Source organism: Homarus americanus, unplaced genomic scaffold (assembly GCF_018991925.1).
Source record: "Homarus americanus isolate GMGI-L3 unplaced genomic scaffold, GMGI_Hamer_2.0 scaffold3806, whole genome shotgun sequence".
NCBI classification, from domain to species: Eukaryota; Metazoa; Arthropoda; class Malacostraca; order Decapoda; family Nephropidae; genus Homarus; species Homarus americanus.
The window spans coordinates 55,360-310,000 of NW_024713295.1; the positions used below are offsets into that span (position 1 = coordinate 55,360).

The 254,641-nt window shown below is 41.5% G+C and overlaps 5 protein-coding genes and 1 long non-coding RNA gene across 15 annotated transcripts; 3 read left to right on the forward strand and 3 right to left on the reverse strand.

Moving 5' to 3' along the window:
- The first annotated feature begins 4,163 nt into the window (after positions 1 to 4,163).
- LOC121871701 (peptidylglycine alpha-hydroxylating monooxygenase-like) lies at positions 4,164 to 29,899 on the forward strand. 3 transcript variants are annotated; one of them, XM_042374122.1, is made up of 9 exons: positions 4,164 to 4,371; positions 16,532 to 16,589; positions 20,931 to 21,088; positions 21,864 to 21,996; positions 22,187 to 22,235; positions 22,416 to 22,561; positions 22,765 to 22,904; positions 23,249 to 23,298; positions 27,238 to 29,899. In XM_042374122.1, exons 1-9 carry the CDS (start codon positions 4,255 to 4,257, stop codon positions 27,437 to 27,439), a joined length of 1,053 nt encoding a protein of 350 aa, XP_042230056.1. In that variant the 5' UTR covers positions 4,164 to 4,254; the 3' UTR covers positions 27,440 to 29,899. The 3 variants fall into 3 exon arrangements, with proteins under 3 accessions (XP_042230056.1, XP_042230063.1, XP_042230050.1); XM_042374129.1 differs by lacking the exon at positions 27,238 to 29,899 and adding an exon at positions 25,581 to 26,229; XM_042374116.1 differs by lacking the exon at positions 27,238 to 29,899 and adding an exon at positions 24,708 to 25,434.
- A 12-nt stretch (positions 29,900 to 29,911) lies between these two features.
- On the reverse strand, positions 29,912 to 63,038 carry LOC121871673. 4 transcript variants are annotated; one of them, XR_006089937.1, is made up of 9 exons: positions 62,507 to 63,038; positions 43,650 to 43,872; positions 36,247 to 36,388; positions 35,675 to 36,031; positions 33,752 to 33,823; positions 33,424 to 33,506; positions 32,829 to 32,955; positions 31,237 to 32,460; positions 29,912 to 31,206 (listed from the first exon to the last, which is right to left on the reverse strand). XR_006089937.1 is itself a non-coding variant. In XM_042374089.1 (8 exons), exons 2-8 carry the CDS (start codon positions 43,702 to 43,704, stop codon positions 32,217 to 32,219), a joined length of 1,080 nt encoding a protein of 359 aa, XP_042230023.1. In that variant the 5' UTR covers positions 43,705 to 43,872; positions 62,507 to 63,038; the 3' UTR covers positions 29,912 to 32,216. The 4 variants fall into 4 exon arrangements, 3 of the variants coding, with proteins under 3 accessions (XP_042230023.1, XP_042230030.1, XP_042230037.1); XM_042374089.1 differs by having other exon boundaries at positions 29,912 to 32,460; XM_042374096.1 differs by having other exon boundaries at positions 29,912 to 32,460; positions 62,493 to 63,038.
- Positions 63,039 to 65,206: 2,168 nt separating this feature from the next.
- On the forward strand, positions 65,207 to 77,469 carry LOC121871725. Of its 2 annotated transcripts, none has more exons than XM_042374148.1 (12): positions 65,207 to 65,238; positions 66,596 to 66,718; positions 67,615 to 67,750; positions 68,248 to 68,388; positions 68,915 to 69,015; positions 69,613 to 69,782; positions 70,474 to 70,619; positions 73,723 to 73,927; positions 75,053 to 75,184; positions 75,500 to 75,607; positions 76,067 to 76,232; positions 76,703 to 77,469. In XM_042374148.1, exons 2-12 carry the CDS (start codon positions 66,636 to 66,638, stop codon positions 76,881 to 76,883), a joined length of 1,569 nt encoding a protein of 522 aa, XP_042230082.1. In that variant the 5' UTR covers positions 65,207 to 65,238; positions 66,596 to 66,635; the 3' UTR covers positions 76,884 to 77,469. The 2 variants fall into 2 exon arrangements, with proteins under 2 accessions (XP_042230082.1, XP_042230074.1); XM_042374140.1 differs by lacking the exon at positions 65,207 to 65,238 and adding an exon at positions 65,246 to 65,380.
- A 3,163-nt stretch (positions 77,470 to 80,632) lies between these two features.
- LOC121871742 lies at positions 80,633 to 86,581 on the reverse strand. 2 transcript variants are annotated; one of them, XM_042374169.1, is made up of 5 exons: positions 86,481 to 86,581; positions 84,021 to 84,089; positions 83,532 to 83,685; positions 82,788 to 83,013; positions 80,633 to 82,234 (listed from the first exon to the last, which is right to left on the reverse strand). In XM_042374169.1, exons 2-5 carry the CDS (start codon positions 84,072 to 84,074, stop codon positions 82,030 to 82,032), a joined length of 639 nt encoding a protein of 212 aa, XP_042230103.1. In that variant the 5' UTR covers positions 84,075 to 84,089; positions 86,481 to 86,581; the 3' UTR covers positions 80,633 to 82,029. The 2 variants fall into 2 exon arrangements, with proteins under 2 accessions (XP_042230103.1, XP_042230094.1); XM_042374160.1 differs by having other exon boundaries at positions 84,021 to 84,249.
- A 3,626-nt stretch (positions 86,582 to 90,207) lies between these two features.
- LOC121871751 (ras-related protein Rab-3) lies at positions 90,208 to 191,191 on the reverse strand. 3 transcript variants are annotated; one of them, XM_042374200.1, is made up of 5 exons: positions 191,118 to 191,191; positions 133,754 to 133,978; positions 101,997 to 102,115; positions 96,071 to 96,242; positions 90,208 to 95,063 (listed from the first exon to the last, which is right to left on the reverse strand). In XM_042374200.1, the coding sequence occupies exons 2-5, from the start codon at positions 133,976 to 133,978 to the stop codon at positions 94,923 to 94,925; spliced, it is 657 nt and encodes a 218-aa protein (XP_042230134.1). In that variant the 5' UTR covers positions 191,118 to 191,191; the 3' UTR covers positions 90,208 to 94,922. The 3 variants fall into 3 exon arrangements, with proteins under 3 accessions (XP_042230134.1, XP_042230117.1, XP_042230126.1); XM_042374183.1 differs by lacking the exon at positions 191,118 to 191,191 and adding an exon at positions 167,989 to 168,081; XM_042374192.1 differs by lacking the exon at positions 191,118 to 191,191 and adding an exon at positions 167,879 to 168,047.
- An 833-nt stretch (positions 191,192 to 192,024) lies between these two features.
- On the forward strand, positions 192,025 to 206,854 carry LOC121871779. Its single transcript, XR_006089946.1, has 3 exons — positions 192,025 to 192,389; positions 193,017 to 193,227; positions 206,634 to 206,854. It is a non-coding gene; the product is annotated as an uncharacterized LOC121871779 (long non-coding RNA).
- The last annotated feature ends 47,787 nt before the right edge of the window (positions 206,855 to 254,641 follow it).

Here is a 254,641-nt window from a genome sequence, read left to right on the forward strand (position 1 = left end):
CAGTCAACCCGTAATTAGTATCGTTATTACCCTGAACAATGTATCGTGAAGACAAGTAATGTATCTGGGTCACGTTACTGTTTTCCCCTTTGGTAATAAGCAACGAGTTAGCCAGAGTCTCTTTCGTATCTGTTATTTTCTCTCGTGGGTTTGACAGAAAGGGACAGTTTACGTTAATGACCAAATCACACATGAACTACGAGTGAATTACCGAGCTAGTATAAGAAAATTAATTGGAAAAGGAATTCATCTGGAACACATCGTGAGCCCTCGAACACAGACTGAGTGGTGGAGTGGAAGGGAGAGGAGGAGGAGGAGGAGCGTGAGGAGGAGGAGCGTGAGGAAGAGGAAGAGGAGCGTGAGGAGGAGGAGGAGGAGCGTGAGGAGGAGGAGGGAGAGGTTGATACGAGTGTCACACTATCATAGTAATAATAAGTGACATGTGAAAGTGAGGTAGTACCAGGTATCGACCCCCTGAGTGACTCCTCCATCACCTACAGGTTGACCCTCTCTCTAGGTCCAGACTCTCAAGGGTTTGTCACATAAGTCCTTTTGCCTCCTTAGAAGACAAAACCCTTTTCCCTTAAATTCAGTTTTGGTATAAATTTCAATGTGGATTTTAATTTTTCTTATATTACTCAGAAAATTAGGTTTATCGATTTAAAAGCTGATGAAATAAAATCCTAGTTTTTAAATTTTCGATCACATGGGAATTTTCATTTACTTAACCTATAAATTTAGGTTAGGTTAGGTTAGGTGCATGAAAATATCTCCACTTACAAGAAATATTCATCGTAGGACCGTGTGTGAATCCCGACCTTGGCTTCCACATCAGTTAATATTCATGCAAAGTTTCTGGTCTGTAGGTTTCAGAGTCTTAGAATTATGGCGCTGACACACACACACACACACACACACACACACACACACACACACACACACACACACACTTTGTACTGTGATATATTATTATTATTATTATTATTATTATTATTATCGTTATGGTTTACTCCGGGCCATTGGTCACCACAGTTGGTTCCGTTGACCTAGCGAGTGATCAAAGTCTGGTGCTGAGGGCCTTGAGGTGTGCGGGGCGACGGGCCGTTATGTGAATTGTAGACACTACTTCCTCCTCCACTCACAGCTCACGGTGCTCAAGGAACTCGTGTCTGAAGCTTACGTTGCGGAGTTTGCATTATAGAACTCCCGTCACGGAGCCCGCAAAACAAACGCTATGTTACGGAACCCACATAAAAGTCATCTTGTCACGGATCACACGTAACACATCACAGACCACAAGCATAACGCTGTAAAACTCAGGTCGAGAAGGCAGGTCACGAGTAAAACGTGGCGCACGATCCCCGCCCTGGACGCTCTAATTCCCCACCTGGGCTGGGGTACGTCACAGTGATTTCAAAACAACACCATTAGAACAAAGCGGGGCGGGCCGGGGCGGGACGGGCGGGGCGATGCGGGGCGACCAGGGGCGTGTAGAGAAACGCTCCAGCACCGTGACTGTTCTGGTTACAGATCAAGTACGCTTCATCCTCTCCAGAACCACTCACCTCCTCTTGTTCACACTGTCTCTGTCTCCCCACCTGAACAATTATCTGATCACTCCTCCCTCTCTACATCCTCTTCCTCTACCCGAATTGCTCACCACTTTCTCCATACATTGGCGTCACTGGTATGGATGGCGAAGTCTTTCTTAATCTGCATTGAATCTCACCACTAAATCGTCCTCCAGCTGGGGTCAAATACGTCAATTATAATAATACACTCGAGATGGAACTTGTCATTATAACGTTCTCCCACCTCTCTCTCCCTCTCCCTAGCTCTCCTCCTCTCTCTGCCACACAAGCTCTCCTGGGTCTCAAAACCTCAGCTCTGGCCAGTGAAAGAGATGGTTGTGATTCCAGTCTGGTTTGAGGTTCATTGTGGAAGTCTAGGACTGACTCTCTAGGAGGTTTGTTTTCATGAGGATTTTGGACATCAATTTTAACATGACACATCACAGTCATCACACATCCTCGCCTCCTCATACTAACCACAAACACCACAGTCATCACCCAAACACACTCGCACCCTACCACCTTCCCCCCCCACACACAAACACACCCTAATTATATATTTAGTTATCACATGACACACGCACACACACCCTCTCTCCTCCTGTCAGACAACTAATACACGCGGAAAAATCCTCCCATGAATGTTAAAATTTATGTCTACAGGTTTATCAGTTTACCGAATTACACAAGCTACGTTCTCAATTAACTCTCAATAATTACGATTTATACAAGAACTCACTAAGGAACATAATATATGATGTATTTGTAATAGATAAACTTATCATATAATCTCAGGATCAAAGTTATTGTAAATGCTCTCTCCTTTTACCTGGTCAATGTCTATGTGATGGAGGTGAGGGAAGTTACTGGTATTAAATAATCATCTTTTAGTATATTGTAGTTGTGTTATCAAGACAGTATCTTAGAGGCTCGTGATGGCTTCGATTTTACTATCTTTGATAATATTTTCCTGTGTCTTGTTTACTTGGAATTAGTATATGTAAACACTTGTCACTTTATAGCTTAATTTGGTAGTGTGTGTGTGTGTGTGTGTGTGTGTGTGTGTGTGTGTGTGTGTGTGTGTGTGTGTTTGTTTAAATGCTCCCAAAAGCAATTTCTGTACATTACTCTCTCATTACGTGATTTCTAAACTCTTTCCTTCTCCTCTGTCCTCCTCCTCCCCCGAGAACTGTAAATCACATCCTCGTCATCCTCGTCACTTGGATCTCAGGAACACCAAATCACATTTTCTCTCGTGACTTTTGCATTTTCCAGTTCATTACCTTGTTCTGTATGTTAGCGTCACTCTTCACGAATTTCTTTATTTTCAACTATATTTTCGGCCTCAACTTTACTTTCTCCAGTTATCTTTATCTTTCGGATTACCTGAAGAATCTCCATCTTAGCTTATTTCACCTAAATATTAACCAACCATTTTAACACAATTTGCAGGGATGAGGTTAAGTTAGGGTAGGGTAGGGTAGGGTAGGGGTAGGGTTAGGGTTAGGGTAGGTTAGGTTAGGGTAGGTTAGGTTAGGTTAAGGTCCGTTATATAGAGTTTTCACAGTATCACAGGAGGAAATATCCACGTCACTCCTCCGAGACACTGCATGGAATTCCTCAGAATGTTTTCAAGCCGATGTAAAGCGATTTGTCAATATGCAACGGCGGTAACCTGGTCAACCATAATGTCATTGGTGGAGTCCTCTCTTACACATGGGTGACCTTGTTTGACTCTCCAGTTCCATAACATGTGATCTGACAGTCAAATGTCATGAGTTGTATCATTTTGACTCAATTTGCATGACCTGAGGTGACCTGAGTGCCAAGTTCCATGACCTGAGATGATTCAGCTAGTAAACAGCACAATTTGATCGTCAATCTTCGCTGCCTGAGGTGAGCTGTGTGTTGCAATAATAGTCATGACCTGATCGAGTTCCACTACTCGACGTGACCTACAATCACTCCCTCGTCTCATCACGGCTTCCTCGTTGTCAATATTGAGATAACGAGTTCCCATGTAGCTGTCAAATTGTTTTTCTCGTTAACATATACTTCTAAATGACTCGTACTATTCTAAAACACGAGTAATGTTTAAGCTAACTTAGATAATACTATCAGTTATGTTATTAAGATAAGCTAAATTGGCACACGTGTTTACTCCCACAGGTCTGGAGGCCCGCGGAGGTGCGTGCAGTAAAACACGTACTCAAATTTGTCATGACACCCACGTATTAAACAGGCACTCTACACTCCATGACGGCTTATCTGATAGTTGTGTCAATTTATGAAGTGTTTTAATATGAATTCGGGAGAAATCACGAGAGAGCGAGACTCAGTTATACATATGAGTGTAATTAAGTAAGAGGCGTCACCTGTTACACCTGCCTGAACACAACACACGTCGTCACTCAGTCATCTCGAAAAAATCTATTTATCTTCCCTTTCAGTCCTTTATCCCTGTTTTATGTTCCAATGATGTATAAAGGTGTCTTAATTATTTCACCATTTCATAATATACGAAATAGGATACAACGAAGAAATTTTTGTGCGTTGGCGTAAAGTTCGGGAGGGGTGTAGTGATGCTATTGATCTGCGCAAGGCAGGTGTCGCTAGTGGGACGGGGCTGGAGTTCTGGGGACGCGCTGAGGCCTGGGGTGCTCGGCCACCAGTTGAAGGCAAGATGGCAACGCGAACGGGTGTGCTCGTCGTCCTCCTGCTGGGAGTGACGGCCACAATAGCCACCGCGGAAACCCTCCAGAAATTCCCTCTCCTCATGCCTCACGTGAAGCCTGAGCGGGTGAGTCTTGGCATGTTTTACAAAGTGGTCTTTTATCTTAACAACAAGTGAGGGCATGTCCTGTGGTTTTCTGAAGGCGTACAGTATGTTATTTCTGATGAACATGTTAGACATGTGTAGTATTCCTCAGCATACAACATGTTAGTTAGCAGTTCTTGTCTTGGAAGCGCCAGGGAGTAATCATATGTTGTAAGCGATCACACCTGTGAACGGATGGTCTTATCAAATTATAAATGTTCGAAATAAAGAAAATAACTAGATACAATTTTTGTGATGACCTTTGTCAGTAAAATAGTAATTATTTGTGATAATTAACTATGGTGGTGTTAAGGGCCGTGTGGGCTGGAAGTACTGCCTGCTGCCATATGGCACACGTCAACCTTATTCCTCAGGTGTGAGCCACACCTCCTTGTTAAATGTCGACCAGTTTTATTGTCTTATACGTTATCAACATAAGGACATTAATTTTGTGCATTAATGAAACAAAATAATAGTAACTATGGTGATGGTGTGTGGGCAGTGTGGGCGGCGCTGTGACGCACCTATGACGTCTTTACTCGCGTCACTGGATAGGTTCCAGAGGCACGAGAATACTCCCCACTCCCCGCCCACTCGTTTGTATAATAATTCTGAAAATATTAATATACTGTTTATGGTTATCAGGTAACTCAAGCAGGAGAGATGGGCGTTTGAAGAATTAATATTCGGTCATATACAGGAGAAAATTAACGAGAAAAAGATATTTGTAAACTATTCATACGTTTTGTTTTGTTTCCTTCAGAATTCATTAAGATTTTATGAAGATCTTGTGAGTGTTGTGAGGACGGACAGACGGCCTCCCTCTCATACACACACCACAAACATTTTAACTAATTCCGGCAACTCTTAAAGTTATTTTTTTGTGTAGAACAAATCATCAAGTGTATCTGTTGTTTATATTTACAAATATTTGTTTTGTTTTAGGTGCAGTGATAATAGTGATAATTTATTAATCGCCGTTAAAGCAACCGAGAGAACAATCCTAACCTAAATATATAAATTCAGGTTTTGGGGTTAGGTTAGGTTAGGTTAGAATGATAATCAACTGACATTTATACAAAAGTGAACGTATTGGCCTTCACCCTCGAGCAAACAACAACACCCTTGACAGTAGTGATACCATCTCACTAATTTTTTAAACACCACGATATATAAATTCATTCAAGTAAGCGTAAAGAAATACCTCTTGAGGGTAGACCTTGAGAGAGTGGCAAACTACTTGTGAAAGATATAATAAAAAAAAATCAAATTTAATTCATTTAATGATTTTGTTTACAATTACGTGTTTGCATTCATCCTTTACGTGGGAGCTAAGTGTACACATCTAGTTAATGTTGAATGTTTGTGTAATTTTTTCCTCTAATGATGTTAATGCAGTGTGTCAGGACAATAAGGATGTAAGTTTTGAGAATGTTTAACGGCGCTTCGGTTAAAATCATCCACTTACTAACGCAAGGAGGAAAGGAGGAAAACAAAGACCTACGTGGTCCTCTGAGACTCCACTGATCATGAGTGTATCTACAAGGTCAGGAGGCTAAGACTACAGGGCTTATAAATTATTACCTCCTAAAAGAACTCACTCGGCGCCAACACCCGGACAACCAACGGGAAGTTACCCATATGCTTAACTCATCAAATATAATCATCTAAAGGAGAACCTTATTAACGCCTTACACAATACTTGATATCCACGTTATGTTACATGAATGAGAAACCTTTTATGTGGTATGGGAGACGAGATCTGTTTACAATTGAATAATAATTTGTGTTGATTGATTTCTCTTCGTATATATTTCTTCTTTTTTTATATTATTTGGCTCTTGTTTGAATACTATAGTTTGTGGCACTTTTGATGATGTTAAAAAAAAAAGATGAAAGTATACGGTATTTTAGTTCGTTTTTAGGAGAATATTACACACACACACACACACACACACACACACACACACACACACACACACACACATACATACATACACATGATATTATATTTGGTAGTGTGAATGACAGTAGTACTATCAACAGCTTTAACTTTGCAAGAATTTAAAGTATATAGACCAACGTAATGTGTGTAAATGTGTGTGTGTGTTTGTGTGTGTGTGTGTGTGTGTGTGTTGTAGAAAGAAACAAAACAACGGACATCTGGTAACCATGAGTGTTAACAGTTATATTTTAATTCCAGGATTGGCATTTCCGTTTAATGTTGTTGGTGTTGGTGTTAACTCCCGTGTAGGATGGTGAAGGGATGCGGTGAGCTGGTTTTTCCCGTCTGGTTTATTTTTTTGTTTTTTTTATAATCGGTCAGGCAGACACAAAGGATATCGACTCTGTTTGGCCCTTGTGCTCAGACGTGTGTGGACGCTGAATGTAGAGAGAGAGAGAGAGAGAGAGAGAGAGAGAGAGAGAGAGAGAGAGGATTTCAGATTTGTTTACATCTGGTCTCAGCTAACGTCGTCACTTTTATCTTTAATTATAAACCACTCATCCTTCCTCCTTCCTCCTCCTCAAACCTGCTTTAGTGGACGTCCTTCAGTCTGAGCTGTTTGAGATTCCTGAAGTGTGATATCAGAGTGAGTCATATCAGGTGTGTGAGAGAGGGTGTGCGTGGGTGTAATAGTTAATAATAATAATAATAATTTTCGATTTATTGAAAGAAAGTGACAACCGAAATGATGAAAATATGATTGGGAATGGATCACTTAATTATTTTTTATTTTTTTATTTATTTATTTTTTTTACGGGAATTAGTCCACCCGGGCACAGGTCACCCACATTAGGGCCTAAAGGGCAAAAATTCAATAATAATAATAAATAAATAAAAAAAATAAAAATTAAATCAATAGTGAGAAACGACAGTATACAGTATATGTTGTGTTGTCAAAAGTAGAGAAACAATTTAAACTCTGCAGTTGTGTGTAAATGAGGCAGAAAGTCAGATCAGCAACCTGGGACTTGGTCACAATTTTTGTGATACCATATGGCAGCAGGGTCTACCATTAGACAACACATTATACTTCCAATATCTTCTCAGGCGGTAGTACCTCCCTGTTTGGTAGCTGTCTACTACCTACCACGAATATACTGTACTAGTAACACTACTGATAGAAATATGATATATAATAACAAGATGGGGAGACGGTTCACTACAGGGCATTTCAACATACTGACAGTGCAAAAAATAAGATTGACTGGGAGTGAATGCACTGGTTGACTACGATTTGTTGATAATTTTACAGTGGTTGGGACTGGGCTGTTCTTATAGCAATCAGTACGTGCTGTGTGTGTGTGTGTGTGTGTGGTGTCTATACAGGCTGAAAATCATTATCATGTCTTTATAACACCTGATACATCCCCTCAACGTCTCGGGAATTAGGTTAACGTCGCAATTAAAAAATATCTTGTGCAAAAAAACTAAGTCATCTGCTGCAGGGTAATGAATCCATTCAACAACAGGCCATTGGGGGTGGAACTTGTGGAGAGGGCGGGTGGAACTTGTGGAGGGGGCGGGTGGAAGTTGAGCTAGGGATAGTACAGTATATGTATGTGTTGATGTGGTATATAATGTACAGTCCCAATAAAAGTAGTGTTATTTATGGGGTGATGTGGTTCGTGGTTTTATGAGCAGTGTTAGTCCACTAGTTATGGGGCGGTTGGTATACTCGACCATTACCTATAGTAAGTGGCTCACATTTTCTGGTGCTGAGAACTGCCTGAATTTCAAAATGACTAATAATTTAAGTTTTATTCCTATATATATTTTATAAATACATTGCTTGTGTAAATTTGAATACTTTTATCGGTGTGGGGAGCAGGCATACCAACATATAAAGATTTCAAAATATTTCATCCATTGTTTCAAATTGTAAAGACGGATAAAGTAAAGATGTTTTCTGAGGAACTGGGGGACTGTTCATGCTGGGTGACGGGTCTGGGTATACTAGGAGGGAGAAAGGTGGGTGTTTGCGTGTACCGGGGTGGGGATAGAGGTGTGACAGATGGAAGCGGCGGGTTCTGGATGGTTGAGCTGGGGCTGACCGTAGACACCAACAGGCTACAGTACCGTAACAAAAGTAAAAAAAAAAAAAAGCTATTAAGTCGATGGTTGATGAGTTCTCTGACCTTAACTCTATAGGGACTGTGGTTAAAGCAAGTTTACCGTGACGCAGGGAGGTGGAACGTGTGTGAGTAAATGTTGTAAGACGTTGTTGGTTTGGTCGTGATGGCGCCAGTGTATACCGAACTGTTGCTTACTTTACGAGTGTATGGTGAAGTTTGTGTACTTATTATTATCATGTTTAACTTTAAATGTATATACAATCATGAACTATAGGTCCTTGATACTCCTGTTCGAAGCTGTACCATACCCAGAAGAGACACCAAAGCGGGAGGACAAGTAGTTTGGAGACTTTTTTCAGCAGCTTGAAGTCTCAGGATTGTAAAACGACTTCTGTTTATGCCGACATTCCAACAATTTGCATATCTAATAAACAACTCACGTCTTCCACTCATTGTATTACTGGTGGAGACTTTTATCAGTCGTTCATAAATTAATAATAACTGAGTTTCGACGAATAAGGAAAATAACAACTTCAGATAACTAAGATAAAATTTTGATTAAAAATTAAAACAAATCCACAATTCCATTCTGTTAGCTTGACTTAACTAGAGACACTGAGGAATATACCAGATAAATCTATTAGACTCCTCAAGATGTCTTTCATCACTGTTGCCTTCTGACTGTTACAATCATTTAATATACTTTGATGATTGAGTATATCGACCTTGAAAAACCATTAAAGAAGTGCCATGACCCGAACTACCCTCATGATGATGTAAGGCCCCTTGTTACCCAACCCTAAGACATGTAACTTGATTGTTTGATTAAGGGGTGGGTAGGTGGGAGGAGGGGTCAAGATACTAAAATATTCTTACGATAAAATTCACCCTAACTGGCTTTGTGTGAACTTCTCAAACTGACTCACTTAAGCTACGACACGATAGATTCTCAAAGGCTTGTATGATAATTTTTCTCTCTAGCTGGTTGTTGTGGTGGTCCTGGTTTTTTGCTTGTTCTGATAACTGTGTACGTAATGCTGTGTTCTGTCTCTCACTCACTCACTGACGGTCACTCACTCATTGACGGTCACTCACCCAAACATTGATGTAGTAAAACTGGTCTTCTTACTTCGGAGTGGACAAAAACAACACTTGTTTATTTTAGGTCACTGTTAACCTGTTGGTGATATAACATAAATTTTCATTACCTGACATGTTCCGTCAATTCAGGTGAACAATTTAATGACCTTGGGTAAATGGTATTGACTTCATGGAGAAATATTTGTCCTACAGTCAGCGTCGGTGTTAGGGACCTGCTTACGTGCATTCATAGTACTTATTTATTTATTTTTTAAACAATACCATAATTCTCAAATAATAAAAGTAAATATAGATATAAATAAAGGATGAATGATATAAGATGTTTTTGGATTACATCACCATGGAACTCTTATAATGGTATTTGATGGTGAGAGCGACTCTACTGATGGAAACCATGTCATATGAGGGAACAGTCTCGCCTCTTATCCCCCAATGACGTAGAGGAACTTGATACGATAAACCGATTCCAAGAACACGACCTCATTCTTTTTTACTTCTTCTTTGGGTACCATATGAGAGCAGTGTACTTTACGCTAGATCAATTTACAGCCAAGTGACGCAAATATACCAAGTGGTTTGTTGTTGTTGCTCCGGGTGCTGGCGTCTGTGTAGTGTTGGGCGGCAAGGACACGGGCAGGGCTGGTGGTGGTGGATGTTTGTGGTAACCTGCTACTAGAGGGGGGACGAGGAATGTAGGTTAGTGGTAGTGGGATGTGGGTGCAGGTTATACGTTCTCATTGTCAGCTCGTGGTTACGCTCAGTTACTTGATATTGATTGGGCTACTAATCTTCCTATCGTGGTGAGGTTAGCTCTATCTCTCTCTCTCTCTCTCTCCGCCACGTATCATTTTTCGACCGTCACGTTATCGAAAAATATATTACATATTATATTTTGGAATTCTTTTTCTCTCCGTCTTTAAAAAAAAAAAAATTTTAAGTTTTTGTTTTTTCGTTCCCATGATAACTATAAGGGGTATTTAACTCTCTCACAGGACCACTAGACATTAATTTAATAAATCATGAGGACATATGTAGCTTGTGGGTCTCTATGTAACCTTATGAATATCGATGTAGCTGTAGTTTATGTTTTATTAAGAAGTACAAATGAAAATTGATTTGGATGTCTCCGTTCTTGTGATCTGACAGAGTATTGATGGCGTGACATATTTGGAGACATTTAAGTAGTTTGTCCACTTATCAGACGTTCAAGGAATAAAGTAAACGCGACCTTAACCCCTTGAGTACGATGACAAGCCTATGAGTACGATGATTTAAGCCATTTATTGCGATGACTTAACCCCTTGAGCACGATGATTTAAGCCGTTTATTGTGATGACTTAACCCCTTGAGTACGATGATTTAAGCCGTTTATTGCGAGGACTTAACCCCTTGAGTACGATGATTTAAGCCGTTTATTGTGATGACAACCCCTTGAGTACGATGATTTAAGCCGTTTATTGTGATGACTTAACCCCTTGAGTACGATGATTTAAGCCGTTTATTGCGATGACTTAACCCCTTGAGTACGATGAATTAAGCCGTTTATTGCGATGACTTAAACCCCTACGATGATTTAAGCCGTTTATTGCGATGACTTAAACCCCTACGATGATTTAAGCCGTTTATTGCGATGACTTAACCCCTTCAGTAAGTTTTGTGTTAAACAATATGACATAATGGAAGAAGGATTTTTAACAACCCTACCGAGACAACAGGGGTAGCAGTGTTCATACGTTTTTGAGTGTGTGTGTGTGTGTGTGTGTGTGTGTGTGCGTGTGTGTGTTCGTATAATGTATCAATGGCTGTATACTTATCTGAATGACACTTTGTAGCTGAATATTCCTAGCTATCACTATTAAATGTTAGACCCTGTTTTGATACAATGAGTCACCCTGAGTTCAATAGATAATTTTTATTTCTGCCTAAAAAAAAAATATTGTTATGAAATGGATCGAAAACTAAAAAAAAAAAATAGTTCCAATACTGTCTTTTATTATTGTGGATAAACCGTTTTTTTTTTTAATCACAAGTATAAAGTGCAGGAGATAACCAACTGATCTGGCAACATCCACCATCACCACAACAACTACAACCACCATCACCACCACCACAACAACAACAACAACCATCACCACCACAACAACTACATCAACAACAATAACCAAAACCATAACAACAACAACCACCACCACCACCACCACAATAATAAAGTACAATTGTCTTAACATAATTCCTTACAACTGGCCTAACACACACACACACACACAGACACACACACGCAGGCAGTATCACCTTATTCCTTTCCTCGAGGCGGTAAAAGTTACTCTATTATCAGGTACACTGTTGATCACTTAGACTCAGAGAAGGTAAAGATTGGAAAACTAAATAATATTACCTACAATAATTCCACAAAATGACAAGTAAAAATAATATACTCCCTAGTTTACATAGACAAGTGAATATTAGAACCTGTTGAGCATTATAAATGGTATTATGGCGGTGATGTGTTGAGAGCAGGTAACACGCAGGTAACACGCAGGTAACAAGCAGGTAACACGCAGGTAACACGGAGGTAACAAGCAGGTAACACGCAGGTAACACGGAGGTAACACGAAGGTAACACCAAGCATATATACTATACCCCACACGACACTTGTCACGGAATGAGAACTGAGGATGGGGAGGAGGGGGGTAGGAATACGTGCTATTGTTTACGATAAAGCACGTGACCAGAATTCAACCAATGGGGGAGGTGATTGATTCTGCTGTATCGAAACAACAGTAGTGTGTGTGTGTGTGTGTGTTTGGGTGTATGTGTGTGTGTGTGTACGGTAATGACACCAATTCACCAGGTTCTCGACTCACTACCCAAGGCGCTCTCACCACTTAACCCACAATAGGGAGTTTCAAGAGCAGAGGTTAATACTCATCATCTGTTTTCCTTGTAGGGAGGTCAAGAAACTGTCAGGCTTTATGTAACTTGTCTCTCAAAGCAGTAAGAGAAAGAGAGATACCAAACACTGAGAGATAACGTGCCCTTATAGGGATGATGTACTTATCAATATCTGTTATCATCATCATCATCATCAATCATCATCATCATCATCAATCATCATCATCATCATCATTCATCATCAATCATCATTCACTCACCTGTATCACTAGACCTTTAATACACACTTCTACAGTCATTAGTTTTGAATCTTTTTCCATATCCTTGTGAACGTCTTCCTAACTTCATCTTTCCAGCTGTTACCCAAGGCTTGTTTTTTCTTATCTTGTAGGATCCAGTCAAAGGTCCTCCCTCCTCCTCCACCTCTTGATCCACTCTTGTAATATATCCTCCACTTTGCCATATTACTTATAGTTTTGACATTATATTAATTTTATACACTTTAGTTTAGTCTCACCTAGTCTTTTCCCCCTCCCATTATATCCGTCTGTCTCTCCTGGTGTTTAGTCTGTTTAGGGGGTCTGTTGTTATGTTGTACTTACTAACAGAGGGCTTCAGACAGGTAACATATACTATATTACTACACCGACAATACTACAAGCACACGCAGTCATGTAGCTCTGTGTATAAACATATGGAGGCCAACACAAAGGGATCCTAACACTGTAAGAAGGGCGACGACCTGCCCGATACACCGTACGGTAATGTTGTTACCACTGCCTCGAGGTACCGCCAATACCACCACCACCTCCTCGTCAGCCACCTCGCCTCCAGCTCCTCCCTCAGGCTCTCTCTGCCCTCCTACACAACCCAACTTCCTGTTCGTGTTTGCGCTCGTTCCTCTTAGCCAACAGTGTTTACCTTACAGTCTCGGTTGTTAATGAAACAAAGGAACTGTTATGGTAATCAACTGAGATAAATTGAAGGGTTTTTAAGTATGTCCAGCCGTGTGTATAGGGGGAAGGGGGCTCCTCTTCTCCCCCTTGGGTTTTGAACTCTTATGAGAGGTAAGGAAATGTAAGCTTTATAATGCTCATTGCTCATAGTTCAACCTTACTTTCCTGTGGATTTTGGTGACGTGGAGGAGGTTGACGCCCCCACACAGTCTGTCAGCGCCCTCAGGACAGTTCAAGTCTCGCCACTCTACGATACTAACAGCAGCACCAACCAATTATATAACTTGCCGAGACAAAACATTAACGAGCTGAACTACATACTATTAGGCTGGGATCATAGCATACGGTAGTGACTCCAAGATCTATTGAATATTTATATGAATAAACATTTTCAAACCCTAACGTCGTGCTTAAGTCAGAGTCTCTCTAGGTTCGTTACCCCTCTCTCTCTCTCTCTCTCTCTAATACCTTAATAACACCCTTGATGGTTGAATATTTGACATGAAACAATCTCAAGACAATAAAGTGATAAAACAGATGTCGCCCATGTTGTCAGCGGGCTGTAGTAATCCGACAGAAGCAGCAGACAGCACCTCGCCCAGATCTCTTAAACGAGTTCTCAGCAGCAACCTTTACTTTGTTCCACACACCTACAGCAGCGCTCTAGTGCCCTCAACGCCCTCAGCCAGTCTCTTTTGTCTCGTCTTCCCAGCGCCCAGAAGCTGAGACACGGGGGTAATTAAAGTATTTAAAGGTGAACTACCTGTACAGTTTTCTTCACTAACGTTTATTCATCTTCTCTATGTTTACCTGTGTGTGTGTGTGTGTTTATGACGACACAAAATATAACACTGTCAACATAATTTATAACAGGTTTAAGCCTCTGATCGACACAGTTTTACTTGTTTACACATACAGTTTACTCTGTAAATCTAAGTGTGATTTAAATTATGTACAAAAAAAATACTACAAGTCGTAAAAATTCCTTTACTGTAAATCGATAGATGGGAAGATAATGTTTGTAGATTTTAATATTTCAATAATTTTGGTGACACAATATAAACACATCATAAAAGAATTATATTTTAATAAAGAAATGAATATACAATATATAATAAAGTTAGCAAGAGCTCTGTGTGTTATTAGAGGTTACAATCACATCCAGCAGAAGGTACTTTGCTTTATGGTGAAATTGTTAACATCTTATTGGTTGACGTCATTGGTTGTTCAGTCAAAGCTAAATACTCTCTTTAGTAATTGAGTCCCAGTGAGGTGTCCAACAGGGGGGATCTAAGAAACATGTTAAAATTATTCAAACTTTACATAGTCAAGCGTGATCCACCTCAACAATGAATCAAGTGTGTAACCTTCACCTGCTCAGATGTGTCCTACCTCACGTGTCAACCTTCTTTTATTCGTTATTTTATAAAGTTTGGTGATTAGTTTAGTTATCTGTGTTAGTTAGTTATTCTTTCATCTATGTTAATTGGTTGATTATATAGTCACTAACTCAAAGGTGATAGTCAGGTAGATAAACAGTATACTCCTCTGTGATCGTATGAGAGTCTCCTTAGGTATAGAGATCTCCATCGTCTATGCAGTCAATGATCAAGAAACAAACTGTGACCCACATATTGTCGTGTCCCTCAATACCAATCGATTCCTTTCACTCCACACTACCTAATACCTCCACACTACGTAACTCATCTTTATGTTAAAAAAATAAATAAACTACTATATTTGGTTAATTGATGTATATTTATATAGAATCTTGTCTTAGAGTTACTGTGATGAATTGATTCTGGATAGTGTACAGGGTTAGTGAAGTTACCTGGTGTTCTCTGAGCTTATGAGGTCACACGAGATAGAGGTGTTGTTATGCAGGTCAGTAACATCCCGAGTTGACTATGAGAGTAAGTGAGAGAGAAAGGAGTGGAGGGGGTAGGTAGAGAGGCGAGTCTTGTGGCCTAGAAAATCAAATTCCTATTACGTGCCTAAGTTATAGGTTATGTGATGGGTGAAGAATCTAAAGCCAAGAACACCTGTAATAGCTGTTCGTTAACCTGAGACTTTCCCTCAGGTAAGTGTGGTGAGGGCAGACACGCCGGACATGGGAAGGGCATTTGAAAGACATTCTTAGAAAACGGGAGGTGGTGAAACATTACTTGGAAAAAATCAATTATTCTCTATGACTGATTAAAACAAATATGATAGTGCAGGTAAACGATAATAATGAAAACAAATAAAAAAATTATAACGAGAAATAGCAACAATATCAACAATGATAATAATATGGTAAATGATAAAAAAACAAATAATTGAAGTGAATTCCATAGGCCTAGCGATACACTAGGCCGGTAGGTACTGCACTCGACTGCTCTCACAGCCCCAAGTGTGAAGTAAGGTACTCATTCATATTTTAAAGCACGAACTAGCGACTGTTAAGGCTAGAGGCACGCTAGTATCTCTTCAACAACAGCAGAAATAATAATAATAATAATAAAGCCATCACCTGAGACATATTTGGTTCACTTTGTACAAACGATTTTCTGATATATGACTGGTGACTGTGTATACTTCCTGGTGACTGTATACACGTGCTGGTGACAGTACACATGTGCGAGAGACTGTGTACACCTGCCAGTGACGGCTTGCATGGGCATGAAAAACAGCACCTGTACACCAAAGTTAATTATGACATTTTGGGCTCCCTGTTGACTTGCTTCCCTCACACTCACTATAGTGTGTGTGTGTGTGTGTGTGTGTAACATTATATGCCTGCACACCATAACCCTGGTGCCCTCCCTCACACCACCACCCTTGTGACGTTATTCTCCTCTGGTTAAACCTGTTGTACGTACTTCCACCTACGGCTAGCCACTCCGGGAACCCTTGTGTCCTCTCTCGTGTCGCTCACTACCGTACTTCATATGCTCATAAAACCAGGTTCAAACATATCAAATTAAAATAGAATATCTTTTTTTTTTTTATGTTTATAGCAGTGTTTTGGGGGAACCGTAAGTTGGTATGGAGGTTTTTTGTGTTTTTTTTTGTTAGGATCTTAGCCCAAATTTCTCGATAATGATCAGAATTAATGTTTTTTTTCTTCTTGCAGGCTGAGACTTACTTCTGCACGCCAATCAGGATCGACCCTGCTCAGGAGTACTATATCAGTAAGTACAATCCCTCTCAGAGTACCTCACACAGACACACACGGGTCTACTGCATAACACTGTAGCCTATCTAGCACAGAGTAATGTCGGTTGGCTGACTGGCTGCTCCGAGACGATCATAAATGGATTCCTAGACGTATGACCTCTGTTGGTGTTACGATATTATTGGCTTATGATAACACCTGAGTATCTTTATTTTACGATATTTACATGTGATAATTCAACACGCGATCAACTATTATTTGATATCGCATTTATCCTCAATTTACGATTTGTAGACATGAACGTGTATTTATATTTAGAACTTCACCCACCTGCGTATCAAAGTCCTGGTTATAATATTTCAGGGGAGAGGAAAAGATCAATGCCCGACTCTGCCTCAGGTGATCATAATCCCGAACGGCAATGACTGTTTGAGGATGTTTTTAATATATTTTACCCTAACCCCGCAGCTCATGCCCGCCCACGAGTCCGCCCACTGATTGGTGTAAATAACTATGTTTGTTTTATACCAATATGTGAAGTGTGTTTACCGTGTTAAAATTGTTAGTTAAATTTAGTTTAATATTTTAAGTTTCATGTATGTTTAATTACAGGTTAGTACACACTTTAAGAATCTAAATATATATCGTAATTTATAAACGATTTAATATTTAAAGGAATATTTCATTTTAAAAGTCAATTTATACTTTAGGTACAAGAATACATTGTTTTTCCTGTACTTTCCTAATTCAGTGGGGCCTTACCTCCCCCACCCCACTGTAATGGAAGTTCTGTATTGATCATTCGTTATTCCTAATTTCATAAGTGCTGTAACAATAACGAAGTACAATAAAAAGGTAATATTGCTCGACGAAATATAACAGCGGAAATCTCTTATCGTAAGTGTGTAGTTACGGAAAAAGAGTCATTAGGTTCCTGACAGTTCACACCCAAGGTTTTGTTTTGTACTAGTGGGGTGGTGGGGGGGGGTGTCGCCGCTACCTTCTGCCCTAGATTACACGAGGCTACAGGGCTGGATGTGAAAGTGGGTGGTTGGTGAAGGGTGGTGAGGTGATTGGTGAGGGGGTGGTGAGGTGACTGATGAGGGGGTGGTGAGGTGGTTGATGAAGGGTGGTGAGGTGACTGGTGAAGAGGTGACTGGTGAGGGGGTGGTGAGGTGACTGGTGAAGTGACTGTTTCTTATACCAGCAGAGAATAGCTGTGAAAAAGAGGCATAATGGCAGGAGCGATTTTCAGACTCGTTGCCTCACAGTATATTGGACGCCAACTTAGACACAATTTACCGGGCGCCAACTTAAACACAATTTATTTAGATCGAGGAATTAGTGGTACCTCTCCTCCGCTGGCTGTAATATCTTTCATCGTTCATGGAAAATGCTCAGAATGAAAAATGCTTCAGTTATTATTTATTTATTTATTTTATTTTATCGTATTTCATTTGTTTTGTTGTTTAGAGAGAACTGTGGCTCCACCTCCAGCACGTAAGGCTTTGAGGAAGGTGCCTCATAGAATATAGACCACATGTTATAATTACCCTCCGTGACGTTTTTTAATCAACCTGTGAGCATGAACAGACGACAGCTGCTCTCACCGCTTAATGAGGCAAAACACCTCCACACACCTCGATACCGGCTCCTACTACCACCCGAGATCCCTAGCCCGAGAATTGCTGTTCGACACCACAACCGCATCCAGCCCATACGTGCACGAACTGATCGCTATAAGAACAGCCCAGTCCCAACCATTGTAAAAATTATCAATAACTTGTAATAAACCAGTGTATTCACTCCCAGTAAATACCACTTCTTGCACTGTCACTATGTTGAAATGCACTGTAGTTTGAGCTTTTCCCCATCTAGTTATTATATATCTTATTTGTATCACTTATGTTATTTGTATATTATTTGTAAATCGAAACCCATTCCCCAATTATGTAACTGTATATTTTCAGCCTTCTGGCTGCCAAGCTCTTTCAATAAACCGTTAATTATTATTATTATTACACACTTGTACCTACCTGGTAATAGGAGCTCGAAAGATAATGATGGTGATCGTTGTCAGGAGAGAGATTTTACGGTCAGTTTTTGTTCTTGTGTGTAGTAATAATAATAATAATTAACGGTTTGTTGAAAAATATAAGTTTGGGAGACAATGGTTGAAGTTCAATGCATAATAAGAATTGCAATAGTCTCTTAATTTACTTAAATATCCAGGTTCTAGGCGTAACCAAACAAAAAGTGAAGTAAATTAAAAGAGAATAAAAATAAATAAAGTAAACCTTTAAGAATTTAATTGATTAAATATTAACACAATAAAGAGCCTCGTAGGCTGTCACAACAAATTGATTCACCATCGAAACTTTTAAGACACAAGTGATACAAAACATCGAAACACCAAAAGAATAAAAATAAAGCATTGGATTACGTTAACACTGCATAAACATATAAAAACTATCACTGAAATTAACTAACGTGAAACAACACTGAATTACTTGAATACAACTAAGCAAATACTGATGGGCACAAACAGAGACATAAATAGGTACTCACATAGATATACCACATTGGTGGCGACAGGAACAACACAAATAAATTAAGTATAAGTAACAAGTAACACTCAAAGGATGTGGACTGTATGACAAGAGGACTGAACTGACTCAAGTCAGTTGGTGGGTCCTATATATAAGGTCGGCTCCCGCCACGCGACCCGCCGGTCGGTCGTTTAACGATGCAGATGGTCGTTAGAGAACAAAGAATGCTGGTTACAATACAAAATAAAGAAACAAGATGGGCTTGAACAAATAATGACAGTTAAAACCTTAACAGCACGGGGTAAGGTGACTAGAATATATAATAGTAAATTTAACACATCATTACAGGAATAATATGGAACATGGGAGCATGTTATATATATAAAAAAAAAGAAAAAATACGACACGGTCGTAACAGGTTGTGGTGTCGAACAGCAATTCTCGGGCTAGGGATCTCAGGTGGTAGTAGGAGCCGGTGTCGAGGATGGTGTAGAAGCTTCTTACTAAATTTGCAGATGAGGTCGTGGTGATGGTCAGTGAGAGTCGAAAGGATCAGTGTGTTGAACGCTTCTTGATATGTGGAGTAGGAAGGGGAGAGATTAATCTTGCATGCCTTCTTTTGCACTTTTTCTAGGTGTTTACGTTGTGTGGATGCGTTGTCCTTGTACATACAGAGTACCTCATTAGTCTGAATTTCCATTAAGTTTCTTTGTATAGTTCTTAGTGTTATCGTATACATAAACACACATAATAATGAAGACCTCGATTAAATTCGTTTCTTTATTTTTTTTAATCAATGTTTTCCTTTACTTTTCATCACGATAGACATGGAGTCACATATGATTGTTATTGTTTTCTTCTTGATGTCTGGTATCGCTCCACGACTTACACAGCTGATGTCCTCTACTCCCCCCTCTCCAGCCTTCTGCTCGCCCACCTTCACGACTGTTGGCTCTCCTCCAAAAATCTTTCTATCTTGGAAAAATTTCAGTGTCCGCCACAACTTACAGGCTGCGATTCGTAAGTCTTGGCTCCCTGCCACAGCTCTTTGCTTCCTTCCACAAGCCTTTGCTATCCTTGCAGCCTTTTGTCACCTTCATATATCTTAGTTGTGTTCTGCCTTTTCTTAGCTCTTGGGTAAATTTAATGTTTTATTGCACCGTTCAATCGTCTCATGGTTGCTTTTGATGGTTAATGCGCATCTTCTTTCTCCTTACCGGTACAAGACTACACAAGGCACTTACAGGTTTTGGTTATACGTTTTGTGTGGGAAATATCTAGACTGCCACAACGTATTTATTCTTCATCCATATAAAGCTTAAGGTGATATGCAGTTACAGTCCTCAGTTACCAGACAGTCACCAAACCAGCGCTGGACTGAGATGTTATTGTTTTTTATTTTTTTATTGGTTATGAGTCAGCGGTGATGCAGCGGTGGTGATGTTTGCAGCTGTTATATATATACGTCGTATATCTCTTAGTTCAGTCACATTAAAGAACAAAAAACGACATGAGCTGTGATCACGTCTATTGATAAAAATCCTTTGTGATAGAATGTTAATCATAAAATTTTACTTGCAGTTTTACCTTTAGAAGTGATCTTTACTGTTAAGTCATCTGTCCTTTCTCACTACTGTAAATATCCTCTGTTATACTGATGCGTTACTGATGTTTCTGCCATATTAACATCACAATTAAACAGAAATTAAAAGATTTACCTGTGTTTTGTTTGTAAGGTGATGCAGTACCCTTATAAACCTTCTACTCTCTGATAACACAAGTGTTTATTGTAAGTTTTGTCTTGACAGCGGCATTCCAGCCAAACGCCAGCATGGAGACGGCCCACCACATGCTACTCTACGGCTGTGAGACGCCCGGTACTGACGAGGAGGTGTGGAACTGTGGGGAGATGGCCCTGGCACAACCCGGCATCAAGAGCGCCCCCGTCTGCGCCACAGGATCCCAGGTGAGTCCTACCCTCTGCTCCTACCTGACCTAGCTTTACTTGTTCCCTGTGAGGCAGAAATTAGCTGTTACAGATAGTTATTACCTGTTGTTACATAGACACGCTCTAGTGTGTGGATATATTTTATGAATATATTTTACTTAAATGTTGAAAAAATCCTTACTGGTATTTTAAAAACAAACACATACATATATACGCGGCTCACGCTTCTCGATAATATGCGCACGTATGCAATTGGACATGTACATATTGGACAATGGACATGCACACTTTGGTTTATGCACATATTTGGCCACGCATTTGGACTCGCATAGATTTGGACACACACACACACACACACACACACACACAAACGGTACATAATTAGCACATGCACCAGAACTGCAAGTCAGTCCATTGCTACAGGTAATATTTATTACAACATTTTTATGGCTTGGTTGTAAACTGTGTGTGTGTGTGTGTGTGTGTGTACTTATGTTATATAATGTCCAAAGAACTCCATTACGTCACAGATACAACTATAAATTTCATATTTTTAACTAAACTGTGTATCTCTGGCTAATTATCCACATATATACAAGGATACACAGGTTTTAATCATTCGTGAACGTGGTATTATTGAAGGATTTTCTGTATACTTGTAGGTAGTCAGTCACCATGGCCCGAAGTGTGTGTACAGTACTAGTAGTTGAAAGATGAATAGATAGAATACACCTGATAATGACCTATGAACCTATATGTGACCTTTGACCTCTGACCGTGTGTTTATTTCCAGGTTATTTACGCCTGGGCCAAAGATGCCCCTAAGTTGGTGTTGCCTGAAGGAGTTGCTTTCAAGGTGGGCGGCCGGTCACCCATCCAGTACCTCGTATTACAGGTCCATTACGCCTCAGTAGAGAAGTTTAAAGGTTAGTCAGTAATGATCACTCCTTTAAAGACCTTCCCAGTAAGTTCTAATTTACAGTATTTCTATTATTTTTTGCTCTATTTTACTTTTAAATTGAAATTGCATCAAAGTTGTTTTTTTAGTATTGCTAATAAAAAACTGTAAACATATGACGTCACAAAAGGTATACCATATTGTTTGTTCCTCCTCAGATGGGTCGACTGATGACTCTGGGGTGTTCCTCTATTACACCGAGACCCCGTAAGTTACAATATTCCCTTCCTTCCTTCCTTCCTTCTTTCCTTGCTTCCTTCTTGTGTGCCTAAAGATTTCGTACAGATTACGTCCACTACCTGCCTATTTATTTTCTTCATATATTTCAATGACATAAACAGATGCTAAGGATTCTTCTTATGGTAATGAATGTTGTATGTATTTCAGTCAGCCTAAGTCAGCAGGTGTGTTGCTGATGGGAACTGGTGGTCGGATTAACCCCAAGAGTGTGGAGTACATGGAAACAGCCTGTACCATCAATGAAGACAAGATCCTCCACCCCTTCGCCTTCAGGACTCACACACACGCTCTTGGTGAGATCCTCCCTTCCCTTGACCCACTCACGACTTAATACTTTACTACTTACAATTGTTATATAGTACATGTGTTTATATAATTCATCCTTGGTACATTTTAATTTTCAATAGATCTGTTTACAATACAGTACAGATACCATGTTCGTCATAGATAAAAGTATGTAAATAACTGTTGCTAATGTAGTTTTTGACTCTTTCAGGTCGTGTTGTGTCGGGGTACAAGGTGACACGTAAAGGCTATTTTGATGACTGGGAACTGATCGGTAAGAGGGATCCTCAGCTGCCCCAGATGTTCTACCCAGTTTATAAAGACGTTGTCCTACGTAAAGGCGATACTGTGGTGAGTAGTGTAAATGTTTCTCACGTAAATCAACCAATACCAAGATATTTTATTTTGTTTTATAGAAGTAGCAATTAATTTAAAATCTATCTATCCATGTAAACGCTCATCAGTGTATAGTATGTTCTTACATTATTTACATTCCTATTTTTTTCAGTTACTATAGGTACAGTTTCGTTCAATGTTTACTCTGACTTTTGTACACTTCACATTTTTTAGCCTTACATATATTGTTAGAAACTGTATTTTTATTTATTTTTTGGGGGAATAATAAACTTTTTCATTACTAAAAGTTGTATAGAAGCCATAGACGTGATTTACAATAAGACTTTTCCCCTGGCCAGGCTGCCCGCTGTACCATGGAGAGCAAGAGGGACCGCACCACCAGGATTGGGTAAGTCACCCGTGTGGGCCTTAAGTCATCACGTGCATCTCTATATGTTTTCTTTATCAGTGTTTGTAGTATATTGATATATATTATTGTTGTGAATATTCATATTTTGTCTTAGTATATTTTGTGGCATTTTTTTATGTAAATTAGATACATATCCAGTGCTGAAGTTACAATTTCACAAGTGATTTCTTTTTTGCATGATATGAGCACTTACACACATCTTCTTTGCACGTTGCATGTCTGTGTTTATGCCATCTTGATACTCTCAAACTATAATTTAAATATATGCCTTTCTTAGTTCACTATTACTGTGCATTTTCTAAGCATTAATTTAAATGGTGGAAAAGACAAACATGGACTTGGATAATACTCACAATTGTGCCTTTGATAAAGTAAGTAACCAAACACAGTTGTTACATTGTGGATGGTTTAGTGTTTCTGATATACAGTTTTATGAGAGGGATGAAGTTGAGGTATCCTAAGTTATGAGTGAGATGATAGAGATGAGATGGTGAATAGGGTGTGTGTTAGGGCAGGAAAGAAGTGGACTGATACTCTGCAGCCGGTGAAGAGAGGAAGACGGTGATTATTATACAGTGAAAATGAAAGAAGTTCAGTAAGGAAATAAAAAAAAATGACAATTAAGTTCTATGACCATCTACCTGAACACCATACAGAAGAAAATATCACACATGAATTCCTAAAAAAAATGGTTCACTTCTTGTTGATGTGATATTTATTAACAACAGAAGGTAAAGTTAGTGAATTATAAATTGAATATGGAAGTTACCAGACGAGATTATTTTTAAATTATTAACTGCTTTGCTGACTAATGAGACTACAGCCATTGCTCCATAGAAAGGTCGAAAAATATATCTCATAGTCTTTACCTTTCAGGGAAGAAACAAACTGTACATATTTTATAGACTGAACAAATATACGAAAACAGTGACTGATTTCTTGCATGTCGCGTTACACTGGTGGTGGTGTTGGGATATTTTTCTTTTCCCCCTACAAGCTGACTCTCATCTCACAAAATAAGAATCATATAGAAGCACTTACCAAGCACTAGATTTACTTCTTCATGAGCTTAATTAACGAACTAATTAACGTAGATAATTAAATAGGACCGATAGCATAAGGTTGGGTGTAGCTGACCAGATGTGCATGAATAATCCGTAATACTTAAGACTGTTGGTATGACAAGTGCTCACATCTCATAACATCAAAGGCGGGTCCCTGGCAACACTACCTCTCTACCATACAATAAACACTCTTGAAGGATAGTGCAACAAACATAATAGGAACTGTTGGTTTTAGTTCCACAGTGTCCCAAGTTTGATGCAAGATCCCCGTCAGTGTGTCCCCAGTAGTTGCTCACACACGACCCTCCCACTACTTACTTGCAGCTCCACCAATGAGGACGAGATGTGTAACTTCTATATGATGTACTGGACGGATGGCCCAATCATGAAGAAAAAGACCTGCTTCTCCCTAGGCCCGCCCTTCTATTATTGGAATCAGGGTGGCCTCAACAACATTCCTGACAAGGACGCCTCCTCCCTGCCCGTTGGCTCCTCGGGTCAGGAATTAGGGATCAAACCTCACCAGATATAAAATATTTGGTCACAAGAAACCCTTAACTATGAACGGTACTGGCACATCTACTATGATGTTATATGACGTCTTTGCTAAGATACCATAATGTAGCAGATTTCTGTCTTAGGTATGACGGTATACCACTGTAAACCAGTAGTTGCGATAGTTCACAATCGTTTTGATGAAACTTAGGTTGCTTACATTAACAAAAATCACTATATGCAACAATCTGATCTCAAATCGATATGCTTTTTGGGGTAAAATATTCCTTGGAGCAAGAATTAGGAGAAGAAGCAATAATAGCCGAGTAACACACAGCTACAGTACATAATGACTAACTAGCCACGAACGACTGCAAACGTGTACTCCTAACATAGCATATTATTTCTATAAGACTATATTTTTTTGAAGTCTAGAAGATGATTTAGGTTGTCTGAAAAACTTTCTAATTATATCAATTTAGGTAAAGTGCTTCATGCTTGTTTATCCTATGAATAATAGCATATGAGCATTATTTATTATATTGTTTTGTTGTCATTGTGCTTTTATTTTATACCCACTGAGTGTCTGGGACTGTGTGTGCTGCACCTTACACCTGCAGAGTGATCACTGTGCTTCCCGTGTGATGGTGACTAACAACATTGGCCCAGTGTAATGAATAATTCTGGTTTCTTCATTACAAGGAATACGGGAATCGAGGAGATGTGCAATTTCTACCTCATGTATTATGTGGATGGCTCCTCTGAAAATCCGCTGGACATGAAAACCTGTTTCAGTTCTGGTCCACCTCACTACTACTGGAAAACTGACACCAGGTTCAAGAATCTCCCTGATGAGACAAATTAATCCCATAAATGATAGATGGATAGCCATGGTTTTACTCTGACTATAACATACAGGAGATGGATAACAGATGGTGATGGCTTAAAGGAATAGCTATTACCAAGACGTGTTATAAAGCTGGAGGAGGATATTTATAGAGATGTACTTAGACTTATTGATGACTATTACCATATATTATCTACATTACCTTAGTTATATTAAATACCAAAAACAGGAGTAAAAAGGACTATTAATATTAACGTAGATGATAAAGATTCATATTGTGAAAACAGAGAGAGAGTAAGAAAGTAAATTATAAGAATAAAAAAAAAAGTTTGAGACTTAGTGAATAAATACGAAATATATAAAATAGGTAATAAATTTCGATTCAAATTTAATCATTCAGCAACTATAGTCCCATAATGCATGAAATTCCTTACAATAAATTAAAATGTATAACTAGGAATGGTCTTGTCATGAAAAAAGTTAAAATAAAAGAGAAATACTATAGTCACTGTAATCATTTAATAAACACATTTAGCCACACTACACCTGTGAATATAAACCTAATTAAGGATATATATGACAGGTAAGAGTTTAAAGATCTGTGTTAACTTATATGGTGGTAGTATCTGACTGACTTAAAACTGTATAGATGTACTCAAAAGATACCTGAATGATGGAGGGTGTATGATGAGTGTGTTGAGTGTATATTGAGTGTCGTGAGTGTATGTTGAGTGTATAAGAAGTGTGTTGTGAGTGTAAACAGGTCTCTCTTGACGGGTTAAAAAAAATAACTCGGCTCTTCTCGTCCATAACTCGGCTCTTCTCGTCCATGACTCGGCTTTTCTCGTCCATAACTCGGCAGTACAAAAAGGTGAGTAATTGTATGTTTAGTGGTGTAGATTTTTTTTTTTAGTTTTGCATGTCCTTTGTCGTTCGTATGTCAGTTTCTCGTTTTTATTGATGTTTTTGAAATTTGTGAATGATCCTTTGACTGACTACTACTCTATGTAACCTGTCATTATATTGTTATTGTATAATTTATCACGTTCGTAATAATGTCGTCAATTTATCAGAATGTTTTCCTTGTGATATTTAATTGATTAGGTGAGTTATGGGTTTTTTTTAACTCAGTCACTTAACTCGTTATAGAGAATGTGTAGAAAACTCATGGTATTCATCACCGAGACACTATGAGTTGGCGTGCTAGGCAGGATGTGTGAGATATCTTGTTGATTTATAATAGAGATAAACTTTCCACTTTAATGTTAGAATACTCGTACATATTTTTAGTTTGATTTTGATTATTTTAAGTTAGGTTTACCATCATTTACACCAAGAATAATCACTAACTTTTTTTATTTTTTTTTAAACTACAGACTTTACGACGACACAGTTCACATAATCTATAATAATTGTCTGTGAATGATATAAAAATTACATTCAACATACACCCATACAGTTATTAATGTATTGGTGTCTCCCCCCCTCCATCCCCCCCCCTTCCCCCGACAGAGCTTATAACAAGGACGAGATGTGTAACTTCTACATCATGTACTGGACCACGTCGCCTGAACCCCTGGACCAGAAGTACTGTTTCACTCCTGGTCCTCCATTATACCACTGGCGGGATGAGTTCTATTCCCTTCCTGACGACGCTTCCACAATCCCCGCCTCCCAGGGTCCACGCGGCGGCTACCACCATCACCACTACTGATCTTCACTACTCTCCACTGCAGGACTAATGAGGACTCCAAATATTCACAAGACTACCTAACTCTCTCTCTCTCTCTCTCTCTCTCTAACTTGCCCATTTGGTTGTGGCAATATTGTACCTGTCAAGACCTACACTGCGGGAGATGTGAACTTCCACAAGGCAGGGAGGACCCATGCTTACCTCTTACCTGGGACATACTAGTCGTCTGTCTGTCTGTCTGTCTAGTCGAATAGTCATGTTTTTCCTCTCGCTTGTTGTAGCTCAGTGTATAACCAATTTTTATGTCCAGTTGAACGTTTATGGAGGGAGTTATCCAGTGGTACAGACAGAATGTAATATGTTTGTCCACTTACCCGGCTGGATTATTTACAACTCTTGAATATTTGATATCACTAAGAGCCATTATGACTCAACATACCATTATGACTCATTGAGGTATCCATACACACTTAATAGTTCCGAGTTAATGAACCAGACTTGCACATAAGGATCATCAACACCCCAGCAGTGAACATAAGTCATCAACGGGAAGAATTTAATAACATCTTTCATCTATTTTCCGTAGAAGTTAATGAGGCTGATCACGACTACTGTTATTATCTTTGTCTTGGTCAATATATCTATAAATACGAATGAACGATGCAGGTATAATATAGAACAGGTAAATAGTATTAAATCTATCACAAAGTGTACGATAACTTCCGAATCTAGTAAGGTTGACATGTTTCCCAGTCAGTTAGAAATATTTTTTTTTTCACTGATTTGTGCAATATTTCTTGACTTCAGAATTAGTCCATTACAGTTAAATAAATTCTACGGTTTTTTAAGAAAGCAAAGATATATTTTAAATGTTATTGCAATGTGATAATAAATGGTTTCTACCTCCCTACCTCCTTTGAGTCCAAGATGTGAAGTCTCGTTAGCAAAGGTTTGATCAGTCTACTCGCTTTTGTTATGTGCTATCGTCTGTCCGCCATCAATCAAGCCAAACGAATTTCTCTTTGGTTAGAAAAATCTTGACCACAGTTGTACTCGGTTTCAGAGATAAGTTCAGTAGTAAAAAAATTAACTTAGAAAATTATACGTGATAACAAAAGTACGAGAGTTAACTGTTTTATCTCGTTGAAGTGTAGTTGATTTGTTCTACTTTGAAAGGAGTTAATTCTATAATGAACGATAGAATTAAAGGCTTTGGCGACGAGTGGACCCGTCCCTCACTGGCTCGCTTAACTCTATATTGATTCCATTGCAATGATAATGTTAATTTTTCTGTGATAATTGATTTCAGTGATTTATGCTCGTAGTTGTTATTTTCAATTACATATATATTTTTTTTTAAAGTTCCATTGATAGTTGATAGTGAAGACAGGACCATAAGACAAAAGTGTTAACATAGAACAGGGTAAACATGTGACATATTGAGTAAGATAGGTGTTGAGACAAGGTCGTTGGCTCTAGTAAGGTTGTTTATTAATCATGTCAAAGAAAATGCCGATTTGTTTTTATTTCTTTGACACAAATACTGGGAGCGTAATAAATCACGTGCTAATACATGGAAGAGAATTTATTTTTCATTTTACATTTATTGTTTTTCATTTTATATTTGACTCTACCAAAAGACTATCCCTTTCGTCAGTCTGTTCAGTGCAGTGCTGAGTTGTCGGACGTAAAAAATCGTCAGTGACAAGTCAACCCACGGTCCAGGTTACCTCAGTATTGATAATTTCATGTCTTATATATGTAGTCACTAGAGTGTATAAGAAAACCAGTAGGATAAACACGTCAAAGCATTCCCAGGGGCTACTTGTTGACATCATACACTTCATTAATGTTGTATGAGGCAGTGTGTTGTATTGCTCTGCCAGCTGTGATGGAATTCGACGTTTGGTGTAAAGTCAGTCGTCAACATTCGATATTTTTCGGCAAAATACGATAAACTAATAATACAAATAGAGAACATATATTTATCTATTTTTCGAGTGTTGTCTATAATAAACATAGTGATCTATAACAATATATTAAGATAGTTTATATTATATACTTAAGTTATATTTATCTATAACCATACATATATTAAATTACAAATACCAAATCTATATTCAGGTTATGTAATATGTGTCACGTGTTATGGGAATAATTAAGCTATAAATCGCAAGAGGCTGTTTTGTGATATTATTTTACTTTATATTTTTATAACTCGACTTTAATTTCAGACGTCCTTCGTTATCTTAACATATCCAAACTTAACCTAAATAATGTTAGTTTAAGTTAGAACAGTTAGGTTAATACTTATGTTAATAATTTATTGTTAATATAGTTTTTCTACATAATCGTCTTTGTTAACAGGCCAATTCAAAATGTCTAATATATTATAATTAGTGATATGTTCCTCACGAGTCTATATCGCGATATGTATATAAATCTGAAGTATATAAATAAATGATTTATGCATAAGAAAAACATACAAAACTCTTTATTTATCTTCATTTATCTTTATTGAAAAAAAAAAATATTCAGAGTACAAGCAAGACAGTGACGAGTGACAACAGTTCAGTATCTTTAAGTTAAGTAATGAAGAAATTTACACGTACTCTCTCTCTCACACACATACATACACCTTCTAGCGTCTATTAACCAGCTGAAAGAAGTAAACAATATTAACTAATCCACCAAGAACCAACGCTGACAGGCGGCAAGAGTATCCTGTACCTCCAAACACTCCTCTCGCGTTCCTCACACGACACCATAAAGGAATTCTCATCTTACACACGTCGTTTCATCTTCTACTTGTAAATTCCACCTTTTCAAGTCACTGTCACTGGGAAGAGGAAGAGCAAGACAAAAAATATAGACAACAGAAGCCTCCAAGAGTTCAAGGAGAAAATGACACACACACACACACACACACACATGGAAAACAAACTCTTACTGGAACGCAAAATCTATTCACCTCTCACTCAATACACACTGTAGCATGCTGTCGTGAAGAGAAGAATACCGACACTTTTATCATTGGCTAGGAACCTTCGTCAATCTTGGTAAGGAAACACTCGGGAAAACTTTTACACTCGAGTCATAATATTGGGTGTTGGAAGCTAGTGTGTGTGTGTGTGTGTGTGTGTGTGACGAGAAGAGTTTTTCAAGTAGACAAATTCGCCAAAATCCTCGACCTACTACAGACACCTATACAGTAGACAAGTTACTTCCAACAGTACTACGAATGAAGACCTACAGCAATCATTACTCTCCTGTTTCATCCTATTAACGAAAAGACCAGAATTAAACCATTATTGCTCACGATGACTATTTACAAGAAGAAGAATTGGTGTTTGTAGTGATAATTAAACACCCAGAACGAGGGTAATAACCAGTCCAATACTTGCAGCACCACAAGATATTCGTATCAACCTGTCACGGAACACAACATATTACTAATCATAGAGGAACAATACAAGCGATAACTTACGGTAGATAAGCGATAAACAACCACAAAGCAATTATCATAAAAGTTTTGGCGACTCACATTATGAGAGGTAACCAGTCCCATATCCTGGAGCACGAAAGGTGACCAATCACATTACAGCAGGAAATAACATACTATCACAAAGCATCACAACGAAAGAAAACCAATCACAAAGCAACATGACAAGATGTTATAACCAATGGCAACACAGTACCCTCAGAGATAACCAATGGCAACACAGTACCCTCAGAGATAACCAATGGCAACACCGTACCCTCAGAGATAACCAATGGCAACACAGCACCTTCAAAGATAACCAATGGCAACACAGCACCATGAGGCGGACAGCCAATCAGAAAAAAAAACAATTTCAAATGTTAAGCGATTCTGAGGTGAAAAATCACTACTTCCACATAGACATTTTTACAAGGTATAAACACATTCAAGTATTAAGACCCAATCTCCTACCAGGTGTTTACGTCCAGGTATAACAGCAATCATCTGATATACCAGCTCGACCAGGTAGTAAGGGGAAAGTGGAAATACAAATCATTTACACATAAATTTTTTAAAAACCAAACTAACGCAAATGATATCAACCATTAAATACAATGATCATCCATTATAGTATCTGGCATTTGGATCTTTAGAATATAAATCAAATAAGATTATTGTCATTTTTGTTTATTTGTAAATTAAGTAGAAAATCAATTATTATCATCTTGTTCACACATATTGTAAGCCACCTGGTCACAGTTATACCTCTATATAACACGTGGTAGTTGTGTCTCCTCTGCATGTTACACACACACACACACACACAACACCTGACAGAAGAACACCTCAGTTATCTTCTGGTCATGGAATGTCAAGAAAAAGACCAAAAAAAGTTTCAATCATACACAAAATACACAAACAAAATTGTATACATATTTACAGTACTATAATACTCAGTTGTGTAGTACAATACAAATGTCCAGCGGTTCACAGGTTAAGAAAGTCACTATCACTTAAATCTCGTAGTTAAGTAAAGAGGCCATAAGATGAGGCATTTTTTGTGTGAGTTTGTTGTTCAGTCACCAGGAAGTATTGTTACCGATGCTGTTCCTTGCATCACCAAGAGTAACGGCACTAGTTCACCACGGAGTTACGAGGTATGGATAGCACCAATATTTTCCACAGGACTATACAAATGTTGCAAATGTACACCAATACTTTGTTATTTCCCGCGTTGAGAGGACGACGACACCCCTATCAGGCGTAATGTCTCGATCTTTCACAGCACGGGAGAGTGAGTGAGGGAGTGAGGGGTCATCAGGAGGTAGTGAGGACCGCCTGTAGGAACAACAATAGGAGGAGGGGGGTGAAGGAGGCGGCGGAGGGAGGTGGACTAGATGACACAAAGAGTTGGGAGAGATGTGGAGGTAAAGGGAGACGACACCAGGTAGCCAGGAACACTCCAGACACGTTCTTGTACAGCTCCTCCTTGGCCTTCCCACCACACTCCTGTCTCACGTACTCGTTCTCCAGCAGACAAGAGCGCTGGGTGTTGAGTGAACTGCCGGTAATGTTAGGATTACTTGTCTTTTATTGATATAGCTTCATCCAACTGACTAAAGGAATTTTTCAAAACTACTCAATATTCTTACATGGACACTAACACTAAATATTCAGTTACACCTTTTCATTTCATCTCAGTTGTTGTCAATTGTATGAAATTTGTGTTTTTTTTTTTTGAGGCGCTGTATTACAAAGACACAACACCAACCTCTTTAGCAACTATTGTTAATAATCGTTAGCTAAAGATGTAATTGTGAAACTATACAAATGAAATATAATCCGTGCATCAACACAGGGATTAAGGTAATCAATAAGAGATAACCCAGGTGATCTTTAAGTCACACTTCCATGATTGACCACACTTACTCGCACAGCTCTGGGCCGAGTTCCAGCCTCAGTATTTGGTTCCACACGTTGACTGTGACGTTTGGTCGATGACAAGACCCTCGGTCCAGCCGCGCGTTCTCTGCACAGTCTATCACCTTCAGGAAAGCTGCAAGATTTAAATGTTAGGTGGTGAGGTCTTACTCGATTACCCAGTGTTCTGCAGGTACTCTACTCTACTCTAAGATGTTGGATTTGCCTACAGGTTGACTTAAGAAGATGAAGGACCCACAACACACAGTAAGGCCACGACTCACGTATAGTGCTGACCAAGAACACAAACTTAACATTAGATCAGATACAACATATTATCCCATCAGTTGTTTACCTACATGTATTGATCACACACACACACACACACTCACGCTGGCTGTATTATGTATCATTATATCGTCCGGTATATCAATGAACTATGTATAAACTATACAGTTTAACAGTGTAATTATCCAATTCCTTGTAGGTGAGAACTGTCTTCCGGCGGTTAGGTTAGGTTAGGTTCGGTGAGGTTAAGTTAGGACACACACACTGCACATCTTTCAGCAGCACTGAGACCCTCCTACTGAGACACAAGACTCACGTAGGAACTTGCTGCTGCGGTCGGCGGCGGTGCGGCAGAGGTAGGTGTGGACTCTCTCCAGGGCGTGTAGCAAGTGACGGTACCTGCAGGAGTCAACCATCCAGGGGTTATTATTGGCTGTACAGTAAGTCAACTACATGTCTGTCCTGGTCTTCTCCCCCATAGATCAAACGTTAAATTTTTGACGAGCGAGTAAAATATCTTCATTACATTCAAAGCAATAATTTAAGCTTAAGTTAAATATAATATATAGGGTCAAGTCTCAGTGATTTACCAGAACATTATTACAATGATTTACACCAAAATTCTCATCTTGTACGAAGCTCACCTGAAGAAGTCATAGCCACTGTTACATTCGACCAAGACCTCTTCGAAGCACGTGATGACGGTCCCCAGACGACTGTAGAGAGAGGGAGAGAAAGATTACTAACTTGATTTATAGAGTCATCTCTTGTCAATTAATTAACCGTTTGGGCAGTTGGTCTGTTCTTTATTATTTTGTTATGACGTTCATTGTCTAGTGTTAGTACAGGAAAAAAACAGCAGTACCAGCTGAGGTTTGAGCCCAGGATACAGACGTACGAACATTACTGCAATAGGTACCATCAACACCCCTCAATGTTATAAAGTACAAGTTTTCGTCCTTGTGGTAAAAGGGGAGGAAGAATGAGAGATGAGGGATTTCGGGAGGAGAACAAAGAGGGCTAGACTCAGTACCCACCCCACCACATAAGAGTTACGTAAGAAGACCTGGCGGATGAGAGGGTACGCGTGGTGTGGGAGGCCCTCACTGTGTGCCACTACTTTTAATGACATTCTTGTCTGATTATTGAGATTCCTTGCTCAGTTTATAGTACCATCATATAATAACTTCTATTGAGTAAAATCAGTAGATACTCTCCTGAGAATAGCTGTACTAGGAAAAGGCAGAAGTGTGTGTGTATGTTGGCTAATGATGTAAATACAGTTCTCGTGAGGATGAGGCTGTGTCCACACTCCTTGTTGGTATCGTGTGATGAGTCAACAACCTTAAACGTGGCGAGGCACACACTCACCAGGGGACTGTATGCTACAGTTATATAGCTGCCACACGCGCGCCCTCCTGCAGCTTAGTTTGGTGTGAGAACTTAACTTATCATATTACTGCTTTGTCTGGTGTTGCCCCAGCACTGACAACTAACCAATAGTAAAGAGTTAAACCGGTGACGTCAGCGCCACGCGTGTTTGTTTACCAAGTCTTCAGGCCTGTCAGAGACGAGAGGGACGACGCTCGTTCCCACTAGAGTACGTTGTCTGGTGAGTTTCAAGAAACAACTAATTTGTTACTTTACTATTTGTAAGTTACCTTCTATCATTTTGTGAGAAGATATTATGTAAGTATAGGTTAACTACTGTTTATATGGTTTTATGTGGTAATATCTTCATCTAACTTTAGCAAGAGTTCAAAAGAGATCATTTCCAGTCAGTGTCGCAACTCATTACATTAATGTAATGTATCGGGAATTCTCCCCCACACACTCATCCTGTCACTATATGTAACTTGCCGATGAAATCCATGGCCCTTCAGGCACTTACGCCCTTAAATGCAGGAGTCGACTAGGCAAGCATGAACTCTGCGTGCTTCCCTGTCGGACTCTGTAAACGCTATTTGCGCTACGCCTTGCACAGGTGCGAGGGAGTGCCCAATAAACTAGCCCCCTCCCGGACTAATTAGAAAAAAATCACTGACCTTACTGTAGGGATACCCTCTGGTTCCTGTAATGGTTTCAGTCAAAAGCTAATTTTAACTTAAAAATGAAGCTCAGTTATAAAGCATTTTACAAGAATTTATGAAAAGATGAGAAGATAAAAGATATATCAATGTTGGGATAATGTTGCCTCTACATGTGGCCGTCGCCCGGTAGAGTCCTCGCCTAATATGTAACACCTCGCTGCCTCACGGTCTCCTGCACTTAGTTACCTGCAGCCTCTCCGTCTACAGCATTTCTATGGGTTCTTTGCAGACCAGCCTCTGTATAACTCACTTTATCCTGGTAGTAAGGCTTAGACCAGTGATGATGTTAATTCAAAACCAGTAAACTTGTTTAAAACAGTTAAATATTCCAAATATAAAGAGCATCGGCTTATGTAACAACAAATAAAGCTTGTTGAGCGTTCCAGTCCGGTGATGTGTGAAGAGAAACAAACAAATGCTCTCCTATCAGTACCTATAATGCCTCGTCATTATTGACAGTCTAGGGCAGATACTCACCTGCAATAGTCCTCCAGTTCCGGGCCCTCCACCCATCCGTGCTGACCGTAGGCGTCGATCACGGCGTAGTTATCGGGGGGACTGGGACTCACCCTCGTCCAGTTGCCATCGTCAGTGAGAAGTCGGTGATTGTGGCGACCCTTCACGTCCTCCCCCACACTCATCATCTGCAGAGTTCCTGGCTTATGCTCTACACCAGGTTTTGGATTCACGTCTTGGCTCTGTTCCACACCCTGATTCGTCTTCATATCCGGACTCTGTCGTGCATCTGTCGTCTGTGCCACACTGGCCTCCGTCGTGAGGTCCCCGAGTTGAGGTAATCTCGGTAACAGACGCAGAGACCTAGCACCTGCGTAGCTGTCAGGTAAATTCGTCAACTTAATGTTTACGTCCACACAGAAACATTATACATCCTCATAGTATTACTCATGACATAATTTATGTTTCAGTGTTTATAATGTATTAAAAATTACACGAGCTGGTGAGGTTGTTAGTGTTGGGTTTGTTTAAGAGTCCACTTATAGAGCACCTCACCTGTTAATGAGCACCTCACCTGTTATAGAGCACCTCACCTGTTATAGAGCATCTCCCGTCTCTTAGCACTGCGTCTCGGGTAAACAATACGTTCCATGGTTAAGAAGTCCCTCTCCAGGTAGACGTGGAGACACACCCCCACCTCCTTGGTAGCCATGTTACACCCCTCCACCAACACTCCTGTAGGCGAAGATGAAGGTGTTACAGGTACTACTACTACTGCTGCTGTACCATAAACTGTAGCGTACCAACTATGAGTAAACGAACGCACGCGCACACACACACACACACACACACACACCGCTGCCAAAACTCAAGATTAGCGAGGTAAGTTATGAGGCATTTTCGAGACTCCTGATGGTCGGGAGGGAAGATATGGACCTCCTCCCTCACCCCTCACCCTTCACCCCTCACCTCTCACCCCTCACCCTTCATTCCTCATCCCTCACCCAGGACAGAATTATAGAGAAGCTCCTCATTTTTCGCTGTGATTTTGTCCGTCTTGTGAGGAGAAATAAGACAGGGACGTTTAGGTATTGGTGAAATAATGTTGTGTCATATTCTCGCCCTCATTTTAACCCGAGATTGAAGGAGGAGGGTATTGTAATTGCTCAGTGTGTGTGTGTGTGTGTGTGTGTGTGTGTCAGGTCTTGACACTTAGGGTGGTATCACTTCTCACTACCACGCAGGACAGAGGTTCATACACAAAAAAAATACATCATATTCATTAACAGTATATATAGGTCAGAGTCATGTGGGTGATGTCACTGTTCACTGCCACACAGGACAGAGGTTCATATACATTAGAAGTCATATTCTAAGCAGCAAATTTTGGATAAACAGCAAGAATGTCCTCAAGCACTCCTGATTCAATAAAATAATTACAAAGTTCATGATGGCCACAGTGATGTTAGGGAATGTACCAGTCAGGAATTACTGTTACTGCAGGCTGGTGGTTGAAGAGGTTGTGGTGTGGATCATGGGGGTGACAGTGGGAAAGAAGTAGAGAGAGAGAGAGAGAGAGTATATAAGAAACAGGTAGTTGGAAGAAAGAAAAGAAGGAGGAAGTGTAATAAAGAGGTGAATTTGAACAGGAAAACATAAGAGGGAGGAAGGGAAGGAGAGGAGGGCGGGAAGAGTAAAAAGGGAGGAAGGAGGAGGATGGGAGGGAGGGAGGAGGGGAGGGGAGGGAGACAGACAACTACGAAACTTTGATGGTTATATATAGTCTCATCGTCTACGGTGTCAGGTTGGAATAATTTCCTGCAGCTTGGGCATGACGCAGTGAGGGGCAGGAGGGGACGAGGTGAGGGGCAGGAGGGGACGAGGTGAGTGGAATAAGGAAAAGAGAAGAAATGAGGAAGAGAATGAGAAACGGAAAGAGATGGGAGGAAGAGGCTGAATGGAAAATGAATGAGGAATGGATAACCAGACGCCCAGACGCTTCCACCCATTTTCTTTTCCACGAGGCCAAACTCACTGTACACTCTGCTGGCTTCAATACTATGGTCATGTCCTAACTTAAACTCAATGGCCTTACACTCAACTTGTATACGGGTTATTAAATACATCAATTACTGTGTTTTTATAACTATCACGTACAGTCAGATCCTGTTGTGACGTCAGAACACAAATTTCAGTTTTTGTTTTTGTTATAAAGTTTATCTAATATAGCAACGCTTTTTTATATAGGTTACCCCTTTTACGGTATCATCCATTTTCTCTTATTTCGAAGGTATAACTAACTTAAAATGTTCCATTCTACAGATGCGGAATAACATAGCTATTCCATAATTATTAGAATTTGCTTATTTAATTTCTCCCTTTGATTTATAAAATAAATAAATTCTCAGTTTTCCTCAGGTGAGATTTACCACAGCGGTTCCTCACAGGTATAAACTCACCCTAAACTTTCTCTTCCCTCACCTTGACTCTCACCGCTGCTGGATGGACAAAAACAATAGGTCACCATCGGCTCCTGTCATACCTCCCGCCACCACCACCTGACGACCTACTGATGGCGATGTCATTACCTGCTCTCTCCAGTAACCCCCCCCCACCCCGACCTACGATACACTTTGGTAATCGTGTCTATATATTACTTTCTAGTTATTTATTCTATTGCCAACACGGTGATATCTGTTCTTCTTTATCCGTTTATGTACAGTTTAGCTGAATCGTTTAGCTCCGTGAAAGCCGTTCCTGACTGGTATAAATGACTGCGGAACTGGCGGATTTGTTGAATAAAAGACTAAGTGATTCATTCCTACACTCACATACTTAAAGAACAGTTTAACCAGATCGCGTTGATGTAGTTTAAGGCTAATTACTGAATACCTTATGTTGTTAAGTCTCATTAGTGAAGAAGGTTAAGGCATCAAAACACTTGGAACTACTTCACCGCCTCACGCCCCTCACCATGACCTCGGCTTTCCCACGCCCCGGAAGAGAGAAAAAAAAAACTCAGACAAACATTCGAGAAGTTTATACTTAAAACACGATGAGGAACTGCCTTGCTGACCCCGGTACTTCCTCCTATGTACACATCTACAACTGAGAAAATAGTTCACCATAGCTCCAGTGTTTAGTTATACAGTAGAGATAAACCAAAACATGACACCCGGAGCTTTGGCAACAACAACCACCTGAGCTACAACATTTCACAGGGGCCGGGACAAGACCACCTGAACCATAGCATTTAGCTGGAACTGAAAAATCACTATAAATATAAGTAAAACATTTAGATGAGCTTAGGAAGTCACCTCCACCATATCATTAGTGTTTATCTATACAAGAAGACTGCTAACATCAATGATCTAGTCATTGGTTAGAGTGAGTGAACCATCGCCACAGCAACTAGCCAGTCATTAATCTCCCTTTACATGTTAATGGACATAATATACAGATACAAAAGTCCTTGACACATCTTGAGCATTTTTTTAATATATTTGCTTCAATATATTTCCATACAGCCCATTACAGTGTCTAGAATCCTACTTAGTTTACGATAAACAAAAGAGCCTCAGCACCTCTTTCTTGGCTGCATATGACGTAGGATTTTGAGGGAGTTGCATGGGTGATGTCATTTCTATTTAATTTATTGTCAATTTAAGTGAATTCTTGTTATTTATTAAACTAAACAAAATAAGTAGTACTGCTACCCTTTTAAACACTTAACGTTCATTTAGAAAACTGTTTTTGTAAAACTGCATTGATGTCATACGTACTGCGCGTGATGGTCGGCGGATAATCATAATAGATTTTAAACTGAATGAGATATGAGTAGGTCGGGGCGTCGCACTGCAAGCCAACGCCTTCACCACCGACGATAAGGAAGACAAAAATCAGTGAACCCCAAATAGTTTAGGAGGTGTAGAGGAAAGGGAGGGGTGTTGGGAGGGGGGATGGAGGAGCACCAAGGGAGCGAGGAGGAAGGAGGGGAAGGGACGGGGGGAGGAGTTAGTGAGGGGTGAACATACAGTACAGTAATACTCAGTGAGTCAGGGATGGGTACAGAAGCCCTGCTCTCCCCAGGTCCTCCCAATATCAATGTTGGGTGAGCAGGAGGTCTTGTCCCTGAACTCCGCCACACTGCCACACAATAAGGCGCGGTGTTGTCCGCCTCCCTTGGTAGTTATCGCTACGAGTGCAGGCCCACAGTGCCGCCCTTGTGCCCCGCCCGTCACCACCACCCGCCATGGGGGACACTTACCGCACTAGTGTGTTAGTGGGCAAGTAGGGTGCGTGTGGCTGTGGTATATGTGAGAGTGTGTGTGTGTGTGTGTGTATGTATCTGGGTGTGTTCCTTAAACATGGCATATTGTAAAGAATGACATTTGCAGAATTATTTCGTTTTTGTTGCTATCATGACACCCCAGAGACGGAGGCCGTGTGTATGTTCGTCTTTGTCTGGACAAACATCCCAATGAAGTCGAGAACATATAAACATGAGTGGCAGCATAAAGAGGCTTCAAAAGTTACCGTAGCAGACCAGTACAGTATCTGAAGCGTCAAATACACACACAAAATTAAAAGGAGAAGCATTTAGATTTCACCTCAAAACATCGTATCGTCAGATTTTACAGCGCCGGTTACATCAGTCCTCTGTGGCCACGACCGAAAATAAATGTGTTGATGTCACATAGTATCTGTGTCCTTGAAGAGGTCTAGCTTTTTTCTAAAACATTTCCGGAAACAGAACCAAGAGAGTGAAGAGGCGGAATACCCCCCACCCGAGACCACAGGGAGGAGTAAGTGTGGTGACCAATCTTACAGGAGGAAGGTGTCACGTGTTATAGAAAAATGGTAATTCACAAGTATTATTTATTTTTTGAACCAGGTATATACAAGTTTAAGGCTCATTATACTGTTAATGTGTGTGTGTACAATAAGAAGACCAAGAAATATAATTTTGTAATCTGAATCAACAGCTGTAAAACATAATACATTGACTCTGACACTCAGTGAATATTTGAACTCAAAGCATATGTCTCCTATATCACTTTTTGCTTTAGTTATCAGTTGGTGTTCTACAACTATCAATTCAGGATGCAAAATGCCACTTATTGGCCTTTGTATATCACCACCAACTGAAAAACCTGTTCATCCAGGCCCTAAAACTGCCTTCACCCCTGAGTCAACATAGTGGTGGTAGCGATGGTCACTGGACTCTATAGTGTAAATTTCGCGTCCTATAAAGTGAGTCTTGCTTGATGTCTCCTTCCCATAATAGTGACACAGTGTATTAAGTGACTGTAGATACTTAGTGCCGAGATACAAAGAGAAATATTCAGTACAATGAGTGTTATGACCTTATTTAGTAATTTAACTTCGGAATGTTAGTGTTGGTACGCATATGACCATCTGTACTTATATCCCTCTTCCTCTAGTACACACCACCCTTATGATAGGTAGTATAAAGGTCTTTTTCTTCTGTGCGGTGGATAACACATATTCGGTAGTGGAACCATCTATATTAACCCATCACAACACTCAAGGACGTATTGTAACACACTTGCTATATAACTCGCGTTTTGATTGGCTGTCTACTGCTACCCCTACCCCCCCTCCCTAGAAAAAAAAAACAGATTTAGGAGTTATTTTACAAGTAGAGGATAATGTTTCGAGACCGATTCATTAGAGTCTTGGTGTTAGAGAAAATTCTGTTGAAGTGACCCCCTTTAGGTAACTACAGTGCCGCCCCGACTGAGTAAAGTAAATAGACCACCAACCAACCCTGTTATAGTTGCTTGGTATCTCATCCTTATCACTCTTGTCACCGACCTGCTCTGATATCGTCACGTTAATCACTTATTACTTCTCAGAAATAAAACATCACTATATATTTAACTTTAACCAATTCATATGGCAAAGGATAACGTTACGATTTCAAAACACTTGGGGATATCGAATCTAATCTAACCTAACCTAACCTAACTTAAGCCAGCATTCATCTTAACTTTAACTTATTCGTATTTTAAATCACAAAGTAAAGTTTACGCTGCCGCCAATGACGCTTTGGCTGACAATAAATCTTGTGTCTCACCTGAGGAGCTGTGATAATTAACCTGTCTCTCGTAACAGGTAAACAGTCGAGATTTGTCAACCAGGTTCTTGCCTCTGCAGCATCTTTAATAACACCTTAAAAGTCTTATCACTTCTACTATTACTGCATTCGTTTTTTTTCTCATTCCCTGCCACTTCCCTTCACCTATCATCCCCCTGCCACTTCCCTTCACCTATCACCCCTCTGTCACTCCCCCTTCACCTATCACCCCTCTGCCACTTCCTTCACCTATCACCCCCTGCCACTTCCCTTCACCTATCACCCCTCTGCCTTCACCCCTCTGCCACTTCCCTTCACCTATCACCCCTCTGCCACTTCCCTTCACCTATCACCCCCCTGCCACTTCCCTTCACCTATCACCCCCCAGCCACTTCCCTTCACCTATCATCCCTCTGCCACTCCTTCATCTCCGCACACATTACATAATTTAGTGGACAGCAAGAGCCTCACCCTTACACATGATTCATCAGGATAAGGAAACTAACCGACCCACAACTACCACCATTGTCTCCCAGCCCACCACCAGAATCTCCCAGCCCACCACCACCGTCTCTCAGCCCACCACCACCGTCTCTCAACCCACCACTACCACAACCACCATCATCAACCAGGTCCCACAAGACCCACATGCCTAACATAGCTCACCAACGACGGTCGCCCACACGCCCACACCAGCCAGGTTTGAATGTCGTCATGATTTTAAAATACTCCATATCACCTGTTCTTGTTCGCGTTCTTTTAACAATCTAGCGACTCACGACACTTTGGCACCACAACACAACAACAACCAAAAAACACATCTTGAGGTTACACACTTGACAAGAGTGCTGGTGTATACATAGAGGTTTTATTTATACACACAAACATAAAAAAAACCACACACACACCAGTAAGTGGGTTAGTCAGGAGCTTGAAATACGTGGGTTATGACGCACTGGGTTATAACACGACTCTGTCTCCTCGATCAACCTTCCCCACGAGTCATTCTCCCGTGCAGGTGCCTCGTGTAGTCGCTTAGCAAGATGGTCCCCGGTTATGATGTTGCAGGCAGTGGTTAGGTGCACATGCGGGCCGTCGTTGTACCGAGATTGTTTAAGTGTTGATCAGAGTAGGAGGAGTGTAACCGGGTGTCTCGCTACACCAGCTGAGAGGCAAGGACAACTAGGAGACGTTACTATTAAGGCATTACTTTTTATGGTGTTCTTATCATAAGAACAATTAACCTGTATTTGTACCTACACCTTTACCTGAGCTGTAACTCTCGACTTGTGGGTCTGAAGTCAACTTGTATTGATTCAACATTTTGCTGTGAGTTTGATTCACCGTGGGTTTTTTTTTTCACAAATTCTGTCAAGAGATTAATTAACGGTACCAAATAACTCCGTTAGTAAGTGTCGCAAGAAACTGTACTTAATATTTTCACGGTAGACATAATTTAACTGTTAATTTTTACCCTTTATCAAAATAGGGAAATAAATGACCATGAATTTATTCCATATCGACTCGGGCTCTATATAAGAATAGATATAGTTGGCTATTCATTCAGTAAAATCGTCATATAAATTCACGCTATAATGAGAAGATTTGTGACCAAGAACTCAGCAGGAAGAGCCAGAGAGAGAGAGAGAGAGAGAGAGAGGAACCCGTCCCCCTCAGATGGACTTCCTGAAGACGCAGAAGGTATGAGGGTGAGCGGCCTTGACCACTGGCCCGGGCAGCCAGGTACCGCTTATGGTGAACAACCTGTATACCTGTTATTGACCAGGTCCGATGTCTCACGCTCCTCATGCTCCATCTGTGTGTGTGTGCGTCATTAGTTATAAGTTTGTCAAAGACCGGAGCAGTAGAGGGCAGAAGAGTGAGGCAGATGTTCACCTGAGAGGAGAGTGATGGCCGTCAGCAGCAGGGTGTAGGGGAAACTGTCCATCATGGCGAGGGTCACGTCACAAGCACCACTGCCTCGCTCATCATGCCGGCAACCCGCCCATCCTGGTGGCTTCCCTGTCTTCCTGGGTATTATAGCGTCACGTCACGCCTCCCACTGCTCGCTGGCTCACCCTTCACCGGTCCTCTCCTGCTGCTGCTTGTTGCACCCAATCTGTAGACAGAGTTACAGGCATCACAACACTCCTTAACATAAAGAAATAATCGACGTTGTTTTTACATTACTTACCGCTCACGCTTCCTCGATCACTTGTAGTTCAGTTTAAATTCAATACATTCTTTCAAGGCATGTTAAAGATCACTTTAATTCTCACTTAACCTTACACGTGCTAGACACTTAAGATCGGTTACCATTACCGCCACTAATTTAGATCATATTAAAGCTTACTCTTATTAGATGATGAGTTTACTGTACACTCTAGACACACATGTTAAGATAGCTTACGTATGTTCATGGTTTCCCCTGGGTAAATAATTACTGCCTGACCTTCACCAGTGTTGCCTTCTTAGGTCCGGGTTTTCAAGGTCTCTGCAACGATGACTCATATGTGTGTCTTTTGTAAGTAATATTATTTGTTTATTTCTCCCCAAAAGCTGAAAAATATTATATGTCATAACAATTTTCTTTCTCCAGTGACCTAAGAGGATTGATTATATTCTTGCCTATATAATGCAAGACAGCTGAGCGTGAACCCTAGTTAGTAATGGTGTATCCTCTTGCAGTAGCCTTCACCAGCACCACTAACAAGCCTCCTCCTCTTCACTCACCAACACTAACGGTCTTATTAATTCACCCGCTCACTTATCCAAATAAAAACAACTAGGAATAATATCGTCGGCAGTACTAGGGTTGTCTTACCTCTTCGTCTCTGCCTTAATCCCATTACTGTTGTGTGGTGTAAGTGTCACCATCACATTTACAGTCGTACCTAGCAAGTACGACTCCTCCTCCTCCTCCCTCACGCTTATATACATGACCTCTTCATTTTACCTCCCAAGTGACCTTCCCACACCCTGAACGGAGGTAAGGTCTATTAATACGAACTAAGAGAGGAAGTGGGGGAAGAAGGGAGAGAGAGGGGGGGGGGGAGGTGAGGGAGGGAGGTGAGGAAGGGGGGAAGGAAGGGTGAGGTAGAGAGGGCGTCTCTCCTTTTGTTTACCTCAGGGTAGCAGCGCAGGACGACCACGCATAAACCGTTTACTTCGTCAAAACTGTAATAGAATATCTTGCAGCCGCATCCAGCTCGGCCACAAGGAACACTGAGGCTTAAGTCACCAGGTGTTAAGGGTGAGTGTGTCGTGGGTGAGGGTGAGAGGCTGCGGGTGTTAGGTTATCCCCCTCACCGCCGCCGACTGACGTAAGCTAGATGTCACGGGTTCGATTCCCGGGCCGGTGGAAGTTGTTTGGACTTACTTCCTTGCCCTCACATAATGTTGAATTAGTACCACTGCCTGAGATCAGTTATTACACTAAAACAATAAACATGAGGACTACGATCATCACGGTTTGTTATCATAATGTTAAAAAACAACATCGTCACCTAGTCTACAAGTCATCCTCTTCTCCTCGTAGGAAATGCCACTCGTCAGATTTCCAAACCACCATATACTCTCCTGACTAAAGACTCAAAGTTCCTCAAATAATGAAGTCGGATTCTGATGACGTGCGACTTGCTACGAACGCAAGCATGGTGGACCTGTACTGTGTCTCGGTGTTAACAAGGGCAGAGAAAATAACATACGTGATTATGAAATGTTTCTCAGCCGAGGGATTAATTAATTTGACACATATTCCTCAATTGTCTGTAATAACTCGGTCTGGTGGAGGTGACTGAGGTCGACCAGGACAGAGTGTGTTGTCTGGTACGTAGGAGGAAATATTATTTGTATTATAGTTATTTATTTGACTTGTATCTGGAAAATTAAACTGGTCTTATTTTGGGTCTCTCTAATCCACCTCCCATCAGCCTTCCCCTTACCCAGGACACACCCTTTCCGCCAATCACCCCCTCCCAATGACCACACCCAACCCGATGACCACACCCAACCCGATGACCACACCCATCCCAATGACCACACCCATCCAAAAGACCACACCCAACCCGATGACCACACCCATCCTAATGACCACACCCCTTCAAAAGACCACACCCATCCCAATGACCACACCCATCCCAATGACCACACCCATCCCAATGACCACACCCAACCCGATGACCACACCCAACCCATGACCACACCCAACCCGACCACACCCATCCACAATGACCACACCCATCCCAATGACCACACCCCTTCAAAAGACCACACCCATCCCAATGACCACACCCATCCCAATGACCACACCCCTTCAAAAAAACCACACTCCTCCCAACGACCACACCCCTCCAAAGGGCCACCCCTGACCCCTGACCTTTCCCCCACCCCTCCCCCTTCTCCCTGGCACTCGAGGAAGTAAAACGATCTCTAACTATTAGGGAACATGACATGATGGGCGTTGTGGGTGAGGTCTTGCGGGCGTTCACATGTGAGTGGAGGAGTGGTCTAGTTAAGGGCTCATGGTAGGTGGGCGTGGGTGCAGGCGGTGTCAATAGTAATGTGTATGGGCGTGAGTTGTTAAACAAAAAGACGTGGTTATGGGTGGTGTTGGAAGTTAATTAAGTGAAAGTGGGCGTGGTTCTGGGTGGTGTTGGTAGTTAAGTAAACTAACGTGGGCGTGGTTGTGGGTGGTAACTACCATGGGTGTGTGGGTGGTTATCGTGCCAAGAGACCATGAGCGTGGATAGCAATCAGGGGAGAGTGATTGAGAACTAGAGACGTAAACATCACTACGCATACCTTGATGGGCGTCTGCTGGAGGGGGTAATGGAGGGAGAGGGGGAGGAAGGAGGAGGGGGAGGCAGGTATTCATTCCCCCAAAATGGTATTCTAATGTTCTTATTTTTATGTAAATCTAATAAGACAGTTTGTGGGTTGAAAGTTGCCTTGGTGTTATTTATAAACCTCTTTCTTTCACACACACACACACACACACACGCTAACATAAGGGTACAATATATTGCTAATTGTAGGGCGTGATGTCATGCTGTATACTTCCGGCGTGTGACTCCCTTGTACCACTCCGCCAGGTTCCGTCCCTACCTAGTGTTCCCTCCCCACCACACTGTTCCCTCTCTACCATCCAAATACATAAAAATCGTTAGGTTAGGTTAGATTAGGTTAGGTCTACCTTGCTATGGACTGGGTTAGGTTAGGTTAGGTTAGGTCTACCTTGCTATGGACTGGGTTAGGTTAGGTTAGGTCTACCTTGCTATAGACTGGGTTTAATAAGATTTCATCAACATCAAGTTATCCATTTTTTTTCTCATATTTAGTAATTTATTTTAAGTTTATTTTTCAGGTCTGGTTAACTAAGTCTTTTATATAAGTAGAATCTGTATGAACTAGAATTAATACGTTTTTGTTCCAACTCGACACAATTCATTAACATGGTAATTTGACTCGGGTAAACAAACTGCATTCATTTCATTTGTTTTGATTTTGTGGTATTTGAAGCTATTATTATTTTGTTAATTTTAAGAAAACCAATGATTTTGATTTTGTTTATTAATTTAGTGTTTTATTATATACAAAACCATCGTGTGAGAGTGTGGGAAGAACTTCATGAGACCAAGATACGTGTGAACTATATATGAAACCTACCGTATCCCCCTGCCTTAAGAAAAGACATAAGGAATTTAGAAACATCCCAAACCATTCAGTATTATAGGTATTATGCTTATATGACTCGGTATTTGTACGAGTGTGAGGTCTTAGGTGAAACAGGTCTTGGCCAGTGACGTTCAGGCGGCGTTATAACTCAGTGTCTCGTCTACGGTGTTAGTTGTCGTAAATGAAAATTCTCCCGCTGACACTTCCAGGCCTCGTTCTTATTGTATGGCCACTTGACTGGAGAGTAGTCGTTGTCTGTCGTATGTGTTCTAACGGGTCATTTATCTCTCTGGGTTGACTCTAGGGGGTCGTGGTTGGTCATGGTAAAAATCTATTAGATCTTTGACAAACTCTTGGCAGATTACAAAGAATTTCAACTGTTTTGGGGATTTATCTGTCTATTTTTTTTTTTAATGTATTCTGGTGTTTCCTGGTGAATTCTGTTAACGGTGGTAGATGTTATATCGTCCTCGTGGATTACTTCATAAAGAAATTGGTTCTGTAAAAGGCTCTGTCGCCCAAGACCAGTATAAACGTTCGCCGAGGGTTCAATAGTTATACATCTTTCCTGCGGGTATTCATTAGCAACGAACTTGTCGCTTCTGTGTTGTGGAAACTCGACACCCGGGAAATATATCACAGACACGTGGATCCCTGAATGGAAAAAAAAAAGAGAGTGTGAGGGTGTTGGCACAGCTGGTGTGGGTGTGAGGCTTGGGTGTTGTTTGGTAGCGAGGGCCTCCGAGTGTCCCTCACGTTGACTCATGAGTGACACTGATAGGGCCACTCCTTGTCCGTTACTGGAAGATGATACATGCTCTTTCTCCCCCGTGTTGTGACTTACTTTCTTCTTATTCACTCCTGGTCAGCCACGTCACTCTCCCTTCTCCAGACACTCGAGTTCTGGTGGATTTTTTGTTTTGTTTTTCGTGTTCGTCACCTAAACCTTGATGACCTCCTTCCTTGTCCGTCACACTCCCTGCCAGCCACAGTTTCAACTACCCTCAGCCTGACCTTCATAACTTTCTTTATAAATCTCGCGTCATCCTCGCTACACCCCATCACTTTTAATCATCCAATCCTGATGAAGCTCTTCCTTATTAGTCACAACCTTCATCTACGTTCTTGTCATCTCCCGTCGTCCGCTCCCTGCTATCTATCCTCTCACCTCCCTTCACTGTGGTGGTCACGTCAGAGTACGGGAGCACTAAACCCACACTATCCTGGGCTGACACGTCCATCCCTCACACATCACTGAGCCGTCTTACTCAGCCTCTGTCACTGCCATGATCTCGTCTCCTCGTTGAACATCTTATCACGTACATTTACTTCACCCAATTCCTTACTTAAGAAACACTGCCACTACTTGTACAATATTAACTTTATTTTGTACAAGATTTGCTGTTCCGGGACTAGGGAGTGACGGAACATGTTGCTAGTTTATCCTGTTGTATGTGTTTTCACTCGTTCTTCCGCTTGTTTGTACAGAGAATGGGATCTTTAAGAAAATGTTTTCACTGGAGAGGAAAAATATCACGAGCTTTGTTTACATCATAAAAGTAGAGCTAACCAAATACAGCCACGATTTATGAGTCAAGTTTGTTTACAAAAACCACAGTAGGTTTTGTTGACAGGTCAGCCAGTCTGGATTCCTCTTAAGCTGAAATTAGGTAATGACTCATACGTTCTAAAAATAAGAATCTCCTCCGGTCAAAAACTCCATGACACCGGGACCAAAATCACCATCAACGTAATTGGTGTAATTCTCGAGCACAACGCTGCATTGTACACAATGCAGACTAGCAGACTTATCTACATAGACTTTAAGCGTACTGTTGTTGTATTTACTACCAGAAAGTAATTTCCCTGGACACGTGACGATAACTAAAAGAAACTGAAAAGGTGATGGAACCAAGTCTATAGTGTGGCCATGAAACCTGATTATATTAAGATGTTCACTTGTTTGTGATCATTTACTCGAGCCGGTAAATGGTAGTTCCGCATCTCAGAGGAACGCCGTGTGTCTGAGAAGATGCCTTGAGGACCCCTGCGTCAGACAAAGAAGTACATTAGAGTGGACTGCAGATCTCGTCACCCTCCAGTGCTTAGCTCTGAACCCCGACCACCGCTTGTTATAAGTACACACACAGCCTCCACGGTCGATACACTCCTCCTCCTCCTCCTCCTCCTCCTCCTCCTCACTGTGATCCAGGCCACATGATGGGACATAAACATCTCTGGTCATGTTGCTTAGCCTCGGTAGTACTTGTGTGCGTCGATGCAGTCTGAAAGTGACCCCGACGGACGCCTATACACGTGATAAACCCGACGGATACTTTATTTAAATCCCCAGGTAAATACTCCTGAACCACACGAAAGAAAACTATGAATACCAACTCATGTTTTATTGAGTTTATTTATATGATTCTTAATTACTTTTGAATACAAATTACTGTCCAGGTGAGGAATAATCCCACTGAAAATAAAATTACTTGAATTATTATTTTTTTTTTACGTAGAAATTAAATTAAAGTCTTATGTATCAGCCAAGTGAAGAAAATTGATAGATAATGATAGCGTTAAGACATTGAGATCATAAGTAAACAAAAGATTCAATAAATGAGATTAAATACATTCTTTAAGGAGTTTTGTTTAGGCCTGTTGTACTATTGAATTCCAACACTGTAATCCGCGGGGAATCAAATACTGTATTCTTCATATTCTCGTAACTTTGTGTATTTATAGTTTTAGTTAGCTTTATTTATTTTTTTATTTATTATCTATTATTTCATTCTCTGCTTTTATTGATTCTCGTCGTTTTCTTCATCGTGTCTCTAGTTCCTTCGCCCCTCCTCCTCTTCTTCTTCCTCCTCTACCACCACCACCACCACGACCGTCCTTCCTTCGCCTCTTCCTCCTCCACCCCACCACCACCACAAACCCCCCTTCCTGTTCCTCCTCCACAACCACCACGACCGCAGCCAATGTCTGTGGCGTGTAAGACAACATCTCATGGGATCATTGTATCAGTCAGCTCAAAGTCTTCGGTTACCAAGCTCAGTCTGCCTCGTGCATGCAAATGATGGGAGGAAAGAATCTTGTACATTCAGCTCCTGAGGACGTCATGTTATCACTAATTTCAGGTCTGGGGTGCATGGTAGTTCTCTCATTAACCTAAATTCTAACTATGTCATGGTTGAGTTATTAATTGGGTAGGAATATATTTGTTTTATCTTTTACAGAATAATTATGAAGTGTGGTTTAATGAGGTCAGTACAGTGTAATGTTCTCATTAAGGCCATTCTAATTATCACTAGCATCATTACCACTACCCCTATCATCAATTACCACTATCACCACCCACGATCACCACCACCATTACCATAGCGCCTCTGATTACAGGACCTACGGCGCCATAATCGCCCTTATTGGTAGTTAACGAGTGATGACAATGTGATAATGCCGCTGAGGGCTGGCTCTTGTTGACATATGCTTCAGGGGACCACTTCTGTATCGTCTCCAGAGGTCTGTTCTTTTCTCTGTAGTACAAGTTTTGGGTACATGTTGTCACTGTATTTCTTGGTACTTTGTGGTATTCAGAGTGAGTGAGTGTGTGTGTGTGTGTGTGTGTGTGTGTGTGTGTGTGTGTGTGTGTGTGTGTGTTAAGGGACAGAGACTTATGTACAATAACAGTAAACAAATACTACTTAACATTACTGTACATTAAAACGTCACATATTGTTTACATGCTAATCTTTGTCACATATTGTTTACAGGCTAGTCTTTGTTTACATACTGTATTATCTCCGAAAAAAGGTAAACAATAACATCAAATAGCGTCCCTAAGTGTTAATAAATCACCATAGACTAACCCGAGAAGATTATATAAAGAGGAACACGAAAGAGATGATCAGTGCCTCGGGATCACTGCTGGTAGCCAGGTTTGTGAGGCTTATTTCAGCGCTGTGTGTTTACTGTATAACTCAGCACATAGCTTCTTTTTTTATAGCTGCCGTGATTTGTTTGGCGTGGATGGTGCTGGGTGTATTTGGTGAGTAACTGTGTTTATCACTCAGCTAAACTGTAGCATCTTGCTTGTTGACTAAAAGGCAATTAACGACGTAGATTTTTTATTTTTTTTAGAATGAAATCATAAATAATGGGATTAATTCCCTGGAATATATGTCTTTTTTTTCTCAATCTTTCTGAAGTGTTTATACCCATCAGTTAACAACAGTCGAGGGTGTTAGTAAAGACTGCAAGACATCAATCATACGTAGAATAACAACTGCCGCACCTCACTGGGGGCCAGCAGGAGGAGGAGGAGCTGCCCACCTTCCCAGTATACGGAGCACACCAGCAGGAGGACCGAGACTCTCTTTAACATTTAGAGAGATCATACAAGATCAATACAAATACGTAGATATAAAGTACCGCTACAATAGTTTCCACGTGGCGCCAGTGTTATAGAAGTGGGTGACTTAACCCAGATTTAATAAAAAAAACTGCATACATAAACGAGAAGATTGTTTATTGATGTTAGCGCCTCAGTATACACAGAGCGGCCGAGTCCGTCTCACGTCACTCCAAGATGCGGGAACACTACACAACAGAAGTAAACAGATACACCACTAAATTATAGTCAAGTTACTGTCTGTTATTAATTCTATTTTTGGGATAATTCCGTAAATTTACACATCTGTGCGAGTGATTCTCTGCTGCTAGGTGAGTCAGGTATTGTAGACCTTGCCGAGGAAAATGACATCCGCCTTGGTACAGCGATACAGACTTACTCTACGTGGTATCCATTAGTAAAGGTAAATAATAATTAACAACAATCATCAACGGTCTGTTAGCAGGAGAGTACATCTACAGGCTGGTAGTGCGTACACCAAGAAGATAAAAAAGGTTTACCCAGCCCCAGCAGCGGTGCCAAATGAATCGACGTAGTGACTTGGTGATGAGGTAACCAGGTGATGGCCGCGAAGACGAGAGATTAACAAGACAGCAATTGGTCAAGTATACACACGACTCAATTACTTCACATACTGCGACGAGGAACTAGTGAGTAGCTTGTAAGTCACTCATTAATATGCGACACGCGGCTATAAAATAGGTCCTCGGCAAGACTCTGCTCCCCCCACCAGACTGTGTTGTGCTGATCAGTCTACCGTCGCCACTACCTGTGTGTGTGTGTGCCTCAGGGAAAGGTTGTTCACTTGCTCAACCACATTCTGTTTCCGCCGGCTCTATAATCCAGTGGCGAGGTACTACAGCAGGGAATGTGGCAGGAATGTTGCCACTATGCTCACGTAGAAAACACTCGAGGAACATTGGGAGTGGCACTTAATGTTTGTTTGTTTGTTTTACCCATTATACTACTATTACTGCTGCCATAGTTATTAACAGCGCCAATGTTTCCTACATGCAATAATTATGTTTATCTTCTTTGTATAATTTGTTTGTGTTATATCGCGAGTTGCAGTACCTCCCCTGCAGTGCCCTGATCTACGTGCCCTGTACCCAAAACGAGACAACAGCACAGGGGGCCCCGCCGCCTCCCGGACCTTGTCTACATACTGGTCCTCACCTGACGATACCAACACCTGCTATGAGTCTCCGTGTAAGCTCTAGCTTTAGGAGACCATAAATAACGAGAAAAAAGAAAATAAATGTTTTGCTACTTTATAGGTGAGAATTATATGATAATAGAAGCTGCCTTTTAATTTTCTCACAGTCTAAAGGTAGTACCTCACCTCCCACTCTCTCCTCACCATAACAGTGGCCCCATTACCTCCGCCCCCCACCACCCCCTCTGCAGGCTGCGCGCGCACCTTTATGATCAACATCTAATGGTATGTGTCGCTCTCACTCCAGGGAGGCAAAATCAACCCTGATGGTCCTTTATCAACTTTAATGTCATCAAAATACTGAAGTTTTCATGGTGGTGTTTGACTCACGTGAAGAATGATAACAGCAGCATCACGTGTTTCAGTAACCTCAGTATAGTTACACTCGACTCGCACTGCCTACCAGAAAAGTCCTTGTTGTGTGCGACTGATGAACGTATAGACAAATAAATGTTCAGTTTTATCTGTTATCAAAAGTTGTTTAACATGGCTACAAAAGGCTCCACGTCTGATGCTCTCAGTAACTAACACTTAAAATAGCTTCCTGTCTAGCAAGATCTACAGCTACTAGAAGAGATGATTGTGTAAGAGGCGCAGAGCAGCGAGGGGATGGGCTATTATTTAGTAGATAATGAGGGAGGGGGGAGGGCCCACCTGGTGTGACCACTAGCAGGGAAGGAACAGAAGCAGAAGCAGGCAGACTCTCAAGGTTACTGCTGTGAGACACTGACGCCAATACTCGATACTAATTCACGAAAACTAAATAGCATACAAATTCTCCTTCTTAACCAGATGTTTATAATATTATACCATAGTAGACTGTGAATGAACGTACGTGTGTTCGTCCGTGTTTTTACCGTGGATGATGAGTACAGTGAGGCTTCGTATACAAAAGTTCATTGTTCTCTGTTATAGTAAACATTGTGAATCATTTAATTTCTGTTTATTGAAGAAGCACGTCAGAAGATGATGATATTATTATTATTATTATTATTAAGGATACGAATTACAGAGAACAAATACCCCAACGTAAACAAACTTGCCTTGAGCACACCATTATATAAACCATAACAAGTAGCTCCTCAGACTACTTCAGGAACCTTTAGCCCCCCACCTCGTGTCTGACCAGGGATGTCCTCACTCACATATACGGTTATCTGGCCCCATACACCTGCCAATCAGTGTCCCAGGTGGCGCCAGGTATCATAGTGTCTAAACCACCTCCTTACCTGACCCCACCCTGACCATAGATTCGGTTTCTATAGTGACCCAACCAGGTACTGTTCTTGTTCTAATCCTTATCCTGTATCCAAACTCTGGCTTCATCTTGTCAGGCACTGCACCGTCACCACCCTCACCACAGGTACCGTCACTACCCTCACCACAGGTACCGTCACCACCCTCACCACAATACAATATTAATTACTATATATACTTAATTTTTCTATAATATTACCAGGTATATTTACGTACGACTTCAAATAAATTACCTAAATGTGGTTTAAATTATTAGAGGCTGTCAGATGGGTCGTTCCTCGCTATTACTAAACAAATGATAGTCGGGTTTGTAGGTCACGAGGAGTCATTTTTTCACAGGTCTAAGTTATTGGTGTGGCGGAGAGGTCGGGAGCTGTCACCACCAGGGGGCAGCAGATGGTCGAGGTGATGAGGAAAAAGACCAGAATAGTCCTCAGTGTTTTCCCTGAGAGACTCGAGACAAAAACTTGCTCTACATTTCCAAACAGGTGACAAGCAAAAAATGTGTACTAAATCCGGCCAGAGTAAACAAAGCCATAATGCTGTTCTGGTTGAAGCACCTCTTACTGAGTAGGTTTTTGGTAATTAGGTTAAACTGAACTGAGGTCAGATTTATACGGCACAGCATATTATTACCAGATAGAAGACAGAGACACGACGCATCGATGGTCAGTTCTGGGGAGTACCTGATGATTAACTCCCCTTAGCTTATTTCACCTGTCGCGACGTACAGAAATAAACAAATAAATGTTGATTATCAAGAAGAAATATATATATATAGAGCTCAATAGAAGACAGTGAAGCGATAGTGGTCACTGTGTTTAAATATTCATGCACGTAGCGTTAATTAAGAGGGTGTGAGCTCAAAGACTTTATTCACAGCCACGTTACAGCTCTTATAATGATATCCTTAACGCGTATATTATATAAAATGCAAAAAAAAAAGGCAGTCTGCTCTTATTTGACGCACCAATGTCTGTCCCTGTACCTATGAAGATTCTATTACCTTATTACAGATAGTCGTTCATGCCTATTAAGTAAATTTACTTTGTGTTGCTTCATTTATATTCAAATTTATTACCTGTATTGAAGATTTCTGTCATCTTGTGTTCTCTGTCTATATCCGTTTGTCTGTCTGCATCCTTCTGTCTCTCTATTCGTATGACTTCGTTGATCTATCTATCTATCTATCTATCTATCTATCCCCCTTATACCCGACCTGAGAAGCCCACCCCGGGGAAGTGTTATCTCAACCACGGCATAATCTCCTATCACAACCCAGGTGGAGGGAGGAGATAAGACCACAAGCGTTTACTAGATTAAAGGCATGACTGTATGGATGCAGGAAGGGAGGGAGGGGAGAGTGGGGGAGTGGAGTGGTGGGGATGGGAGTGGGGGATGGGGACGTCTTGGTGCTGACTTGAATCCCGACATTGACTATTCCTCTCTGTTATCTCCTAGTCTCTTTATCGCTACTTATTTATCTATGAAAACCAAAAGATAAGTGAGTGAGTGAGTGAGTGAGTCATTTGATGTTAACGTGAGGGGGGAAAAAGTGATACCAGTAAGCAAGGTCTGGTTCCCCGAGGAGGATATTGTGAGACTACCACTGGCCTTGTGAGTTGTAAGAGGTCAGGCCAACGTTTGCTTTTGTTGGGGAGGACACAGAAGGCGAGGTCTCAAGGGTAGATGATGATGACTTACTGCTGTTGTTTTTGTTGTTTTATGCACTGATGATATTGCTGCTCCTCGTCTCCTGTTAATTCTACTGTAATCTCTTTTTCCCTCAGTTTCATCATCCGTTTTTGCTCTCTCTCTCTCTCTCTCTCTCAGCCACACAACACTGAACCACCTCAACTCAGTACATATCATCTGAACTTAAACCGCCGTCAGTTCGCCGAGGAGAGATGACTCACGCCCGCCAGAGAGCCTCTTATGAGTGTGCTTCTCGACGTGTGTGGGAGGCGGCGGGACCCTGTGGTTATGATAGGGACAAGTAGCCAGTTCCCCACTCAACCACTACCACCACCATCACGGCACGAGACGTACTTAAGGGACCTGATCTACCTTGACACTTGTAAATCATCTCAAATGACGTAAAAAAAAAAGAGATTACGTTTCTTCCTACTACCAGCGAGAACTCTTGACCTTAATGAGGCGTTTAGATTTCCTACTAACTACCGAGACCTTTGAGAGACGCGTCCCATAATAAACAAGACAATATATAAACATGAATAAAAATGATAACATGAGTGTAAGTCCACTCAGCGCCTCCTTCCCGGGGATTTGCGTGATGGTATTTTTTATTATTATTTCTTCACATCGTCTGACATGTTTTTGATCACATTCCAATTGTATGATCAACATCTATAGGTCAGGATGTGGACACGAGAAACATTCAGTCACGTGCGGTATCTGTAGGTGTTTCATTTCCTGGTTCGTCCGCAGCTCGAGTGATTGAAGTGGTATTAGTTACTGACCACAACTTAATGTTTACTTATTCTTCATCGAGAAAGTTTTTTTTTTTTTAATCTTCACACGTTCTCAGCCCCCAAGTCTTCACACGTTCTCAGCCCCCAGGTTAAAAAGAACTAGATCATGGTTGTTATGACACTTGTCTGAGCTCTTGGAAAAACCAAAGTTTATGATAAGCTGCAAGAAAGTCTGTTCATCCCTTCAAACAAAGAGCCACGCATCCGGTCAACAACACGACGTGCATTACATTGTGTTTAAATATACAGTGTATGATGCCAGGGTATACATGTGATTAAAAAAAGGCATACTGTGTTTTTGTTACTTTAGATGGAAATATACTAAGGGGAGTTGTACGGAAGAACACAATTATTACTTTAAAATATCTTATTCGATATTTCTTCTTTGTTTGGGAATTGTATTACTTAAACTTAAATAATAGTGAAGGTACTAGGAGTATATTTGTAATAATATTAGTGAGAGGGTAAAAAGTATACTGTATTATATATCTAAATTTGAATATTATTATGATAAAGTGTGTAGTGTGATGGTTAGGTGAGCTGCTGTGTTACCTGTGTGGTGTTGTTACCTGTGTGGTGTTGTTGTTACCTGTGTGGTGTTGTTACCTGTGTGGTGTTGTTACCTGTCTGGTGTTGTTGTTACCTGTGTGGTGGTGTTGTTGTTGTGTGGTGGTGTTGTTGTTGTTGTTACCTGTGTGGTGTTACCTGTTACCTGTAACTTGTGTGTTGTTGTTGTTACCTGTGTGGTGTTATTCGAGTGGTGTGGTGTGTGTGGTGTTGTTGTTGTGTGTGTTGTTGTTACCGGTGGTGTTTGTGTACCTGTCTGTGTTGTTGTTGTTATCTGTGTCTTGTGTTACCCGTGTCTTGTGTTACCTGTGCCTTGTGTTACCTGCCTTATTACCTGTGCCTTGTGTTACCTGTGCCTTGTGTTACCTGTGTCCTTGTGTTACCTGTGTGGTGTTGTTACCCGTGTCTTGTGTTACCCGTGTCTTGTGTTACCTGTGAGCACAAGAGAAAAGAAAGCTGATGAAATTCTAATACCACAGTGGCCATATTACACTCACCGCTCAGACCACTCGATCTTCTAATGGGTAGCAAATGAAACTCGACCTGTCTACATATAAATACCTCAAGGGACCACATCCACCACTAGATGTCTCTTACAACAGTGTTCCTAGAAAAAAAAAATAATTGGATTGCATGTGTACCCTGTAGTAAGGTTTAGCAGAGGAATATCAAATGTCTCTGCCCCCTAACTAGCGCTGCATCAAGTGTGAACTCTCTTAGGTCAAGGTTAGATCAACACTGACTCATGTTCCGGTGATGCCAGTACAGTACCTGCCAACAGTGCATCACAGAGAACTAACCGACCGCCTAGCGAGTTAAAAAGTGGCGGGAGGATGAGGGAAGGAACGAATAATGACTAACTATATAAACCCCATAATTAAGAATGTTTTATTTGAAGATTTACGACTGATGTGTACAATTAAAAGAAAAAAAACAAACTCTTCACAAACAAGCGGTTCTTCACACCGAGAGAAAAGAAAACACGTAACACCCAGCTGCCAGATATATGTGTATGAAATATAGTGCGATCAAAAGTCAGAGTTATATTTATACAGCTGGAGCTACTGAGCGCCAGACTTACGCCAGACGGAGATGCCTGAAGAAGCGACTGATGACCAGATGGTATATCAGGTGGTTGGTTCCCCTGAAGTACTGTGCCCGCCCCGCCCGCCCCGCCCCACACGTGACGAGATAACAGGGTCCCACGGGCGTCGACACTCCCAAACGCTGATACACAGTGATGGACAGGACCAGACTACATCAAACTACCAGACAAAACTAGAAACTATCAGCAACACAACCCAGCAACACTAGCCAGTTTCTGAGAATACTATACCACACCAGACAGTACCAGACAGTACCAAAGACTATTTAAACGGCACCAAACATTTATAAAACAAAAATAAAATATACCGTTAAGTACCAGACACAATAACAGAAGAAAACACAGGAGAAAAACAAGAGTGTACACGTGTTGGGTGAAGCCTGGCTGTGATCACCTCATGCAAAGGAAAACGACCTAAGGTAACTAGGCCATTTGAGGGAAAGACCTACAGTTACGACCTCTCATACATATTCTACAATGATGATTAACACCAAGTTGAACAGTACAGCTTATTACTAAAACATTATACCACTGTTGACGGTCTTAAATGTTGTTACGCCGTCTCTTAATTTACTTAAATATCCAGGTTCTAGGCGTAACCAAACAAAAAGTGAAGTAAATTATAAGAGAATAAAAATAAATAAAGTAAACCTTTAAGAATTTAATGGATTAAATATTAACACAATAAAGAGCCTCGTAGGCTGTCACAACAAATTGATTCACCATCGAAACTTTTAAGACACAAGTGATACAAAACATCGAAACATCAAAAGAATAAAAATAAAGCATTGGATTACGTTAACACTGCATAAACATATAAAAACTATCACTGAAATTAACTAACGTGAAACAACACTGAATTACTTGAATACAACTAAGCAAATACTGATGGACACAAACAGAGACATAAATAGGTACTCACATAGATATACCACATTGGTGGCGACAGGAACAACACAAACAAATTAAGTATCAGTAACAAGTGACACTCAAAGGATGTGGACTGTATGACAAGAGGACTGAACTGACTCAAGTCAGTTGGTGGGTCCTATATATAAGGTCGGCTCCCGCCACGCGACCCGCCGGTGGGTCGTTTAACGATGCAGATGGTCGTTAGAGAACAAAGAATGCTGGTTACAATACAAAATGGGTTTGAACAAATAACAGTTAAAACCTAAACAGCAAAGGGTAAGGTGATTAGATTATATAATAGTGAATACAACACAGCATTACAGGAATAATATGGAAGCATGTTATATAAAAAAAAAGAAAAATACGACACAGTCGTAACAATGTCAAGCCCTCCAAAAGTGTTCACCTGAGTAACTTATTTATTAATGAATCATAATTATCATCTGAATAGAATAAACTAATAAATACTGAACAACCATTAATAAATCATCCATTATATTATATTTTAAACCTGTACCATAATTCAAATGCGATACTACAGCTCCATCTATACACAGGTAAGGATTTGTTTACATTTGTTCCACAGTTCGTCATCTCAGGTATGTAAAAGAACTTGTGAAATCTGTAAATACACAAATAACGTGGTGAATCAGTTCGGATAACAACAAAATATCTATACACTCTCCTTGATGCCTTTACCAAACCCACCCATAGGATAATCTGTCAACGGGTCAAAATGTTTATACCGCTTAGCAGTCGGTAGGCACTTAACCACTGTAACAACGATAACAATTGATATGGTAGTTATTAATGATATAAAAACTCGTAACTTATGAGGTGATGGTAATGACAATTTAATGAGGTGTAAGATAACCAGCTGTTGACGGGGAGGAGGAAGAGGCTGTGAGAGTGTAGAGTTGACACAGGGGGGGGGGAGATGAGGTTTAATCTAAGGTGAGGCTACAATGATTACGTCACTGAGGGTGTGGGAGGCTCTGGGACACTGTAGAGGTGGTGTTGGTGCGTTGAAGAGGGTGTGGGAGGCTCTGGGACACTGTGAGGGTGGGGTTGGTGCGTTGAAGAGGGTGTGGGAGGCTCTGGGACACTGTAGAGATGGTGTTGGTGCGTTGAAGAGGGTGTGGGAGGCTCTGGGACACTGTAGAGGTGGTGTTGGTGCGTTGATGAGGGTGTGGGAGGCTCTGGGACACGGTGAGGGTGGTGTTGGTGCGTTGATGAGGGTGTGGGAGGCTCTGGGAAACTGTGAGGTGGTGTTGGTGCGTTGAAGAGGGTGTGGGAGGCTCTGGGACACTGTAGAGGTGGTGTTGGTGCGTTGAAGAGGGTGTGGGAGGCTCTGGGAAACTGTGAGGGTGGTGTTGGTGCGTTGATGAGAGTGTGGGAGGCTCTGGGAAACTGTGAGGGTGGTGATAGTGCGGGTATAAAGAGAGAAGGACATGTGAAAGGTTGTGTCGTGTGAAGGTGGTGGTGTATAGATGTGTAGTGGACAAGTGGGAGGATGGGCGTGAGAGGGCGTGGTAGTAGTAGTAGTAGTAGTAGTAGTAGTAGTAGTAGTAGTAGTAGTAGTAGTCCCTGGTAGAGATCAATAAAACGAGTAGGAGGCTGAGACTAGCTATGAACAAGAAAGAACAAACCAGGAGGAGGTGCCATTAATGGGTTGCTGTAGTGGAGTGAAACAGTTTGTGACACCTGATGACCGGACGCTGACTTAAGGGGGAGGGATGGGATTGGGGGGAAGGGGGAGTGAGGAAAGGGGAGAAGATTGTTGTGGTGTAGTGGGGAAGGGGAGGGAGGGGGAGAAATACGAGATTAAAGTTAGCTGGAAATCCCCTTATCGGAAATGTAACACTGTCTTGTAGATTCCGATGCTTGGCGTGTTTTTCGGGTCTTGGTTTATAGAACTCATCTTGTACAACGACGCCTCCTTCATACCACCTTCTTCAACTCTCTCTCTCTCTCCTCCATACCACCACCTCCAACACACACCATCCTCCAACTTTCACCATCCTCCTCCCACCACCTTCAACACTCACCATCCCCCCTCCCTCCCCACCACCTCCAACACACACATCCTCCCCACCATCCTCCAACACTCACCATCCTCCCCTCCCCACAACCTCCAACACTCACCATCCTCCTCCTCCACCACCTCCAACCTCACCATCCTCCTCCTCCACCACCTCCAACACACACCATCCTCCCACCATCCTCCTCCTCCTCACCCACCCCCAACACTCACCATCCTCCTCCCTCCCCACACCTCCAACACACACCATCCTCCCACCATCCCCAACACTCACCATCCTCCCTCCCCACCTTCAACACTCACCATCCTCCTCTCCCACCACCTCCAACACACACCATCCTCCCCACCATCCTCCTCCCTCCCTCACCACCTTCAACACTCACCATCCTCCTTCCTTCCCACCACCTCCAACACACATCATCCTCCCATCCTCCTCCCTCCTCACCACCTCCAACACTCACCATCCTCCTCCCTCCCCACCACCTCCAACACTCACCATCCTCCTTCCCACCACCTCCAACACACACCATCCTCCCCACCATCCTCCCTCCCACCACCTCCAACACTCACCATCCTCCCTTCCCACCACCTCCAACACTCACCATCCTCCTCCTTCCCACCACCTCCAACACACCCATCCTCCCCACCATCCTCCCTCCCCACCACCTCAACACTCACCATCCTCCTCCTTCCCACCACCTCCAACACTCACCATCCTCCTTCCCCACCACCTCCAACACTCACCATCCTCCTCCCTTCCCACCACCTCCTACAAATAGACAACAAAATAAAGATGATAAAGTCGCCATAATATTCTAAAAAAAACATAATAAACCTTTGATACTTAAATTAATATATGTAAACAATTTGGCACTGATAAACAAATATTTTATGTAAACAACTTGGCACTGATAAACAACTAATTTAACAAGTGTATATCAACATCCATGCTCTGATAAACAGCTAATTTAGGTCAACATCTTAATTACAGAAGAACAACTAACTCATGCCTCTACTCATATCAACATTAACGACACAAATCACCGCTGACTACTGTACCTGGATCAGCTTACCTCCGTCACGCCACACACGACGCTGGAGGACCACAGAGCATTTGGAGATTGTCTTTTGTGTCCCTTCCTATCTCTGTTTCCGGCTCCATGATGGTCTTAAACTCCGATTTCTTCCCCCACACACATCACAACACAGAAAATTAGTACTGTACACTTCCTACAGTTTCTGTAATCCATTAGCTTATTACACACTCATTGCATTAATGATTAATTATCAACTTTGGGCAAGGAACGAAATTTTATCATATATTTTTTTTTATCTGGTAGTATTGTTTATTTGTAGTTCGAGAATTACGTAAGTCAGTCATTGTGCTGTAGTTTGAATTATTTGTTCTACAGTAGTTGAAATGGTATTTTCAATGTTATTAAAGATAACGAACATAACGTGGCATGTTGAAGTGGATATTACGCGAAGCGCGAGGTGTCCTGGTCATGCAGTGTGTACGTCCCTGGCAGGTCACTGGCCGGCGGGGAGCCACACAGCCTGCCGCCTCCATCACCCGACCCACACTGGCCTCGTACTCTCACAGTCTCAGCTCGGCCAGACAGCCACACGCCGCCGCCACTACCACTACCACCACCCAGAGCCTCGCCACTCCCTTGCCCCTCCCCTCCTCCATCCCCTCCGTGGGGCAGTTAGTGATCTTGGGAGGTGTTTGGTCTCCCACTAAGCTAAGTCTCAGATCAATTCCACCTTCCTTTATTTCATGATCTTGTCTCGCGCCCATCACGCAGTTGACACTTGATACGATATTAATTATACTCTCACCATCATCATCATCATTGTCATCATAATCATCATCATCATCATCATAATCATCATCATCATCATCATCATAACAGGAACATTTACATTTTCGTGGAACCTCAAGATGTAAAGTTTTCTCCAGTTTGATTCTCATGGAATTCTTAAAAATACTAAAGTAAAAAAAAACGATTGTCAAGCTGCATTAGTTCCAGGTAAAGGCATTATCAGTTTTAGGTTAATTATGCGAGAATTTGTAGAAACGTCGATTAATTGTTATATAATTGTTTGCAAGAAGAACGAAGATGAAACAGAAAAAATAGTAAGTCTCGCTCATATATAATAATAATAATAATAATAATAATAATAATAATAATAATAATAATAATAATAATAATAATAATAATAATAATAATAATAATAATAATAATGCAAGGGAAGAACATTTTTGATTATTACTAATTCTGTAGAAACAACTTTCGGCCACACGCTCAACTTTTGCAATAGATGGTGTGACAGTAACAAAGTTCTCCCTCATTACCAACCTCTCCTAGAATAACTTTATCAATATTGGCGGGAATCTTGTTGAGAACAGTTATGATCACCGTGAGGACTTTAGAACCTCCCTTCAAAAGAGACAGTAAAATGAGTTGTTCCTGTCCCCCCGTCACGGCAAAGGAACTAAGATATAAAAACGTCCAAAGATGCAGCAGCTGACGATAGAAATTACCACTGCCAATGATTATCTATTTTACCATCACGACTTGATCATGACTGAGATTTTTGTATTGTTTCACTCTAACATAACCCATGTTGTCCTTCCGGGCCCAGGGGGGGGGGGAGGTCCCAGAGAGATTTCTTCTAGGTTCAGAGGGTCCCAGGAAAATATGATGTCCCACTGGACCCAGGAGTTCCCATGGGGCTTAAAGCAGGAACTTCAAGGTTTTCACCGGGATTCTGGGAGTCCTACCGGGAGAGTTGATACCCTGGGTAAACTCGCGTCTGTCAAAGATACTGTTGAATACATTCTAAGCCTGTCATATAGAACTTATGTCCTTCCTGGTCCCGTGGATCCCATGATGTTCCGGGATATCCTACTGGGCCCCAGGGAAGTCCAGAGGGTCCCCGAGTGGCCTCATGGAGTCCAAGATATCCTACCGTACACAAGGGGATCCCTTGGGCTCCAGAGGGTCTTATCAGGTACCAGAGGGTCCCATAGGTTCCAGAATGTCCTACCGGGCCCCAGAGAAACCCATGGGGACAAGATGTCCAGCCTGACCCAGATGACCTAAACGGGCCCTGGGGGATTTAGAATCTCCTACTGGACCCAGCGGATCTCATTTGGGTACAGGAGGCCCCATGGGGCTCATGTTGTCCTACCGGATCCCACGAAGTTAAAGGATGTCCTACATACATGTGTGCGCTAAAAGTACAAAATAACACGGGTCCTAGTAGTTTTTCGTACAATAATCTGTTTGTAATTAATAATAAATAAAGCTAATATTATTACTATAAATAAAATTTAATTTACAACTTATGATACAACCAATATCATTGATATAAAGAATACGAAAACAATTGCTTCACCGTATAGAAAGATCATAAATTATGATTAGCTTGGTCGTCGTTACTTATATATTTAAGCTGATAAGCGGCAAGATGATAAATTAAACTCAGATTAAAGGGCTTGATGTCTACGGGCTGTGGGATTGGACTCGGGGAATACCCGTTAAACACACCTAATGCTATAAAATTACCACGAATAAGACAACTACACTACTTTTTCATTCTTTTTTTCAACTATAAAAAAAGAAAAGAGATGTAAACATTAAATTAAGATTCAAATAAATTTTTAGACAATATTCATTTGTTAAAATCACCAAACAATGAAACTTTTGAGTGAATTAACTTATCCGTGGTACTCTTTGAACATTAACTATGACAACAATAACAATCAACAAAACCTTCCTGGTGTGAGACGCAACAAGTGGGTGGCTGAGCTCTCTCTCTCTCTTAATGGTTTATCTATGTCTTACACGCCTTATCTCTCGCTCTTAAGTACTTTATATATCTCTATCTCTCTAATTTGACTTATCTTTCTCTTTTAGGTTGCTTATCTCAACTAGAAGGTGAATTATATATCTGGCTAATATTGAAGACTATACCGCCTATGAGTTATATGTTTGCCCATATCCCGTGTTAACTTATGCTAGGATAGGTTAAATTACATTAGGTTAGGTTAAAGTTAGGTTATGTTATGATACGTTAAGGTTAGGTTAAGTTTGGTTACATTAGGTTAGGTTTAGTTTAACTTAAGTAAACACTTTTTAACACATTTGCCATAACTTTGACAGTGTCCACAATAAAACACAGTGAAATTGCGTTTTTTTTTAAATTCGATCTCGATGAAAAATCAGCGTCGGGAAAGCTTACAATAATTACCGTATGTCTGTCTTAAGTGTGTGTCTGTTTCAGGTGATATATCTCTTTCTTTCTCTTAGATAGCTTTTCTGTCTTTTAGGGGGCTTGTCTCTCTGTCATAGGTGGCATATCATGTAGTCAGGGGCCAGTTTAACCAACAACTTTAATTTTTTTTTTTTACAGAAGATAACTTCTTTCTCACCTCAAGAATATCGCAGAACAAGTGGAGGAATTGCAATTTTCATGATATTTTGGGGCAATTTTTTTTCATCCTAAACACCAACCTAGGTTAAGGCTATATAGTACCTCCCAGTGATGCCATATTGACTGTTTACATGAGTGTAGAATGGTTTAAAGACAGAAACACACAGACACTTCACAGGGACTCGTTCAATCACTTAACATTCAATACGTCACTGGGAGCCATTTGTCAACAGTTGAAACACAAGTATGGCATCCTTGGGTGGACAGAGCACACCAGTACGTGTGTTTCTCATTTGCCACAATATTATGTCTTCAGAATTTCACTTGAGTAGAAAAAAAGTAATAATTGACATTTGTACAAATTTGTCTTGAGAAGTGATGTTAATATCCTAGTTTTCTAACACATCTAATCTACAGTAGCTATTTTAGAGACTTGTGTAGAAGATTTTTTTTTCATTGCCTCAATAGTAGCACATATACACCCCAAGAATTTAAATTTACTTTTTTGTCTTTCTGTCTTTTGTCTCATGGGTTACCTCTGGACTTATATTGAAACAAACTAAAAGAACCAACTAGACTCAACTTAACCTACCTTATCTTAACCTCAAATAATATGTTATAAAAGGTATAATATCATAGTCTGAGTCATTTATTTTCAGGCAGTCATTGCTGCTATTTATCATATAGTATGTCTACTTCTTTCTTATTTTCTCCCCCAGATCCTCAGATCCTGCTCTAAAAGTTGCCTCACAAACAACCATGGCAGTAGTGAGCGATGCGGCGTCACTGGAGGTCATCATGAATCCCTCCGAAACTTTGCTAATGGCACAAGTTAGGTTTAAGTATGTCTTTCAGCTCTTTATTGGTGAACACATGGTATAAGTAGTAATAATTCATAGATATTATTGATCACATGTGAAATGAAGAATATATGAGCCTGGCATGAAAAGTGTCATGTTACATAGCTGCAAAACACTGGCATTTGATGACACAAGCAGACTTGAGTAAGCTATCACATACAAGTGTGGAAAGTGACTGTAAAATGTTGATCATAATGACATGCTATTAGAAGTAATAGTACATCCTATAAATATTAATACAGTATCTTTTTTGTTTATAATTAATATTATTGTTATTTTTATAGTTATATATTTTTTTACATTAGTCAGTAGTATTTAAAATATAATCTGCTGGTGACTCTCCTAGAACACAGCTCAGGTGAAGTGTGGTATTCTTTTGTGGACAGCCAGTACAATACAGTACTGTTTTGATGTGTGCTGTATATCATTGTCAGTATTTTACATTCTCTTTCAACAGTTATGTAACAATTTTCCAAACACATACCGTACATAAATTATTTTTCTGTATTTGTTGTGAATTTTTTTTATTTTCTTATTGATGATAAAAGAAATGAAGGTTAATGCCTATAAGATCAGTAACCCATTTTTCAGATTTAACTGATAAGGATTACATAAATACCTGTTAAGTTAAAATGCTACTTATTGACACACTTTAATGTTCTTAAATATGGTGACATAGAAAACTGTATGTACTACTTCTACTCTGGCCACTCAACACCATAGTTCTTCCTTAAATATATAATTCTGGCCACTTAGCATTATAGTTCTTCCTTAAATATATGATTCTGGCCACTCAGCACCCTAGCAAAAAAGTTCTTTTAAGAGATACAATAATTCCTGCTTATACAGTAACAAGTGTTCTTGGTATTCTTTCACAGTTCTCAAGCCATAACAATATTAACAGAGTTGGACACATTTGAGGCCATCAGTGTTGCCTTCTTGGTCTTAGATATTGACTACCTCACACGACAAGGATACAAACACTTCCAGTATATGTGTGATGGTCGAGCTAAGGTGAGTGCTTGAGTGAGCTATTATTTATTTTATTTACTTGAGTGAGCTATTTTTGTAGGTATGCTGATGTAAGCAGGCTTATGGCATCAGGAACTACATTTAATGACACTCGATGACTTGAGGAAATTTTGCTGTAGAAGATAAATTTTTTCTTACCTCATGAAAAGGCCAAAAATCAAAAGCAGGAAGGAATAAGTTTTTTGTAATGTTATTTTTATGAATTTTTCAGTCCTCAACAGTTGCATTACCATGCAGTACAGTATAACAAACAGCTCCAAGGATTATATCAGAGGTGGATTTAATTTCATCCATGAAAAAAGAAAAAGACAATATACAGTACTGTACTGTATATATACCCTGTAGTATACTGTATATATATATATATATATATATATATATATATATATATATATATATATATATATATATATATATATATATATATATATATATATATATATATATATTCATTAATTTATTTATTTTCATTCATTTAGGAAGCCTTAGAACAAGTGGTTAATGCTGTGAGACAAAGTTGTGGTCACCTAGAGGAAGTGTTGGAGGCGCTCTACATCCTTGGTCGCTATGACTTACTGGAGGACAGATTGGGCCTCACTGTTAACCAAAATCTTCACAAAGTAGGTTGTAATAGAGTGTCACATCTATTGTAGATTGTAAAAAGATAGGACGTGTATCTCTTCTTGTTAATCTTGATTGAGATAGACAGATGTGAATTTTTCTGATGATTCATGGTAAAAACCTTGTTTTATATATATATATATATATATATATATATATATATATATATATATATATATATATATATATATATATATATATATATATATATATATATATATATATATATATATATATATATATATACTGTATATATACTGTATATATAAAACAAGGTTTTTACCATGAATAATATATAATTTACCATTCCCATACCTTTTCAGACCTTTGAGAGTTATTTATTCACAAAAATGGGAAAAAATATACAGTACAGTACAGTACAGTACATGTACTTTTGAAAACAAAAGTGGGAGATATTGTACATATAAAAACTTTTTAAAGATTTTTTTGTTATATTAGAGCTTAGAAATTACAGAAGTACAGTACTTGTTGTATAGTTCTTACATATCTTGTGGTGTATTACAGGTTTTCAAGAGACTAAGTAGTGTTGCCTCAGACCGGAAAGCTTTGTATTGTGTGTTTGCTGGCATGGCTCAGGAACAAGCTGACCAACTTATACATAAGAGGTAATACTGTGCAATACAGCATATAATTCAAATGAAATCTTTATATTTTAAAGCATTGGAAAATATTGTGACTCACTAATTAACCTATTTAAGTTTCTTAGATTTTTAACTATATGAAGAAAACCTGTAGTATAAAGCTGTGGTACTACATATATCATGTTTATAACCAGATGCCTTCCCCAAGTGACTCATTAAAAAGCTAAGACCAAGGGTATAGAGCTTTGGTAGACCTTAGTGGCTAGGACTACTTTATTAATTTATTTATTACAGTTTCACCTCACAATAGGCAGCTATCAAACACGGGGGTATTACTGCTTGGGAAGATATTGGAAGTAGGTCCTTATAATTGTTTTGTAATAACTTGAATACGTACTCTGATGTCTGCACCCAAAAATTCCTAAAAAATATTCAGGTGTTTCTTTACAACTAAAAATATATCTTTGTGTACCATAGTTGCAAAGAGAATGTTTGTACTGAGCTCAGAAAGCAGGATTTCAGAATCAAATCTTCATATTTTAGTATTAGGATCTATCACAGACATAAGGGTCACCCATAGATAAGATTTTTAAGGATTACATATATTCCTTGGTTCTACAGATTGCCTGGGTGGTATTGCCCTGATATGGGACGGCCCCTGGAGGAAACTTTTGTGCGCAACCTCAATGATGGCAACTATTGGCAACTCGTTACAGAGCTATTTGAAGCACTGTTAGAAGAGGATAGAGACACTCTTGCTTCATACTTACATCCCTTCATCATTCTTAAGAGTAATTTTTTTACAAGTTTTGGTAATGTTCTGTAGACATTTATTTAAACTAAGTGGAATGGAAGGGAGAACGGAAAGAGGGTGACTCAAAATTCAGTGGAAGAATAGAGTAAGTTCAGTGAGACAGATTTTCTTAGAAGTGGCTCAGGGAGATTATGGAAGGTGGTTACATATATGTGGGTGAGGCCAATGAGATGGAGTTGAGTTCTTTTCAGGGAAATTTTTCAGCAACCAAAAGATGGCCAACTAAGTTGATTCAATCATTTGAACGAAACATGTAGCTAAGATGTAAGAAAGTGTATGTCTTGATTGGTGTGGAAACAAAGATTAAAATTTAGGTGGAAGAAAAAGATGAGGGAGTCTCTATGTGGTGGGATATTTGATGCTTAGAAATTGTGTTTGTTGGAGGTTCTGGCTGAGTCATTTTAATGTCTGACAGAATTTGCAAGGGAAGTTTGAGATAGATATATAGAAACAGTAGATAGAATAAGAATGACTAAGTTTTAATCATAAGCTGCATCAGTATGGGAGGTTTGGCTCAGGTCAGGCAGCATGGACTGGGCAAAAGGTTTTTTCATTGACTACAGTACCTGTAGTTAGTTAGGGTTGGTATTCAGAAGTAAATTACAGATGATATAGAGTATATGGTCTGTCCAACAACTGACTCTCACCTCAAATGTACATCTTTTCAGGAACTTCTCGCACACCTTCCTTGGTATCACAGACTTCACAGATCACTGAAGAGAACTACTACCCCTTGCCCATGGGCTACCCTCATGGACTCTGCATCATCATCAACATTAAGACCTTCATGAAGCCCAGAGAAATGAATGACACTGTATGTAAACGACCAATTGTCCTAAAACCTGAGTCACTGTTCTGTGTGAAGTTGTGAGAAGATAGTGCCTAATTAACAGGACAATATGCAACTGTACATATGCAAAAATAAATACTGTACACTCACTTTGCTTAACTTTTGTACTGTTCAATTAATATATCTGGGTACTGTACCACTATGAGCAAAAAATCAGGGTTTTTAAATTTACTTTTTAGAAATATTACTATGCATTTAAAACAACAGAAAAACACAACATAGAGTTGCATTCAGTGTCCCATCTCAGGGGAATGTCTGAGGCAATGTGTGATTAAAATTCCTTATTTGGTAACCCCTGTTAGAGGAATGTTACTACACTCTACTTCTTCCTCTTCATCACTGAATTTTAGTTTAGAATTCACAAAGTTTCTTCTTCATTATTCTCATCCAATATCGTATTCATTTTCAGTGGGGTAATCAGTGGGTGCCTAATGCTTGGCACTGGTGTGAAACACAGAGGCTCATGTGTCTTATGGCTAAAAGTTTGGAACTGAGGCTTTAGGGGTCCTAAATGCTCATCCAGCAGCCCAGAGCATAAAAATTCACATGTCCGGTTTCCCAAGCTTGATGTTTGTATGTATATTATGTATGCTGTATGTATATTATGTATGCTGAATAAATAATGTATATAAATGGAGTACATGCATAATATACATACAGCATACATAATATACATACAATGTTCAGCCACACTTTTTTCAAAATGACACAGAAACATTGATTGTCAATTGACAATTACTTCATACCATGGCACTGTATATCCCCCAATTGACACTTTTAGCAAAGGGAGGGGAGGGTTAAGCAATCAGGGTAACATACAGTACTACCTGTACAAGAATATTACAGTAATGTACTGTACTCTTATTTTGTGTTGGCCTTAGCTATCAGAAAAGTAAACCTCTAATAGCCAAAAGTATTATGATACATGTTCATCTCTTACAGTGTACTGACTTACAGCACCCAAGGCAGTGGACTATTACAGTATGTCCAATGTGGAAGTAAACATTGTTACCTGAGGTACCTTGTACAGTACAGTACTTTGCTCTTAATAATTTACAGAAAGAAAATTTGAAAGATAATCAACTGGACCTGAACATGTAGTTTGTCAGCTTTGCCTAAGTTTCCATGGTGATTCATAGAAGGGGGAGCCATTACTATGAGAAGTGAGTACTGAACAGGGCAGTTATGGCTTTAACCCTCAAATGGCAACCAGCGTCAATTATATTTATATTAGCTGTAGGGACAGCGGCCAACATCACTGGATGTTTCATGTTCCTTGCATTCCAGTGTTCATGCATATAGGGCCGGATCAGGGACTGGAGTTAGTGAATGGATTAACAGATTAACTGTGGTTGACAAGGGGGGCTTGTCTGTAGACTCATGGACACTGTAAGTCACACTGTGGTACAGGTAGTTCTGCTATAACGCGATAATTGTGTTCTTGTAAAATATCGTTTTATAGAAAATCGCGTAATAGAAATAACAGGGCTTATGGAGAAAATAGGGTTAGGTGCAGATTACTACTCGAAATCGAAAAAAAATTTAGTAGTTAGCCTAACACAAAGGATAGCACAGTCTAAATAAATGTTACATTCATATCTAATAATGAAATCATACAGTAAATGTAACACTTTACCTTGAAAAAATATGAATATAACTTGATGAGGGAGAAGGGTGATTTTGAGGTTGATAACACCGAGCTTCTCTTCAAGTGTTATATCCTTTCTTTTACGATCATCACCGGGAATTCTATCACCAGAACGCTTCTTGTTGATATTCTTCTTTACTATATTCACAGTTAATACAGTGGGGTATGCTATAACGAATGGATCCTACTACGAATATTCCTATAACGAACGGTTTTACCTATAAAATTGAGAATGCTATAACGAACGAAACTCCTACAACGAACATTACAGTTGGTCCTCATATTACGCGGTCCCGCATTCCGCGTTTCACCGTTAACGCGGTGCCTTGCCAGAACCTAACATTTTCACATTCCGCGGTCGTGAACCCCATTACGCGGAGAGCGGCTGGCAAGCCGCGCCATTTTTGGATCCAAACCTCCCGCCATCCGCCATGTTGTGTAAGAGGCGCGAAAATGGTGCGCACAAGGTCGCCCAGTCATCAAAACATGACCAGTTCTTCACCCGCCACCCACTACAGCCGGCCCAAGTCAGTGATAGTGATAATTATAGTGAGGATATGGACTTATATGAACTTTGGGGGGTTTGACAAAGAGGCCCTGCAAGCCTCTGTGGTGGATAGTGATACAATTGATACAAGTGATACAGGTGAGGGCCAATAATCTGCCCTCTGCCTCGGAACCAACCGCCCATCCCCGTGTGCCCAGCCATCTTTTCTACTAATGTAAGTGTTAAAAAACCTAATATTATTGATATTTCTCTTAATTATTAATTGTGTGTGCATGCCATCATAAAGTTAAGATAATATTTTTACTACAACATAGTTGTGTGTCGTCAAAAAGTGGAGTTTGGGGATCGGCCCGGACTCCATTTCAATTAATCCCATATGTTATGTTATTCACTTTACGCGTTTCTCACTTTCCGCGGTACCCTCCGGGTTACATTAACCGCGTAATATGAGGACCAACTGTATTTAATTTTTTTTTTCTAATTTATTGTTTTTTTATTACAAATATTAATGATATTCTTTATTTCAGGGGTTTAGATGCATATTTATGCACTTTTTTACAATTTTTACAATTTTATATTATATTTTTCAGTGTTAAGTGGTTGTATTTGGGGGCCTGGAACGGATTAATCCTATAACGAACGAATGCTATAACGAACAAGGTTCTAGAACCAATTAGATTCGTTATAGCATACCCCACTGTACCACAAAATTGGAGAAATAGTAAGCAAAAATCGCGTTATAGCAAACAAGCGTTCACGTTATACAAATATCGTTCCTAATTCATAAATCGCGTTGGAGCAAATTCGCGTTATCAAAACACGCGTTATAGCAGAACTCACTGTACAAGAATCGCTTGGGCTCTGGATTATTCCATAAATAGGAACTCCAGGATTATTTTCCCCTTTTACAGACACCACTTTTGGAACGACACGGATCAGACATTGACAAAGAACGGCTTGCAGGAACCTTCAAGTTGTTTGGATTCCATGTGATGCATTTTGATAATCCTGATTTTGAGAAGATTCAACAGTATTTCAGGAAACTCCGAATGAACCCATGGGTAGCATCTGTTTCCTGTTTGGCTGTGTGCATCATGACCCATGGAGATGAACAAGGTAAGATTACTGCCAGGGTTTCAGTTGGTGTTCAGAACCATGAGAAGACTCAGGGATAATAGACTGGGACTTGGGGATTATGTTTTTAGGCCTAACCAATGTAATAAATACATTACCGGTAAATCATATGATATATATGATACGTTTTTATATTTCTTTTTATCCATGACTTTAGTGACAACCACCTACAGAATTTAAAATCACTGACTGTCCAGCTGAACTGTATGGCATCTCCCAGAGGATGGTTTGAGTGTGGAATGAGCTATTTTTGGAACATAAAATATGAGGAGCTCTGGACCATAACCTGCTAAGAGCCATATATTGCTGAAATGTGTTTTGTATTGCATCGTATTCCCCAACCACTCCTCTGTCCCTGGGTAAGTCAGAGAGCCAATTAGGAACATGTACATGTAGGTGAGAGTCCTCTGAAAAAATTATTGCATGTCACACATTCCTACTTGACTATTTTCCTCCATTTCCTTTTTGTGGACTTAGCAGATTATGGTCTGGAGCCCCTCATATGAGCTTTTGTATGTTTGATATGCTGTGTATCAATTTTGTTGTTCATCATAGTGATTTGTTATTCGTTTTTTACAAACAATTTGAAATTTGTACAAATTAGGTTCACTTATTCATTTAACTCTGAACCACATTGTTAATATACAAGGTCGATATTAATAAATGAGTTGTTTAACTTCAAAACCGTTTATTATTATTGCAGGTGTTTGGGAGTACAGTACCATATTCAGTGTTTACCACCGTCACCTGAACCTGTTGTTTGCCCTTTGTGCTTTGCTGCTATCACTTGTTGAGTAATAATTTAGCTTAATGTTAGGTTATCAGGAAAATGGTAGTACAGTAATTTAGGTTGCCATGAAATAAATAAAAAATCACAGTGAAAAAGTGCTAACTTACGTACCCAAGGCTACTGTATAACAAATGCACTCAACTGAGTAGACACTTCATTTTCATTGGTCCAGGATGGTCCAACTTATATTGTTGGCCACATGTTTGAAAAGGCCACTGAGGGGTGGAAAACTATACACTGTACCTTCAGGCAATTATACATGTGAATTTGATTACTGGTAACCAAACACGAGTACAGGTATTATTTTTATTTTTCAGATCAACTAATTTTACATGATCGCTCCTGCATTCCCATCACAGATATTCGAAAGTTATGCTACTGTCAGGCTCTTCTAAACAAGCCTCGCCTCTACTTTATTCAAGCCTGCAGAGGTGAACAAACTTTGCGACGTAAGTATTGATGTTTGTTTAAATTTGTAACTTTGTTTAACTGTATTCAGGAATACCTCTGTTTACCGGAAGTTCATTCTATGGAATGCAGAAAATTGGAGTACAGATATTTTTTCAGTACCTGTAAATGCAACTCAGGGTTATGGACTTTTTAAATTTAAGAAAAAATAGGGAAATTTTTAGTGTGTAATAGCATGAATTAGCAAGCTTAAAGACAAGAGCGTGTCCACTCTGTTGCTGCTCCCCATAACATAAGAATGGAACTCTTATGTTTTCTTTATCTACTAACACAAATAAAATATTTACTCCTTACAGCAATACTTTTACAACAAGATGGTTGCACTGTGAGCCATATGGAGAGTGACTGTCTCATCTCCACTGCAACTGTGAAAGGGTACTCGGCTGTGAGAAGTGAGACAGAAGGTTAGTGAGATTATTAACTTATATTAAACCCTTCCCTATTATAAATAATACTGTGGAATGCTTTACCGTACCCAAATATTTGTTAATGATATGGTTATGTTCTGTAGTATAGGAGGGGTTAAAATTTTTGGTGAAGGTTTATCAAAATAATTGTGATTGTTGTAAAAACTTTAATGAATGCCATTTGAAGTACTGTATTATTATTTTTAGCATTATGTTACTATATCACTTTTAAATGGTTGGATCAGAATTATCCATTAGTGGTTGGCTCATCACTCTCAGTGACAACAGGTTCCACCATATGATACCATCAGTGTCCCTGTCATTGGGTAGCAATTAATCATGTGAACCTCAACAGCTACCCACTCTTTATCACATTCTTGCTCCTGATGAAGATATATCATGATTCCATGTTTTCATGAATTAATATTTCCTATTCAATGATTTATGTCTTTCCAGGATCATGGTACATCACTGATTTATGTCATGCATTGCAAGAATATGGTCACTTACTCCCTATCAAGAACATACTGCAGAAAACAAGGCAGAGTCTAAAATCCCGAGTGGGTAGCATGAACAACACTTACGTCACGCAACTCTCAGAGGACAAAGACACCCTGATTAAGTAAGATTTAAACTAGAAATAAGTCCCTAACAGAGGAGTTATACATCCCAACTGACAGTTAAATGGAATCCTAAAAAAACAACAATGAATAAAATTTGGTCATAAACTTGGCAAGAATTTTCTCACTTAACCAGTCAAGATAGAGGGGATTTAACCGCAGACTAGTTTTACGTATAATAGGTTGTTTAATATTGGCTGACTGTGGCAGTGGGTTTGATCTGGCAGGATGAAATAGTAGGGTAATTTCTTTATGCCATTTGCCTCTGTCTATCCAGAAGAAATTGTGGATGATAAGTGATTGATGGGTCATGTTCTAGGGTAATGGTTAACTTGTGTAGTTGGCCAGTTATCTGGTCTTCCTGGATTATTCTTTGATATTAACTGAGGGTGTGATTGTTGTGTTTGTAACAGCTTAAACAATTTCATGCCTAGCTGTCATCTTGGAATTCTAATTATCTTCTTATTCCCAGAGATGTGCAGTTGGTCAGAGCTGAGCTGGGATATTTTCTGGATGGCATCATGGACCTGGTGCAACTTGAACTGATGGAGAAACTACTACAGGAGATGATGGAGGAAGCCCTCGGTGAATTAGAAAACAGTAGCGAACTTTTAACCTTGAGCAGCAACTTTGCTGGAATGAGTGTCTCATAAAAGTGAAAAATATTTTCGAAACTACTAAACCATTGTACCTGAGTTTGAACCCAGGATAAATCAGGGTTGCTAGGTTCTTATATGATAATTTCATCACTGGAAACTGTCATATTTTAAAGATAAATCAGGATTTTTGGTGTTATGTGATCAGTTCATCATGCACCACCTTCATATGAAATCTTGCAAACTAAGATAACCTTTCTCATTTAGGATATTTCTGCTACATGATACTGGGTTAACAGGGTGAGTAGGACAGCTCATGTACTTAGGGTCTAGAGCAGGGATCCTCAGCCCTCCTTTTGCAGGCCACATGCGACCGGCTGAATGACATCCAAATTCGAGTTTAGTGGCCGGTAAGATTGTTATACGTACAGTAATTACGTCTAATTTGGGTGAAAAATAAAAAGTAGGGGTAAGTGGAAGAAGGATATATTCGAGAAAAGAGCTTTCATCATTCTTTCATATCCAGGCACAAGCCACACATTAGTTTTAATTTTGTTCTATGTATTTTTATTTGGAATACAAACCCTTATTTTGTAATGCAAAAGCCAACTTTGTGCCACCTTAATATAACATCTGAAAGACAGTTTTATCTTTAAAATTATCACATTAGACTTTTAATGTTCTGCGCTGTACAGTATATCATATTTTGTAAAGTATTTTCAATACATTTCTGTATTATGAAAGTAAATTGGTTATTTGTAAATTTATTTATATGCTCAATATATCAAGACAGTGTAGTCTTAGAGATGACGTCACATGTGTATGTAGGCGTATAGCCTTATGCATGCATGTGCACAAGGGTGCACATGTGTTTTTCAGTAATTCTCACTCTAAGACTATTCCATTTTTTCATTCCTGCCATAATTTAAAAAATTGAGTGTTCAAAATCTCAATACGTATACTTGTAGGTACAGTACAGTACTACTGTACTGTGTGTGCTGATGTAGTTTAACATGTTAATTTCCAATTCAAAAGAGTGTTTTGGGGCCAAAAGATCACCAAGTAACATTAATTGCAGAGCGGGTAACATTAATTGTAGGGGAAGTTGTTAGTTGTAGGAAAAACAGTGATATACATTTGATTACTGAACCTTTTTAATAGATGACAGTTTTAATATGTTTACACTCTTCACAATTGTTGCCTTCATAATTATTTAATACAGTATTTTGATATTTACCACAGAAATAATTTTTCTTATATGTACAGTAGCTAAAACAACTGTCTGTGCATACTTTGTGGGAAACAATATGAGACCATGGACGATAAATTTTGGTATGAGGGCTGTCACTAGTCACACGTAAAATTTCAGAGAATATCAACCCCCACCTGCACAGATAGTTGTTTTAGTTACTGTACTGTATAGTCAAAAACAATAATCGAAGGACAGGGTAAGCATCGAAGTCAGGCCAGTGATAAGCCAGGCGCCCATACAAGTCTCAATCCCCCACCTCCCAACCCCATTAAAATGCTACTGAAGTTACGTATTTGGAACAAATAACAAGTCTTAAGCTTTGCCCACTCTCGTGGCTCAGCCAAGGCAATGTGAGTGGGTGGTGGTCCTGTTATGAATACTGCCTCCAGAGGAATATCAAAATGCAAATGATTTCAAGGCATTAGCACTTCAGAGAGGATGTTAGAAAACTTTAAATATTTATCATAAAAGGTCGAAGTCAAACATAAAGCAAACGGAAACAAATGACACCAAACATATAGCACAATAGGTAATGAACTACAGTTTGTACGGCTGGATATACTGTATTCCAAATCATTTATATAACTGATAAAACTCGATATAAATACGTGCAGTCCATGGGAAGGTAAAACGCTCAGGGGAACAGCCACTGGACTTGGCGGGAATTTTGCTCATCTCGACACAACAGTCAGCAGACATCAACTCTCAAGTTTTGTTATAATCATCGACGATGACAGTAGTGATTCGGACAGTGACAAATAAATTAATGGCAGCTTATGTAAATAATATACAGTTAACCCTCACTTTACGTGGTTAATGTAACCCGGAGGGTACCGCGGAAAGCGAGAAACGCGTAAAGTGAATAACATAACATATGGGATTAATTGAAATGGAGTCCAGGCCGATCCCCAAACTCCACTTTTTGACGACACACAACTATGTTGCAGTAAAAATTTTATCTTAACTTTATGATGGTATGAAAAAACAAGTAATATAGAAGAGGTTAGGTTAGGAAAGATAAAGGTTAACATAGGAAAAATAAAGGTTAGGTTAGAAAACTAAAAATTTGGTGTAACACTTACGGTAGTAGAAGAGATGGGTCGGCATACGGGGATGGAGGCTGGTTCCGAGGCAGAGGGCAGATTACTGGCCCTCAGGTGAATCACCATTACTAGGTGAATCACCATCACTGTCACTTACAGTTGTCAGGGCTTCCCTGACAAATCCCTCAAAGTCATCTTCACTGCCACTATCACTGGCTTGGGCTGGCTGTGGTGGGTTGCGGGCGAAGAAATCTGTTATGCTTTGCTGACGGCTGGCGTTTACACGGAGTGGCCTTGAGGGATGAAACTGCCACGGCTAGGTCAAGCGTCGTCTTTCCTCCTTCCCTCCATCCCCCGGGTGGACACGTCATAATACTTTAAGCCAATTACAGCTAGCAGCAGAGGGGGGTAGGGATGCATGGCCAATCACAGGTCTGATACGTCATATGACGTCAGTGATAACGCAACAAAGACACACACTGCGCAACCTTACTGCGCCGCTTGCCCAAGCGGAGGGAGGAGGAGGGAGAGGCAGGCAGGCAGGCGGGCGGGTGGGGCGAATCTAAAAATAGCGTCGCGCCGGACACTCTCCGCGTAATGGGGTCCACGTACCGCGTAATGTGAGCACGTGAGGTTCTGGCAAGGCACCGCGTTAACGTGCAAACGCGGAATGCGGGACCGCGTAAAGTGAGGGTTAACTGTACTTGATAATTAATTTCCTCAATTTTCTTTATTTGTTAACCTTATACCTGTAGTGTTACATTAGCTATAGCATATTACAGTACCAGTAAGCCTACACTTTAAAACGCATGGTATGATATGATGGTCATATAATAAATAGTTACCCAAAGAAGTTAGTTCAGCTACTGTAGCCTAAGGTAAGTCAGGGTGTTGAATTTGCATTTCCAAGGTACTTAACTAACAAAAATATTTCTCACACCCACGAGCAGATTATTAAATACTTTATCCACTAACTTGGCATCTCCTCATCTTAAATGCTGCATTGTGACAATAATAAAGTAATAATATATGCTACAAAGTATTAAGAAGCGATGTAGAGGTTTAACATTTTCATCATCTGTCGTAAGTATCAAGAAATTTGGTGCAAATGAAAAAAAATATCGGCCAATGATAGACGAGGTATAGTTAATTTTTTTTTTCATAGTACAGGTATTCTAATGCTAGCTCTACCGTACTGGTAGTATGAGTCGAGTGTCCAGCTGATCTATCACTGTCAGATGATCATCCCATCGATGTGGCTACCAAGTCCAGTGGCTGTTCCTCTGAGCATTTTACTTCCCCGTAGATTGCGCGAATTTAAATCTAGTTTTATCAGTTACATTAGGGAGAAATCTGGTTACTGAAGCATAGGGAAAAAATCAGGTTCACTGTTGAAGAGTGTGGTGGTTGGTGGAGAGGCAGATGGTGAAGAGGTGCATGGCCGAGAGGTGGGTAGTGAGGTGGCTGGGAGGAGGGTGGAGGAGTGGCGGCAGCAGCTGACTGAATGGGGGGGGGGGTTTTCTTGAAAAACATCATGAGTGGTTGTTGTTTCCTCTTGGCTTTGAGGTCTTTAAACATTTCCTGGTAGGGAACCAATGCCTGGTTGATTTCTCATACCAAACAACTGACCAGCTGCAGTAGCACTCATCCCCTCCTTTAACTTGTCTAATAATTCATCTTTCTTTGTCAGGGTCATCAGCGACTTCTGCCATTTACGTTTCACTCCACTAGCACTGACACTAGGCAATCCTTTAGGGGCCATTTTCACACAGAAACACTAAAGTTTTGAGAGTACCCTGTACAACACAAGAGATGCTGCATCACCGGCAATGGTTGAGCTCTAATAGAGGGAGAGGAGATGCTGGGGGCGCGTGGAGTGACTCGTTGTGCTGCAGGAGAGGCTCACAAGCTATTCACCATAGCCACCATCATCAAAATCGCGAATTGCAAACCCGCAAATCGCAAGGGTTTACTGTATATAAATGATTTGGGATATATCCAGACATACAAACTGTACAGGGGTAGTTCATTACCTATTGTGCTATATGTTTGGTGGCACTTATTTTTGTTTACTCTATGTTTGGTACAAAACCAAGAATTAATGAAAAGGCTTCATTCGAAAGCAAATTTCATCTTTGACTTCGACCTTTTATGATATTTAAAATTTCCTAACATCCTCTCTGAAGCGCTAAGGCCTTGAAATCATTTCCATTTTGATATTCCAGAGATTTAACATTATTTTAGATAATAACCGGTCTGCTTACAAATTGTGAACACATTTAGTTTGAATAAATGGACAGCTACACGAACATTTTCTATGAACCAATCAATTATTTGTAGCTATAGACGAGGGACGTGGCTTACGGGCCAGGTTAGCGCGGAAATACTTGTAGTATAGTGATTAATGGGGGGAGGGGGTTTGGAGGGGTTGAGATTTATTCAGGCACCCTGCTCCTCACTGGCCAGACTTCGATTCTTTCTCTGTCCCCCAATTATTGTGTTTGACTGTACAGTACAGTATCAGTAATTTTATATCACAAACTATGAATCTAAATAAAATAATTCATGATAAAGACTTATTTTTACACCGTGAAGAACCTACTGCCACACCATTAGCATTTCCAATGAATTTGGCAGTGTTTGGTACATAATAACAAGCGTCATAGAAGCACACATACTCATTAAATAAATACCCGCATGCTTAAAATTTCACAGCTGCCACTTCCATCTTTGCTCTCTGACTAGCTGTAATGTCTTTAAAAAAAATTCTTTGGGGCCCAGTGTGCTCTGCTCCTCATTTACCTCTTTTCTGCTTTGATGTCTTCTTCACGAACTTTCATGTACAGAACTTAGTAGCACCTGTATAAACTAATTTAAAAAGTGTGCAGGAAACCAGTACAAGTTGTTCTCACACAGAAGTTTCAAAATTATCCTCTGGGGACACTCTGAGTGACGATGGCCTGTGGAGCAAGACCATGTTGGAATCCGTGATGATTAAGTTTTCATCATCCCCACTATGGTCATGTTCAGGTTCATCGATGGCAGAATCATGATCACTGGGTGCTTTGACAGTAGACATAACACGGCCTGAAAATTTTTCACCATTACGGCCACTGGAAATTGAAAACAGAACATACAGTAAGAACATAAGAATGGAGGAAACTGCAGCGGGGCTATTGACCCATACTGGGCAATCCAGTTCACACCCAACCCCTATCGCTCATATATCCATCCAACCTACGTTTGAAGCTATCCAGTGCATTCAAGTTAATGATGATGCTTGGTAACTTGTTCCACTCATCCACTACTCTATTTCCAAACCAATGTTTACCTATCACGCACCTAAATCTAAAGTTGTCTAATTTACAACCATTGCTACGAGTTCGCTCCTGGTTGGATAGTTTGAGTACCTTGTTATATCACCTTTGTTAGCCCTGACTTCCATTTATACACCTCGATCATATCTTCTTCCAAGTATTCATCTCTGTTCTTTACTCTGTGTTCAATAGCAAGGAAATATCTCTACAACTCAACAACTTAAAATATATTTTCTTTGTATATCCAGCTTGTAAATATAATCAGTGTAAAAATCACAACAGAAAGATCTGATTTCCATTTTATATGAGTAACTTTACTTTTACCTTCTATAAGATGTTTAAAGCTTACCAGTGCAAAATCCGCAGTAGCAAACTATGGTATGGAGTAAACTGTGCTACAGTAAATTGCATGGGATGATATCTTGCGTGATCATAATAGTCACAGAGTTCGTGAATGATACGAGGCTCCACCACAGCTAAGACACTCCCAGGGTTGGTGAGGTTCATCAGGAATGCTCTTATGCTCTCTCTGGATCCACGAACTCCAACTCCTTCCAGTGATGACAGCTCTTGTTCTGGAAAATGCATGTATGAATATAAAAATCAAAGATTTATGGCATTATTTTATTGTACAATACTGTACCAGAGTTTTATACTGTGGTTGAATATGGACAAAGTTGAAATTAAGATGTAATTATATCACATAAATGGCATTACAGATAGTACAAGAGACATTGATGAGCTGTAAAAAAAAAAGACTGTGAAGAGAAGACTCCAGGAATCTGTCAATTACATTAATTTAGAGATGTTCTGTACTGATTTACTGAATTATCATGTCTTTTGTATTTAGCTTGGTTTGTTTGGGTTGAGTAAGGCCTCTGAAAATTCCCTCTCAGGAAAGCATCCTCCATCTTAAACATTACAGAAAATTTAATTTTGTTACATATATGTAGGAATTTTTCTTTTATACACAACTTCTGCAGAACATACTGCTTTCTTATAGCAAGGACTGCCTGTATATTTACAAGGCTCATACTCAGTGTTCACATATGACATGGAATAAGTCATGGTTATGACCATAGACTAAACTTACCTAAATACTTCATATTATCAACAGCTTTCATTCGGAAGTAATAGGGAGGAAGGTCGGAATTTGCTCTATTGTCAATTTCTAGTGTGAGCAGTTTTGGCTCGTAGTAAATTTCTGCCACCCGATCCAGTCTCCGCTCAATCTCTCGCCTCAACGCCTGGGAATAGTAACAAAGCAAACATGGACTTATTAAAAAAGAAAAACAAGAAAGAAAAAGTAATGAAGGATTGAAGTATGAAATCCACATCCCTTCAGTTTTAGTGATGGTTAAATCAAGCAAACTTATTCTTTCTGGCCTTCAAAATGTATTACATGGAAACATCACAAGGTTACTGCCTCATCCAGTTCATGCATGTAGGATTAGAAATGATGTCACTGCACCTCACAGATGGAACAGTATGCTGTGTAAGTTTTTTAAATATTTTCCTCAAGACATTTCTCAAATGGAACAATTATTATAACTAATATCATCAAGTACAGTATTTTACTAACCTTCTTCGCCTCAGAGCCAGGTATGTGGGGATCTCTCCTTGAGCGATCCTTCATGCGACCAACCTGCCTCTTGAAGCATGTGACAAATAGTATTATAGCAAAGAGAATGACCCCAATGAACATTAGAGTCATAGCCCCTGCTGTAGGCATTTCTGCTGAGTTGATATCACAAGTTTCTACTAAAAAAAACGTTATTTTGCAGTAATTTCAATCTTCTGTGTAATTCTCCCTGTAAAGAAAATATTATAGATGTCAGAGTGAACTTTCATAAACTAAAGCTTCATAAATCAGAAGCTGCCTGTAGTAACTAATACTAATACACTTCCATCCTAGGACAGGTAGGTTAGGTAGGTTTTGTTGGTTCATCGTATCTATGGTAAATTATAATATAAAGCAAAAACAGCAGAAAGATTAGAGCAATAAAGAGAATACAAAGTGTTATTCCTCCACCTAATTTGTACTATTCTTGAGTTCAAAAGTAAGTTCTCTCTTAAAATTATTTTGCTTAATATTCGGTACTGACCAAGCACAGAACCCTATATTGATTTGTATACTGTATAGGAAGATAGAGAGAGAAAAAAAACATATACAGGGGGTCCTCGTTATAATTTTCTTTATTATAAAAGGTTTCGCACTTAAGTGGTCAAATAATTTTGGAACTACATGTAAAAAGCACAAGCGTTTGAGTAATTGAAATTCCCGCCCACCTCCCATACTCACCCACGCTAAATATGGTCAGTACTCACAGGCATTATTTTGAAGTACTGTACTCCAAGAACTATATTTATCAACTTTGTTGTTTCTTTACTTTTACTTTTATCCTCTTCACCACTGATCGGCTCATTAGCCGCTTGGGCAATCAGTCACGTCTCTGTTACGCACTGTTGGCAAGTACTGGGCATGCACTGGCTCCTGAATGTATCTGAACCTGCTCCAGTGCTGGTCAAGTCTGGTCGTGAAAGAGTTCACAGTCAGTGCCATCACAACACTCTCTGGCAAATTGTTCCAAGAGATCACAACTCTCACTCTGAAAAAGTTACCCCTCACAGTTTTCTGGACCTGCAGCTTCTTCAATCTTGAGCTGTGACCCCCTTCTGGTGGTGACATTGGTGGACTATTTTTGTAGCCTTCAGTTCCAAATCAAAACCAGGTGGTGTAGTGGCTAAAAGGTAGCATAGTAAATATAGGATAAACGTGAAATTAAAAGTTACATGCCGTAAGAGAAAGGAGAGTGTGTGGTTAGGTAGCTTGTGCCACATCAACACACTGACCCCAAACAACTTTAAGTACCTTAGATAAGTTAAAAAGTTAAATAATTTAATAAAATAATGAGTAATCAAATGATTAACCAATGTTTCAAAGGTATATGTAAATAATATTAAAATACAGTATATAAAATTTCCATTAATTCTTACAGGAATTAATTCCCTTTTCAAGTGGTTTCATTATAAGTGGCTTTTTTCTGGTCCTTATTAACCACTGTATTTGGTTTGGTTTCGGTTTCATCAGCTTTTGCGTGTTTTTAACACCATTTTTTTCCCTCTACTTCAAAGCCCTGCCCACTTTGTGTGATCATCCATATACCTAGATGGTCAGTCCCTCATAACACTCTTCAATAGTAAGGTGCTTCCCTGCTTGGAAGACTGTCACCCCGTCTGGTCCTCGAAATTTGCTAAAGACGACACCTCAGTTACCTGGAGAAGTTAGAACCTTGCAGTTGCCTACCTTATACTATAGGCGTGCAAGGGGTGACTTAATAGACGTTTATAAACACCTCAGAGGACATTACTCAGTCGAGTGTCCATATCTGGATGCCCGCTCCACTCGAGGTCACAGCTTAAGGTTGAAAAAGTCACAAGTTAAAAAAAAATAGTACTGTAATGAAAATCTTTTTCAGAGTACGAGTTGTGAAATCCTGGGACAATCTACCAGTGTTATGAGGACACCAAGTGTGAGTTCATTCAAGACCAGACTTGACCAACACTGGCACAGGTACACATACATTCTAGAACCAGTACATGCCCACAACAGTACTTGCCAACATCGTGCAACAGAAACATAACAGACCGCCCAAGCGGCTAACAGGCCATTAGTAGCGTAGGGGATAAAGTCAATACCGAATATTTACCAAGATCACTAATGACTAGAAATTGGTGCATGTGAATTATGTATTGAAATCGAGGATCGCCACTACATGAATAATTACAGGCTTGAGATGCACAGTATGAGGAAATGTTTCTTGGGTGGACGAGGCGTTATACATCTTCATACTTTATGGATTATATTTTCACTTTGTTTTAAATAAGGATAGTTACAAGATGGTTTACTTCTTATGGTAAAATTATAATAGAAAGTTGTCGTTTCTGTTAATATACTTACAATGATCAAAACCATAAGTATAGCAAATATAAAGAAAATCAACAAACAACTTCTAATGATAACAGTTTCGTAAACATTTACCCTTCTTATGATAACCACAGACGCTGATAAAACACTCTGCTATTATAGTGTTCCAACGATAAGGTGCAGCAACTACCCTCACGTCTCAAGACTCTACGGTAATACTAGTGACAATGACAACAATAACATTGGCCATGTTAGGAAATACCACGAACAAGACCTTTATATCATTTACTTCTTTCATTCATATAACATGACCTAAGCATATCCAAATTATTAATAATATAGTAGTTTAAATTATTTCAAGCTAAGCTTTACTGATATTCGACCAGAGAAAAAAAACTGCAGCCTTATTCGTAGTATTTTTTTAACATCTATTAATTTAATTTAAAACTTAATGGCTAAATATATTGATAAATCAATACTTAATAAAAAACAGCAATTGCAAACGGTGTAAATATAAGATCTCGGTTTGTATATCTAAGTGCTTTACTTTTACTTTTTTACTTTTACGTACTTTTATCCTCTTCACCACTGATCGGCTCGTTAGCCGCTTGGGCGATCGGTCACGTCTCTGTTATGCACTGTTGGCAAGTACTGGGCAGGCACCGGCTCCTGAATGTATCTGAACCTGCTCCAGTGTTGGTCAAATCTGGCCTTGAAAGAGCTCACACTCGGTGCCGTCTCAACACTTTCTGGTAGATTGTCCCAAGAGTTCACAACTTTCACTCCGAAAAAGTTTGCCCTCACAGTTTCCTGGACATGCGGCTTCTTCAACCTTGAGCTGTGACCCCTTGTTGGGCGAGCGTCCGCCAGCTCCAGGTAAGGCAGGTAAGGACATTCGACTGAGTGGTGCCCCTTGAGATATACACCTCAATTAGGTCGCTCCTTGCCCGTCTGTAGTATAAGCTAGGCAAGTTCAGGCGCTCCAATCTCTCAGGGTAGTTGAGGTGCCGAAGTGCAGGCATCAGTCTGGTGGCCCTCCTCTGAACATTTTCCATCAACTGACAGTCCCAAGTAGGCCTATATCTTGGGAACCAGACAGGGTGACAGTACTCCAGATGGGGAAGCACTTCACTCTTGAAGATCGTTACGAGGGACGGACCGTCTAGATATCTGAACGACCTTCTCATAAGACCCTATAATTTATTTGCCTGATTTACCTTCTTCTTGCAATGGCCCGAGAACTTCAGCTCATTGTCAACGTGCACACCTAGGTCCTTCTCACATTCAGTCTCAAATAGTGCAGTTTCTTCATCCCGTTGTGACATATGATACGCCTTCTTACCGTTGGTACGCCCCAGGTGCATCCTCTTACACTTCGTGACATTAAATCTCAGCAGCCATTTCTTCGACCATTCTTGGAACACACAGGGATCCTTCTGCAGCTCTTCACAGTCCGCTTGGTTCTTGGTTCCCGAAATAACATGGCGTCATCCGCAAACATTTGTATGGAGGAGTGTACAGCGTCAGGCATGTCATTTATGAAACAAACAAACAACAACGGGCCCAATACACTGCCTTGTGGTAACCCGCTCGTGTGTGTGTGTGTGTTACCCTAAGATACACCTCTGGCTTCCCCATTATATTTGGCCTCATTTGTTTATTTTTCTCTCATACCTCTGATATACGTTCAGCAATAAAAGTCTGCATTATAAAACAAAAACAAAAAGTTTCATTGTCAGTGATAAGTGAATGAAAGTGTATTCTCATTAAAAAATAATGTGGGAGTTACCTTGAGCATTCACATTATTGTGATTGTTTTTAACGAATTTTCTTTATAAATTATGCTTCATTAAACGGTCACATTCATCTTTAGTTATGGATATTAAAACACCTTCCTAACATTTATTTTTATCAGCTTAATACAGTACAGCTGTGTATTATAAATCCCTCTATAGTGATACAAATGCTACTAAACTATGCAGCTTCATCAAGGATCTCATATATTAGTGTACAGTACATGGCAGGTATTTTATCAGACATTATTTTCATTTCATTCTTGTTCTTTTATTACGAATATCTGAGTTTATAGGAAGGTGTTGTCTAGTGTTACAGCAGATGGTGTCTTGGGTCAGCTCATAAACCGATGTCTTCTTTCACGTTCAGTTTACATCAGTGTTGAGTTGATCATCACTGCATCAAAGTCATGCCCTTGGTTTATTTTCCCATCATACGCTGTAAACAATGTATAAAAAAAAACATATTTACATATATACCAGTAAATTAAAATATAAGAATATAACCTAACCTAACCTAACCCACCACGACCCCCTTACTAACCTGTGAAGTGTGTGGGTCGTTTCCAACACTACTTGTGGGCCACGACTATGGTATGGTAATATTGGGATGGTAACAAACAGCTTTTATTCTTTTACATGAAGTGTTAAATACCTTAGCTAGTTAAGTCGTGGTATGAGGCTCACGGCACACACATTTTTCATAATTTATATTTGTTGATGGACTGGTGTAATGTACTAACCTTGTTACGCACTTAAAGACTTTAGTTGTTGAAGCTCAGTGATAACATAATAACGTCAATGCCCATTTGGTGTTTCTTAAAGAAATATAAAGTTTTTCCTTGCTCTGCTACCGGAAACCCAGTCTTTGTTTTAATACAGAAGGTTTAATGAAAATCACCAAGATCATCCATAAGGTGACAATCGTAGAATACACTGATACCAAATTATCTAATGAATGTTTCTTAAAATTATAAAAGTTTGTGTATACGGTAGTAATCTTTTCCTAAGGTACCGTCACTTCCACCTCTATCTTTGAGAAATGTTAATTTTGTCTAAAAAAACGTTATTAGTATTAAAATTTAAACCTTTGTGGATCAAGTAAAACAATCTTTTTTTTTCCCATCTCGAGTTGACTTTTAAGTAAACACAGTGGCTTTTACCCAACAAGACTTATTTTCACGATATAAAAACCTCGAGAGCGAAGATTCGGAAGGAAACAATAAATCACTAGTGATGTTGTACTATTTTAAAGTTTACCAATTGTTCGTTTTGAGAAAAAAGATAAAAGCGTGAGCTTGAAATCGCTCTCAACATATCTTTATGAACTAACAACCCGGTTTTTGCTGGAACTGTAACTAAAGTTTGTTTCACTTAAGGAAGGAAGTACTATAATAGGCTATAATAGTAGTACGCCAAGCATATCAATTAACTCCTGGACAGTGGCTATTAAAAGGACAGCTGACAACTACCTACCTGAATCACCCTCATCTCGTTTTACGAAACACTGTCTTCTTAACAAACAGTGACACACACACCAAACAGATAACAATAATTGGTAAACATGATACAGTAAAGTAACACGTATCTTACCGAGCGGATCCACGTGATGAAAATGGTAAACCTAAACCCAGGAGGAACTCTCGTTGGTTTAGTGCCTGGTGACCTGGCAGGAACTGTGAGGACAAGAACTTATTGTCTTGATAGAAAGTTCGAATCACATGAAGCTTCTGTGGGTGTCGACCACTCCTCCCGAAGCCTAGTTGAGGCAGCCACAGAGTATACCAAGTGGGATTTGATCTCCGACCCTGGTTCAACTGATCGAGATAGTGCTGCTTGTTGTTAAAATGATATCTTACCTTTTCTGGCTGGAAGTGAATCCTACTTTTCAATATGTCAGGGCCCTCTGGTAACAGACGGGATCTCCCAGGGGTTGTTTTAGTGTGATTCTAAGAGGTCACTGGATGACTCGAAGGCCATTAACAAGGTTTCGTGGGGGAAGTTTTCAAGAATGTTTTCACTTCACAAGGAAAAAGAAAAAAAACAAGTTTTCGCAACATAATTCTTTATTGATGATGAAGCCTGCCTTGTTTAAAACTGCGATGATTTTTTTTGTCGTGTTTTCACAAGAACTAACAACAACAGGTCGCCGCCTACACCTACTGGCGTGTCCTCTCTACGTCACACCCGACCGAACAACGCACACGCTCACCACACTCCGCCTTCCTTGTACCTGGACACGCACCACACTGTTGAGCCTCTTGTCAACACAATATATTCAATATTTTTGAAACGATTAAATTTCACATTTTCTCTCTCTCTCTGACCGGTAGTGTTTATCTTTTCATAAACTATTTAATTAGTTTTTTATCCTGACCAGTGAATATGACCAAGAGTTCTCTATTTGGTTGCCCTTTCTTTTCATTAATAATGTTCTATAATTCTGATCAAGGTAATAGTTGTCTAGGTGGACGTTAGAAAGTCTGGGCTCTATTAGTAAACAATGGCCAGACGCCTATTGTTATTATCCTGTTATTAGACTTACACATTTTCACTACCCGTAACTCTGCATGAACAGATGCTACTCCCTGATGAGCGCCCGGTACATAGTTGTAAAAAACGTGACACAATGTACAGTAGTCAAAAATACGAAACTAATGTTTAAAAGACGAAACAGTGCTATGAGGCCAGGTCACACGAGGCGGGGTGTTGGGAAATGTGTCCTATTGTAGAGTGAAACAACCAGTTTCATGAAAGCTGAACATTATAAAAGTTTCCTAAAACTGATGGTTTAACTCTCTTCCACTCAAGTCTTAGGTGAGGTTGACGTAGGAAATGCAATTTGCTTTGTTTACATGTACAGGCAGCAGTTGATAATTGGTTTATATACTTCAATGAGAAGAGAGCTTTTATATGTGTCTAAAATACAGTAGGTCAGCATTCTCATTGGTTGATATAACCCAACACAGAACGGCTTCCTGTGTAACAGTAGTATTCACAACAAGCACAGCACGATAATTACTGCACACCGAACCCCAATCGTAAGGGGAGAGAAGATTGCAAGAATCATATTGCTCCTCTCATCCCTGGAGCTGGGGTAACTAACCTAGGGTCCCCTTTTGTTGCGAATACAGCTGTAAGAAAATCACACTAACCATTCACAACCTGACTAACATAGTACAATGCTTTTACATTTGTGTCGTGACTCCGGAGAATGAACCTTACAACAGGAGCAAGTAGCATCCATCACCACTTGTCACACCACAGGTACAAAGACAGAGGACGGGGCTCCATCCTAAGGCAAGTTGATGAGAGAGAGAGAGAGAGAGAGAGAGAGAGAGAGAGAGAGAGAGAGAGAGAGAGAGAGAGAGAGAGAGAGAGAGAGAGAGAGAGAGAGAGAGAGAGAGAGAGAGAGCAATGAACACAATTTGTTTTGGCCTGATTAATGGACTGAAAGATACACAAAGAGTTCAAAATATATAATGTAGCAAAACGTGTAATGGATTCTGATTGTTTACATATATACAAGATGCATATTATAAATCTATGAGATGTTTAATTCAACTTGATCTTTGGGTGGAGTCAACACTCGGGATAGAGAAGAATACAACACACACAGACATTTCTCATGTACACATTGCTTGTGAGTTAGGCCAAGTTTTAATCATATTTAAATTGTGTCTTCATGTTATCCACGAAGAAGCTTAGGTCATTCTTCACCACAGGTTGAGACTCTTGGTCAACTGAGAGAAGCCCAGTTCCTCATCAGGATAGTAGCCGAGACCCAACTACCCAGATCTCTTCTCCTGGCAATTTAATTAGCTTTATGAGCTCTGAGAAGCGTAATTCACAAGCAATGGCATCACATCACACTTGAGGCTCCATACTGTGAGTCTCAACCATAGATTTTGAGCCGTCATTCTGTAAATAAGGCCAAGTCCTTTTTTTGACGAGAAAGGAACATGGAAACTTACTGCGACCCAACACAAGAGCCCACAATCACTGACATTGACACTATGGAAAGGATTCATCTGGAGAAAAATTCCATTATCACAAAATTACAACATAAGTCCAATGACACAGTACTGAACTAAGGCGCGACACATGTGTAGTAATAGTAGTTTTGTCTTTGACGCAACGGAGAGTTTCACAGCCCTATTGTGGGAACCATCTCGAGTAAACGGCCGTATTTTATGCTCAGTGTTCCCTGGGTAGGCTGAAGGTGAAGTTGACTGACTCAGACACCTGGCTGACTGACTAAGACATCTGGCCAGTCATGTCCGAGTGGGAAATAAATATTCTTTTGAGTTATGGTTAAAAAGTGGGGAGGTGTTGAGTGGTCCACTTTAACTTAGACTGTGCCTACTTGGCTCTCCACAAGCATGAAAATATGGTCCACCTCACACGTATAGTCATAGCTCTATAATAATCATACAATGGGAAAACTTATCCTTTGATAATCATTTGTAAAAGGGTGTAGACAACAACAGTGCAAATGGTTTTTAAATGAACATTATTTTTTTTTCCAGAACATAGGAAATAATAGTCTCCAGAAAACATTGAGCGAATAAGATACTAGTGTGAGATCATTCCAATAATATGGCAGTTTGAGTTATTGGTACATATACCGGTCTTACACTACAAACAGCACATGCCTAAATTCTGTAGTTACATCGGGTAGATAGAGTGTTAACCCATATTGTTGATTATCTAAGGCAAATGTAATCTATAGTGTTACCATATTTACAATACATGTCTTTTAGAGTTTCTAATCCAGTTATGTCATTGAAATAAGCCTTCTTAATTCACTGTTCAAATGAAAGACATTCATTTGAGTTCAGTGCTTTATGAATATAGTATATCAAAATACAACTAAGTTTTCAATCTTGGTGTCAGTGAAGCATCAAACAGTAGCCTATCACTCTTATTTATAAAGTTTGTAATCTTTTTTCATCACAGTAGCAAATATATATATAAGCTCCGCATCTCTCAGATATGAGTGCTCGTCGGATCCCTGTGGTGGGTTCAGGTGACACCCTCAGCACACATATATGGGGTAAAACACTCCACTACTCGACCTAACTCATGGAAAGCGCTTACAGAGTGCTGAGTTCGGAACAGGCAGATATGAACTATTTCAGGCATATAATATAGCCATTTTTTTATCATAGAAACTCTTTACTTATGACGGTCTCAAGGAAATTAGGAGTTATTTAAATGGACATATTAAGTGTTTAAAAAAAAATGTTTTTTTTTCCCGTTGGAAGCCCTATTGTCCAAAAGGGCTCAGTAAAGATTCCTCCATAATGTTATTATGCCAGAATCGGACAAAAGAAAATGACAGAAACTATTTACACTTGAATTTTCATCTCAAACGGATAATTCTTTACATATTTTCTCTCTCATTAGATTAAAACTCCTGTTAATAGTTAATGACTTACTGATATGTCCCTAAGTTCTCTAAATCCACAAATATTTTTCAAGGCCCTTTATTGGTCATTATGGAAAGTTCAGCCATTACAGTATAATTGTTAAGTAACTCATACACCCACTGTGTTTAATATTTCATGTGTGTATACGTCTTATACTTCTATCTACTAAGTCTATCTTCATTAAACGTCTATAGAGAAAGAAATTAAGGAAAGGAAGAGTTACGATCACACTGCAATAATGTAACAGTGAAGTGAAGAAACTAATGTGTGATACAGTACAGTATTATCAAGTAAAAAATGAAAGTTTAGAAACTGGAGGATTGAGATAAAAGTTCTTGAGGCAATCTATGTTTCTCGCTATAGACTGTACACTCAGTAACTGGAGATATTTTGAGTCAAACTGTTAAAAGGATGAGTGGAACACATTCACGTCTCCCAGTTCACAATTTACTGCAATAACTTGGTGACATTTCGAAAAAATATGTGTTCGAAGCAGTACAAACGTGGCCATATTTTTTGTTTTTGTTTTGCAGCTAAACCCTAAGTCACAACTGGTCAAGAATCTAATCGGTTGATATTCTAACTGGTCAAAAATCCACCTAGCAGACAATCTACCTAGTAGGTGTCCCAAATGGTAGATAATCTACACCAACGAAGACACTATCAATTAGTAATCAAGTATCTACTCTCTTCCATGTTCACGACAAAATGCCCAGTTGACTGGACATGTCAACACACTGGGTAAACATACTCCATGTGCCGTCCAAAAAGATGATTCTCATTTTCCACGTTAAACGCTGACTCGTGTCCCATTAAATTGCTATATCTGGGACACCGGGAGACAAAAAATATAAATAAATGTCTTCAGGATATTTACAGCATTTATACTGTGTATGAGAGATAACTCGAGAAAAGATCAATTTTTAATCTGTTATTAACACTCAACCAGGCCGAGCACAAATAACCTGAACATTTTTCGTTATTATTGTGCTAATCCTTGTTCGTACCTCTGGAAAATGTCGCCAGTTTTCATTTTACAGCGGAACAAAAACTGATCTAAATTGTGTTATTTCTCTATTTCCAGGTCCTGCTGCACATCTTGAGAGACAGCAGTAACAGCAGCAGCAGCACTGAGAAGGTCCCAGAAGGTCATCATCATCAGTCTCGCTGGAAGAGCCATCGGCGGCTCATACTTGGTCGGGTTGCGGGCGTGGTCTGGGTCTATCTGTGGGCGTGGCTAATGGCTGGTAAGTGTATATTTAGGCGCGAACAGGAGGATAGATGTGTAGTGGTGGCGGGGAGGTGAGGGAGTCTTAGCGTCTCCCAGAATGTTAGCATTGGCAGGAGCCGTTCTGTGGCTGGGGGTTCTCCGTGAGTCGCGTGCCCTTGTTGGCGTTCACCAGGTTTGGGTCCGTGTCCAGACTCTCAGACATCTTGTCGCAGATGATGTCCACCAACCTCTCGAACACAGCCTGAAACACACAAGTAATGTACTCCCAGCAACACACAATCTCCCTACCTCTTCTTTCCTCCCTCACAACCCCGCCTTCCATTCCTTCCCTCCCTCATACCTCAGCTAAACCCCCCTATCCTCTCCTCCATCTCCCCCTCCCTCCTTTACACCACCCCTCCATCATTTCATCATTCTCACTATCTCTCCCTTCACACACTTATCCCTCCCTCCTTCCCTCCTCACCTCCCTCACACCATCCCCTCACCCTTTCCCCCTCACTCACCCTCACCCTCCCTTCCCCCACACTATCCCTCACTCCTCTTCCCTCACACCTATCCTCCTCCTTCCCCTCACACTATCACTCACCCTCCTTCCCTCACACTCATTCCCCACACTATCCCTCCTCCCTCCTTCCCTCACACTATCCCTCACTACACCATCCTCTCTCAACACTATCCCTCACCCTCCTTCCCTCCCCATCCCCCTCACTCCCTCCTTCCCTCACACTCCCCCACTCCCTCACACACTATCCCCTCCTTCCCCTCACACTATCCCCCACTCACACTATCCCCTCACTCCCTCCCTTCCCTCACACCATCCCCACTCCTCCTCCCCTCACACTATCCCCCACTCCCTCCTTCCTCACACCATCCCCACTCCCCACACTCCTCTTCCCTCTCACACTCATCCCTCACCTCCTTCCCTCCACTCATCCTCCCTTCCCTCACACTCATCCCTCACCTCCTTCCCTCACACCATCCCTCACTCCCCTCCTTCCTCACACAATCCCTCACTCCCCCTTTCCCTCTCACAACCTCACTCCCTCCTTCTCTCACACATCACTCCCTCCTTCCCTCACATTATCCCTCACGCCTTCCTTCCCTCACACTATCCCCCACTCCCTCCTTCCCTCACACTATCCCTCACTCCCTCCTTCCCTCACACTATCACTCCCTCCTTCCCTCACACTATCCGCCACTCCCTCCTTCCCTCACACTATCCCTCCATCACTCGTCCTCGACTCACCTTCACGTTGATGTTCTCCTTGGCGGAGGTTTCGTAGAACTCGAGGCCCAGCTGGTCGGCGAGCTGCTTGCCTCGCTCGTACGAGATGACTCGCTCGTCCTCCATGTCGCACTTGTTACCCACGAGGATCACCTGGGCGTTGTCCCACGAGTATGTCTTAATCTGCGTGCACCTGTGGCGGGGTGGAGGAGAGGCGTCAAGGGCGTAGTGGCTGGTGGTGATGGTAGTGAGTGGTGGCGGTGGTAGTAGTAGTGGGTGGTTGTAGTGGTGGTAGTTGTAGTGTAGTAGGTGATCATAGTACGGTAATGATAATGATGATGACAATAGTGACTAGATCAACAATACAGAAATATACAAGTATACTAGAAGGATAAACATACATGGAAGGTATACGGGGAAAGTATACATGAAAGTATACAGGAAGAAAATAAGGGATTATAAGTGTATTATCTAGAGAGAGAGAGAGAGAGAGAGAGAGGTAAGGTAAAACCAACATCAATACAAGGCAACGTGTAAAAGCGCCACTGTCAACAAACTCCAGTTAACTAGGTAATAAATATTCTGTAATCAAGATGGCTGATAAGTACCTTCATCTCCACCAAAGAAAAAGGCAAGTACAGTATATAACCATTTCCGGAGAATACAGCAAGTGGCGAGGAGGAGGAGGAGGAGGCCAGTGCGCGGCGATTAAGTTTTAAGTACGTGGCGAACAAGTGGCGAGCAAGTGGCGAGTATGAGGCCAGAATGTGGAGGTTACATTATAAGTACACGGCGAGCAAGTAGAGACACACACACACACACACACACACACACACACACACTCAGAAAGTTGATTCTTCTGTGTTCAAATCTGTGTGAGGCAGTTAGATTGTTAATGACAGCCTGGAGTAATTAGTGTGTTAACGACCGGGGCTTAATTAGCCTAATGACGTAGTCCCAGCGATGGTTCACCCCGTCAGAATATAAAAGAGAATAACTCCCTCTAAAACTTAGCCAAACTAAGGGAGAGTTTTACCTCACTGGTCCTTTGTTGAGATTAATTTACGGAGATTTTTAATTAATCTTGAAAGAGAAAGAGAGAGAGAGAGAGAGAGAGAGAGAGAGAGAGAGAGAGAGAGAGAGAGAGAGAGAGAGAGAGAGAGAGAGATTCTAAGATAACAATATTGTTGTTTAAATAATGCAATGACCATTTATACAACTTCACTAGTGCTCAGTTGTTGCCACGCAGAAACATCACAAAAACATCACAATATCACGATTAACATCACCAAGACATCATAACATCACGATAACATCACCAAGACATCACATCACAACATCAAGACTAACTGGATTTACAACTGGTGATATGTGTAGCATTGGGTTCTCGACCAAGCAATGTGACTCAGGGTAAAGGAGAGGGTGGTGAGGCAAGGATGGTGAAGCAAGGATGGTGAGGTGAGGGTGGTGAAGCAAGGATGGTGAGATGAGGGTGGTGAGGCAAGGATGGTGAAGCAAGGATGGTGAGATGAGGGTGGTGAGGCGAGGGTGGTGAGGCAAGGATGGTGAAGCAAGGGTGGTGAGGCAAGGATGGTGAAGCAAGGATGGTGAAATGAGGGTGGTGAGGCGAGGGTGGTGAGGTGATGGTGGTGAAGCAAGGGTGGTGTGGCAAAATTGGACAAACAAAAAATAGCGAGACAAGAATGACGAGACAAAAATGAACTCCCAGCCTGCGAGTACTGTATCCAGGGAGCCCAAGAGTGTAATAAAATATAATACAGTATTTAGATCAACTCACTGATGTATAAGAGACAAATAAATCACGTCATAGGCTCAAATAAATGTTGTTTTGTATTCATCAACTGTCATCATACTCATCAACTGTTATTATACTCATCACCCATCATCATACTCATCACATGTCATCATACTCATCACATGTCATCATACTCACCACCTGTCATCATACACTTCCGGACTATTAGTTACGTAAATTTATTCAGTGAACAATAATCTGTTTGTTAGCGATTTAATTAAAGTGATGTGGACTTTACCTGATTAATTTGATCGAGAGAGAGAGAGAGAGAGAGAGAGAGAGAGAGAGAGAGAGAGAGAGAGAGAGAGAGAGAGACACTACACTATAGAGTAATTACATATATTGTATATAGTTGTATATTATGCATGTATGTATTTCAACTATGTGCTAATATGAAGTGTTTTTGGTAAGGTGTATGTATGTATGTATGTATGTATGTATGTATGTATGTATGTATGTATGTATGTGCGTGAAGGGTGTATGTATGTATGTATGTATGTATGTATGTATGTATGTATGTATGTATGTACTCGTATACTCTCTCACCCCATTCAGTCACTGCCATACTTACACGGAATAACACCACACTACACCATTCCACCACCACCACCACACAACAATCACCATCACATACCAAAAAGCTAAAAAAAACTCCTTTATACACAATACAATAAGCTATATTTACCCATGCACAACACCCCTATTCAAGGCGCACCCATGATCCTAATATACATACAGTAACACATCTTCTTTAACCCATTTATAATACACAAGGTTTCAACACACTCTCAGATATACCCCATGAAACAAACTCCCCCATACGAACCCATGAAATAGACGCCCATATATTTCCCCCCATGAAACACACTCCCCCCAAATCTGGTCACGTTTCACGCCATCTAACCACCCATGAACTATCTTAGAGAACAACCCATGAACTATCTTAGAGAACAACCCATGAACTATCTTAGAGAGCAACCCATGAACTATCTTAGAGAGCAACCCATGAACTATTTTAGAGAACAACCCATGAACTATTTTAGAGAACAACCCATGAACTATTTTTGAGAACAACCCATGAACTATTTTAGAGAACAACCCATGAACTATCTTAGAGAACAACCCATGAACCTCACCCCCATAATACCTGCATCACAACCCCATTAATACCAATACAAATAACTACTATGAAAATATATCAATCGCCATTACAAATTCTTCATATATCTCTAACTCTTTCTCTCTTCTAATACACCTCATACACGTCACCCCATACACGTTATCTCAAACACGTCACCCCATACACGTCACCCTATGCACGTCACTTCATACACGTCACCTCATATACGTCACCCCATACACGTTATCTCAAATACGTCACCTCATATACGTCACCCTATGCACGTCACTTCATACACGTCACCTCATATACGTCACCCCATACACGTTATCTCAAATACGTCACCTCATATACGTCACCCTATGCACGTCACTTCATACACGTCACCTCATATACGTCACCCGTAAAAAAACAAAATCACCACCAGTCGTCCTTCCTATTCTAACAACCTTTTTCACTTCTCAATATTGTAAAGTTTGGTACCCAGTCACAGCTGGGTGGACTAAGAGTGTCTCGAAACGAACCAGGGATCTTTAGAAACAGCAGACGAGCGCTAAATCCACTCGGGTTGCCCTATCACCTGCCTGAAAACCCCCATAACCCAATACTCCCTCATTATCAACATAAAAACTTCCTTTAGAGTTAAACTTTCTATCCCCCATTCCTCCCATACACCAAACCCCATACAGCAGTCTATGATTACCCCCCCCCTCCTTCCTCCCTTCCTCATCTAAGTGGACTGCGGGCTCCGGGGAAAGCGGCGCCTCAGTCCTGAATAGCTAATGACCGCCAAGCGCCTACGGGGGTTGGCTAAACTCGACCTCATTTGCTGGGCTCTGAATATCCTCGTTAAGGCAAGAGTCATTATGGAGCACCACCTCAAAGGCTCCACTCCGTTGGGGGCTGTCGTGAAGGAAGGGGGGGGGGCGCTGGATGGGGTGGTGGGGGGGAATGTAAGCGCTTGCCAATCGTGGTTAGACCAGACCAGTCTAGACCACGTTAGACTAGTGTGTCAGATTAGGCCAGATCGAACAAAGTCAAGACGACTATATTGTTAATTTTGGCTAGCTAGACCAGACCAGACCAGACCAGACCAGACCAGACCAGAAGGTCGGCCAGCCAACCCGGGAAAAATACTTGAAGACGAGGAGGAAAAGAAGAAGAATAGGAGGAGGGGAGAGGTAGGGAGGGAGAGTGAGAAAGAAGAAGGAAAAACAAGAGGGAAATGGGAAAGAAAAAGAAAAGGGGTACTGAGAAAGAAAAAGACGAAGGAGTAGAAGTAAGAAAAAAGTCACAATGTGAAAAAGTAATCCTCAAAGAACACTCAAGTGGCAAAGTTTGAGGATGACTCACAAGGGACCACCTAAATATACAACGGTTGACTCACCCCCCTGCCACCTCCCCTTACCTTTCCCTTCCTTCAATATTTCCTCCTTGACTTTGGTCTTTCTTACACCCTCTTCTAACCGTCTCCCACCCTCCTCTCAGTGACTCCTCTTTCCTCCCTCCCTCACTCACCTGTTGCTAATTAAACATGTGTGTCAGGTGGTTCTTGCCTTATGTAACGATGTAACCTATGATGCTACGGACCATACACATATATACGCCTACACAAGCATATATACAACCATACAGATATACATTCCCCCTCCACTCTAACAAACAGTGAATGCTAACTGATTTTATGAGGATATATTTTCCAACGTAATCTCCCCCCCCCCACTCTCTCTCATATGCAAAAAACACACAATTTGCGTCAAGTAATTCGCACATATAATAAAAGAGAGTTACGTTTATTACTGAGCACCAGAGAGCCTTGGCCGAGATCAAAAGAGAACCTCTCGAGCAAGATAATGAACCACGTCACGAAGATGCCAGCAGTTGAGACAAAATGAGCCACCTGTAGCTTGGAACGTATTACTTTTGTCTCAGAACTAACCACACCTACGTTTCAGAAGAGATCAACTGTAGTTCAGGACGACCTTTTATTACTTGGGAACAAATCTTCTGTGTTTTATAATGAAAAAATATATCTAGAACAACTCTGGGCGTCTTAAACAAACCAAAATGTTGGTGAATAAACCATATGTGGTGGCATCAAATTGGACAAAATCTCATGGGAGAAAATCTCACCCAAATATTTCTACTAGACAAAAACTCCACAACCCAACTATTATATTAGGCTAAGTCTCACCGAGTTAAGTTTATATAAGTCTTAATACACTATTAGGTGAAGTCAGATTCTGTCTAACAACCATCGCGGCCAGCTGTTCATGGCTGACCAAGGCGCCGCCATCCGGGAACGTCCACCATTGATCCTGGGGGAGCGTGGATGCGACACGCACCACGTCAGACTCTCTTTACCATAGTTACCCCTCCACACGCCCCGGGTTGGCTGTCCCCGCCACTACGTTTGCCTCTCCCGTTGCTTGTGGCGCCTCTACACCACTTCTGTAAATGTTTGCTTACATTTATTATTCAAAAGACACTAAATAACATAACTGTGAAAAGCACTTTTAAAGCCTGTGTATTTAAGTCCATTTACGTGGAGAGAGAGAGAGAGAGAGAGAGAGAGAGAGAGAGAGAGAGAGAGAGAGAGTGTTGTAATGTTAGATGCTTGATAGTTCCTGGGAAAGAATTTAATTGCTTTTATATATGAGGAAGACACATAGAGGCTCTACAACACCACAGTCTGGAAGATAAATATTATTCACCACTTATTATGGCTCCTTAACACACAGAGGACTTGCCATTATCATTACTCTGCTGAACAATGCTAACTACCTTCTTACCTTACCCGGAAAGAACACCTTCAACACGAGGGTAAACAAACCACCAACACAAATATAAACAAAACACCAAACACTAAGGTAAACAAACACCAACACAATGTAAACAAACTCTAACAATTATAAACAAAACTCTAACACAAGAGTAAACAAAAACACACAAACACAAAAGCTAAACAAAACTCCAACACAAAAGGTAAACAAAACTCTAACACAACTCACCAATCCTGGACGCTGTTGAAGGACTCCTCATTGGTGATATCATACATAAGGATGAAGCCCATGGCGCCCCTGTAGTAGGCTGTGGTGATGGTCCTGTACCGCTCCTGCCCAGCCGTGTCCTGCGGGGGGAGGGGGAAGCTTAATTATGACATCCTGTAGGAAAAGAAGGTGTGTGGTAAGGCGGAAGGAACGGTGTTGAGAGAGAGAGAGAGAGAGAGAGAGAGAGAGAGAGAGAGAGAGAGAGAGAGAGAGAGAGGCTTGAGGATTCCCATATAAGATTAGATTACATTACTAGACGTTCTAATTCTATATTCTGCAGGTTCAACGACTTTCTTTCCTGTCGTTCTTCTGGTAACTGTCTTCTGTTATTGTCGTTCTTCTAGTTCTTGTATTGTCGTTCCTATCGTTTCGTGTTCTCTGCAGATCTCTCCCTGAGTCCGGCACATATTCAAGTGTGGTTTGGTCTGCTGCATGGTAAGAGGGATGTGTTCCTCGCCCTCACAGTCTATCTCCCATCCTAAGTTCGGTATAACGGAGAGGGGGTGAAGGAGGGGAGGGAAGGAAGGGGAGGGAGGGAGGGGAGGGGAGAGGGAGGAGGGAGGGAGGGAGGGGAGGGGAGGGAGGGAGGGGAGGGAGGAGAGAGGGAGGAAGACAGGGGGAGGGGAGGGAAGAAGGGAGGAGGGAGAGAGGAGGGGAGGGAGGGAAGAAAGAAGGAAGGGAGGAGGGGAGGGAGGGAGGAGGGGAGGAGGGAGAGGGAGGAGGGAAGAAGGAGGAGGGGAGGGGGAGGGAAGGAGGGGAAGAAGGGGGGAAGGAGGGAGGGAGGGAGGGAGAGGGAGGAAGAGGAGGGGAAGAAGGGAGAGAGGGAGGGGAGAAGGGAGGGAGGGAGAGAGGGAGGGAGGGAAGAAAGAAGGAAGGGAGGGAGGGAGGGAGGGAGGGAGGTGCCATGAACAGGAACAGCTCAATACACAATATGTTTCAAGCAGGTGTGTGTGTGTGTGTGTGTATGAGCACTATTAGAAGAACGGTGACTCTACCTTCCTCTCTTTACAATTATTCCCGCCCTCTCTTTACTGCTCTCTCTCTCTCTCTCTCTCTACTAATACTATCTCCCGTTCTCTCTCTCCTTATCGCCGGCGCTGCTATCCCCCGTAATCCCAATTTAATGAAGCAATTACGGCTCCTCAAAAGTGGCAAATCACGGCACCAACAGATCATGATTCTCTCACTGATACCTGCACCACCACCACTACCACTACAACTGACTTCATAGAAAACGAACGTCTACTAACCTCATAGAAAACGGAGAATATCTGTTTTTAAGGGTAAACTAAGCTGTATTTATCTTTATTAACCCATTTAGTTTTACTGTAGTTTGATGTAATATCCCTGGTCTTCTTGTTTATGTGTCTATCCCAGTAATAATTTAATGATTTGAGTTTGCAGATGTATACAATGTTTTTGAATCTGTGTGTGGTATAACTATTGTGTGGTATAACTATTGTGTGGTATAACTATTGTGTGGTATAACTATTGTGTGGTATAACTATTGTGTGGTATAACTATTGTGTGGTATAACTATTGTGTGGTATAACTATTGTGTGATATAACTATTGTGTGGTATAACTATTGTGTGGTATAACTATTGTGTGGTATAACTATTGTGTGGTATAACTATTGTGTGGTATAACTATTGTGTGGTATAACTATTGTGTGGTATAACTACTGCGTGGTATAACAATAATAACAAACCACCATTGTTTCAGAGCTCCAGTACCCGGCCAGTTATAAAAGCAGTCTTATATAAACTCTATTTACACAATTAAGTAAACAACGGAAATAGACCATAACGAAACAAAAATAGTTGATAACCTTTGACATTTGTAGATTAAATATTCAACTCAACCAGATTAATTACACGTGGAAAAAAATAAATATCATATGTCTGTGTGTATGTGTGTGTGTGTAAACCAGCGCACCATTTACTCTGTTTTATTATACATGAGAATGTAAACAATGAAACACCAACAGATTTAGGGGAAGGGGCGTGTAGATGACGTGTAGAGGGAGGGTTGACGTGTGTAGGGGGAGGGTTGACGTGTGTAAGGGGGAGGGTGACGTGTGTAGAGGGAGGAGTGACGTGTGTAGGGGGAAGGGTAACGTGTGTGGGGAGAGTGACGTGTGTGGGGAAGGTGACGTGTGGGGGAGGAGTGACGTGTGTGGGGGAGAGTGACGTGTGTGGGGAGGGTTGACGTGTGTGGGGGAAGGGTGACGTGTAGGGGAGGGTTGACGTGTGTAGGGGAGGGTAACGTGTGTGGGGGAGGGTGACGTGTGTAGGGGAGGAGTGACGTGTAGGGGGAAGGGTGACGTGTAGAGGGAGGGGTGAGGTGTAAGGGGAGGAGGACGTGTGTAGGGGAGGAGTGACGTGTGTAGGGGGAAGGGTGACATGTAAGGGGAAGGGTGACGTGGGGGGAGGGTGAAGTAGGAAAGACGGTATCATGTAAAGGAAGAGTTGAATATATTTTCACTTAGTTTTTATCATTGGTAATAAATACGACCAACTTTACAAACATTTCTCATCAACATCTAGAGTTTCGTAAAGTCACCAACATATTGAAGAAGTTATTGTACGAGTTTATTATTATTACTATTACTATTAATGACACCAGTTAGAACACGAGACACATAGAATGTTCTAGTTAATCCTAAAACAACAATAACAACACACACACACACACACACACACACACACACACACACACACACACACACACAAGGTTTCTGTCCTAGAGGCGTAATAGAAGGATGAAAGACGGAATATTGTGCCGCCAAATATTGAAGGTCAGAGGTCAGGGAGCACGGCAGTTTGAGCCTAGTGAGGGGAGGATGGCAGTTCATATTAATGTTTTGTTATTGCGGTTATTTATGGGTGAATTATTAATTAATATTTTACCTTTTAATTCAGATAACAAAAAAATGTTTATTTATTTTATTGGTATTGAAAAATTGGCTTTTATTGATAATAGTTTATATGATTGAAAGGTAAAGTGTAAGTATTTTAATGTTATATTTTATTCTTTATTAATTACTAAAATGTGTTTTTTGTTTTTTTCATTAATGAGGAAAATTTAGTGACTGTTACGTCATATTAATTGATTTTATTTCCATTAGGTTCAGGTTCTCATGTTAGTCACAATGTTAAGCCTTTATTCATTTGTATATATTTATGCCAAGTATGTCTTTTAACTAGGAGGCATATGTGGTTGCTATTACCCTAACGAGGAGGCTATTAATGGGGTAAGTATGAGTGCTATTAAGTTTTATGGGACTATAGTTCATATTAATAGCACGAGTATAATGTCTATTAAGTTAATGGGGGGGCTATTGGGTTTATTAAGAGGTGTAATGGGTGTAGGGCTGTTATTAGCAATCAAGATAATACTGTATAATGTATGGGAGGTGTATGATTACCTGTGTTGTATTAATTTAGTATAAGTGGTTGTATTATTTATATTCAAACTAAAGTACTGTGTGTGTGTGTGTGTGTGTGTGTGTGTGTGTGTGTGTGTGTGTGTGTGTGTGTGTGTGTGTGTGTGTGGACCTGTAAGATCTTCGGTCATCTGTAGCAATTTTTAGGAATACCTTTAAAATGTTACGATAATGTAAACAAAAATAAAAATAATAATAATAATAGACAATAATAAACACTCATATATTACACAATAACAAAAGAGCATCAAACAGAGGTAATAGGTAGGATTTATAACACACCCTCTGAGCATCAACTGCGGGACCTTGAACACTGGCTGCTCCACCTGGGACGCGAACCTCATTCCTTATACACCTCACATCTGCCCAGGATTACGGTACAAGAAGCTTCTCTGTCAATCCGGGTAAATTGAGTGAAGGAACCAAGTACGTTTCATTTTCACTTTGTATAATAATAATTGCATGTTTTATTGTATATTGCCTTTTCTAGTCGTTATATTATGCTGAACACACACACACACACACACACACACACACACACACACACACACACACACACACACACACACACACAAGATTATTCTCTCCTTCTCCCTATCAAGCTCAACACCTGCCCTTTCGACTCTCTGACCATCACCGGCCTCATCTCAATTTGGTAGCTTCTACATCCCGACCGCCTCTACCTGAATCCCTGTCAGATGCTGTTCGCAAACCGCATCAGCCCATACGTGCACACGTCCTTAAGAACAGCCAGTCCCAACCATTGTAAAATTATAATAACATGTATAATCAGTGTATTCCTCCCAGTAAACTGCTCCTACCTGTCACTATGTTGAAATGAACTGTAGTTTGAGCTGATCCCCATCTAAGTTACTATATGTCTTATTTGTGTCACTTATGTCACTTGTATATTATTTGTAATTCGTAACCCATTCCCCAAATATGTAACTGTATATTTTCAGCCTTCTGGCTGCCAAGCTCTTTCAATAAACCGTTAATTATTATTATTATTATTATTATTATTACACACACACACACACATTTGATTGAATACCAGAGAGAAATCTATCTGACTTGAGAGGTATAAAGAACACCTTACCATTAATCTAACTCTCTATATGGTAATTCAATCAAATGATATCGTAACATCGTGAAAGTCAACAGCTTTAAGAGGAGTATTGTAGTTTCATCTCCACGCTACAGGAAAGGATTGTTATCATGTATCAAGATGTCGCCTACTACAGCGTCTACTACAGTTGAGTTTTCTTTGAGTGGTTATCAATATCTGTGGCATCAATTCAGTCATGAGTTATAAACGTGATCAAAATAGAGAGTTGATTACAGTTAGAGACATCTGGTGACAAGATTTGGTTATTATCTTTGTTGACACTGTTTTAGTCTCGCTTTTTCAGTCTGTCTGTCTGTCTGTCTGTCTGTCTGTCTGTCTGTCTGTCTGTCTGTCTGTCTGTGTCTCCCTCTCAACATGAAAACAAATCCTAGTCACATATGGTACCTGCTCTTACTGCCTCCTCTATACTATTAAAAAACGCCCTCTCAATCTGCTCCAGCCACTCTCCCCTCTCCCTCTCCCCTCTCCCTCTCCCCCCAAAGTAGAGGATAAACGCCAACGCATAGTGGGGGGGGGGGGTGGGGCAGGGATTAGAGAGAAGTGGAGGAGAGCAGGAGGGGAAGGAGTAGGAGCAGGCATACCTACAGGAATATGATCCTCAAAAGAGTAAGTGGCTCCTTCTCTCCAGGTCGATGACAAGTTTCGTGTAGAGAGAGAGAAGAGAGAAAGAGAGAGTGTCAATGTGTGTGTGTGTGTGTGTGTGTGTGTGTGTGTGTGTGTGTGTGTGTGTATTTATCAATAGCTCTAACAATGGTCATTTGACACTATATTTATCCAACACCTCTCCTCCACACACACACACACTCACACACCCAAAAAACATTAGGTACCCAACTTTGCTCCGCCATAATGAACCTTTAATACCAACGAGGAACTTTTAAAGCAGTTTCTTTGCCATCAACACAAACTGTAATTACCGTAATGAAGTGAAACAAGCGGTAAAGGTAAACAGAAGATAATGTGTATAAGTGTGTGGGGAGAATAATAATAAAGGGAGAGAAAGTGAGAAAGAAATAGGAAGAGGATGAAAGGAGGAGGAGGAGGAGGAGGATAAGAAGATAGGAATAGGAGGAGGAGGATAAGACGAAGAAACGAAGAGGAAGAAGGTGTGAAGAACAAAGGGTGAATATGGAAAGGGAAAAGTTATACGTGGAAAAGGAATGAAGGAAGGAGGGAGAGAGGAAAGCGGAAAATAAAGAGAAAATGAACAAATAGAGAGAAGGGAGAGGGAGAAGAGAGGATGGAAAGAAAAAGAATGATAAACCTCCCAAAAAATGTACATGAATACAAGCCATGAAAGGGAGAGATAAACGAAAGGAGAAGGGAAAGGGATGATGAGAGAGGGAGAGGGAAACTGGTCATGATGGAGAGCAATTAAATGTAAAGTTGAAATTTTTTTGTTCAGCTCAAAGTTGGACGACGACCAAGAGAAGAATCTTTACTTTTTATGGCAGAAAGGAGGTAAAAGTGAGGGGGAGAGATAAGGAAGGAAAGGGGAAAGAAGAGGAGGAAAGAATAGTGGTGGAGGAAGGAAGGAGTGGAGTAAGGGAAAGAAAGGATGGAAGGATGAAATAGGGAAGAAAATGTAAAGGATGAAAGTAAGTGTGGGAGAAGGAGGGAAGGAATGGTATTATTATCTATAAAAAACAATAAAAGGGACAGAAGGAAGAAGAAGGAAGAGGGACAGATAAAGGCCGAAGAGGACATGTGAGAGAGGTGAGAGAGGTGAGAGAGGTGAGACAGGTAAGAGAGGTGACAACGGTGAGACAGGTGAGGGGAAGACCCGGTAATTACATCATAAATATCCTAAGAGAAGAAAATTAAAACAACAACAGAGCAAACAAAGAGTAAAACAACCAATAATTACTTATCTTAGTAAGGGGATACGGTAAACAAACAGGGGACGGATATATTGGTCACCGTTCAAGGACAATGTGAAGACGTGTGACCATTTCCAGGAACAGACCTTTCCATCCCCCTAACAACCAACAGACCGACGCACACACACACACACACACACACACACACACACACACACACACACCTACACACACACACACACACACACACACACACACACACACACACACACCAACCCACACGACTGGAGCTGTGTAGGCGAGGATGGAAAAGAGGAAGGGGAAGGAGGGGGGCATTAGCTATCGACTCTGCAGCATTATCGCACAAATACCTGACTAATTGGGGCCGAAGAACAACATCACGGCAGAGGATTTTCAGTTACTGTTATAGTATAGCTAGCAGGGTAGGTGAACAGGTAGGTAGCCAGACAGGTGGTCAGGTAGGTAGCCAGACAGGTGATCAGGTAGGTGGTGATCTGATTGTTAGTACACAGCAGCTAGAGTGTTACCTCACTACCTTGTCAACATGTTAGGGCATCAAGGTAAGTACATCCGATACTGTAGTCATCAGGCTGTGTGTACAATGGCAGTATACACGCCTCAGTATAACACAACGCGCAAATATCATTATATTGTTTTTCTCGTCATCAGGGAATATGACGCAGGAGGAAGTGTGTCTCTCCTAATACAGAAATACATTGTAGATCCCAATGGTTGACCAATATTTCTTATACATCAACTTCTACACATGATAACATACACCACTGTTGTAATACTGTCAAATCTCCCGCTCATGTTGTAGATAATTAATGAAGTTTGTTTTCAGAATTACATCTCCATCAACACAGTTCCTCACCACCCAGCAACATCACCATCAGCTGCTGGAACACGACAGCTGGTGAGTTTCCCGCGCACTCTCTCCGTGTTTACATATAGCGTTCTCACGTTTAGGAATCGAACGCGCAATATTTTGGGGGCTGGGAAATTCAAGCTGCGTCACCTCGTGGGTAAACAGAGAAGAAATTCAAGTCTCTCTTAAGCCGATTCCGCTTACTTGGGGCTCACTCGTGTGTGTGTGTGTGTTGAGGGGGGAAGGGAGGAGGGGGCAGAGGCGGAGTTTACGTAAAGTAATGTTAGACAAGAGACAGACAGAGCGGAAAACATAGAACGAAAAATTGGAAAAAAAATATGATGTTGAAGGCTCGAGTAGCATGTAGGGTAGTGATGATATCTCAAATAACTATAAGATTTGTTGTCTATCTGACAGCAGGAGTAAAACACATGTTGAATTCTTCCCTCGTGCTTCACCAGGCAGAAAAGACGATTACTTCACCCATTTGAATACCAAACACAGAGATATTATTGTTCACCTCCCCGAAACGATTCCTCAACTCATAGTAATAGAAACGAAAAAGTCTCAATACTCTTAATTTTACAACTTAACGTATGCCTTTTCTCATTGGTTCTCCTGAAAGCCACAACCAATCAGAGGCTTCGTTAGAAAGAGATTAAACTCAAAAGTTCTTCTTTTTACTGTCATGTCCTCCGTCATCCTCATTGGTCCAAGACAACTGAGAATCTTACTTCTAGTCCACGTTACACAAAAATGTAAGTCGATTTATTTGACAAAAGTTACATAAAACCAATTGATGATTTTAAGACAAGTTAACCGCTATGTACTGATAAAATTTACAAACAACATTGATATAAATGATATATTACTGATGAAGTGACAAGTATTATTGGATAAAATGACAAGTTATGCTGGAGAAGAAGACATATGATCAATACACTTGATGTAGCAGAAGAAACTGAAGGATTAAGGACTCCAAAAGGATTCCTGTGATCTCGTGTGGATTAGGAATACCTGCTTATTTTACCTGTTAATTAAAGACCCTAATACTAACCTAACCTAACCTAACCAACCTAACCTAACTGTGATCCGTAATCTTAAAAAAATCCGACTCGTGCGACTAAAGTGATTTTCTCCTGCACCCTCGCTATCCAGGGTACACCACCTCAGCTACCCTTCAGAGCACTTGGTGAGGTGTGTGTGTGTGTGTGTGTTGGCGTGTTTGAGGGTCATGCGAGAGCTTTAAGGTCGCTGCATTACCATGATCTGGAGAAATATTGACATATGGCTGACACAGTGGACATGGGTGGCGTGTCAGGCGAGTGAGTGTAGTGACCTGAACACACCACTGTACTAAGGGTTCTGTTTATCTACCGCTTTCTCTCTTTCCGTCTATCTACCGCTCTCTCTCTCTCTCTCTTTCTTTCTCTCTCTCTCTCTCTCTCTTCCACTGATTAAAAATAGACGCAGAACTGGTATCGATCGCTATGACGTTGTGGTTATTTAAATCCCCAAGGGTTGGTACAGTGTTGAAATGACAGCAAAGCCACTACAGCAATGCGTCTACCACTACAGCAGCAACACCACTACAGCAAGATGACAGCACCGTAACTACAACTTTACTGCAGCTCTTGACACAATTGTTTAACAGCACTGATGAGGAAAAAAAATTTAAGACTATTATCACACACACACACACACACACACACACACACACACACACACACACACACACACACACACACACACACACACACACACACACACACACACACACACACACACACACACCAAAATAACAAGATTACAAGCCTGGGTCTATCACAATTACCCCCATTACAGCAATATTACAGCCCTATATCTACAGTAGGTATGTTGAAAGTGCATTGTCAGATACAGCAAGTTTACAGAATGATAACAACAAAAATATGAAGAATACAAGAACATTATTATGAACCTGATTACAGAAAGACTATATCCCCGAGATTACAGCTGCTAGATTATAACACTATGACAACAACAGCAGTAAGATTACAAGACTATGATAACTTCAGCGAGATAACAGTAATAGAACGATAACAGCGACAAAATTACAACAAAGAAAAAAATACAGAATTATACAGGACCGTCACTAACAGCACGAATACAGCACCACAACTACAGCACGAGTGGACTACAGCAGCAACAGCCTACTAATAGGAACAGAGGTGGGCGTGGCAGTACAGCAGTTGTTGTCATCAGCTGGTTGGTATTGACAGCTGACTCGCCAAAACAACAAAGATGGCCGCCTACTTGAGACTCAACTTTAGCTATGGGGGAGAAATATTTTTTTGTTTTAAGGGAGGTGAGGGTGTTAAGGGAGATGAGGGTGTTCTTAAGGGAGGTGAGGGTGTTAAGGGGAGATGGGGTGTTCTTAAGGAGAGGTGTTCTTAAGGGAGAGAGGGTGTTTAAGGGAGATGAGGGTGTTCTTAAGGAGGAGAGGGTGTTGTTCTTAGGGAGGAGAGGGTGTTTAAGGGAGATGAGGTGTTCTTAAGGGAGAGGTGTTCTTAAGGGAGGAGAGGGTGTTTAAAGAGATAGGGTGTTCTTAAGGGAGAAGGTGTTCTTAAAGGTGGGGTATGGAGATGAGGGTGTTCTTAAGGGGAGGTGAGGTGTTCTTAAGGGGAGAGGGTGTTCTTATGGGAGGTGAGGGGTGTTCTTAAGGGAGGTGAGGGGTGTTCTTAAGGAGATGGGGTGTTCTTAAGGGAGGAGGGTGTTAAGGGAGATGAGGTGTTCTTAAGGGAGGTAGGGTGTTCTTAAGGGAGGTGAGGTGTTCAGGGAGGTGGGGTGGGGAGGTGGTGTTCTTAGGGAGGGTGTTCTTATGGGAGGTGGAGGTGTTCTTAAGGGAGGTGGTGTTCTTAAGGGAGATGAGGGTGTTCTTAAGGGAGGAGAGGGTGTTAGGAGATGAGGGTGTTCTTAAGGGAGGTGAGGGTGTTCTTAAGGAGAGGGTGTGTTCTTATGGGAGGTGAGGGTGTTCTTAAGGAGGTGAGGGTGTTCTTAAGGGAGATGAGGTGTTCTTAAGGGAGAGAGGGTGTTAAGGGAGATGAGGTGTGTTCTTAAGGGAGGTGAGGGTGTTCTTAAGGAGGTGAGGGTGTTCTTATGGGAGGAGAGGTGTTCTTAAGGGAGGAGAGGGTGTTCTTATGGGAGGTGAGGTGTTCTTAAGGGAGAGGGTGTTCTTAAGGGAGATGCGGGTGTTCTTATGGGAGGAGAGGGTGTTCTTAAGGGAGATGCGGGTGTTCTTATGGGAGGAGAGGGTGTTCTTAAGGGAGATGCGGGTGTTCTTATGGGAGGAGAGGGTGTTCTTAAGGGAGATGCGGGTGTTCTTATGGGAGGAGAGGGTGTTCTTATGGGAGGAGAGGGTGTTCTTAAGGGAGATGATTGAAAATATAGAAACACTCAGATCACACACACACACACACACACACACACACACACACACACACACACACACACACACACACACACACACAATAACTTGTAATACAATAACTTGTAATAAACCAGTGTATTCACTCCCAGTAAACACTACTTCTTGCACTGTCACTATGTTGAAATGAACTGTAGTTTGAGCTTTTCCCCATCTAGTTATTATATATCTTATTTATATCACTTATGTTACTTGTATATTATTTGTAATTCGTAACCCATTCCCCAAATATGTAGCTGTATATTTTCAGCCTTCTGGCTGCCAAGCTCTTTCAATAAACCGTTAATTATTATTATTATTATTACACAGAGAGAGAGAGAGAGAGAGTAAACGTTTCACCACCACAAGTCTCTCACCACTGTCTCCCAGCACAACACACTGAGAGGAAAAGCCCCGGCCAGTCAGTAATTAATGTCACCTCATAACAACAAGGAAACGGCACAATTAAGACATGCTAACCTAACCTAACCTAACCAATCGAGAACCTAACCTAACCTAACCAATCGAGAACCTAACCTAACTTAACCAATCGAGAACTTAACCTAACTTAACCAATCGAGAACCTAACCTAACCTAACCTAACCTAACCTAACCTAATCCAATGCCCATAGTTGTTATAAGCTATGGAGAGGAGAAGAGAAGGAGGAGGGTAGAAGAGGAAGAGAAGAGGATGAGGTACAATAAGGAGTCGGGAGAAAGAGAAGAGAAGAAAGAAGAGGAAGAGGGAGAAGAGGAAGGGAGAGGAGGCGAATCATCAGGTAATACAGACGAATAAATACTCTTACTTAATGTCTATATAACCAACTACTAACATATACATACGGATATATGAACAAAACAAGAGTTAGTTATATACCTGAGAGATCTCCAACACCTGTAGCTCATTAGAGGTTTTATGTATACTTACCTGAAGGTTAATATGCGTCCCGGGGAGGTGAAGGGGGTGAAGAGGGGTGAGGAGAGAGAAGGGATGGGGAGGAAAGTCAAGAGAGAGAAGGGGAGGTGAGGTTGGGTGAGGAGAGAGAAGGGATGGGGAGGAAAGTCAAGAGAGAGAAGGGGAGGTGAGGTTGGGTGAGGAGAGAGAAGGGATGGGGAGGAAAGGGTAGTGACAAAGGGTGAGAGGAAAGCAAGGGAAGGGGAGATGAAGAAAGTAAAGAGAAGTGAAGGGAATAAGGTAAGGGGAGGGGAGTGGGGAAGGGTGAAGGGAAGGGGGTCGTGCTGTTTACCATTGGTCGCAGACAAACACAATGTTGCAGTATTAGTGGTGTGGCAGGCTATCTCGTACACACACACACACCACACACACACACACACACACACACACACACACACACACACACACACACACACACACACACACACACACACACACACACACACACACACACACACACACACACACACACACACACACACACACACACACACACACACACACACACACACACACACACACCAATTTCCCAGCCTCAGTATGAGAGAGAATTGGAATTAAATGATCCATTACAGATACATCTGGGTCATTTATATATTCAGTCATGAGTAAAGGGACCGAGGTGGACATATTCGGCGTCCAGGTTTCATTGGTTATTTCCGGTAATCTCAGAGTATTGGCCTACAGAGCTAGTGTCCTGCCGTAGGGGGGGCGTGGAGAGAGAGAGTACAGCTACCCGCACTTACCAGCAGATGGAACGAACTTCTCTGTTATCTATAATGGCAAATGTGCCCCGGCTGTACCTTAGAACACTGGTGCAGCGCGTGTGGTGCAGCACCGAGAGGTGAGGATGTTGTTATCTACAGCCACACTAGTTAACCCTGTGTGTGTGTTATATCAGCGGCCTAACGATGGAAAAATTAAAGTTTTTTTAACTGTAAAGATACGAGTAACTTCCGCACTACCCTACCGCTACTGCTCTATGTTGTATGTTGAAGATGTACCGCCACCCTGGCCCGAGTGAGGCACCCCAGGGTGGCTACAAGCACCGTGATATATTGCCTAAAGGAAAAATAAAGAAACCATATAAGTTGTTCGACTGAGGAAAGATGTAATGAAGTAAAACTTAACTGTAATGAAAATAAAAAGAGCTATGTGACGAGGGAAGATTAATACCATAATCCAGTTCCTTTACAGACAATCTCTTCAAGAGGAGTTAAATATTGATCTCAGGTGGTGTGGTGTGAGTGTTGGTCAGGACACACCCTCTCCTGGTGTAGTGTGAGTGTTGGTCAGGACACACCCTCCCCTGGTGTAGTGTGAGTGTTGGTCAGGACACACCCTCTCCTGGTGTAGTGTGAGTGTTGGTCAGGACACACCCTCCCCTGGTGTAGTGTGAGTGTTGGTCAGGACACACCCTCTCCTGGTGTAGTGTGAGTGTTGGTCAGGACACACCCTCTCCTGGTGTAGTGTGAGTGTTGGTCAGGACACACCCTCTCCTGGTGTAGTGTGAGTGTTGGTCAGGACACACCCTCTCCTGGTGTAGTGTGAGTGTTGGTCAGGACACACCCTCTCCTGGTGTAGTGTGAGTGTTGGTCAGGACACACCCTCTCCTGGTGTAGTGTGAGTGTTGGTCAGGACAGGACACACCTCTCCTGGTGTAGTGTGAGTGTTGGTCAGGACACACCCTCTCCTGGTGTAGTGTGAGTGTTGGTCAGGACACACCCTCTCCTGGTGTAGTGTGAGTGTTGGTCAGGACACACCCTCTCCTGGTGTAGTGTGAGTGTTGGTCAGGACACACCCTCCCCTGGTGTAGTGTGAGTGTTGGTCAGGACACACCCTCCCCTGGTGTAGTGTGAGTGTTGGTCAGGACACACCCTCCCCTGGTGTAGTGTGAGTGTTGGTCAGGACACACCCTCTCCTGGTGTAGTGTGAATGTTGGTCAGGACACACCCTCTCCTGGTGTAGTGTGAATGTTGGTCAGGACACACCCTCTCCTGGTGTAGTGTGAGTGTTGGTCAGGACACACCCTCTCCTGGTGTAGTGTGAATGTATAGCAGGACACATTCTTCTCTTGCCCAATACACAGAATAAAAAAACACACAAGACGCGAGTAAAGAATGACCCTCGACATAGCTGGAGCCTTTGATGCTGTCTGGCACAAAGGTCCGCTTCCCAAGATGAAAAGTTCTGGTATTGAAGAAAAACTGTTAATTCTCCTCATGAGTGACCTCCAGCAGAGAGGTCCTTAGAGGTCCATGTGCTGTGATGAAACGGTGGTGAATCATACTTTATGACTGTTTTCTTTGGGGGTAATTTGGGATTAATTATTTCATCAACCCCAGACGTAATGGCGGACGGTCAGTTGTCATCAGGGAGAACGAGATTAACATTTTAGGTCGGGCAGAGGAAGTAATCAACACAGCCTCTAGTAAAATAAAAATAAAATAAAAAGTCCAATTTACAACAGAGAAAATGAATGTCACTAGATCCAGAATGAAAATCCATCTGAATGGGAAGAAAATCCTTCACATCCACAGGTTAATTCCTCGAGTAGGACTAATTAATGATTCTTTGGGGTCATTTTAGAGTAAACGCTAAACACGAAACAACTCATAAAAATTCTGGCACAAAAGTTTTTACAGGTTGAAGGATTTTACGAGGCAGTCTTCATCTACTCACAGCGGACTACCCTTCAACTTTACAGGTCTGGGTTAGATCCGCTCGGCCAGAAAAATGCCAGCTCGGCCGCGTCTGGCTCAGTTCAGAGGAATCCCAATATTCTTGACAGATTTCCAGCAAGAACGAAGCGCCTTATCTCTCCAGCCTCTAAATCTTCAGCAGACACAACGGCTACAAGTTTACTGCAGCGGAAATACGTTTGCAGCACTCGTAATATTTATCAAAGTACAACACTGCAATGTACCCCACTTAAGACCTCTTAAGCAACCAGTGTGTGTGTCTAGTTTACTCTACCAGGTCAACAAAGCCAAGGATAACATCACAAAGATCCTTATATAAACAGACTGTTACGATACGTGTTTGATTCCTGTGTGTAACGTAATTTATGTATCCGTAGCATGTGTGTGTGTGTGTGTGAGAGAGAGAGAGAGAGAGAGTATTTCTCTTCATCTTCTCTCTCTCTCTCTCTCTCTCTCTCTCTCTCTCTCTCTCACACACTCTCTCCCTCTTCCTCATGTTCTCTCATGTACTAATTAACTCACACCAAAATTTGCGTCCCACTTGTGGTAAAAATGACTCACACAGAGGAGTAAAAACAAAATCATAAATGAAGTGAAAGTTTTTTTTTATTCTTTTATATATATATATTTTTTTATTTTTTTGTATTTTTCAGAAGACAAAAATGGTTGCGGTGTGAATATTGAGGTGATAAGCAAATGTTATTTTTTGTTTTTACGGTTTTTTTTGTGTGTGTGTGTGTGTGTGTGTGTGTGTGTGTGTGTGTGTGTGTGTGTGTGTGTGTGTGTGTGTGTGTGTGTGTACCTATTTCTTGTAAGCACACTACTTCAATTTAAGGTTAGTGTGTCAGTAACTCCTTCTCAAGTACACTTAACCTGTGGAGGAGAGTTAAGTGTGTGTTAAGTGCATTGTGACCAGAGTTTACTGCAGCAAGTTGTCTTTTGTCTTACATCGTCTTAACTATTATACTTGTAAGGAAAGTTTGTCTATTTCTTCACTTACTTTTCACTTTTAATTTAATACTTTTCTTCTAACCTTAAATTTAAGTAATATGCTTAAAAGAAATAGGTACACACACACACACACACACACACACACACACACACACACACACACACACACACACACACACACACCATGCTCAAAACTCTTTGAAATTGCTGCGTATTTAAACTTTGTGGGAAAAGATGAAATTGGTCTATGATCTGGCAGAATACACTCATATGGGGGCCAGATAAACGCTGATTGGTTCTTATTTTCCCTGATATCCCATTAAGCCCTGCCCCGCCGCTGAAACTTAAGTCAAACTAACTTACTTTTACCCAACTCTATCTAAACTCTCGTAACAGTAGGAGAGAAGGCCGAGGGTGGCAGCCTTCATGAGAGTGGTTATTTCTTTTAAGAGGTCAGACATCCGTGTGACAGACATGTAAAATACCACAATTTTTCTTCCTAGTCTTTCTTCTCATTTTTCTCTCCTTCTCTCTCTTTTTCTCTCTCTTTCTGTGTTCTTGTTTTACTCCCTCATTCTTTTCCTCTTCCCCTTCTCCTCTATTTATTCCTCCTCCTCCTCCTCTGTGTCATTAAACATTCTCGACTCTCAGCAATGCAGATACATCGATCACCTGTTTCAGCAGAACGGACGGCAATCAGCTGTGACAAGTAGACGTGGCGCAATCAGCTGTGACAAGTAGACATGACGCAATCAGCTGTGACAAGTAGACATGAACCAATCAGCTGTGACAAGTAGACGTGGCGCAATCAGCTGTGACAAGTAGACATGACGCAATCAGCTGTGACAAGTAGACGTGGCGCAATCAGCTGTAACAAGTAGACGTGGCGCAATCAGCTGTAACAAGTAGACGTGGCGCAATCAGCTGTGAAAAAATACACCCAGCACACTCCGCTGTAAAAGACGATACCCTCAGCTGTTGCGCCAGGGGATACGACGATCAAATTACCATATAAATTGATCATATCTGGGAAGACTCTAACCCGATATATCTCTTTGACAGCCCCAGACTATAGTGATTATTTCATTATTTCAACCCCTCTACACATCAAAGGTTGAGTGAGGGTGGTTTAATGTATATGTCATTCCGTTCCTGACTATGCTATCGCCAGTTCGACTCCCGTGCCGACTAAACCAAGTTAAACATCGCAAGTACGAGATATTTTATTTATTGCTGTCTGATCTACACACACACACACACACACACACACACACACACACACACACACACACACACACAGAGAGAGAGCTTCATAACATCCTTCCTCCCACTTATCTCTCAACATCTTCCACACATCATTTACCCTCAACATCCTCGCCTCACCACCCAACTCAAGCTGCAACATCTCCCCCACTCCCTTTTCTCCAACCAATCCCACTCCCCACATATTCACCCCCCTCTCACCACCACCACCACCACATACTCCCTACTCCTCCACATATTCACCCCTCCCTCTCACCACCACCACCACCCCTATCACCTCCTCACCACCATAATGCTCCCTCATTCTTAGTCCCGAGTTTTAATATGTAAATCCACGACGGCTGATGTATAAGGGATCCTGTGTGGGAGGCTGCCATGGTCTCTCTCTCTCTCTCTCTCTCTCTCTCTCTCTTTTTGTAATATTGTTATATTTTTCGCTCTGGTTTTCTTTTCTTTTTTCCTCACATTTTCTTTCAGTCTCTTTTTTTTTCTTAATTACTCTCGCATTCTCTCCCTTTAGTGCGGTGGTTGAGTGGATACAGCGCTCGCCTTATGTTCCAGGGGTTGGTGTTTCGACTCCCGGGCGCTCTCAGTTCACCCAGTTTGTCTCTCCCTAAAAGTCTCTCTCTCTCTCTCTCTCTCTCTCTCTCATTTTTCATCTTCATATTTGAGCTTTCACTGACTTTACCCTTTCCACTCACTCCCTCCAATCTCCAAACTCCTCCTCCCACCAAACTTTCACCTCCATTCCCTCCAAAGAAGAGACTCTCTCGTATAATTGAGTAAATTCGTTCTGTAAGTTTTTAATTTTATCATGAGAGAGATGGGGAGGAGGGAGGGGGAGGGGGAGGGGCGGGGAGCAGGAGAAGGAAGAAGAGTAAGTGGGAATATGAGATAGAGGAAGGAGGGGGGGAGGGGATAAAGGGGAATAGGAGAAAGAGGGAAGAGGGGGAGGAAGGGTTACGAAGGTATATATGGAAGGAGGAAAGAAGGAATGAGAGGCAGGAATAAGTGGCAATATGAGAAAGATAGATAGATACAAAAGGAAAACAATTTACATCTTTAAAGCTTCATATATAACAGTAGTGTCTGATGCTGTGTCATGTAATTTTAAGAGACTCTTATTTCTAGTATAAAGAAAACACCAAAATATAACTTTTTTACGTTTTCAATTTAATGTCGTTCACAGAAAACTGACAACATACGATTATCGATGCACTTGATAATTATCGTATAGTGTCAACAACGTCACCAATATAAACACATTAGTTTCTAAAGACCAGATTAACAATAAACACCGCCATTATCGTACATCACATAATCAAACACTGTTATCGAGATACTTGGTAATTATCGTACAGTATCAAGCGATAAACTAAAGTATTATTATACCCCCAGAGATGCAACAGACTTGGCAATTATCATACATCAGCCAGTGTTCCAATAACCATTACAGGATGTGTCAGATTATATCGTGGACAAGATATAACAGCGGGGCGAGTGGACAGTCAACCAATACTCACTCGAATGACCCAACCGAGTATACAACTTTCTATATACGACATACACCAGTGCATACATACGGTAAATTCATAAAAAAAATATACATAAATGTACACGAATATTCAAACATATACACATACATACGTAGATACATACAAAGAAACATACATACATATATACGCATATATAACGAACACACATTGATGAAAACAAAGAGGAAAATAGAGGAAAATGAGGAAAATGTTCACTGTTTTTTTTTAGATATTTTCTTATTTATATCAATACAATAAACAATAATGGAGGGAATAAGATAATTTAGATAATATTAAGGAAGGAAGGAAGGAAGGAAGGAAGGAAGATAGGAAGGAAGGAAGGAAGGAAGGAAGGAAGGAAGGAAGGAAAGGAAGGAAGGAAGGAAGGAAGGAAGGAAGGAAGGAAGGAAGGAAGGAAGGAAGGAAGGAAGGAAAAAAAAGAAAAGAAAGATAGTCGAGAAATTCTCCACTTGCTCCTCTTCTTAGCCAAGTGGATCAAGTTAACGCCTCTGGATAATTCGATCAACCACACCACATATGTTTCTTCTGGTAGTCCATGTTTTCCTCCACCCACCTCCACCTTCTCTATCCACCCTCATGAATTCCCTCCCACCCTCTTCCTTCATCAATATAGACTCCTCCCACCCCACCCCCCCCCCTTCCACTCTCTTCCTTCACCTTCTCTATCTGTCTGTGTTAACTTCCCTCCCACCTTTCTGCAACACACATCCACACACATCCACTTTACACCCACTCTCACACCCACACATCCATTTTACACCCACTCTCACACCTACACATCCACTTTACACCCACTCTCACACCCACACAGTCCTTCGGTCACCATCAAGTAGAACACGATCTAGTTAATCTCTTCCCTTTGTCGATACTCTGTCTGTATCAGGAAGGGACGAGCGACCAGACCTCCCTGATGCAATATTCCTTCCTGGCCGTTTATCCGAGAGAAGAACTCAAGTCTTCACCTTTATAATAACCTTCATGTCATTTCATCACGCCTAACACCAACACTCAGAATAGATAAAGTAAGGCAACAAGACTCGACAGCTTAATTAAACAAAAGTGTCAATTTCCTCACCCACCAAAGAAACAGTCAACCATGGGAGGTAAAGAACCAGTTACCATCTATCATTATTACTTGAAATACGATGAGTTGAGAAGCAGTTAACCAGTCATTAATATTATTTGATGTAAAGTTATTAGCAAGACAGGAATATCAGATTAGGTTAGGTTGGGTTAGGTTGGGTTGGGTTACATTTGGTTAAGTTGCAGTAGAAGAGGTACCAACACACTCTCAGTTATTGATACATAGATACATACATCGATACATGGATCCATAAAATACAAACAAACAAACAAACATACATACACACACACATACACACAAACATACATACATACAGACATACATATTCAAATAGAGGCAACAAAGACCGCCCTATTCTCCTCCCCTGGTCTACGAGGGAAGTGAGAGTTAGTTAAATGTGGCGCGCCAAAACCGTAGACTTTTTCACCCCCGCCGCGCCGTCCACTATACCTTGCCTCACGGTCTTCCATACGTGGCTTATATTCAATACAGATCTGTGAAGACCAAACTGTTCTATTAGGTTAGGTTGGGTTAGGTTGGGTTGGGTTACGTTTGGTTAAGTTGCAGTAGACGAGGTTCCAACACACTCTCAGTTATTGATACATAGATACATACATCGATACATGGATACATAAAATACAAACAAACATACATACATACAGAAACACACACATACATACATACATACAGACATACATATTCAAAGAGAGACAACAAAGACCGCCCTATTCTCCTTCCCTGGTCTACGAGGGAAGTGAGAGTTAGTTAAATGTGGCGCGCCAAAACCGTAGACTTTTTCACCCCCGCCGCGCCGTCCACTATACCTTGCCTCACGGTCTTCCATACGTGGCTTATATTCAATACAGATCTGTGAAGACCAAACTGTTCTATTAGGTTAGGTTGGGTTAGGTTGGGTTGGGTTACGTTTGGTTAAGTTGCAGTAGACGAGGTTCCAACACACTCTCAGTTATTGATACATAGATACATACATCGATACATGGATACATAAAATACAAACAAACAAACAAACATACACACACACACACACACATACATACAGACATACATATTCAAAGAGAGACAACAAAGACCGCCCTATTCTCCTCCCCTGGTCTACGAGGGAAGTGAGAGTAAGTGAAATGCGGCGCGCCAAAACCGTAGACTTTTCACCCCCGCCGCGCCGTCCACTATACCCTGCCTCACGGTCTTTCATACGTGGCTTATATTCAATACAGATCTATGAAGACCAAACTGTTCTTATTCACGGAGATAATTCACGTGGGGAGGAAGGTTATAGCTATTTTACATTCGTGTTATGATTTTTTTTTTCATTTTAGTTATCGCTTAGTTTATGATGTGATGTTACCATTTTCTATGATGTGTTATTTTTTATGGTCGGTTAGAGATTTTTTTTTCTATCATGGTTTAAAGGTTTTTGTTAAGAATGATAATTTTTTACACACACACACACACACACACACACACAACTACTACATGGAATACAATATAAATGCAAAGATTGTTAATAGATGATAGGTCAGGTTAGGTTAAGTATGAACATATACAAGGAATAAGGGAGATAGATGTGTGTGTGTGTGTGTGTGTGTGTGTGTGTGTGTGTGTGTGTGTGTGTGTGTGTAGAGCCGGGCAGAAGATACTACTGAGTACAGATTTAAAGACGATGATTCTACAAAGGCGAGATGGTGACTGTGTTGGTCCCGAGAGAGAGAGAGAGAGAGAGAGAGATAACCCCCCATAAGTAAAGCACAGTAAACATCAAGCTCAAGGTAATGTTTACACAGGTCCACCCCTCGGTCACGTAAACATTCCGAACATAGCAACATTACAACAGCAGTAGAGATTATTAAAACACACCTGTCAGTGCCTTAGTTATTGTGTTGTCAGGTGTGTAAAATGAATACTTGTGACTGGTGTTTAAAAGACCCTCAGTCGACGAAGTACCAGGGAGAGAGAGAGAGAGAGAGAGAGAGAGAGAGAGAGAGAGAGAGAGATATTTGCGTAAGATAATTTGGTCACGAATTCAATTTTTCTTATCTAATATAAATATCATCGAGCGAATGATGTGTTAATAAATTCTATTTCCAAATCCTGATTATTAAATATATATATATATATATATATATATATATATATAAATATGATTTGCCTTATTTTTCACATCTGGTAATATTCTCTAAGACCATGATTTCAATTATTATTTTCCAGTTCGTGAAGTTTAAAGTCAATACAGAATTTTTCTAATTAAATTTGTAGGCAAAAACAACCTAAAAGTATTTATAAACAAACAGACAAATTCATGTTACTTTAAATTGGTATTTTCTGCAGCCGAGATTAATAGTCATAAAAGTGAAAGATATCGGCTATACCTTCACTATATCGGCTATATCTTCACTATATCGGCTATATCTTCACTATATCGGCTATACCTTCACTATATCGGCTATATCTTCACTATATCGGCTATATCTTCACTATATCGGCTATATCTTCACTATATCGGCTATATCTTCACTATATCGGCTATATCTTCACTATATCGGCCATATCTTCACTATTTCCACAGGGATAATAAATAAAAAAAACCAATTCCATTCTCTCCACCTAGGTGCTAGAAGCAAGATCATGCTTATTCAGGGGCCGCGTGTGGTGGGCGGGACGTGCATTATGCTGTGTACGGGGCCCCTTGTATTGGCTTCTCCGTGGTAAAGCCTAATTGGTCGCTCTCAACGGGGCTAGTTTGTCAGTGAATAATATTACACGGTGTTTAATAATGCATGAGACGGTGTAACAGAGGTTTACTACTACGGTGCAGGGGATGACACGATGCTAATAAAAATGTAAAATTATACATTAAATTTTTACGAGAGGTGTTCTTCATGATACTAATATTACATGATAATTATAATGGTCAGGCGAGTTGATGAGATATTATATAGGATAAGGCTACTCTTACACACCTGTACCTGATAACCTGCCGGTGTACTTGATACTTTCTGACCCCCGCTCCGCCCCGCCCCGCACCGCCCCGCCCCGCCCTACAAGAAGGTACTAGGGGGAGAGGGGTAGGGGGGCGGGGGGTTGACTATACTGCAGCACACTAAACAAATTCTCAAAGTCGCTTTCAGATAATTCTCGTACCTAATAACGATAAAGTACTAGAGGTAGAGTCTCAAAGTAATCTTATCGCCATGTTTGGTTGTCATCTGTATGTGGTAGGTGTAGTGAGGTAATTAGAAGCTTTGCCACGTTAGGTTAGGGTGATTAATTTTTAGGTTAGCGTTAGGGTGATCAATCTTCAGGTGATTTTATTTAACGTAAGACTCTCTATGACTGCAGCCCCCGAGCACTGGACCCACGCTAACACACATTCCGCTCTGGGTGGCTGAGGAAACTTTTTCTGATAATATTTTCCTCCAACTACAAGAAGAGGAATTCAGCATTTTAATCCCAATTTTGCACGGCTATAATTAAGCGGCAAGTTATGATACTGGTGAGAGGAGGAGGGAGGAGGAGGGAGGGAGGTGAGGGGAGGGAGGGAGGGAGGAGGGAGGCGAGGCGAGGGAGAGGCGAGGAGAGGCGAGAGGAGGAGGCGAGGCAGGAGGCGAGGAGGAGGGAGGAGGCGAGGCGAGGGAGAGGGAGAGGAGAGGGAGAGGAGGGAGAGGAGAGGAGAGGAGGAGGAGGAGGGCGCGCCTTTACTTTCATACTCCTTCAAGAGTTTTTAGGCTAATAAGGACGACTTTTATATTTTTTAAATAAAGTAATAAGTCAGTAAATAAACTCAAATATATGATTCAGTAAAGTCTGTGCCAATAATCTCACACACACACACACACACACACACACACACACACACACACACACACACACACACACACACACGTATAATGAGAAAAACATCTCGGGCGAAAACTGATGACCCTGTTGGCGAATTTCAACTCTGTTATAATAAGTATCAAGGTGGAAAATCCCGTGGTGTGACTGGAGGCTCCTGCCGGGATGATGACGATCAGCTGACTCACGTAAACAAGATCACACACACGTTTATACATGTTGTCGTGTCGTGTATATTGCAGGAGGCGTGAGTTACAGTCTGGCCTAAATTTCGTCTCTAATTTTTCTCCTCATTTTGTGTATATCCGAGCTCTCTCTCTGCCTGCATATACTACCTCTCTCTCGGCACCTATCTACGACAACCAGCAAATAACACTTTCAAGGCAACGTCCAAAACATCAAAACTCAGATTGCACTAATGAGAAACCTTTCCTCTACCTAAAGTAAGAATTCCTACATTCTCTATCCTTATGGGTGTAAACAAATCTCCAATAGCCTCTACGAAACCCAAGCGAAAAAAAAAAAAAGACAAATGAATAACGTACGGATTTGATCGAATACTTTCTCTAATCCCTTATAAACACCAAGCCTATAGCAAAAGTTTTCTGACCTTATAAACGTAAACAAATCTCTCCACGAACTCCTGAGAAGACCAGATGAATAACGCAGAAACTTGATCGAATACTTTCCCTGTCTGCTATACAGAGTTGGATTCTTTGGCGTGGTTGATCCTCTTGCTGCTATCACGCCAAATGTCACATCGATTATTCCGCATCTGTTGGCCGCCTCACCGCCACCTGCCCACGAATGGGATCCCTCTGTGTTGGGTACATGATTGAAGTGAGAGGGAGAGAATGGGATGAGGTGAGGGAAAGAAAGGGAAAAGAGGGAGAGAACTGCATGAGGAAGAGAAGGAGAGAGAGAGAGAGAGGCGGGGGATGAGAGGAATGAAGAGGAAAGGGAGATAAATATAAGAAAGGGAGGGATGAGGAGAGACACAATTATACCCCATCTCTCAAGTACACACACACACACACATACAAGGTCATTTCACACGTTCACTATTAATTGATTTCCGACCACACACACACACACACACACACACACACACACACACAGACACACACACACACACACACACACACACACATACACACACACACACACACACACACACAAATCAGCGCGACAGATGGATTAGTTTGAACTGCTAATAATTACGACAATTCTCGATTCAAATTGAGTTTTACTGAAAGAAAAAAAAATCGTTTGAGTTGCCAATATATCTGATTATGACCTAATTGGCGTTTGCTTATTCGTTTGTCAGTTTTTTGTTTGTTTGCTTGTCTGCTCGCTTGTTTTTCTGTATGTTTGTGTTTTATTTGTTTCATGTTTGTTTACCACAGGTGTTATGTGAGGGTGAGGGGTAAATATCTTTATTTGTGGAACAATATTTTGTCTACGTGACTGTGGTGACTGTGTAGTGACTGTGTAGCGACGGTAGTGACTGTGCAGTGACTGTGGTGACTGTGTAGTGACTATGTAGCGACTGTAGTGACTGTGTAGTGACTGTGTAGCGACGGTAGTGACTGTGTAGTGACTGTGGTGACTGTATAGTGATTATGTAGCGACTGTAGTGACTGTGTAGTGACTGTGTAGCGACGGTAGTAACTGTGGTGACTGTGTAGTGACTATGTAGCGACTGTAGTGACTGTGTAGTGACTGTGGTGACTGTAGTAACTGTGTAGTGACTGTGGTGACTATGTAGTGACTGTAGTGACTGTGTAGTGACAATAACTGGAGAGAGAGCAGAGAGAGAGAGAGAGAGAGAGGGCAGAAGGCCACCTGATGAGCTAGGGGTACAGCAGGTGTAGACAGGTCATAGGTGCTCAAGGTAGAAGACAGTAAACAAAGAGTTGGTTTACCTGTATGAGGCAAGACTCCCTATGGTATACATGGCTTAGTCTGTGTTAACAAAGCCTCACCTTACCTTCATTATTAACGAGAGACTGAGTTTCTTTGTGTGTGTGTGTGTGTGTGTGAAAGATATAAAGAGAGAGATATAACTTCCACGAAACTCTCTCTCTCTCTCTCTCTCTCTCTCTCTCTCTCTCTCTGGCATTTTTCTCTCTCTCTCTATCTGGGATATCTCAACCATCTCTGGGTCGTGTCTCTGGCTCCCATCTCATAGGAGGAAGAGGGGGAGAAGGAGGAAAAGGAGGATGAGGAGGAGGAAGAGGAGGAGGAAGAGGAAGAGGAGGAGGAGGCGGAGGAGGAGGAGACACTCTCTATTGTTCTCTTCTCAATCTAGTTCTCCACAATAGCTGACCTATATGTTCTCTCTCTCTCTCTCTCTCTCTCTCTCTCTCTCTCTCTCTCTCTCTCTCTCTCTAATAATTGTTACCTCTTTCTATACTAAACTTTAATATTTTTAATTCAGTGATTCTGGTCCTCTTGACAAAAGGAAAATCCCATTCCATTAAACCTATGAAAGAAATGAATTTTGTTCTAGTCTGTGAAGTTATTATGTTATATTATTCTATCAATGAAAGAAAATTATTACTTTTTTTTCATAAGTTAAATTATGTCACATTTTTATCATTCTATCATCCAGTATCATCCATCCTCTTCCTTTTTTTTATTTTTCATCCATCAAATTCCTGTGTGACATTCTATCACCCTTCAATTCATTATATCATTCACTATCATCCTTTCTATCGTATATTTATTTATTAAGTATCATTTTATCATTCATATCATCTTCCCCTTTCCCTTCCTGTTCCCCTTCCCCATCCTGTTCCCCTTCCCCATCCTGTTCCTCTTCTCCATCCTGTTCCTCTTCTCCATCCTGTTCCCCTTCCCCATCCTGTTCCTCTTCTCCATCCTGTTCCTCTTCTCCATCCTATTCCCCTTTCCCTTCCTGTTCCCCTTCCCCATCCTGTTCCCCTTCCCCATCCTGTTCCTCTTCTCCATCCTGTTCCTCTTCCCCATCCTGTTCCCCTTCCCCATCCTGTTCTCTTCTCCATCCTGTTCCCTTCCCCATCCTGTTCTCTTCTCCATCCTGTTCCCCTTCCCCATCCAGTTCCCCTTCCCCATCCTGTTTGTTCCCCTTCCCCATCCTGTTTCCCCTTCCCATCCTGTTCCCCTTCCCATCCTGTTCCCCTTCCCCATCCTGTTTCCCTTCCCCATCCTGTTCCTCTTCATCCTGTTCCCTTCCCCATCCAGTTCCTCTTCCCCATCCTGTTCCCCTTCCCATCCTGTTCCCCTTTCCCTTCCTGTTCCCCTTCCCCATCCTGTTCCCCTTCCCCATCCTGTTCCTCTTCCCCATCCTGTTCCTCTTCTCCATCCTGTTCCTCTTCCCCATCCTGTTCCTCTTCTCCATCCTGTTCCCCTTCCCCATCCTGTTCCTCTTCCTCTTTCTGTCTTCACTGTAATGGTTCCTCTCCGGTTAAAGGAATAATCTTCATCAAAAGACATCCTCCTCCTCCTCCTGGAATTTCTTTCATCTCTGCATCTCCATCCCGGCGGTGTCTCGCTTCTCCCTTCCCAGAAGACTCCCGAGAGAAAGAGAGATAGATTCTTCTACCATAGTCTGTATGATTCTAGTTCTCCACACACCCGAACTGATTCTCCAAGTCCCTCATCAAGTTGGTTCACTCAGCAGTAGGTCCACCATAGCGTCATATATGGTGGTTCTCCTGAGGCTGAGGTAAAACACTCCGTCAGAAGATAACTCTACGTCCTCTGACACTACATACACGAGGTTGATCTTTGAAGTAAAAAAAAAAATGACTTCAGTGTCTCCTATCAATGCATATAGCCGCCGAGGTGGTCTTTCAAGTCAGGTTGTCCCACTATGTCAGATTAAGACTCCCATCCTCCTCCTCCTCCTCCTCCTCCTCCCTCCTCCCTTCTCTTACTCCTCCCTACTAATCCCCACCCCACACAAGCCTCCTCCTGCAAAGTCGTTCATTCCGTTTTCATTGTGGGTCTGTGAGGAAGATTAACTCCCTTACCATAAAACATCGTCACTGGGAAGAAGAGGAAGGCTAGGTGGAGGAGGGACGACAATTTCTTGGTGTTGCTTCCTTAAAAAAAAAAATGTCTTTGAGAAATAGAAGGAACTTGGAGGAGCATTCATCTGGTAATTTCTTTTCCATGTAAACATCACCGATAACGCGAAATAAAAACCGAACCTTTTCAATTTGTGTCTTCAGTAACTATCAAAACTGTAACCTATTCGTGGTAGGATAGTTGTTGTTGTTGTTGTCCTTCTTCCTCACAGTAGTGGCCTAGGATTCTTCTTCTTCTTCTTCTTCTTCTTCTTCTTCTTCTTCTTCCTCACAGTAGTGGCCTAGGATACTGCCCCTTCTTCTTCTTCTTCTTCTTCCTCACAGTACTGGTCTAGGATACTGCCCCTCCTCCCCCTCCCCTAACTATGTGACTGAAGACTGGCACCAACACCCGTCTCATCATGCTAAGAGGTCGATGGATCCACCAAGTCCTCATTGCCGTCCTTCACCACCACCCTGGCTGGATTCCCTCGTCGATTAGTCCGATTTAGTCGATCTCCTCTCCTTAGCCGATTTTTTTTCCCGATTTATTTCCAATTTGTTGAAACGTGGTTATGTATCAACCTCTAAATGACCCACGTAGTTATGTATCAGCCTCTCAATGACCCACGTAGTTATGTATCAGCCTCTCAATGACCCACGTAGTTATATATCATCCACCTACTATTTTTTTTCCCTCCTGCATTATTTTTATTTATTTTTTCTACTTTATCACATAATACTTTTTTCCCTTCTATTTTTCTCATATTTTATGCCATTTATTATTTTTTCTATCATATTATTCACTAATAATTTACACAACATTTTATATATAATTTTTCAATCGTATCTTTTTCCCTATTTTATTTTTTACACGTATTTTTTATTTAGTTTTTGCTATTTTTTCCCTTTATATTTAACCCCCCCCCCCCACAACACTTGCTAAATATATTATCAACGTCATTTTTCCCCTAAAAATATAAAAATTTTCCCCGCTGTCTATTTCTCTCGTCAACATATACTTTTAATTAATAACGAACTTCCCAAACATATCAATAATATATAATTTCCTGATATATATTTCCCAATTATCAACCAGCAGCTTTTCGGCAACAGTTCATTTAGTTGCGTCTTTTATCCCAAAGTTCCAATAATGAGCTGGCAAGCAAAAATGGGTCCGCCAAATTGCGCTTCCAATTCCGTAATGTCAACAGAATACCGTACTGGGTGCAATGGGTAGATAGGTGGTAACGAGGCCAAACACACCATGTGAAACTGGTGAACTATGGAGATGTTATTGTTTAAAGTGATGCTGTTGTAGTTATTATTGTTATTATTGTTGTTGTTAGTGTTGTTGTTGTTATTGTTGTTGTTGTTATTGTTTTGCTTGATTGTCAGAGAACATCATAAGAGTACAACAAGCGCCCCACACTGTCTTCCCCGTAAGTAAGCAGACATTTACTTATAGGTGGGCAGACGAGCAGACAGGCATGCAGGCAAAGAGAGAGACAGGGAGGCGGACAGAGAGGCAGAGAGACAGGGAAGCATACAGAGAGGCAGAGAGACAGGGAAGGAGACAGAGGCAGGGAGGCATACAGAGATACAGGCAGGCATACAGAGAGACAAGGAGACAGGGAGGGATGCAGAGAGGCAGGGAGGCAGACAGAGAGAGAGGGAGGCAGACAGAGAGGCAGGCATACAGAGAGAGAGAGAGACAGGGAGGCATACAGAGAGACAGGGAAGCAGAGTTGAGACAAATCCTTCTTGATCAGACAAAACCAACTAGTAGTGTCAGGGGGACTCTTCAGCTGATTTCCCCAGAGGACTCATCAACAGTGACACAGTTTGTCATAATACTGCACTGGCCTGAAGAATTCTCTCTCTCTCTCTCTCTCTCTCTCTCTCTCTCTCTCTCTCTCTCTCTCTCTCTCTCTCTCTCTCTCTCCTACACTCGCTCATACACCTTTCACTACCTCCCACACACGTCACACTCACCTACACTCTCGTCACACACTCCCACACACACACACACGACACACACATTAGTAAGGCCCTGCACCTTCTGTAATCTGTGTTAAGTATGTTAGTCCATACTTAGGTTAAGTCCTGTGTATGACCAGCGTAAGGGAATACAGTATACACATGACACACCAGTAGTACACTATACAATTTTCTTATGTCTTGTAGTGAATATTGTGACAGTCGTAAACTAACAACAACAACAATAATAATAATAATAATAATAATAATAATAATAATAATAATAATAATAATAATAATAATAATAATAATAATAATAATAATAATAATAATAATAATAATAATAATCTGCTACAGGTGTGACCATCCCAGCTTCTCTCCCTGCAGCGTCTCCTCCAGGTACGGGTTAAGAGGACCCCAAACCGAGTTACTTTTTTTTTACTCTCAGGAGGAGTCTGGTAAGCCTACTACTGCGTCTTATATTGTTAACACTGCTTCAATGCGTCACACATACCAAGTTGCTCTTCTTCAGGTGCAATTTAACCTTTAATTGTTTCGCTGCTTAGTTCATGCAAAGTTTTCTCCACTACGCATACACCTTCAACTGTTTTAATCAAAGGTTCGTCTAACACAACAGCACCTTTAACTGCTTCGTTCAGTCAAATATTTCTCAGGTAACACTTCACACCTTCCTCCGCTTCACTTCTTCTTTCACACGACTTTTCTCCGCCATTTCCGGAAAATCATTGGTGGCTGAAGAAGTCTTGTCAAGAGGCCCATTGTAGTGTTGCAAGTCCGAGTCGAGTGAATAATTTGCTGGGAGAATGATTCATTTGTGAGGGTCGATAAGGTGATGAGTCGAGCTAACTATTGCCAAACATTGAATAATAATAACTACCGTAGCGTCGTCCAGTCTGACTCCACACAAAATAGGACTGCAAATGCTGTACTTTGAATAATTATGAAGTGAAATTGAGAAATTTGTTTATGGTTGTATACATCTGGGAGACGTCGCTTATCTGACTGATTGAAACTGGTGTGTGTGTGTGTGTGTGTGTGTGTGTGTGTGTGTGTGTGTGTGTGTGTGGATCGTAGTTCCACCTACTGTACACACTGGAGCAACATGTGTGAGGCCTCAAGTGAGCGTGGTCTGGGGTAATTAATGTGAGTGCAACACCTGTACAAGGTATGCGGGGAGGGAGGGGGTAGGGGAGGGGAAGGAGAAGAGGAGGTGGGGCTGGTGAGAGAGAGGATGGAAGGGGAGAGAAAGGGCGAGGAAAGGAGAGGGAATGGAAGGGATGGATAGTGGTGGTAAGACGAGAGGAGAGGAGGGAGGAAGTGGGCGAGATTAGTGGAAGGGAAAGGAGGTAAGCGGAAGGAGAGGGAAGGAAAAGAAGAGGAAGAATGGGGAGGAAGGGAAAGGTGTGTGTGTGTGTGTGTGTGTGTGTGTGTGTGTGTGTTGGTATCTGCATATGTATGTGTTTGGTATGTATGGCAACGTGGCAACAGAGCGTTTAGACCTGAGTAGGGCTGATCTGACAAGGCGCCGTCGGATGCTGGTATCAATTGTCCCCCCTTTATCGCTCCCACCACTACCATCACCACCATCACTATCACCACCACTACCATTATTGATACTAATACCACACTCGCTACTACCACCTCACCACCACCACCCACCATAATCATCACCATCACAACTCAAGGAGCCGGGAAGGCGAAGCTCGTTTCTTCTGCTACACTAACCCAGTACTGTACTTGCCAAGGTCACACGAGGTCAAATAAAGTTTCTCAGGACACACACACACAGTCATGGGAGGTCACAAGGTCACTCAAAGTCAGAAAATGTCATCACAGGTCAAAAAAATATAACACAAATTCATAAAAGGTCATACATAAGGGTCAAAAGATCATTCCATATCAGTTGTTATAAGAGTAAATATGAGTTGGTATGCCAGAGGTATTTTATTTAACTGTCTCATATTTTTCTTGATACAGTAATTTAGTTTTTCAGTTACAACGACAATTAAAGCTTCAATATATATATATATATATATATATATATATATATATATATATATATATATATATATATATATATATATATATATATATATATATATATATATATATATATATATACAAGGGCGACTCAAAGCTAACGTCCCAGGACCAATACAGTGGCCCAGGTCTCACTCTCCTGGACTATTTCTTTGTATGTGGGCCGCGGGGGGAGGGGGGAGGGGCACCAAGAGACGTGGACGGTATGGACCTGCTGGAAGGAGCCGTCAGGGAGGTGTTCCATGCTGTGTTTACCTCCACACGTTATGTTGTAACACACTTATATAACTAATCTCTGGTGTGTACTGTGTTTGCTACCCATTAATGAGTGTTTACATTAGGGGCAGTGTGGACAGATTTCACTACAAGGTTTCGGTACACAAGGAGGAAGTGTGGCCAGCACTGCATTCAACCACCTTCATTTTTCAAGCGATCCTTAGAACAACTGGCGAGCGTTGTGTCCACTCGGCAGTTGCACTCTCAGATGGAAATGCCTCACCTTGTCAACAGGTAACCAAACTCTCCTACTCACCCAGATCTGAAGCTTGACTCTCTTGTCGTTCCTGAAGACGGTTTTCACCTTGAAGTCGATCCCTACAGTGCTGACGAACGCCGAGGTGAAGGAGTCGTCAGCGTAGCGGAAGAGGAAGGAGGTCTTGCCCACCGACGAGTTGCCGATGATGAGCAATTTGAACATGTAGTCGAAGTTTTGATCGGCGGCATCTTTCTGCCAGCGGTTATCTTGTGATACTGCCATCTGGTGGAGAGAAGAAGAACTATACCATGTTGTCATATTGCCTAAAGGGGAAAGAAGAAACACCTTTTTCTACAGGGAGTCACACCAACTCAGTTAGGGAGCAAGGTTTACAAAATGGTGCCTGGTACAAATACTCTGGGAAAAACGTAGACAATTAAGATTACTCAACAAAACATGACGTCATCTAGTTAGTTACATGTTGACGATAAAATAACACACGGAGAACCTGAATAAATAAGCACCAGGTATACAAAAAGTCGGCGCCTAGTGTAGAGTTGGCGCTAGAAGTAACTACATGCTGCTGCCATCTAGGGGCAAAAATGACACTATATCAGCGCCATCTGTACAACACTAACTTAACCTAGTTATAAATCAGTCAGAGGAGAGAATCAAGACAAGGTATGGTGAGTAAAGACAAATTACGTCAATAAGGACAAGATAACATCAATAAGGACAAGATAACATCAATAAGGACAAAATAACATCAATGACGACACGATAAGGAAATAACAACCATATAAGTGAAATCGGGACAAGGTAGGACAGTAATTTGATTAACACGAGAGTAACACAGCCAGGGAAGTCTTAATGGTGGTATCAGAGGCAAGGGACATGTTGGTGGTGCTGGTGGTGGTGGGGGTGGTAATGATCGCGTTGGTGGTGCCCCGGTGGTGATGGGGATGGTAATGATGGTAGTAATGACGACGATGGTGTTGTTGGTAGTGATAAAGATGATAATAGGTAGTGGTGGTGGCAATTGTCTCTCTCTCTCTCTCTCTCTCTCTCTCTCTCTCTCTAGTGGTGGTGGAGGAGGTGGCCGCAACAGCTGGCCAGGTTGGGTCATAATTTGAACAAAGCGTATTTATATTTTTTAAGGTAGCTGTGAGGAAGAGGGGGGGGGGAAGAGGGGGAGGAGGGGGAAAGAGGAGAACGTAAAAGGAAGAGATGGCAGGAGGATAGCGGGAGAGAGAAAGGAGGAGGAGGAGGACAAGGAAGAGGAGGGAGGAAAAAGGAAAAGGAGGAGAGAATAGAAGGAAGATGTGGTGAGAGAGGGGTGGTAAGAAGGAAATGAAAGGAGTGAGAAAGAGGAGAGACTAGAGAGAGTGAGATGAAATGGAAGAGGAGAGGAAGGAAGGAGGAAAGAGGAACTGGAAGAGGAGAAAAAATGAGTTGGTGTTTGTGTGGGGAGGAGGGGAAGGCGAAAGGATAAGTGGAGAGCAAAAGAGGAATAGAAAGAGAGAGGAAGAAGAAGGGTAAGAAGAGGATGAGGGGATAAGAAAAGGAAACAGGAAAGGGGTAAAAGAAGAGGAAAGTAAAAGAGGGAAGTGAGAAAGAGGAGGTAACAAAGGGAAAGAAGAAGAGGGGGGGTTGGAAGAGGAACGAGGATGAGGAGTAAGAGGGGAAGAGAGGAAGAGTGGCAAGAGAAGGAGAGAGGAAGAAGGGAGATAGTGAAGACAAGAGTAATCGAACACAGTGGAAGATGATGTCACTCTCACAGACAGACAGACAGACAGACAGACACAGACATACATACAGACAGACAGACAGACACAGACAGAAAGATAGACAGATCTAGTGTTTTTTTCTCAATTTTCTTCCTTTGACACTTTCTTCATTTTCTTTATTGACTGACAAACGCGGTGACCTTGGCCTGTCTCCTCTACACAGCTGGTGACCTTGACCTGTCTCCTCTACACAGCTGGTGACCTTGACCTGTCTCCTCTACACAGCTGGTGACCTTGACCTGTCTCCTCTACACAGCTGGTGACCTTGACCTGTCTCCTCTACACATCTGGTGACCTTGACCTGTCTCCTCTACACAGCTGGTGACCTTGACCTGTCTCCTCTACACATCTGGTGACCTTGACCTGTCTCCTCTACACAGCTGGTGACCTTGACCTGTCTCCTCTACACAGCTGGCACAGGAGACCCCGAGCAGCTGTTTAAAATTGTTCTTTTTGTTTCAAACTTTTGTCATGTATCCAGACAACAGCTGCCGGGAGGGAGGAGGAAGTCACTCAGAGAGGTCACGAGGTAAGATGGAGAGAGGAGGTCAGAGGGAGAGAGGAGGCCGCGAGGTTAGAGGGACAGAGGAGGTCACGAGGTAAGAGGGACAGAGGAGGTCACGTAGTCACTAGAGGGGTAAGAGGTCACAGAATACCACCACCTACATAACGTGGTGTGTGATAAGGCACGTGGTGTGTTATGTGCACGTGGTGTGTTATGTGCACGTGGTGTGTTATGTGCACGTGGTGAAGGGCGCCACGCCGTCTCTACCAGCACTAACTTACGGTATATTTACTTTTTGGTGAGAGAAATTTCAGGTAATAGACACGGAAAAAAAATGCTACAAAAATGTTTCAGAATATATTTCCCGCACTCTGTATTTTTGCGGAGAGTGCGGGGAGAGAGGAGGGAGAGGGTGGGGTGAAGGAAGGAGGAATGGAGAGTGGGGGAGGCCGAGGCAGGAGAAAAGGCAACAAAGGGAGGGAGGGAGGGAGGGTAAGTGGAGCAGCCACTTGCCTCTCCTCTCAACTGCCTGGAGACCTACTACTGACTGCCTTTACTTTTATAAGGAGAGTTTTATGGACACAGCCGAGAAACTGTGTGTGTGTGTGTGTGTGTGTGTGTGTGTGTGTGTGTGTGTGTGTGTGTGTGTGTGTGTGTGTGTATGTGTGTGTGTGTGTGTGTGTACAAAACAAACAACCAAAATACTACTCCCAACTCATAAACAATAACACACTATAAACAAACACAAACAACTAAAAAAACACGACTTTACATAAACAAACAGATCCTGAGCAAAATATAAACATACTAATCGAGGTGATAATAAATTTCCCTTAGAATGACAACACAGGAACTCCAGCCATTACCTGGATAATATACTGACGAGGTAGTGTCTGTCTGTCTGTCTGTCTGTCTCATGTCTTAATTACGTGTCTTTTTGTTTGTTGGGTATTATGGCTGGCTGTCTGTCTGTCTGTCTGTCTGTCTGTCTGTCTGTCTGTTTGCTTATTTCTCTACGCGTCTTTCTTTTCTCTCTAGTGTTCGTGTGTTTGTAAATCTCTCTCTCTCTCTCTCTCTCTCTCTCTCTCTCTCTCTCTCTCTCTTTCTCTCTCTCTCCGTGTCCTTGCCATATATAGAGAGAGAGATATAAAGAGATAGTGAGGGAGAGAGATGAAGAGAAAGAGAGAGAGATAAAGAGAGAAAGAAATAAAGAGAGATCAAGAGAAAGAGAGAGAGATAAAGAGAGAGAGAGAGAGAGAGAGAGAGAGAGAGAGAGAGAGAGAGAGAGAGAGAGAGAGAGAGAGAGAGAGAGACTCCTGTAAAATCACACCCGGCCTCTGGCTGAAGGCACTGAGATAAAAATAGACCCCAGACTACCTTTGTGTCCTTCCACCACCACCACTACCACCATTACCACCACTACTACTACTACCACTACCACCACCACTCACCACTACTACTACTACTACTACCACACCACCACCACTACACTCATACCACACTACTACTACTACCACCACTACTACATACCACCACCTCACTACTACTCGCTACCACCACACCACCACACCACTACTACTACTAATTCATTACTCACACCCACCACTACCACCACCGCCACTCACCATTACACACCACCACTACCACTACTACTTCATTAAAATTACTACTTCACCACTACTCTACTACTACTACTACTACCATTACCACCACTACCACTACCACTACTACCACCATCACCACCATTTTCTATCACTACCATCACAACTCACCACCATCACAACCACACTATTACGACTACAACCACCAACATCACCACACTCCATTCCACCACCTCCACTACTACTAACACACACACACACACACACACACACACACACACACACACACACACACACACACACACACACACACACACATACGTTAAGATTTGGGTCCTAACCATACTCTATGCATCACGCATAATCAACACACACAATGACACTTTCCAGCCCACCCACCTCTTCTGCCCACCCTCTACCCACCTCTGCCCACCCCTCTACCCACTCACACCTCTGCATAACCAACCAACTACCCCACACTAGCCACCCACCCACCCACACTAACTACTCACCCACCTCTACACCCACCCACCCCTATGCTCACCCACCCTCTGCCCACCCACTTCTATCCACCCACGCACTACCCAACCCACCCGTCTACCCATTCGACATACACAACCGGACCCCAAATAACTGGATCAATGATAGACGATCTTGTGTTAACCGGACAGCCCTGTTAACCGAAACCCTCAATATCGAACACCTCATAACCGGACACTCATAGTAACCGGACCCTTTTCGTATCCGGAACCCCATCAACCGCACCATCCCCCATGACCCTTCGTATCCGGAAGCCCATCAACCGGATCCTTATAACCGACCCTCTATAATTAAACCTCTTAGTAACTATGCAGTCGTGGAGGGAACTTGAGAGGGCGGCTCTGATTGGCTGGCACAACTAAGATGTAATTGCATTGTTAGGGTCTGGCCAAGTCTCGAGTGTTGTGTGTGAGTAGTTAAGTCTGTCTGTCTTGTTAACCACTCAGGAGAGAGAGAGAGAGAGAGAGAGAGAGAGAGAGAGAGAGAGAGAGAGAGAGAGAGAGAGAGAGAGAGAGAGAGAGAGAGAGAGAGAGAGAGAGAGAGAGAGAGAGAGAGAGAGAGAGAGAGAGAGAGAGAGGCTGAGAAGAGAGGAGATACAGGAAGAGGCTGAGAAGAGAGAAGGAAAGAGGAGTTAAGAAGAAGGAAGGATGGATGGATGGATGGATGGATGGATGGATGGATGGATGGATGGACAAAACAGGTAAGACACACAAACAATTATCCATACCTGAACAGATTCTTATAATAAAACTTTAACAAACAGAACACAATCATTAACTAGTGAAGCTATGGCCAAATGGTAATCAAGGTAGAGGTCAAAGGTCAGGGTCAAAATAAAGAATAACATTAAGCGAAGTATCAGGAGGGAGGGAAACTACTGATAACAGGAGGGAGGGAAACTACTGATAACAGGAGGGAGGGAAACTACTGATATCAGGAGGGAGGGAAACTACTGATATCAGGAGGAGGGAAACTACTGATATCAGGAGGGAGGAAACTACTATCAGGAGGAGGAAACTACTGATATCAGGAGGAGGAAACTACTGATATCAGAAGGAAGGAAACTACTGATATCGAAGGAGGGGAACTACTGATATCAGGAAGGAGGGAAACTACTGATATCAGGAGGAGGGAATTACTATATCAGGGAGGAGGAAACTACTGATATCAGGGAGGGAGGAAAATACTGCCTGAGAACCTTGCCTTAACTTGTGCTAATGTGGAGCAGTGGATTAAAAAGCAACAGAGAGGAAGATCTATTAGAATATATACCACACTGAGCTGCAAGGAGCGTGTGGGGAGGGAGGTGATGGAGGTGTGGAGGGAGGGTGTGGGAGGGAGGTGATGGGAGGTGAAGGGAGGTGATGGGAGGTGTGGAGGGAGGGTGTGTTGGAGGGGAGGTGATGGGTGGGTGGGAGGGAGGTGATGGGAGGGTGTGTGGGGAGGGGTGTGGAGGAGGTGATGGGAGGTGTGGAGGAGGTGATGGGAGGGGTGTGGTGGGAGGTGTGGAGGAGGTGATGAGGGTGGTGGGGAGGTGATGGGGGGGTGGTGGGGAGGGTGTGGAGGGAGGTGATGGGAGGGGTGTGGAGGGAGGTATGGGAGGTGTAAGGAGGATGGGAGGGGTGGAGGGAGGGGTGAGGAGGATGGGTGGGGTGGAGGAGGTGATGGGAGGGTGGTGGGAGGGTGTGGGAGGGAGGTGATGGGAGGGGTGTGGGGAGGGGAGGTGATGGGAGGGGTGTGGGTGGGGAGGGGTGTGGAGGGAGGTGATGGGAGGGGTGTGGGGGAGGTGATGGGAGGGGTGGGTGGGGAGGGGTGGGAGGGAGGTGATGGGAGGGGTGTGGGAGGGAGGTGATGGGAGGGGTGGTGGGGAGGGGTGGGAGGGGAGGTGGAGTGGGAGGGGTGGGTGGGGAGGTGATGGGAGGGGTGTGGGGTGGGGAGGGGTGGGGAGGGAGGGGTGATGGGAGGGTGGGGAGGGAGGTGGGAGGAGGGGTGGGAGGGAGGTGATGGGAGGGTGGAGGGAGGATGGGAGGGTGGAGGAAGGGGTGTGAGGGAGGTGATGGGAGGGGTGTGGGTGGGAGGTGATGGGAGGGTGTGGTGGGGAGGGTGTGGAGGGAGGTGATGGGAGGGGTGGTGGGAGGTGATGGGAGGTGGTGGGAGGGTGGAGGGAGGTGATGGGAGGTGGAGGGAGGTGATGGAGGGTGGGGAGGGGTGTGGGAGGGAGGTGATGGAGGGTGTGTGGTGGAGGGGTGTGGAGGGAGGTGATGGGAGGGTGTGTGGGGAGGTGATGGGAGGGTGGGGTGGGGAGGGTGGGAGGGAGGTGGATGGAGGGGTGGAGGGAGGAGGGGAGGGGTGTGGGGTGGGAGGTGATGGGAGGGGTGTGGTGGGGAGGGGTGGGAGGGAGGTGATGGGAGGGTGTGGGAGGGAGGTGATGGGAGGGTGTGGGAGGGAGGTGATGGGAGGGGTGTGGGGAGGGAGTGATGGGAGGGGTGGAGGAAGGGGTGGGGAGGGAGGTGGGGATGGGAGGGTGGAGGGAGGTGATGGGAGGTGTGGAGGGAGGGATGGGAGGGGTGTGTGGAGGGAGGTGATGGGAGGGGTGGGAGGGAGGGGTGTGGAGGGAGGGGTGGGAAGGAGGTGAGTGGAGGGTGTGGAGGGAGGTGATGGGAGGGTGGAGGGGAGGGTGTGGAGGGGAGGTGATGGGAGGGTGTGGGAGGGAGGTGATGGGAGGGTGTGGAGGGAGGTGATGGAGGGTGTGGAGGAGGTGGAGGAAGGTGATGGGAGGGTGTGGAGGGAGGTGATGGGAGGTGTGAATGGGAGGGTGTGGAGGGGAGGTGATGGGAGGGTGTAGAAGGAAGGAAGGAAGGAAGGAAGGAAGGAAGGAAGGAAGGAAGGAAGGAAGGAAGGAAGGAAGGAGTAAGAGGAAGAAACGTAAAAGGAAGAATAGAGACATGAGTAAACAAGTAAATAGAGATAAAACAGTAAAATTAACATAAATCAGATAAAGAAGAAGAGAAGAGAGAAAACGTGATAAAGGAAACAAGGAAGAGAGTGAGGAAGTAAGAAATAAAAGAAGGATAATCTCAACAAAAGAAAAAAAATACGTCCCAACATGTACCATCATGACCTGCTCTTGTCGGTGTACGAGGAGGAAAAAAAGACTGAGTCGTATATTTTTTTCTCTTATCTTTCATTCTTTCGTGTTTTTATTGCTTCTCTTCTCTTCTTCTCTCTCTCTCTCTTCTCTCTCCACCACCTTGTCTTATCTAATCTCCCTCTACACCATTCTCTCCATCTCTCCCATCCCTCCTCCCACCTTTGTCCCCCCTCTTCTTTCCTATTCCTCCTCCCTCCCTTTCCTTTCTCCCTTTCTTCTTCTTCAACTTTCTCTCCCTTTATCTTTCCTCTGTTAGTGAGTACGTGAAGAAAAGGAGAAAAAAAGAGACTTAGAGATAACGAGAGAGAAATTGAGCAAGAAGAGAGAAAGAAAAGGAGAGTAAGAGAAAAGAGAGAGACAGAGAGAGAGGAAGAAAGATAGAGAAAAAGAGAGGAGAGAGAGAGAGAGAGAGAGAGAGAGAGAGAGAGAGAAACCACTGCCTCTGGGTGCTCGTAATTGCGTTGTTTAGAATTAGTTGACCGAGTGAGTTAGCGGTCAGGTGAACAGCCATCTTGGGAGACGAGGGGAGAGGGAGAGGGGGAAGGAATTGAGAAGAGGGGAAAAAGAGGTGGAAGAGGAGGAAACGAGAGGTAGAAGAGGAGGAAACGAGAGGGAAGAGAGGGGTAAGAGATAGGGGGAAAGAATGGAAGGAGAAGTCAATTTGCATGAGGGAAGATGGGAGAGGAAGGGGGAACTTGAGAGAGAGAGAGAGGAGAAGGGAGAGAGAGAAAAGTCGGGAGAGAGGGGAAGGAAAGTGGTGTATTTTTGCTCGAATTTTCCCACTTTTTCTTTGTTTTGGCGAGTAACATGATTAGAGAGTTTACAAGAGTGAGAGAGAGAGAGAGAGAGTGTGTTTAACCTGACCCATGACCCTTTCAATAGGACATCATACAATACATATGAGTTAAATTATTTCAAACACCTTTTCTCTTCTCTCTCTCTCTTCTCTCTCTCTCTTCTCTCTCCTTGTGTGTGTGTGTGTGTGTGTGTGTGTGTGTGTAAGACTCGCCCATACAAAGTAGATGAGGAGCAAATGGGTTCTTGTCACCCCTCATGTCATGCGCCAGTCATGTCATGCGCCCCCTATCAATGCCCACGATCTCATAAAGCCAGTCCACAGAATACAGAGACAGAGGAGGAAGAGGAGGAGGGGAAGAGGAGGAATAGGAGGATGAGGAGGAAGAGGATGAGGAGAGGAAGAGAAGGATGGGGAGAAGAGAAGGATGAGGAAGAGGAGGAGGAGAGGGAAGAGAATGAGGAGTGGAAGAGAAGGATAAGGAGGAAGAGGAGAATGAGGAGGAGGAAGAAGAAGAAGATGAGGAGGATGAGGAGGAAGAAAAGTAGGAGGAGGAGGAGGAGGAAACAAATAGGAGGAGGACACCCTTCATACTTGGCCCCACCTAAGCCAGGTCAGCATCAAGCCAGGTCAGCATCAAGCCAGCCACGGTCGTAATCAGTTGCTCCGTGACGCTTGATATTGAGACAGAACCTGAAGAGCTCTTAAGTGTGTGAAGCCTGAGAGAGAGGGGTGTATGTGAAGCCTGAGAGAGAGAGGGGGGTGTGAAGCCTGAGAGAGAGAGGGGGTGTATGTGAAGCCTGAGAGAGAGAGGGGTGTATGTGAAGCCTAAGAGAGAGAGAGAGGGCGTATGTGAAGCCTGAGAGAGAGAGAGGGTGTATGTGAAGCCTAAGAGAGAGAGGGTGTATGTGAAGCCTGGAGAGAGAGAGGGGTGTATGTGAAGCCTGAGAGAGAGAGTGGGTTTATGTGAAGCCTCAGAGAGAGAGTGTATGTGAAGCCTGAGAGAGAGAGTGGGTGTATGTGAAGCCTAAGAGAGAGAGTGGGGTGTATGTGAAGCCTAAGAGAGAGAGGGGTGTATGTGAAGCCTGAGAGAGAGTGGGGTGTATGTGAAGCTTAAGAGAGAGTGGGTGTATGAAGCCTAAGAGAGAGAGAGAGGGTGTGAAGCCTGGAGAGAGAGAGGGTTTATGTGAAGCCTTAGAGAGAGAGGGTGTGTGAAGCCTGAGAGAGAGGAGGGTGTATGTGAAGCCTGAGAGAGAGAGTGGGTGTATGTGAAGCCTAAGAGAGAGAGAGAGGGTGTATGTGAAGCCTAAGAGAGAGAGTGGGTGTATGTGAAGCCTAAGAGAGAGAGTGGGTGTATGTGAAGCCTGAGAGAGAGAGAGAGAGTGTATGTGAAGCCTGAGAGAGAGAGTGGGTGTCTCCTACAGCGTCGCCTGCCGGATGATGCATCACCTTCAGAAGCCAGACTCTAAGCCATATACGGGATCAGATATTTATCCTGAAATAAGCCACGTAGAGAAAGAGAGAGAGAGAGAGAGAGAGAGAGAGAGAGAGAGAGAGAGAGAGAGACTAGACCCCCTCTTGCGGTTGCCATGAGTAACGCTTAAAGCAAACAAGGTCTCTTCAGCTCTAATTCTCTTTACATTTCTCTTTTTCTATTTCCTTCTGACTCATTTACCTCCTCTCCTCTAACTTTTCCTCGATTCCTCTCTTCGTATCTCTCCCCATTTCCTCTCTTCCACCTCCTTTTTAATTCTCTCTTTATTTTATTTTTCTTTGTTTTCGTTCTCTTTTCGTCTCTTCTCCTTCTCTTCGTCTTTTACTCTTCAATTTTTTTTTCTCTTTCTCTCCTTTCTCATCTATTTTCCTTCGTCTTCTCTTCTGTTCCACACTGTTGACTTTAACCCTGAAACAAACTTTGACTTCTTTTTCATTTCCCTTACGTCTCACCCTCATCCATCCTTCCTTCCCTGTCACCAACATCCCTCCTCCTCCTCTTCCACCCTTTCCATCTTCATACTCCTTTATTTTCTTCTCACTATTCCACACCCTTCTTATCGCATCCTCACCATCTCCCTAATCTCCCTACCATTCTATCCTCCCTTTATTCTCCCTCCCTCCCTATTCCTCCCACCTCTCCCCTGTCAATCCTTCCCTCTACTTTTCCTACTCCATTACCACTTCCTTCACTTTCCTCCTCTCCCCTCCAACTTCCTCCCTACCCCTTGCCACTCTCCCCTGCCCCTCCTTTCGCCCTTCCCTCTGCCCCTCCCCCTGCCACACTCTCAAGGACACGTCCGTCACTCCACGAGACGCGAAAGGAGAAGATAATATACAACCTCTTGTGACCTCCGAGTTATATAACATAAATTCTCCAAGGGCTACCTCCACCACCAGTAACACCCCCCGCTCTTGGATCAATAGTGTGAGAGAGGAGGGGAAGGAGGGAGGAGGGAGAGAGAGGTAGGGAAGGAGGGAGGAGGGAGAGAGGGAGGGAGGGAGGGAGGGAGGGAGGGAGGGAGGGAGGGAGGGAGAAGGGTGAGGGAAGGAGGAGGGAGGAGAGAGGGAGGAGGGAGGGAGGGAGGGGGGAGGGAGGGAGGAGGGGAGGAGAAGGGGAAGGAGGGAGGAGGGAGGGGAAGGGAGGAGGAGGTGAGGAGAAGGGGTAGGGAAGGAGGGAGGGAAGGAGGGAGGGAGGAGGAGGAGGGAGGAGGGGGGAGGGAGAAGGGGTAGGGAAGGAGGGAGTAGAGAGAAGGGCAAGGAAGGAGGAAGGAGGGAGAGAGGGAGGGGAAGGAGGGAGGGAGGGAGGGAGAAGGGGTAGGGAAGGAGGGAGGGAGAGGGAGAGACTTGAGGGATTCAGGAGAGAGGAGTGTAGGAGGGAGGGAGGGAGGAGGAGGGAAGGAGGGAGGGAACTAAACAAATCCATAGAGAGAAAAAGAGAAGAGAGAGAGAGAGAGAGAGAGAGAGAGAGAGAGAGAGAGAGAGAGAGAGAGAGAGAGAGAATGCTGAGATATATTTATATTGTGTGTGTGTGTGTGTGTGTGTGTGTGTGTACTGCCATGTAACTTGAGTAAAACAACAGAAAATAAATTACTATACCACTACGACCAGACTAAATGGCCCTGGGGTATTTAGGCCAATTTCTCCCCGGCGCCATTTACTGCCCCAAATGGCTAAGATCTTTCCTTCTCTGGCCATTACGTTTACATGTAGCTCTGAGATGAATTAAATGTGAGTGTATTTGTGTACTTCTTCTGGTTGTAATCCGCGAGACAGAGAGAGAGAGAGAGAGAGAGAGAGAGAGAGAGAGAGAGAGAGAGAGAGAGAGAGAGAGAGAGAGAGAGAGAGAGAGAGAGAGAGAGAGAGAGAGAGAGAGAGAGAGAGAGAGAGAGAGAGAGAGGGGGGGGGAGGGTCGTTCAGATATCCTAGGCCAATTAAATCTCAACTAATAATCCGGTAATTGCCTTCGTTCTCCCCTGCCCAATAATTGTGATCCGGGTGTAAGAAAGAGATCAGCGAGACTTACAAAGATTGCCGGGAATTTTATACAGCCGTGAATTTTACTAAGATAACCGTGAATTTTTTTTAATAATGATTGCAGTAAATTTCAGAAAGATATCCAAGAATTCCTAAAGGATGTAGCGATTTTTAAACAGATATAATCACGAAATTCACAGATGCCAACCCGGGAAAAAAATTCTTGCTACTGAAAGAGTTAAGACACACACAGCCACTGCCACACGTACGGTACACACACAGCCATTGCCAGACATACGATACACACACAGCCACTGCCAGACAGAGACACACACAAACAATCACTTACTGTAGTTGGACCAAGACGGGATTTATACATTATGATGTTACTTTACCTTTGTGGAGTCGCTAACAACCAGGTATAAATTATTCCCTCATTAACTCACCTGGAAGGAAAGAAAGACTAAATTAATGCTATAATTTTAACTTTTATATTATACACCTGAATAAAGACGAAAAACTAGTTATGGTAAGTGGCAGTATAATCTCTCTCTCCACACACACACACACACACACACACACACACACACACACACACACTTTACTATTCAAAAGATCCATCTCTAAGCAATTAAAAAAAAAATAACCAATAAAAATTACATGTATCGCATTTCTCACTGACCGAAGCTATAACCCAAGCAGTATACTTATCCTGCAGGTGTAAACAAGGTGAAGGAGGTTAATAGCCCAGTGCCAGCCAGTAGTAGTAGTCTAATGAGTAGTAATGGCAGAGGGAAGAGGGAGGGCGGGGTCAAGGCTTCCCTCCGTGGCCTATTCAACTCGGGGTATCACGCATGGTTGCTAATGACAGTAATTTTGGCTACTGTGTTCTCTCTGATTTACCTTGTACCTTTACGAGTTATTACTGCCGTACCTGTGTTATGAGTGTGTACCTGTGACACCTCTTCCCCCCCTCCCCCCTTTCACCTGGTATCAAATTAAACCTAAGGTAAATAAAACACATGGAATCACAAATGGTATAAGAAAGTGTTTTAAGGGGAATATTATGTTATATTGACAGGTTAGACAGTCCCAGGTAGACAGGCCAGTGATGACGGTCTGGGTTTATTAGACAGACAGACAGACAGCAACATAAACCTGCACCATCAAGTTATACACAATAGATTTTCATATATATATATAGTGTTTAGTTAAAAGTTCTTATTCCAATAGTTTCAATAGAGTTTATTATCATCAAGTGCCCTCAACACGTCATGCTACTGGCTTCCAAAACTGTGGTCAACATAGAACAAAAAAAAAACTCTGTATAGAAAAATTACGTAACACAAAAACGAAAAAAAATATAAAATAAAAATAAAGAATTATATACACAGGAAGTTTTGTCATTCTCGGTGAAATTAAAAATGTCTTGATATTTGTATTTTGTGTCTAATTAATCCCGCAGGTGTTGTGGGTCTTCCTGGCTGCCTCCTGCTTCTTCCTGCCTACTCCTCCTCCTCCTCCTCCTCCTCCTGTACAGTTGTTAATTCATGTGCTTCTTCCTCTCTTTCTTATTATTCCCGTCTATATCTCTCACGTTCTTCTTAACTACATCTCTATTCTTCTTTTTCTGTTAGGTTAGGTTAGGTTAGGGATAAGTTAGGATAGATTAGGAGTAAATTTAACTACTTTAAGTTAGGTTACGGGAAGGTTTGATTAATTTAGAATAGATATGGAATAGGTTTGGTTGATTGAAGTCAGGGTGGAAGGTTAATGTCAGGTAAAGGGATAAGACAACCTCGGTTACAATTAGGTCAAGTCTAGAACAGATTAATTCAGCCTCCAGCCTGTGTCCGTACGTTAACAAGGCCCTGTGAGAGGATCAGCAAGAGGGTTGTGTGTTTATGTTGGTGAGTGGGGCTGTTGGCAGGTAGGTTGAGCCACTGAGCGAGTATACCTGTGATTAACCTGGGTTTGTCTGGTTTAATTTAACGAGGTTTTATGTCTCCGTTGAGTATGTTAATTTGGGTTGGAATGGCAATAATAATGACTGATGGTGATTTAGGTGTGTTTATATGTTAATTTTGTATGTGGGGTTTTTTCTGTGTGTGTGTGTGTGTGTGTGTGTGTGTGTGTGTGTGTGTGTGTGTTACCTGCCACCGTGCACACAAGTAATATCGAGACCTAAATGAACGCTAAGAGATCAGTGACGGCCTTAAGGAGAACTGTCACCGAGGTTAATAACACCTGTCCTTTCTACCTGTCTTGTCAACCAGCGAGTAATTACCATCATTAGGCTACATCAAATCAGTCAAGCTTAGGTCCACCATCAACCTCTGGGTAATACATACAGACATACATACATACATACATACATACATACATACATACATACATACATACATACATTTAGGCAAACATTGATAAATAGAAAGATATTCAATAAGATCGCCGTACAAGTTTATAATTGGTTCAATTTGTATATAGAAAATGCAGGTATACGATGTACCCAGACCATGCAGGTGTACAAATACAGGTAAACAGTAAGTTAATTAATAGAACTCGTGTCGTATAGAAGCAAATATGAGGCGAAGACGACAAGCAACGTAAGTCAAAAAGAAGTCAGAAAGCGCTGTTGTAATTTGATGATTATGGAATGACAACAATGGTAAGATAAACTAGTTGTTTGTTCCTTCGTCTTATTCTCACCTGGGCAGTCGTGTGTGGCTTCAAGTTTGATCAAAATCTTTCAATTAAATATTTCAATCAACTGTGTTAATTTATAGTAATTCTAGATTTAATGAATGAAAACCTTTTTTTTTTTTGAGAGGGGAGGGGGGGGTCAAATGGAGGGGGGGTCAAATGGGAGGGGGGGGTCAAATTGTCACCACTCAATACAAGGCTCACCACAACAACAACAACAACAACAACAATGACAATTTTCTTCCGCTCATAACAAAAAAGTTTTAATATCACAATACTTTCCGAGACTTTCCAGAGCTCTAAAAGTTTAACAAAGAAAATTTCCTCCAGTTACACCTTCTCTTGTTTTATTCCTGTAAAGTTTGTGAGAGTCTTGTGTACATGTAACTTGAGATACTGAACACAACACTAATATATTTCTTGGGTATGATGATTTGTTCTAATAAACCCATTCATAATGCGTATTTTTTTTTGTCAATAAACGATAACTTATATAAAAAAAAAATCTGACTGGTAAATAAATGCTTCCTCGTTTACGAAATGGAACGAAAAGTTTACCAGGGTCTCTAGCACTCATTGTGACCTAACACCATCATCTCAGTGTGACTACAAGAATAACATCAAAAAGCTTTCGGGTTTTTTTTTTCTTTTGGTTCCCGACTGACGGGTGAGGTAATTCCATTAGAGAAACGAGAAGTGCTCAGTGCCAGACAGTGCCATCTTCACCACACTGGGCGTCAAACAGTGCCATCTTCACCACACTGGGCATCAAACAATGCCACCTTCACCACACTGGGCGTCAAACAGTGCCACCTTCACCACACTGGGCGTCAAACAGTCCCACCTTCACCACACTGGGCATCAAACAGTGCCACCTTCACCACACTAAGCGTCAAACAGTGCACCTTCACCACACACTAAGCGTCAAACAGTGCCACCTTCATCACACTGGGCGTCAAACAGTGCCACCTTCACCACACTAAGCGTCAAACAACAGTGCCACCTTCACCACACTGGGCGTCAAACAGTGCCACCTTCACCTGGGCGCGTCAAACAGTGCCACCTTCACCACACTGAGTATCAAACAGTGCCACCTTCACCACACTAAGAGTCAAACAGTGCCACCTTCACCACAGTAGCCACCTTCACCACACTGGGCGTCAAACAGTGCCACCTTCACCACACTGGGCGTCAAACAGTCCCACCTTCACCACACTGGGCATCAAACAGTGCCACCTTCACCACACTAAGCGTCAAACAGTGCCACCTTCACCACACTAAGCGTCAAACAGTGCCACCTTCACCACACTGGGCGTCAAACAGTGCCACCTTTACCACACTAGGCGTCAGTGCCATTTTCTCACCCAACCACACATTACAATATGAAAATGGTCGCCAATATGTCTCTTGGGGAGATTGAAACATTTTTCATTTTGGGGAGGAAAGTAATGGAAGTTGAGTGGTTGCCAGTGTATAATGGGTGTGTGAAGAGAGACAGAGACAGACAGACACACAGATAGACAGAGACATACAAAGAGACAGACACAGACAGAGAAACAGATAGACAGAGACATAATCAGAGAATATGGTTACTAGACCCAGAGAGAGAGAGAGAGAGAGAGAGAGAGAGAGAGAGAGAGAGAGAGAGAGTGGATGTGTTTATATGGACAAGACCATGGGTATGAGGTGGCACATGTCCACCTTGACACGCTCACAGCTCTACCGCGTGTCCACAAAGCCTCCCTGCATGTCCTCACACCACCACCGACGATTGTGAGTAAGAATAGAAGATCCTACAGTCTGTTTACCTGATGAATGCTGGAAAAATATTTCACTGGTCTCTATCTGTGTGTGTGTGTGTGTGTGTGTGTGTTAAATATCACTATCCACCAGGCATATTTTTCACTATTTTATTGCGATGAAAAATACCTAACCTAACCTAACTTAACTTAACACAACCTAACCTAACTTAACTTAACTTAACATAACCTAACTTAACTTAACCTAAACTAACCTAACCTAACTTAACTTAACCTAACTTAACATAACATAACCTAACTTAACCTAACCTAACCTAACCTAACCTAACCTAACTTAACTTAACTTAACTTAACATAACCTAACCTAACCTAACCTAACCTAACCTAATTTAACTTAACATAACTTAACCTAACCTAACTTATCCACTTTATTTCACTTCACTGATATACAAAACACTTGTGGGTCTCTGTCCTGTCTTGAAAAAATGGCAAAAATTCCTGGAACCAATCAACGACAAGCATTAATAACCCTAAAATCTGGTGCCACCAATCACCTTGAAGAATTGTTGACGGTACAATTTATGGAAGCCAATCAAGAGAGAGGATTATGAACACAAATTTGAAGTAGGATTTTCGGTGTCATTTTTGCTAAAGGAAATTATAGAACCAGCCAATGAGCATTCACTATAGACCTTGAACCAGCCAATGAGCATTCAACATAGACCTTGAACCAGCCAATGAGCATTCAGCACAGACTTTGAACCAGCCAATGAGCAGACAGCACAGACCTTGAACCAGCTAATGAGCACTCAACACCAATATTAAACCAGCCAATCGGATAAGTTATTTGTAATACTAGACATCGAACTAACCAATGAGAAACTAACTCATAAATCACGGAGTAAACACATCACTAAATTATCCACATATCATCATCATCATCATCATTATTATTAACAAATTCGGAAACAACTAATTAGCGAACAATGACACACACACACACACACACACACACACACACACACACACACACACACACACACATAATGGGCTCTGTTATTAATCTTTGACCTAATCATCTGACATCAAGCAACCATAATTAACTAATCACCACTGAGGATTAACAACGACTGACCAGAAACACACCAGCCAATCAGCGAACGTCGAGGACATCCTGGGCCAGCCAATCAGCGAATATCTAGGACAAGTTGAGCTAGCCAATTAGCGACACAGGCCATGAACACCCAATCAGTAATAAGATCAACAGTTTCAACCCTCAGATCAGCCAGTCAACTCCACCAATCATCAGTCAGCACCATTAACAACATAACGAGTGTAGGTAGCAGGTATTGGATGACACTCTAGACCACTCAGCCAATCAGCAAGCACAGCCAACATCAACAGAGCATAAAACACCCAATCAACAATCAGGATCAAGTGGCAACCCCCAAATCCGCCAATCACAGGCCAGAACCATTAATAGTGGACCCATAACTACAATAATAGAATAACAACCACAATGGGTTATTTTCACAGGACAGGAGTCATTAACCAACCATCGCGCCTCGCTACGTCATTAGGCTAATTACCACTAAAATACACCGGTGGAACATTAATTACCGTGGGATTAGTGTAATTACGGTGGATAATGACAGTAACAGAACATAACAGAGAAGTGATTAGTGTGACATTGGAGAAATAATATTTTGTTTTTGTTTTTAGTAATATTTTGTTTGTGATGATTGTGGCTATTGATAGTTAGTTAGTTATTAGTTAATTAGGAATTAGGTTAGGTTAAGTTAGGTTAAGTTAGGTTAGGTTAGGTTATGTTAGGTTAGGTTAGGTTGGGTTAGATTTACGTGTGAATATACCCCGAGATAATTTCTACCTACAAGAAAAAAAAAGTTGTGAAAATAAGAAGAAAAAAAAGTCCTAAACGTCCATCTTTTATTACCTTCAATGTTGTTTATTCTTTAATGTAATCAGTAATGTGATTTTTGTCCGATGGGTAATTGTCCGGTGGGTAATTGTCCGGTGGGTAACTGTCCGGTGGGTGACTGTCCGATGAGTAATTGTCCGGTGGGTAACTGTCCGGTGGGTGACTGTCCGATGAGTAATTGTCCGGTGGGTAACTGTCCGGTGGGTATGTCTGGGATTGTCGTGGTAAGTCGGTGGGTGCGTCCGATGAGTAATGTCGTGGGTATCCGGTGGGTGGGCGGGGTAGTCTGGTGTCGTGAGTATTGTCGTGGGTAACTGTCCGGTGGGTGACTGTCCTGATGAGTAATTGTCCACCTGCGAAATTGTCCGCTGAGAAATTGTCCATAGAGACACACACAGAGAGAGGATTAGTGAAGTCTTTAGAAAACGGTCTCTTTTAAACCATCCAATACGCATTCGGAGCAACGACCCACCCTTAAATCGACCAATCAACGGGCTTGGCTAGCGACGGAGGGCTCTTCAGCGGACCAATCAATGCTCGACTCGCAAGAAAGAAAGAAAATATTACCGTACCAGAGCCTCTCAGGGCAAATTTGTTCTTTAATTACGCTGGTCATAAGTGTCATTATCGCTGTTCAGAGAGATGAGGCGAAAAGTGCATCAAGGCTTCGAATCTTTTAACGGAATGAAACAACGAATCAGACGACGAACGTATTTAGCGAACGTATTTAGCGAACGCATTTAGTGATTATCATTACAAAAGGATTTAAAACCTATAATTTAAAAAAAATTATTTATTAGCATATTAGAAAGAATTATATGTGATTATATTTCCACTGAGAAATAATTTTATATTATAAGAGAAATATTAACAGTATAATTTACGTATAATTGACGTTAATATAATTGGTAGACCATAATATTTCACAGTTTACCTTGAGTATAATTATCTCAGGCAGTTTACCTCAGGGAGAGAGAGAATTTCATAAACACACACACACACACACACACACACACACACACACACACACACATATCAAACCACAAGAATGACAGAAATATAAATTTATTTTGCCCTCAGTTGCCACAATCTGATCGAGCAATATTCTGCCCTATTTCTATCCTCCAATTTTCCCATTACAAAAAAAAAAGGTAAAATTTTAACAGGTGTAATAATTTCCTGTCACACCTTGACGCTCGGCTCTCTGCCTCTCACATAAAAAAAAATGATTTATTCTTGTATACTGTAACTTGTGTCGTGCGTTTGTTGTTTGTTAATATATTTGCATATTTATTAATTTATTTGTTTCTCTATAATTCTGTTTTTATTATTTTATTTGTTTATGTTTAACTTTTATCAGATTTTCGTTTTATTTTCCTGTATTTTTATTTATTTTTTATTTTTATTCTCTTATTTAGTTCTTAATTCCTATGTTTTGTTTAAAGTGAGATACATATTACATGATTAAACAGAGCAGGTGAGTTAATTAAGACCCAACAGGTGATAATCTTCTAGTAAATACTATACCTATATGAGACAGGTCACCCCCCCCTGTCCCCTACATGAGACAGGTAACCCCCCGTCCCCCTACAGGTCACCCCCTCCCCCTACATGAGACAGGTCACCCTCCCCCATGAGACAGGACATGAGACACGTCCCCAACCCCCCCCATGAGACAGATGTTGAGCGTTGGTGTAGAGTGTAGAAGACCACCCAATGGTCATCCTAGAAAACACACAGTCATCCCTGAAAACACACAGTCATCCCTGAGAAACACACAGTCATCCCTGAGAAACACACAGTCATCCCTGAGAAACACACAGTCATCGAGAAAACACACAGTCATCCCTAAACACACGGTCATCCCTGAGAAACACACAGTCATCCCTGAGAAACATTTGGTATATATCCCAGCATGTTTCCCTGTCTGACCACTGTATAGGTTGAGTCACTAGCCTGAAACCCCCACGGAATCTCTAATGTAACCTATATTTATGAACGAATAAGCACCCCTTTGACCAAGAACCTGGATGAGAGGGAGGAGAGGGAGGGGGAGGGGGAGGGGGAGAGGGAGGGGGAGCTGTTAGGTTGAGTTGCCGGACGGTAATATTCAGCCGAAGCTCGAGCGTGGAATAGCACTTTATGCCTTCGTAGGATCACTTTAAGCCACACGTAACATCGTTCTTCCTTTATAAAGTAGGTGTTTTGTGGCCCTTAACGCCAAGTGCGGCTTGTTAAAGGATAAGGTATGTACGTTGGATTCATACTTACAGTATACACATGCGTACACAGGTCTACATATCCATACACAAGTCTACATAGGAATATACACAGGTCTACATAGGCACATACACAGGTCTACATATACACATACATACACAGGTCTATATACATACATACATATACCAGTGTACATATAATACAAAGGACTTCATACACACAGATCTACATACACACACACATGACCATGTCTACATACATATACACAGGAAGAACAGGAATGCTGGCATGCAAGTATACACACTCACACGAAAACAATCCCATACACAAATCATGTATATTAATCACACACACACACACACACACACACACACACACACACACACACACACACACACACACAACCCTAAGGAGGAAGGCGGACGCTATTGGAAATCAATCCTGGTAGAGAGCCAAGGATAGTGGGGGGTCAGCAGGGTGTAAGGAGAAGGTGTGAGGGGGAGGTATGAAAGGTGTGAGAGGTGTAAGGGAGAGGTGTAGGGGGGGGGGAGGTGTGTACGAGGAAAATAAGGTGAAGGTATAAGGTATCAGGGTACATTTCAAGGTAAGACCAGACATAATTACGTCTAAAACAACACATACAAGTATTAATTAACTAAGGTAATCAACGTGGTAATTAAAGAAACAGGTGATTAATTATCGATAACAGGTATCAATAAGGAGGTAAAGGTAATTAACTACTGAAGGTCACAGGTGAATGTTTATTGGCTGCTGTTTTCTGACGTCACCAAAACCTAGCCAATAGGATGCTGGGATGGGAAGATCCACCTACCAACAGCATGCTATGTAGGAAATTTCTAGCCAATAGGATGCTGTGTATGAAATTTCTAGCCAATAGGATGCCGTTCTATGTAATTTCAAGCCAATAAGAAGCTATCATTGTAATGTTTAGGAATATACCCGAGGGAGTGTGGAGCTCTGAAGTTGTAATGTGTGTGTAGGTGTAGTGATGAAGACGTGTGTGTAGGTGTAGTGATGAAGACGTGTGTGTAGGTGTAGTGATGACTCCGTAAACAGGTATAGGTGTTCGACTTAAATCCTTGATGTTGCCAACTAATTGTACCCATCATTTATTCTCTCTCTCTCTCTCTCTCTCTCTCTCTCTCTCTCTCTCTCTCTCTCTCTCTCTCTCTCTCTCTCTCTCACTCTCTCTCTTTCCCCCAGGAAGGTGTGGGAGGGAGATAGGTTCACAGAAGTCGATAATGGACACACACACTCTCTCTCTCTCTCTCTGTCTACCAATGTCTACTCTGTCTTTGAGATCACGAGATGAGTAATTGAGAGACAGATAATTAATTACTAGCTTCTGTCAACCTGTCCTCCACACTTCACTGGGGGTGGAGGAGAGAGAGAGAGAGAGAGAGAGAGAGAGAGAGAGAGAGAGAGAGAGAGAGAGAGAGAGAGAGAGAGAAGATATATATACAAGTTCTTGTTCAGATACATAACATGACACAGGTAGTCAGAAATGTCCAGTTTCAGGCTCGTTGACATACAGAGGTCAAATATTACGTCAACAGGTCAACTAAAGGTCAAAGATCCATAAAAGGTCAATTTCAAAGTCATAGTAACAGCGAAAGGTCAAATGTCCCACACTCTAGTTCAGATTTTAGCCCCACAGGTCACAGCGAGTCAGTTCTACCCTCCCTGAACTATTAAATACCTCGAGAGAGCAATGCTTGATATAACAGCACCATTTTTCACCACAGCTTGATAAAACATCACCATCTATCAATATCACCACAACTTGATATAACAGCACTAAGCTTGATAGAGAGATAGCCTTACTAATTACAGTATGAACATCCAGGCGATCGTAGTCCTTCCTGTAAAAGAACACGAAAACAACGAAACACAAACAAACAAACAGATACTCACAAACAAACAAACAAACAACGGTAAAGTCATGTGGACAAACAAAAACAAACACAAGAACGACAATGAAGTTACACACAAACACTGAAAATTACACAAAGACTAACAGAAACATACAAACATCCACACATACATACACACACTAACAGATAAATACACAAAAAACACACACATAACATACACATACACAAAATATAAACACAAACAAACAAATACGACTACTATATCACTCTTGCATACAACCAAAATATTCAAATGAGAAAAAAACTCAAAACTGTGTAGCCGAAAAAAAAAAAATGGCCCAAATTTCAAACTTTACAAAAAAATAAAATAAAAATAAAATAAATAACACCTGGGAATTAAATATATTAGATTATAACTAATTAATTATTATGGACATTTCACTCTGGTCTCCATTTAAATCTGTAAAAAAAAAAAAAATTTCGAGCTACATTTTAAACAATTTGAAGGTTTAAAATGTCATAATATTTAAAGTTTTATGATTTGTGAATTTAAATGTTGAAAAATAATGTCACGTAAACAATTGTAAGGATGTAATAATGTATGTGTTTACGTACGGTGTCATTGGGGTGGATATTTTTACTGTAAACAATGATATAAGATGAAAACATTAGTGCGGAAAGGTGTTTAATTTCCTCTCTGCCAATCAAAATACAGTTTGGGGAGAAAGTATCCCCTGATAGGCCCAGAGGCGAGCCCAATGCCCGACCATTTGATTTGTTTACTCTTATTTTTTATTTATTTTTTCTCAGAACTTTATTCCCGCTAAAAAAATCATAATTAACTATTGGCATCATATAGTTTTATTTAAAAGCTGAAAGAATATAAAATACAAAACAAAAAATAGTTTCCGATATGTATATAAAATTGTATTGTCAGGGACAGCGGCGTGAAATGTGAAACTCTTTTTTCTGTCTGTCTGTCTGTCTGTGGACGGGCAGGAAGACAGTCAACTCCCGGGTATCCATTCTCAGACTCCTAGAGGTTCTGGGACCACTTTCCCCTATAACTGGTGGCGAGAGAAAGTGTCTAACGGACTATAAGACAATGTATCTAACTCACACATGAGGGTGTCTTTAATTCACACAAGAAGATGTAACTGACTCACATAAGAGAACATATCTGACTCACACAGGAGGGTGTATCTGACTGACCACACTAACTGAAACATACTGTAGTTGGGAACAATGTTACAGACAGTTTGGCCAAAAGCTGTCAGTATTGTTGGCAACATTGTCAGTTACATGAATGCATCAATGTTTGAATCAGTTCTGGAACCTGTGTGGGGTTAGAAGTGGCAACATATGCTGTAGCTTCCTCCACACCAGTGCTACCAACATATTGCCTACCAATGTTACCAACATATGCTGGAAATATATCCCTATTGCTTAAAATCTTGCGAACATTACTACTGTTGCTATTATTTGCGTCTACTGTACTTGTTCACCACATAGTCGTTAGCACGGTGACCAACCATATTACCGCTTGTATGGCCACACTCCAAGAGAAACAGGTAAGGTAAAGCCACAATAATCAACACCATTAGGGTCGCCAGGTAGGTTAATGTAGTGAGTTAGTGAAGCTCTGTTCCTCACCCATCGTTTACCATTAGCCCTCTCGCCAGTGTTATCTCCAGTGTTGCCAACCCTACCGCCTACAGGTATAGCATGGCTCATCTCCAGTGCTGCCAACCTTGCCACTTACGGGAAAAGCTTAAAAACTACAAATCTTCAGTACTACCAACACTGTCGCCAAAATTGAAGAGTTTGGTTATTACTCAATACCCCCAGTGCTACCAACCCTTGACTGAAAATTTTTACTTCCAGGTGCTGCCAAATGTGGTGGAATATGAATTACCAGGGATACCAATCGATATCTCCAGTGATGCCAACAGTGAAAGGTAAACAAACAGGGGTACCAATAGACATATGCAGTTACCAACCGTACAGTGTAACAACAATATTAGAGAAGACTGTAAGGAAGTCAGCTGCTTAAACCTTTAACTACTGTACATTAAAACAAATGAAGCCTCGGCAAGTTTTTAAACCTTCCGTTAATTATTAAAAGTTTCTTCCCCAACAAGTAGACGATGAACAGGAAAAGTTTTATATGAACAAAGTTTAGGGAATTTTGAGTCACCTTATCAATACTTGTTCTAAAAACTATATCGTTAGGATGATATAGTGAGGGAGGATCTTTATTATGAAATTTCTTAGGGTGACCTGAAGACTAGCGACCAGCCCAGAGGTTTATGGTGGGTAGCGACCAGCCGGACACACTCAACTCTACAACAAATATATTCATGGTATTCATCAACTCTGAACAACAACAACAACATAAAGGAAGAATTAAAATTTTCAACAAGACACAACTTACGATGGAGTTTTGAGAGAAGAGTTTATTTGGAACTAGTAATGAACTACGCTTTACAAAATACTGCGAGTGACACCCCCCCAAAAAAAAAAATATTATCATCATCTACGTTAGTGGTTTAGTAACGATAAGCACGAGCCTGGGAGTGCAATCAGGAGTGTCAGGAGTGAACGGTTCAGGGGCGTAATAGCTGACAGGAATGTATATAAAGCAAATAGACACAGCTAAAATTTTAATAGCTTGATTATTTAAGATGATAAAAACAAAATTCACTTATTGAATCTCGTTGTTATTAATGAACGTCACAACGCTAAAACGAATTATTAATAAAACAAAGGAAAGAGAAATTTTACCGGAAAGAAATCTGTAAAGTCGAGTGAGTGTAACCCGAGAATCGCGCTGGAGTTCGCTATAATGTTTACTTATCTCTGTTTACACCAACTATTGTGGCTGCTTTGAGATGGAGGACATTATGCTGCCCCCAAGAACAACAACAAGGGATCATTTTATACACAGGAGCACCCTCGAAATCTTTGCTCGGCCCTCAAGACTACGCCATTGTTGACATTTGTGTGAACGGTGGAGGAGGTAGAACGGAGGGTGCAGTGATGTCAAGTGTGTGTGTGTGTGTGTGTGTGTTCTAAATAAGCCCTAAACTACTCTGACCATTATAAATAAAGCCCAGGTCCTGATGAGCAGCAGTTCATGTGGTTTACTTAAGGCTGGGTCGAGTCCATTACAACTAGGGGCCACTAAGACCTACTGTACAACTGTTCTAAAATAATTGTAGGTTAATTTATCTCTCTATGGACATGTGTAGCTACAGCAGAGGTTAACTGTAGGTGTTAAATAACGTTTCTGGAGGCCATATTTGTGCCCCCTCCCCCCCCACTAATACTACTACAATATAATAAAAATACAATCCGCACTAACAACAAGAATAAAATAATAATAATAACAATAATCACTATACCTCAGAAGTACAACCCTTCACAATAACAACTCACACAATCATCAGTTACGTCAGGAAATTAAAAAATAAATAAATAAACTCCTGAAAATACGAACTTACTTTCCTTCCGAGACAACGAGATAACCTTGACATTATCTTCAACGTCTTCCCGACATTATTCACCAACAGGGAAGAAATGTCGACGTATTCAAAATAGTAATCGATAAACAGAGAGAGAGAGAGAGAGAGTGGAGCTAAATGTAATCGATGGAACTAGATGAAGACAAAAGTAATCAAGAAAGAAATGAAAAAAAAAAGAAAAAAGTAATCGATTAACAGAGAAAGTGGTAATGGCTGACTCATCATACTTACCTGACGTGATGATAAATGTTGATTCTCCACACACACACACACACACACACACACACACACACACACACACACACACACACACGTCAGATATAACAGACACATTACAGACAGACAGACAGTGGATGACTCACAGATTGCAACATCACCAGACTGAATAATTTAATTACTTAATTTCTCACTCTCCTAAATTGTTTATTTTTTATTTTCATTTAGTTATTTATTTTATTTTTTTAATGAGTTAATAAATCTTTCAGTAAGGTGTGTTCATCTGTGTTTTGTACCTGTTAATTATACTACTATGACTTGATGATTAAACACACTAACTTATTTTACCTTAACATTAACAACCCTAATGTTAACCTAGCCTAAGTTATCCCTACCTAGTATAGCCCAAATTAACTTAATCTACAGTATATATGCCTAAACTAACATAACTTACCGAAACTAATCTTACTTACCCTTGGCACTAATCACTCCTTTAAAATAATTCAATAAAGCTTTCATATTATTTTACCTGGCAACGTCTCAAGAAATTTACACAATCTCTTTATTAATGTTTCTTAATTTGCATATCATTTCATTCCACCATTTGATGTTATAAATCTCATCTGGTTTTATAATTTTGCTTTTATTTTTTTTATCTCATCAACAGTTTAAAGTTCGTTAAAGCCGTTGATAATTTTTTTTTTTAAATTTGAATATCAGAAGATCCCTACACAAGTTAACTGTTGAATATTCATAAACCGTATAGTTTAAGTTTAGTTTTGTATAATATTCACCCAAATCATTGCATTCTTTAAATTTGATCAGAATTTTGAAAGACGTTAATATCCGTTGATGAATGTTTTTGAATTTGAAAGTCAACCGCCGCCTCAGAAATCAACATCCCGCCTCTTTCACTCCCCTCCATCCTCCTTCCCTCTCCCTCCTTCCTTCCCCCTTACTGTTCCTCCCTCCTTGAATCCCCCTTCATTCTACCTCCTTTCCTGTCCCTCTTCGTCTCTCCTTCCTACCTCCCTTTCCTCCACCTCCCTCCTCCTCCTACCCCCCTTTTCTCCGGGGTGTCCCTCATCAGTATGCAAGGAGTGAGGGTTGAGGACTAGCACTGAGAGCTGAGGCAGGTCACTGGGGTTGAACTGGGTCACTCAAATGACTGGAAGTATAGGTCACGTGTCTGGCTGTCTGTCTGTCTGTCTGTCTGCAACGATGATCCTTACCCTTACGTCGCCTGTCTCTCTATGTTTCTGTCTGTCTGTCTGTCTGTATATGTTTCTCACTGCCCGTCTGCATGTCTTTTTGTGATCTGTCAGCGTCTGACCGCCTGTTTGCAGCTACCGGACCGCAACCACAAAAAATCCCATTGGACAAAATTCAAATATTAAACCCCACTGGACAAAATTCATTTATTAAATCCCATTGGACAAAATTCAAATACTAAACCCCACTGGACAAAATTCATTTATTAAATCCCATTGGACAAAATCCCACTATTCTAAACCCCACTGGACAAAAAATTCATTTATTAAATACCCATTGGACAAAATTCAAATACTAAATCCCACTGGACGAAATTCGAATATTAAACCCCACTGGACAAAATTCATTTATTAAATCCCATTGGATAAAATTCAAATACTAAATCCCATTGGACAAAATTCAAATACTAAATCCCACTGGACAAAATTCGAATATCAAACCCCACTGGAAAAAATTAAATATTAAATCCCACTGGACAAAATTCATTTATTAAATCCCATTGGACAAAATTCAAATACTAAACCCCACTGGACAAAATTCATTTATTAAATCCCATTGGACAAAATTCAAATACTAAACCCCACTGGACGAAATTCATTTATTAAATCCCATTGGACAAAATTCAAATACTAAACCCCACTGGACAATATCTTAATCTAACATAATGCCACAAAAAAAAATGGATCACAACTACCCTAAGATCGTCAAGTCAAGTCAAGATAAGGTTAGGTTAGGTTAGGTTAGGTTAGGTTAGGTTAGGTTAGGTTAGGGTCGTTAGCTTAATAATAATCATAATCCGGCACTCTTCAGGGTAGCTACATACCTAACATTGGCCATCATCTGAGTGCCAGTGCCATAGGAACAAAGGATCAAGAGAGATGTAATAAGTGCCATAAATACGGTGCCTAGCCATACAAAACTCCGACCTTACCTGCTACTACCTTGTCTCAAATTATCTCAAGTGATATTTTTTTCACTTTTACCTTACCTGAGAATGCTGTTGTTGTTGTTGTTGTTGTTGTTGTTGTCTGTTGTTAATGTTGATGATTTTGTTATTGTAATTGCTGTTTTTGTTATTTTAATGTGTGTTAAATGCTTGCTTAGAATCACCTATGCAAAATCTCCTTCACTCGTTTACAGTTTACATGTAGGACTCCAAGGGGACACATACATACATACATACATACACACACACACACACACACACATACATACACACACACACACACACACACGATGTAAACGAGAGGGAGGGAGGGAGGTGGAATCGTCATAACAGGTGTATATATAGCAATAGTTGAACCCCTCCCTCCCTCCCTCCTTCCTTCCCTCCTTACTTCCCTCCCTTCCTTCCTTCCTTCCTGCCTTCCCTCTTCCTTAAACCTTCCCTCTCTTTCACTTCCTCCCTCCCTCTATTCGTCTCTCTCTCTCTCTCTCTCTCTCTCCCTTATTCCCGTTCCTTCCTATCTTCCCTCACTTCCTCGTTCACTCCCACTCCTTTTCTCCCCTTCCCCCCTCTCATCTTCTTATCTCCCTTCCTCCTCTCCCTCTATTATCCCCATATCCCCCTTCCATCTCTCTTATTATCTCCCTCCTTCCATCTCTGCCTCTTCCCTCTCCCTTACACCTATCCTTTTTATCCTCCATCTCTTATTTCTTCATCCCTCTCTCTCTATCATTTCCTTCCTTCATTCTCCCTCCCTCCCTTCATTCTCCCACCCTCCCTTCCTCCTCCCAGTCATTTCATCCCCTTTCTCCCTCCCAACTTCCTGGCCGACCGGTAGTCAACACACGTACACAAACACCAACACCACTGGCAGCAGATGACTCACCAACACCATCACCAACACTCAACAGTACGAGTTATGTACGGACAAAATCCTTCCAGACAAAAAGCCCAAATGAACATATTCTCAATGGGGATTTTTTTTGTCCAACGGTTAAAGTCCAAATAATCATATATACGTATCGGACAAAATCCCTATTCTGTATGGGGTTTTGTCCAGCCGCTTACTTGACCAATGGCCAGTTCTTCATCTCTCGCCTCGCGGTTTGTAGTCAATCCTTACACCATCAGACTTCTTTATCCCTACGATTTCTTTCACCTACTTTCAATATTCCTATTTCATTCTCTCTCACCTATTTCCACTAACAGATTTCCTTTATCCAATTTCCATAACCAATCTCCCCGCTGGTGGACACTCTTGCATCCTTCCTTCCCTCCCTCCTTCCTTCCTTCCCCCCCCCCTCCCTCCCTCCCTCCCTCCTTCACACACTAGAGGCAATTTTTCTTGCTCTGGTAACCTTTGGTATGGGGAGTGAAGGGGGGAAGTGGGAGGGAGGGAGAGAGGGGAGTGATGGAGCAAGGAGTGGGCAAGAAGGAAGTAAGGAGGGAATGAGGGGAAGGGACCAAGGAGGAGGGAATGAGATGAAGGGAAGAAGGAAGGAGAGAATACAGGGAGAGAGAGGGAGGGAGGGACACCCTTCCATTTTTTTTCCCCAACTCACTTACTTAATGTACAGCTACAATATACTGTATACTGTACTTTAAACTGACTTAAATGTAGCTTATAATTCAGCTAATATGGCTTAAGTACCGGATTATATTGACTTCATGTAGGTCACTTAGCATAAACATAACCTAATATATGTACTTTATATCTATCAACTTTCATCTCTATATAGTAAGTTAAATAGAGGTTTAACTTTATCATTCAGGTCTTGAGAAATCGTAAATAAAGATTCATTTACCACCACCATCACCACCTGTTGTCGCCTCTACACCACCACCACCACCACCACAACCGCTGACCTATATTAACTCTTGGCCCCCAACTCACTCAAGGTATGGAGACGTGTGAACAGGAGTAAGTATAACAAAAGGTAGAAGTTATCTGCATAGTCTGTACAAGGTCGACTCTTTTAACACTGGCTCTGTGGTTTTTCAAGGTAACGCGTAATACTGTCAACTTTACGGGTCATAGTGTGGGGAAAACAGGTTGCATTATGGATGTTATGGCTTGTATTGAGGATTTAGGTAGTATTGTGGATGTTGTGGGCCATATTATGGACAAACGGGTTGTATTGTGGATTTTACAGGTTGTAATGTTGATGTTATGGGTTATATTGTAGATATTTGGGGTTGTATTGTAGATATTACGGGTTATATTCACGATAATAATGTCTCCCCCCCCCCCAGAAAAGGTTCAAACCAATCACACTACATTAAGTGGACATATTGTAGAGGTTAATATAATGCAACATAACACTTCAAGGCAACTAGTTCACACACACACACACACACACATATGAACGAGGGGCAAGTAAAGATATACCATGGCCGACATTTTAGCGATGCTGGGAATATTGACATTTGGCTGCAGGATGCGTAGGAGTGTGTTGGGTGGTGGTGGTGGTGGTGGTGGGGGGGGTAGGTAGGTAGAACACTCCCTTAGTAAGAGTAACGAAGGACACGAGTGTTTCTGGTGGGTGTATACAATAGTCCCGTTACACACACAAACAACACCAATAACCTAACCTAACCTAACCTAACCTAACCTAACCGAACCGAACCGAACCTAACCTAACCTAACATAACCTAACCTAAGAGTGGACGTAGGGTAGTTAAGACACAACACTGTATATACTAAGCCTTCAGTACACAGGGAAGCAACATAGCCGGTACTGCACTCGATCGTCTTCACTTCCCCCAACTGTAAACTTAGGTAGTCTCCCGGGATCGACCCAGTGACCCTTAGGACTGGAAGGGAGTGTTTATTCCACCCGGCCTCCGCACCTTTGTAGCCAAGTAAAATTGTTGAAGTGCAAGAAAGCATCACATCAGGTATTATTGGATCACTTTATGGTTAGGTTAGGTTAGGTTTAGGTTTGGTTAGGTTAGGTTTGGTTAGGTTAGGTTAGGACTACTAGTGTATGTTGCTGCGCTATCTGGGTGGGGGTTGGGTTAGGTTAGGTTAGGTGAGGTTACCGTAAAGATATTTAATCACTAGGGGATATAAATTCGGAGTATTTTTGTTTACTAATTTTAGAACACAATAAATTAATTAATATTTTTAAATACACAGAATCCGAAAAAAAATAGTCAAGAGAACCGTCTTTAATACTACACAAATATATAAGAATTAATCCCATTATCATTAGTTGTGAAAAAATAATAATAATAAAATTTAAATTGTGAAATTACATGGTAGTAAAAGGACAGTGTGGTGGTAATTATTTATTTATGAACATACGATTATTTTAATGAAGTATTGACAACAGTGATACTGTCATTGGCAGTCATCCACACACACACATACACACACACACACACACACACACACACACACACACACACACACACACACACACACACACACACACACACACACACACACACCTTTATATACGCGTCGAATTTGTTCTAGTTATTTATATCCAGGTGGGTCAGCTCACCTGGACGTACACAATATAGCGACCTTCACCTATGTTCCCCATATATGACACCTACTGTACCAGGAAAAGGTTACAGATATTCCTGTATCGCATTGTAACTATATTTAACTATTTGCACTCAGAGTCACACCGTCGGAATGTGAGTTCAGAAAGTTCAACAAAACCTCCAGGAAGAAGAGAGTCGCCATTACATCATATCAACAGTTGGACCGCTAAGGGTTCCAATTATTGAGTAACGATGGAATTCCGTATCGCCCCCGTCCCTCCTTCCACCAGAGCTTATTTCACCTGGAAGAGTAACCATCTATACCTGGGAGATTAGGTTAGGTTAGGTTAGGATAGGTTTGGTTAGGTACAAAAGGTACAACGCTTAATACGACCGTCGGTGTATTATCATCCGCTTAATACGACCGTCGGTATATTATCATCCGCTTAATACGACCGTCGGTATATTATCATCCGCTTAATACGACCGTCGGTATATTATCATCCGCTTAATACGACCGTCGGTATATTATCATCCGCTTAATACGACCGTCGGTGTATTATCATCCGCTTAATACGACCGTCGGTATATTATCATCCGCTTAATACGACCGTCGGTGTATTATCATCGTCGGTGTATTATCATTAATACGACCGTCGGTATATTATCATCCGCTTAATACGACCGTCGGTATATTATCATCCGCTTAATACGACCGTCGGTATATTATCATCCGCTTAATACGACCGTCGGTATATTATCATCCGCTTAATACGACCGTCGGTATATTATCATCCGCTTAATACGACCACAATGATAAAAAAAAATAGAGTTATGGAACTTTTAACACAAATTTATTTAAATACCGCTACATGTGAAGGGGGAGTGAGGTACTAGCTGTCTCACCTGTCTCGACATTATAGCCTTCAGGTAAAAGTGGTGTACTGTATGTATCTAGTGTTCAGTGTAGTGGTATCTAGTCAACTTACAGTGTTCAGTGTAGTGGTATCGAGTCAACTTACAGTGTTCAGTGTAGTGGTATCTAGTCAACTTACAGTGTTCAGTGTAGTGGTATCTAGTCAACTTACAGTGTTCAGTGTAGTGGTATCTAGTCAACTTACAGTGTTCAGTGTAGTGGTATCTAGTCAACTTACAGTGTTCAGTGTAGTGGTATCGAGTCAACTTACAGTGTTCAGTGTAGTGGTATCTAGTCAACTTACAGTGTTCAGTGTAGTGGTATCTAGTCAACTTACAGTGTTCAGTGTAGTGGTATCTAGTCAACTTACAGTGTTCAGTGTAGTGGTATCTAGTCAACTTACAGTGTTCAGTGTAGTGGTATCTAGTCAACTTACAGTGTTCAGTGTAGTGGTATCGAGTCAACTTACAGTGTTCAGTGTAGTGGTATCTAGTCAACTTACAGTGTTCAGTGTAGTGGTATCTAGTCAACTTACAGTGTTCAGTGTAGTGGTATCTAGTCAACTTACAGTGTTCAGTGTAGTGGTATCTAGTCAACTTACAGTGTTCAGTGTAGTGGTATCTAGTCAACTTACAGTGTTCAGTGTAGTGGTATCTAGTCAACTTACAGTGTTCAATGTAGTGGTATCTAGTCAACTTACAGTGTTCAATGTAGTGGTATCATTAGCTGCTAAGTTAAAAATTAAAAGGTTATAGATGGATTAGTTTCCTTGTTTTTTTTAAGTCATTTGATTAGTGTTTAGATCTCCATTAAGTAAGATTTTAAAGGTCTTTGTTGTTGAAGCACACAATTACATACAAACAGTATACATAGGGTGACTGCCCGCTTCACTTCTGTCCGTCGTATTGCTTCATTGGGACAGTTATTAATAATTTACCCCCAACATAACTCAAGATATCGTTCCTCCTTCCAGTGTGTGTGTGTGAGCATGCAGACAACCTGAACCAAAACAATGTAAAATTCCTTCACTGTCACCACAATATTGATAAAAACGTTTTATACCAAGATGATACGTCATAAAAAAACGCAGATATCCTTGAAAGATGAAATCAATTATACAGTAGAGGAAAGAACATCAATATTTTTAGAGTATAATAAATCCACTCTCTCAAGCTGTAATTGTGGGGGGCAATTCTGTGGCCGACCAACAAAGTGTTTAAAAGAAGAGTGAAGATCCAGAGAGAGAGACTGGTCTTCCCGGAGTCTTTCCTGCACCTCTGGGACACGTCTAATGCTTTATTACATCACAACTCATGGGAAAATCACCTTTATTGATTTTCTCCTATTACCAATTTAGTTTCTGGAGGCCAGATCCCCAGGCCAACGAAGGGGGATTGGGAAGGTGGCTCCGTTTTTCACACACTTTCATCGCTTTTTTCACTTACCTGTGTCGCTGTGGGTGTGTTATAGCTCTCACCAGGAACTCCTCTAGACGTTTACAGTGTTTTAGAGCGGGCAGAAGACACCAATGCACGGTAATATAAATAATACTAACCTCTAGCCTTGCTCGCCTCCGTTCAGGCTCACACTCACAACACAACCGCTCTAGCCTCTCCCATGACGTCATCAACATGGCGCCCACCAATATTGATCAGCTGGTTGGTAAATAAGTAGTGCGCACACTTGTCGAATGCCATTGATTCGTCAGAACAAAATATGCCGCTGTATCCTGCTTATATGGCATAATTTGATCTGTAACTGATAATTGAAACCAGTTTTCCTTCGCTGTTTTTGTTGTTTTCTGATTTAGTAACAGTTCTGGGAAAGAAGACAACCTCAACTTTAGTATCGCCGGGCAGTGACTTATTTTTCAGGTTCCGTGGCCACAACGAAGGGAGTGTGCTCAGTTGTGTCTATTGATTCATTCAGATACGTAGGTGTCGTTGAATAGGGAAGACGTGGTCCTTCTTTCAGGGAAAAAGAGCTAACTTTCCCGCTTCCTTTCCCTGGTAGTTTACCGACTGTAAATTAGGAATGTCTGTGAAAGTTAGCAATGAATATAGGGCGGAAGTGTTGCACTATGTTGTGTGCAAGTTGACTTGAGCAACATCGGGCTGCATTTGGAATCTCGTATTCGTGTTTATGTTTCCCTCTTTCCCTTTTCCGACAGTGTTGCCATGAATGAGTGTATATGGATCTATATCTCAAAATTTCCGTTCTTTGTCGGCATGGCATCAGTGGTGTGTTTCACGAGTGGGTTTGTATGGAAGTGACCTGACGTGAGAGGAGTTATGGAGAAAGTGATGGTAAACAGAGGTTCCCTGACCACCGCTGACCAAGTTAAGATCTTGTTGAAGTAAAGATCAAAGACCAGTACAGCACATCACGTTATGTAACACCTGGCTCGCCGGACAAAACCTTACCACGACACGAGACGACTGCACCACACCAGACAAAATACCCCAATTGACAAACCATCTCCCATAATATTACTTACGATCCGAAATTCCACGTTCTTTGATGTTCTGTTATCGTGTTAGGTCAGGTCATATTAGATAACGTTCCTGTCTTCTTGTAGTCTAGGAAACTGTCTACAGATATGTGATACAAAGGGACTGCTGGCTCAATCTTTTCCCAACTGAAGGAGGGTGGATGGTCAAAGTATATGAACCGATCTCTTTAATGTTTATGTAATTATGAGTAAATATATGTTGAGGTTGATACAGGTGTGTGTGTGTGGCTATGTCTATAAGGTATTCAGGTTAAGGAAAGAGTACATGACAGATTTTTTTTCCTTGACTATAGCCATGGGTAAATATCGTACAGCCATGGGTAAATATCGCACATCCATGGGTAAATATCGTACAGCCATGGGTAAATATCGTACATCCATGGGTAAATATCGTACATCCATGGGTAAATATCGTACATCCATGGGTAAATATCGTACAGCCATGGGTAAATATCATACAGCCATGGGTAAATATCATACATCCATGGGTAAATATCGTACATCCATGGGTAAATATCGTACAGCCATGGGTAAATATCATACAGCCATGGGTAAATATCGTACATCCATGGGTAAATATCGTACAGCCATGGGTAAATATCGTACATCCATGGGTAAATATCGTACATCCATGGGTAAATATCGTACATCCATGGGTAAATATCGTACATCCATGGGTAAATATCATACAGCCATAGTATATCTTACACGAGTATCTTGAAGAACAAATACATCATATATTACTATACCTGGAACAAAGACCAGAGACACACACACACAAACAATGGCAAACTGTTCTGAAGCGACATTTTCTCGTAGTGAATAGACTTAGATCTTTGGGATGAGTCAGCATGTTGTTGTTCGTTCTTAATATTTACCTCGTTCCTCGTCTCCCCAACATACACTAACTTACATACATACATACATACATACATACATACATACATACATACATACATACATACATACATACATACATACAATACATACATACATACATACATACAGTTTAATAACCACAGCAAAACAAAATAATGCATTACGAAATATCATTAAATATAATTAACATACATATAACTATTACAAGATTATACGCAATTATAAAACTATCATTACATCATAACAAACTTGATGTATTGTACCGGAATAAAAATTATCACCAAATATCACCATTATTTCCACCATCATATAAGTACATATTGATGAAATAATGTCGAAATGAAGACATTTTAATTACTCTTTTATGATCTAGATAATTAAAGCAGCTAAAACAAAAAAAAAATAATTAACGATAGATGGATCACCTGAAGATTCCCCCTCCCCCCCAAAAAAACACCTGGAGATTAAACACCCTTAAAGCTCTTGTCGATAAGAACCAGAATAGCAAGGTGGGTGATAGAGGGGGCACTCAGAACCAACAGGTGTTAAGTCACTCTCAATAATTAGTTTACCTGTGTAATTTCGCTTCGTTAATTATCACCAAGAAAAATTAATATTTACAGGGTGAAAAAAAAATAAAAGAGAAAACGGAAATGTAATTGCTGATGCTTGACCAAAAACACAGGGAAAAAAATTTGCTGTTTTTTTTCTGTATTTCCTCATTTTAAAATCCTAATTACCCCCACTTAAGTATAAATTAGAATCCCAGCCTAACGTTACCAGGGTACGTTAGGCTAAGGTTAGTGTTAGGTGTTAGGTTAGTGTTAAGTTAGTGTTAGGTGTTATGTTAGTGTTAGGTTAGTGTTAGGTTAGGTTAGATAAGGGCAATTTATCTCCAGGTGGACTATATTTGGAGGAGGTGATAATCTACAGATGATTCCAAATAGAGATTTATTTTTAAGTTATGAGAAGAAACTCAAAAACAAGATCTAACTGGAGAAGAATTTTGCCAGATAATTGACGTCTAGGGAAAAAATAAATACGACAGAAAACATCCTCATAGCTCAAGTGTCTACCAATCGGAATCTCCAGTTAGATAATAAGGGATTTCTATTCGTTAATAAACCGAGTCAGAACCCAATCAGATGCTTCTATCAATATGTCCTCAATCATGTGGCCAGGTCATCCTCTTGAGCCGCGTCAGGTTTGTTTTCACTTACATTTAGTTAACAGGAAAATTCATTAGTGATAGGTTCTTGATAATTAGACTCCAGGTAATGTAAGACTCCTGGTAATTAGACTCCAGGTAAGGTAAAACTCCTGGTAATTAGGCTCCAAGTAAGGTAACACTCCTGGTAATTAGACTCCAGGTAAGGTAACACTCCAATAGGTAGAGGGCGACAAACACTAGTTGGTTCCGGTAAGGATTAAGCCGTCGTGCGTGGGTTGGTGGAGCTCTTTGTTTCTGTTGTGTATTGACGTGTATGGAACTAGTGACGTACGTGTGTGTGTGTGTGTGTGTGTGTGTGTGTGTGTGTGTGTGTGTGTGTGTGGGCGTTCACCTTCGTCAAATAATTATCCCAGGAATGAATTTTCAATGTGGTGACGTCAACAGGTGTTTCTTGTTGTTGGTGTAATCAATATTTTTTCCTTATCAGCTAAAGTTAGCAAGTGTTGTCGCTAAGACCTACCAGCCGCTATAATTAGCACTCAAGGTGATCATTGTACTGATGGATTTATAAGGATCGTACTCAAACGATTAAGTCATTGTAATCAAGGGGTCGCCAATGTACTCAAATACTAAAGTCATATCGTACTTAAAGGGATGTTACAGTACTTAAGAGATTAAGTGGATTGTACTCAAGGAATCTTTTCTGTACTAAAATGGTGATGTCATAGTACTTGTATAAGGTTTAGGTACACTTTTCTCTCCCCAGACACACGGAAGAAGGTGTTGGCGACTCAATGACAACAGTATTAATGAATCTGGTCCACCTGCTCCACGCAAATTGAATCTGTCTGTTCCCTCCACCACACTACTCGTCCACTTCACCACCTCCTTTAATTTCTTTTGTTTTTTTGCTTTGCTTTAACTTAAATTTCTCCATGGTTATAAATTTTGGGTACAATTTCTTCGCGAATATATCACAACTTTCCCAAACATTCTGATGACGAAAAAATGAGAGAGAGAGAGAGAGAGAGAGAGAGAGAGAGAGAGAGAGAGAGAGAGAGAGAGAGAGAGAGAGAGAGAGAGAGAGAGAGAGGTTCTTGCAATATAAATCCCATTACTAAATAATCTCAATCTACAGTTGTTTTCTGTATACAGGTGTTCAGGTGATTCAACAGGTAAAGTCTCTGAGTACACCCACTAAGTCACACTCTGCTCTGTGTATTAGGTATTAAAAGTTATCATCTAGTACCCTGCCCCCCATCAATTATCAGGACGTATACACACAAGCAGGTAATTGGTGGCTTTTATTTAATTGGTTTACCTCTGTTACTCTGACTTTCTTTGTTAGAAATAGCTGTGTCTGTCTGTCTGTAGGGTCAAGTTGTGGCCTTCTGTTATATAAACTTACTAAAGCATAAGTTCACACACACACACACATACATACACACACACACACACATACATACACACACACACAACGCCGTCTGTTTATACTCGCCTATGCGTCTGTAACCATGGCAACGATCTATTTATCCGTCAAGTTTAATTTAGTTTCTCTTCAATCACACTTTAATTCATTTTACTCTACCACAAACAACAACACTAACAATTTCTTTCCCCCCAAAAAAAAATCACTTCGTTTCTTTAATAAGGAGTTATCATAAAGCCTTACTGTTATTGACCAGTGATTCCATTCTTAAATTATTGCATCAATGAATGTGTGGTGGTGCCAGGGTTACGACGCCCAACTTATCGTACCGTATGTTGATCTTCTGAAAACATAGTGAGGGAATATAACTGTTTTTTTTTAATCTATATATATAAAAAATGAATGACTATCTATCTATCTATACAACAAAAATAATACAAATTGTAACAGAAAAATAATTATCAAAATACCAAGATATAAAAAAATAAATAAAAAGTAACCATTTAATTTACACAAGTCGTCATAACAGTGAGAGTCTCTACAGGTTGTATCTTGTCCGGATGTAGAAATGTAAATTACAGAATAACATAAAAAAAAACTAATACACATTATTTTAAAGGAGCCGAAATACTTTAATAACGCTTAAATTATTACATAGATAACGGATCAAAATACTACAATATTAACTTTTTTTATTTTTTATTTTTTTAGTTATTATTATTTTTGGGGAGGGTGGTGGTGGTGGTGGGGGTGGCAGTGATTTCAGAACACCTTGACTTGCACCGATCAGGTAAATATTTTGTTAGCGTCTGATGGATTTAGTTGAGGCACTTGTTATAATGATGTGATTGCCTTCCTACAACTATCAGGCAGGAGGAAGGGAGGGGGGTCTTTTAAGTGTGTAACAAGATTGGTGATTACGTTAATCCATCAAGTTGGTGATTAATTAGTTCAGGTGTGGTAAAGAGAGAGAGAGAGAGAGAGAGAGAGAGAAGAAATACAGATAGATAGACAGACAGACAAACAGACACTAAACCTAGCATAATTTAACCTAATTTAACCTAACCTAACCCGATATAATGTCTCTTAAACTAACCTAACATAACCTAACCTAACCTAATATAACCTAATCTAACCTATTATAATATATCTTAAACTAAACCTAGCATAATTTAACCTAATTTAACCTAACCTAACCCGATATAATGTCTCTTAAACTAACCTAGCATTACCTAACCTAACCTAATCTAATATAACACAACCAAAACTAACCTAGCATAACCTATCCTAACTTAACCTAACAAAACCTAACCTAAACTAACCTAACCTAACTCATCTAGATAGAGTTAGGTTAGGTTAATTATCCGGTGAATTTTTTTTGGGGGGGGAGGATCTTCAGGTGAGGTTGTTAAGGAAAAAAATCAAGATGTTTTATACTCAAGAGAAGACAAAAGAAAAGTCATACGTCGTATTTATTATCGTCAGCCGACAAGACAGTTCTTCCGGGTGGGATAAAAGTCAACCAAGCAGTGTGTGTGTGTGTGTGTGTGTGTGTGTGTGTCGCCTCAAACTTTTTCTTCCTTACGTAATTTTTTTTTCCTTAATATTTTTCTTCTTCCCTTTAAAATCTCTTGCTTATAGTTGGTTAGGTTAGGTTAGATTAGGTTAGGTTAGGTTAGGTTAGGTTAGGTTAGGTTAGATTAGGTTAGGTTAGGTTAGGGTGGTTAATCTTCAGGTATATTAACCTGGGTGTGTCAACAATCTTCAGGTGGTACCAGGGTTAGATTCTCAAAGGGTAATACAATCTATTTATTTTCCTCAAATTGATAAAATGAAAAAGCAGGTAAATGGCTTATTATTACGAGTAAAGTGACTATGGCGGTCAAAAATGCGGCTGAAATTAAATTGGGGATGTGACGTGACAAAACTCATTACCATTCTCTCGCCATTAGTTATAGATGGACGCGTTCTCTTACTCTCAGTTATAGATGGACGCGTTCTCTCACTCTCAGTTATAGATGGACGCGTTCTCTCACTCTCAGCTATAGATGGACGCGTTCTCTTACTCTCAGTTATAGATGGACGCGTTCTCTTACTTTCAGTTATAGATGGACGCGTTCTCTCACTCTCAGTTATAGATGGACGCGTTCTCTTACTCTCAGTTATAGATGGACGCGTTCTCTTACTCTCAGTTATAGATGGACGCGTTCTCTCACTCTCAGTTATAGATGGACGCGTTCTCTCACTCTCAGTTATAGATGGACGCGTTCTCTTACTTTCAGTTATAGATGGACGCGTTCTCTTACTCTCAGTTATAGATGGACGCGTTCTCTTACTCTCAGTTATAGATGGACGCTTTCTCTCACTCCCAATTATGCAGACCAATCATCTCATTTTAATATATTTGTACCCATTCGTTTGGTCGAGTCTTTCTAGTTCGCTGACAGAGAAGATCGGAGAGTAACCACATTTAACGGTACAAAAAACTATCTAAACAATATTGTGTTGAAACAATATGACACAACGGACGAAGGATTTTGACAATCCTACCGAGACAACATTTTTCACAGTGTTCATTCTGGAATTCATCGATCACCCTAAGTAGAGATAGTTATTTTTTTATGTGACTGTATAGTCCCGCCACTGTCTGGAACTATAGTGAGATGCGTACCCCACTACAGTTGAGGCCTCCGTCAGTAGTAGTGGAGAGAGAGAGAGAGAGAGAGAGAGAGAGAGAGAGAGAGAGAGAGAGATCTTCCATCACAGCTGAGGATGCCGTCAGCAGCAGTGGAGAGAGAGAGAGAGACACGTCATCCAGTCTGGGTTCTCCCGAGGCGGCCACACGTAATAGGATTTCGTGTTCAGGGGATCACCGCCCTCGTCTACCCTGAAATATTTGTATTTTGTTGAACGATTCACAGCAGACAAAGGAATTTTCCGATAATTTCTCTCCCTGTCTACTGTATGACTGTTTTTGACGCTCTCTCTCTCTCTCTCTCCCCAGCCCACCACTGGTGTCTGTTCTGAGGTCAGCTGGGTCCGCTTCCTCAATTTTTCCTACTTGTATATTCTTGGTGTTGTATACCGAGGGTTACACCTCACCTGTGTTGTATACCTGAGTGGTTACACCACCTGTGTTGTATAACGGAGGGTTACACCTCACCTGTGTTGTATACTTGGAGGTTGACCTCACCTGTGTTGTATACCTGGAGGCACCACCCAGGTGTTGTATACCTGGAGGGTTACACCTCACCCAGCATACCTGAGGGTTGCACCTCACCTGTGTTGTATAACGGAGGGTTGGGCCACCTCACCTGTGTTGTGGCGGGCCGGGAGGGTTACACCTCACCTGTGTTGGGGCACCTGGAGGGTTGCTAATCTCACCTGTGTTGTATACCCGAGGTCACACCTCACCTGTGTTGTATACCCGGAGGTTGCCACCTCACCTGTGCTGGGTATACCTGAGGGCTACACCTCACCTGTGTTGTATACCCGGAGGTTACACCTCACCCAAAGGCACCCTGAGGGCTGCACCACCTGTGTTGTATACCCGAGGTTACACCTCACCTGTGTTGTATACCTGAGGGTTACACCTCACCTGTGTGTTGTATACCGGGAGGGTTACACCTCACCTGTGTTGTATACCTGGAGGGTTACACCTCACCTGTGTTGTATACCTGGAGGGTTACACCTCACCTGTGTTGTATACCTGGAGGGTTACACCTCACCTGTGTTGTATATCTGGAGGGTTACACCTCACCTGTGTTGTATACCTGGAGAGTTACACCTCACTGTGTTGTATACCTGGAGGGTTACACCACCAGTATACCTGGAGGTTACACCCACCTGTGTTGTATACCTGGAGGGTTGCACCTCACCTGTGTTGTATGTGGGAACGGGAGGGTTACACCACCTGTAAGCAGATACCGGGAGGGTTACACCACCTGTGTTGTATACCTGAGGGGTTACACCTCACCTGTGTTGTATACCTGGAGGGTTACACCTCACCCAGGCAGGCACCGGAGGCACCTCACCCAGGCCAGGTATACCTGAGGGCTACACCTCACCTGTGTTGTATACCGTAGGGTTACACCCTCACCTGTGTTGTATACCTGGAGGGTTGCACTCACCTGTGTTGTATACCCGGAGGGTTACACCTCACCTGTGTTGTATACCTGGAGGGTTACACCTCAATCTGTGTTGTATACCTGGAGGCTTACACCTCACTGTTGTATACCTGGAGGGCTACACCTCACCTGTGTTGTATACCTGAGGGGTTACACCTCACCTGTGTTGTATACCCGGGAGGGTTGCACCCTACCTGTGTTGTATAAACGGGAGGGTTACACCTCACCTGTGTTGTGGCACAAGAGGTTACACCTCACCTGTGTTGTATACTTCCTGGAGGGTTACACCTCACCTGTGTTGTATACCTGAGGGCTACACCTCACCTGTGTTGTATACCTGGAGTGGTTACACCCCCACCTGTGTTGTATACCTGGAGGGGTTACACCTCACCTGTGTTGTATACCTGGAGGGTTACACTGACCTGTGTTGTATACCTGAGGGTTACACCACCTGTGTTGTATACCTGAGGTGTCACACCACCTGTGTTGTATACCTGGAGGGTTACACCTCACCTGTGTTGTATACCGAGGGCTACACCTCACCTGTGTTGTATACCTGAGGGGTTACACCACCTGTGTTGTATACCTGGAGGGTTACAATCACCCGTGTTGTATACCTCCGGAGGCTACACCTCACCTGTGTTGTATACCTGAGTGGTTACACCTCACCTGTGTTGTATACCTGGAGGGTTACACCTCACCTGTGTTGTATACCTGGAGGGTTACACCTCACCTGTGTTGTATACCTGGAGGGGTTACACCTCACCTGTGTTGTATACCTGGAGGGTTACACCTCACCTGTGTTGTATACCTGGAGGGTTACACAACTTATCACCATATTGTTGTTCGTTGGTGTGAAAACTAACACCTTGTAATTGTTGGTTAGACGTAATCATTGCCTCCATAGACGTGATCAAAGACGTCAGCAGGTGAGGCGACCACAGAACAAAAGTCCCCAGATGATGTAAGTTGAGAGCAGTTCAGTAATGAAAGACACTGAGAAGGATTAGCGAGGGAAATCCTGTTGTAGGATCAGGAAAGACCAGCAGGATGCTGTTGATATTACCGAGATGTGTTATGTTATCTTTATGTGTGTGTCTGTGTGTATTGTGAACCAGTGTGCCCTCCTCAACACACACACACACACACACACACACACACACACACACGCGCGCGCGCGCATTACAATTGTCAAATCCTTCAGTTTTCGTCTCCACCTCCTCCGCTGACTCAAGTCCCTCGGAGTTCCAGTGCCTGAACTCCTCAGTGCTTACTCAATATTCATACTTCCCAAGCTCACCTATGCCTCCCCTGCCTGGTCTTCCTTCCTAAATGCCACACAACATATACACCTAGAAAAAGTGCAGAAGAGGGCGCGCAAGATTATTCTCTCCCCTTCCTAATCCACATATCAAGAAGCTCTCAACACACTGACCCTCTCGGCTCTCCCTGACCATCACCACGAACTCATCTGCAAACTTGGTGAGAAGCTTCTGCACCATCCTCGACACAGGCTCCTACTTCCACCCGATATCCCTCGCCCGCGAATTGCTGTTCGACACCACAACCGCGTCCAGCCCATACGAGCACTGACTGATTGATATAAGAACAGGCTTTTGGCTGCCATGCTCTTTTAATAAACCGTTAATTATTATTATTATTATTTTTACACACACATCTACACAAGCATACCCAGATAGTTAAACAGGTCAGGTTCCAATTCTTCTTCATCAACAACCACAACTTCCGGTCTTATAAACAAACTAATTCTATTTTCTCGGTCAAGTTTTGATGTCAAGACCCAGATAGTTAAGAATTTCAACACGTCATTGGCTTACCTATCAAATATGTCGGTTCACCTGAAGAATCGATTCACCCCTGCCAGCTTACTTATTACACCTGCTGATTAACCACCCCTAATGCTACCTGTTTGAGAGAGGGGTTAAATTAGGTTAGATTACGTTAGGTTAAGTTTGATTTGGTTATGATAAGTTAGCGTTAAGGTAGTTAGGTTAGGTTAAGTTATGGTAAGTTAGCTTTAGGGTGGTTAATCTTCAGGTGATCCAATATTGCTTTAAAAGATATAACCAAGAGAGGAAGACTGTAAGCCTTTGCGATCTCATTAGTTATACGATATCCTGACCTTTGAGTTGTTTGATGTCTCGTGTGTGGCTGTGAGGGAGCTGGGTCAAAGGACGTCCGTGTACAAGAGCCTATAAGTATCCTGCTATGTATCATGTTCCTGCCCTATCATCTATAACCAAACTATGTATCATGTTCTTACCCTCATCATATTTATCTTACTATGTATCACGGTTATGTATCATTCTTGACCCCACTATGTATTATTTTTCCTGAGACGATGGGGATGTATCCGAAGCTCAAGGGTTAAACCAGCATCCTTAAAAAGTTAAACCAAAATCCTTAAAGGGTTAAACCATCATCCATAAAGGGTTAAACCATCATCCTTAAAAAGTTAAACCATCATCCTTAAAGGGTTAAACCATCATCCTTAAAAAGTTAAACCATCATCCTTAAAAAGTTAAACCATCATCCATAAAGGGTTAAACCATCATCCTTAAAAAGTTAAACCAAAATCCTTAAAGGGTTAAACCATCATCCATAAAGGGTTAAACCATCATCCTTAAAGGGTTAAACCATCATCCATAAAGGGTTAAACCATCATCCTTAAAAAGTTAAACCATCATCCTTAAAAAGTTAAACCATCATCCTTAAAAAGTTAAACCAAAATCCTTAAAGGGTTAAACCATCATCCATAAAGGGTTAAACCATCATCCTTAAAGGGTTAAACCATCATCCATAAAGGGTTAAACCATCATCCTTAAAAAGTTAAACCATCATCCTTAAAGGGTTAAACCATCATAAAAGTTAAACCATCATTAAAAAGTTAAACCATCATCCTTAAAAAGTTAAACCAAAATCCTTAAAGGGTTAAACCAACATCCATAAAGGGTTAAACCATCATCCTTAAAGGGTTAACCATCATCCATAAAGGGTTAAACCATCATCCTTAAAAAGTTAAACCATCATCCTTAAAGGGTTAAACCAACATCCATAAAGGGTTAAAACAACATCCATAAAGAGTTAAACCATCTTCCTTAAAGGGTTAAACCATCATCCATAAAGGGTTAACCATCATCCATAAAGGGTTAAACCATCATCCTTAAAGGGTTCAAATCTGGCATGGCAACAGGTGACCCATCTTACCTTTCCCGCCCATAACACAATGTAATATATTTAACTTGTAAGAGAGCGGGGCAGTATAATCTACCCCTCACAGCTGGTACCCTCCTCCCTCCCTCCCTCTCACCCCCTCTCTCACCCACTCATCTCTCTCTCTCTCTCTCTCTCTCTCTCTCTCTCCCCTCCCTCTCTTCCCTCTCTCTCTCTACCTCCCTCTCTCACCCCCTCCTCCCCCTGCAGGCTCAGCTGACGTGGGTTATACCAAATATTGCTTTAATATGTCGCAAGTCGGGGAAATTTACAGTTCAGGGTGAGTCACATTATTTATGGCCCGGCCGCTGGGAAAATAAAACGATGATTTATTTGAAGATTTTTCTACCTATTTTGTTTTTGTTATTGATATTAATCATTGTATTAGTTTTTTTATTTATTTAATACTGATTATGTAGTAAACTAACCTAACCTAACATAATCTAACCTAACCTAACATAACCTACCTTAATCTAACCCCCCTTCCTAAGTAGCGTCAGGCTAATTATTCCTCAGGTGAAATGAAATAGAGTGACTAATCTTCATGTGATCCTCATAAGGTAACTTCATGATCCTCACACACACACACACACACACACACACACACACGTAGGAATCAAACAATCAAGTACGAGAGGAAGTGACAGTGTTAACATGACTCGACATTTGTTGATAAGAACACATAAATATTAATGCTTATCAACAGTGTGCTTATTCGTACAACACACAGACACACAAAGTTCTGTATCTCCTGCACGACACAGTTAAGGTTAGGTTAGGTTAGGTTTGGTTGGGTTAGGTTAGGTTTGGTTGGGTTAGGTTTGGTTAGGTTAGGTTAGGTTAGGTTAGGTTAGGTTAGGTTAGGTTTGGTTTGGTTTGGTTAGGTTTGGTTTGGTTAGGTTACGGGAAGGAGTAATGTTCAGGTAATCCAAAAAAACCCAACAAATTCTCAGTAATTCTCAGCCAACTTTTACGTGCCGTCATGCTGGTAACACTAGGGGTCCCTTACCTCATTACTACAGCAGGTTAGGTTAGATTAGGTTATGGTTAGGTTAGGTTATGGTTAGGTTAGGTTATGGTTAGGTTATGGTTAGGTTAGGTTAGGTGTCAACGAGCTTCACACCTTAGGAGGGGGATCTTTAACAGCGGTAGGGGCGGTAAGATGCCTTCACCTTATATGTTAACATGTTAACACTAAATGACGGTCAACGCCTTCAGAACACCAGTTAATTGGCGGTCTAAAGCCTCCAGAACAACAGTTAACTACCAGTCTAAATTAACTGATAATCTAGAGCCTTCAGGAGAACAGTTAACTACCAGTCGAAATTAACTTATGGTCTCATGTGTCCAGAACAAGAGTTAACAAGTCTCGTTCTTCACCAAGATTTAGAGAGAGAGAGAGAGAGAGACTTCACTAGCCGCCCGGGAACCAAGACACAGATGCGGTCGTTGTCATCCAGGTGTTGAGGCCGACGACACACACGACAATGACGACACTCACGACACACACGACTCACTCACGACACACACGACACTCACGACACTCACGACACACACGACACTCACGACACTCAGGACACTCACGACACACACGACAGTCACGACACTCACGACACACACGACTCGCTCACGACACACACACACGACACTCACGACACTCAGGACACTCACGACACACACGACAGTCACGACACTCACGACGACACGACACTCACGACACACACGACTCGCTCACGACACACACGACACTCACGACCCACCACACGACACTCACGACTCACACCCCAGCTTATTTAACATGAAGATTAACCACTCTAACCTAAACTAGCCTAATCCACCGTAACCTAATCCAACCTAATCTAACTTAACTTAAACCTTCAGGTAGCGTCACAGTGGTTAATGTTCAGGTGTAATAAGCTGGGGTTACCTAATCTTCAGGTGTAATAAGCTGGGGTTACCTAATCTTCAGGTGTAATAAGCTGGGGTTACCTAATCTTCAGGTGTAATAAGCTAAGGTTACCTAATCTTCAGGTGTAATAAGCTGAGGTTACCTAATCTTCAGGTGTAATAAGCTGAGGTTACCTAATCTTCAGGTGTAATAAGCTGAGGTTACCTAATCTTCAGGTGTAATAAGCTGAGGTTACCTAATCTTCAGGTGTAATAAGCTGAGGTTACCTAATCTTCAGGTAATCCTCGTCGTTTATAATTCATAACTTCACACATTCTGTCCAATCTTTTGTGATGATGAGTTATTGAATATAATCAGGCGACCTTTAAATAAATCTCAATGGGGAAAAGTGACGTAAACAAACAAAGATAAACAAACAATCAATATGTATAAAAACAAACAAAGATGAACAAACAATCAATATGTATACAACTAAAAAAATATAAACAGAGAATATGTATAAATAATATATAAACTATAAATAGATATCAACAGTAAACAAGCAAAGAAACACAAACATGAATCACTGTACAAATATAAGCAAACAGAAAGACGTTAACGAGTTGTGACTACGAGCTGTAATGTAACGTGTGTATAGGAGGGGAGATGTGGATACGATACGAAGTCATTAGTTAAGAGGTGAAAGAAGATTATTAGGAATTGAAGAAAAAGTGGTGAAACTGAAATACAGTAGGAGTAGAAAGAATCTGGGCTCAACCAGATCGCTTCATCTTTCTTATTGGTGTTTTGTCTTTGTTCTGCTCCCTTGGGTCGTCAGACCTTTGTATTAATATTGGTTTATTTATATAATGCTGCTTATTATTATTATTTTTGTTATTGTTGGAGTTAGTGAGCCCGCCCAGGTCCTTGTGTAACTGGGAGGGTAGTCACATTTTTTTTTTTTTTTTTTTTTTTGGTGTTAGTTAAGTGTTAGTTGTGTTAGTCTAAAGGTACACTGTATGGAGAGGCCTGCCAGGTTCTTAGTGGAGCTGGTTGGTCACTCTCATCTTTATTCCTCTAGTAATGTTTTATGTAGAAATGTGTATATTGAGGCAGGAGGTGGTTCAATTACTTCTTCCTGGCTGATATAGCTGGGAGGGTAATCACATTATTATTATTAGTATTATTAATATATATATATATATATATATTTTTTTTTTTGAGTTAGTGAGCCCGCCCAGGTCCTTGTGTAGCTGGGAGGTATAGCTGAGGAGGAGGTGGGGTATGGAGGAAGAGGAGGAGGAGGTGTAGAGGAGAAACATATTTTTCCACCAATGAACTCTCAGGAACTAACGGGGAAAGATATGGCTAAACCAATGAACGCCAAGATGCTCCAGAGATAAAAAAAAATGTCCACCAATGAACTCTCAGCAACTAACGGGGAAAGATATGGCTAAACCAATGAACGCCAAGATGCTCCAGAGATAAAAAAAATGTCCACCAATGAACTCTCAGAAACTAACGGGGAAAGATATGGCTAAACCAATGAACGCCAAGATGCTCCAGAGATAAAAAAAATGTCCACCAATGAACTCTCAGGAACTAATGGGGAAAGATATGGCTAAACCAATGAACGCCAAGATGCTCCAGAGATAAAAAAAATGTCCACCAATGAACTCTCAGGAACTAATGGGGAAAGATATGGCTAAACCAATGAACGCCAAGATGCTCCAGAGACCACCAACGAGGGAGGGAGCAAAGTTTGGCAACGAGATAACTCACCAAACTTGGGCAGCTTCCTCGGATCAGTTGGCGAGTCGCTGATGCATGTTTGGGTGGGTGGGTGGGGGGGGGTTACCAAGACCTTGTGATAGTTCCTTCCTTCCTTGATGAGTTCCTTCCACTTTTTGTTGAGTTTCTTCCCTCCCTTGATGAGTTCTTTCCCTTGTTGATTTCTTCCCTTTTTGTTGAGTTTCTTTCCTCGATGTTGAGTTTCTTCCCTTTACTGTTGAATTTCTTCCCTTCCTTGTTGAGTTCCTTCCCTCTCCTGTTCAACATCAACCAACTACATCCAGGATCAACCAACAACATCCATAATCATCCATCATAGAGCAAGGTTCCCTCACCCAGCGTAAAGGTATACTGTTCTAGCCTCAGGTTAAAGGAGAAGTATATATTTTTAATCAGATAATATTAGTTCACCAGCGCCTCAAAGAGAATAAGATACGCAATTGGTTGAGAACTATTTACATACAACGTTCCTTTACTACTCTAATTGGATAGGGTAGTTAGGTAAAGGACCAGGTAGGCCATCAGATAATTTAATGGTAAACTTGTGATTCTTTACAACCAGAGCTGAATATCGAGGCGCTGGAATAATTCAAAGAACATCGTAAATCTGCTTCACTTTCCAATTTGTTTCGTGTTTAAGTTTTCATTGCCAACAGAGATGAAAATGGTGATTCACAAAGGTGAGTGAATTCAAATGGAATTAGAGCTGGAAGCTGTACGTGACTGATTTTTTGGTCAGGTTAAGTTGGGTTAGGTTAGGATAGGTTAATCTCTGGGAAGTACTGAAGTGCTCTCCCATCTATATAACGCTGAGATGTTACCTGTACTCACCTTTCCTCTCCAAAAGGCCAATTTTGTCCTATGTAATCATTGTGGCTAATGACTAAGGACTCCCTGCCCTCCAGTTTAATATTCACACTGTTCATTAAACATTAACGCCAGCTGATGGGTAAAACGCTAGCTGGAACAATCTGCTCCGTCCCGGTTTTGACATCTATATCTCGTAAAAATTTGGCACCTCAGTTTATTTCATCTAAATATGAACCTGACCTAGACCATCCTAACCTGACCTAAACCATCCTAATCTTACTTAACCTAACCTGACCTAAACCATCCTAATCTTACTTAACCTAACCTGACCTAAACCATCCTAATCTTACCTAACCTAACCTAACCTAATCCCCCCCAGGTTAGCGCTCATGTTTAATCCTCAGGTGATCAAGTATCATACTCAACTCTATGATCGGCTGCTCTATACAGGAGTACGAGTATTAGTGGAAACCCAATATACTCCATCATTCCTCCATCCCCTCCCTCCGTTCCCCATCCCCTCCCTACGTTCCCTCCATCCCCTCCTCCGTTCCCCCCACATCCCCTCCCTCCGTTCCCCCATCCCCCTCCCTCCGTTCCCCTCCATCCCCTCCTCCGTTCCCCCATCCTCCTCCGTTCCTCCATCCCTCCTCCGTTCCCCTCCATCCCCTCCTCCGTTCCCCCCATCCCCTCCCCTCCGTTCCTCCCATCTCCTCCTCCATTCCCTCCCATCCCCCTCCTCCGTTCCCCTCCTTTAATCTCTTTTTCTTCCCCTCTACTTCCCATTCCCTCCCATGAGAGGGAGGAGTGCTTGAGAAAGGGGGGAGATGAGAAGGAATGGAGAGGCGGTAGTGGAGAGAGAGAGAGAGAGAGAGAGAGAGAGAGAGAGAGAGATCGTCCCCTTTATGTAGACGTAAATGAAGGAGGAATCTTGTAGTAGATACGGCAGGAAATAGAGGTACTTGGGGTAGAGATGAGAGGCATTAGGAAGAGAGATGAAAGAGACTGAGAGAGGACACCAAGTAGCTGGGAGTGGGGGGGGGTAGTAGTGGGGGGTAGTGGTGAGTCAGCAGTAGGTTAGTCAGTCAATCAGTCAGTCATTTAAAGGTAATTACTCAAAGAGGTGAGTGACCGTGCTGACATAGACTGAGAGAAGAGAAGAGAAGAGTTCAGTCGGCAGATTAAAGAAGAAGGTGGAGGAGGGTGAAGACAAAGGGTCAACTTCCATAGATTTACCTTCTACCTCCGCTTATTTCACCTGATGGTTTAACTCTCTGACGCTAACCTAACGCTAACCTAACCTAACTCCATCATGTAGCATTAGGTGAAATAACTGGGATGGGACTAACCTTCACGTTATCCCACCGCAGCCACAGGTAACATGACAGAACGTGACAAAAAATAATCTCAATTTTTACCTCAAGTTAACCATCGGAAAATGTTACTACTTTTAAACCAATGAGAGTTATGCTTAAATCGCCTGACCCTCTGATTAGTTGTCTTATCTCTGACGTCATGAGATGTGTTAGTGAAAACAAATATCATTGGTTGTCTTATCTCTAACGTCATGAGAGATGTGTTGGTAATGACAAGGATCTTTCTCCTGGTGGTATTATGTTGGGAGAGTCCCACGAGAAGCATCGAAACATCCGGTCACTGTGAGGGTATACCCAGCGTGTCTAAACTGTGTGTATGATCTGTACTGACTTGCCTCCAATACTCTGATGAAACAATGAAGAAAACATAAGGAAAAACACACAGTAATTTCCAAAGACTCTAATGTAGTAATGTGTTGAAACCTAGATAACTATTTGATTGTAAATTGAGATCAATAATAAAATAATAATAACAACATAAATAATTACTACAGCAATAAAAATAATCACTAAAACATAAATAATAACTACAACAAATGTAACAATAACTCAAAAGAAACAATTACCACTACAACTACAACAATATCTACCTACAATAACTACAACAACAGTAACATCCACAACTACCACTACCACTACAATTATAACAACCAGAACCACAACAACAACAACAAATACTTAATATCTCCAGTTAGTCTTTTAATCAAGTAAAGTGTCAGTAACTTATTCAGCAGACACTAAGCAGGACACTCATCACTCAGCAGACACTCATCAGGCACCCAGCAGGACACCCAGCAGGACACCCAGACACTCAGCAGACACTCGGGACACACATTTCCCGGTGTAGGGACAGGGTTCCACCTCACCCTCAGACACCAGCTGCCATTAAAAGGCCCAGACGGTGCGGAAAATGTCAGGATTACAGCAACGATACAGCGAATACAGCAACAACCCTCACTAGTAAAAATACAGAAGGTAAAAGATACAATAACTGTACTCTGCAGACTTTGGACTCAATATATACGTTGTCTGTAATAACTGTACTCTGCAGACTTTGGACTCAATATATACGTTGTCTGTAATAACTGTACTCTGCAGACTTTGGACTCAATATATACGTTGTCTGTAATAACTGTACTCTGCAGACTTTGGACTCAATATATACGTTGTCTGTAATAACTGTACTCTGCAGACTTTCGACTCAATATATACGTTGTCTGTAATAACTGTACTCTGCAGACTTTGGACTCAATATATACGTTGTCTGTAATAACTGTACTCTGCAGACTTTGGACTCAATATATACGTTGTCTGTAATAACTGTACTCTGCAGACTTTGGACTCAATATATACGTTGTCTGTAATAACTGTACTCTGCAGACTTTGGACTCAATATATACGTTATCTGTAATAGTATTGTAATGATGTGATTCAGTTTCACAGACTAAGCAAACAAACATTTCATTAAGAACTCTTGTTTATCACCAACAGACAGGATATGTTCATCTAGGCCTTTCCCATTGCACACATTATACTTGAGGTGTTGATTATATTCTCGACAATCCAGGTAAGTCTTATGACATCCTCCAAGACGTCTTTAAGCTTCCAAGATGTCCTTAAGCTTCCATGACGCCTTTAAGCTTCCAAGACATCTTAAAGCTTATTTGACGTCTTTAAGCTACCAAGACGTCTTTAAGCTTACATGACGTCTTTAAGCTCCCAAGACGTCTTTAAGCTCCCAAGACGTCTTTAAGCTCCCATGACGTCTCTAAGCTTTCAAGACGTCCTTAAGTTTCTCTCTTATATTCTTCTTCACCCTTTTTCCCCCTCTCCTCCCTTTTCTCTTCTATTCCCGTTTCCTCTTTCTTGCGTCGTTTATTATGAATCCTCCATCTCTCATTTACATGTCTATTTCATCTTCTCATCTCCGCTTGGTTTGTCCCCAGGTACATCTTTCATTCCTCGTATATCGTGTCACTGGAGCTCCCTCGATACACATATAACCAGCAGCTTCACAAGGCTTGAACTCAGAGGCCCTTACCTCCCTCTTTCCCCCGCCCTAACATCCCTAAATCAATACACTTTATCTCTTACAACAACTTCTATACTGTGATCACGAGGAAGTTTGATGACTATGTAACATCACGAGAGTCTGTTGTTGTCGTATATATCTCCCCCCTGGACACTATATACACAGAGAAAGGGATAAAGAGTCAAGAATAATAATCCCGTGATTTGCCAACCTGCACGAGGACACCCGAGCTTGGAGTTAGGAGGCAGGCGAGGTTATTGGGCAGGGTGATAGGGGTAAAAAGTCTCACTGTGTCAACGGCTTAATTTGCATATTGTTGAACAGTTTTACTTGTTGCGTATTGTAGATTACCTGTAATTGTATGAATCTATATTAAATAAAGGTGAATTAAAGTAGTCATACATAGTGCTCTAAGTAGGGGTTTAGTTAATGGTTAGCCACCGCCCCCCCCCTCAACCAGCTGATTTAAAGATTAACCACCCAGAAACTAACCTAACCTAACCAAAGCCCCCCAAGGTAGCGTGGAGGTGATTAATCTTCAGGTGAATTAACATAGGGGTGAATTTTCTGGTCATTCTAAGTAGACTCTAGACGTTAGTCGTCATTTTATTAAGTACTAACTATAACTTATTTACTCATTAACTTGTAAACTACCTGAACTAAATGATATACATACTCGGAATATAACCGTGAGTTAGTGTTAAATTGAATAACATGAGAAGGGTTTTTAAAGGCGGTGTTCCTCTTTGTATTCTGTTAATTAAAGTGGAGGAAGGATCTTAGTGTGTGGCAGTGATGCATTTGTTAAGCCTTCAGTCATAACTCCTTATCAGAAGGACGTGAGGGAGGCGGCTACTGATACGGAGGTAAAGTTCACGTCCCTCACATTATTACGCTGGTGTGTTAAACTGTACACACACACACACACACACACACACACACACACACACGTAATACAGTCAGGCGTACACATAAGATGTTCTCCAGACAAGTGTACACATATTACGTACATAAAAGAATACATGTAAATCAGTTAGGTGTACACATAATATAAACACAGAAACATAAGCAGTGTTACATACAAGACAAACACACAGTGACATAAACTGTGTGTGTGTGTGTGTGTGTGTGTGTGTGTGTGTGTGTGTGCGTCTGATGTGACCGGAGACAGACGCACAGCTGGCCGGATGCACTACCGGTGTCCACCCAACACACCTACAAGTAATTAACACACCTGATCACTCCTTCTTAAATTCACCACCTGGTCTAGGGTCGGGACGCTCACCTGAGGTACTCACTCACCTGGAGGTAATCAATAACAGGTGTTCGGTGATAAGAGACAGGGGATTATGGGCTCTGTGTACAGGAGGGAGAGAAGTCTGTGTGCGTATCTCTCTACAGAAGACGGTTACGTACAGTACATACTTCTCTGTCTCTCACAATTACTAGGTCTCTCTCTCTCTCTCTCTCTCTCTCTCTCTCTCTGCGCTGTGACTTAATTAAGAGCCCACTAGCCTAGCGTTCATTAATGACAGCGATCTATTTGTGTGTGATAGCAATAATGACGGCCATGATAGCGATAATGACGGCCATGATAGCGATAATGACGGCCATGATAGCGATAATGACGGCCATGATAGCGATAATGACGGCCGTTTTAGCGATAATGACGGCCATGATAGCGATAATGACGGCCATGATAGCGATAATGACGAGCATTATAACGATAACGACCAAGATAACTGGTAAAAATGTTTAAGCAGCTAAGACAACAACGACCATGAGAGAGAGAGAGAGAGAGAGAGAGAGAGAGAGAGAGAGACGCCCACACACCTGTGCATATTTGTCGGTTCAACACCTGTGCAGATACCTTGGTCAGGTTACAGCCCAGACTGCATGAGTAAGCAAGTAGTAACTACAGTCGTTTGTGATTTACTAAAGAAATCCTTGTTCAGATGGTCTGATTGTATCCATACCTGAATTAAATAACTAGTTTGTACCTTTAAAATCATACAGGTAATCAGGCCATAGCCATACTAGGACGGATTTATCATATCACGTGAAGATTAGACACCCTAGCGTTAACCTATCTTAACATGACTTAATCCATCCCTGTCCACATGAGGTAACGTGACGAAGTATAATCATCAATTGAAATATTCCTGGGTTCTTAAATTTTCACATGATTCGATTAACCTGGTATAAACTGCACCTGATACTAACTACCAAACAGCTCATAGTCACGTTCGTGTAGGTAAGTCGTGCCATTCAACCCTATGGCCAGGTGTATATCACGACCCCCTCTCCCCCCCCCCTCCTTACCACAAATAGACATGTACAGGGTGTTACAAAATCTCTTGGTGTTTGTGTTTACATTACCTTGAGGACGATGGATTATAAATAACTATTTTTCGTGTTTTTCTTACAGATTCTCCCGTCCCTCTTGAGTACAGAGGTATGGTACAGAGGTATGGTACAGAGGTATGGTACAGAGGTATGGTACAGAGGTATGGTACAGAGGCATGGTACAGAGGTATGGTACAGAGGTATGGTACAGAGGTATGGTACAGAGGCATGGTACAGAGGTATGGTGAGGCGTTTAGATTTTAGCAACAAGTGATCTAGTACGTAAACATAAACATCCATGAAGTCTGTAAATGGAAATAGTCACTTCCTCTGTAAACACAAACATCAAGGAACTCTGTAAACACCCTGTAAACATGACTTACTCGCGGGAGAATGATAAACAATGTCGCAAATCCTCGTTCACGTAACTAGATGGATGATAACCTAGTGTTTAAAGTCATTAACCTGTAGTGGTGAAGAAACAGTGAAGGAGACACTAACACATTATTTCTTCAACTACAAGAACTTTCAAGCACCAAGAATTCGGCTTTAATTTCTACAATACAACATTTTCTTTAAATAACTCGTTGTGAGGGCAGACATATCGATGACAACTACCCTCCCCCCCCCCATACATAACAACTAGGCTGGCAGAATGAGCCCCCCCCTACCCCCCACACACACACCTGCAGTCCCCACAGGTGTGATCGCTCCGGTTCCTACACTGACTCATCGGTAACAAGTCTCCCCGTACGTTACAGGTAGCACAGGTACACAGTCGTATAAGGAATGCGATGATAAACAGACTAGTGGAAAAATCCCTCTGACCATATAAATACTGATTAACCTGATTTACGCAGCATGTACAGTAAAACACAGTTAAGTGTCTCATTTCCAAACAGCCACGAATGAGGAATAAAGTTCTTTATCAAATTCTTTCAGAGCAACTAAAAATACAGCGAGTAATTGAACGAACAAAACGGAAACGATCTGTTCTGTCAGTGTAAAACAACCTGAGAAATCTACAGCACAATACGTCTATAAAGTCACGTAACATAGTCAACATTGATGTAGTGTTAAGGAACCTACCTGTGGAATGGTGTTAATCCTATGACGGAGAGTGTAACTAGCAGAACTTCCCCCCTCACGCACTCTGGTATATACACTGTCTAGTCCACAGTCTCTCTCAACACTCGCCACGATACTAGATTGTTCTAGTTACTAATCATCATTTATTAAATCTATTTTATATACAAAAAAATCAATAATCTGTTAGAAAAAAATAAAGGAACTAATATGAGATATAACTAATCAGCCGTAAAAACAATTATAAACAAGTAAAATAAATAAACAATAGCTTAGATAATTGTTTACTATATTTCAACCGACGATTTGAGGTAACTCGCCAAAGTTACACATACAAGAATAACGTAAAATTGACTGATTTTATTCACTATCGAGTTTAAAATAAACTTAAATAAAAGAGGAAAAAAACATACACAGATATATAAATGAATAATATAAATGATAGTTACAACAATGATTAAAGAGAAGAAATATGCGTGAATTATTATGTCGGCAGTTCTGACAGCCCCACACACAGGAAATCAGTGTTGAGTGTGAACACGACTGATGATAACGCTGACAGCACATGTGATGTTGAGGTGAGTGTGAGTGGCTGTGAGAGTGTAAGGGATTGTAGGAGTGTATGAGTGAGTAGCTGTGAGGGATTGTAGGAGTGTATGAGTGAGTAGCTGTGAGGGATTGAGTGAGTGAGATTGTGACTGTGTTTAAAGTATCGTAAGAATGTGTGTGTGTGTGTGTGTGTGTGTGTGTGTGAGGCAGTGAAGTGTGTGTGTGTGTGTGTGTGTGTGGCTATATGAGCGTGACGGGTGTGTGTGAGTGTGCGTAAGCCTGTGAGTGCATGTGTGTGTATGTGTGTGAAGCTGTGTGGGTGTTTGTGAGGCTTGGAAAGTGTGTTTGTGTGTGTGTGTGTGTGTGTGTGTGTGTGTGTGTGAGTTCATCAGAGTGTGAGTGAGTTTGAGTGCGTGTCAGTATTTCATAGAATTTGCTTAGTGAACAGTTGTCGTTTATAAGTTTATTAGTTCAGGTGTTACTAACCTCAGCAACGACGAAGGTGAACTACCGAACTTGTTGTTCGGTAGTTTGCTTCCTCTCAGCCACTGTGATTGGCCAGATGATACCGCGGAGGACCTGCACGCCTGAATAAGCGTCAGTTGACCAATTGCCGACCAGGTGATGACAGCAGCACGAGCTGTCTTAAATAAATAATGAAATTAAGGCCAGAACACCAGCTGTAAGCCCGACCATTGGCTGATAACAGAAGACCTCTGTAATAAGGTAAAGTAAATACTGCTTTATACTTGGTGTGTAAAGTGAAAACAATGAAAAATTTATAAATCGCCACAGAACTTCTAACTCGGCTCTCATCCGTCCTGCTGTCCGGTGGGAAAAGTGAAAATAAGATTAAGTAGCGCTAACAATTTATTTGCAATTCCGTTAGCGCCGCAAATTTTTTTTCGCGAAACGGGTAGTGAATTAAGTTTCTATAGAAAATCAATCGTTTATTTATCAAAACAATTAAATTGTTTTGAATAATAAGCCATTGAGGAAGTACTAACTTCAAGTTGTAACTTGTTTGTCACGGTTCTGGTGTTTGCGACCTGTGACAGGTGGTGCGCAGTGTCAAGCTTGGGCCTGGACGGTGGCAGTTTTTGAACTGCCTAATTTCTCGTGTTATTGATTAAAATTTTTTTCCTTGACTTTGATGTTATAATATTAATACTGTACTACAATACCTGAGGTCTTTAAGAGAGTAATTAGGCTAGTTATTATTATTATTATTATTATTATTATCATTATTATTATTATTATTATTATTATTATTATTATTATTATTATGATTATTATTATTATTATTATTATTATTATTATTATTAATTATTATTATTATTTATTTTCATCCAGATGCTAAACGACAGGAAGAACTGCAGTCCAGAAGTAATAAAGTGGAGAGGATAATAATGTTGTTTACTACATGAGCTGACCTTACCACTTGCTGAAGCACGTTAATACTCTACAAGAAAATGCTAATTATGTGAGAGAGGGGTCATCATCATCGTCATCACACGTCTCCCTAACACCTCTCACTGTCCAGATAAAGGGAACAACTATAAAGGTAGGCATATTTGTGTTATATATTTTACTTTACACAATAACTCTTACTGTTAAATGTACTGGTTACAATCCCCGGTTTGGGACACACGTGAGAAGGGTGTTAGCCACTGTGACCCGACCAAATATCACAGGTTTCCTCTCCGGCTACATCAGTTTCCTTCTATACTAACATTGAATTATAAAAGTCATAGTATAGTAAATAGTAACACACCATCGCACGAATGGCTAGTAAGCTTAAAAGTAGTGAAATGATACGAGTACAGTACAGTATACAAAATAATTAAAATCCCCAATAGAATCCCATACAATATTTACCATTTTCTTTCATTAAAAGAAATAAGAAAACGAGAATCTTAGGGATAATTTAAGAATATTTGTTTACCTACTTATCTAATCCATTTAATACAGTGGCACCATCCATTAAATTTAAAACATGGATGTTATTAATACCTGTGTTCTTGTAGGGGTCTATTTTATTATTTTAACTCTACTTTGTTTCTTACCCTAGGAAATTATTTTACTTCATTTTGCCATGTCTCTTTTAATCTCGCGAGCTAGTTGTGTGTGTATGATGGTTCCTAGTATCTCGCTAGTCATCTAAAGTTCGCTTCTAGTTTTTGTCCTTGTCACCTTTAATTATGCTGCGTCAAGAACATTAGTAAAAGTAGTTGTTAATTTCCCCGAGGCCTCGTTTACCTCTATGAAAGCTATGTCGTTAGAAGACCAATGAATATTTTGTAGTTTATTTTGGAACACTTCATTACAATTTTTCATTGACCATGTTTTGATTATTTTCTGTTGTCCTATCTTTCCCCTGACCTTTTCCCTCTGTGAAAAAGTGGTCACTGAGATTCATTTATGTAAAGCTAATAGGAACGACTCCTTCCTGACCGATTTGATCTTGGTTATTACATATTACATGACCTAGTAGGGTGGCTGAGGACTATTTTATCCGGGTTGATAATTTAGCTGTTTGTGGTTATTTATATTTTTATAATTTGCTTATATTTCTTACACAGACTATTTTCTTCTTGTCGATAATAAAAATTAAAAGGTCCTTGTATTATCGATTCACAGTCGGTCCTAATATATAATTTCTTAGAAAGTGTTCCACAAACTGGGTAAAGTAATTTCTTAAATCAGGTTTAATGTAAATTTTGCACCGTGACTAACCGTACAACAAATTTCGTCGCGTTGGTTTTCGTGTTGATCAAGATACTGCACTAGGCTAAGCGAGTCTCTCGCTCGGGGTTAGGTTAGGTTTCTCCAGAACCATTCAATTCTCAGTTACCGCAAGATATAATGTAACAAGGTCTGTTTCTTATCTCTAGAAATTCCAAAGAAAAGGGTGGAAAGATTGCAATATCTTACTATTGTTTTTCCTAAGTCTTTGATAAGAGAAATACAGGCTGCGCACTATGATGAAAGGTGTACGATACTGCAGACAATAAAATTAATTTAAATAATTCTGTATAACAAAATAACAGTATAATATCCTAATATACTAAAGCAGCAACATTATCGTATGTCCGTAAAATTATCGCACAACCGTAAGGAAAGGAAAAAGATGACATATTTGAATATTTTTTTGGTTCTTCATGTGAATAATTAAATGAAGGGTTTTTCAACATTACCGCCGTATATAATAACAAGAACAAAAATCAAACACATGAAATTAAAGTGTAAGTGAGATACATATTCACACATATGGTGGAGGTCCCTGGGCAGTTTAAGTATAATCTTTATATCTTATAATCTAAGTAGGAACTTTACGCTTTTAAACATTCGACACACATACACACAGGGACCGGCTCCAAATATAATTATGTAGTGAGATAATCGGGTATGTCTTATCATCGTTAGGTTAGTCAAGGTTAGGTTAGATGAATGGATGTTTGCTCGGTGGAGTCGTTGTACAAGTTTAATAATAATAATAATAATAATAATAATTAACGGTTTATTGAAAGAGCTTGGCAGCCAGAAGGCTGAAAATATACAGTTACATATTTGGGGAATGGGTTACGAATTACAAATAATATACAAGTAACATAAGTGACACAAATAAGACATATAATAACTAGATGGGGAAAAGCTCAAACTACAGTTCATTTCAACATAGTGACAGTGCAAGGAGTAGTGTTTACTGGGAGTGAATACACTGATTTATTACAAGTTATTGATAATTTTTACAATGGTTGGGACTGGGCTGTTCTTATAGCGATCAGTTCATGCACGTATGTGCTGGATGCGGTTGTGGTGTCGAACAGCAATTCTCGGACTAGGGATCTCAGGTGGTAGTAGGAGCCGGTGTCGGGGATGGTGTAGAAGCTTCTTACCAAATTTGCAGATGAGGTCGTGGTGATGGTCAGTGAGAGTCGAAAGGGTCAGTGTGTTGAGCGCTTCTTGATATGTGGAGTAGGAAGGGGAGAGAATAATCCTGCATGCCCTCTTTTGCACTTTTTCTAGGTGTTTACGTTGTGTGGCATTTAGGGAGGAAGACCAGGTAGGGGAGGCATAGATGAGCTTGGGAAGTATGAATGTTGTGTAAACACTGAGGAGCTCGTGTGCAGGAACTCCGAGGGACTTGAGTCGGCGGAGGAGGTGGAGACGGAAACTGGAGGATTTGGTAACTTCACTGACGTGTGGTTTCCAATTTAGTTTGTTGTACCGTGTGTGTGTGTGGTCAGTGCAGGTGTACGTAGTGCTGGTGTACAAACAATATATACAAGTATACAAGCAATGTAGGTAGTACATGAAAGCTGTTTAGAGGTTGTTTCCATTATGGTCTTTCAAGTAATACTAAGATGAGAATTATGAAAAACACGGATAGATAGATAGATAGATAGATATATAGATAGCCATACAAGTTCACATTGATTCAGCATATACATATGCAGTGTAGGTATACAAGGAATGTGTACATACAGTGCAGGTATACAACAATGTACTCGTATAATAGAGGGTGCAGGTATACAATGATGAACAATAAATGATACAACCAAGAAAGCCTAACAAAGTCATTATATGTTTATTTCTAGCAAACGGAGTACGGACATATAGCATTTTCTTATGAGATAATCTTCCTCGTGATAAATGTATCCTTCATAAGTGGAGGTTTGCTGTTGTTAAGAGTGTAACGTATCTGAACCTCTCTCTCAAAGCTCATATTATACAGTACACCAAAGCGGAAATATTCTCAAGTCGTTTTAGAATGAACTTTTAACACATGTATCCGTTATTTTCACGATGAAGTGTTGTAAAGACCCTTGGCCGAATAAACTTGCTGTATATTATCATTTGTATACCTGCACTGTTTATGTACTGTGAATCATATATTTTCCGCACTGTCAATGTTCATGCTGAGTCAATGTGAATAAGTAACGATCTTTATCTGTCTATTTATTTGTCTATCAGCTGTATATAATTGTGATATATTTCCTATAGTATATAATAGTACCAATCTGTATTCTCATATTTGTATTCATGCAGTCTTAACGAGTAACCATCTATCAGAATACTTATCGAAATAAACAAATCTAATTATACAGTAGTTTCCCATAAAATATAAAGTTTTATTTAAAGAAAACGTAAAAGTGTAAAGGGTATTCTAAATAAAATTATCACTATTCTATTTTATATAACAAGTTATTCATACTTAAGTTGGCCCGTCATCCCCCACCCCTTTGCCACTTGCAAAAAATAAAATCGCCAAAATGTGCCAGAGATGACCGGAACAAACTGTTTGTTCAGTCTTCCTAACATAAATATCGATTGAATAATAAACCAACGGGATGAAATATTGTTCTTAATATTGACCTTAGAACACGTCCAGTGCACATGACCTCATAATATCCCTGAAATTGGACAGTCCCTCAACCCCAGAACTGTGTGGGATCACTACGCTTGCCGCCTTACTGTGTACAAAGACCGTTCTCCCTCCTCCCCGGCACTTTGAAAATACTGGTTAGTAGTGTGTAAGTTGTAGTGATGTAATATTATCGTGTTAATTACTTATCTTGATAAATACTGCCTTAATAAACGAGTTACAGATCTACAACATGGTGAAGAGAATAAAAGTAAAAGTCAAAGTAAAAGTAAATGCGTTTAAGTACTCGCTACACCACCACCATCAATGATACTGCCCTCTGATCGTCTTCGGTACTTCAGCTATGTAGCCAAAAACATTACTGAAGAAAGTCTGATTTTAGTCGGAACGAACCACAGGGCACTACGAGAGACCACAAACGGTTTAATCCCTCTAAAATCAGATACTCAGATATACAGTAGTTCAGTCACGCGACATTATTTGAAGTCCATTCTGATTAAATTTGATTTCAGATTAATATTCTAATAATATCATTTACAATACGAACGAGGGTCTTATGGTTGGTTAAAATATAAACTATGGTGGGTAAACTGAAGACATCATCCTGGTGCACTAATACCATAATGACAGGGGCCCGGGAGGTACACACTGGGCTGGCTGAATACAGTGCATCTAAAAATATACTTTAGTAATGTTGATAAAAGAATGTTCCTTCCGGTGACTAACGCCGTGTGGTCTTAACGTCAGTCAGATCCTACGTGGGGGAACTCACGTATTACCCGATAATATTTGCCTAATTTGAACCAATAGAAGCGCACTACGTCACAACATCTCATACGCCAATAATTTGAAGGTGATGGCGGGAAGTGAGGGGGGAGGAGGAGGATACTTGGCAACATTACGGGACGCTCATCAGGTGGTGCAGCTCACCACACACGTGGGTGTGGTCCGCCACGCCCCCCTGCTCGTGTACATTTATCAATATTTCCGTACACGATGGTGTAGCAGCCATTACACTGAGGTAGCAGCAAGCCAGTGAATCCGAATTTGAGTCCTGGCTGAGGGGACAATGTCGGGTTGATATCCTCTCTCAATTAGGTTAAATTAGCGTCAAAAATTTGCAAGTTCTACTTCACAGGTGAAGTACTAAACTGTAGACCATTTACAAGCTTTTTTTAAGAACTTAAGAGAAGATTTAAATATACTGGAAACAACCAACAACAATATGATGTAAGAAGTGACAATTATTCTACAAGGAAGTCGAGAGGTATAACCTTCCGGAACAAGAGATACAGCAGAGGAAGACTGAATATGGCGAGATATCTAAGGGCAAAGAAACCGTGAAGCCAATGATAATAATGATAATAACAGTGTCTATCTGAGAACGGTATTTCAGAAGTGTTGATTTTGTCTTCAAATAATAATTTAAATAATAGATTTAATGACCTTAAAACCTTGGATCGACTTTGAATAAAATATCCCGATACATTCCTCTCAGTTTCCTGGTTCAGATGTGGACGCCGGACTGAACTGATCCCAAGATTTCATGATTTTGTAGTCGATAACGATAGAAAAATGCAAATGGAAAGAGAGAGGAATTTTTTGTGTTTGAGAGATAGAACTGGAGGGTGGGTGTACTGTATACTGCACATGTATTATAAATATTAATTTTCCTAGCATGTATAAACACGTATGAATATGTTCTTATGTATATTTACATACTTATGAGTGTATATAAAAGTACATTGTAACGATACAGTGACCGTATATTAATATGTAGGGAGTATAAATAACAACCAGGGACACACACACACACACACACACACACACACACACACACACACACACACACACACACACGTCCCCAGGTACAACTAATTATACACACAAGAGGTGATAGAGGTGACACTGCCGGTAGACGCGACCTGGGGACGTGGACGAACCTTGTGTTAGGTTGACAGCCGATTAATCCACGTTTAAGATCACTGAGGTGGTAATGAGTAATGGATATCAGCTAAAGTATATATCTGGTGGGAGCTAATTCTAGTGACGGTAGTATAAGCAATCAGATATTATAGCTAGTGTATAACCACATCGCCCCGGGATTGTCGTAAGAAAAAACAAAATAAATAAATAAATAAACATCTAATTCTCACATTTTTTGAAAACTAGAAGATATACTTGACCTAAACTCATTTAATACCGTATCTAATCTAACCTAAGTTAATTTAAACCTTACGTAAACTAACCAATCCTAACTAACCTACCTCAACGTGTGTGTGTGTTACGTGACGCCAGGCCCACGTGGGTGAGACTGGTGGTGGTCCACTAGCTCAACGTGTCTACAGCATGTGACGCCTATGTCCAGACTCACGTGACGAACTCCCTGTGACGCCCCGTAAATGTTCGCTGTTGAGGATCGTCTTGTGGCTAATGGAACTTACTGCACCTTTACCTTGGGGGTCTTTTATGTTTTATTATTACTGAAGGAACATAGTTCAAAGTTACCCTATGACACGACCGGTCAGAGAGTGAATCAAGCCAGGTCACGTAGAGCAGGATATTAAGGGGCGTTGGCCGGGTGCCACCTAGTGCCTTCTGTCACACTCTCCCCTTACCAACCCCCCCCCCCCTCCTCCCCTTCCCCTCTTCTTCTTTTCTCACCTTCCTCACTTACCTTCCCTCTGTCATCCTCTGCTCTCTCCTCTCCCCCCCCCCAACTTCCTCTTCTCTGTTTACCTTCTGCCCCTCACTCTTCATCTCTCTATTATCCTCTCCTCTCTTCACCCTTCCTCTCTTTCTCATTTTCCTCATTTCTCCTCCCTTTTTTCTCTCCCTTACCTCCCTCCTTCCTTCCCTTCAACCCCTTACCTCCCTCCTTCCTTCCCTTCAACCCCCTACCCTCCCTCTCCCTATTCCCTCACTTACCTCCCACTCCCCCTCTTACTCACCTGCCTATCACCTGGACGAGGGGGAGCGTCAGGTAACTAACTAACTGACTCTGTTTCTTTCACTTTTTTATCATCTTTTGAACTTTTCTATTTCATTTCCTCTTTCTTTCGTTATTACTTTCAACTAATTTTCTCTTCCCTTTATTTCTTATACTTGCTTCTTCCTGTGTCTGCTTTATCACCTGGAAATATATCTTAATGTTCTTCTTTTATTCTTTCGTTCTCTGCTTGTTTATTCATTCCTCTCTCCTCCCTAACTTGTTTTCGAAAGGAAGAGAGAGACTTTCTTTTCTTTTAGTCTCTTATTTCCTCCTTTCCTTAATTGATTTTCTTTTATTTTCCATTTTTTTCGTATTTTCTTCATTTTCTCTTATTTTTATTCGCCATTCCTTCCCATCTCCTTTTTTTTTCTTACCTGAGTACATATAGCTTTTTGCTTTTGCTTTCTCCTCGTTTTATTGCTTACACCTTCTTACTTCCCCTTTACTCGTGTTTTATCTTTTTCTCCTCAGTTTCTCCGTGTCTCTCCCTCCAGGTATGAAGCGCGTCACCTTAGAGAGTTAATAAGTGTGACCTCTCTCTCTCTCTCTCTCTCTCTCTCTCTCTCTCTCTCTCTCACCTGGACACGTTACCTAGTTCTTATAGTCAGAAAAGTTACAAGCAGGAAACATAACAGGCACTGCACTCAACTGCCTTCATTTCCCCATCTGTAAAGTTAGGTACCCTTACCCCCTTCACCCCTTAACTCCCCCTCCATCCCTCACCCATTAGACCCATAACCCTTCACCCATCCCCCTCTTAACCCCCCACCCCCCACCCTCCCCTCCCCAACCCTCAACCTCACCCGTCATCTCACTCGGAATTTTAAACGTAATTACCCTCAATAAGACATAAACTTGGGTGGGTCCTTATAATTGTTCACAGTTGATATGGCTGTGTTGATGTTTCCTGTACACACACACACACACACACACACACACACACACACACACACACACACACACACACACACACAACGTATAATAATTATACATACACCATAAATTATTTACACGAAGTCTTTATATTCACCATTTACCTAAGCTGTTAATAGTTCCTAGTAAGCTGAATTTATAGAGCTATTTACAATTATTTACAGAGCTACTTACTTATATTTACATATGTGTTTATTGTTGCTTACATACATATTTAGAACATAGTAATTGATATAAAAATTATATTGGAATGTATATAAAATTGTCTGAAGTCTTATATGAGGTACTGTAAGATTATAATACAGGGTACATAGCTTATATTTATATGAATTTATAGAAGTATATTTATGCATATTTTATATCAGTTTCTACGTAGTTTGTGTTCTAGCTATAATACTCGACTCAACTCTTAAGACTGCTATAAGACTCCCAGCTATAGGACTCCCGGCTATAAGACTCCCGACTATAAGACTCCCAAACTATAAAACTCCCAGTTATAAGACTCCCAGTTATAAAACTCCCAGTTATAAAACTTCCACTATAAGAATCCCAGGTATAAGACTCCCAAACTATAAGACCCGTAGCTGTAAGACTCCCAGCTATAAGATTCCAACTATAAGACTCCCAGGTATGAGACTCCCAGCAATAAGACCCCCAGCAATAAGGCTCCAAAATTATAAGACTCCCAACTACTCCCAGCTATAAGACTCATTTGTCAGTAATTTCTCCTAATTATGTGACATCACGAGACCAACTCCCACCTGTAATACACCTGTGTACTCAACTGTTAATTAGTCCAGGAGAGAGAGAGAGAGAGAGTGTGTGTGTGTGTGTGTGTGTGTGTGTGTGACTGGTTGGTTGATTGGCTGGCTGGTTGATTGACTGGCTGACTGGTTGGTTGACTGGCTGGCTGGTTGATTGACTGGCTGACTGGTTGGTTGACTGACTGACTGGTTGGTTGATTGGCTGGCTGGTTGATTAACTGATTGGATGGTTGGTTGACTGGCTGACTGACTTGCTGACTAATTGGTTGATTGACTGAGTGGCTGACTGTCTGTTAGGATGGGGACTTTTAAGGCGTGGCTCCAGCCTTCTGATGGAGAGCATGGGTGTGGTAGAGGGTGTGGTAGAGGGTGTGGTGGAGGGTGTGGTAGAGAGCGTGGTGGATGGTGTGGTGGTGGAGGGTGTGGTGACAGGCATGCTCGTGGACGTGGTAGTGGGCGTGGCATGGGCGTGGCATGGGCGTGGTAGTGGGCGTGGCATGGGCGTGGTATGGGTGGGTCACAGATAGCGTTATCCAGGAACACTACTGGACGGGCGTGGTTCGTATGATGTTGGATTCTGAGCTCCACGTGTGTGTTGGGTGCGGTCAGGGGTGAGGGGTGTTAAGAGGCGCTGGGGAGAAAGTGGTGAGAACTATACGATGGGGGGTTGAGGATGTGGTGGAGTAATAGGGACGATAGGAAAGGGGGGGTGTAGGATATCATAGGATAGTGGAAAGGAAGAGGGGGGGAAGGGGGTGAGGGACATCTTGGATTACTAGGAAGGGTAATGATATGTGTAGGGAGGTCAGGAGTAATTGGGGGTGGAGAAGGATAGGTGTTAGGATGTGGTGAATAGCTGGAAGGATGGGGGCATGGGTAAGCTGACACCCATGGATGAGTCTGGTGGGATCCCTGGCACACTATGTTGGGTGGAACTTTTTGCGCTGTGTGTACATTTGGTGACCTGTTGACTCTGTAAGATACTTATATGTACAGTCACACACACACACACGCACACACACACACACACACACACACACCTAACCCTTCCCCACCTCCCACGCACACACCTTGATAAGAGTCACGTGTAGTAAGAAGGTCGACAGCCCAGAGTAGTGAAATAAGGGCCCTCACTCCCGTAGGATTAGCCAGTTACTCCAGGACATCCTATTGCCAAGGTCCTACGCCCTTTTCCCTAGTGAAGGAGTCCTCGTTATCACCTACGACGAACAGTGAGTTAATGATGGTAACTATCGTAACTACTATAGCCTTCCGCTCCCCCTCCCCCCTCGTCCCTAGCAGTTGTGCCAATTAGGTGGTGAACTACCCCCCGAACGACCATCATGTGGTAACGACCTGACCTGGAGGTGATGGTGGTGGTAGTAGGGGTTTTCCGGGTAGTGATGGTGGTGGTGGTAGGAGTGGTGGTGGAGGTAGGGGTGGTGGTAGGAGTAGGGGTGGTGGTACTGGGTGGTAGTGGTGATGCTGGTACTGGTGGTAGTAGGTGGGTGGTGGTAATGGTTAGTTCGCTTGTATAACAAACATACACACACACACACACACACACACACACCTCTAACCCCTTACATGACAACATAACTCTAAGTCATCAAGCTCATTATTCTCAAGAGGTTAAATTCTCCTTCTTCTTCTTCTTCTTTCTCCTCCTTGTCCTCCTCTTCTTTCTCCTCTCCTCTTCCTCCTCCCCCAACTTCCTCCTCCTCTTACTCTTCTTCCTCCTCTTACTCTTCCTCCTCCTCTTCCTTAAACTCTTCTTCCTGCTCTTCCTCCCAGCAATTAAGCCTCACCTGCCTGCTCTTACCTGTTGCTTCTTAATTACTACAGTAGGTAAAATATTTTATACATCTCTACAGTGGGACTTTGCCTTCTGTGTGTGTGTGTGTGTGTGTGTGTGTGTGTGTGTGTGTGTGTGTGTGTGTGTGTGTGTGTGTGTGTGTGTGTGTGTGTGTGTGTGTGTGTGTGTGTGTGTGTGTGTGTGTGTGTGTGTGTGTGTGTGTGTGTGTGTGTGTGTGTGTAGGGAGGCTTTCATCATGGTATTCTAGAGTCAAGAACAATGAATAAAGTTGATAGAGTGACAGAGGAAAGGGGCTATGGTGGCATGAGTGGGATTGGTGGTTGTGAGTGGGCTTGAGTGTTTGTGGAGTGGATTTGGAGTGGTTGTTGAGTGGAAATGAGTGGTTGTGAGTGGATTTGGTGGTTGTTGAGTGGAAATGAGTGGTTGTGAGTGGGCTTGGTGTTTGTGAGTGGGTTGAGTGTTTGTGAGTGGGCTTGGTGTTTGTGAGTGGGATTGAGTGGTTGTGAGTGGGATTGAGTGGTTGTGAGTAGGCTTGAGTGTTTGTGAGTGGGTTTGAGTGGTTGTTGAGTGGAAATGAGTGGTTGTGAGTGGGATTGAGTGGTTGTGAGTGGGCTTGAGTGTTTGTGAGTGGTTGGTGGTTGTTGAGTGGAAATGAGTGGTTGTAAGTGGGTTTGAGTGGTTGTTGAGTGGAAATGAGTGGTTGTGAGTGGGTTTGAGTGGTTGTTGAGTGGAAATTAGTGGTTGTGAGTAGTAGTATTGAGTGGTTGTGAGTGGGATTGAATAGTTGTGAGTGGGAATGTAGTTGATTTGAGGAGTGCAAAGTATATGACATGCAAGAGCGTGTTTACGACCGCGAATATGCTAATGTGTTGTGTGGTGGTGTTGGAGTGTGTGAGGGTGTGGTGGAGGTGTGAGGTGTGGTGGAGGGTGTGAGGTGTGGTGGAGTGTGTGGAGGTGTGGTGGAGGTGTGAGGTGTGGTGGAGGTGTGAGGTGTGGTGGAGGGGTGTGGTGTGGTGGGGTGTGAGGTGTGGTGGAGTGTGTGGGGTGTGGGTGTGTGGTGGTGGAGGGTGTGAGGTGTGGTGGAGGGGTGTGAGGTGTGGTGGGAGGGGTGTGGAGGTGTGGTGGGAGGGTGGGGTGAGGTGTGGTGGGAGGTGTGAGGTGTGGGGAGGTGTGGGAGGTGTGGTGGAGGGTGTGTGGGAGGTGGGTGGGGAGGGGTGTGAGGGTGGAGGGTGGGAGGTGGGGTGGTGGGAGGGTATGAGGTGTGGTGGGAGGGTATGAGTGTGGTGGAGTGTGAGGTGTGTGTGTGAGGTGTGGGGTGGTGGTGATAGTGGTGATGGTGGTGGGTGAGAGTGGTGATGGTGGTGGTTCCTAGTGGTGTGTGTGGTAGTGGTGATGATGTGGCCAGTAGCCAGGCTCTGTTGAAATAGGGAAGAAGGTAATCACATAAACACACACACACACACACACACACACACACACACACACACACACACACACACACACACACACACACACACACATGGAGAAGAAAACTGGATAAAAGTAAACACAAAAATGACAATATTATGGAAATAGAAGGAAAAAAAAAGCTCTGTTGACATGATGTGACACAGAGGATGGGCGTCTCCAAGGTGTGAAGGGAGAAGGTGTGACGCGAGGTGTGGTAGGGAGAGAGAGGAGAGAGAGAGAGAGGAGTACTGTACTCATCCCACTAGGTACTCTATGCTCCATGTACTCGTTATGTACCTCTGACTGAAGTTATCCCACCTGATTAGATAACCTGAGTGTCGGTACCTGATTGCTCACGCGTGTTGATAACATGCGACTAACACTTACAAATAGAACTCATACTGCATCTTGCAGGACACTTTCCTCCGGTAGAGAGGAAACTATCTATTTTCCTCCGGGAGAGAGGAAACTATCTATTTTCCTCCGTGTGTGAGAGAAACTATCTATTTTCCTCCGGGAGAGAGGAAACTATCTATTTTCCCTCCGTGTGAGAGAGAAAACTATCTATTTTCCTCCGGGAGAGGAAACTATCTATTTTCCTCCGTGTGTGTGAGAAAAACTATCTATTTTCCTCCGTGTGGAGAGGAGAGAAAACTATCTATTTTCCCTCCGTGTGAGAGGAAACTATCTATTTTCCCTCCGTGTGTAGAGGAAACTATCTATTCTCAGGTGTGAGAGAGAAAACTATCTATTTTCCTCCGTGTGAGAGAAGAACTATCTATTTTCCCTCCGTGTGTGTAGAGAAAACTATCTATTTTCCTCCGTGTGTGTGGGAAAAACTATCTATTTTCCTCCGTGTGAGAGAGAAAACTATCTATTTTCCTCCGTGTGAGAGAGAAAACTATCTATTTTCCTCCGTGTGAGAGAGAGGAAACTATCTATTTTCCTCCGTGTGTGTGTGAGAAAACTATCTATTTTCCTCCGTGTGAGAGGAAACTATCTATTTTCCTCCGTGTGTGTGAGAAAAAACTATCTATTTTCCTCCGTGTGTGTGAGAAAACTATCTATTTTCCTCCGTGTGTGAGAGAGAAAACTATCTATTTTCCTCCGTGTGTGAGAGAGAACTATCTAAGTTGATACTATGGGTTAGGTTAGGTTAGATTAGGTTAATTTGGTTAGGTTAGGTTAGGTTAGGTTAGGTTAGGTTAGGTTAGGTTAGGTTAACGTTAGGGTGTTTAATCTTCAGGTGATATTAGCTGGGATGTCTTATCTTATCGTAGTACTGTATATTTATCTACAAGTTTACTGCTTGGTGACTAATATGACATACTTGTGTGGGTAGTACAAGCACTCGGGGAGGTCCTTAATTAAAGAGACTGTTATGTTGATTGATCAGTTAGTTTGTCTGAGTAGATGTTTGTTGTTGGTAACTGTTTAGACTGGATGGTTGTGATACAGTCTGCTCTTACACTTCTTATTTACACCATTATTTTTTTGTACTTTGTGTTTTTATGTACTTACGTAGCTGAAGATATAAGTTAACAGTCTGTCCAGGTATAAAATATAGTGTATGGTGCTCCTTGCGTTCACTAGATCCATTAACACTCACGAACACGTTTTTCATCAGGAGTTACCGCCCGCCTTAGGTGGCTGGTCGTGCCCACCTCAGTACTTGTTTACATGGTGACGTCACTCCTTGACCACAAATCTGCTTGAGACTGTACTGTACCATCAACAATGTTCAGGTATGTTACTTAGCATTGCCAGTGATTATCGAGGTTTAATTAATATATTTTGGTGTGCCAGGTCAGTCAGGTGTGTCATTAGAGGTCAACTGTGCCTCCATGACGCCTGGTGATAGTTACGACTAGCAGGGAGGGTCTCTGGGCTGCTGTACTCTAGTAGCTGACTGCAGAAGTCTTTTAGGTTCATGTACAGGGCGTGTGGGGCGAGGGTCACGTAGGTCGTGACCCAGAAGTTGCGGGAGGTCATGTGGGCGTGGGCGTGGGGCGTGGAATCTGCCGGGGTGACCGGACGGAGTGGGGGAGAGGCGGAGTTTGTGTCGGGGCTGTGACGTGGCCACCATTCATTGGCTGTTTTGCAGGCTGTGGTAATGCTCGGCTTGGGGGTGCAAGGGCGGCCTCATTCTGGTGTCGGCACTCGCCTCAGTCACACGTTCTACACGCCCACCCCGCCCACAGGTAGGTTATCCCCACCCGCGCCTCCCTCATTGGGGCTATGTGCATACTGTTGCTTGTGCCTCCTAGGTAACTATTATAACCGTCTGACAGCGTCTTATTCATAGGAAGAAAATTTCACTTGTCTCTTATCGTCTTACCGAGGATTAATAACCCTTCGTGGGAGATAAGTGTAAGTGTAGACGTGTGTTAAGTCGCTCGCTCCTGCTACAATCATACTGTGCTTCCTGTCTTTATCTACCTGTTATCTACTGTTAACCTCCTGCTTGAGGTGTCGCGACGCCTGCCTGAGCGAGCCCTCCCTCTGCTATTAAAGTTCTATGTCATGATGATTTACCAAAGTTGATCAGTAATGTATTAAACAGCACTTTTACGTTCACATGTGCTGAAGGCAGTGTGGGATAGCAGCTTCCCCGTAACTATAGCAACGACTGGGATGGCTCCTAGCGGACAAATCTCGAACCACGGCTGCCCCCCCCCCCCTCCACCCCTGGTCTCTGCTATATTTTTCCCAGGATGAACTAGAAAACCTACCCAACACATCCGAGGCTTCACTTAAAGTTATCTTATCAAGATTTAACTTAAGTTCACTCATACATATCTCAAGTTACATAAAGTTCGGTCTGGTTAAGTCATGTTGGTATTGATATTAAAGTTGAAATCTTTTAAGAAATTTACGCTTTATTCCATACGTGTAAAAGTAACCATAACTTAATGGGTTTAATCATGTATTATCTCACACTATTCAAGTTGAAGTGAAGTAAGGATTTGGTAAGTCGGTTGTACTAAACATCAAATCATACTTTGTTCGTCCTGGGAAAATCACGCCACCGCTCGTAAACACGGACTGAGCACTCGAAATGATGGAAAATACAAACTAGACAACCATTATATAGACAAAACTCTATCACCAGAGTCAAGATAATTATTTATGACATAACATATATCGGTTTTATTCTAAGCAGGAGTTACGGGGGGGTGGGGGAGGGATGTGACATCACCATCCAGGTTTATCACATTATTTTCCGGGAATTTCTGGCGCCTTCGAACGCGACTGATTATATCAAACAGAATACACGAATACATTTTGAAACTGATCTCTTTATTATTGTAGTGAATTAATATTTTTGTATCATAAAATCAACGATAGTTTATTGGCTTTAGGAAAATAAATAAATTCAACAGCAAAACCTAACCCAAATGGATATTGTGATATAAAAAATACCCCAAGAATTATTGTTGTATTGTATCCCTGTTACTGTGACGGGATTTTGATGGGAAATTAATTTTATGGAAGTATTTACTGTGTATAAAGAGACCTTGCATTAGTTGGGTTATAATGACCGGTCAATAATTCCTCGTTCTTAACTCGCCTTGTGACGTCAGGTTGTGTGTTGCTGAACGTTTCCCGTGTGTGTGTGCTGCAATGTTTATCAGAGGATGTGGATAAGCACTTCCTCTGTGTACATACATGATAAACATTTTTTTTTTTACTTACTATCCTGAAACTTACACCAGCCAGCCAGGGTACATGAGTCTCAGAGAACCCATAGATAGATAGATATTTAGTCATTTAAAATTGCCATTCATATTTACATTGATTCAGCTTGTATATACAGGTAGACAATGCAGGTATACAATGTGTACATGAACCATACATCTATACCAATAATATACGTAGAGAGCGTAGGTACGTAAACAATGGCTAACAAACAATGGTAGACAGTAAGGCAATTCGACAAATACAACTCCTCGTAATTTTTAAGAACGTAACTAATTGATTAAATTTTACAAAAACATACAAAAAAAAATTGTAAAAAAAAAACATCAAAGTTAAGTTGCTCTACCTGGCGTTAAGGTGACGTAACTAATTAAGGTAGAGTTTTAGTTAAAGTGTAATGTTATTTTTTTTTTTAGATTTTTTGCGTTTTATCTTAAGTCAATCCGTTAAGTGTGTGTGTGTGTGTGTGTGTTGGGGTGGTGGATGGTGTGTGTGGGGTGGCGGGTGAGTGTGTTGGGGTGACGGGTGTGAGTGTGTTGGTGTGGTGGGTGGGTGTGTTGGGGTGGCGGGTGTGTGAGTGTGTTGGTGTGGTGGGTGAGTGTGTGTTGTGTGGTGGGTGAGTGTGTTGGGTGGCGGGTGAGTGTGTTGGGGTGGCGGGTGGTGTGTTGGTGTGGCGGGTGAGTGTGTTGGTGTGATGGGTGAGTGTGTGTTGGTGTGGTGGGTGGGTGTGTTGGGGTGGTGGGTGGAGTGTGTTGGGGTGGTGGGTGTGTGTGTTGGTGTGGTGGGTGAGTGTGTTGGGGTGGTGGGTGAGTGTGTTGGTGTGGTGGGTGAGTGTGTTGGTGTGGTGGGTGAGTGTGTTGGTGTGGTGGTGGGTGTGTTGGTGTGGTGGATGAGTGTGTTGGTGTGGTGGATGAGTGTGTTGGGGTGGCGGGTGTGTGAGTGTGTTGGTGTGGTAGGTGGTGTGGGTGTGGTGGGTGTGTGGGTGTGTTGGTGTGGTGGTGTGGTGTGTGTTGGTGTGGTGGTGGTGAGTGTGTTGGTGTGGTGGATGAGTGTGTTGGGGTGGCGCGTGTGTGAGGTGTGTTGGTGTGGTGGGTGAGTGTATTGGTGGTGTGGTGGGTGTGTTGGGGTGGTGGATGGGTGTGTGGGTGTGGTGGATGAGTGTGTTGGTGTGGTGGATGAGTGTGTTGGTGTGGTGGGTGGTGGTTGGTGTGGTGGGTGAGTGTGTTGGTGTGGTGGGTGAGGTGTTGGTGTGGAGGATGAGTGTGTTGGTGTGGTGGGTGAGTGTGTTGGGGTGGTGGGTGAGTGTGTTGGGGTGGTGGGTGAGTGTGTTGGTGTGGTGGGTGAGTGTGTTGGGGTGGTGGGGTGAGTGTGTTGGTGTGGTGGATGAGTGTGTTGGGGTGGCGGGTGTGTGAGTGTGTTGGGGTGGTGGATGGGTGTGTTGGGTGATGGGTGAGTGTGTTGGGTGATGGGTGAGTGTGTTGGGGTGGTGGATGAGTGTGTTGGGTGATGGGTGAGTGTGTTGGGTGATGAATGGTGTGTTAGTGTGGTGGGTGAGGTGTGTTGGGTGATGGGTGAGTGTGTTGGGGTGGTGGGTGAGTGTGTTGGTGTGGTGGGTGAGTGTGTGTTGGGGTGGTGGGTGAGTGTGTTGGTGTGGTGGATGAGTGTGTTGGGGTGGTGGGTGGGTGTGTTGGGGTGGTGGGTGAGTGTGTTGGGGTGGTGGGTGAGTGTGTTGGTGTGGTGGATGGGTGTGTTGGGGTGGCGGGTGTGTGAGTGTGTTGGGGGGTGGTGGATGAGTGTGTTGGGTGATGGGTGAGTGTGTTGGGTGATGAATGAGGTGTGGTTAGTGTGTCATCATGTACCATATTTGACAGCATACATGAGTAGATTCTGTTGTTAGCCTTTGTGTTTAGTGTGTGTGTGTGTGTGTGTGTGTGTGTGTGTGCGTGTGTAAACGCGTACACGTATGTATGACTACTTATGGTAATTAATTTCTTGCATCAATACATGTGTGTGTGTGTGTGTGTGTGTGTGTGTGGTGATGTATACATGTATTAAACACACTTCCTTGTGGTATAGTTAAAGTACACTCAGTATGGTAGTTAATGTACAGTTACAGACGAAATTGCCTGGTCACTTGGCAGTATTGTCTCTACAGTACACACAATGTTCGTAAGTTTGTCATGGTGGCTTAAAGCTGTCGGGGGTATGGCCATTGAGGGCAGTGATCCAGTCCAACCTAACCTAACCTAACCTAACCTAACCTAACCTAACCTAACTTAACCAAACCTAACCAAACCTAACCCGATTTGGAATAACTTTACTCATTTAACCTATAATAACGTACGATAATTAAACCTAACCTAACCCAACGTAATCATACCTAAATTACCAAATGTACTCTAACTTATCTTGCCTCTAACTTAACCTGACTTGACTTGGGCTGACCTGACCTGACCTGACCTCAATTTAACATAATGGGGTATAAGGAATGAGTCCCTGCTGGAGTATGGAGGCACTGGCACTCTTCCAGGCACCATATGCGTGTGGGTAATATATTCCTCCAACACTGAGCGATTCGTGAGTCGAAATTCCAACTGGTGGCCCTTCAAGGTTCATTGGTTGGCCGCCTCACCCCCCTCCCTTACTAACGTGTGTATGTGTGTGTGTGTGTGTGTGTGTGTGTGTGTGTGTGTGTGTGTGTCCAACAGCCTTAAAGGGAACAAAATCAGAAAGCAGTGTTAAAGCAGAACGTTCGTCAACCACAACTGAACTAAACGACCCTATGTACACGTTCAGACTCCCCTACTTGAGCAACACTTACGTACATGTGTGTGTGTGTGTGTCTGTCTGTCTGTAGCTTAGAAACGTTCCTTAAACCAGGTGTCTGCAGTCATTAACACACAAATTACACCTACAGACTCTCTTATCGGTGATGTTGACAACTGTAATCGATTCTTAAACCATTAATTCTCGTCCTGGTAAATTTATCATAGGTGAAAAAAAAATACGTCTCAAGTTTAGCAGAATTGGATCTTCTTTGTAATCCTCTGTGGGGGGAATCTGATACTATACAATCGATTTCCAAACCCACTTACCCCCTCTCTCCCTACTCCCCCCCCCACCACCCCCACTTGAGGTTGGCGGGGTAAGCGGCACTCAACCCCCCCTCCCCCCCCTCCCGTGACTTCAGAGCGGCACTAATGTTCTTATAGGTCACTGGGTTGGGTCGTGGTGTTGCATATAGAGGAAGTAAACCCTCACTTTGCTCCATCTATAGACTGTTTACCTTTGCAATCACCATGGCTAACCCTCATCATCAGCCGGCACCACATCCGCCCTGGCTTACTGGAGTGTGTCTTTCCTAGTGGTGCTGCTGCCTGGCTATAAGGGTGTGTGTGTGTGTGTGTGTGTGTGTGTGTCTGTGTGTGTGCTATTTTACGTCATAATTAAACAGTGTTACTTTGTTTTCTGTCTGTTTTTATTATTTTCTTTTATTCGTTTTATAGTTTTATTTTTATTTTTGCATCATTTGTCAATTATACCGATGTTAAATGGAAAGATTAGATGAGGTTAGGTTAGGTTAGGTTAGGTTTAAGCTTAAGACAATTGATATTACACACGTCAAGTTGAAGTAATTATCTCTCACTCGTTAGATGATTTCGAGTTTTTTATCTTTGGTTTCCATTTCATCCACCTTAAGCGTCACAACTGATGAGGAAAGTTACGTTTAGTTCATCCCTTTTATTGAAACTCAACACTTGTTTTGTTTTAATCTTTTCTTATCCTTTACTTTTAGGTTTTATCTTTAATGATTTGATTTATTTTAATTTGTTTTCCTCATGACGGCACCGTATAAAAAGTGAATTATCTGAGAAGTTATTTAACGCTATAATCAGTACTGTTGATGATTTAACCCGGGTGTAAGTGTTCGCCATCCTTAAAATTCAACACACTTCCTAACCCCCTTTTGGATAGATAGATATATATATTCTTTTTTATTATGAATATACCATACAAGAGTAGACTAGTTAGTGTTTGATCTTACGTTGCAATCAATTGATAGACGATGATGCAACAGCAGCTTTTAAAAGTTGATCAGATCGGGTACAGCAGGGGTACGGATGGGTAGAGAGGGAGGGGGGGAAGAATTCTATTGACCATTACACCCCTTCCCACCCACTTCCTTCACCCAGTCTTACCTGGGGATAACATAAGATCCATATATTACACCAAACCTCGGTACAGTTTTGGGCGTCATCCATCTGACGATTTTGTAAAGGGAGGAGAGGTTAGTTCAACTACATACTTACGGCTCTATTTTACGAGGTGGGGGGTGATATTTGTCGTAGGAAGCTCTTGTGAGATGTGAGAATCCATAACAGGAGGTCTTATAATGTACCCTCCCGGCCATCTGCCTTTATCCTGAGACACTTGCATGGCTATGAGTGTTCATCTCCTGTCGGTGCGTGTGTGTGTGTGTGTGTGTGTGTGTGTGTATTACTGACCTAATTACCTACTTGGCCACTTATGTGCTATATTTGGAACGTGTTATTGCGTAAATATATATATATATATATATTATATATCTATATATATATATATATATATATATATATATATATATATATATATTATATATATATATATATATATATATATATATATATCATTAATGGTAATACCTTTATTAAATGCTGCTAATGAGGAACTCAGGATTAATTTATTGTGTAAATATTGAAGACCACACACACACACACACACACACACACACACACAGAAATACTGATATTATTCCTACTTTTCATTATCAAGTCATTTACATATTGTGTGAAGTAAGAGTTATCAGGCACTCATAAAACACACCTGAGTACACCTGACCATCAGGGGCCGCACCTCTCTTTAATATGTGTTATGAATGAGGCCAGACTACGCGTCTGGCACAGGCAGACACTAGCCCACATACCCAGAATGTGTCTGGGCGCTCGGGAATGTTTTTGGAGAGTCTGAACTACAGGAGTCCATAACAGCAGCTCTACTTAAGTTAGAAAATTTATTTCTTTACTAGAATAATCCAGAATAGATTATCTAAAAGTTTTGTTTAATAAATATATTTAAAAACTAAATATCTATATGTTGCGGACGTGAATGAAGTTGTGTATTACAGCAAAGACTGGTATTTTCCACTCCCATTGAGCTGTGAGGGATTAGTGGGTCTAGTGTAACTGACCTGACCTGACGCAATGTCAGGTGGAGACAGGGTGGGGGATTAGTGGTCTCATATTACTAACCTGATGGAAAGTCAGGTCACCCTTTCTTGGGTGGAAGATTAGTGGGTCTCATGACCTGAAGATGTCTTGAATAGCTATGCTAGGCCTCACCATTTCCTCTAATATGTCATGGAAGCCACACATCCTCAACATTGCTAAAGCTGCCTAAAGCTGGGAATGCTGTACAGATGCCGTAGCTACTTCACTCCTGAGCAGTTGCTTCAGGTATATAAGGGATTCATTCGTCCTAACTTGGAGTACCGCTCTCATATCTGGGGTGGCTCTTCTTCTGTCCAACTGTTAGATCGGGTGGAATCAAAGGCATTTCGTCTTATTAACTCTCCTCCTGTAGTTGATAATCCTACTTCCCTTTCTCTTCGCCGCAATGTTGCTTCACTCTCTCTCTTTTACAGGTACTTTAACGGGCAATGTTCGGTGGACTTGGCATCCTGTGTACCGCCGGCAAGGCCGTGGGCTCGTAACATTCGTCTTGCCCGCTGTGCCCGTGTACTATAAAAGAATGTACTATAACCCGTAATAGTACATTCTTCTTTCCTCACACAGCCAAACTGCGGAATGCCCTGCCTTCTTCTGTGTCTCCACACTCATACAATCTGTCTCAATTCAAAAAGCTGTTTTTTCGGCATCTTCGCAGTGTAGATTAATATAATCATTTTCTGTTCTATTTGTAATATATTTTTACTCTTATTTTTTCGCCCCCCAGGCCCCGTTGTGGGTCGATGACCTGTGCCCGGGTGGGCTATTCCCCGTAAAAAAAAAAAAAAAACGGCGGGCAACTGAAAAGGTATAAGGGTAGTCTTAAGAAAAACCTGAAAAAGTGCCAAGTCGACCCCTCACCTGGGAGACGATTACTCCACACCGTAACACTTGTAGGAGCACCACACGAGGTGTCAATACTTTCGAGTTAGCCCGACTGCAAACCGAGGCAGACAAGCGCCAACGCCTGAAAGACGCTGCCACCGCTCCTCCCGCACTCGATGTAGCCCTCCACATGTGCAACTCATGTGAACAACTCTGCCGGTCCCGTATCGGCCTCTTTAGTCACCTCAGAGCTCACCAATGAAGGTGACATCCTTAATAACTCATATCATTGTATCATAGCTGGATGATCGTCATACTCGATTCCGAGTGACAGCAAAGTAATAGTAGGATTAAGGAACTCGTGACAGTGTTTGGGTGAAGGTTAGAGCTAGGTGTAGGATAGGTCATCGTAATTCAGGTTAGGTGTAGAGGATTACCTTATCTGTTAGATTAAAAGAAAATCCCGGTCACTTGTGGTATAAGACCAAATGGGTTGATCACCATGTCTTATCGTGTTTATTGTGTGAAGTGATAGATATGATAGCGTTATCTAACCCCTGCAACTGACACGAGGACCCACTACCTGACGGGGGTTATGGGGGAGAGGTCGAAGTCAAAGAGTACTGGCGGGAGATGTGACGGCGCTGGTGGTAGTGGGGGGGGTCATCCTTAATAGTTAGTCTCTGGTATTGCTGTTCCATTTTAATCTCATTGTCTCCTTTACTTAATGCTCAGGTCGTTCATGTTGTACCTGGTTTATTTTTTCTACTCTGGTGTTTATGAGTTGTATAGTGAGTCACGGTTTGGGGGAGTCTTGGGGCCTAGGGGTTTGGGAGGTCTGAGGGTCTAGGGGTTTGGGAGGTCTGAGGGTCTAGGTGTTTTGGGGCCTAGGGGTTTGGGAGGTCTGAGGGTCTAGGTGTTTTGGGGCCTAGGGGTTTGGGAGGTCTTGGGGTCTGGGAGTATTCACGTGATGTGTGTATAAATATGTAATAGGATCCGGATACCAAGACGGATATGTAAACAAATAAATATAAATGTTTTAAAGTTTATTTATAGCGATAAATAAACTGATGTAGATGTACTGTACACAGGGTGATTCAGCAAAGAGTACTAACCTAACCTAACCACAATGTCTCTATGGTAAAGTGTCAGATGCTGCATAGTGTCCACGTTACAATACATTTAAGAGTTGTATTAATGAGAGAGAATTTGTTGTGAAACCCCTGAAGGTTTTTGTAATCATTTATTCATAGATGTCTACAGTGTGACGCCTGTCTCATTACACCTGTGTCAGCTATCTGTATCACGCTGTACTGCTGTGCATAAGACATCTGTGACGTCACGATGATGTACCCCCTAGTGACTTTGTTGCACTACGAACTTTATTACAGCAGTGGTTAGTCGGTGCTGCATACATTGTCATGCAAGAGTCTGGTGTAGGGTTCAGCACCAAGCGCCATGTGGGTGCCAGTAGTGCCAACCACCAGCTCCATCGATTGTTCTACAGTCAGCTGTCTCCCTACCCCCACCACCACCATCCTGGCTCTTGGGTGGGGGAGATAGGGGAGGTGGGTGGTGAGGGGAGAAGGAAGGGGGTTTGTTTGATTTTCCTCAATATCTTCTTCACCCAGGCCACTGCTGCCTCTATTTCTGGGGTGTTGACTCGCCCTCATGATGTGTAGGGTCCGCCCCTCTCTTGTCTGCTGGAGGCTGTCTGTCTGCTCCTCTCACTTATAGTATGAAGCGACAAGTGTGATCATACTAAGTAAATTTTAAGTGTGTCTTTTATCATATGTTTTCAAGTGTGATTCATACTTGTGACTTTAAGAATACGGTGAAAAGTGTGATCATAATAGTGAAAGTTAGAGGTAATGTTTAGTGTGACTCTCTCTCTCTCTCTCTTGTAATGGCAGTAGTGATGGTAGGATATTGGATTAAATGAGTGTAATAAAGGTTTAATGGTTGTCACTGATGGTAATGTGGTTGTCGGGGGCATCAGGTAAGGAAGAGGCTCTTATTGTTAATGAGTAGAGGTGAGGGGTGAGGAAAAGGTAGGTTAGGGGAGGTGAGGAGGGATAGGGGAGATGAGGGGGTGTGTGAGGAGGAGGGGTGAGGAAATGGGAGGTGGGAAGTGAGGGAAAGTGAAGGTAAGGGGTGTAAGGAGAGGTGAGGTAAGGGGTGTGAGGAGGGGTAAGTAAGGGTGAGACGGTGGTGGGGGGTGAAGAGGAGTAGGAAGGTGGGGATGAGGGACGAGGAGGGATGGGAAGGTGGGGAGTGTGAAGGGAGAAGATGCGGTGTGATGATGAGTTGTGAGGGGAAGGGAGGTGAGGAGAGCTCTGAGGGGAGGGGGAAGGGTGAAGGGGTGAGAAAGGTTGTGAAGGGGAGGGGGGTAAAGGGAAGCGGCATTAGGGTCAATGTTTACATGTGGATCAGGTGATTGGTGGGATCACTTTACCTGAGAGCACCTGCCTCCCACGACCACACTCCCCCACACCCTACATGGTCACACCTCCCAGTGCCACACCCCCCCCTCCACACCCTACATGGTCACACCTCACAAGACCACACCTCACACGACCACACCATACAGGACCACGCCCTACACGACCATACCCCACACGACCACACCCAACATGGCCACACCCCACAAGACTACACCCTACACGACCACACCCTACGTGACCAGTTGACCACACCCCACACGACCGCACCTCCCACGACCACACCCTTTACGACTATACCTTATCACGACCCTAAAATCTAATCAAGAACTCTAAACTTGTTCATTGTGTGTGTGTGTGTGTGTGTAGGCCAGACACAGAGACGCCCCGGGTGAAGAGAAGATGCTGGCGCGCTTAAACATTGACTTCGTAGGAGGGGTGGGGGTAGGAGGGAGGGTAGAGGAGGGAGGGAGGGGAGGGAGGGAGGGTAGGAGGAGGGAGGGACTGAGGGAAAATGAGAGGCAATGAGGAGAGATGATTTTTTTTTTTTGGGGGGTCCAGGTGTTGTGAAGGTCCTATGGTAAGCAACATCTCAAGGCCTGTGGTGTGTGTGTGTGTGTGTGTGTGTGTGTGTGTGTGTGTGTGTGTGTGTGATCTATAAGTGATATTCCATTCAATCTTACCTCAATTATTTTAGCCAAGTTCTTGTGTCGTAAACTTAAATAGGACTCAGTTAAGTGTTTCTGCTATGATCAGTGAGAAGGAAATACACACACACACACACACACACACACACACACGAAGCTCACTATCTACCTGTTTCTGTATATTAATGATGTAAGAACAGGCATACAAACTTAGTGTGGTCACTCATGCGCGCATAGTGACAACTCGTGTCCTGTATATGTCTGTGTGTGTGTGTGTGTGTGTGTGTGTGTGTGTGTGTGTGTTTGCTTGTGTATGCTGGTCATGGCAAACGGGGAGTGGGAGGGCGGAGAAGTGGAGGCATCGTGGTGACCTTGTGGCCCAAACACAGCATCCCTCACGTAAGCACGAGATAAAAAGGTAATTATCACCTGGAAATTAGACACCCTAGCTTCTTTCTACCGATAATTAAACACCCTAACGCTACCTGACGAGTTTAGCTTAGGTTTGCTTAGATTAGGTTAGGTTAGCTTAGGTTAGTTTAGGTTAGGTTAGGTTAGGTTAGGTTAGGTTAGCTTAGGTTAGTTTAGGTTTGGTTAGGTTAGGTTAGGTGTATGTTGCTGCGTTATTGAGGAATGAAGAAGTGAAGGGCATGACGCTGCTTGACTAAATATTAACACTACGTCGTCGTCATTTCTCACAGGTCACCTTCCTCACCTCTGTTTCTCCCTCCCTCCTCCGTCTCTACCTTCCTCTCTCTACTTCATCTCTTCCTTCGCGTCTCTCCTTCGCCTGTATCTATCTTTTATTTATATATAACTCTCTGTTTCTCCTTTTATCTCCCTGTTTTCCCTGTATCTCCCTGTTTCTCCCTGTCTCTCTCTGTTGTCTCTCCCTCCGTCACTCAGGGAGACGTTCCTCCTTTTCCCTTGTTTGTTGTGGACGACCTTCACTATTATTTCCTGCTTCTGTTTAAGGGGTGATTACGTCATGCTTCCCCCCCCCCCTCTCTCTCTCTCTCTCTCTCTCTCTCTCTCTCTCTCTCTCTCTCTTCGTGTCTGTCTGTCTGTCATCACCACTTCCATTATTTCGCCACATCGTGTTTTCATTAACAGTTAAAACATGAACAGGTGTCGTAATGTTTCCTGGTGTGTGTGTGTGTGTGTTAAATTGGTTAACTTTTGTAGGCACCTGAAAATTAACCACCCCCTTCCCCACCTAACGCTCCCTAGGGGGGGGGTTAAGTTAAGTTAGAATAGGTTAGGTTGGGTTAGGTTAGGTTAGGTTAGGTTAGGTTGGGTTGGGTTGGTTTATCTTCAGGTGATCTATGGTTCTTCTAAGAGTAATGTACTTATTTCAGCTGGGAGACGACGGGGCCTTTGTGGGGGGAAAACATGTTTGACCTTGTGCCTACACTGACCTTACCACCAGTGACGTCAGATATTTGTATTGAGGATTTGCAGGTCCGAGTTACGTGGTGAACGGTGTTGTCACGCACTCTGTTTGTTGTCACTCACGTACTCTGGCTGTTATCACTTACGTACTCTGGTTGCTGTCACTCACGTACTCTGTGTGTTGCATTAGGTTCCCGGTTCTTAGGTTTCAAATAACTCAAATAACAATCAGCATTTTCTGTTTTTATTAAAGTAACCTGTAATAAGAAACGAAGACATTATGAAGGATTTTTAAAACGACCTTTGACACGTTAAATAAAGCCAAACAGTAGAGGTGTTGTATTCAAGCGTTGACTAAGAGCGTTCAAGATGGCACAAATTATCTTCTTCTGCCATTGAGAAAACAATATCAATAGCATTTTATTCTCCCTACCTAGTTTTTTCTCGTTTTTTATTAGAGTAAATTAAACACATATTAAAATCTTTTATACGAAGAACTTTTGATAATTTAGTGAAGGGTCTGGTGGTAGTTTTCAGAGGCGGTGGGTGTCTGGCACAAGACCAAATAGTGTCATAAGATGGCGGCCACTGTAACATTATTTAATCTATCCTCCCCCCCCCCTCCCACGAGTCGATAGATAATAGTTACCTGATGACTGAATGTTTGTCGAGGAAAATGTCTTGTTCTGAGCCCAACAAACTAACCTAACCAAACCTAACCTAACCTAACCTTACCTAACCTAAATGCACTCTTCAGGTGACGGAAGCCAGTTACTTGTTTGTGTGGCTTCATTTATACATTATTATATTACTGCCAAACACAATGTATATATTAAGATCCGCTGATACAGTCACTTTCCTGTGCTGATGAGGACAGTTATAGACAGGATATTGTAGAGTCAATTCAATTTCAATTTCAATTGTTTATTCCTGGATCGAGGAAGCGGGATCCTAGTGCTGTCACTAGGTACAATAACACCAGAAGCATCTGGCAAGTGTCACAAGTATATACAGTATAAATATTATAAAGGGGCTTACTAAAGCCTAAGGAAGGAAGGATATTCCTTTAACACATTATCAATGTTATTTACATAGTATCTGGCCAGTATGGGGAGGATCATCGTGTCTCCGTCAGGGGGTCGTGGAGTGGTGGTCCAGCAGGCGTCACGGAAGCGTTGTGTGTGGGGACATCTTAGGAGGTAGTGGATAAGGGTGCTGCTGTCGGGTCTTCTGCATAATGCACAAGAGCGCTGCTCAGGGGATGCGGGGATACCAATCTCCCAAGCAAAGTCATACCCAAATTGTAGAGTCATTGGTCCAGTTACATGACTCTAACGACGCCAGTCAGTAGTAAAACTGCCTTACCTAACTTAATTGGTGTTATATTATCATGTGTTTTCTCTATCTATCTATCTATCTATCTATCAATCAATCTATCTGTCTATCTATCTATCTATCACCCTGTGTAACTCTCCCTGTCCCGCTGGTGATAGTTTGTGGGTGAGTGGAGGGGAGGGGAGGGGGATCGTGTGTGGCTGAATGAAACTGTTTGGTCACTGATCTGTTCTGAAATTGATGAGGAGTCGGCGTTTTCATTCATTGTCTGTACTCTCTCTCTCTCTCTCTCTCTCTCTCTCTCTCTCTCTCTCTCTCTCTCTCTCTCTCTCTCTCTCAATTTCCTCTCCATCAAGTAATTAAATAAGTCATCTTGTAACTAGCTATGGAAGATGATATTTTCAGGTAGACTTTACAGATGGTGGAACGCGGCCTTGTTTTACCCGCCAGTCAAGATGTAAACAAACCCACGTGTTGGCTGCGTGACGTCATGTGGCTGGGGGGCTGCTTCATGCCCCCTTTCTTACCTAAACATACAGTTCATTGATCACCTGACGATTCGCCTCCCATCCCTTCCTCCCAGTTTATTTTACCTGGAGTTTAACCATCCTAGTCTCGCTTAACTTAACATGACACCCCCGCCCTTCCCCACCCACTCCAGGTAACGTTAGGGTGGTTCATCTTCAGGTGAAATAGATTGGGGGGATACGAATCTTCAGGTGATCTAAGTGGGTGAAAGGAATCAATAAAGGGGATATAGATAAAGTTCTTATAATATCTGAGCAGGATAGGACTCGGAGCAACGGATTCAAGTTGGATAAGTTTAGGTTTAGGAGGGAGATAGGAAGAAACTGGTTCACAAATAGGGTGGTGGACGAGTGGAACAAGCTTAGCAACTTTGTAGTAAGTGCGGGAACTCTGGAAAGTTTCAAAAGGAGGCTGGATAGATTCATGGATGATAGAGAGTGGTAGTAACTCTCGACAAGAGCTGCCATGCACAGGCCAACCGGCCTATTGCAGACTCCTTATTTTCTTATGTTTCTTATGTTCTTATTTCTTAATTACTTATCCTTCAGTAACCAAGTTGAGAAAGTCACTGAATTTTTATCTGACATTTCTTCAAGGATTATATTTTAAACAGAGAAATTATTGCTAAAATTTCCCGTTTCAAGATAGTTATTAGATCATTTACTGTGCGGTTGAGTCTATCTTCTTGACGTAATAATAGATAATGGACTTGTAAGCGAGCGGTGGTAGTGTTGGCAGGTGAGGCATCATCCACTATATAGAGAACGTCTTAAAGGTAAACAATCTGCATTTGTTTACTTAGAGAACTTGGGTTTCTTACCTCAAGTGTAGGTTATATACTCACCCATTTGGACACTTTGGTTTGGTGTGGCCACTCAGAAAGTTCCGTTTATTGATCATCTTCAAGACTTGGTATGATGGCCACTCAGAGAACATTAGTACAGCCTCAGCCAATCAGATGATGGGAGTTTAGGTGTATCTCTCTGCTGCCTGTCTCAGTGTTGGTTGTACTGTACCTGCAGAGTATCGTGTGGAGACTGTCAAGGTACTGTAGGTCTCCTTCACATCCTGTTCGTGAATATTCTGTCCAGTTTCTTCTTATCTTATTATGCAAATAAGTATCTAACATAGAGGCACAAGATGAACTACTGAAGGGAAGCAACACCCGGGGGGCTGAAACACCTGATACACAACTACCAGGTGTTGTATTCAATATGATACTACTACTACTACTACTACACACACTACTACTACTCAAACTACTGCTACTGCTACTAGTACTTTGCTGTCACTCGAGAGGCCGATATGGGACCGGCAGTGTCGTCCACAGATGTTGCACGTGTGGAGGGTTGTCTGCCTCGGTATGCAGTCGGGATAATTCGAAAGTATTGACACACACACACACACACACACACACACACACACACAGACACGCACACACACACACACGCACACACACACAGACAGAACTCCTAAACTGGCTCTCGCTAAGAACACACAAAGTGAAGTAACATTATTATATACGTTTATAAACCATGAGGACCGCTGCAATATAAACCTAATTTTAGAGCGAGAAAAATGACCTAGATTCACTGACTATAAATTTCGCGACCATTAAAGAGCTGTTGAGTGTAGCAGTCATCGATCCTGTGTGTGTGTGTGTGTGTGTGTGCCATTTTTTAACAGCCACCTGAAGCTCACTTGTACGAATACTGAATGAATTCTCTCTCTCACTCTCTCTCTCTCTCTCTCTCTCTCTCTCTCTAACCTCTGGATCACGTAAAGATTCGCCCCCGGCTTATTTCATCGAAGGATTAACCACCATAACGTTAAATGGATTTAAGATAGATTAAGTTAACCTAACCTAACCTAACGTACACTGGTCTTAAGAGCTAGTATAGATGGCCCGTCGACTCATCAATGCAAATACGTCGTGTCTTAATTTGGGTTCCTGATAACAAGCGATCATTAACAGGGGTGATGTGTGTTATTAAGGGGGAACACATGCTAGCGGAAGTGACAACACCAGCCACCTACGTCACACACCACACTGCCGTACCTACCTGAGAACACCTGTACACTACTATCCCTCTTTAACCACTATTTCAAAACTAAATCTCTAATTAAGGTGATTTAATAATTATCTTCACTATCTTCTGGTCATATAATCAACCCAGAATACTTGTGTAGTGTTGATGTGAGTTGACAGTTGGTTGGTGTGGGGGGGTGGGGAATTAAGGAGGGGGAAGGGGGTATGAGAGAGCGTGGATGTAGTCACGTAGGCGAGTCACAAGCTATGGTTCTGTCTATACGTCACCGTAAGTAATGATAAAGTTTAATTAGTAAGTTACCTGACAGCATAGACAGGAGGTGATACTTTACTGTCTCTCTCTCTGTGTTGATATGTCGTAATGACTATAGTGGTTATATCCATTCAACAGCAAGGAAATAAGTTGCCATTTTTTGGGGGGTGGAGGGAGGGTGTTTCCTCCTAAGAAAGATCAATATTCAGTGTCATCGTCTTGGTAAATTTCATCCTTGTTTATTCTGGTTCGTGTCTCAACTTCGCCTCGACATATATTTTTTCACGGGGGAAGGAACACCAAGTTGACGTCAGGGGGGTGTGAGCAGAAAGCCTTACCGAGATAACACCACCCCCCTCCTACTATAACCCTCCATCCCCCCCCAACTTCCACCCTAACCCTCCCCTCCAACCCCCACCCACCCCAAAAAAAATTTCCCGTTTTCTTCGTACCCAGGGAAAACAAACTTGATTTTTCTCCCAAGTAATAATAATTAATTCCGGTTTTATTTACGATTTTACATTTAATATAAACATCATCCAGTTGGGTAAAATGTCTCTGAGAAATTGTGTGGAGTAGAAAATTGTAGAGACGGGGGAAGAAGGAGGAGGGGGAGGAGGAGGAGGAGGAGGGGAGGAGAAGGAGGAGGGAGGAGGAAGGCAGGAAGGAGAGTATGAAAAAAAAAAGAAAAATCAGGGGAAAGAGAAGAGGGAGGCGGTGACGGAAGAGTAATAGGAAGGAAAATGAAGAAGGAGGAGAAGGAAGAAGAAGGAGAAGAGGAGGACGAAGAATAGAAGGCGAAAGGAGGAAGGCGAAGAAGAAGAAGAAGATTAGGTTAGATTAGATTAGATTAGGTTAGGTCAGATTAGATTAGATTAGGTTAGGTCAGATTAGATTAGATTAGGTTAGGTCAGATTAGATTAGATTAGGTTAGGTCAGATTAGATTAGATTAGGTTAGGTCAGATTAGATTAGATTAGGTCAGGTCAGATTAAGTTAACCCCCTGACCGACAAGGTGTTTTAGTAGGGCCTTTTCTAGTCTGGTCAGGGTCACAAGGGGCACCAGTCGCTCTTCTGATGGATCTAATTCCTATGCATTCCTGTAGTGAGCCTAATGACTCTTAAATGTAAATCACCTTTACCTCATTAACAGTGATAGTGAGCTGCGGTAACACCTGTCTCTTATGAGCGATTTGGGCATTTGTGCTAACCTGGAAATCCTTAAAGAGGTGAGATCTAGGTGAAGAAAATGTAAGATTAACAAGAACGTTCATCTGTGTGTCTGTGTGTGTGTGTGTGTGTGTGTGTCTGCAGCTGTGTGTGTGTGTGTGTGTGTGTGTGTGTGTGTCTGTGTGTGTGTGTGTGTGTGTGTGTGTGTGTGTGTGTGTCTGTGTGTGTGTGTGTGTGGCATTCATAGCAGTAATAGTGTATGCTAGTCAGTAAATTGTCAACTTGAACCATAGTCACACACCACTGATTGTTTACCTCAAGGACACACACACACACACACACACACACACACACACACACCTACCTACTACCACACACACCTTCTCCCCCCACTCCACGAGGCCTTCCCCTTCCCTCCCCCTCCTCCTCCTTCCCTCAACTTATTTCTCCCAGGATGACAAAGGCTAAACAACATTGGCTATAGTGCTAATAAGACGTCAGTATGAAGTGTACTGTCCATACCTTGAAACGTTCACCTTGTTGGGAAATATACACGACAAAATAGGTTAGGTTAGGTTAAGAGAGGATAGGTTAGGTTAGGTTAGGTTAGGTTGAGAGAGGATAGGTTAGGTTAGGTTAGGTTAGGTTAAGAGGGGTAGGTTAGGTTAGGTTAGGTTAAGAGAGGTTAGGTTAGGTTAGGTTAGGTTAGGTTAGGTTAAGAGGGGTAAGGTTAGGTTAGGTTAAGAGAGGTTGGGTTAGGTTAGGTCTGCTGTATGGGGTGAAGCTGGTTTCTGGTGTATCTGTTGGTTTGATTGTTGTTGTTGTTGTTGTTGTTCTTGGTGGTGGTGGTGGTGTTTTTGCTGTTTTTGTCTCGTTTCTGTTTTTGCTCTGTCGCGAATTTTCCTTTTCTCTTTCGTCTTCGTCTCGATTTGTCATATTTATTATTTTCTTTATATTTTTTTACGTCTCTCTCTCTCTCTCTCTCTCTCTCTCTCTCTCTCTCTCTCTCTCTCTCTCTCTCATTCTAGCAATCTATATATTTCTCTCTCTCAGGGATCTATTCTACTCCTCTTACCTGTCAACTTATCTACCTGTCTACGTGTCTACTTGTCTACCTGCCCCACCCCTGGCCACGCCCTTCATGACCACGCCCACCACGACACGCCCTCGCTACTTCCCCTCATTAAGAAAATACTCACTCTTACCCCATCCACCTCACCTTTCCCCTCCCCCCCTTCCCTCACCCCTGGGTCCCCGTCCTCCCTCACCCCCCTCCCTCTTCTCCCCTCACCCACATACCCTCTTTAACAGTACGATTCTCTCTTTGGTTCGTCCGCTTATCGTATTCGTTCTTCTTCTTCTTCTTCTTCTTTCTCTCTTTTGTTTCACTCGCTGTCACCCTCTTCCCCTCTCACTCCTTCATTTTATCTCAATTTCTCCTCCTTCCCTTTCCTTCACTTTTTACTTTTTTCCCTCACTATCCCTCCCCCCTTTACCCCTTCCTCGTTCGCTATTCCTCCCCTCACCCCTCTTTCTCCCTTTCTTCTTTCACGCCACTGCCTCCTTCCCTCACTCCTCTCCCTCCCTCGTCATTCCCCTTCCTTCCCTCACTTCTCACCTTTTCCTTCATTCCCTCCTCCTTCCCTCACTACTGTAGGAGGCCTGAGACAGTCCTTCGTGGGCGGGGAACAGTAGGAAACATCTGGCCCATTGTCACATGTTTACTCCCTCAAGCAAGTCATGGGTGCGGCGAACAAGTCACTGGATGCCGTCAACCAGTTACAAGCCGCGGTTAACCTGTTCGTGGGTGTGGTTAACCAGTCACAAGTTGCGGTTAACCTGTTCGTGGGTGTGGTTAACTTATCAATGGGTGGGCGGTTAACCAGTCAATGCGTGCCAGTTGACCTTGAATCGTAGAAGGTACAGAGGTGGTAAAGAGTGATATGACTCGTCATTCTTATCCACAAAAGGATCTAACGTTTTATGGCCTTCCTTGGGGCGTCACACACACACACACACACACACACACACACACACACACACACACATATATACGTTGTTAGACAAGCACCTAACCTAACCTAACCTAATCAAAACTATCCCTAATTTAATCTTACCTAACCTTAACTAATACTACCTAAACCTAAACTAACACTAACCTAATCTAAACTAACACTTAACCTAAAAAAACTAACTCATACTATCACAAGGCTAACCTAACCTAACACAAAATTAACCTAACCTAAATATAAACTAACTTATGATTAACCTGACCATTCCTAACACTAATTAAACACTAACTTAGCATTAATAGGGTATGAAGACTTAGAGAGACTAACTGAACCTTAACTTAGTGGGATGTGGGTAAAACGTTCTTGGTCTGAGAGCCGGATTTTCCAAAACTGAGAAGATTGTCGGTTAGGGGGTTTTCTCCAGGGTGAATTTTATCAGATGGGATTGTGTCATAGGGATTTTTTTTCCTAGTGGGTTCTTCAACTAACCAGCCTATCCCTTCCGGTTGTCTAAAGGTGAAGTCCTCCTCCCTAAGCTAAGCTAATCTAATTTACCCTCCCCCCCCCCTCCCAGGTAGCGTTAGGGTAGTTAATCTTCAGGTGAAATAAGCTAGGGGTGGGGAACGAATCATCAGGTGATCCTTCGTCAGGTAGTGGGCTTGTACAGGTTCTTGACAGCACGTGAGCCTGTGCTAGTGTTGATCTTTACCTGGATGTGAAGGAACAGATAGTAATTAGTTCATATTTATTACACACACACACACACACCTCTGGCGTGAACAATGAGGCAAAAAGCTCTATGAGAAGCCTTACTCTGGCGTGAAATTCCTGCACCATGACAGATAACCACTCCTAACTCTCTCATTGACATTGAATACCTTTAGAGGCTGTGAGCTCAACTCTTGTTTATTGTAAGTACGTTTCTTTTCTCTTCATTTAAATATATTTCTTTCTTTCTCTGTTACTTTGTTTTTTTCTTGTTTTTTCTTCTAAGTCTCTGGGCCATCTGTAGGCAACTGGGAAAGAGTGAATTGGGTGAGGCGCTTTCCGACAACACACACACGTACACGTCGTCAGAATCTTGAGAATTCCCCAGTACACTCCTGATAGATAGATAGATAGATAGATAGATAGATAGATAGATAGATAGATAGATAGATAGATAGATATTTATTCAGTTAAGTTGTTTGACAAGTTTACATTGATTCAGCATGTATAGTTTTACACGATGCCTAGACAGTGTAGGTGTACTTGTAATGTCTATATGTACATTTTTTTGTATATCTACAGTACACTACTTATGGAAAGGGTCTATATACCTTCACATCTCTGGCTACATTGCTTACCTGTTTTGTCATTGTACATTGCGTTTATTCCCCTTGTATATGTACATACTAATATAGTGTAAAATATTAAACAGATTTGGTGAATATCTCTATCTATCTCTTCGACCAACAGAGAAATATACTTATTCCTTAATTCTGAATAGTTATTTCTAGTGCATGAACCGATCTAGATTAAACAATTGACTACCATACTTACTATTACGCAGAAATAAAAACAAAATAATAACAGAATGACTGAAAATTTGTTTATTTTTCAACTATTTTTGGGGTTTCTATGTCAACACTTCCGTTCCCAGTGTGGTTGACAAGTCTAGTAGAGTCACTCATTACAACGTTTTCTGTTACTTCATGGGATATATATACAGAAAACGACCAAATGCACCGGAACCTGTCTTCTGTTGTGATATTATGGTGATATTTAATTATTTATAGTAATTTTTCCTTCACTGCATCTGTGTCTATGCTTATATTACGTATATATTAGATAAAAATAATATATACAGAATGCATAAGTATTTCCTGCATACATTTATACACCGGATACGAGACCCTGTTTGAGGATATCTGTTCTATTTATACGAGTATATCGCTAAGCTTGAATTTTACTTATCCAAGCTTAAAGATCATGCGACCACGCTTGAGGTTCACCATTATCAGTTTTTCTGGGATAATGATGGATGATGTTACTCCCATTCCCAGATCAAATGCACAACAAACGTTCCTCGCCTTTGTTGTTGATTGAAAACTTCACTTAATTTACTTCACTTTATCTGTAAATCTCTATATATTGACTCACTCTATACGGTGATATGTATTCTACGATCCCTCTGTATGTGTGTGTGTGTCCTGTTCCATACCTCTGTCACAGGATTCATATTTAGGATACGTCATTCCTTCCTAAACGCGATCAGAAAATATATTTGTGGAACATGATCTAAATTGTGACTAAATATGTAACTGGATAGGAATTTGTTTACATGTGATGTCTTCAGGTTTTATTTATTATTAATGTTATTATTATTATTATTATTATTATTTATTATTAAATATAAACGACATAGGTGTATTACTGTACGTTAATCTTGAGAAGTTAACAAATGATTTATCAAATAAATGTTGCTGCAAATTGAAACGATAAATTAAGCAAAACGGACAAATTCTTTATTTTTGTCCTTAGTTAATCAATATTTGTATACAAGGTTTAAACAAATAATTAAGGTAAATATATCCGTAATGTCAATCTAGGACTCGTGACTTGGTTGAACTTCACTATTTCTTTTATTAAATTCCTTAGACATATTTGGAAGATACTCTGCCATTGTTTTGTTTTGTTTACAAAGATTAAACTTTGTATTTTAGTTTAGTTTTGTACCTGACTTCTATTATTCTGGTATAAAAATATATTAAAATAAGTGTTTGATAATTTCCAGAATTTTCAAATTCGAGTGTTTTAACGAAGCGTACAGATTTAATTCAATATTTCAATAGTAAAAAGAAAGTTGGATATACGTTTGTATTTTTTTTTTAAACAATGAAACATTACCTTAAGAAAAGCCCAGACACCAAGAAGAGCTGTGATTGGTCGAGACATTTTGGTAATGACGTCAGAAGGTAACACGACACGCGCTTGAGTCACCGCGATTGTTTTCAGGTACGATTTATTTATTATTTCTCCGACTTTCTTGTTTTTATCTTAACATAAACATATTACTAATGTAGTTTAGTATTTAGTGTAATTATAGAATGAAATCGGCGGTTGTTTTTATGCGACTTTTAAAATAAATCAACAAATAGTTTTATCAACGTTTGTCATGTTTATCATATTAAAGAAAAAAATATATATATGCAGTGAAGGAACACACCAAGGAGGTATAAATAGTTCTTGTGATTATGACTGGGGCTACATAGTGACACAGACCAAAATGTTTGAAGAAAATCTAAGGAATTATATCAAAATTTTACTACAATCTATTCGCAAATAGTCCTCCTTACCTTGATTACTATCGACTAAGCTGTGGTATGTGTGTGTGTGTGTGTGTGTGTGTGTGTGTGTTTTGTGAAAGTTGACGTGTTTTCTATCATACTAGGCTTTTATCAACAAACAAACGTACAGTAGCCTATAGGGTTTTATTTATTTATTTTTTGCTGCGCTTCAACAAATTAGGTTTTTAAGCGAGTATACTAGATTAATAAATATACTAATTATCTACATCTAAAATTGAAAAGAAATATATCTCTCATTACTGTATGCGCTCTAAGGGAATGAGAGAAGGAAGGATGTCACAAGGATAATATACTAGTCCTTGGGATGCCAGATATACTGAAACCACGACGCATTGTAAAAAAATCCTACAAAAATATATAACATAGTAAAATTAACTCCCGCCAGGACTAACAGAACTTTTTAAAATAGACATTGCATTGGAATGTGTCAAAATTTACCGATAATTAATTGATTGATTGTTCCAGTAGAGAAAAAAAAGATAGAAAATGTAAACCTGTAATTATTTTCAACTAGGGGGAACTATCACACTTTAAGAACGACCGCTTGTACAGTTACCTTCAGGTCAAATACGATCACACTCCTGACATTTTAGACTCACAACGACCAGAGCCACAACGACTAGAACCACAAAGCAAAAATCCTAACGAAAAGAGACTCAACGACCAAGGATGAGGGTGATGAGGTACCATTCAGGCCCCCAATAGCCTCTCTCAAGCCCTACTGAAAGCCAACCTAATCATGGAGGAGGATTTTGGCGCCGCTGCTCTGTGATCTTTCCCTTGTGGCCTGCATTACGTGTCTCTATATACAAGCTATTCATTCGGTGTTATGGTTTGTGACTAACCTAACCTAACCTAATCTAACCTAGTGAGTGTAAATCATTCATAGCGAGGAACGATGAAACTTAACTTAAGGCTAACGGAAAGTACACCATTACTTCCGATGTTTTTCTTTTACTTTCCAATGATTAAAAGAAGAAAAAAAGTCAAATTATCGCAGCGGGGAATGACAAATGTTAAGTGTTGAGAAAATGGTGGAGAAACAACACGAACGGGTAAAGTTCTAGGACGCTGGTCAACACTTAAATCATTACCTGACGTAGGCTCCTGCTAGCTCACGTCTTGGTGGGGTTATGAGACCTTTACAAAATTCGTTATAATGAGTGTTTGACTTGTGAGTGTATGTATGAGTGGTGAGCGTATGTAAGAGTAAACTGTGATAGATCTGGTAAATATAAACAGATATCAAAATTAATGAATAAAGTGACTAAGGTAAAAAGGAAGACATTTATAAAAATAAACTAAATATTCAACTATCATGGTACACTGGACATAGCCTATAATAATACCACTACCAATGACAGCCTAGATCACTTGCACATCTGTAATGAATCGTAGCAACACATCGATCATTGTTTACGAAGAGACGGACAGCTGCAAATGGAATTGTTGGTGATACTCTGAAGTTGTCTCCCCGCTAGACACCGACACGAGAGAGACTGCTAATCGAAATTGTGCGCCCACATATATGACATTGCTTGTGGGAAGGAAGACTTTGTTGACGTGCCTTCCCGGGTGAGTCATGGAGGTGTAGCTACCGGTATCGTCACAAAAACTTCCTACGTCTTTCTGGTTATTATTAGTCCTGTTGCAATAGAGAAGTTGTCTGTGTTCGTATTAAATTTGCTGTTAATATTCCTCCCGGTTCATTCTTCTCACAGTCTCTCAAGCTATGTGTAGAGAGACAAGCTTCTGCAGGAGACATCTGCCGTGTCTGCCTTGTGTTGTGTAAATATAATCTGATTTTGTCTCGTTCGTTAAAATTCTCTTATTTGTATTTCGTGGTCATAGGGTCTGGGGAAAGGAAAAATATTATTATATATTATTCTCAATAGAAAGCAGGCAAGAAAAGGTATGAATATATTAGATGAAAATAAGAAAAAAAAATGCTTGACAGACAATAAAAGACTGATCAAGTAAAGAACAGGAGAGAAAAACAAACAGTAAATACTCTTAAAAATATATTATTTCATCCTTATAGTAGAGAAAAAAACACAAAGAAATATAACTAAAATGAGTGAAAAATGTGTCAGACTCATATGATATAATAATACAAGAATGCCTGGGCTATGCAATTTCGCGGGAGGGTGAGTGTAGAGGGGTGGGACATAGGGGTGGGTAGTGTGTGGAGGGGAGACCTGTTATGAGACACAGTGAGGGACCATTATCTCGCCTGTTATACTCCTGGGAGGTCATCAGTCCGCTGGAGTAGGAGTAGGAAGAAGAGAAGAAGCAGAAGAAGGAGGAGGAGGAGAAGGCGTTGACCAGTAGCACTTCTCTCACTACGATTAGGGGCAGGAAGTGGAAGTGGGAGGCAGGGGGACAGGAAGAGGTGTAAGGACGAATGGATTGGATAAATTATAGAAGAGAAAAAGATGGAGTTTGTTGTGATGACGGGGATGGGTGTGTGTGTGTGTGTGGTGAAATGGGTATAGTAGTATGGTGTTAGTGAGTGGTAGGTATGATGGTGGTGGGTGTGGTTGTATGGTAGGCATGGTGGTGGTGGTTGGTGTGGTTTTATGGTGGTGGGTGTGGTTGGTGTTGGTGGTGGGTTTGGTTGCATGGTAAGCGTGGTGGTAGTGGTGGTAGGTGTGGTTTTATGGTGGTGGGTGTGGTGGTGGGTGGGTGTGGTTGGTGTTGGTGGTGGGTTTGGTTGCATGGTAAGCGTGGTGGTAGTGGTGGTAGGTGTGGTTTTATGGTGGTGGGTGTGGTTGTAAGGTAGGCGTGGTGGTGGTTGTATGTACTGATGTGGTAGATGGATGGGATTTTGTGGTGGATGTGGTTGTCGAGTGTAGTATGCTGGTGAAGAGCTTGGTGGAAAATAGGAGATCGTTGTAATATATATAATGGATAGTAGTAATAGTAGTAGTAGTAGTAGTAGTAATAAATGTGAACCAGAAGAATGAAAAAGACACAGGAAACAATAATAAACAACAGAACAACAAACTTCAAAGTAAAACAGAAGAAGAAGAAAAAAAGATTACCTGTTCCCATAAATAAGCCAATTATACCTGCTCTCTTCATTATAGGCCGAACGGACCAATCAGGAGAGAGCTTTTCCCCGGTGGTTTGGTCTCGACGAGGGCGTGGCGTCGTAGAGTGGCCGTGGGGGAATGTCAGCTTGTGTGGGTGTGTCAGCTTGTGTAGGTGTGTCAGTTTGTGTATGTCAGCTTGTGCAGGTATATCACCTCACTGGTGTGTCATCTCACAGCAAACACAAGCAGAGGGAGCAGCTGGGTAGTTAATTTTCAGGTGTAATTTATCTGTGGTGTCTAATCTTCAGGTGATATAAACTGGGGTGTCTAATTTTCTGGTGATCCGAAATACGTCTTTGGTTCCGTGAGAGAGCAAGCAAGAACGATGGCTTTGTGCCAAGTGTACCCACAGGAAGCTCTTGTCACACACACACACACACACACACACACACAACAAATGAAAGCCAGTAAATATATATGTTTTAAGAGTTTAGTAACAGTCAACCATTGAAAGAGGTATGTCATGCATTTTAGGTTAACTTATGAACGTACTGCAAAAAATAATTAGTGACTATTATTCATTTTTATCTCTATGTATCTAATTTTATAACACTTTCCATCATCTGTTTCCTTTCCATTATCTATCATTAAATTCACCTATCCATCTATCAATCTCTCTATCTCTCCCCATCCAACTTTATCTCTTGTCTCTCACTGTCTCTTTGCCTTATAGCGTGTAATCATCATCATCATCATCATCATCAACCAGAAGAGAACACACTGTAAACACCTTGTATCTCTCTCTCTCCCCATACAGATCATAACAAACCTCACAATGGTTGGAGATAACCTCAGGGCCCCAGGCTTCGGTCTTCACGCTTTCAAGAGGTTCCCCGAGGTGAGTACACGAACCCGCTATATTTGTGTCTGGGATTTTAAGGGGGATTTGTCGATTTTTTTTAATGCGTTTATTTTTATTTTTTAGTTTTTTCTTGTTTTTTTTATTCGTTTATTTATTTATTTTCAGTTTTTTCTTCTTTTTATTCGTTTTTTTTTAGTTTTTTAGTTTTTTCTTGTTTTTTTTAATCGTGTATTTTTTTTTAGTTTTTTCTTGTTTTTTTCCTATTGTTTTACTTTTATTCTTATTTTTTAGTTCTTATTTTTTAGTTTTTTTTTTTTTAGTTTTTTATTTATTTTGACTGCAGGAACATATGGGCTTAATTATCGCTTGTGTTAGATCAAGTAACTTTCATCATGGAGCCTAACTTATTGTATTTAGTCTAACACCTCTAACCTATCCCAATCCTAACCTTCTCTAACTCATCCAGAAACTAATCTAACCAAACTTATCCTAATTAAAAATCCATCCTAAACACCGAATTTATCCTTATCCTAACCTCACCTAACCCTAATCTAGTCTACTCGGACCCAATCGCCGGACTTAAATCCTAATCTTATCCTGTACTCAAACCTAACCTCATTTAATCCTATATCCTAATTCTAATTAACTACATGTTGTCTCTAATCACCTAGGAGATCAAAGATACGGCCAATAGTTCTTGCTAACGATCCTTTCTATTGATTTTGTCGTGTTTGTGTCTCTCTTAAATTGTAATTGTTAATGGCGATTGTATGGGATAGCCTTTGTTGTTAAAGCGTAGTAATACATCTTACGAGTAATAACACCAACATCATCCTCTCTCTATCGCCCTTCTGTCCTCCCCACCTCTACCCCCTCTCTCTCCTGTACCATCCCTGACCTTTATCGATCTCCCTAGCGTCCTCTGCCCACGTGACTCCCTCATCCTCCACCCCCCCCCCTTGTCCTTCGACGTCCTTGGCTCATTGGGGTCCTTCCCTTTAGGTGAAGGACTCCCATAGGATATAAATATTTAGGGTAATACTGAAATGCTCTCTCATGAGGAGCTTCTCACAGATTGTTAAAGATGTCGGGTTGTTTGAAATCCTTTTGTTTTTTCTATGACGTAAGCCGTAAGGATTCGTGTAGGATTTTAGAGCTAGAATCCCCTTCGTCTTCCAGGGTGTTGAAGGGGAAGGATCCTTGTAATATTTTAAAGGCAGGACTGGCTCAGGTATTCGAGGTATTTGCTTACGTGTTTAATTATTCACATTCCCTCACTTCACATAGTTACACACTCACTCACTCACTTACATATTTACATCACACATACTCACCTACTGACAAAGTTACAAACAGACATCATCATTTCAACATAGTGACCTCTCTAGGTGCTTACTACCCCTGATATGAGCGATTGGCCTAGTCAGCGCCCGAACTGGTCACTCAGCTTCCCTCACGCGTGTGGTGTCGGAGAGAAGTGGAGGAAGAGAAAGCTTAAACTCTGTTAAGTCTGGAATTTATGGTCCGTTCTGTGTGTGTGTGTGTGTGTGTGTGTGTGTGTGTGTGTGTGTGTAACAAGTACGAAACGTAACACTAGGGATACTCTCTCACCTGTCTCTGATTATCAACATACAGATTCATCAGTAACCCATCAGGAATGACAGCGATCAGAGTGGGTATTGTCATTATGTAGGTGAGGGCAGAGGCAAGGCGGCAATCGATACCTGAGTAGCAAAGGTCAGGTTGAGTATTTAAGAAGATAACAACCTCACCCGCGTCTAAGGAGCCTTGATGTAAGCGGTACATGGAGTGAGGGGTTGTTTTTGGGTACAGGGGATTGATTTTTTGGGGTATTATGTAGCGTATATATGTAGTGTCTGCTTCTGGGATACATAATTATATACATGAAATAACACACTTAACTCTATACAGGATATCATGGCGATATCTGTACGTCAGTGGCTAAGCAGGGAAGGAATGTTTTCTTCGTTGTGGATTAAGTAATTTTAGATGCACTTCTCTCTCTCTATACACTGTGTTTGGTTAAGGCTTCACACTCTACAAGACTCACACTATATGGATGTTACTCTATTGTGTTATTTCTTCATAAATCTGTACCTATGCTTGGATTTTTCTGAATGAGATACCAAAGACATGTGTGTCGGTGTGACCTGTGTGTCGGTGTGACCTGTGTGTCGGTGTGACCTGTGTGTCGGTGTGACCTGTGTGCCGGTGTGACCTTATAATATTTGATAACGTACAATAAAGTCTTCAAGTATACAGGTGGTACAAGGAGCTATCACGTGGGAGAAATGTTGTAAATAATAATAATAATAATAATAATAATAATAATAATAATAATAATATCCCGATGGAGGCGCTGACGTAGAGTTAAATCATCAGTACGTTTGTCTGCATGAAGAAGGTTACTTGCCTGTTTCATTCATTCACAAAAAAATATCAACTCAGGATGCTGGCCAGTCCCTCCCACGTTAAAAGAAAGTGTATTCATTATTGAACACTGGGCGTATGAAGACTTCGGGTATTAATTTGGAAAGGTTGTGTTTTGTATCGTTTATCCACAAAAAAATCTATTACTCTATGTTTAGGAATTTCATTTAGTATGCTGAATGATAATAGTTTCTCGATTTAAAAAAAAAATTATGGATTTGACATTAAAATATATTCGGACACTTAATATGAGGAGATGTCAGAGGTTTACGGTGACGGGGAATTGAATATTGGCTCGTGTTACTAGACCTTTTGATTAAACTAACCCAGGTAGCGGAAACAGTAGAGAAGACTTATCACTTAATATATAACCAGCCACTTACGATAGATATATAAACAGAACATAATAAAATAAATCAATAAATCAGTATCTATGTCCGGTACGAGCAGGAGTCACCTTGGCGGCAAGAGTGACGTACTGTGGCGGTGAGAATGACGTCAGCGCTTGCATGGCCGCCTTCCCACCCTCCACACACACACACACACACCAGCGGAGGACAAGGATGTACATTAGTCCACCAGCTGAGGCAGAATTATGAACAAACGCGACGTGACTAAAACATTGCTACCATTGGCTCGAGTAGTTACGTGCCTTCCCGCGCTCACTGGACATTCTAAATTACTTACTTTATTGCATCTGTTGACATTTTCATTAAGTGTGCAAGTATTTTAGTATAATTTAATGGAATATGGGGTACATGCAGCATAAGGGTAGGTTAGGGTATTTAATCGTCAGGTGAAATAAGATGGGGAGGTTGATCTTGTGTGAACGTGGTTTATGGATGTCTTTTTGGACTCGGGCAAGAGGTGGATGTGGGCAGGTCGTCCCTCAGAATATTCTACATGGGTAAATATTGTTGAGAGTGTGATGGGCGGGTGGGTGGGCAGGTGGGTGGGCGGGTGGGGGATACATGTTTCTTCAGCTTCCTCAAAATTAAAGTGGTGGTGTTGGTGGTAGTGGTGGTTGGTTGGCAGACCTGTAGTGTGTGTACCTCAAATATTTGCCATCTCTAAATATAGTTCACAGGTTCCCAAATTTAGACACAGTTTCCACATGTAACCTCACTAACTTACGTCTATTAATATTATTATTTTTTACTACCTGAGGACGATATTATATTACAACCCTTACAGTTTAAAATACATGTATATACTGTACATCATGGAAAGCTTGACAGAAACTATAAATAATCTATAAAATGATAAAACGAAAATCTATCTTAATTAGAGAAAAAACTCCAATATGCCATTCCAAAAGTCTTGCCAACAAGCTACCCAAGCATAGATTAAAAAAAAAGTCACTGATTTTCAGCTGTGTGGTTAACAAACATGACACAATTTGGGCCAAAAGTTGAATACCTGACACCTGGTTCATTAGGGAGTGAGGAGGACGTATGGGAAGTAGGTCAGTTGGTCAGGTGATGCATTGACAGCAGGCATGCAGGTAGACAGGTAGGCAGGCAGGCAGGCAGGTACGCATATAAACAAGCAGGTTGGCAGGCAAGCAGGCAGGTAGGCAAGCAGGAAGGTTATACATAGACAATCAACACCCCCACCCCACCCCCCCCCTTAAATGTCAATGAGGAGATCGATACGTGATGTGGTCGTGAGTGATGAGCGTTTATGGATTCTTTCCGTCACGTCTCCTGCGCCTTTAGGTATTGACCCATTTATCTGACCTCTCTCCCTCTGTCACGTCTCCAGATATAGTCCCGTTTCCTGGCCTTATTCCTAGAGAGAGAGAGAGAGAGAGAGAGAGAGAGAGAGAGAGAGAGAGAGAGAGTAACGTGACAGGTGTGACTGAAGCATCGAAAGGAGTGCGTTTCATCAGTCCACGACCCCATGCAGGTAACGCGTCATGAATAAACACTGACTGACCTAAACATAATACAATATACAGTAGTTTGACGATAACCCTCCTCACATTCCTTCCACTACGAACGACGTATTAATCTGTTGTACTTAAAGTGTGTTAAAAGTCGATACGTAACTTCATGCCCCGAAAAGTTTGCACGGTGGTTTCCTCGGGTCTTGAAGCTGCCCTGCCTGTGTTAACCTCCTATGCCGTGGTTACTGTTCTGAGGTCATTTTTTTTTTTTACTTTTTTATAACACCAATTGTCTGAGATATTAATAACACAGTCATACACTTTTAAGATGCACAGAGAGAGAGAGAGAGAGAGAGAGAGAGAGAGAGAGAGAGACTTAATTTGATCATTTATATCAAGGTAATGTGGGTCATTCTTAATACTGAACGAAATAAAATGGATCTCTCACCAAAATCATTCCTGTGGACCTGAGACACTGGACTGCTTGTCGTGGGGGGGTGGGGGAATAACACAGTATATCATTATCTAACACGAGCTAAATCATTTATATTACGACTCTATTACGACACTAACTAACATCATCCACTACCTAAACCTTACCTACGGGTCTTGGTTTATATTTGGGTAAAGTTTTAAGCCTGGTTTGGTTATGTGTGTTTTTGTTTTGTTTTGTGTTAGTCACGAATGATATACACCGGGTATCCTTATTAATTGTTGTTTGTTTATAATGGGCGTGGTGTTTTTTATGAATAATTCCTCTTTGTTTCCTGTCTTCGTATTCGTTGTTCGTTATGGAAATCTACTGGGAGGGTGAACTGGAATTATTTTGACGGATTTTAGTTTATTCATTATTCAGAATGAAGTGCTGAAGGGTAATTTAATCTTTTCAGTACTATTTCTGGCTCAGCATTTCATTATTTATAGAGATATCACCTAAAATCTCGTGAGTTTGTGACCATAAAAAACTGTTCTGTTAAAAATCTCATTTTATTTTAGTTACTCAAAAAATATACGTTTTCTCTAGTAGCGTTTACGTTTTCTCTCGGAATAATTTTTGGGCTAACTTATCTTTCTGAGGAGACCTCCCCAACGATGGTCTTGATTAAATGACATTTTTTTACTTGGTATTCAACTATTCATCCATAAAGTTTTTCATCTCTTGATAAAATAATTAAATCATTATTATAAATTTTAACGCCAATATCAATGCATACACTACTGAGAAACCTAACTTAAAAATAAATTTACATTATAACCAGTACATTCCATTCAGACTTCATTGAGTTCCAAACTTAAAAAATGTACTGTACCAAGTATATCCGATATAAATTCACAATACCGAAGAATAGAAATTAACTTTTGATACGTAGAAACAGATTTAACGCTCATGGCTTATTTCCTACAGCATATATATTTTCTACGCACATACACACACTACTTTTACCACTACTACACACACACACACACGCTAAAAACAATTCCTGCCTCCAACTAAAGATATACATATATAACGTATTGATTAATTATTTTCGTTATGTACGGTACCTTGAAGAATATTTACAACCACCACCCCCTGACTCAGTAGTTGACACGGTACTTATAAAAGCCTCAATATATCACGATAGCAGGGTGAAATGCAATGAGGGGAGGAACGATGGGTTTTTTTAGTTTTTTTTTTTTGGCACTTTTGTTGGTCGTGATTAACGTGAGCGGTGATTGATTTTTAGGAATTTTTAGAGTTAGTAATTTTTGTGTGTGTGTTTATATAAATAATAACTCTCCAGCTGTTATTGGAAAGTTGTTTGTGTATCATGAAACACCGCTCTCACGCGAAGTCTTTTAAATTTCAATACAAAACATTAACAAAGAAATGATGATCTTTCTCTACTTGACGTGGTGTTCATGGTATTGTTATTGTTGTTATTGTTATTTATTATTTCACCAATAATCAGTTTATTAGTCGTTCAGGTAATTGTTATGTTGTTTAAGGAAGTACTATCTCTAACTAGGAATACAACAACCTATGTCCATTATAGCATTTCATCATAGTGCTAACAAGAGGGAATTAATTACGGGAAATGCATAAGGTATATACGTACTGGTAACTGGTCTTCAGGCTGTGTGGTGTTATATCACATTTTTCTGATAAATATTTCTGAAACAATTAGCTGATGAATTTATAAACTATATTCAGGATATTTTGAAAGTATATGCCTATAATGTGACGAAATATACATATAATAATTCTGTTCGTTTATGTTACAGTAGGAATATTAAGCTTGGTATTATCCAGTTGTGAGTAATTAATTGCCAAGATCATTTGGTTAGGTTAAAGTGTATGATTATGTATTATGTGTGTGTGTTATGTGACTACGGTGTTTATTATTCAAATCACTACAGTAGGTTCATTAATATTAGTAAAACAAACACTGTTATCTGTAGTTGCCTCGTTCTGTACTTTGACTGTACTTAAGAGTAACTGTACCCATGAAAGATGCCCTTATGTCTCTTTCCTCATTAAATATATTCTTCTCTTACTGAGGTCTCGGACAGTCATTTAGTAGACCATAACTTTTTGAATTTATATAAGATAATTGTTGTGTGTTATATATACAGTATATCTAACTGAGGAAGCTTTAAAATGAAAATTATAATTAATTTTTTAGTGATATTTCGCCATAGTGTTGTATCTGCAGTGTTGTTTTTCTTTAATTAAGATTATAGTTTATAGTGAATATTGAATCTCAAGGACCAAACAGTGTGTGCGGGGGAGGGGTTGTGTGTGTGTGGGTAGGGAAATTAAGAGAGGAACCACGCTACACTGAATATCGATCCTTGGCTGGGCTTACCTCACCCCACCACCGCCGCCTCACCACCGTCAACGTGTCTGCCGTCCAGGAGTCTCCTTACTAGGCACTGTTCATTCTTCTTCCCTCACTTTAAGTTTGCATATACGCTGCTCTTATGTTACACAGTCTTGTTTTGAGTGTACGCAGTCATACATATATACGTTACCTATTGTATTCAAGGACTGTATGATGTTGACTCGCTTAACGTACACATCATACTATGTACGTAGCGTACTGTCGTAGATGTGCCTACGAGATACAAGCTCAAAGTTGATTCCATGGCAAAAATCAGTTTAAGGAAAATACGAATAATGCTAAACACCCTATAAACGTAAGTAAAAGAAGCAAACGTGATGAGAATATATATATATATATATATATATATACATTAAGCTTCAAATTAATATATATGAACAGATTCGGTGTACTAAATCACAATAAATTCCTAAACAATCATGACAAGAGAAGAATTCCTGTGTCGCGTCCCACTTTAAATGATACTCAGACTGAAATATTAAAATCGTCGACCTACCCGAGGGAGAAATTGCGAATTCATCCATGTGAGGCAACAGCAGCTGGCGGGTGACAAGTGAACAGCACCATCCTTTAGCCAGCGTGTGTCGGGGCTATTGATTTGTGCTCCTAACTCGTTTTTTTTTTAATTAATGACACACAGAGGGAGGCATAAGACATGTGGTCTATCACAACGTAAGAAGACAACAAGAGAATTAATATGTAGTTAGCCAACAGATTCTTCCCAAATGGTGGCGGAGGTTAGGGTACAACTTAAGGGGACAGCAAGAGATCCTCACCTAGCAGTACTAAGTTGCGTTTAATGGAACGTATCTTACAACGTAACGTGGCTTAACCTAACCTGACCTAACTTGACCTGACCCTGACCTGATATAGCTAAAATATAATACTAATACTAAAATTAATAAAGTCAGTTGTAATTGTTCGTAAACATATGAAACTGAATCTACTGACACATAGATTCATTTAATTGAACATATCTGAACCTAACGTGACCTAATCTAAGCTGACATGACCTGACTTCACCTAAATATACTATAATAAATGAAATCGGATCTAACTTCGTAAACAAAGAAAATTGGATCTACTGACTGGACACATGTTCATTGTTGCCAGATTATATAGTTACAGATTACAATACAGTCACGTGGATACAAATTTAATTTGTAATTCGCTTGTAATCATAATGTAATCAGACAGTAAGCCGATTTTGTGGGTGCATTACGATTACAAACAATAGAAGAAACTACATTATGATTACAATATGTTTACAGGTTTTTGAAAGACCATAAAGGAGGTAGGGTGTAGGACCAGCATCAGGGAGAACAAGACCACTGGGAGTCTTGGCGAGAATTAACCGTATTATCGTGTACCAAAGCCTATATGTGACAGAATTCACAGAAAGTGTATTACAACAGAGTTCTCACGAGCTAAAACTATGAGTCCTGTTACATGTTGGTTTAAACTCGAAAGGAAGGCTTGACTATAGTGTTGCCCGCTACATTGTGTTCTGGTAATTGGTGTAATGTTCTTATACCTGTATACTCTACTTAATAATAATACTGATAATAATAATAATGATGATACTACTACTACTACTACTACTACTACTACTAATAATAATAATAATAATAACATGTCTACCCATATACGGCTTTGTAGTATTTCATATAGACCTGTTACAGTTTCAAATCGGAGTGTCAAGTAACTTTTTGTATGTTACTGTATTCCCTAACTTGTTGCTGTAACCCTTAATGTCAGCAGGTAGGTGTTGCTGATATATTAGTGTGCTTCAAGAATTAAGATCTGTAAACGCATATACTGATGTAGTGATCTCATTCGTCACCATCAGTTGGACAGGCAGGCAAGCAACACATCTCTCTTGGGGTAAATTTTATTGTTAAAAAGTCATCATTGTTTCATTATCACAATATCCAACTCCACCCTTGCATCACTGAACAAGCCATTATTGGGAGTGATTACTGATGTTAACTTGCCCGACGAGCACACATTATTATCGTCTAATTGGTCGTCACAGCAGTACTGAGGAGCGTATTTAGTGCCTAATACGCTGACCAATTAATTTCTTCCGTGTATGACATTTTTTTCCAAGTCATTAGGACCAGTAATTACCCGAATCCTAACTTGTTCTTATGCCCTTAATCAGCGAGTCCATAATCAAATTAGGTTAGGATGGGTTAGGTTAGGTTAGGTTTGGTTAGATTAGGTTAGGTTAGGTTAGGTATGACGTTTTTCACTTACATGTATTATGATTATTTATACATGATCGGCTATGGCCAGTCACAAGTTTCTATTAAAAAGTAAATCGAAGATATCGTTATTTAGTCCTTAAATGATCATCCCAGCCGTGTGTGTGTGTGTGTGTGTGTGTGTGTAATGTGACCAGTTACAGGCTCTTGTACCCTCTGAATTCCCGGAACGACCCGCTCAGGCCTCCGGGTCGCGAGGAGAATATTCCCCAACTCATGCAAAAAGAATTCCGAGTATTTATCGACGGAGGGATGTTTCAAACTGCATCTTCTCTCTCTCGTTCCTCGGGGTGAGTGTGATCCCTTGAGCCCGCTGTGAGAGAGAGAGACAGAGAGAGAGAGAGAGAGAGAGAGAGAGAGAGAGAGAGAGAGAGAGAGAGAGAGAGAGAGAGAGACGGTCTTAAGAATGCCAAACAATATAAATCCTCTTGCAGTTTCTCTTTTTGCACCGTATTTACTTCCATAACTCAAGAGCCAAACCTGGTCTCCTCGATGAACAATAAAATCAAATGCAAGACTCGGGGACAAATTATTACCTATTATTATTTAATCTGACATTGCTCTACCTGAATTGTTAATAGATAATTTTCTCTTTTTCTGATTGTTTTTGTGAATAATAGGAAAATAATTAAGAGTTAATATATAATCGCGGGTGATAATTTTTATAGTGTTCTTCCTCAACTGTAATGATAATAATAATCATCATCATCATTATCATCATCGTCATCATCATCATCATCATCATCATCATCATCATCATCATCATCATCGTCATCATCATCGTCATCATCATCATCATCATCATCATCATCGGTTCCCAAATAACAGTTCATGACAGCGTAGTGATTGTAGAAAAACAAAACAATGTATATTATAATTACCAAAGGCAAACACAGTGTAAACAACCTGTCTTGTTAATGATATACTGTAGATATTTATATTAGATATTAGTGTTTCAACCACCAGCATCATCAAGTAGCGAGCTGAAGTCTTAGTTTATTACAAAGTTTACGTTAAAAAACTCGAGAGCAGCAGCACAAAACACTAGCTTAATAAGAGGTTCGTTAACAGCAAGGCATTTCCTGTGGAGAGTCTCTTATAGAAATAATTGGTATAGTGATCAAATGAAGCGTCGACCCCAGTATAATATATCCTGGGGTTACCATTACCTCCTCAGTAACAATATTTTTTGCACTGTGTTTAATCAAGCGTTGGGGCACCTTGGCTAACCAGACCAAAATCAGTTCATGTTTACGATTTGCTGAATATTTTTTTAGCTAAGATATTTCATATTTTTATCTAACAGCAACAACCTTAATGTTGTTATGTTTGTAGTAATATTCTATATAAATAAGAGCTTTACAGTATCTTATGTTAGTAAAATGGTTTATTTCGCCACATTATCTGTAAATATATGGTTCCTGTCGCTGTTTTGCTCCCAATAAGAATTTTGTATATTATGTCGTTTTTTTATAAATTAGTGGTTTAATTATCTAAATAACATGTATAAACAAATGACACTTATTATCTCTCCTCTAACACCTTATTGTGTCAATGGACAGTTTTACCACACTAGAGAAGGATGTGTTTACAAAATGTGGCAGTCTTGGCTCCCAATAGGTCGTCTTACAGCCTCGTAACGTATTGAGAATTTGAGACTCATGAATTCTATAAAATGTGGTGGTGGTGGTGGTTCAGCGGCAGGAGGGAGGTGATTGGCTGGAAAAATCTGCGGGTAGGCAGGCGTAAGTTGGGTTGATTGGTTCGTCTTTTACCAGGAAGCGTGTTGTTAGGTCCTTCCTCCCTGACCCACTAACCTGGGATAAAATTAACCTTAATTTCACCCAGTCTAACTCACGAAACACTAACTCTACCTAACACTAACGTAACGGTGGGAGTGGTAATTGGTGACGTCATAGTGAGCAAAGAAACACAGTCATTGGACGTCTTCAGCTTCACAACGAGTGGAGTCTATAGCCGGTCCGTCCATTCCCGTCCGCCCTTCCACCTGCTCGCTCGCTCGCTCTCTCTCCCTGGCCACAAGACCCAAGCATCAGGTCACAGCGGGCCGGGTGAGTAGTATAACCTTTAAGTGCAACTCTCCAGACTCCGGGAATAGCCTTGTTTTCTTGAATTATGAAGGAGACGTTCTATTCACCTCGCCACTCTGCCCCCCTCCTTTACACTACACTGGGTTTTTCTGCCGGCCTGAATACATTCTCTCAAGCTGGTGGTCACGATCAACGCATGGTTTTTTTTTTTCTCTTACAATATACCACAGCGTATTAGTGTTTATTTTATCTTTAATGAACTCAGTGGGTGAAAAGATACAAAAAAAAACTTCTCAACTGCGAGTCAATTTTTGTGTTTCGATGATTCAACTCTCAAGATTGAGTTGTGGGGAGGGGCAGGTGGGTGCTGGGTCTCACTAGTGTTACATGAAGGTTTGGGCCAAGAGGGGGCTAGGGGGTGTGGGGCTGGTGAGGGGACGGGGGTGGGGGGGTGGGGGGCTGGTGAGAGGCTGGGGGTGGGGCTGTGATGTAATGGTAATCAAGTTCTCTTTATCAATAGTTTCTAAATATGGTGAAATGTCTTTTAAAATTAAGAGTTTCGGTTGAGATAAAACTTGGGTGAGTTACGTGAGTGAAGACAAGGATGGAGTTGTGTACATGTGTTAAAAATACGTCATTGCAAGAGCTAATTTGATTGTCAAGAAAAAATACGTCGTTTTTGAATATGTGTGTGTGTGTGTGTGTGTGTGTGTGTGTGTGTGTGTGTGTGTGTGTGTGTGTGTGTGTGTGTGTGTCTTGTATTCTCTTGCTCTTTATTTTCATTATCTTTTGTCATATCCTTCCTTCAATATAAACTTTATGATGCCCAGTTATCTATTTCTTTTGGAGGAAATGTCTATCGTCCACATCGACTGATATTCTCCTTGCTGTGAGAGAGAGAGAGAGAGAGCACTGAGGCACAGCGTCCTATGGGAGGTCATTAGGTTAAATATCCAATTTACTCTGTGACAAGTGCTCTCCTTATCACGCTGCCAAGAGGGCTATTTAATTATTGACTTTAACACTTACCCCCACACTTGTTACCACCTGGTATTGACATCAGTACTTGTTAACGTGTGTTGTAGTTACTATAATTACCACACACACACACACACACACACACACACACACACAGTATTTACAACAGCACCTGTATGTAATAAATATTTACATAAAGATTATAAGGTACAGGAATTTTTCTCCTCCTACTGATACTAAAGTTGACTCTGTTTTCAACCCAGAAAATGATTTTAACAGCGAGGGTCATCAAGAAGCAGTGAAGGAGGTGTTTACTGGCGGTGTAAAGCAACACTAGTGGGGGAGGGTGGATGGGGGGTCATGCCTCACTACCTTCCCCCCTCCAACAAACCCACGCAGTAGCGACCCTCCCCTCCCCTCCTTGATGCACCATTTCACTATCGATTTTTCCACTACTCCTCCATTCTTTGCCCCCAGACATGGTCCTGCACACATTACGGTGAATCTTTATAGAGACTGTAAAGTGTGAAGACAGTTAATGTGGCTGGAGGCTGACAGTCCTGACCCTTAATGGTATTTAGAGGTCATACTGTTTAACTCTCTGATCCTTATGGCATTTAAAGTTGATAGTGTGACCTTCTGACCTTTCGTGATATTTTGACCTGATACATGGCATTTAGAATCATACTATTTGATATGATAATCCTTATGGTATTTAAGGTCACATGGTTTGACCTCGGGGATGTATAGACACCTGGTTGCATTGTTACGCGTGTGTTCATAATGTGGGTTTCATTTGCACAGTTGAGGGATGTGTTAGTTGACGACCTTGTTCTTGTTTACCTTCAGCTCATAATGTGTTGTGAGACTTTGTGAGTATAGGTGAGGCTGACAGCGACTCGACATTTCTTTTTCTCAAACATGACCATCGTCTATCGTGGCCACATCGGACGAATATCAAAATTTAAACTGAAAAGGAAAAAAAAACTTGTCTATCTCGCGGGGTTAAGGAATATCTAACACCAGACATAATTGTGGAACGAGATTTTCTCCCACGTGGATAAATCGGGAGTGTTCCAGTTGTAAGTGTGGGTTTGACTTAAATTATCATCATAAGTCGGTCTCTCAGATTTAGTCAAGTTGCTGTTTGTTGCTCACCTAATGGGCAGATAACATCCCTTGACGTCAGTAAACATAAGTGAGGCAGGGTCAGGTAGCCCTCCCCCCCCCACCCCCCCAGATCTTACACGATACGCAAGTTTCTCGGCTCTTACTTGGCTTTAATAACAATAAATCAGGGAATTTTAACCCTTCCCAAGTGCCGAAGTGGATCAGTGCAACAAACTTTGGCGATAGAGGCAGTTAGTAGAACCTGAGGAGGACAAGAACCCACTCGACCCGACATTATCATCAGCTCCCTGCCAGAGACCCGCTATTAAAGAATTCAATGAAGGCAATCTACGCTCCCTCGGCCACGCTCCAGCATAATATTCCGCTGAATCTGGGAGTTATTTAATAAACTCCGACCAGGTAGCATGCGAAGCCGTGGATGTAGCGGAATGGAGAGAGAGAGAGCCGCCAAACCTACTGCATTAATTGGGTCGAGGCGATGCTATTTTCGGATGACGTAGCCCAGTAGAGAACGTGGTGGTCGTAGTGGTCGTATATTCCAATGAGTAGGTGAGGGAGGGAAGGGGGAGGTGGGGAAGGGAGAAGGAAGAAACTGCTACCTAGAGGATAACGTGAAGAGTAAGAGGAAGTAAATCTTAACTCTTACACACTTCATCAGTATTACACGTGCATAGGATTTAAACTACTCACACACAAACACACACACACACTACTACTACTACTACTACTACTACTACTACTAACACATTATATCAAGCTCTCTCTCTCTCTGGGTGAAAGTCGTACATGATTTGGATGAAGCCTTTGAGATCAGTTTTAGTGGACGCCGAGACGACACTGACGACTGACATCAAAACTCCTGACGTCCTCCTTCACTGCTGACACTAAAACCAGTATTGCGACCTTTAGGAGAAACTCACCATAGTGGGTACGTACAATCAGCTGAGGGAGCCATGGTATCTCTCGTCGTCTCCCCTTCTCTCTCTTCTCCCCTTGGCGATCTGAGGTAGAGGAGATTGTACGAGGGGAGAAAAGTACTAATTTCCCCTCCTCACCCTGACGACCCTTATATTTCTCTCTTTCCCCTCACGTTCCTCAAATCCCCTCGCCCTACACGATCCTTCAGTCCTCTTTCTTCCCCTCAGTCCACACCATCCTTTGATAACCTCTCTTCCCCTCCCTTCTCCTCTCCTCTCTTCTTCCTCCCCTCCCCCCTCCCCTTTCCTTACTCCACACGATCCTGAAAGTTAAACACCCCGGTTAATTTTACCTGAAGATTAACCTCCTTAACACTACCTTAAGGGGCAATTAGGTTAGGTTAAGGTAGGTTAGGTTAAGTTACTTTAGGTTAGGTTAGGTTATGTTAGGTTAGGTTAGGTTAGGTTAAGTTACTTTAGGTTAGTGAGTATGGGGAGGGCTAATTATTTTCTGGTGATCCGAAACATATCCGAGTTGTAGGTTCTGGATGGAATTATTGTTTGGTTTTAGTGTTTCATAACTGAGAGATACGCTGTTTGGGGGGTTTGATTCCCGGTTTTAAGGGTTCGAGTCAGGTTTGAGGCCTCGAGTCCACGTTTTATGAGTCCGAGTCCAGGTTTTGTTAGTGAAGAAATTGTGATTTGTATTGCAATGGTGAATGTGTGTGTATGTGTGTGTGTGTGTGTGTGTGTGTTTTGGCTCTCGTTTATATTGGTTTGTTAATATTTGGCTTCATTTTCCTAGTCTCTCTCTCTCTCTCTCTCTCTCTCTCTCTCTCTCTCTCTCTCTCTCTCTCTCTCTCTCTCTCTCTCTCTCTCTGTAAATGGATCGTGACATGTGACCTCTTTTGCCGTGCCTTGACCCCTGACGACTCCTCCAATCACGCACGCCCCACTGACCCCTCCCATATCTTTCGTGTGTCTCCACCTACCACCACTTCCTCCTCCTCCTCGCCTTTTGGTCTTCCTTCTTTACCCTCTCTGCCTCTTTTCCTCCTTACCCCCTCCACTACTCCTTCTCCTTCTCTCTCCACCTCCTTCACTCATCCTTCTCCTTCTCTACCCACCTCCTCACTCTCCCTACCTTATCTCCTTCATTCCTCTCCCCCATTCTCTCTCTTGACTTGCTCCGTTTCTCCTTTCTCTCCCGTCTCTTCTATACCCTTGTTGATATCCCTCCATCTCCTCTCCTCTATTCTCTTCTTCTCTCCCCTTTGAGCTTTACCTTCGGGTCTCGTTATCTCTCAAGGTCTCTCACTCAAAATTCGCCATCTCTCAGGCTCTTCCTTCTTTATTGACCCCCCTCCTCTCTCTCTCTCTCTTTTATCACCATGTTTCCCTCTCTTCCCATCTTCCTTATCATTATTCTGTCTTCCGGTTTTTTTTTGTCCCCTGTTACCTTCACCTCGCCCTCCCCTTGCTTTGCCCTGCCCCGTAATTTCCTCCTCAATTTTCTTTCCTAATCTTTTAATGTCTTTATATCCCTCCCTTGCTACCATCGTCTACCCTCAGCAACCTTTCCTTGCGCTCTCCTCCTTATTTTCCTTCTCAATTTTTCCCTTTCTCTTCCTCCTCATACTCTTCTATTTCCATTCTCTTACCACATTTTACTCTAACGTTATTCCTCCATCCCTACTTCTTCCCTCCCTGTCATCTCCTCTTTCCATCTTTCTTCCTTACTATCTTCTCTCCGCCCCTCGCCACCTCCTCCTCTCCTTCCCTCCCGCCTCTTCTCCTCTCCCCCCCTACATCTCCCCTCCTCCCGCCCCCATTTGTCTGTCCGGAGCCTCATCCCCTTGAAAAGTTTGGCGTTGTTATGAAGTGTTCCCGCTAAGTGTGAAAATTTACGGCTTCCTCGAGAGAAATAATTTTTGTATCGTTTCAAAATATAAACTTTAGATGAAAACTTTTGAAACTGAGGTGGAGGTATTGATAACATTTTACGTACACACACACACACACACACACACACACACACACACACACACACACACAAGTTAAAATATAATGTTAAAATTGATGGTGTCATAAAGTATTACTGCATTTCACGAACTAAGGTCAGTAATAAAGTTCCATTAGGCCTGAGGTGTTGTGTGTGACTCATGTTGTTCTTATCTTCCTCCGACAGGTGAGTCAGTCAGTATGAGGACCCCAGCGACCCGTGAGTACAGTAAATTCACGTGCGTTTTATATTTTGTTGATTTATCTGACTTGTAGTAAAACTTGTGTAGTGTTATAAACTAAGCCATAATGAGACATGGTTCAAGACTCTGGCAGATGATACACTTAATGAGACATGGTTCAAGACTCTGGCAGATGATACAGTTATTCTCCTAACATAATATTTACCAAGAGCGATAGAAGGTATTATAAATAATTTCTTGACTTAATATTTGAGTGTGCTGTGTGTCGGACCACTAACAGTATCAACCTTATTTAATGCAGAAAAACGTGACAGAGTCGTGACTTTTAAGGCGACGTTACCTGCCACACTTTATAGGTCACTGAGGTGCAGCACAGTTTTACCTGGCGCTACTGAACGCTTCAATACTTCAGGCTACACAGTGTTGTGGGCGTGGCAGCACCAACATAAAGGCTTCCTCCCTCATTATACATCATGACTTCATTTTTATCTTAGTCCGCTCCAGTGATTTCATGGAGAGTGAGGGAGGCGACCTTCACCCTGCGTCACTTTATTAAACCACCTTTATACAGTTATAATATATATATATATATATATATATATATATATATATATATATATATATATATATATATATATATATATATATATATATATATATATATATATATATATATATATATATATGCCGCCATCAAGGGCTCACCGCGGCACTTTCGTGGACGTAGCTATATCATGTCATGTGGTCAGGTCGTCTCAGAAACCTACACTGATCTCACCTGACAGAGTAATTAGAGTCAACCTCTCGCTGGTACCTTACGTGCCGTGGCCGTGGGTTAGGTTGGTGTTATGAAGCGCCTGGGGTGATGATATTCAACAGAGTCAGAAATTCACCATAATGTAATAATCTCAGGAAATCCCTGCTTATCATACAGTCAAGTCTTCCCAGACTCACTCACTCAGGTAATGGGTTATTGACCAGAGGTGAAGCAATCCCCACTACCTGAACCCAAACTTCAGCAGTTGACAACTCCGTTCCAACATATCTGAAAATGAATCAATAAATTAGTTTTCTCAAAAGGCCTCGAGCATAAATTTGAAACAGAGTTGTGAAAATAGATCTGGAGACGTACAGTACATGACTGGTGTGCACAGTATATAGAGGCACGACCATAGTGACAAGCAACACATACTGTACAGGAATACATTACTGGCCCTACCTAACATATCCTGTTTTACCTTAACTTACTATATTTAGTTAAAGTTTGGTATATGAACACACACCCACACACACACACACACACACACACACACACACAGACGTCTCAAACTGCAACACCACGCCACACGGTGTCTCCATGACCACGTGAGGTCCTTTCTGTCAACACCTATGGACGAGCTACTGCACCACGTGAGGTCCTTCCTGTCAACACCTATGGACGAGCTACTGCACCACGTGAGGTCCTTCCTGTCAACACCTATGGACGAGCTACTGCACCACGTGAGGTCCTTCCTGTCAACACCTATGGACGAGCTACTGCACCACGTGAGGTCCTTCCTGTCAACACCTATGGACGAGCTACTGCACCACGTGAGGTCCTTCCTGTCAACACCTATGAATGAGCTACTGCACCACGTGAGGTCCTTCCTGTCAACACCTATGAATGAGCTACTGCACCACGTGAGGTCCTTCCTGTCAACACCTATGGACGAGCTACTGCACCACGTGAGGTCCTTCCTGTCAACACCTATGAATGAGCTACTGCACCACGTGAGGTCCTTCCTGTCAACACCTATGAATGAGCTACTGCACCACGTGAGGTCCTTCCTGTCAACACCTATGGACGAGCTACTGCACCACGTGAGGTCCTTCCTGTCAACACCTATGGACGAGCTACTGCACCACGTGGCCTATGTGACCCCACACAGTAGGGCAAGAGAGCAGCCCGGGCCATCAACTGTAAACAATAATTTGTATGTTCAATTCATGTTCCTTCCTCTTTTAGTGATGAAAGCTTTTGTTGAAACCCACCAACCCCCACGTCATTGTATGTAAAAATTCATTTCTGGCAGATGTATATCATCAGCCTTGTGGCTGCTGAACTTTTTCAATAAATCCTTAATTATTATTAAAAACACACACACACATATGTAAATAAATAAATAAACAAATAAATAAATAAATAAATAAATAAATAAATAAATAAATAAATAAATAAATAAATAAATAAATAAATAAATATATATATATATATAATATATATATATATATATATATATATATATATATATATATATATATATATATATATATATATATATATATATATATATATATATATATATATATATATATATATATATATATATATATAAACAGTAGAAGTAGTGTGGGTCATAACTCACCATTAAGGCCTCAGGCCATTGTGAGAGGCTAATGCCGCTAATGGATATTGACACTGAAAAATGGTCGAGGAATAACGTAGATTTTCTTCTGGTCAATTAGTGTCCGAGGTGAGGGTGCCAAGGTGGGTAGTTGATGAGGGTGCCAAGGTGGGTAGTTGATGAGGGTGCCAGGGTGGGTAGTTGATGAGGGTGCCAAGGTGGGTAGTTGATGAGGGTGCCAAGGTGGGTAGTTGATGAGGGTGCCAAGGTGGGTAGTTGATGAGGGTGCCAAGGTGGGTAGTTGATGAGGGTGCCAAGGTGGGTAGTTGATGAGGGTGCCAAGGTGGGTAGTTGATGAGAGTGCCAAGATGGGTAGTTAGTAAGCGGCTCAGCGATCGTTAGTCCGTCGTCTTGGTGATCTTAATTGGCCATAGTTGAAAGTAATGGGGGCTGGAGGTACAAGGAGGAGGAGGGGGAGGAGGCTGAGAAAGGGTGGAGGAGGGGGAGAGGAGCAAGGTCAGGCGTCGGAGGTCACAGAAGAGGTCAAGAGTAGTGAAGGTCAAGAGTAGTTATAACATGAAGTAAAAAAAGTTGTTATTAGAGATCAAATACGCATATAACTGTTAGTTCTAATGGTAACTTTTGAGAAATTATGGTGCAATACTCTGTCTGATCTGTATGTATGTATGTATGTATGTATGTATGTATGTATTTATGTATGTATGTGTGTATGTATGTATGTAGTATTTATGTATGTATGTATGTATGTATGTAGTATTTATGTATGTATGTAGTATTTATGTATGTATGTATGTATGTATGTATGTATGTAGTATATATATATATGTATGTATGTATGTATGTATGTATGTATGTATGTATGTATGTATGTTCCGTAGTTAAGTCTGTATGTTAAGTGTAATTTTGATTTAGATTGCTGCTATACCTGTATATGTAGGTGTGATAGTGTAATCAAGGTGAGGCTTATACTGTACAGGTAAGTGTAAACGACTATAGGCTTATTGATAGTAGTAATGTTAGGTTATCTCTCATTTTCCTTATCTTCTTCCTTATCTCCTCATCCTTCCTCTTCTTCACCATTCCTTCCTCCATTCTTCATTTTGTTCTTCCTCTTCCCTCCTTTTACTCCTTCGTTTTGCAATCTCTCTCCCTCTCTCTCTCTCTCTCTCTCTCTCTCTCTCTCTCTCTCTATCTCTCTCTCTCTCTCTCTCTCTCTCTCTCTCTCTCTCTCTCTCTCTCTCTCCTCTCTCTCTCTTTCTCTCTCTCTCTCTCTCTCTCTCTCTTTCTTTCAATCCCTCCCCCTTTACTAATCCCTCCCTCCCCTTCCTCAGTCCCATTCCACTCCTCCCCCCAATCCTCCCCCCTCATCTCCTTCCCTTCTCCGCCCTTTCTCCTCCCTAACCCTCTACACAACCCCCTACCTTCGTTCCCCTCCCTTGTCTACCCCCCCTTCCCTCATTAATCAGGGGCTGCCTATCATCATTAGTTCACCGACCAAGTTTGAAAATTTTGTGATCAATCATTTGTGATTTGTATTGAACAAATATTATTTTTCCCCCTCAGTGAGTAAATATATTTCAGACTCTCATAACAAC

What these genes read in the sequence shown, in the direction of transcription:
- LOC121871751 (XM_042374183.1), bottom strand. Translation starts at nt 168,066, where the DNA reads ATGTTGATGACGTCATGGGAGAGGCTAGAGCGGTTGTGTTGTGAGTGT. An exon ending in GGAGGCGAGCAAGGCTAGAG is followed by an intron (nt 133,979 to 167,988) that starts GTTAGTATTATT and finishes TCTCTCCACCAG; the next exon opens with ATGGCAGTATCACAAGATAA. An exon ending in AGGAGAACATCAACGTGAAG is followed by an intron (nt 95,064 to 96,070) that starts GTGAGTCGAGGA and finishes TGTGTGTTTCAG; the next exon opens with GCTGTGTTCGAGAGGTTGGT.
- LOC121871701 (XM_042374116.1), top strand. Translation starts at nt 4,255, where the DNA reads ATGGCAACGCGAACGGGTGTGCTCGTCGTCCTCCTGCTGGGAGTGACG. An exon ending in TCTGCGCCACAGGATCCCAG is followed by an intron (nt 21,089 to 21,863) that starts GTGAGTCCTACC and finishes GTTTATTTCCAG; the next exon opens with GTTATTTACGCCTGGGCCAA. An exon ending in TACGTAAAGGCGATACTGTG is followed by an intron (nt 22,905 to 23,248) that starts GTGAGTAGTGTA and finishes TCCCCTGGCCAG; the next exon opens with GCTGCCCGCTGTACCATGGA.
- LOC121871673 (XM_042374089.1), bottom strand. Translation starts at nt 43,704, where the DNA reads ATGATGGACAGTTTCCCCTACACCCTGCTGCTGACGGCCATCACTCTC. An exon ending in GAACTGGAGGACTATTGCAG is followed by an intron (nt 33,824 to 35,674) that starts GTGAGTATCTGC and finishes CTCTCTCTACAG; the next exon opens with TCGTCTGGGGACCGTCATCA. An exon ending in AGTGGCTATGACTTCTTCAG is followed by an intron (nt 33,507 to 33,751) that starts GTGAGCTTCGTA and finishes TGACTCCTGCAG; the next exon opens with GTACCGTCACTTGCTACACG.
- LOC121871742 (XM_042374160.1), bottom strand. Translation starts at nt 84,170, where the DNA reads ATGCCTACAGCAGGGGCTATGACTCTAATGTTCATTGGGGTCATTCTC. An exon ending in TGATAATATGAAGTATTTAG is followed by an intron (nt 83,014 to 83,531) that starts GTAAGTTTAGTC and finishes TGCATTTTCCAG; the next exon opens with AACAAGAGCTGTCATCACTG. An exon ending in CTACTGCGGATTTTGCACTG is followed by an intron (nt 82,235 to 82,787) that starts GTAAGCTTTAAA and finishes TTCAATTTCCAG; the next exon opens with TGGCCGTAATGGTGAAAAAT.
- LOC121871725 (XM_042374148.1), top strand. Translation starts at nt 66,636, where the DNA reads ATGGCAGTAGTGAGCGATGCGGCGTCACTGGAGGTCATCATGAATCCC. An exon ending in CCAGAGAAATGAATGACACT is followed by an intron (nt 70,620 to 73,722) that starts GTATGTAAACGA and finishes CCCCTTTTACAG; the next exon opens with ACACCACTTTTGGAACGACA. An exon ending in TGTGAGAAGTGAGACAGAAG is followed by an intron (nt 75,608 to 76,066) that starts GTTAGTGAGATT and finishes ATGTCTTTCCAG; the next exon opens with GATCATGGTACATCACTGAT.